Consider the following 288,358-nt stretch of genomic DNA (forward strand, 5'->3'; position numbering starts at 1 on the left):
AATCTGCACCCTCATCAATTAGCATTTTGATCAGATTCTTCATACTGTCATATATTTTTTTATTAACCAGTTCATTTATAAGGTGGGCTCAGTCGTGTGTGACACTTTGCGGAGCCGCAATTCTTAAGTATGATATTATTTACAATCTTATCATTTTATCTTAACAGATAGTTGGGAGGGGACATAGACCATAATACTCGTGGCGACTCAAGGATATAAATTATTGAATACAAGACGGACGGGTAGGGATTTGGGTTTAGGTTATTTCAGCTACTCATCTGGGCATTTGACGTTTGAAACAATCACATATTAATTATACGGGGTGCACTGGGGTCGCTTTTTGCGCAATTTGTTCTTGGTTGTTTTTGGCCCTTGAAGCTATTACAACTTTACGTTTATAGCTCGTAAAAATCTACAAAAAATCATGGAAAAATTAGGTGGAATTTTGGAAATGTCGTGGAATTTGAGGTGATCGAGAAATTGATGAAAACCAACCGCGTAGAATGCGAGCTCGGTTTATATAAAGGTCATGTTATCCTTAAAACTGTTTTTATATCACAATAACCAAAAAAAAAACAAACTAATTTGAGTGGTTTCGATTATTTTTTTGTTTCCTTGTTGGGTATTTTAATCACTGCGACCATTTGTTAGATCTATTGTGATATATTCTCCATTTGATCTCGCTTTGTCAAGTTGACGCATCATTTTCATTACTATTTAGAGCAATTGCATTTCCTTGACTACTAGCGTTATCCCAATGCGGTATTATGGTTCTGATGAATCGTACTACCATATTGGGACTTGTTCTCCAGCCCCTTGTTGAAAAACTGTAATCTCTTTCTAAAAAATGCCGGACAATGGCATAACAGATGCTCCGAGTCTTCTACATGTATGCCGCAGAAACGACATACATCATCTTGAAGTTTTCCTAACAGCTTCAAGTGATATCGGCTCGGGCAATGGCCTGCTATAAGACCTGTATATGTGTGAGGATCTTTATTGAAAAGAACTAAAATTTTGCGACACTTTTGGTGTGATGAAACGTTTTGACTGCCTCGCAATCAAGGTGTTTTCCAGATGTTCTCTATTTCAGATTGTTCCCAAGATTTGAGTTCCATTCGAAGACAACACGCAGATACACCAGAAAATGGTTCAGGACCTATGAATGGTCGAATGAACCAAGTCTGGCCAGCATATCAGCTTGTTCATTGCATTCAATGGCACAATAACCAGGAACCCAATACAGGTTCACTTTGTTACGACTACGCAAGGTTTTGAGTGACTGAACACATTCCCAAACGAGTTTAGATCTGCATGTTGCTGATTTCAAAGCATTCAATACTGCTTGACTGTGTGCATAATTTACAGCATTCAAGAATAACCTGAACTTCAGCTTGGAAAACAGTCGGCCATTTGCCCATGGGAATCGAAATATTTATCCCTGGGCCAGTCACGCCGGCTCCAACTTGAATGCTCAGCTTTGAATCATCGGTGTAAAATACAATTGATCCTGACCTGAGTGAAGATTTGGTCCACCGTTTGCCCATGTATTTCGATAAATTACATCAAAACAACGATAAAAATTGTATCTTCTCCTCATCCAGTCATCATTGTTTGTGATACGTGCACACTAAATTTTTTTCACCGAGATCTCAGCATTTTTTGTTTATTTTCCCGAGGTGGGCACCGCCGAGTTTCAGCAAACATGATTTTTGCCGAGATCTCAGCAAAAGTGACGTTTCAGTTGCTGAGATATAGTAAATATTTTGCCGAAAATCAGTAATAAACCAAATTTTATGCCGAAGTTCAGTTCTGAAATTTACTGAGCTACAGCGGTGCCCGATTTTGCCGAGCTCGAGAAAGAAAAAGTTAGTGGGTGAGTTGATACTTGTTTTGTTTAGAATACTCAGATGTCCTTTTAGGTTACCTTCGATGAGGTTTGAATCTCTTTTGATCTTCAAAGCACTCTTCCATGATTTTAATTGAATAAATTGATCCATTGGAAGCACGTGGAGCAAAGCGGCTAGCGCTTTATTCGGCGTGCTTCTCATTGCATCAGTTATTGAAAGAGTAGCCAATCTTTGAAGTTTTTTCAACTTTTTCTGAACCACCCTTTCTTTTAACAACTTTTAACAAATAAAATAGTAAAAAAAAATAAAGCGACGTATGATTATGTCTTTTCAGCGTTGAATTCAACAAATAAACAGTCCAATCTTTTCATTAAGTTTATTAACAAAAAATGTATACAAAATTAACGCAAAAAATGTCTGTACAGTGCTCAAAGCATAGATTAACCTTCCTACAGTGCTCAAAAGAACTTCATATTGATGTTGAAAATGTACATTTTGTGGAAGTTTTTGATTTGAAAAATGTATTGGAGGTAACCACTTTCTTTAGATGGGACTCGAACCCACACCCTTCAGTACGCTTGACTGGTGCTTTTGACCAACTGAGCTACGAAAGACCTTCACAACTTAGCCACCATTGAATGAGCCCGAGATTTCTCAAATCGGACGCATAGTCGAAGCACTCACAATCCATTTGTCAAGCCAACACTTCCACATGTGTGTAGTACACGTTCACATTAGAGTGAGCTTGAGTATTTAAATTGTCTGGCGGCTACACACATTCTTCATCAGCAACTGTACTGATCAAGTAGAAGTTGTGTGTGCTATATTGCCAGTCGGTCGTCAGGCTCAGATCCGACCGCATTGCGTAGGCAAGAGCACGCAACCCGATTTCAGTTCAATCAAAGTTAATTGACCTTTTCCGTCAAAAATTTTTATTCGCTCAATCGGTTCTTTATTTTATTTAAGGTATTTTTAAAATTCATAACGAAAATTCGAAAAAGTCACCAAAAAGTCAGCACTGTGCAGCACTTTTTCGGTTTTTGCTTACGATTTTCAAAATAGTTAGAGGTTTAAAAAATGCGGGTTCTTCGGGAAAGTTGACCTTAACCGATTCAATACGGATTTTTTTTGTTGTATTTCAACATAAATTTTGGACATTCTGCTTCAAAAACGTATGCAAACCATGAAACAGTAGAAATATGGGGGAAAATATTTTTTTGAGTTCTTCTAGGGCTTCCAAACCTTCCTTGAGTTCAGATCTTGATGATCTACATAAACAACAAAGCGTTTTACGGGGCCTCAATCCTAATTTGAAGTTGGAAATGCTACTTGAGACATAATTAAACTATTTTTATCAAATCGCAGTGATACCAGAACATCAATGGTACTCCAAACTATTCTTGAATTCAGATGTTGGAGGTCTACAAGATCAACAGAGTAATTCATAAGTTCCCGAGCTTGTGCCTTAGTTGGAGCAGCCCCATGGAACATCATTACAGCAGTATATACAAAATACAACATTCCCAGAATATCTACGGCACTCCAAACAATTCTTGAGTTCAGATCTTGGAGGCCTTCAAGACCAACAGAGTGATTGATAGGTTCCTGAGCTTATGTGTTAGTTGTAAAAACCCCATGGGACATGATTAAGTCAATAAAAAAATCTACATTCCCAGAATAGCTACGGTACTCCAAACCATTCTTGAGTTCAGATATTGAAGTTCTACAACACCAACAGAGTATTTCATAGGGTCCTGATCTTGTATGTTAGCTGGAGCAACCCCATGGGACATCATTCCACCAGTATATGCAAATCAAAACATTCCCAGAGTTCCTGCGGTAATCCAAATCATTCTTGAGTTCAGATATTGGTGGGTTTCAAGACCAACAGGGTGAAATCTTTGATTTCCGAGTTTATGTGTTAGTTGGAGAAGCCCCATGAATCATCATTACACCAGTATATACAAAATACAATATTCGCAGAATATCTACGGTACTCCAAATCATTCCTGAATACAGATCTTGGGGGTCTACAAGACCATCAGAGTGTTTCAAAGGCTACTCAGCTTATATGTTAGTTGTAAAAACCCCATGAGACATCTTTACACCAGTATATGAAAATTTCAACATTCCCAGAATACCTACGGTACTCCAAACGATTATACAGTTCAGATATTGGAGGTCTACGAGGCCAACAGAGTGATTCATAGGATCCTGAGAGTATGTGTTAGTTGTAGAAACCTCATTGGACATTATTATCATTACACCAGTATATACAAATAATAAATTCCCAGAATATCTACGGTACCATAAATGAGTTCAGATATTGGAGAAGATCAACAGAGTGAATCATAGATTCTGAAGCTTGTTTCTTAGTTGGAGAACCATCATGGAACATCATTACACCATTATATAAAAATCACAGTATTCTCAAAACAATTACGGAACTCCAGAATTCTATAACAGAGTGACGCATAGGTTAGGTTCCCAAACTTGCTTGTTAGTTGGAATTGCTCCAAAAGACATCATTACGTACACAGAACGTACATACGAAAAAAAAACATCGCATCCACATTTTTTTCGTTCCATTTATCGTCAATAGTGTTATATAATAAAGGTTGGTCTACGGGGATCACAACGTCCCTTGATGACCGGTTGTACATGAGAATTATTGCTACTCCATAATCGATCAGAATTAGAGTAAGTTGCACCCCGAAGGCGTTGGTACTCTCATACTTACTTGCTTCATACTTATACATATTATATATTTTATACGATATGTTTACCATTTCTATAAGTGTTGAAACCATCAAGGGGTATCATGAGATGACAGTCTATCCAATGAAATGAGGATTGCGTACCTTGAACTGAAGAAAGCTTGCAACACATTCAATCGACCAGATAATTGGTTTCAGTATTGCACTAAAGCGGATTTTACTAAGACTAACATTTATATGTAAGAGTAAAGTAATTTACGAATTTAAAGTAATTTACGTATGAATACCTAATATCACAAAATTTCATTTCAAACGCTTTTCACCATACTTATCCCAAAATGAATTAAATGTAATAGCTAAAATATGTTGCTGAAAAAAATCTATCCCTCAGTTCTTCTGCAACCATTTGATGTGATTCTGCGAGATAGTCAACAGAAGGCGCTTTAGTAAAACTCTCGAATCGACATGATAAGCTCTGGTGCACTGCTCCAAATATGCAGCACACTAGGAGTAAACTCTTTGAAAGCAGTGTACCAAAAGGAATCAATAGTTATGTTTCTCAATAATAATCTTCTTCATCGAAAAAATATTTAGTAGACTGGTAACAGGTCATCGTTTTTTTTCGAGAAATGCTCTCATTGTTGATGAAATTTGTGGCCATTCACAAAGTACGTCACATCCTTACTGGGATGGGGGGAGGATTGGGCAGCGTGACGTTTAATAAAAAAAAAACTAGAGGTTCACTACAAGAAGTGTGACAAAGGGGAGAGGGGTGTTGAAAATGGTAATAGTTCTGCATGACGTACTATATGCGTCTTCCCTAGATGTCCTTCACCATACAATTTTTTGGCGGTAAATTCATGCTAGACCATCGTACATCTTCTTGTTGATCGATTTGAATATAAAGAATTGAACTCATGGGCAGTTTAGATTGTCGTACATGTTCAACGAATTCTATAATGTGTCTATAATAGTGTAACGAAGTCCCGTGGAGCTATTTCAACTCATAGATGTAGTGGGGACCTCAAAGATCTTCATGTTGATCGATTTGAATATTAGAATCTGAGTTAAAAGACAGTTTGGAGAGTCGTAGATGTTGAACGAATTTTGTGGTGTGTCTATAATGTTGTAACGAAATCCCGTGGACCTATTACAACTCATAAAAATAGTTTAGACATCGATAATCTTCATGTCGATCATTTTGAATATTCAGATCTGTACTCTAGGACAGTTTGGAGTGTCGTATATATCGAATGAATTCTGTGGTGTGTCTATAATGGTGTAATGAGGAACCCTGGAGCTATTCCAACTCATAAAACTAGTGGGGACATCGAAGATCTTCATATTGATCGATTTGAATATTAACATCTGAGCTCAAGGAGAGTTTGGAGTATCGTAGATGTCGAACGAATTCTCCAGTGTGTCTGTAATGGTGTAGTGAGGAACCCTGGAGCTATTCCAACTTATAAAACGAGTGGGGTCATCGAAGATCTTCATGTTGATCGATTTGAATATTAAGATCTGTTCTCAAGGATGTTGAATGAATTATGTGGTGCGTCCAGGGCCGGATTTAGCTGGAAATGGGCCCCGGGGCTGACAGTTTGTGGGGGCCAAAATGTACAAAAAAGGTTGGTTTTGATACATAAGATTTATGAGGGCCCGGGGCCACGACCCCCCTGGACCCCCACCTACATCCGGCCCTGGGTGTGTCTGAAATGGTGTTGCGAGGTATCGTGGAGCTATTCCACCTCATAAAACTAGTGGGGACATCGAAGATCTTCATGTTGATCGATTTGAATATTAAGACCTGTACTCAAGGATAATTTGGAGTGTCGTAGATGTCGAACGAATTCTGTGGTGTGTCCGAATTGTGCTACGTGGTATCCTGGAGCTATTCCAAGTCATAAAACTAGTGGGGACATCGAAAATCTTCATGTTGATCGATTTGAATATTAAGATCTGTACTCAAGGATAGTTGGGAATGCCGTAGATGTCGAACGAATTCTGTGGTGTGTCCTAATTGTGCTACGGTGTATCCTGGAGCTATTCCAAGTCATAAAATTAGTGGGGACATCAAATATATTCATATTGATCGATTTGAATTCTAAGATCTGAGCTCGAGGAGAGTTTGGGGTGTCGTAGATGTTGAACGAATTCACTAGTGTGTCTGTAATGGTGTAATAAGTAACCCTGGAGCTATTCCAACTCATAAAACTAGTGGGGACATCGAAGATCTTCATGTTGATCGATTTGAGCTCAGATCTTTTAATATTAAGTTCTGGGCTCAAAGAGAGTTTGGAGTGCCGTAGATGTCGAACGAATTCTGTCGTATGTCTGTTATGGTGTTACGAGGTATCGTGGTGCTATTCCACCTCATAAAACTAGTGGGGACAACGAAGATCTTCATGTTGATCGATTTGAATATTAAGATCTGAATTCAAAAACTGTTGGGAGTGCCGTAGATGTCGAACGAATTCTGTGGTGTGTCCTAATTGTGCTACGTGGTATCCTGGAGCTATTCCAAGCCATAAAATTAGTGGGGACATCAAAGATATTCATGTTGATCGATTTGAATACTAAGATCTGAGCTCAAGGAGAGTTTGGAGTGTCGTAGATGTTGAACGAATTCTCTAGTGTGTCTGTAATGGTGTAATGAGGAACCCTGGAGCTATTCCACCTCATAAAACTAGTGGGGACATCGAAGATCTTCATGTTGATCGATTTGAATATTAAGACCTGTACTCAAGGATAATTTGGAGTGTCGTAGATGTCGAACGAATCTGTGGTGTGTCCTAATTGTGCTACGTGGTATCCTGGAGCTATTCCAAGTCATAAAATTAGTGGGGACATCAAATATATTCATATTGATCGATTTGAATTCTAAGATCTGAGCTCAAGGAGAGTTTGGAGTGTCGTAGATGTTGAACGAATTCTCTAGTGTCTGTAATTGTGTAATTAGTAACCCTGGAGCTATTCCAACTCATAAAATTAGTGGGGACATCAAAGATCTTCATGTTGATCGATTTGAGCTCAGATCTTTTAATATTAAGTTCTGGGCTCAAAGACAGTTTGGAGTATCGTAAATGTCGAATGAATTCTGTGGTATGTCTGTAATTGTGTTACGAGGTATCGTGGAGCTATTCCACCTCATAAAACTAGTGGGGACATCGAAGATCTTCATGTTCATCGATTTGAATATTAAGATCTGTACTCAAAGACAGTTGGGAGTACCGTAGATGTCGAACGAATTCTGTGGTGTGTCCTAATTGTGCTACGTGGTATCCTGGAGCTATTCCAAGTCATAAAACTAGTGGGGACATCGAAGATCTTCATGTTGATCGATTTGAATATTAAGATCTGAGCTCAAGGAGAGTTTGGAGTGTCGTAGATGTCGAACGAATTCTCTAGTGTGTCTGTAATGGTGTAATGAGGAACCCTGGAGCTATTCCAACTCATAAAACTAGTGGGGACATCGAAGATCTTCATGTTGATCGATTTGAATATTAAGATCTGTACTCAAGGATAGTTTGGAGTGTCGTAGATGTCGAACGAATTCTGTGGTGTGTCTGTAATGGTGTAATGAGGTACCGTGGAGCTATTCCAACTCATAAAAATAGTGGGGACATCGTAGATCTTTTTGTTGACCGATTTGAATATTAAGATCTGAGTTCAAGAACTGTTAGGAGTAGATATTGGAAAAGATCTGTTATACGTTGGACAGGCGCCGGATATTATCATGAAGCATTTTCATTTCAATTATTTAATCAGAATATGTAAAAAAAATGGTGTTGATTCCTTATAACATCAAAATTAAAACTCAAGGATAGTTTGGATGCTCTAGATCATCCTTAAGCCCGTAACCTGACCTGGGCAATATTTTTCCTGGATGAAACAATTAATTTTGAACATTTTTGCTGAAGAAAGCAACACTCTATCTCTTAAAACTGATTTTTGACAGCTGATTTTCGTCTTGTGTCATATATGACCCATCCGTATTGAATCGGATCGTACGGGAAGTATAAAAAAAAACTTAAATTGTACTATCAATTGATTCCAATCACTTTCAGCATGGCCTTGATCTGTAGCCACCAGAGTCATGGATGCACAATTCAGGTTTTTGCTAGTATTATCATTATTTACACTCTCACCTGGACGAACTATTGAAGAAATCCATAAAGAAACTTCATAAAGAATTCCGGGAGAAATCAATGTAGCAGATTGTAAATAAATTCGATTAAAAAATCGATAGAATAAAATGTAGAAGGGACAAAAGGTTGAATGGGTAAATGTTTAACTACCAGTTTGGGAACATGCTTTTAAAGTAAAATGTAGGAACTTTTCCCAGAGTTTTCTCCTTCTTTTTTGCTGGGCAGTTCTTCAACTAATTTATAGTGATAACGCAGAAGCCACCGAGCCAGCATTATATGGTTTTTATCTTCTGGTCGTGAGACAGTGAAGTTAAATAATTGCTGAATACGATTCTTCAAAATGTGCGGGCGGAAGTAATCGGGCAAGCATGTGCGATGGGTTGTTTTATCCACATATGACTTTTCATATGACTATGGTCCCAGTATTCCCAAGACTAGAATAATATTTCTGGATTTAGTTTCATTCGATTAATAATTGTTTAAAACTTTTCGCTTGTATGTATTATTAAATATATTAAAACGTATTCAAGATAATATACAAAATAACCGACTCAAATGTTTGCAAACTGAAACCGCGTTTTCAAATGTGGAATACACTATGTTTCTATGAAAAGTTCAATTTTCGGTACAACTTTGTTTAACGAGTGTGCTGCCAAAGTTATGTCCTTTGATTACTTTGAACGATAATGTCATAAATCATTCACACTACCCTGTTCGTATCTCCATTTGATGCGTAAATGCTCCGATCCTGCAGCAAAGGTACAGGCATCAGACGGGTTTCAACCTCAACAGCTCAACGAACGGGTTCTTTTTATTTATGACCATCTAACCATATTGAAATGAAATTGAAATTTTCTTACAAATATCTTACCACTGCTTGTCACCACCCCCCGCTACAAACATCGGAAAAACTTGAGCGCAGTGATGCGCAACCAGGATAAGGTAGGAGGGTAGCAAAATGATCATACCATTATTAAATAATAATTCTACCTACAAAGTTAAAATTGCAATGTTTAGAAACTCGATGATGCCCATGAGTTATTTTTAAAAATGTATTGGAGGCAAGTACCTTTGTTGGGAATTGAACTCACGACCTTATTTTACTTGACATGTGCTTTGCCGGCTAAGTTACGAATGGTCTCCTTCGATCTTTGAAACTCAACTCAGCGTGCTACTGATGAATTAGAAATCACAACAAATGTAGGGGAACGGTTCGGCACTTCATCCAATAGCTCCTACTTCCATCCCATCAAAAACAAACCAAACTCCTTTTCAGTTTGGTTTGTTTATTATTTTTGTGATTTTTTTCACCAGTGAGCACGCATGTCAGCAAAAAAGAGCGACCAGATTGATGTTGTATTTCTTTGTTTTGCGAAGAGATGAATATATGTTCAGAGAGATGGAAAATGGAACAGTTCCCCTACGTAAAGACTGTAGTATTTATCCAAAACCTTCAAAACCGAACTTTTGATATAAGGCCGGTGACCTGTAGTGTGGCTTTTCTAGGAAGGAAATTTTCAATTCGCATGTGAGAATTTCAGGCAATTTTTAGTATTATCAGACTTATTAGTATTATTGATAATTTTTTCGGTTTTTTATTAAACCTTTTCTTTTCAGTCGAGGCACTATGCCTCTCGTCGATTGCTGCCTGACGCACATAAACAACTCGCCTTGCGCTTGCGCTGCTGCGTTGGAGGGTGTGAAGTTTTGTGCAACGATAAAATATTGATATTACCACCTTGAGTACGTGTAAATTGTTTTATATCTTGCTTGTTCCCGCGTGAAATATTATGATATATATTTGGCGCGCGGAGTCGAGCCTTCATCTCCCCATGCTAGAACGAAGCGAAAAACAAATAAACGGGAAACTAATTCATTCATGCCGCGAAGCCTTTCAGCAATGAATCGTGTGTTGCGAGATCCCCATGATCAATTGGTGATCTTACAGCACATATCGTGTTCCGTTCAGAGGCAACGACCGCATCTTGGATTTGTGGAAATTGGAATAAATCAGAAGTTCTCAAATGTTTTGCGTTTCTTGAACAGAAAAAAAACTTTTATTATCATACCACATACCCTCCCCCCACTATTATGGATCAATTAGTGTTGAAACCAATTTTCATAATTTACTAAAAAAATGTAGGAGGTTGGAACTTTGAGTGTTAAAATAGTGCTGGAATCGTTTATCAATCAAGTTTTGTTTGGCACAGTGTTTCATGCATAAAATGTCATTAGAATATTGCCAAAAGCTAAATATTTGAACCTTGGTCAAAAATCATATTAAGGATCACTTTTGAAAGCGGTCACAATTATGGATCAATTTGGTACATATTATGGATCAGTATACTGATATTCTCATTTTCATCTCCATATGACCATTGGCGTAAGTAAGGGGGGGCCGGGGGGGGCAGGCCCCCCCCAGAAAATTTTGAAAAGTAATTCCAACTTAGTCAGTTTTTATTTCATTCACATATTTCCTACATATTTCTTAATTTTGATTATGAATTCTATAAACATATTTTTTGTTGCGTTATCACATCTATGACCATTTGTTCAGCAAAGCATCGAAATGTTTAAGTTGGACCCCCGGGAACATTTTTTCGATTTTAAGCTAAAATCAATGCCGCTTCTAATTCAGTTGCTAGCTTAAAATAATAAATTTGTTCGGCATTTTGTTTGACTAGTATCCTGGTCGCATGAAACATAAAAACATAATTGTATTAAGATATAAATATTTCTGTTCTATTAAACTACCATCCGCTTCAAAACCACATCAAAATGAGCACATGTACACAAATCCGGTCAATGAAATATCGAACGACCATTCTTTCGAAAATTTTCGAGTTAATCGCAAGGTATGCCGCAAAACAGTTGATCAAATTCCTATGGAGCTTTTTGCTCGCTATATAATTCTGGCACAGAAAGATATAAAATTATAAAACTTAAGAATCTTTTGTTACAATGACAGAAAATCAACAACGCATTCAATTGAAAGTATTAGGACAAAACTTAGGCAACCTTCGCACTCACAACAGAGATTGCATTAAAGAAATATTTTTATAATCCTCAAAAGATCTTGTTCCATTTAATTTTTTGGCAATTTCATAAGGATCATCGGAAAATTTGCTTGTGCCTGCTTTAGTTAGAATTAGATTTAGTTAAAATTAGATTTAGAAACCAGTTCGTATCAGAAAACATTTCTTTTGCAGCACAATTCAGATCGATTTGGTTGCTTCTCAAGTCTCTTTGATTTTTGCAGAGAAATCTGGAAATGCTTGAAAACTTTCAGAAATATACTCATATCGAGTTTCATTTATAGATAATTCGAAGAAGATTCTTGAATCTTAGATTACACACTTATCCACATTTAGTAACATGGAGAAGACAAGTTGACACATACACAGCGTTTTGAAGCAATCACAGCATCATTGGAAATCAATTGTATTATTCGCGATTTTTTTAATGTTAGTTCTAGGACGAATGAGCGATAAACTTAGTCAAACAATTTCTATTGCAATCCATGCGCACAGTGCTTTAAATCGCCTTTGAAAATTACATCCCACCAGCTGGTGTCATGGCCCCCCCTAGACCGAGACTCTAGTTACGCCTATGCATATGGCCTCCATATATTTATGGACAATCCCTAAATTAAAGTGAGAAATGTCTTCGTTCATAAAACAGCTTGTTTTATAAGCAAAAAATACACAAAGTAAAAGATGAATGATGGTGGATCATCCATACATTAATTCACGTTTGAAGGGGTGTGGAACGATGGAGTAGTTCCACAGTAGCTTGAATAGGTTAGATGGCTTGAATTATTTCACCTACCGTCAAAAAATATCCTCACTGTGTGGTTGAATTTGGATTGAAGCTCCGAATCAGTCATATTTTTTTTAACGGGCATTTTCAACTCATAGAACCGTTTGAACATGAATAACATTCTATTCCAGCGTATCTTGATATCAGCCACCGATAAAAGTTATTTTCCGAACTCAGAACGGACATAGTCTTGTAGCAAATATTTTTTCACAGGTGATCGCCGAAAGAAAACTTCATTTCACCAAGCGAACTTCTTCATTTGCTCGCAAGACTGTTGATGGCCCAGGGTTGATATTCTTAGGGGGAATCAAAGCCTGTCCACACGTTAAATTTCGGACACGCATCTTCCAATGCGATTTTTGAAAATTTTCACAAACCACTGAGACGAAAATTTACATGACAGATGAATCTTTCTGCTTTATGTGTTGCTTTTAGCATGTTTTCAATACGCTGAAATTGATAAAATGACTACAAATCAATTGGACATTACCTAAATGTCCGAAATTTACCGTGGACAGGATTTAAGATGACGTTGCAGCGTTGTGAAAGGAACCTGGTGCAGGTTCCTGGAACCAACGAGCATCGAATGCAGAGAAACAATGATAGCTGGTTTTAACTGAATCTTATTGAAATTCAATTTCGACGGATTTCCACAGATTCGTCTATATCAGATCTCGGTGGTTTTAGCGGACCTACGAACGACACGGCAGTGTGTGAGAATCACTAGATTCAGGAATATACTGTAAGTAAGTGTATACTGGAAAGTGATCCATAATTGTGGGAATCTACTCGTTTCCGGTCACAATTATGGATCACTTTAATATTCTTCAATTTTCAACAGAATAAAGCGAAAATGAAGTAAACTCCGTGTGATTTGTGAAAACATACCTTAACTTTGGTGTACGAACCATTTTTCACTTTGATATGGAAAATTTAACGATTTAAAAGCTTATGAATGAAGGAACCACTTCTTGTGAAGCCATAAAAAATGTTGTTATTTTGACAGATGCTCAACAGCAAGTTTTCAAATGCGCATAACTACCGTTGATTTTGGGTTGAAAAGCATGATAAACGCAATAAATGTTAGAAAATAAGTGTTTTTATGTAACAAAAATATGTCCGGTGTTATATTATTGATATCAAGCTAGAAATTTAATGTCAAACACAAAAGTGATCCATAATTGTGGGTGATCCATAATTGTGGGAGGAGTGTACATCATTTTGTGTGGAAGAATTTATCTGTCGTTCACTAAATATTATGCATTTTTTCAAATTTTCAGGCCTATCAAACTGTTTAGTTTGGTTTGTTCATATGTTTGTATGTGCCGAGAAATATGTTTTTGTTTTAAATTGTTATGTCTGGAAAGGATTGCAAAACATCTTATTGGGAACCACTAGCATAGCACAGCCAAATATGCAGAAAAGGTCCGCTCGAATGTTTTAACGGAAATTTCACCGGAAAGGTACCTCGGAGCTTCCCATATTAACCGTGAGATAAAAATGTTAAGCACTCGATAGAGAACTACGTTGCTGGGTTGGGCGGTTCAACTATTTCGGTAGCATCTTCGGGTGAAAGATAAACATCTCGATATGATATATTGATTTCGGGTCGATATCTCCATTCCAAAATAGGTGAGCCTGTTAGATTGGGCCGCTGACTGGAACGACAAAATGCGGTATAAGAAGGAAAAGGGATCCTCCTCCGTGTATAGATTCTACCTGCCGTGGCTCATCGATGATGCAGATGAGGCGATGAAGAAGTCGAGAACCGGCGGAAATTAGATCATCGATCTGTGGGAGTCTGACTGGCATGCATGCATGTTATTCGGAGGTAGCCTCTACGGTGAATTAATGGGTTTTTATCGATGTCCCAGAACGGCACCGTCGTTCCTTAGCAGAGATTCGTTGTGTGGCGCTGGTCCATAAATTTTGGGGAATTATGTTGAATTTATCGGTTTATCAGTTGCTGTCATCAGTTAGGCGGTTTACTAATAAAAATAAATAAAAGATGTTGGTCCCATTAAATGATCTGGGTAGGTGGTAACTATTAAGGTTTATTTTGATGTTCTCGGAGACATTTTCTTATGTATTATTTATGTAAATATTAAGAAAGTTCCATAAGCGGTTTTAAACATTACCTGAGTAAATATTATGTATAGGTTAACGACTGGTAATCTCGACAGGGATCGCATCTATAACACAGGACGCATTTAATGCTTAGGTAAGTAAATGGAAAATAATAGTTTGTGCAACTTAGTTGCAAAAAGATGATTTTTTTTAGCACTTGTTGTACGTTTATCGAAAGAGGCTTGCCGAGTTGGATACATACTACGAGTGCTGAAAAAATTGAGTTTTGCAACGAGTTGCACAAGCTATTTTTTGCAATGTCGAAAAGTAGACTTTAATATGAAAAATCTATACCTAAACTGTACAATCGAATTTACTCCATATGATCATTCATGCCAATAAATTATGTAGCGGCAGAGAACAATCAGATTCCTTGTTATTGTGCCACATTGCATAGCTCGACAAGCCACGAAGCGATAGATGGACTTGCCTTCGGAACATTTTGATGGCATGTCCATCAAACTATTTCATTTATTACGATATGAAGAAAATACACTGTTTGGACACTCACCCAAGCTAATTCAGCAAAATGTAGTCATGTTAATACTGTCCTAGTGTTAGGGTTTCATTATAGTTATAATATATTTTATGCAACCCATATGATATAAAAATGGCCACAGAAGCATCCATTCCGTTGATATGGAAAAGTTTTATCATTCAAAGACGAACTATGAACCAGATATTATGATCAGGAATCGCAAAAAAAGTTTTTTTGCAATTCCTGATCATAATACCTGGTTTACAGTTGGCGTTTGAGTGATAAAACGGCCTACTTTTTCATACCAATGACATGGGTGCTTTAATGAACATTATGCAACTCAAATGGGTTGCATAAAATCCATTATAGCACTTATTTGGGTGCTATAATGGAATACCAGCATTAAAAAAATAGTTACATGACCACATTCAGCTAAATTGGCTTGGGTGAGTGTTCAAATAGTGCATTCTTTGTGTTACGTAATAAATGAAATAATTTTATGGGCATGACATCCAATTTTCCAAAGGCAGGTTTATCTATCGCTTTATGGTCCGTCGAACACACAATTGGGGCACGATAATATGGAATCTATTTGTTTTCTGCAGCAACATGATTTTTTGGTTGTGGTACAGATTTATCATATTTAGGCCCATTTTTCGTCATTGCAAAAAATAGCGTGTGCAACTCGTTGCAAAACTCGATTTTTTCAGCACTCGTAGTATATAACGTACAACTCGTGCTGAAAAAATCATCTTTTTGCAGGTAGTTGCACAAACTACTATTTTGAGCTCCAATAATCAAATTAGGTCTAACTTTCCTTTACTGCAAAACATAAAGACTTACGAAAAGAAATTGTGTAAGTATATTTTCTCTTTTCTGCTATTATGGCTCTACATTCCCACTAGAATTTGGCCTGCTTTTCAACATAGTGTTCTAATTGCATTAGGCATGCGATTAATTGCTTAAGGTATGCGATAACACTATTTTTCCTGACGAAACGAAACAAAACGAAATCAGAAATGTTACTGTTGGATCCAAACGAAATTCAAATTTACTTTCGAGACTTCGAAACGAAACGCAATTCGGGTCCATTTGATTCGAAATTTTACGGAACGAATTTAATATTTTTTCCGCGGAATTTTTATTAAATAGCTTTTTTTCCTAGTATTATGTATATACACAATGCAAAAAACGAAAAAAATCTACGGAGAAAAAAATTTTGTTTAATATTTTTAGAGTCAAATAAGTCAAATAAGGTCGATACAAATATATAAAAAAAATGCCCTACACCACACCCCCCCCCCTAGAATTTTTGTGTTCTAAAATAAAATTTTGACGCGACAACAAAAAAAAAAAATTGCGGAAAATTATAAGGATTTTCTAAACATTCTTAAACAAATCCGAGGAGGTTTTAGATTTTTGGTTTTTTATTTTAATATTTATCTTGCATTACCTTCTCCTCCTTGACCTTTCCGGCATCAATAGGACATAATTTTATTAAATGTAACGGCCTAAGAGCAAAATCAGCAATCCACATTTTAAATATGAATCTGAAACATTTATTTGCCCAGCAGCTGTTCTGGAAATTAAAACTGTCAAAAAATTAAAACTGGCATAACGTCCTATTTTCTGCAGATTTGATCCACGAATGAATCACGAGTTTCAATTATGTTGGTGCATGAATTCGTCATTTTATCTACGGATCAATCCACTTTGCAATTACGGCGCTTTTCTTAGCAGCAACATAATTATACAATTTATTTGAAAATTTTAAAAACATGTGTTGTACACTGCTGGGGAAACCAGCAAGCAAGTTCGTTCTTTTTTGCCCAGATTCAAACTAGAATAGGTAGTGATCGAAAATTTGAATTTAAACTGAATCACTACTGATTTTAATCTACATAATTGTCACCCAAATGCCATAGAGAGAATCTAGCTTAATTTTTTAAAAGTACATAGGTAAGTAACAGATCATTTTGGATCTATTCATCATTTTCAAAAGTTTGATGGTGAGGGATAAACAACGTGAAAATATTCATCACTTAAAATTTCCAACAGACCTCAGGCCGTTTTTTTAACTGCAATCAACAGATTTCATATTGATTATTCAAATTGTTCACCATTTTAAAAAGTATTATAGATTCAAAGTGCCACCCTCTATTTCAATTAACATCTTGAATAAAGTCTCCAGGTAAATTTTACACCAAATTCATGAAGGTTTCTTGAATCTGTAAATCTGTTCAAAATAGTCTTTTCAACAGATCTAAGCAGTATGAAAGCTGTTGATTGCAATACAAAACTCGACTTTTTCTAATTTTTTACTAAGGTCTGTTGGAAATATTAAGCGGGTATTTTTTACGTTGTGAGTATTTTATGGTGAGGGGCATTTTTCATCCATCACTTATTTTATGGAGTTAGCCTTGGATGATAAACGAAAATCGTAACTGCTTCGTTTTATCACTTTTTCACAAATTCTGTATTGCGCTGCGGTAGGAGTTGAACTTTAACAATAATATCCGTGGGATGCGCTCAAACTGCCCTACGAAAAATGCACTGCGCCAGCACGATTGTGGCGGAAATCGGTACGATTTTGAAGCATTTGAATAATCTGGATCTGTAGGATCTAGAAATTGTGAGAAAATTATAGATTTCCACGATATTCGGAATCAAAAATATCTGAAGGTAGAAGTTTAGGTCATGACAATGATCTCAATCCGGAAGATACGAATCAGTTCCAGAATCCGAAATAAATGAGATACATATCAGATAATGCCCCAAATCTGGAGCATTCTTAAATCTGCAAAGATCTAACAATTTACTAAATCAGGAAAACTTCTGAAACGTCACCATCTCCATTCCATTGCTTTCAAACAATGGTTGTTCAAACTGAATACCGTGAATACTTTTAAAAGACAACGGAAAACGAACAATACTCAGTAGACCAGTAAGGATTATTTCGCTTATCGAAGAGTTTCCACAACTAGAAGAGCACAAATCGAACAATCGCCTCATAATACATTACATATTACATACACAAATCAGTTAACTTAAATAAAAATATAGCATACCAAAACGATGAGATCTACAAATTATTTTTACTTCACTGAACAATATTTTTTAATTTAACAAATATGCTAACGTTTTATACTTGAACACTTTTAACAAAACATCGAAGAAATTTTCAAGTGGAAAGCTAAATGCTTCGTTTAAAAATACAAAATTGCGTCAATCGCCAATCAGCAACAGCCGATTTTTTTATAATATGAAATTTGGAATTATTAAAAATTCATTTCGAAATTCCGCGAAATTCCGTTTAATTTCGATGAAAGTATGATTTTTCTGTCGAAATTTTTGAAATTTAACGATACGAAACGAAATCAGAAAATCAGATTTCGCCATATTCAAATTCCGCGGAATTTCGTTTCGAATGCCCTAAAACGAAATTTTTCGAAATACCGCATATGCTTATTAATTGCATGAATATGCACATTGTGTGGCAAGTATAATGGATACACTTTGCCCAGGGAAGCCAAGAATATTTCCAACCGAAAACATCCTAGGCCGGACCGAGAATCAAACTCGCCATCTCCGGATTGACAATCCTACGCCTTTGCTCGTGAGGCTAACTGGAGACCTTAAAATTTGTAAGTAGGTATATGCATAAAGACATATTCAAAACTTTTATCATTGGCTACCTTCAAGTACTGTTTATAAGACCTCTTCATGTTTTCAAAAAGTATCAAAAATTCAACCGGTCAGCCTAGAATCAAAATTCTTATGGTAAATTAAGCCTTCTGTTAAATTTTCAGCTAATTCGGATAAAATTGCGATTCGTTCCGTTTACGTTTTGGCCATGTTAAAGGGATTTTTAAGCTTTAAAGTGCTTAACAACAATGTTTTCCCTAAAAGTCGTTGGTCTACAAAATTCTTGAATTTATTACAAATCATTGCTTATTTATTACATTATGTTTCCTCTTTTCTCCCTGGACATTTGAGTAATATAATTGCCAATGTGCAATTTATCGTTAATTTCTTAAAAATCAGGAGCACACGTTAGGATTTCTTCATCGTATTCGTATTTCCGTTCATCGTGATCCGTATTTCCGCAGACCAGATCACCAGTTCTTTTGGTGGGAAGTATAAATGTGTCATTAAGTAGGGACCAACATCTGGCATTCTGTAGCGATAGGGGTCCTTCGGATGATCCCCTTCGACGTATTCGAGTTCAGCGAAGATCTACCAGTCGTGTGAGTCCACTTCCGAAACAACAACTCAATCAGCATCATCAACGTATACTCAATTGCGGCTTGCTCCCGGACATCAAACAGAATTTGAGTAATCTAATCAACAACTAGACCAACATTTCAAAAGGGCGTAACAGCCAAAAATTATTCATTCTGATTCTTCGTCTACATTTACAGCTATATATGTAGACGAACAATCAGAAGGAATAAATTTTGGCTGTTACGCCCTTTTCAAATGTTGGTCTAGAATTCTTCTCTCCCCTTCTCTTTTTGGGGAACATGAACTCACACCATCTGGCCTGGAGTAGTTCATATTTTTACCCCACGGATTATTACCATATTAGAAGCGTATAAAACAGCACACCTGGTACCCCTTAACAACAGATTACCTACCTTTTTAAACGTCCACTCCACTACACTATCGATCTGACTGCTAGTCGGTTCTTTCTTCCTATCGGGCGGTTAAAGATAGAAGGAAGGCTTTCTGAGTGCTCAAGTGGCACCTCCTGGACACCATGGTAAAGTAATTGCGTTAGAAACCTACAAACAACATTACGAGGGTCAATCAGTCATACAAGTAGCGAAAGGAAAACGGTGGGAGGATTTTCTTGACTTTGTCAATCCGGTCCAATCCACCGCCGAACTCTGCCGCAAAGTTAACGCTCTAGTAGTAGGCGGAGATCAGATTCCATTCATCCTGATGTTTAATATTGAAAAACCTCAGTTCCTCGGAAGGGTGCCAACACACTGGGGGGATATTTTGCATCCTTGATTTTAATAAGTGGTTATCCAAGGGAATTTCAGAGGCCCACCACCGATGTTTCCTGGCGTAACGTTTGTTTGACAATTTCCGAGTCCCTTAGGACTTACCAATGTTCCCGATCAATCATCATTTTTAGCAGCTGAGTTGTCCTTGTCCCTGTCCAAAAAAGAGGCCCAAATGGGTGAGGCTAGTATATTCTCTCTTATTCTTATTCGGCGCTATTAATTTGCGCTATCCAAAGACCGTTAAGCGATGCTAAGACATTTTTTGAAAATAATTTGAACTGAAGAAAGTAGAAGCTAAAACTCTTTTTTCGGAGCCACCCTATATTGTCATAAAACATTACCTATATGAGTTAAATTAATGTTTTTTAAGCAAAAATGTGTGGAATTAAATTCTCTACAACTTTGTAGAATTGGTTGTACGACCCTCTAATATTTCACAAAATTTGTCACAAAATTGCTACACCAATGGCAACTTACGCCAAAAATAAATCTATTCTTGTAAATAATTTCTTCCAAAGACGTCAAAACTCTAGCGCTGATGATTATGTCATGAAATTTAACAAATTCGGGACGCATTCATGTATAGGCCTATCTCGCTATGACCTCCTACATCTCTGTGGTCGGAGAGAGGTTGGTGAATTGCAGGATTCGCGAGAAGGTTGAAGCAGATAAAAGACTGGGATTCTTGGATGCACACGTTTCGTATGGGACAGGCTCTTACTTTGCTAGCCCAGGGCACGCCCTTCAGAACGTTTTCGAGCAGGCCAAAAACCCGCAGCGTTGAAAAAAACTACGTGGTGGACACGGACACCTTTGTATTCTGTACACTTTACTCTCTGACAGCTCCTTCAGCGTGCTAAAAAACACTTTTAAAGTTGGTGTGCTGATCTTCTGAAAAGTTCAAAGGTCACTAAGCCAAGAATTCAGTCGTTGAAAGCAGAGTTAGAACAAGAATGTCATTCAAATTCAAATTGAGCATGAGTATTATGACCGTATAATTCGTAGTTGCTACTCCGTGATTGACTAGAACTTGCGAAATTGTACTGAGAACCAAATGGATGATGCTCGGGATTAGCTACCAATTCTCAATGTACACGTTTCAGGAGCCCAAATATTTTCAGTCAATAATGGCGTCGGCCTCGTCCTTACGGTCAAGGAAGGGAAGGATTGTTAATCCGACTCTAGTTGCTACTAGAGAAAAAAAATCCTGGGGACGGTGTCAGTTGTACAACACGTCGGAGCGCGTATGGGGCCCCTAAGAACTGCGGACCTAAAAATAAGCAATACCAGCGCTAGCCGTATCCGAATGCAGGTTAATTAAGGAATAAGGAATAAGGTAGGAGAATGTTGACATGGTACTTTCTGTCAAGACGAGTCATCTGCATTTCCACGAAAAAACACTGGGATGTTGGATATATGCGGTAGGGAGTGTGGCAGGGTTCGTTTTGGTAAACGGTATGCCTTGTATACCGGGTAGTTTGATAGATGAAAACAAAACTAATTATTTCAATTAAAAGGCCGCACAAAGGCCGCATTTTGCGCGATCGTTGTGCGTCTAAAACAACATATCTGCACTCTTGATGTACTAGAAAGGCTTTTATCAAGATTAACATGGTTTGGTGGGTCTCATTGTTGAATTTAAGGGAAGCTTAATCTATGGATCTCGCCTATTATAAAATGCTCTTCTGGCCCTAGTACCATTTTCACCTGACAAGTGATGAATTGACTACAGAGTAAAAAGACACGAAAAAAGGTACTCACAAAAAAGGTAATAAGTAGCTCTGCTTTAACTGACTACACATATCTATAGCGGCTTCGTCCGATTTCGTCAGCTAGGAAAATGTCCGACCAAAAATGTATAACAACATTACAACAAGGGGAGTTATTTATTTCAAAAAAATATTGTAACAAAGTTTGTTATAAATTTAGCTGAATAGTTGTTAAAATAACAAAAATCCCTCTAACCGCAACATGATTATAACAGACGCTAATACCTTATATCAACATTATAGCAAACTTTCATATAATTATTCGGTACAAAAATGTAGTTCAAAAGCAATTGCCCCTCGCAATTGATTTTTGTTTTGACATGCTTTGCTGGTCGGGTGTGCGGAATATAGGTAGGTGATTTTTGTTGTTTGAAGACCGTGTTCACCTCTACGTCTCCACTAAAATTACAGGAAGAACTATAAGTTAGGCTATGAAAATCGCTTGATTGGGATTCACTCTGGTAGGTAATGCGGCCGTGCCAGTTTATTTGTACATAATGATATGGAGGGATTTCACGCCAACTCGAACAAATGTTGGCAGCACCATCTAAGTTTTCAATGGACATGTAATCTTTGTCACGAAAAGCCATTTTTTTCCAAAATTGATCTAGTCTATCTTTTGGAATGGACCAAACTTGCAAGGTTGACACTTTCAAGGGAAATAAAAGTTTTCCTAACCAAAATTTTTCCTCATCCGAATTGCAATTTTTTTCAGTGTCTTCCTGCATGAGCATGAGCATGATTGACCACCCACGGTTATTATTATTATTTAATCAGACTAAGGCCGAAGTGGCCTGTGCGGTATATAAGAGTCTTCTCCATTCGGCTCGGTCCATGGCTACACGTCGCCAACCACGCAGTCTACGGAGGGTCCGCAAGTCATCTTCCACCTGATCGATCCACCTTGCCCGCTGCGCACCTCGCCTTCTTGTGCCCGTCGGATCGTTGTCGAGAACCATTTTCACCGGGTTACTGTCCGACATTCTGGCTACGTGCCCGGCCCATCGCAGTCGTCCGATTTTCGCGGTGTGAACGATGGACGGTTCTCCCAACAGCTGATGCAATTCGTGGTTCATTCGCCTCCTCCACGTACCGTCCGCCATCTGCACCCCACCATAGATGGTACGCAGCACTTTCCTTTCGAAAACTCCAAGTGCGCGTTGGTCCTCCACGAGCATCGTCCAGGTCTCGTGTCCGTAGAGGACTACCGGTCTAATTAGCGTTTTGTAGATTATCAGTTTGGTACGGCGGCGAACTCTATTCGATCGGAGCGTCTTGCGGAGTCCAAAGTACGTACGATTTCCAGCCACTATGCGTCTCCGAATTTCTCTGCTGGTGTCATTTTCGGCAGTCACCAGTGAGCCCAAGTACACAAATTCTTCTACCACCTCGATTTCGTCACCACCGATGCAAACTCGCGGTGGGTGGCTCACATTGTCTTCTCTTGAACCTCTTCCTATCATGTACTTCGTCTTCGACGTGTTGATGACTAGTCCGATCCGCTTAGCTTCCCTCTTCAGTCTGATGTAGGCTTCCTCCATCTTCTCAAAGTTACGTGCCATAATATCTATGTCGTCGGCGAAACCAAATAGCTGGACGGACTTATTGAAAATTGTACCACTCGTGTTAATCCCTGCTCTTCGTATTACCCTTCCAAAGCGATGTTGAATAGCAAACACGAAAGACCATCACCTTGCCGTAACCCTCTGCGGGTTTCGAAGGGACTCGAGAATGCCCCTGAAACTCGAACTACGCACATCACCCGATCCATCGTCGCTTTGATCAACCGTGTCAGTTTATCCGGAAAACCGTGTTCGTGCATTAGCTGCCATAGCTGGTCCCGATCGATTGTATCATATGCGGCTTTGAAGCCGATGAATAGATGATGTGTGGGCACGTTGTATTCGCGGCATTTCTGCAGTACTTGGCGAATGGCGAACACCTGGTCCGTGGTGGAGCGTTCGCCCATAAAACCCGCCTGGTACTGCCCCACGAACTCCCTTGCAGTTGGTGCTAGTCGACGGCATAAAATTTGGGAGAGTACCTTGTAGGCGGCGTTCAGCAATGTGATTGCGCGGTAGTTGCTACAATCTAGCTTATCGCCCTTTTTGTACACGACACCTTCCATCCACTCCTGCGGCAAAACTTCCTCCTTCCAAATCTTGGTAATGACCCAGTGCAGCGCTCTAGCCAGTGCCTCACCACCGTGTTTAAATAGCTCTCCTGGTAGTTGGTCAACCCCAGGGGCTTTGTTGTTCTTCAGCCGGCCAATCTCCTCCTGGATTTCCTGGAGATCCGGAGCCGGTAGAATTATGTCCTGCGCGCATTCTCCCAGGTCCATCACCATACCGCCATCTTCGTCTGCCACATCGCCATTCAGGTGTTCTTCGTAGTGCTGCCGCCACCTTTGGATCACCTCACGCTCGTTCGTAAGAAGGTTCCCGTTTATGTCCTTACACATATCAGGCTGTGGCACGTGGCCCTTACGTGAACGGTTTAACTTCTCATAGAACTTTCGTGTGTTATTAGCGCGGTACAGTTGCTCCGTTTCTTCACGGTCTCGATCTACCTGCTGGCGCTTTTTCCTCCGGAAAATCGAGTTTTGTCTGTTCCGCGCCTGTTTATATCGTGCCTCGTTCGCCCTCGTGCGGTGTTGCAGCAATCTCGCCCATGCTGCATTCTTCTCTTCCACTAACTGCTCACATTCGCCGTCATACCAGTCGTTTCTCTGATCCGGGGGCACCGTGCCAAGTGCAGCGGTTGCGGTGCTACCAATGGCGGATCGAATATCTCTCCAGCCATCTTCAAGAGACGCTGCGCCTAGCTGCTCTTCCGTTGGAAGTGCCACTTCCAGCTGCTGCGCGTATTCTTGGGCTAGTCTACCATCTTGTAGCCGCCCAATGTTAAGCCGCGGCGTCCGACTTCGACGCGTGTTGTACACCGTCGAGAGTTTTGAGCGCAGGCATACTGCAACGAGGTAGTGGTCGGATTCAATATTCGCACTGCGGTAAGTGCGGACGTTCGTGATGTCGGAGAAGAATTTACCGTCGATTAGAACGTGGTCGATTTGGTTTTCCGTTTCTTGGTTAGGTGATCTCCATGTGGCCTTGTGGATATTTTTGCGGGGAAAGAAGGTGCTTCGGACTACCATTCCGCGGGAGGCTGCGAAGTTTATGCATCGTTGGCCGTTGTCATTCGATACGGTGTGCAGACTATCCGGTCCGATGACCGGTCTATACATTTCCTCCCTTCCTACCTGTGCGTTCATGTCACCGATGACGATTTTGACGTCCCGCAGTGGGCATCCATCGTATGTCTGCTCCAGCTGTGCGTAGAACGCTTCTTTCTCGTCGTCGGGTCTCCCTTCGTGTGGGCAGTGCACGTTGATGATGCTATAGTTGAAGAAACGGCCTTTAATTAACCTTTAATTAACCGCCCACGGTTGCTACTCCGTTATTTCCAGGTCAGCTTTAATTACACAGAGAACCAACAGATGACGTTTGGGACTAACATCATCTTCAATGTGTAAGAACTGGTGACCCAAAATTAAGCAATACCAGCGCCGGCTGTGTCCGAATGCAGGTCAATTAAGGAATGGGTAGGAAAATGTTGACGTGATACTCGCTTTGATGGAAGCCGACGAGTCATCTGCACTTCCACGAGAAATCACTGGGATGTTGGAAACATGGGGTAGGTATTGTAGCAGGGTTCGTTTTGGTAAACGGTATGCAGGGTGTAGCGTGTAGTTTAATCAAGGTTAAACAAAAACACAATCGAACGCGCACTAATTCATTGACTTACCGACCGCACAAAGCAGAACAATATATTTCGATAATCACGCGATCGTTTTGCGTAATCAATAGGAAAAGCACTGATTTTGTGCTAATTCATTAACTCACGCGCACCAAGCAGAACAAATTATTGCAATGACTCCGTGATCGTTCTGCATATTAAACGAAACTGATAGGACGCGCACTGACTTTTTGTTAATAAATCAACTCACCCGCATAAAGCACAATAAATGATCGCACTATCGTTCTGGATGGTCAACGAAACGCACGCACTGATTTTTATTTGCTAACTCTCTCCAACATATTTTTTAATGAATAGTCTATTTGATATCCTAAAGAACTGGTATTTACAGCTTATTTGTTCCCAATAACTCATCACTGTTGAAAAAACTTTTAAAACCTTTTTGAACCTGTCTAAGACGAGTCCAGCACCCCCCATTCAACTCCACCAAGTCCTGCCATCCCCCCAGACACGTATCCCGACCCCAACCGTGAGGTCGTCCTCAGTGTCCTGCACTTGACTCGACTTCAATTACTCTAGTCAAGTACAAGACACCGAAGATGACCCCACAACTGAGGTCGAAACACGTATCCGCAAAGACAACAAAACTTTGCGGAATTAAATCGAAAGTACTAAAATCGTCTTAGACGGTTGAATACATTCCACTAAAAAGAAGCTCAAAATATTTTTTCTGACCTTTTTGCCTTTCTCGTACAACAAAGTTGTACCGAAAGGCTATCATTTCACTCCGAAAACGAACTTTTGATAAGAGTTCCGGAGACCTATAGTATTATATACCAATCGATTCAGCTCGACGAGCTGAACAAATGTCTGTCTGTCCGTGTGTGTGTATGTGTGTGTGTGTGTGTATGTGTGTGCACAAAATGCTATAAAAAACATTAGCCAATTTTTCACATAGTAACTCTTAACCGATTTTCTTGCAACAAGTTGCATCCGACAGAGACTAAAACGATGTTGATCACTATTGAATTTCATAATAATTGCGAATCGCATAAAAAAGATAATATTAAAATAGTGATGAGACATAGTCACATAGAACAATAATGTGTTATGAAAAATGCCTTGCATCTATGAATATTTTGAAGTTTATCCGTGGCTTACTCCCATTAAGAGTTTCATCGTACTATAAAGATGCTCGTGTTGCACGCATTTAGGCGTAAGTATGCTCATCGTTCAGTTTCATAGTACTATGAAATTGCCCGAAAGTCAAAATTCGAACATAGGAAATTCGAGAAACTTTTGGCAGCGCCATCTGTCGTCTACTAGTGTAAATTTTCTATCATAACATTAGACGGTGTAACTGTTTTGCCTTTCTTGTGCATCATCGAGGTGTAAGCGTAAAGGCTACATTTATTACCTTTTTGCGCGAGAAAGGCGCCATCACCGCTAGGTGGATTAATCTGGGTTTTTTGAAATTGTCTTAATCCTTGAATTCTTGTAGAAATATCTGAACACCTGACTTCAGAATTCCTCAAGAATCTCGAGTATTTAAAAGTAATAAGTAATTAAATGATATGTTTTACACTTCGATTTAATATTATTTCTAGAACTTCTTGTGCCATCAAACATGAAAAAACATTCGTTTATCTTCCAACACATTCTAAAAAACTCATGCTAACCGCGTTTATACTGGTTGACCTCAACTTTGTTCTGTTCAACATGTTCTGACCAAAAATATTTTTTAAATTTAACGTAAAATAAACGGAAAAAATGCATCACGTTTATTAAATAGATGTTATATAAAGAATCGAAATTTTCATGGAACATTACATGCAGCTCAGTTACCCGACGACTTGTTAGTGTGCTTATAATTTCTGGAACAGTCTATATTCGTGAAAATATAATGTAATATCTACCATGAGAAGAATTGTGTGTATTGAATTTATCACGATTTTACGAAAAAGCCAATATCCAGTTAATGTATTTCCTGCTAATATTTAAAAAAATAGATTTTTAGCGTGACGTACTTTATGGGTCTTTCCATTATGACATGCAAATTGTTCCTCTAATTATCAATATAAAACAACAATAGTGACACAAAACAGTAGTTTTATATGTTTAAATAGGTTTCACCATCATTGGACTTTTTGAAAATAATCTGGAAATTGGTAATTTAGTTAAAAAAAATTACAAAAAGAAACAATAGTAACAGGCAAATTATACTTAACTAACTGTTGTCACTCTTGTATTCCATGAATCTTGGTCGGAGAACATCACCTCGATCGCACCAGGTTTCAATAATCTTCGCTACCCTCCAGATTGGTAGGCACTATCCGCATTCTCTCCAAAACTCACAGCCAGTCTATATAGCCCAGCATAACAATTGGCTTGACAATTCTTCTAAAGCACAAAACATTTCCCTGGTCGTTTTGGAACTCACACTCCACAGGCCAAACTTTTTCACAGTACACTTTTTGGCTACAGAAAATATCGGACGCGATCTATGACGGCCATAATTCCGATAGAAGCAAAGAAGGATGATAAGCCTTCTATTCCTGTAGCAATGAAGGACGTGTACTCGTTTCAAAGCTTTATTGAAGAATCTGCATTTTTTCAGTGTCTTCCTATACGAAAAAAAAACAGTGAAGGATATAATCATCTCAAAACTCGATGAATCTCAATCTATACCTATACCTACTTATGATGGTCGTACACTCCGTGTTGTCCAAAGCAAAACCAAATGTAATGTCTTATTCCAGGTCGCTCGTTCTTGGGCCACCAGTCGCCAATCTCCCTGCACGCCGGCCGCACGCGCATCTCCCTCGATTGCACAGCGGGGTCTACGCCGAAGCCGACGTCTTCTTCCAGGTTCTCTGCTAAACATGACTTTTGCTGGTCTCTCTTCCAGCATACGCACTACATGTCCAGCTCACTATAATCTGCCGTATTTTATCAGTCAGTCGATATCTGCATTTTTGTACACTAGGCACAACTCGGGATTCATGCATCCGCGCCATTTACCATTTTCTACTACGCCGCCAAGTACTGAGCGCAGTATTTTCCGCTCAAACACTGCGAGAATTCGATAGTCTGCATATTTTAACGTCCATGCTTCATGGCTGTATAGGGCGACTGGACGAATCAACGATGTGCACAATGTGCGTGTCAGTAAGCTGCTTTAATTGGATACGTAAATCGTAGAAAGTCCTACTTGCAGCAGCAACACGTCTTTTCACCTCACGGCCAATGTTTTTATCACATGTAACGAGAGTTTCAACATATATGAATTCGTTGACAGCATCAAATTGCATCAGCTCCATTCCCATCTCGGGACCAGCACCGTTTGGATTGCCATGTTCTCTGCCAGCCACCAAGTACTTAGATTTGACAGAGTTTATGATCACTCCTATTATTTCAGTCTCCCGTTTAAAAGGCTCGAAAGCCTCTTCCACTGCTCTGCGATCTACACCAATGATGTCGATGTCATCCGCAAAACCAAGTAGCATGTAAGACTTGTTGATGATGGTTCCGTTGCTTTGCACACCAGATCTTTGAATTACACCTTCCAAAACTATGTTGATTGGCAGATTAGAGAGCGCTTCGCCCTGCTTCAATACATCTAACGCTGTAAACGATTCGGATGTCTCACCAGATGTTCTGACGCTTGATTTCGATCTATCCAACGTCGCACGAATCAGCCCAATAAGTTTTGCCGGAAAGCCATGATCTAGCATTATATGCCACAGTCCGTTCCGATTCTCTAAGTCGTACGCTGCCTAGAAATCTACAAACAGATGATGAGTCCGAAAGTTGTATTCCCGGAATTTATCAAGGATTTGTCGCAGAGTAAACATCTGGTCCGTTGTTGATCGTCCTTCTCGAAAACTGCTTTGATATTCGCCGATAAAGGTCTCCGCTAACGGAAGGAGTCTGCTAAACAGAATTCGGTACTTGGGTTTCAGTAGTGATCTTCTTCTTCTTCTTCTTCTTATTGGCATTTGATCCCCCACTGGGACAAGTCGACTTACCATTTTTGCATTCGTATATCATAAATTAATGATTTCGTGTGTTACTTCTACGTGAAGTTAAACGATTTACAATGATATGGAAATGCTAATATCATCTTCAAACTTGGACGTACATGTTCATGATAGCATTAGAGGCGAAAGTATAAATTGATAGTTCCGTTAGGATACGACAGGCATGAAGAATGTTTTATAGAAGTCGATTTGAAAGCGAGCGGAGGCCAATATTTGTGATGGCACATATCACACGACCTTCCTTCTAGCTCCCGTATGAAGAGGAAGAATATCAGTGTGGAAGCCAGTGGAGATATATCAGCTTCCACTGATATTCTTCCCTCCCCTTCATACGGAGCTTGGCAGAAGGAAGGTCGTGTGATATGTGCCATCACAAATATTGCCCTCCGCTCGCTTTCAAATCGACTTCTATAAAACATTCTTCATGCCTGCCGTATCCTAACGGAACTATCAATTCTATACTTTCGCCTCTAATGCTATCATGAACATGTACGTCCAAGTTTGGAAGATGATATTAGCATTTCCATATCATTGTAATTCGTATATCATCAACATGATGATTCTTTTATGCACAGGAAAGTCAGAGACAATTTTCCGGCACCGGGAATTGAACCCAGCCACCCTCAGCATGGTCTTGCTTTATAGCCACGCATCTTACCGCTAAGCTACGCACGGTTAGAAAAAAGTACCTTTTTTCTCTTGCATCTCCCTCCCTCTTTCCTTTGTTGTCATAAAATGAAGAGCAAAACCACTCAACAAGGGCATTAAAGTGTGGGAACCCAACGTTGAATAATCTGATGTTTACAAAAATTGAGTGAAATTTACCTAACTTTTGGTTAGTTTCTATTTAAAATTAAGTATATTTTACTTAATATTAAGTGAATTTTACTTAATTTCAAGAAAAAATAACTTAATTTTGGGTTCCCACACTGAACCCCCGATTTGAGTGAAAAGTACCTAATATTAGGTACTTTTTTCTAACCGTGCGGAAGGCCCCAGCAGTGCTATATCTCGATTATTAGCACAATCGAGTCTGTGCCCTTTCTTGTAGATAGGACATATGAGGCCATCAAGCCAGCTCGAAGGCATTTCTTCTCCATCCCAAATCATTTCAATCATTTGGTGGATTTTTTCGTTCAGTCGGTCACTCCCAACTTTTAGAAGCTCGGCCGGGATTCCGTCCTTCCCAGCGGCCTTGCCGTTCTTCAGCTCTTGAACAGCTTTTCTCACTTCGTCTAGCGTTTTTGGCTCCACTGCGTACCCATCATCCTCAATCTTGATTCTGTTTCTGCCCTCTCTGTTGTCCATTCAACAATAACTCAAAGTGTTCCGCCAAGCAGCCACCCCTGCACGGTCGGTCAACAGATTTCCGGAGTTTTCATTACTCACGACTGGTGCCGGTAAGATTTTCTTGCGCATGTTGTTGACCGTTTTGTTGAACTACTGTGTGTAGTTTCTGGCAAAGCTTCCATCTGCTCCTGAGAGTACTTTTTCGTCGTTTCTTACGCTGATGGAGTTTTTTCTCAGCTGCTCTTAGTTCTTTATATCGTTCGCTATTTTGGCGTGTAACTGCCACTATCATGCGGCCCCGGGCCTGGTTTTTATCATCGGTCGCACTTTGGCCCTCTGGCAGGGATGGAAATATAGTCCAGAGACCTCGAAAAAATGTTCAACCAGAAAGATAGCTTCGATATGATCAGGTGCTCAAATGCTTCCTAAAGATTTTTTTTATCGCAGAATGTTGTATACGAGATTCAGAGATTAAAATGATCTCGAACAATAATCACAACCCACCTAAGTCATCATTATTTTAATGTAATGAAACATTTCAAAAACTATTTCATTCGATTTTGAGTTGAAATTGAAATCTTACCTAGTTTTTATCATTAAAATAGTTAGTTGTTTATCATTAAAAACTGATGCAAGCCGTTAAATTTTATCACAGGTAGTTGATTATATTGACGTTACCAGCACAGAGTTTTCATAAAACACCGAAAGATCACGTCAAAGAAACGCGTATTGCCGTATCTTCTCATGTGGTTTGATTCCCTACGAAAGAAATAGTTTTGTGATCGTTGTAAAATAAGACGTTTTATTCGTCATTTGAGCCATTCAGGTGGCATTAACGTGGATCGAGCAACGATTGCAGTTTTTTCTTTCCTTTCTTTCCACCTCACTGATTGGTTTCTGATGGAAGAGGTTGATCGCTTGGAAACTATTTAATGCGAATGTTTATCCTACCAACTTTGCCTACTGTACCGAGCACCGGCGAATTATCATAAAGTAGATACTTTAATGGTTAAACTGTTATTTTTAGTGCCTTTCGGAACCATTACTGAGTGGTTTAGTGTGAACAACACTTGTGGTGTGACCGATTTACTCATTTCGATAAAACGCTCGAAGGGATGTGTACTCATTTGGCATTATGAATATGGTGTTCAAAAAAAAATTAGAACATTGTTTGAACTATGGAACCTTTTTACGTTTTCAATATAAAAACGATGCATTCATTCAAAACTCAATCAAGCCAATTATTTTCATTAAAACTGCCGTTACATGGAGAGATTTAAGGCAGATTTGTTTTTACCTCACATATGTTTGTTCAAGGAAAAACTATAAAATTTGCTGTCAAATCATCAAGATTTTTTTTAAATATTTGGCAACTCAATCTCGAATAAAGTCTTCGAATGATTCTTCACTTGTTCAGATTAGAAAATTATTTAAAACTTTTTAGTGGAATGTCACTTGTCATAAGATGAGTTAGTACTATCTCATTGAATTCCACCACTTGATTGTAATTTACAGATATCAGATCAACAGGCACTCTTCAGTGTCTCGTACTTAATTCGTCTCAAGTCGACTAGGAATGCTAAAGATATTGTCCTCTACCCAAATGTAATGGTTCAGTTTCAATTAGGTGGATCGTAGAAGTATGTCCAAAGGTTCTTTTAGATTGGAGTTTTGATAGAATAATTATTAGGATCATCCTATACCAAACATTTTAGGACGCGTTAGAATTCTTATGAGGAAATGTTATTCTGCTATAGTTAACCCTTTCCTTGAAAAGTCTACTGACAACTTTAGTTTATATTTCAACAATTTGTCTTGCAGTGCAATCCATTATGGTAATTTTTCATGCCCCCATAGAGTTCACCTATCGTATTCTGTTTCAGTGAATAATTTGCAGCCCGCACGATCTGCTAACCAGAGTTGTCACACACGTCTTGTGGCAATTGCCATCGTTGAGCTATCTCAATTGAAATGACATTATTCGCACTTCCAGTGAGCCCTCGATATTCGCAATGTACACAGCTATGAGATAATTGCACTTTAATTGGATAATAAGATTTAATCTGTTTGCCCTGCACCAACTGCGGACTCGACTGGAACTGGTAGTGAACTCAGCAAATGGGTAAAGACCTGCAAAGTTGAATAGCATGACTTAGGTCTAAAATCGTCGGGGTTTGTAATGATAATCATTAACAACGACAACAGACCGACGGACCTTAGCGTTCATATGAGAATCCCATAATCCCTTCTACTTAGTTGATTTGAAAGAAAGTTCACCATGTTCAGTTTATGTCAAGTCAATTGAATTTAACCTATGTATCGCCATTTTGGAACTGGTAAGCTGGTCAAAGGAATTGTTGCTATTTGTAGTCACTATACATACCCAGCTATTATTGGTGCAAACAAAGCCGGCTAGCGACGACATATGCACTAACAACCAACGGGCAATTAGTGGAGGACTCTGTCAGAGGGGACAGCAAGTAATTAAATTTTAAGCTGAGCTTCGGCGACCAAAGCACACGGATACGTTCGATATGGGAAGTTGGACAAAGTTGTGAATTCAGTTACGCAATTATATATTGGGAACAATAGTTGAATTAGTAAAACAAAGTTTCCTAAAAATAAGGAATATTACAAACAAAGATCAAACTATTTGACTCGTCTGGTATTGACACACTAATGATTTATATTTTGGTAAATTTTACTATTTGATAAGGTGAATTTGGAAACTTTCTTTCTAGAAAACATTCGTTTTTTTAAAGATTTGAAATCAAACTGCGAGAAAAATAACAAAAATATAAGTACTATTCAACAACTATGCAAATTTCATGTTTCTGCCACCCTAGATGTGCTTTAAAATTTCATTTTTATTATGATTATGACAGAAAAGTAAAAGTTAAATCGTTGGAAGCGAAAATGTCTCCCTAAAAGCAAAAGGTTCATATTTTGGCCAACGCACGCCCCTCAACGACTCCGATGTACCTACAACTCCAATCAACGAGCAGAATGGTGACTCGTGCAAAGGGACTTGTGATATGACCGTCAGCAGCCCGCGCACCCATCGGATTGTGTCGTCGTTTGTCAGGTGCACCGGGTTCGACGGAATAACAACGCATAAATATTTTAATAACAACGTACACAAGGATAGTGTTTATAAATTAATTTGTTCGGGTAATTTGTACACGGCTTAATGGATCGCAATTTCTCATTGGGTGGATTGCTTACATGGGCTGTAAATGAACGCAAATAAAACAGCAACAAAACAAAAAACGTTACAAACTGTTCTGGGGGTTCGTTTTTGCTTCGCGGATAAAATCATACAATGTTTGATATGTGTACACATTAATGCAAACAACAGAAATCGGGTTGCATACAAACGGATAATTTTTAGCGCTACCGGAATTTATGGCTGAATCGGAGTAAAACGAGGCAAACACAGTGAATGTACAGATAAAATAAGGTAACGATAAAATAACACCCATTTGTTATGCATGTTGATGATTTTGCTTTTTGTTCTGATTATGGCTGTCTCACCAAAAACTCGTGTGTCGAGTTGGCTTGCTTATTATAGCCCTACGCTAATTAATTACACTCTACAGCATATTTACATGATTGATTAAATATTACTACTAATGCGAGAGATAATAATACTGTAAAGATTTGTTGCTCAGCTGTGAATTGGTTGCGGTTGACCTCTCGCGTTTGATTTGCGATGTTTGGAAGTAGATTACTGAACATTATTTGATCGATATGAATTGGGATTCAGACTGCAGACACGAGTAGAATGTTTCTAACAAATTGTTTATTTTTTTACTTTTGCATTTCACATGGGTAAAGCCTGATAAAAAAATTCTATATAGCCCTATAATCGGCTGTAAGAAGTGTTGACGTCTGACTAAGTAGATAACTAGAACCAGTTAGGTATTATTAAAAATGTACAACGTTTTTTCTTCGAAAGTTTCGATAATAATTTTAATTCAAATATTCGCTCAAAATGAAGTAAAGACGGTTCTATGACAGCCGTTTTGCCCTTTAAGTACGAGATTCTACCATTTTAGCCTATCCATTTACTCCACAAATCAATTCCGTAAATGTATTTGTATGTATTATGTATTTTAAATGTATTTTCATGCACATATTTGGAGCATGCAAATAAACGTAACATTCAATAGATCTCACTATTCTTTTAAATAGGAATAAATTTAAACGGTGCTTGCTTGTAAAATTCAATCAAATTTATTTGAATATCGAATGTTATTTCGTTTGAAAGGATAAGCTGCAATTTTACACGTCGTTGTATTTTCAAAATTATTTGCTGTGAATGTATCGGGGGACACTAAAAGAGGGGAGTGAAATCATGCAATAACTGACTGATTGCGGAGCCAAAAATTGTTTGAGAAATGAGCACAAATCAAAATTTCATTATTAGATTTCAATGGATGATTTTGAATCTAGCATTAATTTGCCATCGATTGATGTAAAAATGATGAAAATCCTTTGACAAATGATCGACTAATTAGGTTCCAATACCTATGACATTCGTGGTGGTCACATTTCAATCAAAGCACATTTGGTACGATCGATATATTCTGCACACTTGATAGGGGTTCAGAAGAAAGCTTAATCTTATCGCTATTCAAACTTCCTAGCATGCCGAGCATACGGAAAAAGCAAATTGGATAATCGTAGTAACTTAGTTTATATTAGCAGCATATGCTTTTCGCTCACTTGATAAGTTTTGCCTCAAGCCTAGTATAAAGTGACCCGATTTCCCTTGAGCCAATTTGGGACGCCCTATGCATTAAGCCTCGTTGCAGTATGTCTGCGCTCAAAACTCTCGACGGTGTACAACACGCGTCGGAGTCGTCCGCCGCGGCTAAACATTGCGCGGCTACAAGACGGTAGACTAGCCCAAGACTACGCGCAGCTGCTGGAAGTGGCACTCCCAACGGAATAGCAGCTAGGCGCAGCATCTCTTGAAAATGGCTGGAGAGATATTCGATCCGCCATTGGAAGCACCGCAACCGCTGCACTAGGCTCCGGATCAGAGAAACGACTGGTATGACGACAGACATGCGACTTCCGGCTCCGAATCTCCAGGAAATCCAGGAGGAGATCGGCCGGCTGAAAAAACAACAAAGCCGCTGGAGTTGACCAACTACCAGGAGAGCTGTTTAAACACGGTGATGTGGCACTGGCTAGAGCGCTGCTCTGGGTGATTACCAAGGTTTGGGAGGATGAGGTTCTGCCGCAGGAGTGGATGGAAGATGTCGTGTGTCCCATCTACAAAAATGACGATAAGCTGGATTGTAGCAACTACCGCGCAATCACATTGCTGAACGCCGGTACTCTCCCAAATTCTATGCCGCCGACTAACACCAATTGCACCAATTGTGGGGCAGTACCAGGCGGGATTTTTGGGTGAAAGCTCTACCACAGACCAGGTGTTCGCCGTACGTCAGGTATTGCAGAAATGCCGCGAATACAACGAGCCCACAGTCTATTTATCGACTTCAAAGCCGCATATGATACAATCGATCGGGACCAGCTATGGCAGCTAATGCACGAAAACGGATTTCCGGATAAACTGATACGGCTGATCATGGCGACGATGGATCAGGTGATGTGCGTAGTTCGAGTTTCAGGGCCATTCTTGAGTCCCTTCGAAACGCGCAGAGGGTTACGGCAAAGTGATGGTCTTTCGTGTCTACTATTCAACATCGCTTTGGAGGGAGTAATACGAAGTTATTTGGTTTCGCCGACCACATTGATATCATGGCACGTAACTTTGAGAAAATGGAGGAGACCTACATCAGACTGAAAAGCAGAGCTAAACGGTTTGGACTTATCATCAACACGTCGAAGAGGAAGTACATGATAGGAAGAGGCGGAGAGTTGAGAGGAGAGTTGACGAATTCGTGTACTTGGGCTCACTGGTGATAACGATAACGATACCAGCAGAGAAATTCGGAGACGCACCATGGCAGGAAATCGTACGTACTTTGGACTCCGCAAAACGCTCCGATCGAATAGAGTTCGCCGCCGTACCAAACTGACTATCTACAAAACGCTTATTAGACCGGTAGTTCTCTACGGACACGAGACCTGGACGATGCTCGTGGAGGACCAACGCGCACTGAGAGTTTTCGAAAGGAAAGTGTTGCGTACCATCTATGGTTGCAGATGGCGGACGATACGTGGAGGAGGCGAATGAGCCAAGAATTGCATCAGCTGTTGGGAGAACCATACATCGCTCACACCGCAAAAATCGGAAGACTACGGTGAGCCGGAAACGTAGCTAGAATGTCGAACAGTAATCCGGAGAAAATGACTCTACGATGCCGCCGACTGGAAGGCATATGACCTCCACCTTCGACGCACATTTAAACAAAACACGCCTACAACCCTTCCCGACTTCACTTAAACTGTCCTTGATGCCGCCGTTGCCTACAAAGCAGTACCCGGCTAGGACGAAAGGCACTCCGTTGGTAGTAGTCGGAAGATAGGCGTCAACATATCAATCAACACCAGCTAAACGGTAATGGGAAGTCCTCCAGTTCCGACTTTCCGCCATCCGCCAAGATCCGGTTCTTAGAGTTGGTCAATCAAGCAAAGTTTGACCAAACCTTTGCTGATGAGTGGCGAAAAAGTTTGATGTCACCCCCTTTCCAAGAACAGCATCTTCTCCCGCGATGTCACAAAGTACCGGCCCATATAGTTGATCTCTTGTGTGTTCAAGATCTTCGGGAGGTTAATAAACCGGTGGCAGCGTGGCAAATTAGAAGCAGGAGGTAGACTCGGATTCTGGCAGCACGGGTTCTGCCTCCACATGATTGGGAGACGATTTGCAGGACGCTTACAACAAGGGTGAACATGCCGACTTGGTATCACAGGCCTCCAAGGCCTTCGACAGGAGTTGGACCCTCTTCCTCCTTCAACAGTTGAGCGAGTGGGGATTTTCCAGCAACATTCTTGCTTTTGTCCGAAGTTTCCTCTATGGGCTCTTTTCAAGTCCTAACCAAGAACCAGGGATCGAAGACTTTTCCAGAGGAGACTGGGGTTTCCTAGGGTTTCGTCAGGGTGATGTTGCTGATTGGAACAAAAGCGAAACAAGTAAGAAAAAAGTTTAGCCCAGACTGAAGAGGAATGGTAGCGGATCGGACTTACATATGATAGGAAGGCGCTCAAGTGAACACATCGTTTTTCATCCAACACGAGCATGTAACGATTTTGATACAATAGAGTTAAATAGTTCATGTACTTGGGTTAACCGGTAATAGCCGAAAAGCAGCAGAGAAATTCGGAGACGTATTGTTGCAAGCAATCGTACGTACTTTAAACTTCGGAAGACGCATAGATCGTGTAGAGTAAGCCGTCGTCTCAAATTAACTATTTACAAATCGCTTTTCAGCCCGGCAGTCCTCTTTGGACACGACACCTGGTCAATGCTCGGAAAAGACCAAAGCGCATTTGAAGGGCTTTGCAACAAAAGTGTTCCAGTGGTGCAAGCATCCATCGTTTACTTCGCGAAAATCGGACGACTGTCGTGAGCCGGGCACGTAGCCAAAATATCGGCCAAAAACCTTGAGAAAATAGTTCTCGATAACAATCCAACGCGACAAAAAGGTGAGATAACGATTCGCGAAACATTGGTGCACTGTCTAGTTGACAATGTGCAGCCACGGACCGTACGGAATGAAGAAGTTTAGTCAAAGAATCAACTTAGAAATAAAGTATTTCCGACAACTTGTACTAGTTAATCGTCAAATTTCTTCGAAACGCATTCCAGGAATTTGAAATAAGTTTTTCAAATGGGTTCAATTTTATTTAAGAAAATAAATTGATATTTGTTGTAAAAAATTTGAAAACAAAAAACGTTTTATTTATCTAAACTGATTCTTTTAGATTCTTTTTTAAACTGAAGATCTTTTAGAAACATAGAAAAAAGAGTCGCAATTTTCATCTAAATACATTTTAAGGACCCCTTTATTAGTTCTCTCTGTCATAGTCCTTCCCGACTTCTATGCAATAGGGTTACAGTTACTACTGTTTGATTTCATACCCATATCAATAAAAATCAAAAACAAAATATAAATACGCAAATAGCTTTGTTTCTTATTTTTTGTGATTTTTCCCATTAGTGATAGCAAATCAATTATAGCATGATGACAACAAAAAACGACTAAGATCAAGTCAAAATCGTCCCTTTTACAAATATTTTTTATATAAAAGCATGTTATCAATTGGATTTCTCGTGGAGGTGCAAGTTGCTTTTGAAGATTTTGAAAACAAAGTGCTGTGCACCGTCTATTCTACAGCAGAGAGCAGATGAATGACGGGGAGGCTACATTAGCTGTGGAAGGAACCCTTCATCATCGTGAAAATCGGTGGGCCTGACACATAACCAAATGGTTGAACAATAAAAAGTTGAAAATAAATTTTGATCATAATCCGTGAAGTTTAAAAAAGTGGATCGATCAATAAAATACCACCAAGCCCCTGAAGATAATAAAAATGTACATTTTTATCAAACACATTTTTCTCATAAACGTAGTGGGTAGCCCTTTTTGTCTTAGACCCATGTTTTTTCTGTGCAAGTATTTAGATTCTTCGAAAAACAATGTTAACTAGTGAGCAAAGCTTTGAGATCAAATAGATCATAATAATGTTCAGTTCTATTTCAAATATCAAACCCAACCTCGAGGCCCTCAACTTTACTGCAGACTTGCTCCACACTTGCTGCCTACCATTTGACTACACACAGTGCCAGTGAGGGAATGTGCTGCTGTGCACTACTTTGTATGCCGGAATTCGCGTGACTGGCAGACATTTTGTCGCTCGCTACCGGACCTGATTTGTGTCCCTGATATCATCGCTATACACCTCTTGTCGTTAACTAGACGTGAAAACTAGCATGTAATTAGCGTCGATTTTAATCACCTGTTAATACTATTGCACACTCCTAGCCTGTTTTGTGTTTCCCTCTGTTTTCAATTTGTTTTATTACACGTTCAGCCCTCTTCTAATGATTGGTTTCGGAGTAAATACCGCTCCAGTTGGGCGTCATTTCACCACTGCAATCATCTGCACCAAGCCCGGGTTCCATTTGGTTGTTGGCGTTCAGATCCATCCTCGAATCAGCGGATTGCAATGGAACAATCAGCGCCGTGGGTTGAGGATCTTGCTGCTGCGCTGCCGGCGAGGGAGCCGGATGTTGCGACAGCTTGATCACATTGGACAAAATCATATTCTTGATCATCAGATTGTGTCAGTACAGCTCGGCGAAGGTCATATTGTGCATCTCCTCCAGGGCTTGACTGGAGGACATGTCTCCGTCGCTGCTGTTGTTGTTGCTTGGGTTGGCACTGGTGAGGTGATGATGATGGTGCAAGCTGGCGGTCGTGATCGATGGCAGACCACCGAGCGGTTGGCCCGGGTTCACGAGACCGCCATCCTGGCGCATCACGTTTCGACGCCACTTGGCGCGGGCGTTTTGGAACCAGACCTGTGGACGATGTGGGTTGGGGATGAGTTATGAAGATAGTTATTCACGGTTGCGAAACTGAAGCTTACCTGTAGCACTCTTTTGGAAAGTCCCGTTTTCTGAGCTAGTTGTTTTAGATCTTTGGCATCTGGATTTTGGTTGATAGCAAAATAGGATTTCATTGTCCGAAGCTGGTGATGCTTGAAGGACGTACGCATTCGCTTGGTTCGGCAGTTAGGCGTTAGAGTTCCGCCCGAACCTGGTGATTGACTCCCATCGTAAGAAGATAGATCCAAGTTGCTTACGCTCATCTCTTTGTGTAGTAGATCTGAAAATATCGTTTACAGTTTACACATTTTCTTTAATATTTTCAGCTGTTTTGATGCTTTAAAGAGTTTTATTTTTAAATATTAGGTAATATGTATTAGCATATTTTTTTTAGGAAATAAACCAGCATTGGCTTATAATTTGTAAGGAATAAAATAACTACCTACATCCTTGAAGAAACCAATCAACGAGAAAGCTAATCAAGGGATTGAGTTATTGACATTCCATACGAATGCACAGTAATTTCTCAAAGGTCCATGTGTGTACTTGACTTTCGTTTTCAAAGATGCTTATTGTTAACTAATAAAAAAAATAACGTTCAAATTATTCCAAGATGCTTATACAAATTAATACACGATAAAAACTCAATCAAATTAACAAATTATGTGTTCGAGACCTTTAATAATTCGAATTCCTATTCGGCAAATGAGTTATAATCGTAATCATCCAATCAAATCTTTTCATCGGTCTGCCTGGCTGTTTTGCATACGCACATTACATCGTTTAATTTGCGTTCAACAAATTAAGTTAGAACATTCCCGGCTGTCTCTAACAATTGCCGAGTTTCCTTCGTTCCAGAGAGGAGCGATCTACCATTACTGTATCGGTAGCATTTTAATTTTCTGCACGTACTTGCAGACACTTAGGCCGGCCTGTCCGCACAAACACCCGGAGACGTAATTAAATTCACCTTTTGCTGAACTAATTTCATTTGTACAACCAACTATCATGGCAAATTAAATTAATTGTGGCCTCCGGGCGCACGGGACGAATCAGTAGTAATGGTAGTTGAGTTGTGCGCGCCGATACTTGCTTAAATCAACCCTTTTACCATGCGCGCGATCGCCGCTGATCGGAAACCGATCGTGGACGCCGCGTTGCGATGGCGATGGGGCTAGCTGGGCTGGTGGGAAAATGAATACCCGGGAAAAGCATCCTATCGTTCACACTGATCGTGCTGTTGCGCCCTCGGGGTGGGTGTTCCGTACCGAGGGTTACCGCTCGCTCCGTCGGATAGCCGCTGTTGCTAAGGTGGAGGTACATCTTGATTGACCACGTTAGCCCCGAAGAAATCATTAGCATTTTGCATGCTGCCCATGCAAGGCTCAACTGGAAGGTACATCCCAGAGCCAGTGTACGCCCAGATCAGTAATTCGCACGTAGTTGGTGGGTTGACACAACGAAGATGATGATAGCGTTTGAGTTCGCGGTAGTGATCATAAAATTGAAATAAATTACTTTTATTGGCCAATGACGTGATGGATTTTTTTTAGCTGTGAGTTATTTTTTTGACGTAAACTACGTCTAAGGGGAAGACTCGGATACAGGGTGACAAATGAAAATTTCCAAATCCGAGACCGTCACGAAATCATGTAAGATTTTGAACGTTTATAGCGCATTCATCTTTCGATGGATTTTTGAGATTTATATATCAATCGACTCGGAAACTCTCCACCAATTTTCCAGTTATATTGAAACATATGATTATCAACGTTAAAGTAGGGTATTGGACCATTTTGGCAGCACCCCTTTTCCCGTTCGCAACGTGAGTCTCATTCGGCCGTCGTTCAGTGTACCGTTATGACTCGAAGTCCGGACACCTAAGCACTGCTGAATTTTCAGTTCAATATTTCAAACGGAATTAAGTACTTGACGCTGGGTGATAACACACCCTGTCAAGATTAAGTTATCAAATTAGCTGTAGTGTACTGAAAATGACATTTTGTATGCACGAAATAGCTAATAAAATCGAAAACATTGAACATCGCTTGCTCCGAAATCCGGACACAGTATAAGGGATGCTTCAAATACCGGACAATTTTGCTTCGAATTTCCGGACACTTCGAGTTTGGCTATATTGATTCTCAAATAGCCAATTTAATCCGTTCTAGGATTCAGCATTCATATTTCTCGATTAAAAAAATCGTTATGTAAGGTTTCTATGCAAATTTGTATGGAAATCTGGCATCCCCCGGTTGTGTGTACCATCAAAAGTTTCTGTTCAGGACTATCAAAAAACAGCATTTCAAACCAAGCGGGAGCATTTAACTGCAATATACAACATTGGGAATCCAATAATTTTATTCAATCAATCGTGTCCGTGAAATGTTGAGTTTTTTATTTGAGGGGTGTCGTTCACAACGTGTCTTTTTAAAACAATTCTGTTAAAAAAGCTAGTTTTACGAACTTGTTTTTTTTCTACAAAAATGTGAATGGTTAAAAAATAACTTTGTAGACAAGACTAGAAACTGAAGGCAAGTTTTGCTACTTGTGTGCAATTAATAAACTGATACCATTTACAATATGTGTATAAGTATATATCAGAGCAAGCAATGTTCCTTTTAGGGTGTAGCAACTCAAATCTAATGAAATTGTAACTATGCTTACTCATTACGAATCATTTGGTTTCAACTAACTTAACTGATAAACAGTTATTTAAAATCATTTCAGCATGTCCGGAAATCGAAGCAATTGTAAAAACTTGCCTCGAAGTCCGGACATACAGAAAATGTAATTAAAACTATAAAGCTATGAATTCCCAAGCAATTTCTCTAATTCATGACAAAGAGTGCTATTATACTATGTTAATAAATTACTAATACCCCTTGCAAATGATCGAATATAGAAAATATGAGCTTAGTTTTTTTAATGTTGAGTCTTAAGCTGCATACTAAGAAAAACGGAATTCACCGTTGATTATGACATGCCTTCAGCTTTTACCTCTAATTTTCAAGTTTTTACCACAGATCACGGATTACTTACATTTGTTAAAATGGTTTCAAGTCTAAGAATCTTTCCCTGTACTGATAACCCAAGAAATACTTATTGAGATGGTAAATAAAGTTAAATAACAATTGAAGTGTCCGGCTTTCGAAGCGTCCGGCAATTCGAAGCAAAACGGAAGTTGGTTTTTGGGCTCTTCTTTTTGTGCGGTGCTTCGCACCAGTTTGCCACAAAAAGTAGGACCAGAGCAGTGACCGCAGTCGGCGATATACATACAAGCGCATGTTTGTGCAAGGATAGGATTGTTAGCAACGGCAATGCAATGTCATAATGCGATAATCGCGATGCAAATGAACAAACATGTTCGATTCAAAGATAACTTAGGAAAATGGTAAGCCATTTTATGATAAACTGCAAATTATTAATTACATTTTTATTATTAAATATGCGCCAAAATCAAAAGAATTCAATTTTAATTCAGGAAGTTTGAATGCACCTCAGATACTCTGTGGGTACAATCATGCGCTTATTGTAAACGGCTATAGCTTCGGAACGCATACTTTATTGAAACGGGCTATAGGTTACAATAGAACTATTACTTTCTAGCTCCCGGATCTAAGAATTATATTATCTAAGAATTATATTAATAATATGGTTGCACGAATATGTTATCGATAATGCCACTGCCAGATAGTGGGAGCTAGATTGTAATAAAATATTACAAATACCCTATTCCCGTCCGCAGCGTTTACTACTCTGGCGCATCTCAACCGAATGGCTTGGTTTTTGGTACCGTTCTGACTCAAATCCCGAACATGACTCATATTCCGAACACTGGCGTTTTAGCGCCCTAAAACTAAAACTGTCATTGGTTTTCCGCACTGAGGATCAAGATAACAAACGAATTCAAACTCCTGTGGAGAAAATTACACGAATAAAGTCAAAATGGACATTTAAAAGCTAAAGTTCGGAATATGAGTCATGTTCGAATTTGAGTCAAAACGGTACATAGCTAGTATTTGTTGATTTCTAGTTGGCGCAACCGGGTTTTATCGACTCGCGCTTCTTTGTCGGACTCAACAATACGACTATCCCTTCTCTGCCAACTATTCCTCGTCACTCCAAATAACAGAAAGCGGAGATTCTGCCAAAGGTCCAAGGCTCGTATTCTTCCACCAGTGATGATTCGATGCTCTGACTACCATTGGACAGAGGCACCTGTTCGTCCGTAGCCAGAGCAGAGATTCTTTGCAAGGTCCAGGGTCGATGCGTATCGTCTCGCATCTGTCGTAAAATCGCTAAATCGTGGTATTTTGCACTCACCAGTATTCACCCCCAGCAGCAAACATATTGCACATCGATCACAGTAACTTATATATGCCCGAATTCTCTCACAATATGGTTACTGCAACAAGATTGGCTCAACGTGTGCTGCTTGGGATATCATAACCATGTAACGCTAGTGAGTTATTTTTATTTCAGAATAGTATTATTTAATAATCATACTCCACTATAGTGGTCTAACATTTGGAATGGAACTGAATCCCTACTAATTTTACTCTAAGTCGAATGCAACAGTTGGAATTGCGAAAAGCATTTTTACCACTTGGGGTTTTAAAGTTAAAATTTTAAGTTATCGTACCGTCGTCGGGGAGACAACGGGTCAAATGGGGGTGAGAATGGGTCACTGTTTCAACTACATAGAATGCTTGTAGAATAGATTTAATGTATCTGAGAACAATAAAACTGAATTATAAGTGACCTTTTTGAACGATTTTGTTATCCGACCTCCAGACTGTCGGTGAGTCGGACGTCACCCCTGACTACGGTATCCAACAATTTTTTTTTATATTTTAAGTTATGGTAATTTTGTTCTAAACCAGTAACATAAGTAATCAAATGAATTATCTTAAAATATGACTACATTCCTCAATTCACCAAACTGTTCTACGTAGTTTACGTTGGGCGGTCGTGTCTTGTACATAACCCATCAGATTTTTTCGCTTGCTACCGGACACATTTTTGTTTCCGAAATTTTATTTCAAGGATTTCAAAGAAAGAAAATAGTTAAGCGATAATACAGTCAGTGTTGTAAAATATCATCTGCGTGTCATTTGACTTAGAAGCCTAATCCACTTCATAATTTTTGATGGAGTCATAACGCTTGTTGTAAATATAAAACCCAGTTATAGAGAGTGAAATCTCTCCAAAATGTCACGTGTCATTTGACATAATGTCATTTAAATGACATTTTGCTTCTCATGCCTCTGGTTACACATTTGGAACAATGTCGTGTTAGACAAAGTTGTTGGCACATTTAGGCACTTCCTGATGAATTGATATCTAGCTTCTGGGAAAAGTTCTTTGAAAAATATAAAAATGAATGCCTATAAAATTTTACAACACCGGATACAGTAAACGGAAAAAATACGAGTTTGTACTATCCCATTTAATTCCACTACTTAAAGTACTATACAAACTCGTCTTATGACAAGTGTAAAAGGCAAAAATATATTTTGACTGGGGTTTAATCACCGTGGAAACTTATTTGTTGTTTTAATTGGCTTTTTTCGGTGACAATTAAATCAAAACATCAATTTAGCGTTTCGCGTTTCGGCTTACTACGCTTCAGCCATCATCAGACGCTACTAGCTGGCAACCTCCTAGCTGTTCAGTTTATGTTTGTCTGACTAAACAGCTTGGAGGTTGCCAGCTAGTAGCGTCTGATAATAGCTGAAGCATAGTAAGCCGAAACGAGTAACGCTAAATTACTGTTTTGATTTATTTGTCACCAAAAAAAGCCAATTAAAACAACAAAAAAAATATTTTAATGGTACTGTCATTGATCACAACTGGCTAATACCATGAGCGTACTACAAGGAATACCAGCACCTAAGCGAAACCCCAAAGAAATAGAGAAAGACGACCACATTTTTAATTTAGTGTCAAACTAATCCGCTAGTAACATTGCGGGCTATATAACGGGAATTGCATTAGGCTTAAACAAAATTAACATAGTTTTATTATTATTGTACTAATGAATTAAGTCAAGTAGTTGGCTCAAAAGAACACCGTCTGTTTGAAACAAAAGGTATAACTCATATGATTAATAGAATAAAATCTCAATATAATGCACTTTTGTCTTTTTGTCATTTTGACCTTTTATCCCTTCAACTTTTCGTCGTAGTTGATTGTTGATAATATCAACCTTTTGTCGCTAAGATATTTTGTCCTTTCGACCTTTTGTCCTTCAACCTTATGACACAGGGTAGCTTAGACCTTTTGTGAATATACTTTTTGTCCATTGAACCTTTTGTACATTCGATCTTTTGATCCTTCGACCTTTTCCATTCGATTTTGCGTGCTTTCGATCTTTTGTCCTTTTGTCAATTTGACCTTCAACCTTTTGACACAGATTTTTCAACCTTTTGTCCTTTCGACCTTTTTTCCTTTCGACCTTTTGTCCTTTCGACCTTTTGACCTTTCGACCTTTGTCCTTTCGACCTTTTGTCCTTTGGCCTTTTGACCATCGACCTTTTGACCTTCGACCGTTTTGAATCTGTGTCAAAAGGTCGAAGGTCAAAAGATCGAAGGACAAAAGGTCGAAAGGACAAAAGGTCGAAGGGTCAAAAGGTCGAAAGGACAAAAGGTCGAAAGGACAAAAGGTCGAAGGGTCAAAAGGTCGAAGGACAAAAGGTCGAAAGAACAAAAAGACAAAAAATGAGATGGGAGTTGTGAGTAATGACAAGTGAGATGCAAGATGGAAGTAGTGAGCATAGATAAATGAGAAGTGAAAAGTGAGAAGTAAGAAGTGAGATGTAAATAAGAAGTGAAAAGGAAGAAAGAAGAAAGGAGGAAACATATATAGTAAGAATGAAAAAGAACAGAAGAGGAAAAAAACGAAAGAAAAGAAAGAAGGAAAAAAAGGGGAATAGAAGAAGGAAGGAAAAAGAAGGAGAGAAGACATAATGAAGCAAAATAAAAGAAAGAAAGAGGAAGCAAGTAACAGGACAAGAGAAGTAAAATAGAGAAATGAGGAACAAAGACGAGAGAAATAAGGAAGAAAGAAGAAATAAAGAAGAAAAATAGAAGAAATGAGGAACAAAGAAGAGTGAAATAAGGAAGAAATAAGGATGAAAGAAGGATGAAAGAAGGAGAAAGAAGAAAAGATAGAAAAAAGAAAGTAGGAAGAAAACAGTAAACAAGAAGGAAGAAGAAAGAAAGGAGGGGGAAAGAAGGAAGAAAAGAAGAAAGAAGGAAGAGAGAAGAAAGAAGGAAGAGAGAAGAAAGAAGGAAGAGAGAAGAAAGAAGGAAGAAAGGAGAAAAAAAGAAGAAAGAAAGTAGGAAGAAAGAAGGAAAAGAGAAGGAAAAAAGAAGGAAAAAGAGGAAGAAAATAGTTGAAAGAAGGAATAAAGACGGAAGAAAGAATGAAAAAAGCGAAGGAAAGGAAGAACGAAGAAAGAAGGAAGAAAGAAAGAAGAAAGGAAGGGAGAAAAAATAAAGAAGGAAAAAAGAAAACAAAAAAACGGAAGAAAGGAAGAAAGAAGAATGAGAGAAGGAAGAAAAAAGAGAAAAAGGAAGAGAGAAGCAAAAAAAAGAGTAGGGAAGGAAAAAAAAGTAAAAAGAAAGAAGGAAGAAAAACAGAAAACGAAAATGAAGAAAAAAAGGGGGAGAAAGAAAGAAGAAAGAGAAGAAATAAGGAAGAAAGAAAGAAAAAAGGAGGAAAACAGAAGAAAGAAAGAAGAAAGCAAGTAGGAAGAAAAAATGAAAAAGAAGGAAGAAATAAGGAAGAAAAAAGGTGGAAAGAAGGAAGAACGATGAAGAAAAGAAGGAACAAAAAGGGAAAAAAAGAAAGAACTTGTCATCAGACGAGTTTGTACAATCCAATTGAATTCCACCACTTGTATCTTGCCACTTGTCCACTTAATTGTATCTTGGCAGATACGTATTTCGACCTCAACAGTAAGGCCGTCTTCAGAGTCTCGTACTTGACTCGACTTCGAGTCCATTTTTGAGGAGGGTGTCCTCCAAAAAGATCTTTATACAAAAGGTTGATCCGACAATCCGATATGAACTTTCTTCAAAGTGCAAAACTCAATCGTTACTAGCAAATTTGATAGCGCGGCGGAAGGAGATGATGCAATTAATTTGAACGGGATGGAATCACTAACAGCAACCAAGCTACCACGCCAAACCAGATGCCACCGAAACAGTCTATTTTCGCAATTAACTCTTTCTTTCCATAAAATGTTGGTCCTGAGAAGAACCAATTTTCTTTTCCCGATGCGCCTTTCCAATAACTAACTGCATCCAAACGCTTGTCGGCACCTTGCGTTGCAACTGTCCGACCACCACTCGATGATTTTTCGCTAAGCCTCCAAAATTTGAAATAAATTTGCAGCATTGCCACACTGCCACCCACTTCGTGCTGCTGTGTCCGCTCCGCTGTGAAAAATTTAATTCGAAAAATATATTGGACGTAACTGCTTTCCTCCGGTGGGGTTTAAGGACACGACTCTCAGTGGTCAGTGCTAGACTGGTGCTTACTCCAACGAAGCTATGAAAGACCTCCGTCGGTCTTAAACAGTTCTACTCAGACTCCCATACAAATGAAACACAAATCTCTGCATAACTCGAGAACATTAAGCAAATGGAACCGAATTTAGCATGTGGGTGGAGCCCTTTGAAAACAAGAAAATGTTAAACCGTCTAAGACGAATTAAGTACTGTCCATTTAATTCCACCAGTTAACTGGTGGAATTAAATGGACAGTACTTAATTCGTCTTAGACGGTTTAATACATTCCACTAAACGAGCTTAATATATTTTTCTGAAGAAAATGTTTCTATGATGGTTTGAGATCCCTCCCTGCTCTAGAAGGGGGAAGGGGCTGCTATACAAATAAAACACTAATTTCTGCCCAACTCGAGAACTAATAAAGCAAATGAAACCTAATTTGGCTTGTGAAAAAAAAAGTTTCGACGATTGTTCTAAAAATGAAATCGAATCGCAGGGCAAACGGTAAAACTTAAATTGTGATGTTTGATGAGGTTAATTTTGTGCGAGACGATTAAAATTCAATATAGTTTCGATAGTACCGCTGTCTATGTAAATAAAATTTGTGGTTGTTTTCGACTGCGATATTTTGGGTTTATATTTTTTATCTTCGTAGTGGGAAAAACTAAACCTAATGACAAAAAAATATCTTTCAAAGCAGCAACGCTAATCATTACAGACTCTCATACCAGACTCCATAACCTAAAAAGTTTGAAGCAAGTGCTTGTTTAATCTCTTCACGACGGTCACGACAACAATTACTCGGTAAAAGCTTTATCACGCCCTATGCCAACAATCATTCTTATTATGCTAATGATGACCAACTTCCAAGTCTATTGTTATTAATAATTAGTCATGTTTGCCCAAGCATTTTCAACTACCTTCCATTTCCCTGTCGACAAATCATGGCGATCAAAACCGTATGGTGGTATTTTGTTTATCCAAACCCACGAACCAGTAGAGGAACAGACCGCCCCCGAGAGCAAATCAAATAAGTAGGAAAAGACATAATAGCGAAAATAAGTGAATCGGGGTGGCAGAACCATTTAGTTACATTTGATCCCATCCACCATTTACGTACTTCACCGTCTGTTTTCCTTCCAGGGTGGCACATCTCGATCGGTATTGGTTATTTTCGTGGGCTGAGGAAAGCGGTGGACAGGCGAAGCGACGGCAGGAAAGGGCCCTTAACTTGAAGATTGTGAAATGAGATCGTGCCAAAGTTACGACCTGCTGGGTGTACTCGTGTACAACTTCATTAAAAATAAATAAACGAATGGTCAGGCCTTCTGAAGCGAAATGATGAGTGGTGTTGTTGCTTCCAGCAACGGAGATCCGTCAAGTCGGAACTGCGCTGCCGGGAACACCTTTGTTTACGTGGAATGCTTTCGATGACTTATCCTTGAGATGATCATCGGCAGGGCTATTGTACTGCCTACAAACGAAATTGCACTCATTTCTTTTACGCAGCTTTAAATGCGGGGTTGGGATAACAAGAGCTTCGCAACCTTCGAAAGATATTGTATGCAAAATAATATTTCGTTTAACGATCGAATGCACCACTCGGGTCCAATGCTAATTTTCGGTAGTCATGCATATTTTGCACAACTTATTAATGTAAATCATCGAAGCTCATACAACTAATGAGAATAATGGCATTCGTTACAAATTACTTGGTGGGAGAGGATGGTATAATATGCTCTGTCGGTCATGATTAGTTCAATTTAGTCATACATATGGACCTTCGAAAAAAATCCACATGTAGTTAAAAACAAATGAAGTAACATCGGATTAACTTATTGCCAAAATTTATAATAAGTTTCGATTGGTTTCTTATCACTCTGAGTAGGTTAAGTGTGATCGAATACTCTGGTTGCCTATTTAATTTTATTGGAAATGTCAACAAAGATAACTATGTCTTACGACCTTCGGTCGTATTTTAGCAACAGCTTTAATACACAAATTTATTTTTGTTTTCTCAATGCTTTTTGAAATTTTACGAAATAAAATCGAGCCTTTTTGTCCCATTTATGAGCATTTTATTTCATTGCCCGTTACTCTGAAAATAACAAACCAATGCGTATCGGAAAGCAGCGCACAACTAAAGACGCTTATTCCTGGAAACGCATATTTAAATGCAACAATTAAGGCCTGCCGACAACAACTTACGTGGAGGTGGTTCTTATCGAATGCACTTCATAGAAAGTGGTAGGTACACATGTACACCGGTACTCATCGGGCCCAATCAGCATAAAACATGTTCTTTCTGTTTGTTGTTTAACTACTTGGCGCCTGACGAGTGGCGTTGGTTTTGAGAAAAAAACGGTTCACAGTTGTTTACGTTATGTAGAAGTATTAATTATTCGACTGAAACATGTCTAACATGAATTGTAAATCTAAGTGCTAGTTGCAACAAGTAATTCGAGTGGAAATGGACGCTGTTGATTGTAAGTGAGGTGAAATAGGATGGTTCTCAATATAACACGGTTAAACTAGAAATGGGTGTAGATGTAGGAATTAGAAAATTCAGCAGCTTCGAGAATCTCGCTTCAGTTTTCAGCACTTTCATCACAAATTAACAAGATACTATTTTTTTTTTCAAAATAGATTTAACTTTTTAAAATATTATACAGTCCAAAAGTCCACAGTCCAAAAAGTATTTGTCTAGCTGTATGTTTTCTAGAAAACGTAAAAGTTAGAACATACTAAGTTAAAAAAAATGAAAATAATGGCCATATTGCGTAACAGATTAGTCTATTCATCTTTATTCTTAAAAATTGAATAGAAAAAAATATAAAATTGACAAAAACGTGTAAAAGTTTAAAAGAATATAACAATTCATACAATATGTAGTCATAAAGCATTCATCTATTTGGGTCGACTCTTTTTTTCAAACGTTATCAGGAGTTGTAGATAAAAATTCAATATTTCGCTGGATTCCCTTTTGCATATATGACGGTTTGTAGTCTTCGCGATATGGAGCTGGCCGAATTAGCCGTAACAGAGGATGACGTTTTTTCCACTCTTATAGACGAATCCTACATCACAGCATAGGAAGATCATTTCAAAATGCTTGAAATAAATTCTAGACAAAATGTAATTAAATCCTTTGATGTATGGCACGGACAAAGTTCCGAACTGTATGATAGATACATCTTTGGAAAATATACAAAAAATGAGATAAGCTTCCAAATATGTAGGTACTTAACAACTTTTGCCGTATCGTACATTTATCAGATTTTAATTACAATTTGTCCTTCCTGTGCTGTGCTGTCGGATCACCGTTAACGCCGTCGAGTGTCTTCTTCATATTTTTACTTGGAATCGTCTATTGCAAAGCTAATTTCTCTTCGTTCATGTTGGAAATGTGCCTTTTATGAATTTCATCAACCAGCATGGGCGTTCAAATTTTCGATTGTACATTTTATGATCCCTAATTCCTTCAATGGTATTTTTCCACATCAGACACCCCCAAACCATAACGGAACTCCCGTCGTGCATCTCTATTTATTTATTTATCATCAGACTAAGGCCGGAGTGGCCTGTGCTGCACATAAAAGACTTCTCCATTCAGCTCGGTCCATGGCTGCACTTCGCCAACCACGCAGTCTGCGGAGGGTCCGCAAGTCGTCCTCCACCTGATCGATCCACCTTGCCCGCTGTGCACCTCGCCTTCTTGTTCCCGTCGGATCGTTGTCGAGAACCATTTTCACCGGATTACTGTCCGATATTCTGGCTACGTGCCCGGCCCACCGCAGTCTTCTGATTAACGGCGTTAACGATGGATGGTTCTCCCAACAGCTGATGCAACTCGTGGTTCATTCGCCTCCTCCACGTACCGTCCACCATCTGCACCCCACCATAGATGGTACGCAACACTTTCCTTTCGAAAACTCCCAGTGCGCGTTGGTCCTCCACGAGCATCGTCCAGGTCTCGTGTCCGTAGAGAACTACCGGTCTTATAAGCGTTTTGTAGATAGTCAGTTTGGTACGGCGGCGAACTCTATTCGATCGAAGCGTCTTGCGGAGTCCAAAGTACGTACGATTTCCAGCCACTATGCGTCTCCGAATTTCTCTGCTGGTATCGTTATCGGCGGTCACCAGTGAGCCCAAGTACACGAATTCTTCAACCACCTCGATCTCGTCACCACCGATAGAAACTCGTGGTGGGTGGCTCACATTGACCTCTCTTGAGCCTCTTCCTATCATGTACTTCGTCTTCGACGTGTTGATGACTAGTCCAATCCGTTTAGCTTCGCTTTTCAGTCTGATGTAGGCTTCCTCCATCCTCTCAAAGTTACGTGCCATGATATCAATGTCGTCGGCGAAACCAAACCGTTGTGCATCTCATTATTCTTTTTTCGCCATGCCATACATCGGCTACTAGGGCTTCCATTCCCGGAAACGATTTCCCGGGATTCCCGGGATTTATGTATCAGTTCCCCGAATTCCCTGGGAAATGACCATACTAAAATATTTCTTAATAATTGTCTTATTTTTTGAATTTGAGAAAAACGGATTTTGGGGTATCAATTACATTTTTACTAGCATCATCTCACTATTTATTTCACTTTTGAAGTTTAAGAATTTCAGTTAGAACTGAAAATGTTACAGAATCATACGGTGCATTCCAACACGTGTGGAAAAGAGGCGAGACAAAGAACTAGTTTGTATCTATCGTTCGTTTATTCAGTAGGTTCAAACGTCGGTAAGCGTTGTGAAGTCGAAAATAAAATTTAGTGTCTGTGGTGAAACAGCAGAGCTACCAATGTTCGCAGATATTCAGGCAATAGCAGTGACCGCTTTGGCAGGTTTGTCCTATTATTGTCAAAGGTTTTTTAAGACCTTCAATCCTTTTTGATTCAATTTCCGAACAGACTCATATTCCGAAGACTCGTTTGTATTTTGTGATATTTCTGAAATATTTTATTTGAATATTTTATATATTGGTGGGCTAACAGATGATGGAAAAACAGATTTTATGTCTTTAGTATGCAATCATTACAACTGCCTTACAACAAATACTCGCGAAACTTTTGCAATTTGATGCGTTTTAGGTGCTGTTCGGCATTTCAAGCAAAGTTTGACTGAAAAAATGTTATAGTCAGGATCATTAAAGTACGACAATCAAGCACTCGCCTGAAAGCTTTTTATTATTATTAACTTTATTAAAGAGGTTTTCGGCCCTGGGCCGGTTCACCTCGTATAAACCTGAAAGCTCTTTTTTATTTCGAATGGAAGAATTCTCATTTCAAATATTTCATTCATCTGCTTTAAATATAAAATGTGTTCAAGTGGACGTACATGAATAAAAAAGGGTTTATCCTTCAAAGTTGACCAGAAGATTCTATGCACTAAAAAAAAGGCGTCGAGTATAAGAATAGGGGAAAATACCTATTCTTGGCAGTCTAAGACATTCGCCAAATAGAATGATAAAAATAATGAATAAATACACTAAAACGCAGGTATAGTTCAACTGGTATACATTTGTATGCTCTTTCTTTGATAATTGGTGTTCACTAAATTTAACAGCTTTTACCACAAACTCAGTAAATTTAATATAAAGTAACAGTTCAACGTTTCTTCTATTGGCATAGCAATTTCTATTATTAGCAATGAGTTTGCTCTCTTTAGCAACTAGACATGGAAGTAGAAAACTGGTAATGTATTGGTGCCAAATGCTGGTTGTTTATATCCTCCAGTAGTAAAATTCATTCATATTAATCGGCCGCACGCTCATCTCGCTTCACTCAATTTTGGAACAAACTTTATTGTTTATCAATTTGGCTTAAAACAAAACATGGATTTTTAGCCTTGGCATCAATTTTTTGTGATGTAGACATATAGGCAAAAGCATTTAAACACATTGTAAAACAAATTTAACCCTTATGCGGCCAACAAAAAACAGACGTGAATGGCAGATAGGGTACCCGTGTACCCAGATATTGATATTATCATAACTTTTACCATTTTCAACCTATTTGAATAATGTTGGCCATTTTGGAGAAGGGAACTTAAATGCTTTTTGTCCGCTGCCAAGATTTACATCTTTTGTCTTTTGTAATGCCTTAGAGTCGTAAGCAAAAGTCTATCAACCAGTTTCAAATATACAACTTGCTCTTTGCGGTCCTTACATGATATGTTTGTTTCATCAAAAAAATCATGGTGGTTGTGTACAAGACACGACCGCTCGACGTAAACTACGTAAAACCAAATCTATACACATAAGAATGATTTTTTGTCTGTCTGCCCTTATAGACTAGAAAACGGCATGAACATTTGTATGTAGAGGTTTTTGGGAACGATGAAGGTTCTTATGATGGTATTTTAGACCCCTCCTCTTCTGGAAGGGGGGCTCCCATACAAATGAAATACAAATTTCTGCTTTAATCGAAAATCAATCCAAAAATGGAATCAAAATTTGCAAATTTCGAATACTTAATCGTCTTTTAAATAATGTAAAAATTAATCAATGTTAGGTGAAACGAAGCTCGTCGGTTCTGGTAGTATAGTATATTAACAATATATTCCACCTCGTGAGTCTTCATATATGAATAATGGGCAGCACTGTCCTATCCAGCCGCTGGAGCCACCCCATTCTTACTCTACGTTTCACAGTTGAATAATAGATAATACCCTAAAAGTAGGCAATTATTTATGGTTGAAATGCGCTATGTAGGAACGGAAATGGTTATGATTGTTTTTAAGAGCTTGGAAAGTATTGAAGTTGCAAATGGAAAACGGTCCTGGTGTGGCTATCACTTTTGATATAATTCATGGTCTGCGTACAAATCTGAATAGAAGTATTTGTATTTTAACACTTTTTTTAAATAAATGCCATCGCCGGATATTTTGTTCGTATTTTTGCTAAAATCAAATCACATAGAATTGTGCGTGGTATCTTTTTAGCGTGTGTTTGATATGCTCACAAACACATTCTCTCGCTCTATTCCGAAGTGTGCTGCTGTCAAAGAAAACGAACAGTCCCGATTTTATTTAGTGAAAAATAGAGCAAATATTGCATAAATTTGCTCTTTGTGGTAATAATCAAGTGGTGATAAAGTGTAAAAAGTAGTGTACGTACTTAATTTGTCGTCAAACGCAATAAAGAGGAGAAACAGGCGATCCAAAAAAGTAAGTACCAGTTTGCTATTCGTGCGCTGCTTTCTTTGGCAATGCAATAATGGCAAGGATTTCGAAGGTGCAAATTTGTTTCGATGATTAACTCATCAAATCTTGCTACTTTTACACAAACAACTTATTCAAATGAAAGCTTAGACATGAAATTGTGTGATTGAATCATAATTATGTTCATAAATAGTGTATGTTTGCTGGAAAACGCAAATATTGTTGAGGGTGCCAACAACCGTCGCACCCTGCCAATGCCGTATTTAGTTCATGTTAGGAATATTTTGGCGATTATAGAAGAGAATCTCCCGTCGTTGTCCAAAAACTGGAAAAAAATGCGGATACAACCTGAAAAAGTTTAAAAAAAAATATGGAAAAGTAGCACATAGTGGAGCTCATCAGGATACTGCAGATGTTACTCTTGAGCCAGAGCAGATGCTGATACTTATGACATGGCGAACGTTTTGCCTTTCTCGTACACTAAGTGTACGTAAAGGCTATAATACTGCTTCAAAAACAAAATTTTGATAGGAGGCCCGGAGGGCCGATTCTTATATACCGATCGACTCAGCTCGACGAATTGAGGTGATGTCTGTATGTGTGGATGTATGTGTGTGTGTGTGTGTGTGTGTATGTGTGTATGTGTACAAATTTTGTAGACACACTTTTTTGAACTTCCCATTGTCCGATTTGCTCGCAACAAGTTGCAGTCGACGCGGAATTCAGTCCCATTGTTTGCTATTGAAAATTAGATCAATAGCTCATCGCAATCTGGAGTTATGGCCAAAAAACTGTTTTTGCGTATAAAAAAATAGCAAAATGTTCTACACTGAATTTTCCTAGATTTGAACTGCTGACCTTTGGGGTGGAAAGCGCTTGCTATACCACAAAACCATCGGAACACACATGGTATGAGTAAATATAAGTTGTACAGTATTCATCAAATTGGTATACGTTCATTTCTTTTCAAAGCCACAGAGTTCACTCTGCTAGGGTAACGGTACCAATATTGGAAGTATTATTGAATCAATAAAAGAAAATATATTTGATAAAATCAATAGTGGTTCTAAATTGATAGTTTCAATGCATTAACTGATAGACAAACTTTTAATTTGCTAGACATGAAATTGGATTCATTTCGCCTTGATAATTAATCTAAATTTCTTGGAGGTAAAATGAGCTCCACTATACTGCCGTCGCAAGCATAATCGTCCAATATTGATTTTGCATGGAAGAAAATATGGAACAGTTACGCTTGCGGCAGCAGTATATAGGTAGGAAAGCCAATTTGTTGGGGAAATTATTGTTTTCAATTAGTATTCATAATGGCATAATTACAACGTGTCGTATCAGTTAAGAAATGCAATGATGGACAATATTATTAAGAACCCATTGTCTTCACTGAAGGCATGATCGCCCTATAAGTGTTTATTTGGGTAACTTCTAACGAAGAAAACTGTTCAATAATTAATAACATTTCTCTTTACTAAACGTAATCAGGCCCATTTTTTATTATTTGGCTATCATGCGGTCGCATACCCTATATACGAGTGAACTTCTCACGTGGCAATTTCAAAAAGCATCTTTCTTTGTGGCGTTCAATCAGCATATGGGAGCGCAGCTGGTGTGCGTGAGGACGCTATGCAAGCACATTTTAGCGGGAGCGAACGGCACTGCATTCGCCTCAGTCGCTTGCCGTCGGATGAATATCGCAGAAGGATGCATCACCAACACACACCGCATTGACTCTGACGAAAGCGAGTAAATAAAATGGGGGCCAGGTGATGCTTTTTTATTTCACCCGGTAAGGGATATAAGGCGTCAATTTTAAAATAATTGTTAAAACGTTAAAACACATTTTAGCCGAAAATAGCTAGATTTTTCGAGTTCGAAATTTAATTTACTTTTAGATTGGCAACATGAAAGTCTAATTATTTCGATTAAAAACATGTGTAAATATGTAGCCTAACATATAGGTGAAGATTTCGGCTATCTGTTGCTGGTGTTGGACTGCGTGGGAGTGCTCTCGGCTCTCAGATTTGACAAATCGATGTTTTAATCTTTAACGCAGAGAAGTCGTTTTAAAAATTTGGTATTGAGTTATAGAAAAGAAAAATTGTTTATAAATATGTATGTTTTCGAAAAAAAAAAGAGAACCGAACGAGCGTCGAACATAGACTCTCTGAGTGAGAGCCTAGAACGATACCTCTCAGCTATCCTTACTTCTTGGAAGAGCGGTGATCGAAGTATAACAGCTTATACGCAATTTGCACTGATCATCGGCTGCTTGTGCATTCGTGTGGCAACGCACCGCATGCTGTGTTTAGGTTCCGTGGCATATTTAAATCATCTAACGTTGAAAAACATATACGATTGAGTCTACGTTATGTGCTTTTGTGTCAATTCATTCAGATATGTCACCTAATATTCATAGTGTTTTGATGTGCAGGGAAGCAACATCAATTTCAACGTTTAATTTGAATCCTCTGTAATGCAGTCTTCCTGGCGTCACAGCAAATAATCTATATTGGCACAGTATATGTAGAACATAGCTTTTCTAACAATTAGTTTGTAAATAAAACAATTTATTTTAGTAAATGGTATTGATTTTCTACAAATATTAACTTACTATATTCCGACCTATTCGCTTGCATATCTTCTGTGTGGTTTTGATAGTTAATTAATTCATGCTATACATAAGTCCTAAATCTTGGACTTCGCTAGACCAATTAATTGGAACCCCATTCATAGTGATAACATATATGTTTGAAGTTTTCAAATATCACTCGGATTATGTGGGAGAAGCTGAGTTTCGGAAAGATTCGGAGAAAATGTTCCATTCTTGCAAGTCAACGGAAAATGTATCCAAACTTTTCTACAATCCAAGCATGTTTTGGATCATGTAGTAATCTTAGTTCGATCATTTAGTTTGTCGATGACTCATCCCGGAGGTTAAATTTCTAAACGTGTTTTATGGTGGACTTCTGGTGCGAAAATTTTTCGACAGCTCTGTCCTACAGTTTGTTGTTTTAATTTAACTAATAATCGATTTAAAGCACTAGTTTGTAATAACTTATACTGAATGATAACAATTTTTTTTATTAGTTATTATTAGTCAGTATAAGTTACTGCAACTAGCGCTATCATTTTGTTATTAGTGCAAAAGAAACAACAATAAGGCAGAGTTGTATAAACCTTCGCACTAGAAATGGTGGACATCTCGTTTGAAATTCAACTTTTGGAATGAGTTATTGACAAACTACTAAATGTACAGGTTTGATAATTAATAAATTAATTAAGTATAATATTAGGTATGCAATCAGTATGATATAAAGTATTACACATTATTGACCCAAGTATGCTCCACCAGTACACCAGCTCTGTCACGAGTAATCTATCAGATTGTGTACATGGATAGTTTACCTGTATGGAGTGAACTGATAAATAATTTTGGATCTTTTGGATTTTGGATACAAAAGCAAATTAAAATTAATTAGTTCTAATTCAACCTTCGTACCATCACTGTGAAATTCTCTCCGTATGAAAAAAAGCAACCATAGCAGAAATATCTTCAGATTTTATAAGGTCGGATCTAATTCGTTAATTTTAGTTGAAAAGTGGTTGAATGTCAATGACAAAAACGAAGCTGCTATCAGCAAAAAATTAATTCTTACCAATATGAAGAATCATACTATTCAAAACAATAATTAAAAGGCTAGCTTATTGATTGGGTGACAGAAGCCTAAGCTGGATTCTGACTTCAAACTGGGAAGCACTCGAATGTTTGCCAACTGGAAACATTTTTTGTTCTATATCCCGGGATTTTTTGTAATACTAAAATAAATGCTAATACTAAAATAAAACGTCACTGCATTCGCTTCAGTCGCTTGCCGTTGGATGAATATTGCAGAAGGAAGCATCACCAACACGCCCCATTGGCCCATCACCCCGGCAAGGGTGAAGGGCGTCAATTTTAAAATGATTGTTAAAATGTTAAAACACATTTTAGCCTAATATAGTTAGATTTTGCGGGTTTGAAATTGATTTTTCTTTTAGATTGGCAACACGAAAGTCTAATTATTTCGATTAAAAGACATGTGTAGATATGTAGTCTAACATATGTATGTTAAACTTCGGCTACCTAAATACTTCGTCTACCTGTTGGTGGTGTTGGATTGCGTGGGAGTGCTCTCGCCTCTCAGATTTGACGAATCGATGTTTTAATCTTAGTTTACAAACGCAGAGAAGTAGTTTTAAAAATGTGGTATTGAGATATAGAAAATAAAAATTGTTAATAAATATGTTTTTGAAAAAAAATAAGAACCGAACGAGCGTCGAACACAGATTCTCTGAGTGAGAGGCTAGAACGTTACCCCTCACCTATCTTTACTTCTTGGATGAGTGGTGATCGAAGTATAACAGGTTATACGCAATTTGCACTTATCATCGGCTGCTTGTGCATTCGTGCGGCAACGCACCGGATGCTGTGTTTGAAGATTTCAAATAGCACTCGGATATTGTGGGAGAAGCTGAGATTCGGTAGGTTTGAAGAAAATTTTTCTATTTGGCAAGTCAATGGAAAATGTATCCAAACTTTTCTACAATCCAAGCATGTTTTGGATCATGTAATAGTCTAAGTTCGATCATTTAGTTTGTCGATTACTCATACCAGAAATTAAATTTTAAACGTGTTTTATGGTGGACTTCTGGTGCGAATATTTTTCGACATTTATCCTCTGGAATGAGTTATTGACAAACTACTAAATTATCGAACCTATATTACTAAATGATCGAAAACATCCTTGTTATAATCCATAACAAATTACTCTAAGGCAATCAACGATTTTTGATATCCTGATAGAATAATATCAGGTATGCAATCAGTATGATATGAAGTATTACACATTATTGGCCCAAGTATGCTGATTTCGGTAACACCAGCTCTGTCGCGAGTTATCTATCAGATTTTTTACAGTGATAGTTTACCTGTACAGGTCGATTTGATAAATAATTGTAGATCAGTTCATTATAATGTATACAAAAACAAATTAATATGAATCAATTTTAATAAAACCTTCGGTTAATCACTCCGAAATGCTCTCCATATGAAGAAAAGCAACCATAGTAGAATTCCCTTCAAATTTTATTAAGTCGGATCAAATTCGTAAATCTTAGTTAAAAGTGGTTGAATGTCAATGACAAAAACGGAACTGCTATCAGCAAAAAATGAATTCTTATCTATATGAAAAATCATACTATTCAAAACAATAATTTTAAAAAGGCTAACTTATTGATGGGTGCCAGAAGCCTAAGCTGGATTCTGACTTCAAAACAAGAAACACTCGAAAATTTGTCAAATGACCAACAGTATGGATCATATATCCAAAACTATGGACCATATTACCGAATTGGATCATAATCACGATCATAATCAAAAAGATTAATTGAATTCTTCAATTAATCTTTATGGATACGCCTGAGCTATTTTTTGGATTTAAGGTAGCGTTTCCTGGAACATTCAGATGTTATTTATGGATCGTTTTTCATTTTTTATGGATCGTTTTTGTGCATTTAACGGTACAAAGTAAGGCTGCCGATCCCGGGAAATTATTATTATCGCTGGCTATTGATATCGGCGAAATGTTGCCACATGGCAATTATCGTGTTATGCAGCGTCTCCTCATATTCTTCGTTTGACAAGCTTTCTTTGTTGAACCCCGGCGAGTTGTTGAGTTGCCCCGCTTTGAGACCGTCGACTGCCTTCGAAGAAGACGACTCGATGTTCATCTCCACGAGCTGTAGAAAACCAGAAACCTCCAATGATCCCGCAGTTTCTGGAGCATTTTGCGACTGTGCTGGTACTTCAGATGAGCAGTTCGAAGTGGTTGGATTGAAATCCATAGTTCCCATTCTGTCGGTCATTAACTCCAATCTTCTGTGCTAGGAGCTTTTTATTCTGAACATAAGAAATATCAGTGTGCATGTACTCTCCGCAATGTTTACAAGTTTGCTTTTGTTTCGGGCAGGTTGTAAATGTGGTTTCCTTATGAATAAGAATGTACGATCTAATTGGCTCGCAAAAAATTTCATTTAATTTGCTTTATTCCGCATGCACATCCTGCGAAACCATGTTTGTCAATTGAGAAGAGATCTATAACTGAGAGAACTTCTCCGTGAAATGCCTTGTGCCGATTGATTCACTCATCAGTAATGTTCTATAACTAGTGTAGGTGACTCCACAGCTTGTCCATCGTCGCAAATATTTATTCTGTTCACCGATGCACCGTCACTCCCACTATTCAACAAAGTCTCGAAGTGTTGCTTCCACCTGGCAGCCACTTCGGTTTTATCTGTCAGCAAATTCCCTTTTTGGTCGTTGCACATGACGGGAGATAGCGCTGTCTTTCTCCGCACGCCATTGACAGTCTCATAAAACCTCCGCATGTGATTATGCTCCTTTTTATCCTGCGCCTCGATAATCACTCGTTCTTCGTACTCTTTTTTTTTTCAACCTTGGGTTCGTTTTTCGGCTGCTCTTGCTTCCTTGTACCGATCTCTATTCGTTCGGGTAGCCGACACCAATATCCGGCTCTCGTCTGTCACTCTCTGACACTCCACATCTGTGCAGTGCCTACCGTTTCTCGTGCTGTTGTGCTCACCGCTCCATGGATCGACTCCCATAGATCGTTGATGTTGTTGTCGCTAACGTTGATTGCACTTATCCGTTCGTCGAGCTTCTGGCGGTACTCAGCCGATACTCCTTCCGCTGACAATCGCTGGATATTGTAACGCATCGTTCGCTGTGATCTTTCGTTCGATACAGTTGACAACCGTGATCGAATTTTACTGACAACGAGGTAGTGATCAGAGTCAATGTTCGGACCTCTGAATGTCCGCACAGAGATAACATCCGTGAAATGGCGCCCATCTACCAGAACATGGTCTATCTGGTTGCAAGTTTCACCATTTGGGTATCTCCAGGTATGCTTTCGGATGTTCTTTAGTGCAAAGTAGGTGCTACTGATGGCCATCCCTCTGGCAGCAGCAAAATTTACTAGCCGTAGGCCGTTGTCATTAGTAGCGGAGTAAACGGTCTTCCTACCGATAATAGGATGGAAAAAGTCCTTTCTACCGACCAGTTTGGTGCTGCAGCGACGCATTGAATTTGCTTGCGTCGCTGGAGCACTTACTGGAAAGGGTCGCCAGCGACGTTGCGTTGGTAAGACAAGTTCATTCATGTTCTTGATTTCATCTGTATCGACAATATAACTGACGTGATCAAAAAATTTCGTTAATCAGCCGCTGGGTGCCAGGCCGACCATGTTTTTTGAGCCGTACCTCCTGATCAGCATGGTTGCAACAGACGCTCGAGATGTACCTTCTCACTCTAGCTGATGTCAGAAGGACCACAGTGCCCAGGCTGCACTACCAGCTAAGTACACAACCCTTAGCAGACGGTTTTTTGTCATCGGACGACCCGTGGAAGCGTGAGATTAGAACTTGTGGGGACCAGAGCTATGTTGGGCACTCCTTCCTTGATGTCAACTCACCATTTAGCAACCCATTTTTCATCGATGAAAAATTCACACACGTGCTCAATGCTTCTAAATTTATGACAGCGCAGACTGTTTTAAAATAAATCTAACCAGAATGAGTACAAATGAAAAATAATTTGTAGAGTGCGGGGAGTTGGAAACCCAGAAAAAATACCCTTCGTTATAAGTGTACAACCTCCTTCCAGCTTAAAACCCTAGCTCAAATTTTTAATCAATGAAAGTTATTTTGCGATTGCTTGTGCCCTTTCAGCTAGAAATATTTATAAAGTCATAAAATTAAGTAGGCTAGATGTACCAGTTGTGGCTATAGCACCAGTTGTCGCACTAGTGCTTTATATGCCAAATGGCCAATCAAATCACCGCAAATCAAGTTCATATCGATAAAGCATATTCATATGATACAATAACACCTTTGATCTCCTCCAAAACAAGCAAATCATAATTGTAAAAATTGATTTTGCTTAATTTTTGACGTCCTTTGCACCAGTTGTCGCACTAGTGGTCCATAAGAAAACAATGGGATTTGCCAAATAGGGACCAAAAATAAGAATAGTGCCACAACTGGTGCATGCGTTCCTATTATGGATTAATCAATTTTGAGGATTATAACAAATTTTATTGTGGTTTTCACAGCTGTTCTAAAGAGCAGGAAGTAAAACCTTTCGCTTGATATATAAAGTCCACCCACAGGCCTTTTACTTATTTAAAAAAAAAAAGTTGTTCTTATGTATGGCGTCAATTGGTACACCCACCCTAGCACATATAAAAGGATGACTCTAGACTTATTTCCACAAGCACAAGTAATTCAAATGCATGCAAATAACTTTCATTGCATAACAATTTGTGTCATTTTGAGCTGGAAGCCAACATGTTAACTCAATCTTATTGCTAGAAATCGATAATTTGATCCTCAAGAATGATTATTTCGTGCGAAAATCAATGTCTGGCATTATATTCATTTTCTCCAGTGTATACGTGACTTTTGCTGATAACGCCGCTTAGATAAAACTCTTCACCTTTTTATGTTCAAGAGTCTTATTTTTCCAATGCCACGGTAAGTTCCATCGTCTTAGGGTAATCCATATTTGCATTTTATAGAACGACGTTTTGCCTTTCTCGTATACAAAGTATACGTTTAGACTATATCGTTGTTTCTACCAGTTTTACTATTTCTAGACCAATATTTGAAAAGGGCGTAACAACCAAATTTTATTCCTTCTGATTCTGACACGATGCGATGCGATGCGTATGAGTAATGAATCGCGAATAGAGGTGCTGCCCAATGTTGGTGTTTAATTACAAATATGCACGCTAGCTTTAATCTAATCAGTGACCGTCTATTTTTTCTCTTAAAGAATATTTTACCATATTTTTGAGTAGTCCCGCTTTTGACGGAAAATGAGTAAAACTTCCTTGAGAAAGAAGAGACTGCAATACAACTTGACTCAGTCACTAAGTAGATAAAAGCTACCGTGGGTTCAAACATACGCTTATTCACAAATTATCTGTTTTTCCTTAGTAATTGAAAATTACACACAATCTTCTTTTGAAAAACTTAAAAACCGGAACACCCTCATGATGATAAAGCAAACTGGGTACAATATGAGAAAAAAACTTCAATCTTTACTACTAGCTTGTATATCAACAAGGGGGGAACAAAAGCCATGTACCTACTCCTTGCCAACAGGAATGCACTCTTGCACGAGGTGACAATGCAGAGCGTGTTTATGTTGTGCATAAAAGATCATAAAATAAGGGTCCACGGTTTACTGTTGTGAGAAGCTACCTTCAGAGAGCAGGCACTTGAACGTTGTTGGCATCCCCGGGGTTGAAGTGAAAACAAAAGGACTGTTTGGATGTTCGGTGACGTTGATTTGCTTGAATCGATAAAAAAGCTAATTTGGAGGTCATGTTTTGCTTTCGAGTGTGCGTTGATTAGTGTTGCACCCTGTGTTCGATACTTTAGCAGATGTTCGTTATTTTCAGCCGGAAGTTGTTAATCGAACACATCTCGTGAAATCGTTGAAGAACGTTATTTCAACCCAATATGTGCACTGCTGAACAAACCCGCATTGGAAATCGGTTACTTTACTGCAAATCCCACGTGTGCCGTTGAGCACGTTGCGGTCTCACCTCGAGGGACCCTTAACCATGACGGGTGGAATTCGTGTTTTCTAATTGTTTCTAAACGAAGTACCACTTCATTTGCGCCAAATCTGGGCATAGGGTTACCCCCCTAGGAGAAATCTCTTATCGTGGTGACAAGGGTTAACATCGGGACAACTGTCAGATCGAAGCAGCACATGGTGGTCTACCACGAGCTGCCGTATGATGGCCATAAATCGGCAGCCGAGCTTGGACATCGAAATGCCACCGCGACTGCAGCCGCAACACGCTCGATACGCAAAGTGAGTTGCTCAGGGGAGTGAAATGTACAAGCGACAAAAATGTCGGCGGACCGACCAGTTACGACGGGACGGTAGCGCGAATCGTTTTCTTTTCGACGACGTGATTGAAATACCAAGAGTTGAAATTGTAATAAATCTCGCACTGATTGCATCCTTGGGGAATTTTTTTTTTTTGTTCCTTTATGCTTTTCGAGGTCTAAGTATTGAATGGTCATGGAATCAGTATTATCGTGAGGATGTATTAGTTTGGCAAAAAAAACTAAATTAATTTATGTATAGCCCAAATATTCAACTGCCGATTGTGTGTGAGCATCCTGGATTGAGAAATTAAGCATTTTCCTCATCATTTTCCATCTCTGCTAGCATCGGTTCCATCATCCAGATATGCGTCATCACATCTTAGTATCAAATAAACATTTTCTTAATTATTAGTAATTATTAATTATGCAGTTTCTAAGCTCTAATATTGTGGGCTTCGAGACTGAAATGAGAATGAAATGGACGGTGCAGAGGGGAGGGTTTCGATATTTAATAGTTTGTTCTAAAAAAATATATTTTGCTTAAGTTGTAGAACCATTCCATTTTTTATTTCATCAGTTTTTTATCTTTCATCAAATTACCGATGTGTAAGAAGTGTTCAATCTCAGAAGAAGTGAATTAACTTTTAATTATGATTCCCGACACATAAACGTGCTAAATATCATCAGACCTGTGAGAGCGTGTAGGTACCCCTCGAGACCCTCGCAAACGCAGCGCTGCGGCGGGTCGCAGATTGATCTGCCCAAGCGATTACGGTCATAAATTCGCAACACGTTGTGGTGGGCCGACAAACAACGGCTTTTCCATATTTTCACTCGGAGGATACTTGTGCGCGGCTCCTAATTAAAGCATCGAGATGAGGGTAATTTCTTTCACCCCGTTTGTCTGCGCTGGCTGCTGCCTGTGTAGGCTACAGCCTCTGCTACTGTAAGTGTAACATCACGTAAAATCATGAAATGCTCTCAAAACGGGGCGCTTGTACGTGACACCTCGATGCACCATTCAAGTCATTGAGATGCTACCGTTAAGTGGGGATTCGAATTTCATGAGAATGTCCAAATTGGCTTACTCTCACCAGTTATCGTCATAAATGCGTGATGAAAAATTTCGGACTGAAATATATACGTCTCATTATAAAGTATGAATGTTCGCACTACAACAGTTCAAAATAAGATTGAAGACAAGAAAGAAACCTATAAAATTAACAGTATAATTTATTGAGGAAATATCATTATAATCATTAATAATAAAATTATATAAATTAGGAAATATGGATATGGATTCCAAATTGACTATTCTCGTCGATAATGTTCTTGCGTCGTGACGTTTAATTTTGTGTAGTATCTGGATCTCCCTTCCAGGTTTAAAGTATCAGTCTAGCGTACTGAGAGTCGTGGGTTCGAGTCCCATAGAAGGAAAGTGGTAACTTCAAATATATTTTTCAAATCAAAATAATTCACTTTACATGTTCACATTGGATTCCCCAGAACATTGTAAATTATTGTCCATGTCAAGCGGTCGAACTATATTATGTTGTCCAAAGGTCCAAAGGAATTTTGGGGTGATAAAATAAAGTATGAGAGAATATAAAAAAAAAGATTTTCATTTTTTTTAATTAATTGCACAATTATGAATCAGGTTATGCCTTGAAAAGGCAAAATCCGTGAATATTACCTGTTATTTCGTTATTTCCTTCACAAGTACTCATAAGTCATTCATAATAAAACATAAATTATATTCTTCATTTGAAACCAGAGTTTTTGAATCCTTGGAGTTTCTGTTGAAACAAATTTAGTTTTAACGAATTCAAGTCAGCTGTGTGGCCAACTGGTAACTCATACTGACTTTGACTCTGATCACCTTCCTGTGACGTTTGAAATCTCACAATAAGCCATTAATAATCCAAACTTTTAATTATCATAGAGCTGGGGGAGCATTATGGGGCCTCCCCATACAAACTAGCGGACAAAAATATTTTCTTCCTTTTTTCGAGCTTATAAGATGTTTTTAATGTTGTCATAACAGGGAAATGTTGCTAAACAACAATTCCAGTTATTCGCGACTAACTTTTGAAAATGGCATCGAAAAACATTGAAAAACATCGAATTTTTATTCCCAAAAATATCAAGAACAAAAAGGGAAAAACGCTTATTATAGTAGAAAATTGAAATTTGAGTTGCTATGATGCACACTTAGGAAAAAAAGTGTTTTAGAGCACACCAGTTTTTTTTTTCCACATCGCGTTCTCTCAAAATGGCGCAAGTTTGCACAATATTTTCCGTGGGAATCTGAAAGTACACATCCCAAATATGATCCCCAACTAAATATCTCCGCAGGGAAATGCGGGGAAACAAAGTGGCGGACTTTTAAAGTTGAAAATACCTCTATTTTTCAATGATTTTTAATACGATATGAAAGCTCTGCTGCTCCCTCACTGTAGCACGAACCGCATTCCTGTCAGCATCGCAGTTTGGTTTCCTGGGGAAGTTCCGTAGTCCTGAATCTTGGTGCGCTGTTCTCCGATGTTTGGTTTGAAGGATGTGGGTTGTTTTGGGGTCTGCCTATCCTTTGGTTCATATTTCAGCCGTTTTCTGTCTTTATGGACCATATAGGATCATTCAGTCCTTTCATGGAAAGGTTTGAAACAATTAATTGCATATTATTCGGCAACTCGGCCGTACGAAAACCATTTTTTTTGTTAAATATCTTGGCACATGTTTCGAAATGGACAAATTGATATGAAATTTGCGAAAAAGAATCCACGTGTCTTGGAGGGACTCGAACCCTCAACCTCCTACTCTCTAGATAGGCGTGATAACCCCTACACAACAAGACCACTTAAAGGTCACGTTTGCGGAAAAGCCATCAGAATCCGAGTACCAACCTCCACCGCGGTTAGCTCTCTTTTTTGCAAAATTGAATATCTTTCGGATGCTTGATTTGTCCAATCTCCACATGTGCTTTACTGTTGTATATCCACAGTCAAGCGAGTGCATATTGTTTATTAAACGAGCCTTTGGCACAGCAGAGTGCGATTGATTCGCACTCTATACAAATCCGCCCAGCTCATTGTTGGGGGCATGGAGTGCGATCCTCTCGTTTAATAAACAATGTACACTCGCTTGACTGTGGATATACAACAGTAAAGCACATGTGGAGATTGGACAAATCAAACATCCGAAAGATATTCAATTTTGCAAAAAAGAGAGCTAACCGCGGTGGAGGTTGGTACTCGGATTCTGATGGCTTTTCCGCATACGTAACCTTTAAGTGGTCTTGTTGTGTAGGGGTTATCACGCCTATCTAGAGAGTAGGAGTTCAAGACATGTGGATTCTTTTTCGCAAATTTCGTATCAATTTGTCCTTTTCGAAACATGTGCTGTACATATGCACAGCCAAGATATTTAACAAAAAAAAGGTTTGAAAGCCAAGAAAGCCAAGCCTCAATCTACTGCTCTATCTGGGAGGTCAGTTCCCTCCATGGGCCAGTAGAGCCTTTGATCTTCCTCAGGTATAGTGTGTGGTTGCTACTCCAAATCCGCGCCCAGTTCTGGCCGACGACACTTTTTCCCACTTTTTAACGTCGGCCAGCGGGACGGAGCGGGTGTAGGGAAGACCTTCGTGCCCAACGCTTGCTAAGGCATCGGCTTCTACGTTTCCCCTGATGCCACAATTGCCGGGGATCCAGGCGAGACAAGTATATGGTGCCATAGCTGCCAGTGTTCCTTGGATCCAAGGGTGTCTAGGAGTGCTCTGGAGAGCAGCGACGACGCTAGTTGAATCTGTAAAGATTGCGATCGGTTTGTTGGTCGGAACTGTGGCTGCGACGAAGATGGCAGCAGCTTCAGCCGAACAGATGCTGCATTGACTAACTAAACTGTCCGATCTGTTTAAGCCGGAATTGGAGACTCCAAAACCAACACCGCGGCTGGAGACTGAAACATCGGTGTATCGGATTTCATGGTTTTGGAATCGTGTTCCCAACAGTTCTAGGAACGATTTTCTCAACTCGTCTGTGTTTTCCCCACTTTTAAACCGGGTGGCTATGGTGTGGTCGATCCTGGCAGGAGGCATTAGCCAGCTTTTTGCTCCGAGCCAGGGGAGAGGACGGTCAACAAATCGCTCTGCGCGGAGCTGGTTAGCTCCAGGCCGTAGAGTAGACGACTATCTATAATCGCCTGGCACACCCTTAACCTGGTGTGTCTGTTGGTAGTCCGATATTTTTTGGCCAGGGTTTTCATCAGACTAATTCGGGACTTACAGGCCACCTTAACAGCTCGGAAGCGTGGAACGAAGGTTAATCGGCGATCGATGTCCACTCCAAGGATGCGGACGATTTTCCTGTTCGGGATGGGATCATGGCCGAGTCTGATGGAAGGTCCGGTAAGTTGGTGACGGCTCCGGCAAACGTGGCCCCGAATGCATTTTCCGGCGTTCATAATAAACCCGATGGGGGCAGCCCAACGGTGAATGGCACTATCCGCTGCCTGTGTCTTTATCCTTGTTTGACCAGAAGAATGTCGTCGGCGTAGACAAAGAGGTGAACATTTGCCGGTAGGACGCTGAAAATCCCGTTTATTGCGACCAAAAAGAGGGTGACCGCAAGAACCGACCTTCGGGGGACGCCGGTCTCCTCGGCGAATTCTCTAGACGCAGTTCCGACAATCAGAACCGTGAAGGTCCGTCCAGTGAGAAAGTTTTATTTTATAAAGGCAAGCATGTTGACGGTGATGTGTCCAGGTCCTGCTAAAGGCTTTGGCAATGTCTAAAGAAACCAGGTGAACATGCTTGCCTTCGTTATACGCGTTTTGTAGCACGCTGTCCAGATTGGTAAAATAGGTACTGGTGCCATACCCTGGGCGAAAGGCGTGTTGTTGGAAGCCAAACCTACCATCAGCTTCCAGCTTCTCACTGAGCCGAAAGAAAGATCGGTCTATATTTGGTGGGGTCCCGACCCGCCACGTTATTTTTGGGAATGGGGACTATGAAGCTCTTCCTCAACTTTTAGAAAGTGCGCTTTCACGTCTAGCGGGAGCCGTTTCAACATGGGATACCCCAATTCATCCGGTCCGGATGAGTTCCCGTTGCACTTAGCAAGTGCGTGGGCCAACTCACCTGCTGAAAAAGGTCGGTTCAACTGGCAGTTGGGGGTGGTCCGCGGGAATAAAGGTGGCGTTGAGTGTTAGGCTACGGGAGGGAATGATTCTTTGAAATTCGGCCGGGTACTGGGAAGTAGCCACCAGGGAGACAAAGTACTCCCCGAGGGTGTTGGCAACCTGTGCGGGATCAGAAAGTGTCTGGTTGCCCTGGTCAAGGTGAATAGGGATCACCCTGGATTTACCGCTTATCGCATTGGTCCCCATTCCTTTTCATAGTTCGGCGGTGGTTTGGGAAGGGTTGATGCAATCAACGAAGTCTTCCCACTGCTTGGCCTTCGCTTCCCTGATGACTATTTTACATTGTTTGTGATCCTCTTTATAGCAGTCCAGGGCGTCTAGACTGAGAGGGTGGTTGGCGCTGAGCTTCCTCAATGCACGTAAGGCTTTATGTCTGGCTTTGACAGCGCACCGAGTTTCCTCGGACCACCATCTGAGAGCACGACGGCCGAGACGGACCCTGGACTGGGGGATGGTTTGCTGGGCAGCTGTGATGATAATGTTGGAGAAAGCGGTGAGTGACGAGGGAGGTTGGTCCGCGCAAGCGGTCGACGTGGCGCGCTCGTACTCTTCCCGCGCTCGTACAGATCGGTGCCGGCTTCCCAGGAAAAGCGCGGCAGGATGGACCTACTTACCGCAGAAACGATGGTCGTAACAGAGTGCCCATTGAAGAAGGTGGGCGATCCTTTGCTGAGCGTGACGAAATCACCTTCTTGAAACGCTTCGGCTAGAACGTTGCCTCGAGAGTCGGACCTTGACCCTCCCCACATCGGGTGGCGGGCGTTCATATCCCCAAGGAGAGCAGGGGGAGTAGCGGTATTTATTAGGTTGCTTACCTTTGCTTTAACGGCGAGGAAGGCGCCGCAAGGGACGTATACGTTAATGATTGAGTTATTAAGTTATTGAGAGTTACGAATTTAATTCGACTCAACAAATCTAAAGGATATTCGACTGGAGTTGCTCTTCTTGATGTAGAGAAAACATTTGACAGTGTATGGCATGAAGGTTTGATTATAAAATTGATGAATTTTAATTTTAATTAAATTTAATTTAAACTGATCTACAATTATTTATCAGATCGCTCACTGCAGGTAAACCATCAGAATTCGAAATCTGATAGATTACTTGTATGGGCTGGTGTTCCCCAAGGCAGCATACTGGGGCCCATATATTGTATAACATTTTTGTCATTTGTTATTGTATCATTTGTAGTAGTTGTAAAAGTTGGGATATTTTCTCCACTTATTTGCAAAAATGGAAAATTTCTTCGAATGCTTCCAAAACTCAGATTATAATTTTCCCACGTAGGACGAGAGCTTCTTATTTGAAACCTTCTAGCAGACATATTGTCACAATGAATGGGGTTCCAATTAATTGCTCTAGCGAAGCCAAATATTTGAAGCTTCTGCTAGATCAAAAATTAATTTTTAAAAATCAAATTGGAGGCATTCAAGCAAAATGTAACAAATATATTATCCTAAGAACAAATTTTAGATATACAAACAAATTTTTAGACCAGCCATGTTGTATGCTGTGCCAATATGGACTAGTTGCTGCAATACCAGAAAGAAGGCACCTCAGAGGATTCAAAATAAAATTTTGAAAGTGATTCTGAAGTTGCCTTTATGGTATAGTACCAATGAACTTCATAGAATTTTTAATATTGAGACATAGGAACAAATGTCCAATAAAATAATTTCCAATTTTAAACAAATCGGCACCAACATTTCAAAAGGGCGAAACTGCTTTTGTAAACAAGAGCTTCTCACGTCTCTGGTGGGCTTATTTGTGCTCACCCACGCAATCCAACACCATTAAATGAAAGAAGAGGATTCGATGCTTCCATCAGTGGCGTTGGATTGCGTGGGTGGGCGCAAATTAACCCACCAGCGACGTGAGAAGCTTTTGTTTACAAAAGCAGTTACGCCCTTTTGAAATGTTGGTGCCGAAATATCGATTAGCTCCTTGTACCCTTTAGTATAAATTAGGTTAAGTTTAGTTTATGTTTAAAACATTGTAAATCCTACATGGTTCAATTCAACCAGAGGAAAAATCCTAACTGCCGGAGGCAATTGAAATGTATTAATAACTAGTCGAACCGGCCCGATCTCGCTTGGGCTGTTTTTTTTACTTGACTATACCGTTGCACCCTAGATCGATTTCAGTTCAAGTTTGATGGCTGTTTGATTGACTGATAAAAATGTTACTTTTTGAATTTTTTTTTCACTTTTTCGGTGATTATTTTCGTCTTTTCATTTATATAAACACAGCTGATCCCAAGACGAATCGATTAGTGAGGAAATCTCGTAAATCGGTCCATTCGTTCGTAAGTTATATTGCCTTAAAGGAAACGCAAACTCATTTTTATATATAGAAGAAGATAACTAAAAATGTATCATAGCAAATAAGGATAATAGTGTTAAGAAATCACGGAACTCATTGTCTAAGAGATGAATGCATGTATTAGATAATTAGCAAATAAAATAATTTGAAAAAAACATCATATTTTTTAAAAAAGTAACAATTGCCTACACGGCACAAATTTTCGGAACAATCCAATCACTGATCACTATCTGATTTCTCAACAAGAAAAACGCTTAAGGAAATTACAAACTCACCTAATCGAAGAGGCGTTCCGGCATCCAGTGAGTCATGCGTCGGAGGTGGCTGGTTCTGTTGTTGCTGCTGCTGCTGTTGGGGATCTAGCAGCTGTGGTGTTGGCTTTCGTTTCCGAGGTCGTCCTTTCTGCGAGGGCTGCTGGGGCTGCTGCTGTTGGTGCGGTTGCAGCGGCTGATGTCCGCCGGGATAAAACTGTGGTGAAATTGTTTCTGGTTCACTGGTTGATGTGGTTATGGCGGAGAAATGGCGGTACAATGTGTTTGGGTTAGCGAGATTCGAAGAATGATAACAAGAGCAGAATTCTGAACACGGGAAAAGATTTTTTTTTCGGGGAAATCTGTCTGGGAGTGTCTTTTGGAAGAAATCGGCTTACCTGAGCACATCGGTGTCGTAGTGTTCGCCACAGAAGATGCGACCGTCGCGTATTCCGGCGGTGTCACCGCCACGCAAGAGCTGGCCGCATATGGCACAGGAGAAGCAGTTGACATGGAATATTAGATCCTTGGCCCGCATCACCAGCTCGGACGCACTGATTCCCGAGCCACAGCGTGCACATCGGCGCGAGGAGAAATGTCTGGTGTAAGGGATGTAATTAAATTTTCACAAATTATTTAAATCATAACATTAATTTGGAAGGATTGAAGCGTAACGACAAGTATTCTCAACAAAAAAGACAAAGCTTATATTATAAAAGGAATAAAATGCATCTGATTTAAACTTAACGTAATCAAATACCACGTTTATTTCAACGTATTCATCCCCATTTAAGCTAACTTTAAATCTTCATTTTTCGTTCTGATGTCAAGCATTTTCCATTCAATTCAAACAATCTCATTCGCAATCATCCTGGAATCGTTAGTGAAGATGTAAAACCACCAGACCAGCAGACAATTAATACTGGCATTCAGTTTTCCCAGAATCGAACAAATCCCTTCCATGCCAAAACAGCAATCTTAAGGGTTTCCAATCGCCCTTTTCGCGTTTCCATTTGTACCGTTAGATCCCATCGGAAGAGGTGCGAGGAGGTGCAGTGAACGGACCTACATCACAGTTCGAATTGACAACCCCCACCCATCCATCCATCAGCTGATGCATATATTCATGCCAAGGATACATCAGTGCCAGAGGAAGCATTCTCCATCGTTGCTACCTGGATATAAATATACAATAAAGCTGGATGTTTCTTGACTTGAACCAGACTGAAACGGGGAGCCAGGGAAGTGCAGCTTTTTGCAAACAATGAAATCATGCATGCAACAGCGCAGACATGATATAAAACGACAAAGACGACGACGGTGAGGAGGAGGACGGTGATGATGATGGGATGATTCCATTTCTGGAAACTCACAAAGCTCACGTCCGAGCGGCTTCCATCTTCGTTGCGCTTCTGCAGCACGGTTGCTGCCGGTCTGGCAGTAGGCATCCCCCACCGACTTACCCACATCCGCTGTGTGGGATGTGAAGTTGTGATTCATCAGAAAATGGACGTAGACCCATCCTACAGTCGAGTTTTACAAACAATGCAATGCCATTGGGTCTGGGGGAGGTATGAATCGATGGGGATTAGGGCCCATGTCATAAATAACCTTCCAAATGTGAGATATAATCAACAGGATGATTTAAATTCGATTTTAGACAGAGTATAGCGACTAGTGAAATAAACAAATTCAATATTGTTTCTCAAGAAAAATAATGCTCAATTTATGTGGTACAACTCTACAATAGACTTTCAAATTATTATTTTCTTGCAAAATGTAGAATTTGAAAACATTCAATTCAACTAGTGGTAATATTCCCTTCAGGATCTGCTTAGATAGGGAAGTCATGCTTAGGCAATCACATGCTTGTTGTTTCCGACGGAGATGGTTGGAACCAAAACAGTATACTCAAACTTGAGCTCGGACTCGAAAATGATACATCCACACTATTTTAAAGACACACGCAAGACTACGCGCAAGACCTGGAAGTGGCACCCCACCGGAAGAGCAGCTAGGCGCAGCTTCTCTTGAAGATGGCTGGAGGAATATTCGATCCACCATTGGAAGCACCGCAACCGCTGCACTAGGCACAGTGCCCTCGGATCAATGAAGCGACTAGTATGACGGCGAATGTAAGCAGTTAGTGGAAGAGAGAATTCAATATGGGCGAAATTACAACTGTAACACCGCACGAGGGCGAACTCGGATACAAACGGGTGCGGTACTGACAAAACTCGAATTTTGGAAGAAAAAAGCGCCAGTAGGAAGATCGAGACGGAGCAACTGTACCACGATAATAACACACGAAAGTTCTATGAGAAGTTGAACCCTTTACGTAAGGGAAACGTGTTATAACTCGATATGTGAATACGGACATAAACGGGAACCTTATTACGAACGATCATCATGGTAGTTAACATGCGAGCACGCGCGCAGGACATGCAATCTTCCGGCTCCGGGTCTCCAGGAAATCCAGTAGAAGATTGGCCGGCTTCTGATGCAGGAGTGGCTGGAAGGTGTCGTGTGCTCCATCATCAAACGGCGATAAGCTGGATTGTAGCAACTGCCGCTGAACGCCGCCTACAAGTTATTCTCTAACATTTTATGCCGTCGACTAACACCAATTACAAGACAGTGGACAATGGGGCGGTATCAGGCGGGATTAACGCTTTACCACAGACCAGGTTTTCGCCATACGTCAGGTATTGCAGAAATGCCGCGAATACAACGTGCCCAAACATTATCTATCCATCGACTTCAAAGCCGCATATGATACAATCGATCGGGACCAGCTATGGCAGCCAATTCACAAACACGGCTTTCCGGATAAGCAGATACGATTGATAAAAGCGAAACGATGGGTCGGGTGATGTGCGTAGTTCGAGTTTCAGAGACATTCTCGAGTCCAATCGAATCCCGCAGAAGGTATCGGCCAGCTGATGGTCTTTCGTGCCTGCTATTGAACATCGCTTTGGAGGGAGTGAACACGGCAGGGCAGGGATTGACACGAGTGGTACGATTATCACGAATTTCGTTCAGCTATTTGGTTTCACCGACAACATTGATATTATGGCACGTAACTTTGAGAAGATGGAAGAAACCTCATCTACTGAAGAGAGATGGTAAGCGGATCGGACTAGTCATCAATACGTCGAAGATGAAGTACTTAATAGGAAGAGGCTCTAGAGAGCACAATGTTAGCCATCCACCACGAGTTTGTATCGGAGGTGACGAAATCGACGTGGTTGAAGAACTCGTGTACTTGGGCTCACCGGTGACCTCTGTAAACGATACCAGCAGAGAAATTCGGAGACGAATCGTGGCAGGAAATCGTACGTACTTTTACTCCGCAAGACACTACGATTGAATAGAGTTCACCACCGTACCAAACTGACTATATACAAAACGCTCATTAGACCGGTAGTTCTCTATGGACACGAGACCTGGACGATGCTCGTGGACGGTCAGCTGTTGGGCGACTACGGTCGAGTTAAATCGCATCGGCGCAATCGGTCGATCACAGGTAATTTATTTAGAGGTATCCAATTACGCCACCGGTCGTTCGGGTAAAAGTGATTTACTTACTAAATCGGTAACATGAATGAGCAACGCAAGTGTCTTACAAGAGTGTATATTAAAACCAACCAACAAGCAAAGTGTCTATAGCAAAGTCAAAGCTTATTATTTAACCTTTATTTTGCAATAGGTGGCCAGTTTTTTGCAATAGGTGGCCCCACTGCATTTTGAGATATAATTTTTAACTTCTATATTTCTAATTTTAGCATTGTACGATGTTTTAGAAAGTTGTTCCTTATTTAATTTCGAGGCACTTCGCTGAAGAAACCATTGTTGTATGTCGTTTGTATAGTCAGTTATGAAAATTTCAAATAATAATGTTGAGGTGACCCTAAAAAATCTATATTTTTATTGTAACTTTTTAGTTTGATTTTTTATCGAACTGGCATCTTCTACAAAGTTTTGGAGCATACAAAAATGCACGTTTTGGTTTCACAACCAAGTGGTCTCCATTTTCAATTACATATTTTAACCGGATTGAGTCAGTCTAGAAACAATTTTTATCATATGCACTTTGAAAGCTAAGTTGGACTAATTTTCCTTTGCCATCATACGAAGCTCGTTGTATGCTTATTAATATCCAAACTTTAGGTAATAGGCGTGAGTATGCAATGACATTATTTTTGAATAATTTTGTATATTATTTATTATAAAACAAATATAATAACAGACAAATATTTTCAACAGATTATCATCGAACAAATTACGCAAAGTATTGTTCCTTGAACCAAATGATGGCTATATATAATAAACATTGCGATGCTATTGACTTTAGTATGTCCAAATCAAAATTAAAACAGTATTTTTGTAATCGTCGACTATGGACGAGCGGACCGGATGAGACCAGTGAATGAAATATTCATCTAGATCCTAAGTTACTCAACCCTTTTAGGCCCACGGGGTCATATATGACCCTAACAGAAAAATGGATGTATGAAATCGCACGATGGATAAAGGTGAAAACTATCTTCAGCAAAATTGCTTGAAATGAACTCCCCTATCAGGGGAAAATATCAGGAATGGGCAATCAAGGTCCTACGACAACCTAGAATGTCATGAACACGATGAAGTTACGAGAGTGAAAATTTGAGGTGTATGGGCAGTGGATTGTATTGTTCAATTGTATTTTTTTTTTTCAAACGTATCCGTGGAGTTACTGTGATGTACAATAAACTATTTTTCAACTTCCTTGGACATCGTAGGCCATCCAAACATTCCTTGAGTTCAGGACTTGAAAACTACAGCTGCAAGAAAATTGTTTTTCGGTACTGAAAGCTTCAATATGCATTCAATTATGTCCATTAGACCTCCCGTGAGTTCAGCGGATATCGTAAGATAATTATAAGATATTATGGGCAATCCAAACAGTCATTGAGTTCGGGACTAAAGATCTACAGCTGTTTGGGATCTCTTTTCGATACTCAAAGCTTCAATATCCGTTCGATTATATCTATTACACCTGCTGGGAGGTCAACGGATATGGTAAGATAGTTATGAAATATTCTGGGCAACCCAAACTGTCATTGAGTTTGGGACTGATATTCTGGGCAATTTGATTTACGGCTGTTCGGCCACATTGAGAGTTGACGTAAAGTCAATGTCATCTTCTCTCCCAGAACAGCCAAGATAGCTGTGTGGTGTCGGCAGCCAGTTATCTGGCTAAGAATAACGCTGCGGACTGCCTGTTCCAGTGGTAGAAGTCCACCATACAGGTGACCCCTAATTCTGTGATGCGGCCTTATGCTTACCGTGTCTACAAATTAATGGTTAGGGGGGTCTAAAAAGAACCTAACCGCTAACGTAGCCTGTGAAGCACCAGGGCACCCTTCACAGTATCTAGCCCTTACTGTGCTAACCGGAGCTATGGCGTAGTTGACTTTTTGCTTCTTCGAAATAATCGGCTACTCTTATTCAATCTCAACTTGAGGTTGAATAAAAGTGAGATTATGAGCATGTTTTTATTTAGTTTTTCAACAAATTGTCACCTATATGGATTCGCTTTATGCGTTATACACATTGTACTCTGTGTTTCGTCTTTGACTTTCTTGATAAGATACCAATTTGGTTTCATCGTTGCTGTTCATATTAATGCTGAAGTTGTAGAGTGCATTATCTTAATTTGCAATGGCTTCAGTTAAGATAGCTCAAATCAATCTTCAGCATAAAAGAACAGCAACGATTAATCTTTGTAGACTCATGCAAAATGGCAAATCCCAAGTGGCTTTGGTGCAGAACCCTATTTTCGCAAGGGTAACCTAGGTAACCTAGTGAACCCGGTTTTTGCTGCTTTCAGTAAAGAAATGGCAAACTCTCGATCAATGCCGCGTGCATGTGTGCTTGTTAACAATGCTATTGTTGCTACACTTATCTCTGAACTAACAACCAGAGATGTATGTGCTGTCACAATTGATGCAACTGGCGGAACCCCCGTCAGGAAATACGTCTATTGTTCGGTTTATTTACCACATGATGAACCATCCCCTACGGATGCTTTCAAACGAGTTGTCATATATTGCACTTCAAAAGGCCTTCCGCTAATTGTCGGCAGTGATGCTAATGCTCATCACATCATCTGGGGTAGCTCGGATATCAATCTGTGAGGCTCCAGCTTGATGGTATACTTAAGTAGTACCGAACTTAGTTTACTTAACATAGGCAATCGCCCAACCTTTATGGTATCTAATAGAGCAGAAGTCTTAGACATAACTCTTTGCTCCAATATAATCAGTCACGAATTGACGAATTGGCATGTGTCAGATGAGGAATCGATATCTGACCATCGCTACATCTACTTTGATCATTTGAATGTTACTTCGCAGACCTTGCGTTTTAGAAATCCCCGTTCAACAAACTGGGATCTTTACACAGAGTTGCTCTCATGGATATCTACCTTCTATAGAAACTCCTACCGACTTGGATGATGCAGTTGATACTACAACGTTACACATCGTGGAAGCTTTCGAAGAAGCTTGTCCTTTACGTTCTGTAAAAACCTCAAGAGGAACCCCTTGGTGGAATTCCGATTTGGCTAAGCTAAGGAAGCAGTGCAGAAGGAGTTGGAACAGACGCCATTTAGCAGGGACGGATTCTTTCAAGTTGGATCGCAAAGCTTACAAGAAGGCTCTACGATCTGCTGAACGATCCGGCTGGAAAAACCTTTGTGCAAATGTTTCCAATTTGAGTGAAGCCAGTCGATTGAATAAAATTCTTGCGAGATCCAAGGATTTCCAAGTTGGCGAAATTCGCAAGCCAAATGGCGACTACACTTCTTCTGATTAAGAATCGTTAGAGCACTTATTTGATACGCACTTCCCTGGATGTGCCGATATAACATCTTCGGATGATCCTGATGTCTTTTCATGTAGCTATGGGTCTTGGGCTCAAGCACGTAGAATCATAACTACTGAATCGATTCAATATACACTTAACAGTTTTGCTCCCTACAAATCTCCAGGGGAGGATGGGATTTATCCCGTTCTACTTCAGAGAGGTTTTGAAGCTTTTAGTATGCAGTTTTGCTACTGGGTATATTCCCATATCCTGGCGGGATGTCACTGTAAAGTTTATCCCAAAAGGAGGACGTGCTTCGTATGAAGAAGCGAAGAGTTTTAGACCCATCAGTCTGACCTCATTTCTTCTGAAATGCTTAGAACGTATTATCGATCATCACATTCGTGATAACTGTTTGGCACACATGCCTCTTCATGTTAATCAACATGCTTACCAATCTGGAAAGTCCACCGTGACTCTTCTACACAAGGTTGTGTACGATATCGAGAAAGCATTCGCTCACAAGCAATCGTGCTTGGGTGCTTTCTTAGATATTGAAGGTGCTTTCGACAACGTGTCTTTCGATGCAATATTGGAAGCCGCACGTTGTCATGGGCTACCTAATATTATTACCAAATGGATTCACCAGATGCTTAAAAACCGACATCTCTACTCAACATTACGTCAAGCAGCGATTAGGAAATTAAGTGTCTGCGGATGCCCTCAAGGGGGAGTATTATCTCCACTTTTGTGGAATCTCGTTGCAGATACGCTATTGAGGTTACTCAATAATGGCGGTTTTCCTACCTATGGATTTGCCGACGACTATCTTACATTGATAGTGGGTTTGTGCATTCCTACCTTATTCGACCTGATGCAAAATGCTCTTCAGGTAGTTGAAAGTTGGTGTCGCCAATATGGCCTGACGGTCAATCCGAATAAAACATCTATTGTTCTTTTCACGGAAAAACGTAATCGTAATGGTATTCGTCCATTACATCTTTTTGGTTCTGAAATCAATGTAACTGATCAAGTACCCGAGCAGCACACATGTTTCACATAGGCTACTGCAACTCATATGTGACCAGATTTAGTCACAATCAAGTTGCTGCAACTATTTTTGTCTGACTTGTGCTGCTCGGGTAAAGTATGTAGGTCTAATTTTGGATTCAAAGCTTTCCTGGACTCCTAACATTGAGTTCAGAATCAAAAAGGCGTGTATGGCTTTCGGCCAATGCCGACGAACCTTTGGTAAAACTTGGGGTCTTAAACCCAAATATATCAAATGGATTTACACAACAGTTGTACGACTAATTTTGGCTTATGGATGTCTTGTGTGGTGGCGAAAAGGTTAAGTGAGGACAATTCAGTCTAAATTAGGCCATCTTCAAAGGATGTGCCTAATGGCAATGACTGGTGCGTTCTCTTCAACTCCCACGGCTGCTCTCGAAGTTCTCTTCGACGTGGCCCCACTACACATACATCTCAAACAAGAAGCATTTTCTTGTACTTACCGACTTTGGGTTCTCGGTTTTATGGAAGAGAATCCTGTAAACCGCAGTTCTACACACACTTCGTTGTTACCGCTTATGGTTAATTGGGACAAAATTTTCCTTGCTCCAAGTGATCTCACACAAGTTAGTAGTTTTCCTTATAGGACATTTTCGACACAATTCACTCGCGGGATGAGTGGACATCTGGCTATTTGGAGAGAAGTATGTCGGACAGCATTGTTTGTTACAATGACGACTCCCTCCTCGCAGGTAGAGCAGGTGCAGGCATCTATTCGCGTGAGCTGAGATTGGAACAGTCACACTCACTGGGTACACACTGCACTGTCTTTCAAGCGGAAATATTTGCCATCGTGGCGTGCAATCTGCACTGCAGCAACGCATTATTTTGTCAAAGTAATATACTTCTGTTCAGATAGCCAAGCAGCTATTAAAGCTCTCGCCTCGGCCAACTCAAGGTCGAAGTTAGTAATCGCATGTCGAACTCAAATTGAGGAACTGAATTCAGTTAATACTTTACACCTTATATGGGTACCTGGCCATTCTTCCATAGCTGGAAACGAATTGGCTGATGAGTTAGCTCGTAATGGAGCATCGCATGACTTTATTGGTCCTGAGCCAGCTATTCCAATATCCAAGTGTTGGGTGAAGCTTTGATCAACTCTTGGGCTGTCACCAGCACAAATGGCATTGGAGTAGTCTGGATTCATGTCATCAAACAAAATTGTACATCCGGGAGCCATCTCCGGTAGTAGCAAGCTATTTAGCTAATCTGTCTAAACAGAATTGCAGTGTCTTAGTCAAGGCCTTGACAGGTCACTGCCGACTGAACTATCACATGGCAAATATTCAACGCGTTGAATCATCTGTTTGTGATAGTTGTGAATCCGATTATGAAACTTCTTATCATCTAATATGTAACTGCCCAGTCTATGCACAATTGCGCTTCCAAATATTTGGTAAACACTTACTTAGTGAAATTGACTTCAGAAACCTGAACCTTCAGAGTATTTTGTTGTTCATAACCCGTTGTGGTAAGGAGCTATAAGCTCTTGTACGCTTATGCGTTGTATGCCCTCTTCAAGGGCCCTTTTCCAAACATTCCCTTTGTTCTCCCATCCGCATTCCTTTCCTTTTGTTCACTTCCTTTTCCGTCAGGTGTGTGATGAAAAAGGCTGTGAAGGCGATGGCACAAATCTCCCAAATTGAGGTGAACGTGCCCTGGAGCCGACGTTCTGATACCTGATACCTGAAGATAATTATAAGATACTAGTCGACCCGGCAGACGTTGTCCTGCATAGTAGGCGTAAATGCCCATGCGAAATTTCAATACAAATCTTAATTTTAGTATTTCACGATTTACTCAACCTTATTCGTAATTTTCGCAAGAGGAAATATCATACACACTTAAAATTTTCCACCGATCTCGGCTGTGCGAATCTCAGTTAAAGTTCGTTAGCCGAAATATCGGCTGAATTGACGTATGATTACGGCGGCTCCTTTGAGTGCCGCAGTAAACAAATTGCTTTTTCAGCTGAGATATCAGCAGAAAGTCACGAACCGAGCGCTCGGCTGTGCGGATCTCGGCAAAAGAATAAAAAAATGCCGAGCTGAACTAAGTGTGTATAAACCCGTCGGAAACGATAATGAACATATCTGCTGAAGTAATGAAAAAAAATCCATCCAGCCGTTTTCGAGTTATGCGGATACGAACACAGACCATTTCCTTTTTATAATTGTGGTAGAAGCCTCTATTAATATTAGTTCCACTCGTTCACCTTGTTCATCCGTTCATTGTATGTATGACCTTGATAAAGGTATTCTTCTGTGATTTGCTAAGTCAGTCTATCTTCTACTTTCACCGGGTGTAGTTCATTCACAGTCCAAGTGCGCGTCTCATTGATTGTCGTATCGCAAGTCGTTACCACAAGATGGCGACGAGGATTTAGAACCCAAATTGAAAGTGAAAATAAAGCAAATTCAGTGTCGTTCTACAGTGCTATTTAATCAGTGATCGGTGAAAAGGTATAGAAATTTAATTAAAAAGAATAGTGTTTGATAAAATAAGGGCTGGTAAGTGCATGCCGAAGAATAGAAAGAAACGAAAAAATAGGAGTGCTGATGTAATGTGTTGATCGTATGATGTGTTTTTCTGTAGAGTATGGTGTGAAACGCCGAGAAAAAAAATATCAGTTTGAAAACTGAGATTTAATTAAATGAAAATGACGGCGGTAGTGGCTTGGTTTTTTTTTCTTGGATGTGTTGAGACCGGTGACGCAGCATTCAAGGCCATATTAAGTTGTAAATGGATGTGTGAATGTACCAATCGCTCAATGCCATTATCAGTGTCAGTTTCTCCAAGAGAGTCTTGATGGATTAATAAAGTGACAATGTAGAGACCTTGGTGGAATGCTCTACTAATACAAGTGTAGCCACAGCAGAAAAAAAGAAGAAGACACTGGTTATGAATTTTAAATTATGTCACAGATTCAATGATGCGGTGAATCATAATTATTATTAGACGTGTAACTTATGTGCTTTTTCAATAATCTGCAATCTGCGATCCGAATCCAGTGGGCTGTAATTCAAGGTAAGTCCATTCGCTCAAACATTTTCCTCGATATCGGTCTTCTTGGCGACCAGCCAACCGCCAACCTTATCGTCATTCACCAATTCATTGATTTGTTAATGTAAGTACAAAGCAACCTTGAATGGCACAACATACGCTGCATCTTATAAGTTATTCTATAACAAGACACAAGAGTGAAGAAAGACCTGGAAAACAATTGTGCTGTCGATAGATAACAAATATGTATAACGCGCTGAAATAGGACTGTGTTAAGTTTTCCAAATGGAAATTGTATGCTCTTGAATGATACGCATCTCAGTTGATCGCTCTTGAATGTTGCGAATATGTGCGCTCTTGGATGATGTGCATTATGAATGTGGTTGTGAGACACTTTGATCTTTTCAATGGAAATTGCACGCTCTTGAATGATGCGCATCTCAGTTGATCGCTCTTGGATGTTGCGAATTGTGCGCTCTTGGATGATGTGCATTTTGAATGTGATTGTGAGACTCGATGAGCTTTCCAATGGGAATTGCACGCTCTTGAATGATGCGAAGCTCAGTGGATCGCTCTTGGATGTTGCGAAAATGTGCGTTCTTAGATGATACGCTTGTGTTGGTATAATATACGAATGAAACGTAACGGCCTTGAATGTTGTCACTATTGAATGATGTACCATGGCAATGAATATTGGTAGCACGAAAGGTAGATAAATGAATAGCAGTGCATACGGCATGTGGGTATGGAATAAATAAAGAAACTATGTGTAAATGTTAAAACAATGTAAGGAATATCGCATGCTACATACAGATATAAGGATAGTTCTAAGAGGCACTGAGAATAATATAAAGTGATAGTTTTTTTTAAATTTTCAACAGCGTTGTTGTAACCAGAATGGCGAATGATCAGAACAGACTGAATGAGGAAGTCGTTCAAGTTGTTCAACAACATGTTTCGTTGTTCAGCCCGGCTTCCTATAATTTACCGCATTTCAAATACAAACATTTGCCACCTTCCGAAATTCGCAATTCATGGACTGCTTGGATACGGTGGTTCGAAACTATCATGGCTGCAGCCAACATTGTTGATGGAACAAGTAGAAAAATGCAACTTCTTGCAATGGGCGGCTTAGAATTGCAAAACGCTTTCTTTGGCATACCCGGTTTTGATGATGTTAGACCTGACCTCGACCCCTATCAATCAGCAAAAGAGAAACTTGATCAACTTTTCGCACCAAAACATCACGATAGTTTTGAGAGATTCATGTTTTGGGCTATGATACCAGATGAAGATGAATCAATTGACAAGTTTGCCTTGAGGGTTCAACACAAAGCAGAAAAATGTTCGTTCGGAAAGACAGAATTTGAGAGTAGGAACATAGCCGTCATTGACAAGATTATCCAGTTTACTTCTGATGATTTACGACAAAAACTGCTTGAGAAAGAGATTTTGACTCTAGATGATACATTGAAGATGGTGAATGCGTATCAATCAGTACGATACCAATCGTCAAAAATGGCTACAAAGAGTACTACGGCGATTCCTACGACCAATGTAAGCCGATTGTTTGACAGTCAACGTAACAGAGAGGAATCAAATCCCAGGTGTATGCGTTGCGGTTATAAGCGTCATCGCGAGAAAGAACGGTGTCCTGCAATCAGTAAGACTTGTTTGAAATGCCAAAGAGTTGGCCACTTCCAGTCGGTCTGCAAGTCCAAACCTGTTACGAATAATGTAGGTATTTTATTTGTTTTCTGTTTTTTTACACGTTTTACTTAAGCCTTCATATTCAATGTATGTTATAAAGCAATTGTTGAAAAAAAAACATTTATATTGTTCGCTAGGTTCAAGATCGTAAGCGGAAATCAACCAATAATCGCGATTTTGTTAACTTCAACAAACGACCAAGAAATGTCTTCAATGTTGAAGAAACCAAGCAAGTTTCCCCTGATCGCGAAGACTTATCTGTGTATAATGTTGCAGACGGTGAAGATGAGCTGATAACTTGTCGTGTGGGTGGAGTTGAGATTGTAATGCTTATTGATTCAGGGTCAAAGCATAACTTAATTGATGACACTACTTGGGAACTGATGAAACTGAGGGATGTAAAGATCACCAATGAAAGAATAGATAGAGAGAAGAGATTTTTGGCTTATGGGCGAATTCCTCTTAAGCTCGTCACGACTTTTGACGCAAAACTGGATATTGAAGACGGTGATAAACTGTTGACCACTACAACATCGTTCTATGTCATTGAAAAAGGGCAGCAACCACTTATGGGAAAGATAACAGCACAACGTCTAGGATTATTGAAAATTGGGTTGCCAAGTACTCAACAAACTATGGTAGATCGGGTTGAGATAAGGAAAGAGTTCCCCAAAATCGAAGATGTCAGAGTGAATCTACCAATAGACAGAAGTTTTCCCCCGGTTATTCAACCGCTACGTCGTTGTCCAATACCATTGCTACAGCAAGTTAAGGCCAAACTCGACGAGCTGTTAGAAATGGGAATAATTGAAAAAGTCACCAGTCCCACATCTTGGGTATCGCCTCTCGTGCCAATAATCAAAGACAATGGTGAGCTCCGGTTATGCATAGATATGCGTAGGGCTAACAAAGCGATTCAACGGCTCAATCATCCCTTGCCGGTATTCGATGATCTTAGCCCAAAATTTAGAAATGCTCGGTTCTTTACCACTCTTGACATTAAGCAAGCATTCCATCAAGTGGAGTTGAATGAAGATTGTCGCGACATTACAACCTTTGTGACGAACTGGGGCTTGTACCGCTACAAACGGCTTCTATTTGGAGTGAATTGTGCGCCTGAACTATTTCAGAATCTCATGGAGAGCATACTAGCTGGACGCAAAAATACGGTAGTATTTATTGACGACATTATGATTTTCGGATCAACTGAACAAGAGCACGACATCTGCGTAAAGGACACTTTAGCGGTGTTGAATAAACACGGGATACTACTAAACGACCACAAATGTAATTTTAAACAAGAGAAGACAATATTCCTTGGTCACAAGCTGTCTGCTGAAGGAATTGCTCCTGCGGACGAGAAAGTTAGATCTATTCTTCAGTTCAGAGCACCGCAAAGCAAAGAAGAGCTAAGGAGTTTCTTAGGTTTGGTGACCTACGTAGCAAAGTTTATACCGGATCTAGCCACAGTTAATTCGCCGTTGAGAGCCCTCTTGAGACAGGAAACGCCTTTCGATTGGAAATTGGAGCACCAAAAATCGTTTGATGAGCTAAAAAGGTTGATAGGAACAGTGGATCATTTAGGATATTTCGATCCTCTGGATAGGACTCTTGTTGTCACAGATGCTTCAGGCGTTGGCTTGGGAGCGGTACTTATACAGTTCAAAGGAAATAAGCCACGGATTATTTGTTATGCGTCAAAAGTCTTACGGATGTAGAGAAGAAATATCCCATTATTGAAAAGGAAGCGTTAGGGATAGTTTGGGCAATAGAACGATTCAAAATATATCTAATGGGTATAACATTTGAATTGGAGACGGATCATCGCCCATTAGAGACACTTTTCTCAGCAACATCAAGGCCAACTGCCAGGATTGAGCGATGGATATTACGAGTGCAAGCTTTCAGATTTACGGTAGTTATAAACTGATAGATTTAGATACCTTGTTTTATTATTATTTTATTCCTTTTCTTTAATTTTTAAACCGAATGGTTTTAGGTCGTGTACAGAAGAGGATCAGCAAATATAGCTGACGTGCTGTCTCGTTTAGGCTCTCATGTTCAGGATAGTATGTGGGTTGATGAATCGGAAGTGTATATTCGAAATGTTATGGTTCGAGCGATTTCGGCCTTAAGTGTAGGTGAAAAATTAGAAATCTTTGACCCAAACACAGAATGTGTAATACGTGCAGTGCAAGAAAGTGCTGCATTGGATATCGCCGAGGTAGTTGTTGCTACTGATCAAGATTCAGAAATGAAGAAACTCAAGGAGTGTATTTTGAGTGGAAATTGGTGTTACGGTGACTTGAAGCAATATTCGGCATTTCGGTTGGAGTATTCATTTGTCAATAACTTGATTATGCGGGGTACGAAGCTTGTAATTCCAGGGTCTTTGAGAAATCGGATGTGCCAGTTGGCCCATGAAGGTCACCCAGGCCAATCCATGATGAAGCGTAGATTGCGTGAGCGATGTTGGTGGCCTGGTATTGATCAAGATGCCGTAAAATTTTGTGAAGCTTGCGAAGGTTGTAGATTAGTCCAGATGCCTGATCCTCCGGAGCCGATGGCACGTCGCGTATTGCCGGATAAGCCATGGATAGACATCGCGATAGACTGTTTGGGCCCCATGCCATCAGGAGAATATGTGTTGGTGGTTATAGACTACTATAGTCGCTACATGGAGCTCGAAATAATGAGCAAAATAACCGCACAAGAGACGATCAAAAGACTGAAAAGAATTTTCCGTACATGGGGTTGCCCCAGAACTGTTACGTTGGACAACGCGAAACAGTTCGTGTCGGTTGAATTTGAAGAGTTTTGTAAAAATAATGGTGTCCACCTGAACCATACTTCGCCGTACTGGCCCCAGGCCAACGGCGAAGTTGAACGTCAAAACAGGTCCTTGCTGAAAAGAATGAGAATCTCCCACGCATTGTACGATGACTGGAAGGCGGAACTCGATCAATACCTTCAGCTGTATAATAATACACCTCATACGGTCACAGGAGTAGCGCCCAGTGAGCTTCTTCAGAACCGTAAACTTCGTTCGAAATTGCCTCAAATTGATGATGTAGAATCAACACCTCCGAGCACCGAATTCAGAGACCGAGATATAGAACACAAAGCAATGGGAAAAGAGCGGGAAGATGCCATACGCAGAGCAAAGATCAGTAACATCGGTGTTGGCGACACGGTACTTATGAAAAACGTACTGCCAAACAATAAGCTTTCAACTAATTTCTTGAAAGAGAAATTCACAGTCATTGACAAGCAAGGCTCAAATGTTACGGTTCAGTCCAACGAGTCAGGGAAGACTTATGACCGGAACATTTCACATCTTAAACTGAATCCATCCGGAGTTCATCCGAAAGAGGTCAATGGAGAAAAGCCAAACAGTACTGACATTCAGGAACTGAAAAATCATGATGCAGCCATGGGTCCGAGCACAGCTGTGAGTTCGTCTGATTCACAGCATTCAGGACCAACATGTGAAGGAAATCTGGATACAAACGGTAAGTTTTGTAAGCTACAGTCATCCGAACCTGTTATCCGACGATCATTACGAGTTCCGAAACCAGTGAAACAGTTTGTTCCGAAAAGATAAGTATACGCTCTGAATTGTCTTTTTTTTATAAAATATTAATTAAATAATCGCAATTAGAAAAAAAAAGTATCAGAAATCTTTTTTTTTTTTTCCAGAGAAAAGGGGATGTGGTAGAAGCCTCTATTAATATTAGTTCCACTCGTTCACCTTGTTCATCCGTTCATTGTATGTATGACCTTGATAAAGGTATTCTTCTGTGATTTGCTAAGTCAGTCTATCTTCTACTTTCACCGGGTGTAGTTCATTCACAGTCCAAGTGCGCGTCTCATTGATTGTCGTATCGCAAGTCGCTACCACAATATATATAGATTATGGGCAATCCAAAATGTCATTGAGTTCGGGACTAAAGATCTACAGCTGTTTGGGAGCTCTTTTCGATGCTCAAAGCTTCAATATCCGTTCAATTATATCCATTACACCTGCTAGGAGGTCAACGGATATGGTAAGATGGTTATGAAATATTCTGGGCAATCCAAACTGTCCATGAGTTCAGGACTTGAATGTAGATTTCATGAAGCTCTGTAGATATTCAAAGCTTCAATATCCGTTCAATTATATCCATTACAACTACCGGGAAGTGAACGGACATGGTAAGATAGCTATGAGATATTCTGGACAATCCAAACTGTCCTTTACTTTGGGACTTCAGATCTACAGCTGCTTAGAAGCTCTTTTCGGAATCTAAAACCTCAATATGAATTCCATATAATCAATTACACTTCCCGGGTGGTCAACGGTTATAGTAACATAGTTTTGAGATATTCTTGACAATCCAAACTGTCTTTGAGATCTACAGCTGCAAGAATATCTCTTTTCTGTACTGAAAGCTTCAACATGCGTTCAATTATTTCCATTAAACCATGACCAAGGGTATTCCAAAACCATCTAATCATGTCTAACCTGATATTCAAAAATATATTATGAATATAGTTGAATACATATCCAAGCTTAAAGCGACGAGAAAAGCTAAAATTAGGGCTGATGATCGCAAATTCTGAACTCAAGAACGGTTTGGATAACCCAGGATGTTTACAAATCAACTTCTGGTCTTCGGGAATATGTCATGGACATGCTTGAATACATATCCAAGTTTCTAGTGACGAGAAAAGCTAGTTCGTGGCTGAAGATCGCAAGTTCCGAACTCAAGGACAGTTTGGATGACCCAGGATATCCCAAAACCATTTCACCATGTCTCCATATCTTCATGAATATTTTATGGATATGGTTGAATACAGACAGACATTGAGAGTTGACGTGAAATATTGTCAACTTCTCTCCACAAACAGCCATGTTAGCCGTGTGGTGTCGACAGCCTGTTTTCTGTGGCAAAAGTCTACCATACAGGTGACCCCTGATTCTCGGTATGACGTGGCTTTATGCTTACCGTACCTACGAATGAATGGTTAGGGGGTCCAAAAAGAAGCTATATAATCTCTAATGGAGCCTGCACCCTGCACAGCATTGCACCCTTACTGCGCTAACCGGAGCTATGGCGCAGTCGACTTTCGGTTACTTTTATTCAATCTCAACTTGAGGTTAAATATTGGTGGGATTATGAGTATGTTTTTATTTATTTATTTTTTCAACAAATATTGTCACCTATATGGATTCGAGTTATGCGTTTTTCACAGTGTTCTCGTTTTGGGGTCCCTTAAATGTACGAAAATGGTTGATTTTGATACATGAGGTTTTGTGGATTCCCTGCGCCATGACCCCCACCTTCCACGTACCCAAAAAATCAGGCCCTGGTTACGATACTTATTTGCTTTTATTGTTGCTGTTCATATTGATGCTGGAATTGTGGAGTATTAATTCGCAATAGATATAACTACACACCAAAAAATTATGAATATTACAGATGATGTATTTCAATAAAATGACACAAAACCACATGACATAAACAGAATCGTATATTTTTCAATGTCAGATGATTTAAAATTACATGTCACGGAACCTAAACACAGCACTCATTGCAACGCACCTAACGCACAAACAGTCAATGACTTGATGCAGTGAAATACTTGTTCAGTGCAAATCGTGGAACCAGTTTTACTTCGATCATCCCTCTTTCAAGAAACGGAGATAGCTGAGTGGTAGCGTGCTGGGCTCTCACTCAGCGGACTTATGTTCGATTCTCGTTCTGATCAATCAATTTTTTTGTCAATAAAGTTGTGATGTAAAATTAAAGTACGACCTAATTTTACGTCAAAAATGACGCTCGTATATGTCGGTGTCAAAGCACCTAAAATTACATGATTATTTTTAGGTGTGTAGGTTAGGTTAGCTCAAATTAGTCACCAGCAAAGAAAAAATCGAATAAGCAGTGACAATGCTATCGCTGCTACACTTATTTCTGAACTAACAACTAGAGATGTATGTGCTGTCACAATTGTCGACAGTGATGCTACCCGAACAGCCCAAAAAGCCTCACTCTTTAGGTTCTATGAAAACCTGAGAGGAATCCCATGGTAAAATTCCGATTTTTCTAAGCTCAGGAAGCATTGCAGAAGGGGTTGAAAAAGATGCTATTTAGCAGGGAGAGAGTATTTCAAGTTGGCTCGCCAAGCCTACAAGAAGGCTCTACGATCTGTTGAGCGATCCGGCTGGAAAAACCGTTATGCATATGTTTGCAATTTGAGTGAAACCAAATATCTAAAGTAGTGAAATTCGTATTAAGTGAAATGGCGCCTACACTTCTTCTGACGAATAAGCGTTACAGGACTTTTTTTATACACACTTCCCTGGATTGGTGATATACAATCTTAGGGTGCTCCTGATGTCTTTTTATGTAGCTATGGGTCTTGGGCTCAAGCTCGTAGAATCATAACTACTGAATCTACTGATCTAATGAAGACTTACAAATCTCCAGGCTAGTGAAGTGGTGAAGTGTCGGTGGAAAATTTGCCTGTTAGGAAACTGTCTCGAGTTACTAATTACCAGAACAGAAGAGGAATATCCATCTTCGGGAAGACGTTAGATTTGCAAGAAGGTCTATCAACACGGAATATATATGTACATCACGTTGAATATCATAGGAGCGCCCATAAGGGTTTCGCTTATCCGATAAATCGATGCCAACTGAACTTCAAAACGCTTAGCCGCCATCGGCTGAGCAGAAGACTACTACCTTCTAAGCAGACCCAGCGGTAGCTAATCCGATGACGTCTGCACCAGTGGGCCATGGTAATAGAATGATGCGGTACCCATATTTATATGTTCCCGGAAATTCAATGTTTTGCTTTTAAACAGTTTTAGGCCTATCTAGCTTTTTATTGTGGCCAGCTATAATTTTTTGAATCACCCCTATTGACATTTGCGTTGTCCACCATAAATTTGCCTAACTGAGATCAAAGTATGCTGTACTATCATGATTTGTGTTTACATTGAAACTAATATTTTCTCTACATTCAATCCTAATCATTTTAGGTTCGGTCGAAATGGTTCACCCAAGATCTCAAGATATTCCTATCATGTGATGTGAGATGTAGATCTGGGACACAACTGACGGTGCCACGGGATTAGAATTTCATTCGTCCACATTTGAAGCATGAGCTGGAAAGACGACGCTTCCAACCTGCGCTGCATCACTCACAAGATTCGTTATTTCTCTGTACAGGTTCATTGCATCTATTGCTTGTACCTAAATAAATATTGTGAAGAACAGATTAATGAAGAGGAGAATTGTGGGTCTGCCGTTTCAGAGTGAAGGTTTTGTTCTTAGATGCCTTAGATTCCTAATAAACCGTAGTTTTTTTGATTGAAAAGCTCATCCTGACAATCAAACGTATAAATATGAGCATTACGAAAGACTGGACTACACTTTGAAATTTTTAACTTACACTTATTCGCCAATAAGAATCGTACAAATTCTGTAAACATATTCCTACAAAACAACAGGCCTGTAAGAATGTGGATGGCACTAATTTCGCAAAAGCTTTTGACTGGTTTAAGGACTGGAACAGGGATATAGTGTAAAACCTCATCGAGTTACGAATCTAGCAGATGGACCATTTTCTTTGCTTTCCATTTAATGCTGAGAAACATGCTTTCGCTATAAGGCACTTCAAACAATGTGTTTGTATTTTAATTTTTTCGTTTTCAGACTTCGTATTTCATTCAATTGCCGTTGAGGCCCTCCTTAGGGGCCCTCCTTAGCCGTGCGGTTAGACGCGCGGCTACAAAGCAAGACCATGCTGAGGGTGGCTGGGTTCGATTCCCGGTGCCGATCCAGGCAATTTTCGGATTGGAAATTGTCTCGACTCCCCTGGGCATAAAACTATCATCGTGCTAGCCTCATGATATACGAATGCAAAAATGGTAACCTGGATTAGAAACCTGGCAGTTAATAACTGTGGAAGTGCTTAATGAATACTAAGCTGCGAGGCGGCTCTGTCCCAGTGTGGGGATGTAATGCCAATAAGAAGAAGAAGAAGAAGAATTGCCGTTGAGGGTTCTGAGAAATGTGCTTGGAAAAATGTCTTTCGAAAAATTGGTGTGCTCCAATTGATATCTTCGTGGTGCCAATCGAAAAAAAAAAGATTGTCGAGAATGCAACAGTAATCTATCTTACCGGTTTTATATCAGACTCATTGGCAGTATTGGGAACATAATTATCCACAGAGCAAAATTATAATGGGGTACAACATTTTCGCTGCAATGGTTGAACCGTTCCATAACCAGTGGCTTTAGTTTCCTACTGTTTGGCACAAAAACACTTCATTGCGAAATGCGAATTCGTATAGTTCTGATGGTATCTAGAATGGAAAATATTCATAAAATAATTATCCAGCTTTCCACGCTCGCCATAATGGCGGATGCTATAAAAAAATTGACAGTAACTGCTTCCCGACACTGAACTGAAATTTTCATCTAAGCAAGCATTTATCATTTCGTCACCAATGACAGCCATAAGTTTGTTATTTTTTGTCAACAATTTATACGATATTATGTTTTTTCATATTTTCAATCAATTTTAACTAATCTCATATTTTATATTATTTCAGATATTCTGATATTTGTGGATATTCTGATTGATGAAAATTTCTGATGTTCAGTCGAAACTTGCCTCGAAGGGTGTCATCTACATACTCATCTATAAAGTAAAGCACCGAACCAATGTTTTAAATCGCATGTTTTAAAATGCTGTTACGGGTTTCCTTAAACTTCGGAAGCTATAGGGCAGAGTATTGTACTCAATTACAAGAATTTTGTTAACATTAAGTCGGCCATTCCACTATTTTTTATATTTTTTTCTTCTTTATTAAAGAGGCTTTCAGTTCTTGGCTGGTTCACCTCTGGATTTCCACTATTCACTTTCCTATAGATCAGGCATATTTTTTGGGACCTCCTGGTTTGCGTAAATCTTGTGACAAACGACCTACTTTGGAAAGCTATGGAATATATTTAGAAAATTGAAAGCTAACAATTGCAAACGTTTGTCATTTTTTAAATATACATACGCCAAGGGTTTTCCATGTCCAAAACATTCTCCTGAGCCAATGGGAACAACATAAGTTTTTCCTAGTCGTTAAATTCCCAAAAGATTGTCTATAACGCTAAGACGGAATATTTTGCGCGGGTTGTGTCGTCTTTTTTGCGAGGGACAACGTGTGTCATTTCCCTTGGGCAAAACCAACCCTGCTAGTCAAGGAGGTTCCTTTCTGCACTATGGATCTACATGATAACTTGAATGTAATTCTGAAATCATCATACTCTTTTCTCGTGAGGCCTTAAAATTGTTGATGTTTCTCCAGGATCCAGTCCAAAAATAGGGAGAAGAGTTTTGGAATGAAAATGTTTGAAAAACCATTGAGAGTAAAATTATTTGAAGTTGGGTAAAGAACTTGTTAGCGTTTTATCTACGAAATACCGGCCATATTCAGTGTACGATGACCAGAAAACGTTCCGTGCGAGTGAAGTGAGAAAAAATAACGGTGAGGAGTCCATTGTCCAAAATTGTAGTCTTTTCGAGGTCAAGTCAAATCATTCTTCACGTTATTTTTAAGGGATAATGCCACCTGAGAATCATTTAAATTTAAGCCATTAACAATGTCTGGGTGCATCTGAGAACTGAAGGTATGACTATGATATTCACAACTTGTGCCTCATGTGTATAGATAAACGATAAGTCTAGCGATCGGCAGTTCCCCATTTAATAGCTAACTTTAAGCTCTGTCATGGAAAAAGTATCATCTTCATTCAAATTTCACGGAAGAGTATGTCCATGTATGCATGTATGTCCATTCGAATTGTTTGCGCTTACATCCTGATTTCCACTCCATGAATGAGTTGGCCCCATAAATAGTTATAAGGGTATCTAAATATCTGAAATAAAACAAACATTAGTGCCTATAATATAAAATAACGGAGTGTTTTCCAAAGAAGTTCTCAAATGAATTTCATTATCAATTTTCTTGTTGATAATAAACAAACAACACATTAGGTTGTTGTTGGTTACGGAAACCATACAGTGTTTGCTAAGATGAAAATTCCAGTTCAGTGTCGGGAAGCAGTTAATGTCAAAATTGTTATAGCATCCGCCATTATGGCTAGCGTGGAAAGCTGGATATACCCAAATTACGTTACCATGATTTGTAAGCATTCATCTGTTAGACAAAATTTATGACAGATAACAAAACAATCCAAAATTCAAGGCTACTGTGATGCTGCTATAAATTTCCCAAATTTCTGTACACAGCATATGTCATGTTTGAATCACCCCTCATTAAATTTATGGCTAGCGTAAAAAGCTGGATTGAAACAAGTTTTTAAAGTCTGATCAAGCATGAACAAATGAATAAAGGCATTGCTAAAATCTGTCAAATAAGCGATCCGAAACTGAGAGAGAAGCAATTTACGTTAAAAATCTTTCAACACAGTGCGTAGCGCGATCGATTCAGAAAAATTGAAATGACACCCGGTATAGCAAAAAGAGACGTAAGTCCTACGTCCATAAATAATACTATCTCAAAACCATCCCTTTTTTCCCTGATCCATGTATTAGGTACTAACGAAAAATATCCCAATAACGAAGAACTTTACTATCATAAAGTACGGCAACATCGTACCAGAGGATCCCAACCCGAACGGAGGCAAATAACCCCAAAGTGTAAGAGTCGTTACCAGCACGAGTGCGCGATGAAAACGTTTTGTTTTCAACAGCCTCTGAAAGATGAATCTTGCCCATTCCACCACCGTGGTCGCCCACATCCTCGCACTGCATCCAGAAGTCCTTACCCTTTTATCCCCAGGGGGAAACATACCACTCGAACCGGTCCACATGCCGGAGCGGGTTGGAATATACAAACGCTTTTGTGTCATCCCACAAAAGGAGATATGGCTCCTCTTTTTTGAGTCGACCTGAACACCATCAGATGCCTCAGCAGCATCCATTCGGGGGGTATACCTTGCTAGTGTCAGCCGCAGGTCGTTGGGGAACGCAAGTCAAGGGTTGACAATTCGTGGAAAGTGTATACGATTGTACACAAAGAACTACATTTTGCATTGAATTGTATTTCTGTGGCAGTGAATCGAATAAATGCAATCGATTGAATGGGTCTACAACGGGTGGGATGCAGCCATATAATAATGCATATGGCGAATGAAGATTTTCGCTTTACGGTAGCGTTCGCTGCCGAATCATTGGGCCGTACGTATACAGCTTTCGGACCATCTAATGGACCAGTTTTATGCGACGACCTTCCTCGCACGAAGAATCAGTTCGGGCATTGGTGTGCTTAGGGTCAAGAAAACGTTCTGGAGCTGGAAGGGGAAATTCCAGGCAATGTTCAGGATTTACTCCCAGATACGTCAATGCTCGGACCACGGTTACAGAACTGGTTCTCAACTCGGACCGCTACCGATGAGGTACTTTGTATTCGATCCATGAATTTTTAAACAATTTTATTTTATTGTTTTCCAAATTTATACAGCACCGGGAGATGTTTGATTTTTTTTTGCTCATGCATCGATTCTGTTTTTACTGCGCATTCGCACATCAACAAATCGATTGTACGAAGTAGGTAACAAGCAGCTTCCGACCCTCTGGTTTTTGTCTCTGCAGTCGCGCTGTGTGTCGAAGAAATGGATGATTTCCCCATTCCGCAGCATCCGCTATGGAGAGAGAAAATCGAGTCACTCGAAGCATGGTGGGCTATTCTTTAAATCCTGATGGTTATTTTTTGTTTACTTTCTACTTCCTCTGAAATGTAATTTGAATGCCAACTTTTTAAAATTTTCGATGTTTTTTTTAAATCCATATTTCAAAACCAAATTTGATTTTTTGTTTTGTAGAAGAACTTTTTGTTTTGACCTCAAGCCATTATGTATATTTACGGTTTATAATAATTTGAATTTCAAATCGAACTAACTTTAAATAAAGAATATTTATGTACTTAACACAATGGATCATTTTCAGATTGTAACAAAGAAATATAACAAATATTTCGAATTGGAATTAATTAAAAGAAATAATCGTTTTTATGTTAGGTGGTCCTAAGAGACTTAAAACTATAAATACAAAATACCGAATATTGAAATTGAATATGGCCAAGCAGGTTTATCCTATTCCAGTCTGTCGGAGATGACTTCAGCGGCGGCGACCGACTGCGGATGGTGAAAACAATGTTAAATGCCTTCTCGCCAATGGAACCGCACACAACACCGTTGTTGGATGGAATCGCTATTATTGGTAGGAACGGATGATGGTGAAGAATCGCGCATTGGTGCACGTACACGAAATTTTCAAAATGGCAACAATTTTCATGCGTAGTAGCACCGTCGGCCGTCGGTCGGTGGAAGTTGCTGCTGCCGTCCCGACGATGGATGACCGCAAACTTGTTCCCGAAGAGCGTGAGCAGGAGCAATGGTGCGGGTAATGACGGGATTTTTTTCTCTGCTGATCGTGCGATGGATGCGTGCACTTGGGGTATGATTTAAATGGCCATCATCGTTTTGAGCTACCGATCTACACGCGGACGGCGCAGTACAGCCTCCGTAACACAATGGATCTTAAGATACAAGCGCGCGCGTTCCTGGAATTGCTAGATGAATTGTGTGCAATTTTATGGTAATCCAAATGCAGTTGGTTAAACGCATTCTGTAAGTACGTACGTGATGGTGATGCGGATAGGTCACGTCGCGTAGTCGAGATGGTATTTTACAGTGGATGCTCGTGGAGGATTGTCGGGGGTAAAAGCAGAAGCTGGATTTACGAATAAGAAATTTATCGTCGGTAATGTACATTTCAAAATTCAACTGCTTGACTACATGCTAGAAATAACTGTAAGTTTAAAACACGCAATCATAGTCACGTCGGTAGAATATGTTTTCTTATGCACTGTGTACGCCAAGAACAAGTGCCATTTAAACTTAAATTCCGAACATGACTCATGTTTTACACACTGGCATTTAAGGGTCCTAATTCAGGTAAAAAAATCCGCCGAGCATGTTAACGAGAATTTGTTCAGCATTTTCTGCAAAAATTCATCCTAGATTCAGAAATTACCTCGGGAATTTGCGGAAACCGATATGCTGCTGTTCCGCTGAAAATTTATCTGATAATTAAAATTAGGGGAACTCTTGCAGAAATACATCTAGGAATTCCTCAAGAAAATTCTCTGAGACTTTTGCTTAAAACAGGTCGAAATACGTATATGTAAAAGTATTACGAGGTGGTGGAATTAAATGGAATTGTGCTAAATTCGTCTTATGACAGTGAAATCCTGAAGGAATTTCTTCAAAAATTTCTGTGAAAACTCTTCTGGAAATCCCTTTCTAAATTCTGACATTAAAATTTGCGAAATAGCGAATACCTTTTTTCTAAAAATATAGAAGGCCCGGAGACCCATAGTGCTATACACTCAACCCTTTCTTTACGGCATTCATTGGAGGGCCGTAAAAAGAATATTACCTAAATAAATTTTTTTTTCTTAAATTACTATTTCGGTGTTGAACCTAATCTTATGTTAAAAAAACACCTTAATAAAGAATTAAAAAAAAAATACTGTTGAGAATTCGACTGTATATTTTTAATTCGATTTTAAGAACGGCTACGCAGTCTTGAAGATTGAAACAAGATGTTTATTTGTCCGACGTTTCGACACGGGGATGGTGTCTTCATCAGGGGAAAAATAATGTGTTTTTTGCTAGTCTACTGTTAAGTCTAACGTTAACTGTCTGACGTGGATTTTTCTGGTACATGACATCGAGAACACACAATTCCAAAAAACATTGGCACTGACAATTAATGCGAATTTGTTTTTGGACACCATCTCATTGCGAACCCCTTTTTTGTGAAAATGAAGTCTCGAAGTCATGTACCAGAAAAATCCACACCAGACAGTTAACGTTAGACTAAACAGTAGACTAGAAACAAACACAGTACTTTTTCCCTGATTGGGACACCATCCCCGCGTCGAAACGTCGGACAAATTTACATCTGGTTTCAATCTGGAGTTTATGCTGGAGTTTACGTTTTCTCCACGCATAACCTAACATCTATTAAGATTTTTGATATGGTACATGCTCCCAGCGGTCCAAACATCAATATTCCTTGCGATTCTTCAATCAAATTGGACATATATTCAAGATTTGTTCCATTTCAAGCCACTCAAAAATTACAAGAACTGGAGTACAGGCCTGAAGGTCAATACGCGTAACTATCTATACGCGTAACGATCTATTGGCTCTTTTCAGAAATGCAACATGCTTCTAATCATCATTTTTACCAAATTGGATATAAATGGAATGCATTTTCATTTCAGGCCATCCGTGAATTCCAAGAAGTGAAGTACAAACCAAAGGTTTTAAAGGGAAATTGCTATTGAAGGCATATTTAATTTGGATTAATAAATCAAATAGAGCATGAACTATTTTCAAAAAGAGATAACAAACCTTTGGTTACGTGTATGGATTTTAAGGCCTCCAAGGAATTCTTGAATGTCCTTAAACGCAAGGTTATTGAGGGTGTTCTCCAATTTCACGGAATAAATAGAGCAGGACTTATTTAAAAATATATAAACCATCTAGTAATGCGTATAGACCTTAACCATTAACATGAACCATTTTCAAAAAGAGTTAAATAGATCCTTCAGACCTCAAGGCTTATGCTCCAGGGAATTCTTGAATGAACTGGAAAAGAACAGCTATTGAAAGTGTATCTAATTTGGTTCATAAGATCGATTTGGACATGAACCATTAACCAAAATCAGAAGGGTTGTGTACAAGACACGACCGCAAGGTAGACGTTGGACAACGTAAGGACATTATTGTAACACAATACGCATTGTAGTTTATTACGGTGTTAACTAAAGTATTATTGTTTTGTTGGTAATAATATGAGTATGATTAAGTAGAGGAACCGTTTCGGCACTTCATCCTATAGCTCCTATTTCCATCCCATCAAAAACAAAGCAATGAAAAGGAATTTGGTTTGTTTCTCATTTTTGTGATTTTTTTCACCAGTGAGCACGCGTGTTAGCAAAAAGAAGCGATGAGATTGGTGCTGTATTTCTTTGTTTGGCGATGAGATGAATATATGTTCAGTGAGATGGAAATCGGAACAGTTCCCCTATCTGAGACACATTTCGATCAAACATGTTGTAGATTGTGGAATATTGAGAAACAATTTCGCTTGGCTGCTACTGATGCCATCCATGCGAATAAATATTTGTAGCTCCTCCCTAAGATGCACTATGGGGCGGCTCCATACAAAGTGGTGGCCGAAAATATTTTTTTGGTTTTTCCACATTATTTTATAGTATTCTAGTAAGATTAGCATATAATTAATCATATTTATGCATTTTCATCGCATCCGGAAGGTGTAACTAGTATTTAACCCAGTAATGAGCTACGTATTCCTAAACAATAAACTTGAACGATTGTTTTTAATTTTAGGGGCAGTTCAAATGCAAATTAAAACTAGAATAAGGTTGCTATGTATAAGATTAAACAGGAGAAGTGGAGTTGGACCCCCCCCCCAACCAAGATTTGACCCCTTCCCCACTTTTTTTAAACTATGTCGTATAAGAGTATTCTTTTATCAATCAGGTATTTTGGTGAAGAATTATTTGTCTTCCGAACCTCCCCCTCCCCCCACACAAAGTTATCTGCCCCCCCCTATGGAAATATTTTTTTCCGTACAAATAAATCAATCAAACTAGTCGAAAGGATTATTTTTAATATGTTTCCGTTATTTTTACTGAACATATATCAACATCTTTTACAAAGTTGATGATTTGTCTCCATTTTTTCATACTGCAGGGATGAATACAAAGGAGCTGTTCCGATCTCCATCTCATTGAATATATATTTATTTCATCGCGAAACAAAGAAATACGGCATCAATTTAGTCGCTTCTTTTTGTCAACATGCGTGTTCACTGCTGTAAAAAATCACAAAAATAAGAAATAAATTTCATTGCTTTGTACAAAATAAACCTATTTTTTATTAATAAATTATAATAAATTTTAATTATTGACTTTCTCTCAAAACTAAATCAAATTGACAAGCAATTCTACTCATTTTCTACATTTTCATCGAGAGCAAAATCATCATCAAGTTGTTCAACATCATCCATTAATTCGTCTAGTGCATTTTTTAATGCAAGTAGGTAGATAATATTTATTAGGAAAAATAAATATACCTGAGTATATTTGGTACAAATTGTAAAATGGCACATGAACAGAGAATTATGAACAAGGTCATCGTGAAACCATTGAAAACTTTTTAGTCCAGTTGGGTAGATCAAGTTTCTATATGGAATGATAATTTTCGGTTTGTTTTAAACCATTTTCACAAAAATAGTAATAAAGTGGGTAACATTTTTAAAACTAAATTTGACATTTATCAGTTCCACATTTAAAGCAGTATTTGATTTGTACGATTTTTTTTGTTTGTGCTCGATAATTGTTATTAACAAAAAAAATCCATTTTTTTTCGACTTCGTGCCAAAATGACGCTCAGCCGCAGCTATGAGCAGCTGGATTCTCGTTCCGCAGATAGTATAGACCCCAAACTAAACTTTGGTGGTGGTCTCTGGAGACTGCTCGGCCCCGCTTGTTAGATTTTTTGCTGACTATTTTTATTCAACCGTGTAAGCTCAACAGATTACACATTTTATTGCTTAGATAGTTATCTTTACAACGGTGTATTAGTTACAAAACTTGGACTGTTATTAGCTGAGAGTTTTGAATTTGTTTGAGATGCATTTTTTTTTTACAATTTTCACAATTTTTCTAAGTTTGATGTCTGTGGCACAATGAGTTTTCATCACAGAGGGCTGAAATTTTGGGAATCTAGGTTTGAATTATCCTTCTTTCAAATGGTATACAAGACACGTCATTCAAAGCAAGTCAATTTTTCGATTTTGGCCACCACTTTCCCCATAGTGCGATGCGCGTTCGTGATTCTGTTACGGACGGCAACTTTCTGACGTCGTACTTTGAACAAATTCGTCTCGCCTCAATCTTCCCTTGTATAGAATGATGGTCCTGAGAAGAACCGATTAATTTCTAATAATTCATCTTTCGAATCATTAACAGCTGTCGACAACGACCACACGCCATCGGCTGGAATAAAATCTGCTTCAGCAACTCCTCTGATGCTGAGACCGCTATCCGCTCTCCGCGACATTTCAAATGAAAGGCCACGCACGCAGGGGAAAGCAGTTTTCTTATATCGATAAAGAAGCTCCATTAGTCCCGCCTTTTTGTTGATCGGTATGAGTGGAAATATTGTGTAACCGTAACAACTCACCAAAGGGGCGTGGCTACAGGGTTAACTTTATTGATAACAAGAGAGCAGCTTCGGCAGAGCTCCTGCCGAAAATTTAATTCCCGCCGAGCTATGGTGTGAGTCGTGCGGTCGTCGTCGGTATCGGCAGCACTCAGATTAAATTTTCTTGACGATGGCGGCTGTGGCAGCAGCGCAGTGGAGCACATTTCTGCAACGGTGGTGTCTGAAGTACCATCGATTGGCTATCATCAGTGAAAGCAGCTCTTAAGCGACAATAATAAGGTGAGACGAATTTTGATCAAAGTACAAATGATTCGCTTGGTGATGGCAGATAGTTTCCGTTTGTAGCGGAATCACGAGCGCGCGTCAGAGAAAAACCCAGATTAATCCACCTAGCGGTGATGATGCCTTTCTCGTGCGGTAAAAAATAGTATTTCGGGCATTACTTCTGAGCCCATCATCCGATCTGGCCAATTTTCAAAAGGAAACAATGAGGAAGTATACTGCGTCGAATGCAACCTGTTGCGAGGAAATCAGTTTAGGGTAAGTGCATTAAAAGTGAGCTAGACTTTTTCACGCGCTTTTTTATGAGAAATAGTATTTTGGCCATAAATGCCAAGCCCATATTCCGATCCAGCCAATTTTGTAGAAAACAGTGGGATAGTATACTGCGTCGAATGCAACCTGTTGCGAGTAAATTGGTTGAGGGTAAGTGCAAAAAAGTGAGCTAAACTTTTTGCTCTTTTGGTGCGCACACACACACACACACATACACACACACACAGACATCACCTCAATTCGTCGAGCTGAGTTGATTGGTATATAACACTATGGGTCTCCGGGCCTCCTATAAAAAGTTCATTTTTGGAGCGAACATATAGCCTTTACGTATACTTAGTATACGAGAAAGGCAAAAAGGCGCGGCAAAAAATTATTCGTATGGATAGCAGCAGTAGCAGTCAGGTTAAATTTCCCCTCAGGATTTTGATTTTAGTATTCCCACCGATGGTGTAAGTCGCGCGGTCGTCGTCGTCGTCGCTCAGTTTAAATTTTCTTGTCTGAAGTACTACGATTGGCTACCACCAGTGAACGCAACTCTTTAGCCATAACTTGAGGCGAGACGAATTTTGGTCAAAGTACAAATTAATCGCTTGGTGATAGTAGATAATATCCGTCGGTAGCAGAATCACGAGCGCGCGTTAGAGAAAGCATGGATAGCAGCAGTAGCAGTCAAGTGAAATTTACCCTCAAGATTATAATTTTAGTAGGTAGTCTGCTACTTGTTTCAGGTTTTATTTCCATCCATGCGAATACATTTTTGCAGCTTCTCCTTCTGACGCGCGCTCGTGATTTTACTACCGACAAAATTGTGATCCGGAGAATCGATTTATTTTTATATTACAAACTGCAACAAACTCAAATCAGAATCTAGCGAAAGTTTTACTTGGCTGCCACTGATGCCGTCCATGCGAATAAATATCGCGCCTCTCCCTCGTAATTCTGCTGCGGACGGCAACTTTCTGGCGTCGCAATGCGGTTAATTTGCACTTTGAACAAAATTCTTCACACAACAACGTTTCCTTGTATAAAAGTGTGGTCCTGAAAAGAACCAATTTATTGGTCCTACAACAAAACCAAATCCAGAACCGTGCAAGAAAATTTCACTGCAGCGACGCTGATGCCGACGATAGCCACTCGATAATTTGCCGCTGAACCGCTGCTACAGATGCAGAAACCACCGCCATCGATACTAGGACCGCTACCAACGCCATCGTTCTGTGGGCTCTCCGTTACCGCTCTCCGTGATCACTCCAGGCGGGGCGAATGTTTTCGCAGAGAGTGTGAAGCTGCAGCGATCTCCAGTCTGGGAGCGGTAGCGAGTACCAGCAGTAAGGCCAAAACTGCTGAGAACCAGACAGGCCAACAGGAGCTAGGATCCGAGAATAGGATGTCCACCCCAAAATCGGAAAATAGCGCTACTCAGGAGGGGCTACAACTTGGGAAGTCCAACCTGATGGAGGTGCTTAAGCGAGTTAACGAGCTTAATGATTTCGTGAACGACAATCACATTGTTCACACTAAAATCAAGCTTCTAGTGACGAGCAAGAAGTCCGTCGTTAAAGCAGCCGAACACGAGCAGATCGCACTGAAAAAGAGAGCCAAAACCGCTGCAAAGGTGTTGAAAGAAGCTGCGGAGCATACAGCAGTCGAGACACAGTAGGTACCTAAGAGCTCCCAAATCTCTCGCATAGAAAAGCGAGGAAGGGACTCGCCCGCAGAGCAGGAAGTCACGAAAAAGCAACGAAACGTGCAAGACTTTGCCAGCGTGCTGAAAGAACGCGTCAAGGATGATGACTGGCAGACCGTGGAAAGCCAGCGGGAGAAGAGTAAGGAACAGAAGAAAATAGTAAAACGTTGTTCTCCTCGGAAGATAGTCAAAAGTAACGCTCTGATCGTAGAAGCGAGCAATAAAACGTCGTAAGCAGCGATCCTGAAGAAGTTAAGAGAGGTCCCGGAGCTTAAAGACTTGGGGGAGAAAGTGGTGAGAACTAGGCGCACCCAGAAGGGGAAGTTGCTGTTCCAGCTGAAGAAGAATCCTACGATCAAGAGCTCGGCCTTCCGGGAGCTCGTTGCCAAGTATTTGGGCAGGGAAGAGAACGTAAGAGCTCTAACGCAGGAAGCAGTGGTCGAGTGCAGAGACCTGGACGAGATCACGACTAAAGACGAATATGAGAAGGCGATGGCGGGCCAGGAATAATGGAGATCATCCAGTTAAACCTTAATCATTGCGACACCGCACAACAACTGAAGCAATGCCATTGGAGATTGGAGCCAAGAAACAGCCGGCGGCTAAATTACTGGCGGAACAAAAATCTTGCTAGTCTTCGTGCTGCCTATCTCAGAGCCAAAAGACACTTCCAGAGAGCAAGGTCTGAAACAGTCAGAGAGGAGCTTAAGATAATTTTCCGTGAAACTAGATCGGCCTTCAAACGGGAGATTAAAGTCAGCTAATCCAACTACTTCAAGGAGTTGTGCCGGAAAACTAACACTGATCCTTGGGGCAATGCTTATCGGGCAGTAACAGCGAGGATCAGAGGTCAAGCGACCCCAGTGGAAATGTGTCCGGACAAGCTAAAGATCATCGTTGACGGTCTTTTCCTTTCCCGCAGCATGATTCTATGACGTGGCCGCCTCAACCGTACGCAGATGAAGACGGAGTAACCATTGCAGGTATGCAAGTCTCCATCGACGAGCTGTCATCAGTGACGAAATGTCTAAAAATCCTTGATACAAATCCAAGATACCTTGCATACAGTCGACCAGGAAAGTGGCGGTGTCCCAGATATTACGAAATAAACGCTGCAATAGTTAAGCGGATGCCATGGGCTCGGCTGATATGTGATCGACCCCAGGGGCTTTGTTCGATTTAATGCTTTGGATAGCCGTTTGGATCTCAAGCAGTGATGGAGCTTCGCTATTAACGCGTGTTATACGTCGAGTCGTAGATCATGCCGAGGTGGTGATGGACTGGCTGAAACTTGAAAAAGTTATTCGAAGTACTCGAACCAGCGTTTCAGCTGATCAGTTGGGTAGGTCAATAGCTGGCCAGTCGCGTCTTTCACAGGCGTCGTTGCATTCATCTTCGACCCACTTAAGCATCGTAGGATGCGAATATTCCCGGTTGCTGCGGATCTCTCCTTTGTCGCGAGAGAGTACATCCACACACGCTTATCCCGTCGATATGAGCGTACAACTTCCATCTCCAGAGCCGAGTATCGTTGACGGACTAAGACTTTGGCTTCCGGGGAATATCATTTCTAATTAAATTGCTGGATGCCAGAACAGATGCTGTTTGACCCGAATCTCCTCGGTCAGTCGGGTCAAGTTTGTTTTTATGTTCCACCAGACACCACCCAACAAACATTGGAAGCTGAAGGAGAGCTTCTTTCGTGGCGAATAAGCTTTTTCAGCTAAAAAAACAAGCTTGTTCAGGTTGAATTGTTTGTTGGGCAGGACTACGCTAGTGCGCTTTGAGCGGCACACGATCGCTTTGATAGGGCCTGCTGGCGAATACTTGCAGCTTTTAATGATGGTTCAACAGAGTCCTAACCCCACAACATCCTAGACAAGCCTAGGTCACAACCCCTCACTCCAGCTGATGTCAGAAGGAGAACAGTGCCCAGGCTACACTACAAACTAAGTACGTAACCCCTTTCTGGCGGTTGATTATCATCGGCAGACCCGTGGTAGTGTGAGAATTGGAGCTTATGAGGACCAAAACAATGTTCGTCGTCCCTTCCAAGATGTTAACTCTCCATTTCGTACCTCCTGGAACATTATAAAATCATAATTGTTACTTGGGGTTCTAGGTTGCTTGCTCAATTTATGTCGATATGTTATTCACATGAACTGTTATAACATTGGATCATACATCAATCATACCCCAAAACCACACGACCAAATTTACTATCATTGTATTACAATGCCGCACTTTTTCAATTGAACCAAAACAACAATCACTTGAAACCGATATCGTATCTGGAATCTACAAGCTCCACCGTCATGTATTCCAACAGGTCATAAAAGTAGTAATTTGCCATAAAATACTATTACCGATATGTCTACACAGTTTTACACGATCCATGACTGCTGGCTACACTGTGAACCATATTCCGCGACGCGGTGTGGCAAAAAAGATAGGCGTTACAATCGCCTTCTTTCCTCGATAGCAGGCGGCAGTTCCACTCAGTAGGCTACTGTTCACACGCGAACGAGTCGCGGTTTTGCGTTCAAAGGTGCCCATTAGATATGCATAAAATCGGATGGATGCGTGCAAGCAAGAACAAGACAGAACATAGATTTGCTTCATGCGTGGTTGCAATAAAAACATCTCACAGCAGGCTAGTAAAAGGATACGAAAAAGTAGTTTATAGAAATAAGAAATTTTAAGAATGTTATAGATATATAACTATTAAATCAGTTTGAAAGTTATAGCACAAATACTATTTTCATTGGACATATAAAAATGTGAAGGGCACTCAACACCCAACATTCGGATACAGTCATTCTCAAAATTGAGCGTACAGTATGGATTAGTTGACTACATTCGAAAATTTCTAAGGAAATTAAATGGTTGGCTCGGCTGTTTTTAATGCATTTCAATATTCATCCCTTCCTTCAATGTATGCGTACATAAAAATGTTGAAATTTTTTTTTTTGTCTTTATTTAGGAGACTTGCAGCCCGAGTTTATTTATTTGAAAATAATTTCAAAATACGCCTATTAGATGTGACAAAATTGAGCGAACAGTTTATTTTTTTTCTATGAAATTTCCTATTATAAACACGATTAATGTATTTTAATATTGTTTTTTCATGATTATATTTATAATAATAAACATCCGCTACCTAAACATTCAATGTGATTCAATGTTTTGAAATTAAACCATGTTTTGGTCAAAATGGCGAACAAGTGAGGTAAGAATATTGTTATTTAACAGTTCAATGCTGCTGGGCAAAATAGATGCTTTAATTTGTATGTTTCACCGGCAGCGTATCTTATATATGAAAGATAATCGAAATCGAGCGAGACATTCGATTAATTTGGGAAAATTCAGTCGGTAAATGATGAAAACAGATGTAAATATACAGAGAAAACGACAAATGTTAGGAATGACATAATTCAAATTTAGTATGTCTTTAACTTAAATTTGTTTTAAAGCTCGATTATTGCTCAGGTCTATCATTAAGAGTAATATTATTGAATCCAATCATTCACAGTCAAATGCTAAAAGTACAAGGTGCATGTTAGGGTACCGAACATAAAAACATGCTTTTCAACCCCGTAGAGCATTTCTGATTGAATATTGAAAAGATAGCTTAAAATCGTAATTCCATAATTAAATTTGCATTAAACTCCACCATCAGTTACCAAAAGGGATACAATTGGTGATTTCCATGTGGCGAGCAAAAGTAAACTTTTTAAGAGTTTGGCAGCTTATTTAATGATATCTTGGTGATTTTAAATGATTCAACCAAATTTGTTCCTACGGGGACTGAGTCTTCAAACATAAAATGATATCTTATAATGTATCCGTGTGCTGCTCTTTCCATAATATTATTATTAATGAGTGTGATGAGCTTATAAGCTACCTATACATCGACTTTTAAATAAAGTTATAGGGGAACTGTACCGGTTTTGGCCATGTTCCTAATTTGGCCAATTCTGCGAATAACTCCAAAAATAAAGCAATTCGGAAGGGTTTTTTTAGTTCCAACAAGAGATATATCCCTCACGATTCAACGCTGCTTTTAACTGATCGATTATTTTGGAAAAATATGTATTTTTCAGGGTTGGCCAAAATAGGCACTAAGTTGGCCAAAACCGGTACACTTCCCCTACTTAATTTGAAATATGCCATTCCCAACATTTGTCGTTTTCTCTGCATGTTTACATCTGTTTTCATCATTTACCGACTGAATTCTCCCAAATTTATCGTATGTCTCGCTCGATTTCGATTATCTATCATATATAAGACACGATGCCGGTTTAATCCATATCTTAAAGCATCTATTTTGCCCAGCAGCATTGAATTGTTAAATAGCATTGTTTAAACATCTTACTTGTTCGCCATTTTGATTAAAACATGGTTTAATTTCAAAACATTGAATGTTTAAGTAGCGGATGTTTATTATTATAAATATAATCATGAAAAAACAATATTAAAATACATGAATCGTGTTTATAATAAGAAATTTTAGAGAAAAAAATTCGCTGTTCGCTCAGTTTTGTCACATCCAATAGGCGTATTTTGAGATTATTTTCAAATAAATGAACTTTAGAGAAAAAATTTCAACCATTTTATGTACGCATACATTGAAGGAAGGAATCAATATTGAAATGCATTAAAAACAACCGAGCCAACAATTAAATTTCCTTTGGAATTTTCGAATATATTCATCTAATCCATGCTGTACGCTCAATTTTGAGAGTGACTGTATGGTTCCATAGATTTGGGATTTATGCAGGTTCACAGTCGAAAAACAATATAAAAAAAATTCAGTTTCTTTTTTGTTCCATTGGAAAGGAACCAAAATAATTCAACTACAACTATATATAATATTTTCATTACTTTCAATACACCCAACCAACGTTTTCTTATAATTCTGTATAAAATTTGTGTAAGAGCTGGGCATAAACGAAATTGCTAGTTTCCTAATCAAATATTTCACATGAACTCAAAATCAAACTTTTCTTCCAATACCTGTAAATATAGACCATACATTTTTTGTGTAAGAGCCTACCAATTTAGCATACATATGTCCATTTCTTATTCTGGTTGTGGTATCTTCCACAGAATTATAAGAAAATCTGGCATTCGCTGGTTGGGTTGATTTTTTTCTGTTGGAAGACAACGTTTGCATTTTCTTATAGGCAATATATTTTTATTCATGAAGTGATATAAAAGCGCATACATGTAAGAAAGGTGAATATATATGAATTTAAATAGGTTAATTTTTGGTGCACAAGAAAAATAAAAACCTTCTTATGATATGTTTGAGAGAACATTCTCTTTAGTAACTATGTAAAAACTTTTTATACAAATTTCTGTCCTATTATGAAGCGTGTATGTTACAAAATAACTTCTGCCAGCTCAACCAGAATCACCAACTCTAACCATCCCATTTTTTCTGCTCTCTTAAAAATAAGTATCTACAACAAAAATAAAACATCCCGGATAAAAAAGCCCAAACCTTTAATAACAATTCAAGTTGAAATTTTTACAACGAGTACCATAATTAGCGATAATTGTAAGGAGCGTGCAAATGGCGCATGAAAATGCGTGCAGTTATCGTTTGTTATGCTTGCGCGCGATACATTTCCACAGGGCAGCCATCGTCGCGCGGTAGCCCGATAGCAATTACTATTTTCATACCAACGGTTATTGCATATTTGAAACGCTTTTCCTGCCATCAATTAATGGTGAACCGAAAAAAAAAGCAACTGAAAGCCAACGAGCAGCAGTGACAGCAATGCGGTGATGAGGTCTCGTTGTGGCCCCCGAAGTCAAAGTGATACCGACGGGAAAATGGTTTCACTGACTGACTGGTAGGGAAAGTTTTGGAAGGAACGGTCCATCGATCCACTTACCGGTAGTAGTCATCCTTGCAGTAGATGTTGCCCTCGCGGGCGTAACAACTTAGTTCCGTTTCCAAGTTGGCGAGGCACTTGCAACAGCGTAGACACTGGTTGTGCCACGCCCGATCTGCTACTAGCAGGTAATATCTGTAAAAGGGGAAAGAAGGGATAATTAGTTAGACTTCGATTGGAACTTTAAAACTAAAATGGAAATTATGATATATTTAGAAGAGCTAACCCTCCGAAGTGATTTTAGTGAATATTTGTTGTTTCGTTCAAAAAAAATGTGTTGAATTTTTCAAAATATAGCCTCATGCTAAATTAGAACTTAATCAGGCATGGTTTAGAGGTACATTTAATGGATTTAAGTTCTGTCATTTATGCAAATTCAGTTTTTCCCATGAGCCTTGAAAAATCGAAAATAGATTCTTTTGTGGTAAAATGCTTTAAAATGTTATGTCAAGATCTGATTTTGCCTGCGGAGTATAAATTTGCGAAAAGATTGTACTATTTCTTGATATACACTTTTATTGACTAACGTCCGTTTTGGCTCGGTCGTAAGATGATGGGTCATAACACTAAACAAGACGATAAAAGGCTGCTCATGCAGGATTTTGCCAGTTTTCTTCTTCTTCTTATTGGCATTTCATCCCCACACTGGGACAGAGCTGCCTCGCAGCTTAGTGTTCATTAAGCACTTCCACAGTTATTAACTGCGAGGTTTCTAAGCCAGGTTACCATTTTTGCATTCGTATATCATGAGGCTAGCATGATGATACTTTTTTATGCCCAGGGCAGTCGAGACAATTTCCAATCCGAAAATTGGCTAGACCGGCACCGGGAATCGAACCCAGCCACCCTCAGCATGGTCTTGCTTGCCATTTTAATACATTGTAAAGTCACAGAGGGCTGGTTGTATTGAGTTGAAGACCAATATTATATGCGGCCAGTCTAGTAAATTTTGTGGTTAAATACATTTTTAGAAGCGTCGGGTTCTACTTAACTAAGTAGTCATGCGTCTACAGTTCGTACAACCGATAATAGGGGTGCCCCTTATAGTTTTGATCTATATTAAACACATATCACTCCATCAATAAGTTTTTTTTTGCATTTAAAAATTCATTGAATTGTTCATCATTGATGATGACGGCGTACTTTTGAATTAGGGTATCCAATCATGGTTTGAACTAGTGAAAAGCGTATCATGGTTTGAACCATTTTGAAATCAGTAAAAATTACCATCTCATTAGAAGGAAATGAACCTAAACAATATGAATGGCATATTTAGGTATACTGTAAGTGATACAGTTCATTTAAACATGCGTACATATTGTTTAAGTAATAAAATTGAGCGATTTAAAAATGTCCTGAATTTGCGCTAAATCACCCCTACCAGTGGCAAAATTTCAAAAAGCTCGTGAAGGACGCATTTTATGACACAGGAGTGAGATCAATATATCAAAAGAAAGCCATTTTTATCTGTAATCGATTGACATCATCATACAATTTAGAAAGAGTTTTAAATAGTTAAAATAGTAACATTTATACAAGGTAAAAACTGATCATGGTTTGAACTTGTGAATGGAGTCATATTCTTCTGCTGTCCGCTAGAGCGCTGCATGGATCTAGCTGGAGATTTTTTTTACATTTCCAATATGAAAAAACCGCAATTTTCATGTCGATAATTTTGACGATTTTCACATTTTTCGAGTTACTAATCTAATGCGAGAAGATGAATAGTAAAACAAATTTGCTTTTCTATAGGTTTCCTCAGCATTTCATGCATATAATTAGTATTATATTTAGGAGCTGCTGCCAATTGTTCAAACCATGGTACGAATTTAGTTCAAACCATGAACAGTGTAGTTCAAACCATGGTACGAATCAAAGTTATATAATTATTAAGTATTTTCAATGAAACTAAGCATAAATATGTGAATGCAGTATGTTTTTAGAAAGATAATGAACTAAGCTTCCATATAAACTAGAAATCGCAGTTGTAACATGTCTCTTTAACCTTCTGTCTGTGCTCCAAAAAACTTACGTTGTCTGTGCTCTGGGGTCAAATTGACCCCAAATTGAAATTGCTATAACTTTTTCATTGTTTGGCCGATTTTGGATTTTTTGGGCTGTTTCGAAAGATAATTTAATCATCTTTCAGGTCGTAGACAAATATTGACTATTGATAAGAGGGTACATCGCGGGGAGGGGTTTTAGTGAACAAGGGTACAAAAACAGTGATTTTTCATGATTATTTCACTTATATCCGAAAATCCTACCCATTTTGAACTGCACCTTTTTTAAAAAGGTTATGCAGGAAGGCGTGTGCTTTGGCATGAGGCGTTGATAAGTTTAGAACTTGGCCGCCAGGTGGTGGTATATTTGAATTCATTATTTTAGACTACTCAAGATATTCCGATATGTAGAATTCTCCTCAGTGTAAATATTCTTATCGCACAAATTTAAAATTTGTTAAAATGGCGTCTTGATCAAAGGTCGTCTAGTGGGAATGGACTGTCTTGTGACGGAAGTAATAATTAGGAATTTTACAACTAGGCGGCAAATTGGCTGATCTTTGGTTACGCATGTAGACCCAAAGGTCTGAATTCCAGGGTTTTCTTGGATGACCTGAAACATATTCTGTGAACACATTCTATTATTTGCAGCATCGCTGGAGCAGGTTGAATACAAAGAAAACTTTTGATGAACTCTACCACAACATTCACGTTTGCAAAAAATGCTACAAACCAAAATCCATCAAATCTCACATGGAACAATATACCTAAATATAACAGCTCACTAGCGTCGCATATTGGAAGAAGTGTTCATTATGTGTATTGAGCACCGCTTTGTAGTCCTGGACATCCTGAACAATGTTGCCGAATACAACTTGGGTGTAGGTATGAGGGATCTCAAGCTAAAGCAATATTTCAAATATGCAAGAATATTGCAAGTACACTAACGCCGCCTATTTGTAAATTTCCTAATTATTTATTCCGAAAGATGGACTGTCCACCAGACGAAATTTGTTAAAGACGTCATCTTTACAAATTTCAAATTTGTGCGATAAGAATATTTACAATGAGGAAAATTCCATATATCGGAATTACTTGAGTAGTCTAAAATAACGAATTCAAATATACTGCCACCTAGCTACCAAGCTGTAATCTAATCAATGCCTCATGTCAAAGGACACACCTTCCTGCATAACCTTTTTGAAAAGGTGCAGTTCAAAATGGGTAGGATTTTCAGATATAAGTAAAATAAGCATGAAAAATCACTGTTTTTGTACCCTTTTTACGAAAACCCCTCCCCGCGATGTACCCGCCCACCTATAGTCAATCTTTAGTAACGACCGGAAAGATGATTAAATTATCTTTCGAAACAGCCCCAAAATCCAAAATCGGCCGAACATTAGAAAAGTTATAGCAATTTCAATTTGGGGTCAATTTGACCCCAGAGCACAGACAACGTAAGTTTTTTGAAAAAAGTACACTGTAGCGCATATTTTCAAGATTTTTCAAGCGAATTTGCACCTAGGAGACAAATCTTGGCGAGTTTTACCAAACTACCAAAAATTAGGAGAATCGGTTGAAAACTAAAAAAATGGCAGCCACTCAAAGTGGCCTGGGGTCATATTGACCCCAGAGCACAGACAAAAGGTTAATGAAATAAATCAACTTTGTTTTGAAGGCTCATCTGGAACCCGTTATTTGGTGCAAACCATGATTGGATACCCTACTGTTTCAGTTACAATGCTTATAATTTAATCTAGGATTATGAAAAATGCTTTTGTTACGATAGGTATTTTTATCCATGGTCAGTACATTGAGTCGACATTTTGACACTCCGTAGTTTTGCTAATGATTATTTTTCTTCTATTTATTTCTATTTGCATGGCGGACTTGATTATCCGAAGTCACATTTTTACCCCCATTAACCCAAACGCAGTCGTAACGTATCCAGTATTTACCAGACTTATATAAAAAGCTAGATTAATCCACCTAGTAGTAACAGTGCATTTCTCGCTTTTTTAAGGGAACCAAAATTAACAACATTCATAAAAATGGCCAATTCATGAATTTAATTTCAAAGCACCGAGATTTTTAGAAGCATTTTTAGAAGCATTTGTAAGTACATTCTGATCCCGTAACACGGTAGATCACTTTGACGTAGTGTGTTGCGGTGTAAGATCTACCAAACAGAGCCCTAGCTTAATCCATTTTCTAGCTAGGGCAATGAGTTGTGGTAATTAAGGATTCATCGTATTTAGTTCCCGCTACCAACAGCAGTCTCAGAAATAAAACATAATTAATGTTACCTTGCAGACAGTGGAAAGACTCGAATTCCTCTCGTTTGAGGCTAAACTGTATGCAGCGGAAACAACTTTTCAAGCAATTAGTTAAAAAACCTCGGTACCCGTCCCTAGGCTGAACTGACTGCTGGAAAAATCGAGTTAGGGGTTTAAATACGTACTAACTCTTCTTGAACTGGTGAACAATGGTAGTGAGAGGAACACACGGAATTTCTTATTACTGAACAAATTCTCTAGCTTGAAATTGTCTTGTAGACAGAGCTAGATCCCGGGTTCTCAGCGTTTACTGGTGATATTCAAGAAGCGAGACAAGAATGTGGCTAGGACTCTGATACATGGCCAAAAACAGTATTACTGTTCTGTTTTCTCAAGAAAGGATTTATTTCCTATTGATAAGGGGCGCACCTTCAAATGAATTTCTCTCTGTAAATGGTCTAAATAGCAGGACCTTGTCATGGTGCTCTTGAGAAGGCAAAACTAAAACTGTATCGAAACCGATACTGCATTGCTTATCAATAGTAATGGAGTAATTCGACATGCACTTAAACACTAAGGATACGGGTAACGCTACAATAGATCTAATAACTGGTCGCAGTGGAACACCCGAACAGGAAAAAAAAAGTACCTTTTGGGAACGGCATTGGTATTGTGACTCATGTCTGTTAATGGTCCACCCGGAAAATTTATGTGAAAAAATGCTATTTCTCCAAAGGTGGGCCATGTATGAATTATAACTCCTAAAAAGAAAAATTGGGCACATGCTCACGACAAAATGGTAATTCTGGTATTTCTAAAGGATCACTCGGTGGCCAAGGTGATCGATGTAGGGTCGGTGTACCGGTAATAGTGGTATTAGTGACAGGTCCAAATTGTTTAATTCATATCTATTGGTAGGAATATTTTTCCTGTCATGTAAATATATTGGCAGAAAGCTGTTCTTCTCTACTCTTCAGGAAAAATATTGTTGATACTTTAAAATACTGTTTTCTTTTCAAAATAGCTTCCTCCATTAACTGGTACATGGACAAGTAATAGTGGTACTAGCTAACTTCTGTTCCTATAATAGTGAATCCCATTGGTTTCTTATGGGATTCACTATTATAGGAACGCCTCACTATTATTGGTGCAAGGGAGCCAAAAAGTTAAGGAAATATGATGTTTTTCGATGTTTTCCCGGAAAATTTGTAAACTTTTTTGCACACATTCACCATTTTTGAGCAAGCGCTATGTTATGAAGTAATTTGCAAAAATTAAAATGCACTACATCTAACGAAAATCGAGTTTCCACTATTACTGGTACACCACTATTACTGGCACAGCCACCCTATAAACCACAATGTCATACTAAGAACAATTGGACAATTGACCTTTCCCGTCCAAAAATTGTATCTCGTTTTATTGCCTCAGTCGATTCGTTGGCTTATTTAGGGTCAATTTTTCCTAAGAACTCATGTTTTTTAAGCCTCTAGCTATTTTAAAAATCGAAAACAAAAACCAAAAAATGCACGTGTAAACCGACCTGAAAAATTCGCCCGATGTTCGTTCAAAATCGGGAAAATTTTAAAAATACTTAAAGGCGTTAAAAATATAGGTTCTTTAGAAAAGTTAATTGTAAATAAAATAAAGAATCGATTGAGCGAATCAAAATGTTTTAAGAGAAAGGTCAATTACCCGGTGAAAATGGATCTCGATAGTGAACCGACGGGAATATGAAGACAAGGCGCACAGCGAGCAAGATCCACCTTGATCCGTGGAAGACGATTTGCGGAGATGAATGGAGACGGATTTTATGTACTGCAGAGACCATTCTGGCCTTAGTTTGAATAAATGAAATGAAATAATTTCCATTCTCAGAATGTCACAGCAAATGATACTTTTTTTAAAATAATTTGGCAGGAATTTAGTGGGAAAAATATATTAACCCTTATGCGGCCAACAAAAAAAACACACGTGGATGGCCGACAGGGTACCCGTGTTCCACTAAATTGATATTCTCATAACTTCAACAATTTTCAACCGATTTGGATAATTTTAACAGTTTTGGAAACAGAAACTTAAATACTTTTTGCCAGTTGTCAAGGTTAACAGCTTATGCCCATGGTTATACAAGAAATCTTTGAAGTAAGGTTTAAGAGTCTACACGCGTAACCAAAGGCCATTCAATCTGTTTCAAATATGCTACAAGCTCTTTGCGCTTCTTAGAATTTAAGGTGTTCACATTATATGCTTCGGGTAATGCAAAAATCCCTGAAATGAGGTCTTAGTCATCCGAGAAATCTCTGGAGTAAAGCCTAAAGATCTACTCGCGTAACCAAAGGCCTATTATGCAAATTCAAATACGGTACATGCTTTTTGTGGTACTTAGCGTAGAATGCGTTTACAGTATATGTTCCGAGTCATCCAAGAAATCTCTGGAGTAAGGCCTTAAGGTCTACACTCGTAACCATGGGTCTATGGACTTGTCTCAAAAGTGGTACATGCTTTTTGAGCATCTTGAAATCAAATGTGATCACTACATATGTTCTGCGCTATCGAAGAAATCTCTCGGATAAGTCCTCTGGTGCCTTCATTGCATATGTTCATGGCTATCCAAGAAAACCCTGGAAAAGGCCTTCAGGTCTACACGCGTAACCAAAGATCTTTTAGATTGTTTCAAAACTGGTACATGCCCTTTGTGGTATATAGAATAGAACGCCTTTATTGCATATGTTCATAGTCATCCAAGAAAACCCTGGAAAAGGCCTTAAGATGTACACGCGTGACCAAAGATCTTTCAGATTTTTTCAAAAGTGTTACATGCCCTTTGTGGCACATATAATAGATTGCGTCGATTGCATAGGTTCATGGTCATCCAAGAAAACCCTCGAATAGGCCTTTAAATCTGCATGGGTACCCAGAGATCTTTTGGCTTGTTTCAAAAGTGGTACATGCCCTTTGTGATACATAGAATAGAATACGTTCATTGCACATGTTTATGGTCTTCCAAGAAAATGCTAGAATAGGCCTCAGGATCTTCACATGTAACCAGATACCTTTCGGACTGTTTCAAAAGTGGCATATGCCCTTTGTGGTACATAGAATATACCGTTTTCATTGCATATGTTCATGGGTATCCAAGAGAACACTTGAACAATCCTCAAGAACTTCACGCGTAACCAGACTTCTTCCGGCCAATTTGAATAGTTATACATGCCTTTTATGGTACCGTCAACTGGGGGGAAGATGATCATTTTTAAGACAAAACATGCAATAACAATGTGTGTTTACATTTTAAATCGAAACAAATATTTTCAAAACATGTACTGCTATACGTTGCAATAATCAACAATTTTAGTTTTCTGAAATGCATTCGCATTTATTAAAATAAATTAAATTATCACACATTTTTTGAGTAATCTGGTTTGGGGTGAAGTTGATCAAGACAGCTCTAGAGCGATTCCAAGCAACAGCATCAAAATTTAAGAAAATTTTTAATTCATGATTTTCTATTGAGTTGAAACGTTGCACAGTTTTCCAATTTCATCTAAATCGTCATTTTTCGATATCAAATCTTCATATTGAGTCACGACTAACTTTTCAAAAGGGTGTATGTGAAAATGGTTCAAAAATATTTAAAAAGCTGCACAGCAAAAACGGAATGTTCGATTGTTATGATTTTTTCAGCAAAGTTAGACAACTAAATGGTGATTCTTAAGAAAATGTGCACAGTAAAAAAATTTTTTTGCCTTTAAAAATATCATTTTTGTCACAAAAACTCAAATATCTCAAAACCCTATCTTTTTCGAACGTAATTTTTTAGGGAAAACGGTCCATTATATTAGCTATCTACCATTAAAATTTGGTGATGGTAAACTAATAAACAAAACGTTATGACATTTCAAACATTTCACAATTTTGACATATAGCAAGCAAAAAAAAAATTCCGTTTGTTTTTTTCGAGAATTGCAGTTTGATGCTGATTTTATTGTTAAGGGCCTTTCGTGAGTTAAACAAGTTGTTTTTATGATATTCCATATTTATGTATTCATCGATATTATGTATATTATATGTATAAATATTATATGTATAAATAAATAAAATGAATTAATATTATCCTAAGTATTAAATTAAATGTGGCAGTTACACAATGTTGTTATAGAAACTCTAAGAGTTTTGGTGGCACGGCAAATGCTGGGTAAAGCGTACCATTGGTACTTCGCGTACCTGAAGGAATAAAATAGACCCCATCTCGCGGTCCTTAGCCTCTTACCCAGCAACTCCTATCCCTACCTCCCCGCGGTGCTGGCCGGGATACGAGCAACCTTAGGGAAGATCGGGTAACCAACCCCGGTGGGAACTATGGTCGTATGCTGACAGGGAAGGGGGTTTGCTCTTCCGAGGTGCAAATCTTATTGAGCGTCTGTTCTCCATGTCAGGATCGGCTCACAACAGCGTCTGTTCTCCATGTTAGGGGCGGCTGATCATCGTCCGAGTGCCAGCGAGGGACTCTAAAGTGAAACTGTGCACCATGGTCCACCGGAAATAAGGAGGAATGGTCCTCCGGAAATTTAGGGGTTTGGTGTCAGGCCCTGCAAGCCAGCCTTTAAAAATCATAAGCAACGAACAATCAACAAGAGAGTACGGACCGGAACCATCGGCGAAGACCACTGCGACGAAAAGGGACTAGCGATTGGAAACTCGGTTCGTGGAACTGCAAATCTCTCAACTTCATCGGGAGCACACGCATACTCGCCGATGTGCTCAAGGACCGTGGATTCGGCATCGTAGCGCTGCAGGAGGTTTGTTGGAAGGGATCAATGGTGCGAACGTTTAGAGGTAATCATACCATCTACCAGAGCTGCGGCAACACACGAGCTGGGAACAGCTTTCATAGTGATGGGCGATATGCAAAGGCGCGTGATCGGGTGGTGGCCGATCAATGAAAGAATGTGCAGGTTGAGGATCAAAGGCCGGTTCTTCAACTTCAGCATAATCAACGTCCATAGCCCACACTCCGGAAGCACTGATGATGATAAGGACGCATTCTACGCGCAGCTGGAACGTGAGTACGACAGCTGCCCAAGACACGACGTCAAAATCATCATAGGAGATTTGAACGCTCAGGTTGGCCAAGAGGAGGAGTTTAGACCGACTATTGGAAAGTTCAGCGCTCACCGGCTGACGAACGAAAACGGCCTACGACTAATTGATTTCGCCGCCTCCAAGAATATGGCCATTCGTAGCACCTACTTCCAACACAGCCTCCCGTATCGGTACACCTGGAGATCACCACTGCAGACAGAATCACAAATCGACCACGTTCTGATTGATGGACGGCACTTCTCCGACATTATCGACGTCAGGACATATCGTGGCGCTAACATCGACTCTGACCACTATCTGGTGATGGTTAAACTGCGCCCAAAACTATCCGTCATCAACAATGTTCGGTACCGACGACCGCCGCGGTACGACCTAGAGCGACTGAAGCAACCTGATGTCGCCACTGCATACGCGCAGCATCTCGAGGCAGCGTTGCCGGAAGAGGGTGAGCCTCGATGGGGCCCCTCTTGAGGACTGCTGGAGTACAGTTAAAGCAACCATTAACGACGCAGCGGAGAACAACGTCGGGTATATGGGTCGAAGTCGACGGAACGATTGGTTCGACGAAGAGTGCAGACAGATTCTGGAGGAGAAGGACGCAGCGCGGGCGGTTGCGCTGCAGCAAGGTACCCGGCAGAACGTGGAACGTTATAGACGGAAGCGGAGACAGCAGACCCGCCTTTTTCAGGAGAAGAAACGCCGCCTGGAAGAAGCGGAGTGCGAGGAGATGGAACAGCTGTGCCGTTCTCAAGATACACGCAAGTTCTATCAGAAGCTCAACGCATCCCGCAAAGGCTTCGTGCCGCGAGCCGAAATGTGCCGGGATAAGGATGGGAGCATCTTGACGGACGAACGTGTGGTGATCGAAAGGTGGAAGCAGCACTACGAGGAACATCTGAATGGCGCTGAGAGTACAGGCAGTGAAAGTCAAGGCAGCGGAGGAGATGACTACGTCAGTTCAGCGGACGATGGAAGCCAACCAGCCCCCACCTTGAGGGAAGTTAAGGATGCCATTCAACAGCTAAAGACCAATAAATCAGCTGGTAAGGATGGTATCGGAGCTGAGCTCATCAAGATGGGCCCGGAAAAGCTGGCCACTTGCCTGCACAAACTGATAGTCAGAATCTGGGAAACCGAACAGCTACCGGAGGAGTGGAAGGAAGGGGTTATATGCCCCATCTACAAGAAAGGCGACAAACTGGAGTGTGTGAGCTTTCGAGCGATCAGCAGCCGTAATGCCGCCTACAAAGTGATATCCCAGATCATCTTCCGTCGTCTGTCACCATTAGTGAACGAGTTCGTGGGAAGTTATCAAGCCGGCTTCGTTGACGGCCGCTCGACAACGGACCAGATCTTTACTGTACGGCAAATCCTTCAAAAATGCCGTGAATACCAGGTCCCAACGCACCATCTGTTCGTTGATTTCAAGGCGGCATACGACAGTATAGACCGCGTAGAGCTATGGAAAATTATGGACGAGAACAGCTTCCCTGGGAAGCTTACCAGACTGATCAAAGCAACGGTGGATGGTGTGCAAAACTGTGTGAAGATTTCGGGCGAACACTCCAGTTCGTTCGAATCGCGCCGGGGACTAAGACAAGGTGATGGACTTTCGTGCCTGTTGTTCAACATTGCGCTAGAAGGTGTCATGCGGAGAGCCGGGTGTAACAGCCGGGGTACGATTTTCAACAGATCCAGTCAATTTATTTGCTTCGCGGATGACATGGACATTGTCGGCCGAACATTTGCAAAGGTGGCAGAACTGTACACCCGCCTGAAACGTGAAGCAACAAAAGTTGGACTGGTGGTGAATGCGTCAAAGACAAAGTACATGCTTGTGGGCGGAACCGAGCGCGACAGGGCCCGCCTGGGAAGCAGTGTTACGATAGACGGGGATACCTTCGAGGTGGTCGAGGAATTCGTCTACCTCGGATCCTTGCTAACGGCTGACAACAACGTTAGTCGTGAAATACGAAGGCGCATCATCTGTGGAAGTCGGGCCTACTACGGGCTCCAGAAGAAACTGCGGTCGAAAAAGATTCGCCACCGCACCAAATGTGTCATGTACAAGACGTTAATAAGACCGGTAGTCCTCTACGGACATGAAACATGGACAATGCTCGAGGAGGACTTGCAAGCACTCGGAGTATTCGAGAGACGGGTGCTTAGGACCATCTTTGGCGGTGTGCAAGAAGACGGTGTGTGGCGGCGAAGAATGAACCATGAGCTCGCCCAACTCTACGGCGAACCCAGTATCCAGAAGGTGGCTAAAGCCGGAAGGGTACGATGGGCAGGACATGTTGCAAGAATGCCGGACAGCAACCCTGCAAAGATGGTGTTCGCTTCCGATCCGGCAGGTACGAGACGGCGTGGAGCGCAGCGAGCGAGATGGGCAGACCAGGTGCAGAACGACTTGGCGAGCGTGGGGCGTATCCGAGGATGGAGAGATGCGGCCTCGAACCGTGCATTGTGGCGTCAAATTGTTGATTCAGTGTTATCTGTTTAGATGTTAACTAAATAAATGAAATGAAATGAAGAGTTTTGGGTTTGAATTTTGGTATGGGTTATGATATCATGAAAACAGTTTATTAATACTTATTTTTTATTTATTTTTATTCAAATTTTTTAAAATATCGAACACTTTTGAATTATTATCAGCACAGTTTGAGTATAGTTTTGCTTTAATTTTATTTTCCGACAATGGAATGAAACAGTGAAATTTTTGGGTTCCTTGGATCGTTTTCGCGTTATTAAATTGCTCGCTGAGCTCTGAAGCCTTTATTTCGTACTCTTCAGTAGTAGTAAAACAAAATGATAATTTGGTTAAATCTTTTCTTTTCTACGATTTGCCCAATCAAAAGTTCTTTCGCAGTTTTAATTGGATGCTCACGTTGTTTGGCTAAACTTGCTCTTGTGGCCATGCGCTTTATTGTTCCTCCAATAGCATCACAAGGACCTTTGCCATGTGATGTAGCAAAAATGCCATTCTGCATCAATTCCGTACATTGATTTAAATTGACATAGGCTCGAAAAATTCTTACGATTTTGTACTGCGACGCTGCTCCATCAGACATGAAATATATCTTTTGACTTCTTTATGCTTATCAACGCGTAAAAGTTAATCATTTTTTCAATGAACAAGTTTACGGATACTGAATCGTGTCTTAAATCTTCGGAAATTATAATAAAACTTAAGTGTTCAATTTGCGTACTTCCATTAAAATAAATAACGAATGGATGAATTGTAGCTTGTTGTACGTTCCAGTGATGGGACTGCACTTCATCTTGCAATACAAAGCTGTAATTTTCAGAAAAATCACAAATGACTAAAAATTCACCATTTTGTAATGTATTTTTCGTATTTTTAAAAAGCTGGATTGTTCTGTTTTAATGAAATCGTGAGGGATTAAACTTTCTAATTTCAAGCAAAAATATGACACAAACTCATCTACAGGTTTTACAATAGTTTCTATGTCACACCTATCCGTGGTCACCCATTGCTCAAATGATAACTGATCAATATATTTTTCTTCAAACTCAGCGAATAAAGTATTTTCCAATGATGAAGAATCTGGACAATCCGAACAAGATCGTAGATAGCAATTTGATGTTGTATTTTCACACAAAAGACTACCAGTTAACATTTTAATATCCTTTGTTAAATTGATTCTTTTCAAACTATGTAAAATAAGATTAATATTCTCATGGGTTGTGCACACACACACATTATGTGTTCCTGAATTGGAAAGAAGCTTACATTGCCTTGGCCGAAGGCTTGCAAATGAGGAAAAACCTATTTTAATATTATCGTGAATTTCCTTGAAGCGTGTGTACGCTTCTTTCAAAGTCGTCATCATTAATCGTTTTTGAATTGCTTGACGCTTTCCATCTTTTTTACTGATACTTAATCTTTTTGACCAGGCATAGCTCGACTTACTTCATCATCTTCAAAATATTGAACTACTATTTCTTTTGTCTCATCTGTTAATGCAGTACTAGACCTAGTATTTTTGGTTGAAAGACAGTTATTCTTCAATTGTTTTGCCTCTTTTACTGTATTTCTATTGGTTTTGAACTCATCAATGGCATCCTGAATAGACCACGAACTTGGCAGCATCGACAAAATCAATAATTTTTCTTTTAAGACGAATTAAGTACTGTCCATTTAATTCCACTAGTTAATTTTCGTTATCTTTGCAGATACGTATTTCGACCACAACTGTGTGGTCGTCTTCAGTGTCTTGTACTCGACTCGACTTGAAGAAAACAATCGCAACTTACACTATTTATACTACGCTAGGTACCTAATCTAATCTTATTTGCCTACTTTATTTACCTATACTGTAAATTACTTTATTGTTTAGGTAGAAACTTGAAGAGCTAAGAGCTGCCATTTCCCTGATCCTTATTCAACAGCGCTGTTTGTACCTGTCGGTGGATTTCCAAACTCTCAGCTACATCGAGTTTCCATGGGGAAGAGACATTTCTTAAGATTTTAATATTTGATGCCGTAATTGGGTGATTTTCCTTATACACATGCTCTGCTACCTTAGATCTAAATTCGTAATGTAATCCCTTATCGTTTTCTCTTTTCGCCTTACTCACTTCCGCCATATGTTCCTTGAACCTTATATCTAATGATCTTTTGTTTGGCCTACATAGATTTTTTCACATTGGGAACAACTTATCTTATAAACGCCTGCCTTATTCAACATTTCTACTTTATCCTTCGTTGAACCCAATAGAGACTTGAGTTGGTTGCTTCTACTGGAGAATACTAGATCGATGCCGAATTTCCTTAGTCGAGGGCGTAGCTGGTTGGTGATGTGTTTATCATATGGGACCGAAACTCTTTTCAGCGGCTCCTCTATCGGCGTCAGCGTTGTACATATGTCCATTTCGTCGTCAGGTCCTTTCCTTCCTGTGGATGGTCGCTCGTATAGTCCTCTCCTGGTATCCGTTGATCTTAGCTGTTTCCAAGATGTATTGTAGTTCCTTGGATTTCCTTCTTCGCTCAGGGGTATCGTCTGCATCCTGTGGATCATGTGATGAAATGCTGCCATTTTATGTTGGTACGAATGGTTCGATGTATATGGGATGACTCTCATGGTGTTCGTGGGCTTCCTGTAGATTTCGAGGCTCAATGTTGTATTTGCTTCCCTGATGACTAGTAGATCCAAGAAAGGTAGTTTACCTTCTTTTTCCTCTTCGAAGGTAAATTTGATGTCCTTATGCACGTTGTTTATCGCTTCCAAAATCCTGGGTAGATCCTTTCGGTTGATGATGCTGAAAATATCGTCGACGTATCTCCACCACTTCTGGGGTAGTAAATGGACAGTACTTAATTCGTCTTAGACGGTTTAATACATTCCACTAAAAGAGCTTAATATATTTTTCTGAAAATGGCATCCGAGCGGCATGAGCGAAATACTTTTCTCAATTTGAGGAGAACAATCGCTAGTATTAATAAGGACGTGGCCTTCCTTAAGAAGTGCCTAAAAGAGAAGCTGACACCCGTCAGCCATAAGATTAAGATGGGATCTCATGTACCAAAAAGTATTAATAAGAAAGCAGAGTCCGAGTTCATGAAGACATCGATAAAGAGGCATTACGCTAAATTAGAACGAGTGACTTTGGAGTGCTACAATATGCATTTGAAGTTAGCGAAGGATAACCCGGAATCATTCGACCTGTTTTTGAAGAAGGTAAAGAGGGCAGAAGAATGTGAATCAGACCGGAAGCGGAGACTGCACAGGAAAAAACTGAACAAATTGCGAGTGAAATCAGCAGAGGAAATCCGTACTGACAAACCCACCGTACAGATCATCGAAGGATTCGTCGTGAACCGTTCGACACAGCAGTTTACGGAGGAAACAACTAGCTCACCTCAACAAGGGACTGGGGTATGCGATCACACAGAAATCAGACGTGGAACAGATCATCGGGGAAATGGAGACAGCGATTTCCCGGAAACATCGAGCAACAGGATCAAAATACAGCGAGGAACATCGTGGCAGACGCCATCAAAGAAGGACGGCGCGGGACAACGAACCATGACGAAAGGAGGATTCTAAAGGAGCTTAAGGAAAACCAGTATACTACGTAAAGCCGATAAGGGAAACGCAGTAGTGGTAATGGATAAAGAGGACTACGACGAACAGATGACGACGAAAATCAACGGAGGACCTTATAGACATTTGAGAGTGGATCCGCTACCAAGATTAATAAAACTCACGGAAAAAACGATAAAGGAGTGTAAGGCAATCATCGGAGAAGCAAATCCGGTGCTACTAAGTATTAAAGGATTACCAAAGATCCATAAACCCGGGAAGGTGATGCGAGAGATAGTTTCATCAGTAGGCTCCCCTATCCAAAACCTGGCCAAATGGTTAGTGAAGGAGTTCCAAAGTATGCCGACACCATTCCCCAGCAGGTCAGTCCTGAACACCCAGGAGTTCACCCAGAAGCTGTTGAATTCGGGACGCATCGTAGAAGAGGACACAATGATATCATTCGACGTAGCGGCATTGTTCCCTAGCGTTCCAGTGAAAGATGCTCTGAATCTTCTAGAGGATTGGCTGCTAACACAAAGGACGGAAACAACATGGCGAGGAAAGGTGAAGATGTACCTAAATCTGGCAAGGCTATGCATGACGGAGAACTACTTCACATTTCGTGGCAACTACTACAAACAGACGAAAGGAGCACCGATGGGAAATCCGCTATCACCGTTTTTGTGCGAACTGTTCATGGCGAATCTGGAGAACAACTTACAAGAACAAGGAATACTACCCCAGAAGTGGTGGAGATACGTCGACGATATTTTCAGCATCATCAACCGAAAGGATCTACCCAGGATTTTGGAAGCGATAAACAACGTGCATAAGGACATCAAATTTACCTTCGAAGAGGAAAAAGAAGGTAAACTACCTTTCTTGGATCTACTAGTCATCAGGGAAGCAAATACAACATTGAGCCTCGAAATCTACAGGAAGCCCACGAACACCATGAGAGTCATCCCATATACATCGAACCATTCGTACCAACATAAAATGGCAGCATTTCATCACATGATCCACAGGATGCAGACGATACCCCTGAGCGAAGAAGGAAAAACGAAGGAACTACAATACATCTTGGAAACAGCGAAGATCAACGGATACCAGGAGAGGACTATACGAGCGATCATCAACAAGAAGGAAAGGACCCTACGACGAAATGGACATATGTACAACGCTGACACCGATAGAGGAGCCGCTGAAAAGAGTTTCGGTCCCATATGATAAACACATCACCAACCAGCTACGCCCTCGACTAAGGAAATTCGGCATCGATCTAGTATTCTCCAGTAGAAGCAACCAACTCAGGTCTCTATTGGGTTCAACTAAGGATAAAGTAGAAATGTTGAATAAGGCAGGCGTTTATAAGATAAGTTGTTCCCAATGTGAAAAATCTATGTAGGCCAAACAAAAAGATCATTAGATATAAGGTTCAAGGAACATATGGCGGAAGTGAGTAAGGCGAAAAGAGAAAACGATAAGGGATTACATTACGAATTTAGATCTAAGGTAGCAGAGCATGTGTATAAGGAAAATCACCCAATTACGGCATCAAATATTAAAATCTTAAGAAATGTCTTTCCCATGGAAACTCGATGTAGCTGAGAGTTTGGAAATCCACCGACAGGTACAAACAGCGCTGTTGAATAAGGATCAGGGAAATGGCAGCTCTTGGCTCTTCAAGTTTCTACCTAAACAATAAAGTAATTTACAGTATAGGTAAATAAAGTAGGCAAATAAGATTAGATTAGGTACCTAGCGTAGTATAAATAGTGTAAGTTGCGATTGTTTTCTTCAAGTCGAGTCGAGTACAAGACACTGAAGACGACCACACAGTTGTGGTCGAAATACGTATCTGCAAAGATAACGAAAATTAACTAGTGGAATTAAATGGACAGTACTTAATTCGTCTTAGACGGTTTAATACATTCCACTAAAAGAGCTTAATATATTTTTCTGAATTTTTCTTTCCTTGTCGTGGCTGCATTCGAGAACCTTTCCTTCATATTTATAATTACCTCATCGTAGTCTGTATTTTCCACATCAGGTCCTAATTTGAAGAGGTTTCTTCGTACAGCTTCGTTTATTTCACGGTATTTTTTCTCCGGGTAATAAACGTAGTCCATCTTACTCCATTTAATCGGAGTCACTTTTATCCCAGCTATGCCTCGTTAAAGCGTTCGATGTTGACCTTTTGGATACACTCATCTTCCGATTGATTTGTTGAAACAGATTTCGCTGATGGTACGGTGGCAAGGCTCTCAGCACTTAATACTTCTGGTAATTCCTCAGTTGTTGTCGATACATCTGGCAATTCCTCAGTTGCTGTCGTTTTCGAACTTCCTGCGCTCTGCTCAACCGATGATATACAGATTGCTCTTTTGTCAACGTTTAGACGGCAGGACGTGCAAATGCGTAAATTTGTATTCAATGTGGACATTGGAGCATAACCAGTCGCTTTCAGTTTATCTATGGTGCTTTCGGTGAGATTTCGTAACTCTTTTGAACACTTTTTTCCATCAAACGGCCTACAACAGTTGAGAAAGCGGCTACTCATGTTGTTCGTAATATTTCAATAAACAAAATCACTTTAAAGTTTTTACTGACTAGTTTGGTGTCATTTGCTTGACTGAAGAAAAAAATTACTATAAGATCTTTAACAACCTTAGTAGTAGTAGTTTTTTGTAGTTTTTTTGCTTTTTCGTGAGCATTGTCATGGTATGTACCTATCATGCATTTGTTGTTGTTGAAGATACCCGTTTCCTCCCGATCATAAAGTCTATTCTCTAAGAGGTATATTTTTTGCAGGTAAACTATAGACGTACACGTGTATATAAATCTTTGATTTTGCAGCTTTTGTCTTAAAAATAACATTTCTGATATGTTTCTATCAACGTTATTATCAACAGGTTTCAACACTATTAAAAGAATTTTCGCCAGTCACGTGCAATGAAAATTATGACACTATCAATACTTTTGATCACAACACTGGATCGTGTCTAAGTTTCTTATAGATGCTATGAATAATTAAATCAAAATATCATGAAAACAACTTGTTTAAATCACGTCCCTTAACAATAAAATCTGCATCAAACTGCAATTCTCGAAATAACTTACACAGAAAAAAATTTTTTTTACTAAATGTGAAAATTGTGAAATGTTTGAAATGTCATAACTTTTTTGTTTATTAGTTTACCATCACCAAATTTTTATGGTAGATAGCTAATATAATGGACCGTTTTCCCTAAAAAAATTACGTTCGAAAAAAGATAGGGTTTTGAGATATTTGAGTTTTGTGACAAAATGATATTTTTAAAGGCAAAAAAATTTTTTTACTGTGCACATTTTCTTAAGAATCACCATTTAGTTGTCTAACTTTGCTGAAAAAATCATAACAATCGAACATTCCGTTTTGCTGTGCAGCTTTTAAATATTTTTGAACCATTTTCACATACACCCTTTTGAAAAGTTAGTCGTGACTCAATATGAAGATGTGATATCGAAAAATGACGATTTAGATGAAATTGAAAAACTGTGCAGAGTTTCAAATATTTTCGAAATGGTCGCTCAGGATCGACTGACATGCCCCCGTGGAATGCCTCTCTACTAAAATAATTATGACCTAGTAGTCAAAATACACTAGGTTCAATGATAAATGTTGAATTTACTACGTAAAAGAGTCTACGAAGTCAATATTTGAAACGAAAATAGCGTCATTTATGACTATCTCTCTCTTTCTTCCACAAAATACATTTTCATGATTATAATCGAAAAACTCGGATTTCTACCTAGCGGTAGCATTACTTGAACGGAGAATATTGTTGACTACCGTTTCATAAAAAAAATTGGCACTTTTGACTGACATATCAAATGATCATCTTCACCTCATTGATCATCTTCCCCTCAGTTGACGGTACGTAGAATAGAATGCACCCATTTCAAATGTTCATGGTCATCCAAGAAAACCCTGAAGTAAGGCATTAGAATCTACACCAGAGATATATCAGCCTGTTTTAAATTTGTACATGCCTTTGTAAATGCGTTCATGGCATATGCTGATGGTCATCCTAGAAATTTATGGAGTAAGACTTCTAGGCTTACAGGAATATCTAGAGGGTCTTTAAGGTCACTCCTTACGGAATCAAAGTTTCAACAAGACAACAATAACTACTTGGAATGCTAATATATTAAGATGAGGTTTCACATCTTGTTTATTCTTCATTAACTGCCCAGAGCTAATGACAACAACTTGAACTACTTGAAATGCAAACATATACCAATAGCCTTCCGTTCGTGGGTTGATCTGCAGATCATTCCTATATGGAGTTCATAGACTACCTAGTACCATGGCAAAAACAAAAACTACAGCAGACGTTCGATAACTGCAAGTCATTTAACTGCAATGCTTTTTAACTGCAATTCGATAGTTGCAACAGTTTTACAGTTATCGGACCGCTAAACTTCAAACCGATGTCAGACTCAATGACAGCTACAATGCGCTGCGCATTTAGATGCACTTTTATTGCATCTGACGTCGATTGACAACCGTTTGACGTCTAGAGTGCGTTGCAGTTATCGAACGGCATTCGATAAATGAAAAGTAAACATTTTGCAGTTATCGAACGGCTACTGTACTAGGAATGCGTACATTCACTCAGATGAGATTGACCCGATTTTGTCACTCCCAGATTTTGTCTACCCCTGATTTTGCCTAACCCGATTTTATCACGTTTTCGACCCAATTTGCAGCAAACAATAAAGATTTTCATGAAATAACTTTCACTGCCTGTAGCTTATTATGAATCATTTATGAGTACCTGTTAATAAGTTTGTAAGTCTCTTCGACAAAAAAATACGGAATCCATTCAAGTATTTTGCCTTGCCTTCATTACGACAATGAAAATAACCACTTAAAATACACACATATACCAAGAAGGGGTCACACAACTTGTTTATTATTCAATAACTGCCTCCATTACGGAGGTTGATCCACAGACCTTGAATCTATGGAGTTCGTAGACTACCTGGAGCCCACGACATCAAGAACTACTTGATATACAAACATATACCAAGAAGGGGTCACAACAATGACAACAAGAACTACTTAGAACACAAACAAATACCATGAAGGCGTCACACAACTTGTTTATTCTTCAATAAGTGCCTCCGTTACCAAGGTCGAACCCCATACCTTGACTCTATGGAGTTCGTAGACTACCTGGGGTCCTCGACAACAACAATAACTACTTGGAATACAAACATATACCAAGCAGGGGTCACGCAACTTGTTTATTCTTCGATAACTGCCTCCATTACGGAGATAGATCCGAAGATCTTGACTGTATGGAGTTCGTACACTACCTAGAGCTCACGACAACAACAAGAACTACATGAAATACAAACATATACCAAGAAGGGGTCACACAAGGGTTCTTCAATAACTGCCTCCATTACGGAGGTTGATCCACCGACCTTGAATCTGTGGAGTTCGTAGACTACCTGGAGCCAACGACAACAACAAGAACTACTTGGAATACGAACATATATCATATCAAGAAGAGGTCACAAAACTTGTTTATTCTTCAAACGCTGCCTTCATTACCGAGGTCGATATCCAGACCTTGACTCTATGGAGTTCGTAGACAACCTGGAGTCCTCGACAACAACAAGAACTACTTGGAATGCACACATATATCAAGAAGGGGTCACGCAACTTGTTTATTCTTCGATAAACGCCTCCATTACGGAGATTGTTCCGAAAACCTTGACTGTATGAAGTTCGTAGATTACCTGGAACTCACGACAACAACAAAAACTACATGAAAAACAAACATATGCCAAGAAGGGGTCACAAAACATGTTTATTCTTCAATAACTGCCTCTATAACGGAGGTCTATCTACCGACCTTGAATCTATGAAGCTCGTAGACTACATAGAGCCCACGACAACAACCAGAACTACTTGGAATACAAACATATACCAAGAAGGGGTCATGCAACTTGTTTATTCTCCGATAACTGCCTCCATCACGGAGATTGATCCGAAGACCTTGACTGTATGGAGTTCGTAGACTACCTGGAACTCACGACAACAACAAGAACTACATGAAAAACAGATATATATCAAGAAGGGGTCACACAACTTGTTTATTCTTCATTAACTGCCTCCATTACGGAGATTGATCCACAGACCTTGAATTTATGGAGTTTGTAGATTACCTGGAACCAATGACAACAACAAAAATTACATGGAATACAAACAAATACCAAGAAGGGGTCACACAACTTGTTCATTCTTCAATAACTGCCTCCGTTACTGAGGTTGATCCATAGATCTTGAATCTATGGAGTTCGTAGACTACCTGGAGCCCACGACAACAACAAGAACTACTCAGAATACAAACATATACCAAGAGGTCACGCAACTTGTTTATTCTTCATTAAATGCCTCCAACACGGAGATTGATCCGAAGACCTTGACTGTATGGAGTTCGTAGACTACCTGGAATCAATGACCTCAACAAGAACTACTTGGAATGCAAACACGTTTTAAGAAAAGGTCATTGGATGACCCGGAACATATACTGTGAAAGCATTATATGCTAAGCACCATAAAGAGCATGAATCGTTTTTGAATTTACACGATAGACCTTTGGTTACGTTAGCAGACCATAAGATCTGATTCCAGGGATTTTTTGGATGACTTAGGCCTTACTCCAGGAGTTTTTGGAGACCCAGAATATATACTGTGAACACCTTCAATTCTAAGAAGCGCAAAGAGCTTGTAGCATATTTGAAACTGGTTGAGTAGCCTTTGGTTACGAGTGTAGACTCTTAAGCCTTACTTCAAAGATTTCTTGTATATCCAAGGACAAAAGCTGTAAACCTTGTCAATGGGCAAAAAGTATATGAGTTTCTGTTTCCAAAACTGTAAAAATTATCTAAATCGGTTGAAAATTGTTAAAGTTATGAAAATATCAATTTAGTGGAACACGGGTACCCTGTCGGCCATCCACGTGGTAAAAAAAATCAGAGGCCCCTCCCCACGTCCTCACTGTATCAACGTGATTTTCTCACAGATGCTACATTTTATGGAGTTCTTAGATGTCACCAAGTTTCAGCTTTCAGCTATAAAAGTTCATTGAAATATCACCATTTGAATTTGAAAAAGGAACACGGGTACCCCGTCGGCCGCATAAGGGTTAAGCTCGTTTAGTGGAATGTATTGAACCGTCTAAGACGAATTAAGTACTGTATTTCGACCACAACTGTGTGGTCGTCTTCAGTGTCTTGTACTTGACTCGACTTGAAGAAAACAATCGCAACTTACACTATTTATACTACGCTAGGTACCTAATCTAATCTTATTTGCCTACTTTATTTACCTATACAGTAAATTACTTTATTGTTTAGGTAGAAACTTGAAGAGCCAAGAGCTGCCATTTCCCTGATCCTTATTCAACAGCGCTGTTTGTACCTGTCGGTGGATTTCCAAACTCTCAGCTACATCGAGTTTCCATGAGGAAGAGAAATTTCTTAAGATTTTAATAATTTATGCCGTAATTGGGTGATTTTCCTTATACACTCTTTTCGCCTTATTCACTTCCGCCATATGTTCCTTGAACCTTATATCTAATGATCTTTTTGTTTGGCCTACATATTTTTTTCACATTGGGAGCAACTTATTTTATAAACGCCTGCCTTATTTAACATTTCTACTTTATCCTTCGTTGAACCCAATAGAGACTTCAGTTGGTTGCTTCTACTGGAGAATACTAGATCGATGCCGAATTTCCTTAGTCGAGGGCGTAGCTGGTTGGTGATATGATAAACACATCATTGGGTTATGATAAACACACATAAACACGAGAGGAAAATTAGTTTAACACTCATTGTTTTAAGAGACCGAGGTATGCTCTGCATCTCCGTGAGCGCTACGGAAAAGGAATCGTTGGTTGGTTGAGAAGGTAATTCATGTGAAACCCCTCGGTAAGCGAGAAAATATTTATTTTTTTTTATCTTACGTTTATTTGGAAGGCTCATTTGCCGTGAAGCGTTACAGAGCCGAAATCAAGTTTAACAATACATTTCTTGATTCTTATACATAGTGTTAGTTTTGGGGAACCGAAAGACTCGCGGTTTAGTCGAGGTTAGGGAATACAATAATACAGTAGGAAAGGAAAGGATTTTAGGGTGCTTAAGTAATTACTATGCTGATGTTCACAAAGTTGACATTCCTCGCATTTTTTTTATATCTGTAACGGGATAAACAAACTGTTGTTTGGGAGATAACGACGAGAGGAAGACATACGGAAGGGATTAACGACAGACATTGAAATGTACAACAAGAGGAAGCCATTCGATATGGGGTACGACAGACAAGGGAATGGGCAGACAATGATAACAGTCTTACATCAGCAACTTTCAAAAATTGGTGGACCAGGGACATGTACTCGAGATCAAGGCCCGACAACACTTCCCTAATAGGCTTTGGTTGTTTTCCTCGGACCCGGAGATGTTCAGTTAGCGCAGATCTGGGGCCACGATGCTCCTCGCACGCCCACACGACATGATCGATGTCCTGATAATCCTCGCCGCAAACACAGAGATTTCCTTCCGAGAGCCCCACTCTGAAAAGATGTGCATTTAGAGTGTAGTGATTGGACATTAGACGACACATGGTTCGAATGAAGTCTCGTCCCATATTCAATTTGTTGAACCATGGACGCTTCGACACCTGCGGGCGAATTGAATACAGCCATCTACCCAACTCCCCATTTGTCCATTTCTGTTGCCAGCTGTTCAAGGTTTCCTGACGAACTAATGTGAAAAATTCATCGAAGGTGATTTTCCGATCGTAAATATCACCTTCCATAGCGCCCACCTTAGCTAAAGAGTCCGCTTTCTCATTTCCCGGGATCGAGCAATGAGAAGGGACCCAAGCCATGGTGATTGTGTAAGACCGTTGTGATAAGGCACTCAAAGCTTTCCGTATCCCATTCAGAAGATACGCTGAGTGCTTAACCGGTTTCATTGACCGAACAGCCTCCAAGGAACTTAGACTGTCGGTGAAGATGAAAAAGTGGTCAGGAGGTAGGGATGCGATTTGCGATAGTGTATGGCTGCTAGCTCAGCAGTATACACGGAACAAGGCTCTTCGAGCTTAAAATAGGCGCTATGAAAAACGTTGAAAACACCGAAACCAGTGGAGTCATCCAATTTTGACCCGTCTGTAAAAAAGCTTCTCTCCTCACTGGCGTGCCCGTATTTGCTTGCAAATAATGGAGGTATGATCTCCGCACACAGAAAGTCTGGTATTCCATGAACCTCCTGCTTCATGGACAGATCAAAAGTAACAGAGGAACTGTAAGAGTCTAAGAAGTTAGCACGATTGGTGTCAACCAAAGATGGGCTTATCTCCAGCGTTATGTACCAGTGGTAAATACTCATGAATCGAGATTGAGGGTTTTGTTCGAGCAGCTTCTCGAAGTTGTCAATGACCAATGGATTGAGAACCTCACAGCGGATGAGGAACCGGAGCGATAATTTCGCGAAACGATCTGTTAGTGGCAGTACTCCCGCAAGTACTTCCAAGCTCATCGTATGTGTCGAATTCATACATCCTAACGCGATACGAAGACAGCGGTACTGAATCCGTTGAAGCTTCAGCATGTGTGTTTTAGCCGCGGACTGGAAGCAGAAACTACCGTATTCGAGGACCGACAAAATGGTTGTTCTATACAACGTCATAAGATCTTCGGGATGCGCTCCCCACCATGTTCCGGTTATTGATCGCATGAAGTTGATCCGTTTCTGGCATTTTTGTGTCAGATACACAATGTGCTTCCCGAAGGTACATTTCGAGTCGAACCAGACCCCGAGGTATTTAGAAGATATGCTATGAGTGATTGTCTTACCCATCAGTTGGAGCGGGAACTTTGCCAGTTTTCTCCGGAGAGAATTCGATACCCAGCTTCGTAGCCCAAGTAGACAAATTGTCCAAAGTATCTTGCAATGGTCCTTGCAGATCAACCGATGTTGGCCCCGAAACGGATACAACACAATCATCTGCAAGCTGTCTCAACGAGCAATTTGGCATGAGACATTCATCAATGTCTCTGACGTAAAAATTGTAAAGAAGGGGGCTCAAACATGAGCCCTGGGGAGACCCATGTAGCTAATTCGTGAAGTTGCCGAGTCACCATGAGAAAAACTCACACGCTTCTCTGACAACAAATTGTACAAATAGTTGTTCAAAATTGGTGAAAGTCCACACTCGTGGAGTTTGTCAGATAAGACATCGACGCAAACTGAATCAAAAGCCCAAAAACACTGAGCCCATTTGCTCTTTTTTAGCGAAAGTAAGCTGAATTTCTGAAGAAAGCAACGCAAGACAGTCGTTCATTCCCTTGCCCTGCGGAAACCAAATTGTGTATCTGACAACAAACTATTCGATTCAACCCATTTGTCTAGCCGGAAGAGAATCATCTTCTCCAACAGCTTCCGAAGACATGACAGCATCGCGATGGGGCCATACGAGTTACAATCCGACGCGGGTTTTCCGGGCTTCTGGATGGCTATCACCTCACTTCCCTCCAATCATCCGGAACAATGTTGCACTCCAGTAACTGATTGAACAAGTTCAATAAGCGCCTCTTCGCGACGTCTGGGAGGTTTTTGAGCAAATTAAACCTGATTCTATCCATCCCTGGAGCGGAATTGTTACATGAAAGGAGAGCAAGTGAGAATTCAATTATCGAAAAGGGACGATCCATATCATCCCTGTCTGCAAAAGCATCACGTAGCTCTTGCCTCACCGGTACCGAATCCGGACAAACTTTCTTTGCGAAGTCAAGTATCCACCGCGATGAGCTTTCACGATCTTCGTTAACGGACGACGCGTTGCGCATTCTCCTCCCGACGGTCCACAGCGTTTTCATTGTGGTCTCGCGCGACAAACCTTCTATGAAAGTGCGCCAATATCCACGTTTCTTTGTGTTGACCAGCTTTTTGAACTGGATTTCAAGCGCGGTGTATCGTTTGTGAAGAACGATCGAACCATGTTACCGAAATTCTTTTATTTGAATTCGGGTTTCTCGCAATAAAGCTCCGTACACTCGATATTCCACCACGGACTGAAGGGTTTCCTTCGAACCGAAGCTCCTGGCACCGGCTGGCGTTGTGCCTGAAGAGCGCTTTGAAGAATCAACTGCGATAGAAACTTGTACTCTTCCCGCGGGGGAAGTGCTTCTATCGACTGTATGCCATCGCTGATGGCGTCCGCATATTTGCCCCAATCGATGTGCTTCGTGAGGTCATATGAAAGATCGATAGAAGCAGATTGCTTATGTCCATTGGAAATCGAAACTTCGATCGGCAAATGATCACTACCATGGGGATCTTGGACCACCTTCCAAGTACAGTCCAACGATAATGAGCTCGAACAAATGGAAAGATCTAGACGACTATCTCTTGCTGGAGGAGCCACTCGTGTAACTTCTCCTGTATTCAAAATTGACATATTGAAGTCGTCGCAGAGGTCGTATATCATTGATGAACGGTTGTCGTCGTACAGTTCCCCCCAGCCTGTTCCGTGGGAGTTAAAATCTCCCAGGAGCAACCGTGGCTCGGGCATAACCGAGCAGATGTGCGAGAGATCTCTTCGAGATATCGCGGTGTTTGGAGGAAGATATATCGAGGCGATACTGAGGTCTTTTCCTCGAATAGTCACCTGACATGCGACAGCTTCGGTGCCAGACATCGGCGCAAGATCGACTCTATAGAAGGAGTGCTGTTTTTGATCCCTAAAGCACTCCTCCATATCGATTTGCCTGATCGCGGCGGATTATGTTGAAATCAGGAAAATGAAGGTTCACATCTGGTGTTAGCCATGTTTCACATAAAGCAAAAGCATCGCATTGTAATTTGTTAACTAAAATTTAATAATATCTAATTTTGGAAGAATACTTCGACAGTTCCACTGTAGAATCGAAATCATGTTACCCTTATTATTGACTAAGTTAGCCATCGAAGGATACAAATGACTCGAGGAGGGGCATTTTCGAAGCCAGCTGCTTCAGGAGAGGAGTCAGAATAGGAAGAACAGTTTTGACCATGTTCTTCACGGGGTCGGAAGCATCAAAGAAGTTGAGGATGAGCTCCACGATGCCAGAAAGTGTGAACATTGGAGCGCTCGAGAGTTCTTCTGCTCGCTCTGTATGCTCTCTTTCTGGCTGAGAAATCGCAAAAAATGGGGTATCTGGGATTTTAGATGTTCCCGGAAGCGGTGGAAACTCTCGATCATCCCGATGTGAGACCACAACAGTTGATCGTTTTGAGTATTTCCTCCCGCTTTGAATTTGACCATGTTGGATTGGGGCTCACTTTGAGGCTGTTTTCTAGGCTTTTTCGAGGGTCGCTGGCTCTGTTTTATTCTCTTCCTCGTTGAGCCATTGAAAACAAAGGGAACCCCATTTCCAACCTCGGAGTCAGAGCTACCTTGATCGTCCAAAGGAAGAGACGAGTAGATGGTGTCAGAAACGAGTGGAGGAGCGGCCTTCCTCAACATTTCGGCGTAACTTCGCCGAGAACGTTGCTGAAGAGACCGCTTCTGGTGGATTCGCTGCTGTATGTACGTTGGGCAAGCTTCAAGAGCATGTGGAGGGCTTTCGTTACAATAGACACATTTCGGTGCCGTCTTGCACGCTCCCTCCACATGCTTCTCTCCGCATGATGCACAGCGAGGTTTATTGCAACAGTACTGAGCGGTGTGGCCCAGCTGCTTGCAATTAACACAATTCATCACCTTCGGTACATACAGCCGAACAGGTAGACGAAGTTTGCCAATCACTACGTAGTCAGGCAGTGCGGACCCGGAAAAGTGACGCAGAAAGAGTCAGACGGGAATAGCTCCGCTTCTCTCCCGCCTGCGACACTGAATACATTTGTTTGCAATCCAGTATCGCAACAGGAGGCAAAGAAACGTTCTTGAAACGACCGAAACCTTGTTTCAAATCGTCGCATGTCATACTTCCCTCAGTCACCACCCCCGCGATCTCACAAACTGCTGACGGTAAATACACCTTATATTCGAGAGTGAAAAGCTCACAGGTGGCAATCTCGTTGGCCTGTTTGCGATCACTGACCGTGACACGGAGTTTACTGGACCCAACCATGTCAATGGTCGTGACAGACGAAAATCGCTTTTCCAGATCTTTGCTGATCTGGCTGATATTCAAACGTTTGCCTTTGGGTCGAAAGAAAACAACATACGGCCCACTAGAGTCGTGAGGGTAGACCTTGGGACGGGGGCTCGTAGAAGAAATTTTAGCGTTGCTGGTGTCCATTTCATTTTGGTTTGGAACACCCGAATGCAACGAAACATCTGACATGGAATACGAAGTACCCCCGCCAACTTCGCCTTCGCGCATTGCGGACACAAAATGCGCCGCTGCAGCGAGGCACAATCTATTTTAAAACTAAACACTTATCACAAGAACAGAAAAAAAACACACATACACACAAATTAATGAGAGGGGAAGACGAGTTAAAGAAAAAGGAAAAAAAACTATTCCAATAAGATGGAGAAGAGAGGGGAACAACGAGAGGGAGCTCAAGTAAATACTTGCGTTCACACTGCTGTGTCGCCGGCTAACGGTTCTGGCAGCACACACTGACTGGATGGACAATCGCCGGGGCGGTGGTGCGGTCGAAGCGAACCACGCTGTTGTTGGTGTTCTTGCTGCAGACAACACTGCAACTGGGTGGATGGATGGTGGCAGGACGGCAGCGTCTGTGTTGGTGGAGACGCACGATGGATGATGACTGTCGGCGTGGGGCGATGATGCCTGCGCCTGCGATGGACGCCGAAGAAACTGCAAAACTTTGCGTTGTCTTGCAAAAGCAACGAAATGGCTACTTAACTGCTTCAGCTAAGCACCACTTCCACTCAAGCACTATGCTTCAAAACACTTTCGGAAAAACCTCTACTTCAGGAAAAAAACAAAAGAGAAGCAGACCGTACGCGGACTTACAACCGTCTCGCTCGATGCTCGACGTGGAATGAGAAAATATTTATTGTAAACGAAGTTATTTGGAAAACAAGAAGACGAAAACTGTGTTTCAAATCAATCCAACGCAAGATCAATGTGCTTCGTTTAATAATCTTCTACAACACGATCGATTCCTCACTAAATAATTTTGTGCTCTTCGATGCAGATATTAGTTTTATCACTTCGCGTTCTCCCACACTAGCTGTCGTGATCACCATCAACACGATCGATTGCACACTGGTTAAACAAATTTTTGCTACGCGAGGTAGATTTTTATCACTTCGCGTTCTCCCAGATTAGCTGCCGTCCCATGAACAGCAGCAACACGATCGATTTCGCATTCATATTGTGCAAATAGTAAAAAAATATCACAAAACTTTAATCATGGAAACACTGAAGACGTTTTATAGAAGAAAACTACCCACGTATTTGTCGACTAAGAATGGGGTTAGTAAGCGTTAACAGAAAAAAATTATAACCTAAAGTTTTGAAAACAACTTAACGATTTTGTTCAGCGGCGCAGCCAAAATTTTTTTATAATATGAAGTATGGATTAGTTTAAATTTGTTTCGAAATTCCGCGGAATTCCGTTAAATTTCGTTAGAAGCTAGTTTTTTCTAGCGAAATTTTTGTAAATTTACGAAACGAAACGAAATCAAGAAATCAGATTTCGCCATGCTCAAATTCCGCGTAATTCCGCGGAATTTCGTTTCGAACCACCTGAAACGAAATTTTTCGAAATACCGCATATGCTTACACACAGTTGTGGTCGAAATACGTATCTGCAAAGATAACGAAAATTAACTGGTGGAATTAAATGGACAGTACTTAATTCGTCTTAGAGGAATTTAGTGCTTAACGTGATTTACCCGTGTCCGTAAAAAAAATTTGAAGAGCTTTTTGTGGAATTTCTGAATATTTTAGGTGCACAATCCTTGAAATCTCCCGAGGAAATTCCGAACAATTTCCCTTGAAAAATTAAAAAATATATCCGTGTAAATTTTGAACATCTTCTTTTTGGAAACGCTAAAGAATTTCCTTTGGAAACTTTAATAAATTTCCTGTGGAAATTCTCAAGGATTTCCCATAAAAATCCAAAGAATTTCACTTTAAAATCATTTTTTTACGGGAAATGGCCGAATATGGCATTTGGCCGAACAAATCATTAGATCGAAACTCGTCCGGCCGAAAATCATGTTGGTGAAATAGACATATGGCCGATAATGTCGCTCGGCCGAACAGGTCATTTGCTAGCTTAGCTTCGACTGACTGCACATATCTATGGTTGCTGCTTCGTGATTGACCAGAATCAATGAAATTGCACAAAGAATCAACTGAATGATTGACTGGGATTGTTCAAGAATTCTCAGTGTGCAAGTTTCAGTGACTCAAATATTCAAATGATCAATAACGGCGCAGGCCACGTCCTTGTAGTCAGTTAGGAAAAGGTAAGGAATATTAGTAGGTGATTTTTGCTATTTGAAGACCGTGTTTACCTCTGCGTCTCCACAAAATTCACAGGAACAATTATCAGTTAGTTGGTAGGCATCGTTGGATCTGGATTCACTTCTGATAAGCGATGCGATCGTTACATTTTTTGCACAATGATTTCTTCATAACTATGATTCGTCCGCAGAAAGTAGAACTAAATAACTACCTGCACATCGAGCAGCAAGACGATTAAACGTGTATCAATTGATTTACTTCTCGACTGCACAAAGCACAACAATACCAGATCGTTATCAATTACTTTTGCTGTCCATCGACGAGAAAGAAAAAAATCACAGCATACATGCCCGGTGGCATATGCAAACTTTGGAGGATCGCGCTTTGGGCGATCTGAACGCCGCGCAGCCCTCTGTACTTACTTGCCCGATGGCTAATGAAAACTATGGAAGATCGCACTTGTCTTGACCGGAGGAAAACGAAATACCCGTTCGGCTGAACAGTGTTGTTTGGTCAAACTGCTCATATTGTCGAAAAATTCGTTCGGCCGAATAATTCATTTTGGCAGAAAGGGTCATTTAGCCGAACGAGGTGACATTTTTGGCCATATAACCTATTTAGAAAAATTACATTTTCAGCCGTACCCCTTTCGGCTAAACGACATTTTCGGACAAACGATATGTTGAGGAAAACAACTTGTTCGGCTAAATTATCAGTTCGGCTGTATGGCCCCTTCGCCCGTATGTTGCTTTCAGCCAAATTACCTTTTTCGGCCACACCATTTTCGCCTTATAACCGTTCAAATAGAAGTCGGCTAGATGATTCTCGCCCTCCCGTTTTTTCGGCTAAGTAGCATTTGAAAAAAGCCTTTCCACCGAATGACTTTAGGTCAAACGACGAGAAGGTTCGAAAGGCCACAAACACATCTGGCCGAAAATGTTATTTGGCTAATACATAACTGGTCATGTAGCCGAACGGGCCGACATTTTTGGCCGTATTTCTCGTTTGGCAGATGACATTTTCGGCCAAATAGCCTTTCCTGCCAAACTACCAAATGAAATGTTCGCCACGGCCTATTCAGCCAAACGATTATTTTGGCCAAACAACCTGTTAGGGCATATGGTTTTATCGGCTAAATTTCCAGTTAAGCATGATTGTAATCGACTGATTTGTGTTCAACGGAATGGTTTTTTTCGGCATGCAGTCTTTGGAGGGAAGCTGAAGGATGTCTATTTAATCATCGCCGACGTTTCGTTGTTGGATTTACACCTTCTTTAGGGCATATTTATTGCAAAAGACGTATGGGTAGTTTTGAGCATGGACAGAAATAAACATCAACTAAATACCGTAGACCCCCGGTAATATGACCTCTTTTAATCTGAACACTTTTTAATTTGAACCCCGTTCGTTTGAACATCGTTCAAATTAAAAATGGTTTAAACGTCATTTAGCACGTGGAATCGAGACAAGAAAAATGGAACATCGTGAAACGGAACGCAGAATCAAAACGAAACCAGCAAAGAGAGCAGGCAGAAATCACTTTATCTGATGCAAATAGAGTAACCATATGTTCAAATTAAAAATGATCCTCGTTAATTTGAATGAGGTACCGTTCATATTATCGGGGGTCAACGGTACTACAGGACTCACTTGATTACAAAATTCTTTGTCAAAATTCATTCCGTTTTCCAGTTAAGTTTTTCTGATCGAGCAAGAAAGTTCAGTGCGTGTTTTAATCGCCGGGAAATTGGTAAAATGCCTATCATGTGTTCGATGGCCCATGTGCAAGTATTGCTCTACTCTCCGGTCGAAACAAGCGCGATCTTGAATAGTTTGCAGTAGCCATCGAGCAAGAAAGTGCAGCGAGTGCAGTGCGTGTTTTGGTTGTCGCGAATTGGTTAAGATGACGAATCAGTCTTCGGGAAAATACGTTAGACACGCGTTGCTTTTCCGTTTTCGTATCATCATGAATATTCAAAAGAAATAATTAGTCGCTCACCAAGGCGATTTCCAATATATTTCCTTCACAACTAACATACTATTCCTTTTCAGTGCGCTCATGGAGATGCAGAGGCTTCCTCGGTCTCTTGTAGCAATGAGTGTCAAACTAATTTTCTTCCCCTTATCCTAATTGACTGTGAGGACGTGGCCGGCATCGTTATTGGTCGTGAATTAAAGACACTCCGAAGCATGTACAGTAAGGTGGCTCAAAAAATACTTTTTCAATTTTTTTGTTGGGCCGCCCTTTTATTCGGTGCTATTTGATTCCCTGATGCTCTGGACAAAATTTCAGCCAAATCGGTCAACGTTTGGGCGGTGCTAAACTCGTTGGAAGTTTATATGGACAAATGTATGCAGAAACATCCAAAAACAGTGATTTGCAGTTGGGCGGCATAATTTACGATCAAGAACCTTGATACTCATTCAGTTCTTGTAGAATTAAATACAGAATGTTATGCTGAAAACCGCGAGAAGATTGGAGTTTATTAGGCAAATATATAAGCATTTTACTGGAGTGTTGTAGGGGTGAATTTATTTCTTTTCAAAGGTAAAAGAAACGAAATTTGCTCAAACCCCACTTCAGAGAAATGCTTATAACTTAGCCGGGCAAACTCTAATCTTCTCGCGGTTTTCTGCATAACATTCTGTATTAAATTCTTCAAGATCTGAATGAGTATCATAGTTCTTCATCGTAAGTTGTGCCTTCCATCTGAAATTTACTGTTTGTGGATGTTTCTGCATACATTTTTGCATATAAACTACTAACGAGTTTAGCACCGCCAAAGCGTTGACCGATTTGGCTGAAATTTTGTCCAGAGCATCAGGGCATCAAATAGAACCAAACAAGAGGGCCCTCCTTAGCCGTGCGGTAAGGCGCGCGGCTACAAAGCAAGACCATGCTGAGGGTGGCTGGGTTCGATTCCCGGTGCCGGTCTAGGAAATTTTCGGATTGGAAATAGTCTCGACTTCCCTGGGCATAAAAGTATCATCATCGTGTTAGCCTCATGATATACGAATGCAGAAATGGTAACGTGGCTTAGAAACCTCGCAGTTAAACACTATGGAAGTGTTAAATGAACACTAAACTGAGAGGCGGCAATATCCCAGTAGTGGTGGATGTAATGCCAATACGAAGAAGTAGAAGAGGGCGGCCCATCAAAAAAATTGATAAAAGTTTTTCCCATACTAATTTGAGCCACCCTAATGTACAGTGAAAATAGCTTTCTAGTCCCGAGAAAACTATTCAATTGGTGAGCTGTGCATTATTTGTTGTTTCTCGGCCAATCACGACTAGCAACTACGATGGGTACAGTCAATCAAGCTAAGCTAAGCTAAGCTTAGCAAATTTCCATTAAGTTTTACTGCGAAACCATTTTCGACCAAACAACTGGAGTTCGGCTTGATGGCTTTCGTGGCCAAGTGGCTTTCGACCAAATGGCGTTCCGCCGAATGACATTCGGCCAAGCAAGCCTTAGGATTTAAAAATATCTCTTCCGAAAAAGGAATTATGGACAATAGAAGGAACTTCCAACAAACATCCAGTTGAAATTCCGTTGGAAATAGTTTTTTTTTTCAAAATTAAAAATTTCACGTAGAAATTCTGGAAAACTTCGTGGAAATTCCGAGCAATTTCAATGAAATTAAAAAAAATCGTTAATCTCCCATGGAAATTCGGAAGATCTGATGAAAATTTTGAAAAAATTTCTATTGAAATAAAAAAAAAAAAAAATGTTGGGATCCATATTTTAAATAATTTTCCACGTAGACTCAATTCCTGTCAAATTTCGTAGATTTTTCCTTTTGTATTCTAAAGAACTTGTTGCGAAATTTCAAAGAATTTCTTGTGAATACCCTTTTCTAAAAAAAATACTATGGGAATTCCGAATTATCTAAGCCATTTCCCGTGAAAGTTTGGAACAATTCCCTGAAAATTAAAGAAAAAATAGGGGGAGGGAGGGGGTCAAGCCGAGTGTTACGATCCATACAAAAAAAATTAAACCTTTCATACAAAAAGTGTTACGAGGGGGAAGGTGGGGGTCCAAAATCACCAAATTTAACTAACGTAATTTTAGAAAGAACCCTTATGTGGAAATGCTTCATAACCTGCCTTAGGAATTCCAAAGAAATTCTAAAGAATTTCCCGTAAAAATTTAAAAAGAATTCTGTGAAAATTTCAAAGTATTTCCCGTCGAAAATTCGAAAAAAAATTAAAGAATTTTCTGGGAATTATCTTTTTTCCGGGGAAAATAAAAGATTCTCCAGATAATGTATTAAAACATCCTGAAAAAATTTAGATAACAAACGCTTGTTGCCACACCGATTCACACTGTCGCGTCGTCGCCGCCGACCAAAACTATGACAAACATCGCTGCCGCCGATTTTGAACCGGCGCATAGCTCTAACGGTGGTCACAACCGTCATAATGCATGCACGAACCAACAGGATGTTATCTAAGCTTTTATTTTACTGGAATAAAGATTATTTGTACGAAAGTAATATTTCAGCACCAAAAAAATGGCTTGGTTTGATTTTTTTTCAACACTCCAGATAATCGAGTCCGTCCTGTATTTGAAACCATAAAAAAAATCGTTAAGCACATTAAAAAGTTAATGATGGCGTTGGCGTTTTAGTCCAAATTCGAATAAACAATCGCTCACTTTGAACGATTAATTGTTGATCATCGCGATGGATGAAAAATTGAACATCTTTTATAAAAGATCAGAAATGCTAGAACTAGAGATGGGCAAAACGGATCACTTCGTTGAACGGTTCAGATCTGGGTCATTTAGTCTAATGATCCGGATCTTTCATACGGATCGGATCTTTGGATCAAAAAGTAAAGAGAATGCAAAATGCTGAAACGGTTGTTATTCAGGACTGCACTTTTGACCCATACATTCAATAATTTCACCTCTCTAACTTACATATACTTATAACATACTTAGAGAGCCTACAACATTTTTTTTAATTTTATCATTTCCTCACAAATGATTCGATAATTTGCTGATCTGGTGAACCGGATCTTTGAAGAAGTGAGCTACGAATCATTCACTCACTTCAAAGAACCGGATCATTTTAACGGTTCCGGATCTGAACGCCCATCTCTAGCTAGAACTGTTGAATATTATAACATTCGTACTATTTAGTCAAATAGAAGTTGTGTAGGTCACATCACTTTCCATGGCGAATCCCGATCTATGTTTCTGATAACCCCACTCTTAGTAGCAACAATAACCTCACTCTAACATTCCCTTCCTTTCCCAACTGACTGTAAGGACTTGGCCGGCGTCGTCATTCCATCTAACCAGCTATCACAGAGGATTCCTCGGTATCTTGTTGCAATGAGTGTCGAACTAGTTTCCTCTCCCAATTCTAAATTGACTGTGAGGCCGGCATCGTTATTAGTCTTGAGTTAATGAAACTCCAAAGCATGTACAGTTTGAACAGTTTTCTAATCCCAAGAAAGCTACGACAGTGTCCAAAATGGCTTGCACAATGGCCGTACCCTCATTTCGCGTTATGTGCCCCTGAAGGCGTTATGTAGTTTTGAAATTGGATTCCAACGGGATTCTCCTTAAGCCAAATGACAGTTTTAGCAAAATTATCAGTTCTGCCAAACGACCATTTAGGCCAAACATCATTTTTGGCTACATGAACTATTCAGCTAAATGACCTGTCTGGACAAAAGGCAGATGGCCTGAAAAAGCCAAAATATCAGCTCGGGCGTATGTCACATTCGGTTATATGTGGCTTTCGACCTAATAACTATTCCGGCCAAACATTCGATTCAGCAAGTTTACTTTCCAGTAGAAACCATTTTCCGCGCAAAATCCAAAAACAAAATCTGTGAAATTTCTGTAGATTTTTTCTTGAAAATACCGAAGAATTTCTTGTAATAAATCCAAAGAGTTTTCCGTGAAAACTCCTGAGAACTTTCGTGGATATTCCGAAGAATTTCTCATGAAATTATGGTCATCTTCCCGTAATTTTTTTTAACAAATTCTTAAGGTTCAAATTACCGTCATCCAGTCATTGAAGAGAAAGACAGCCGCGTGCTCCAGTAATTTTATATAATCGTAAATAAGCGTGAGAGTAAATCGTAGATTTCCCCCTTGCAAAAAATCGTTGAAAAAGGCAGTTTTTTTGAAAACTAAAGCGAAATACAACCAAATGAAGCATCCACTGGATATGATTATGTCTTCGCTATTGGATGATGTAGTTTTGAAAAAAAAATACTTCCCCCATGCTGCTGGAGACTGCTCGGTGGGTGGTTTTATTACTGGGAGGTGGTACGAGCACGTGGCTGTCTTTCTCGTCAATGACTGGATGACGGTAATTTGAGCCTTAGTGGTTTGATTTATTTGTGGTTGACCTTGATTTTCTTGCAAGTCGTTTTAATGTCGTTTAATTTTCATTTGTTTAGGATATAATGATTTTGAATAAACATATTGTTTCCAATCTCTGCACCACTTTTTAGAATACGGCCATTTACAAAATCATACAGATTCCGGGATATTTAACGCAACTGGTAATCTCATACACACTGGAGCTGCAAAGCGGTCTATCGCTGTTTCAGTTAGAGATCCATTGGAACTCGTATGCCTGCGCTCAAAACTCTCGACGGTGTACAACACGTGTCGAAGTCAAACGCCGCGGCTTAACATTGGGCGGCTACAAGACGGTAGACTAGCTCAAAACTACGTGCAGCAGCTGGAAGCGGTACTCCCAACGGAAGAGCAGCTAGGTGCAGCTTCTCTTGAAAGTGGCTGGAGAGATAATCGATCAGCCATTGGTAGCACCGCAACCGCTGCTGCACTTGGCACGGTGCCCCGGATCAGAAGAAACGACTGGTATGACGGCGAATGTGAGCAGTTGGTAGAAGAGAAGAATGCAGCATGGGCGATATTGCTGCAACACCGAACGAGGGCGAACGAGGCACGATATAAACAGGCGCGGAAGAGACAAAACTTGATTTTCCGGAGTAAAAAGCGTCAGCAGGAAGATCGAGACCGTGAAGAGACGGAGAAACTGTACCGCGCTAATAACACACGATAGTTCTATGAGAAGTTAAACCGTTCACGTAATGCCACGTGCCACAGCCTGATTGTGTAAGGACATAAACGGGAACCTTCTTACGCGCGAGCGTAAGGTGATCCAAAGGTGGCGGCAGCACTACGAGAGCACCTGAATGGCGATGTGGCAGACGAAGATAGCGGTATGGTGATGGACCTGAGGAAACGTGCGCAGGAAATAATTCTACCGGCTCCGGTTCTCCAGGAAATCCAGGAGAAGATTGGCCAGCTGAAGAGCAACAAAGCCCATGGGGTTGACCAACTACCAGGAGATCTATTTAAACACGATGCACTGGCTAGAGCGCTGCACTGGGTCATTACCAAGATTTGGAAGGAGGAAGTTTTGCCGCAGGAGTGGATGGAAGGTGCCGTGTGTCCCATCTACAAAAAGGGCGATAAGCTGGATTGTAGCAACTACCGCGCAATCACATTGCTGAACGCCGCCTACAAGGTACTCTCCCAAATTTTATGCCGTCGACTAGCACCAATTGCAAAGGAGTTCGTGGGGCAGTACCAGGCGGGATTTATGGGCGAACGCTCCACCACGGACCAGATGTTCGCCATTCGCCAAGTACTGCAGAAATGCCGCGAATACAACGTGCCCACACATCATCTATTCATCGACTTCAAAGCCACATATGATACAATCGATCGGGACCAGCTATGGCAGCTAATGCACGAACACGGATTTCCGGATAAACTGACACGGTTGATTAAAGCGACGATGGATCGGGTGATGTGCGTAGTTCGAGTTTCAGGGGCATTCTCGAGTCCCTTCGAAACCAGCAGAGGGTTACGGCAAGGTGATGGTCTTTCGTGTCTGCTATTCAACATCGCTTTGGAAGGGGTAATACGAAGAGCAGGGATTAACACGAGTGGTACAATTTTCAATAAGTCCGTCCAGCTATTTGGCTCCGCCGACGACATAGATATTATGGCACGTAACTTTGAGAAGATGGAGGAAGCCTACATCAGACTGAAGAGGGAAGCCAAGCGGATCGGACTAGTCATCAACACGTCGAAGACGAAGTACATGATAGGAAGAGGTTCAAGAGAAGACAATGTGAGCCAGTGAGCCACCCACCGCGAGTTTGCTCGGTGGTGACGAAATCGAGATGGTAGAAGAATTTGTGTACTTGGGCTCACTGGTGACTGCCGAAAATGATATCAGCAGAGAAATTCGGAGACGCATAGTGGCTGGAAATCGTATGTACTGGACTCCGCAAGACGCTCCGATCGAATAGATTTCGCCGCCGTACCAAACTGACAATCTACAAAACGCTCATTAGACCGGTAGTCCTCTATGGATGCGAAACCTGGACGATGCTCGAGGAGGACCAACGTACTTGGAGTTTTCGAAAGGAAAGTGCTGCGTGCTCTATATGGTGTGGTGCAGATGGCGGACGGTACGTGGAGGAGGGGAATGAATCATATGAGATGCAACATCCGTTGCGAGAACCAGTCATCATTCACACTGCGAAAATCGGACGACTGTGGTGGGCCGGGCACGTAGCCAGAATGTCGGACAGTAACCCGGTGAAAATGGTTCTCGACAACGATCCGACGGGCACAAGAAGGCGAGGTGCGTAGCGGGCAAGGTGGATCGATCAGGTGGAAGATGACTTGCGGACCCTCCGTGGTTGGCGACGTGTAGCCATGAACCGAGCCGAATGGAGAAGGCTCTTATATACCGCACAGGCCACTTCGGCCTTAGTCTGAATAAATGAAATGAATGGAACTCGAGAAAGCTATCCCGAGGTCCCGGGAGCATCATGTTGATATCATTTTGTTTGTTTCAATATGAGAGATTTTTGTTCTGTTGAACTTTTTTCAACATACGGGTGCTCGTGTTATGAAAATGAATGCGAAATTATCTGAATTGTGAATCAAATTATAGCAAATTTCGGCTGACTCGATTTATTTATTCTACTAAACCACCGTACTGTAAATTGATATTCCCTGTAAAAAAAATCGATTCGAATCAAGGCCTTCTTCAATAAGTGACTTGATATATTTCTGTCTTTTATCTGCTACAAGATCGAGCACGTACAACGCATTACTAATTACCCTATTTCGCAGGAGCGAAAATGGTCACCGATCCAACCGACCGAAGGGTACCATGCAGAAGCCCAAAAACTCGGCCGAGACAGAAGAAACAAAAAAACAACAAAGTGAAAAAAATGCCATCACCACTTACCGATCTCTTATGGATATCCCACATCCGGCACATTTTTCAGGTGTCACCGTTTCGGCCGCAATGAGATCCTTTAGCATTTTCCTCTTGGTTTGCTTCTGCACAGTGGTTTGTGGTTGCCGATGTTGGGATATGTTTGTGCGTGATATGAGCGCGCCACTCGCGATTCACGCGCCGTTGTTGTCACAACCGTTGTCCACGGGGTGCTCAAAGGGGGATCATAAATTACCCGAGGTAAAACTGTGTCAATTAATTATCGGATGATTGATGTTGGTCGCGATGCTTTCTGGCGAAGATCCGCGACAAACACGCGGAAGGCTGGAGGCTTCTGTTTTTTATGTTCCGAGGCACCCGGGATGATGCTGTGGTCACGATAGTTGTTGTAGATGATGGCTATGTCGGCTTTGGAATGTTTGCTGTTGTCGGCTTCCGTTGGAGGTGACCGGCAATGTCAACGATGTCGTCAGGCGGTAACTAAGTAAAGGTGAGTATGGCAAGTTGTGTGTACCGTTGTAGCTAATTCTGTTACGAATCCATGGGAAAGCGAAAGATGAGGTGGACATGATGGGTGCTGTGAGGTGAAATGGAGAAAATTGGGTTAATTAGGGTTTCGAATTCAAACATTCAGCAGAAATTGAGAATTGACATAAATTTAGAACAATAACTATTGGCACAAGATATTGAGAACTCCAAGGGGCAGATGGTCATAACGACAAGATCTTTCTTAGTATTTTTGATTATATGATACTGACGCCAAATGCAAGAGTGCTTTAGAGTAGTTTGAAGTCAAAGTTCACTTCTCACCTATTTTTTTCAGTGGGCAGAATAAAAATGACATTACACTTCATAAAGTGATAAATTTCGTAATCTACATAGAGTTTGCCATAGTGTTGTAGCAATGCAGCCTAGTTTTAAAAAATTAACATTTTTCACATTGTTCCCAGAAGTATACGTAATAATCTTCAAGCTGCTACTTATCGTAATAGTTGCCATCGTTTAAGACAACATCAACAAGTGTCATTAAAGTCGAATTTAATTTAATCTCGTGTACCAAACTGACAAGCAGACCACATGCAAATTCAGTCATGGAAAACTTATCCGCATGTTCATATCGCTCTCCTTCAACAAACGAAAACATGCTACCATGACCCAACCATGCTCTCTGATGGTGCGAGCTAAAACGGCAACAGTTTCAAGAAAGAAAAAAAAACTAGAGCAAACAAGACCCAACTTTGTCACGTAGCTACAATTTACGATAGGCGGCCTGTGAGGTGGACACAGCAACAGCACCGGAGTAGATTTCCACTTAATGAAGATTTCATTCATAACGACTTGTTGCCCTGCGCCTGCTGCTGGTTCCATGCTTGCGAGACTGTATAATTGAATTATGCCCAGCTGAAGTTGAGCACGCTGGAAACCCACCAGAAGAGTTCCTTACCGAAACGGACAGACGACTTGGTGCAACAGCACTGCGCAAGTTTGCATGATTGCTCAAGGGGGTCTTGATAGCTAGCGACAACTACAACACCACACCACCTTTCAGATGGAAGCGATGGTGCGACGGTATAAGATTCGATATGGCCGCACGCGGGTGGGCAAGTGTGAAGCGCACCGGATTCGTTTATGCTAATTTAATGCAAATTTTCCGCTGAATTAAGCGATATTTAATGAATGGGTTAGTGTGATAGTGATGTGTAGGTAAGCACTGAGCGAGCGTGCCTTCAAAGATGATCATGCCAACCCGGTTGATATTATGATCATTTGATAACTGTTCATATTAATCTGTCAACTAGCTTTCGTAGCATATTTTTATTTTGTTGACCGTTGTTTTGATTGCATTTCTTCTAGTTTTACATACCAGGGATAGTTGACCTGGTAGACCAATTGATCTGAAACCCAAAACAAATTTGGAGAACCTGCATCAAATAATTTGATAAAACATCTGCATCAAACTTTCGGCTACTCTTTGTTGAACCGAGCAGACAATCGAGGGTTCAGCAGATAAAAACTCGGTTCAAGTATAACCGACAATTTGTACATAGTATGAAGCAAAAGTGAATAAACAATCCCATAAGATTTAAGTTAGTCAGCAATAGGGTCAATAATATATTTTGGACATGTATATATTTTTGACAAGCCTGAACTTCTTCGATCAATTTTAGATAATGTGTAGGAAAATTTTTATCGAAAGTATGATCATTGCATACTTTTACCTCAACTCTAGCGGCTCCTGATGAGAATTCAAAAATCAACTATTATTTATCTTTAAAATTATCTAAAATGTAAAGCTTTCTACCAAAGTGCCTGCTGGACGCCAGTATGCAGAGAACATGCATTTTAGGAATCATCGTAACATGCACCTGAAACACGTTTAAATTGGTTCAAACGGCAATCTTGAGGTCCTGCGGCCAAAGTTTAATTATAATTGAGATACTAACATATTCCAATCACTTAACATGAACTTGAGACGGATGAAAAAGGAGTGATCAAAATGAAGTTATGTTTTTATGCATTAGACATTTATTGGTCACTCCATGTACAATACATGGACGAACCATTAATTGCCAACTTTCAGGCTGTTTTCAATGATATCGATAAGATTGCGAAACAATGTTAATTTCTGGTTTAATCAATGTTAGTTAAGCAAATAAATGCATTTGAATGAATGTGGATACGTGTAGGTAAGTCATACCATTGAGATCTGTAGGTGACCATTTTTAAATTAAGAGAAAATGACTCTGTCCAAAATATATGCATTTTTCATGTCGAAATTATATATTTGATGTCCAAAAAGAAAATATTTCAGTTCGCAGTATATCACAGTTTACACCTAGTAAATGTAATTTACTCAAAAATTGGGCAATGGAGACACAAGACTAATCATAGGTTATGTATTTGGATGAACCTAGTGATTTTCAATTGTTTTATACTATTCAATCTCGATATATTTTCTAATGAATGTCCTGTGCTTGTCCAAGATACATCATTTACCCTAGTGTAGATAAACCAATATCCTACAAGATTTTCAAATCGTACAACGTCCAAGCGGGATGGCCCGCCTTCTCCAAGTTAGGTAGGCTTGATTTGTTCGAGGATGACAGGCTTACTGTAATGACAGTTGTGCGTCAGGGTGGCCAGCACAAATCAAACTTCAATTTCCAGATTTTCTCCCGATTTTTATTTCAAATTCTCGGTTGTGATATCCTTGTTAAAAATATAAAAAAAAAAAAAAATAAAATATTATGTGGTAAAGAATTTATTTCAACTTATTTTTTTGACCTATTCAAGATTAGCTTACGAGCGAATCAAATTCTTCAGCCCTTCATCGATAAGAGTGGCTTTTTTCTCAGCATCTGCTAACAATCGTGCTTGTTTTGCCTCAAGCTCTTTCATTAGTCGTGTTGTATCCCGTTTTCTTAGCGTTTCTCTCTCAATTTCTGTTTTCTCCGCTTGTTGCCTTTCCTTCTTTCCTCTTGTGTAGGCATTTCTAGCGTAGCATTTCTATTATTGTGGCGTTACCATGACTGAGAATAAGAAGCTTTTTGACGAAGAGCGGAATGTTCGGCAATTCCACAGGGTAGCTTTCAATCGTTTCCATTCAAATCTTATCCAATCGCGTATCATGTCTTCGATAACTCGCAGCTGCAGCCTTTGTCGTTGAAAGCTTCGAGAATCTAAAAAAATCCTACTTCACTTTGTCTGCTACAGTACCTGAAAGGTGATTTTTCGCAACTAGATGTTCAAGGCAGAGGTCCAGGCGCTTTTCGCATACAGGCGATTGCTTCAAACACAACGGATTGAGGCATGACATATCAAAGGATAACTGAGTGGAGAACGCTCGATTGTTTTATCGATGAACCCTTTAAAAATACTCTACAGTCATTCCGAAATTGCACAAATCTCTGTTCTGGAATTTTTCCCTTGCTCTTATTTTCAAGTGACTTTAATGCAGCTTTTGTGCTAAATCCGATATCAACTTTCGCAGCTGACAGGAAGTTATCATCGTCAAGAGATATTTCAATAAGCGCATTAGATCTGCCCTTCATCGCTTCCGGTTTTATGGCTCTGTTCATCGTGATTCTGAGAAGCTTTGTAAGGTCATCGTACAGAAAAGGGGTCATCGGAGCTTCAGACTGGAAACTCTTGAGAAATGGCTCATAACTTCCAGCTGCAGCGATGAAAAACTTATGCTTGGCCTAAAAGAATGGATCAGCAATGGCCTCTACAACTGTCTCGAACACTTTCGATTTCGTCTTTCGATTCTTTGACCTTTTTCTCGCTTTGTGTTTTTACAGCCCGTACATAGGGTTTCGAAGCCGGAAATAATTCCATTGCTCTGTTTGCAACCGTTTGGTTCTCCACCCATCTTACTGAACAAAACTTGAGCGGGAACACGGTTGACCCGGTAACCGCCGTAAATTCTGCCTTAAAAAAACGCCGCAAAGGCATGTTCTTAAACAAATTATAGAGCGAAATCAAAAAATTGTCGACTTGCCACTCAGGTTTTTTCATCCCATTCAAAAAAGCATTGTGTGTGACGCGTAAGTCGCAGCTCCCTGTATTCAGTATGCTGAAATTCGGACCTCGCTGCTCCTTCATTTCTTTGTTGAAGTTTTCTTGTAAAGCTAGGTTCACGTTTGGCTCATCCATGGAAATTTGGATTACTTTTTCGATCAAGCGGGGGTTGGACGAAAAACAATCTTTCAATCCTTTCAAAAGATCTTGCACTCGCGTCGATGTCAAGAACACAGATCCCAAATACCTGCTCGTGACACTCTGAGTCTCTTGGTTCCAAAACCGTATGCTGACGTTGGGCAACTTTATTGAGGGTTTCGTCGAAACCAAGTACAAATTCAGAAGTTTTCTTTAACTTACTTTTTTACTTATGGATCCTGTACACCTCCGGTGGTGCAAAGGGCCGACTTGAAAGATCTCCATCCTGAGCGATGCCCGGCTATCGCTTTAACCTGTTGCCAGGTTAGATTTCGGTCGACTTCTTTTATTTCTTTATTGAGGCTTCTCCGCCATGAGCCTCTGGGTCTGCCTCTGCTGCGATGTCCCGCTGGGTTCCAGTCTAATGCTTGCTTACAGATTTCGCTTCCGCCCCTACGTAGAGTGTGGCCGACCCAGCCCCACTTCCGATCCCGAATTTCTGTTGTTATCGGCCTCTGGTGACAACGACGATGGAGCTCGTTGTTTGAGATCCAGTTGTGAGGCCACCAGGCCCGAATTATATACCGCAGGCATCTGTTAATGAACACCTGCAGCCGTTGAGTGTTCTCCACTGATACACACCATGTTTCGCTAGCGTATAACAGCACAGATTTCACGTTAGAGTTGAAAATTCGTATTTTGGTGCGTTCACTTATCTGCCTGTTTTTCCAGATATTTCTTAAACTCGCAAAGGCAGCCCTTGCTTTCTTGATCCGTGCGCCTATGTCGATCTTGGTACCGCCGTCCGACGCCATTTGGCTACCAAGATATTGAAAGCTTTCAACATTCTCCACTGGTTGCCCGGCTACTGTGAAACTGGAAGGAGTCACCGTGTTTACATCCAACGATTTGGTTTTGTTGACGTTGATGACTAAACCTGCCGAGGAGGAGCGATCGGCAAGGTCGTTGAGCTTACTCTGCATATCAGAGCGCCGTTGCGCGAGTAGAGCAACGTCATCCGCCAATTCGAAGTCGTTTAGGTGCTCCATGGTTATAGGCTGCCATAACAGCCCGCGGTTTGGTTCACGGTCAATCGCATCTACCAGAATCTCATCGATTACGATGAGGAACAGTAACAGTGATAGAATACATCCTTGCCTCACACCAGCTACGACCCGGATAGGGTCGGACAGGACCATTGTGCAGCACTCTGCACGAAAAGGCCTCGTACTGTGCTTCGATGAGGCCGATGATTTTCTCAGGAACCCCTTGCGTCTCAGGGCGCCCACATATTCTCGTGATTGAGACGGTCGAAAGCTTTTCGTAGTCAATGAATACCAAGTAAAGGGACTCTTGGAATTCGTTGACCTGCTCCAAAATGATGCGGAGCGTGACAATATGGTCCACATGATCTTCCGGCACGGAATCCGGCTTGCTGCCGCCGGAGAGTCGCATCGATCTTCTCCTGAATCCGGGCTAGGATAATTTTGCACAGAACTTTGAGAACGGTACACAGCAACATAATGCCTCGCCAGTTATCGCATACAGTCAGGTCACCCTTTTGGGCACCTTCACTAAGATACCTTGCATCCAGTCGACCGGGAAAGTTGCGGTGTCCCAGATATTACGAAATAAACGATGCAGTAGTTGAGCGGATGTCATGGGGTCAGCTTTGAGCATCTCGGCTGATATGCGGTCGACCCCTGGGGCTTTATTCGATTTCATGCTTTGGATGGCTGTTTGAATCTCTAGCAGTGATGGAGCTTCGGTATTGACACGTGTTATACGTCGGATCCTAGGCAGATCATGCCGAGGTGGTGATAGCCTGGTTGGCACTTTAGAAAGTTGTTCGAAGTGCTCGAACCAGCGTTTCAGCTAGTCAGTTTGATCGGTTAATAACTGACCATTCGCATCTTTCACAGGCATCGTTGCATTCATCTTCGCCCCGCTTAAGCGTCGTGAGATATCGTAGAGGAGGCGAATGTCCCCGGTTGCGGCGGCTCTCTCTCCTTCGTCGGCCAGAGAGTCTGCCCACGCTCGCTTGTCCCGTCGACATGAGCGTTTTACTTCCTTCTCAAGAGCCGTGTATCGTTGACGGGCTAAGACTTTGGCTCCTCTGGTTTTCGATCGCTCTATCGCGGCTTTGGCTTCTCTTCGCTCCTCTATTTTCCTCCAGGTCTCATCGGTGATCCATTGTTTTCTCTGGGTGCGTAGTTCGCCCAGATTGTTCTCGCTGGTGGCGATGAAGGCATTCTTGATGGCGGTCCATTGGTCTTCCACGCTGCCACCTTCCGGAATATCTGCAGCACGCGTCTCCAGTTCTTCAACGAAGGACCGTTTCACAGTGGCATCTTCCAGTCGGCGTGTGTTGAATCGTCGTCCAACTCTTTCCTCCTGCCGACGAATCCGTGCAATGCGCAGGCGTATTTCGCCGATGAGGAGGTGATGATCAGACGCGATATCGGCACTACGTTTATTCCGTACATCAAGAAGGCTCCGTTTCCATTTTCGGCTGATGCAGATGTGGTCGATTTGATTTTCTGTAAAGCCGTCACGGGAGACCCACGTGACCTTGTGAACCGGTCGATGAGGGAAGAGCGAACCCCCGATCACCATGTCGTTATTACCACAAAATTCTGCGAACAGCTCTCCGTTTTCGCTCATTTCTCCGAGACCATGGCGTCCCATAATGCGCTCATGGTTCGAGTTGTCGGATCCGATCTTCGCATTGAAGTCGCCCAAACAGATCTTGATATCACCCTTCGGAATTCTATCCACGACGGCATTGAGTTGACTGTAGAAGTTCTCTTTGTCTTGCAGATCGGCAGCATCGGTTGGCGCATAACATTGGATTATAGTAAGGTTTCGGACCCGTGTTCTAAATCTGGCAACGATTATCCTTTCACTTATAGGTTCCCACTTCATGAGCGCAGAGTGTGCCTGAGCGCTTAGTAGGAAGCCAACTCCGCGATGCCGGGGAGCGTGTTCACCTCGTAAACCAGAGTATAGCAGAACTTGTCCCGACGGCGTTCTGTGTTCTCCAAAGTTTGGCCAACGGACTTCACTCCAGTCCCAGGATCTCAAGCTTCATGCGGCGTGCCTCATTGGCAAGTTGTGCCAATTTACCCTGCTGGGCTAGGGTTAAAACGTTCCATGTTCCTATTCGTGTCCGTTGTTTCGCGCTAAGAGTCGTCGCCGTAAAATCAGTCCGTATTCTTTCATTATCGGATTCTCGAACAAATTGATGTTTCAGGAACAGTAGGTTGTTGGCCCAAGGTTCCCTATCCACCGGGATGGGGCTGCCATCTTAGGTATAGCTTCCGGGGAATAGCATTTCATACTCAGCCGCTGGATGCCAGAACAGACGCTGTTGGAGCCGCACCTCCTTGGTGGACAGACGCTCGATCAGTCGGGTCAAATTTGTTTAAAGTCCCACCCAACACCAGGACTAGGCTAGTGCGCTTTGAGCGGCACACGGTCGCTTTGATAGGGCCTGCTTGGGGACACATGCAGCTTTTTATAGAAGTTCAACAGAGCCCACTGTCGAACCCCACCACATCCTAGGCAGACCCCACAGTTTTCTTTATCATATTGAGTTATTCTCAGAAAAATATAGAGCCAAACCATTGGTAATCAAATATCCTATCTTTGTCCGTCCCAGCTCAAGCTTCGAAGCTATTTCGCTATCCGGAAACATCAAGGGAAACAAACTGACATCTTCTCCGGCACCTCGATTTGATTTGTGCGCCATGACAGTTTGCATTCCGACAGTCACTTAAAAGATATTTGCTCATCAAACCTGTTCCACTTGCAGCATTGCCGCTACTCTGCGTAGCAATATTGCTGGAATAAGAAGGAATATTTGCTGCCAAGGTGTTTGCCGGGTTGTCTGAAATAAATATTTAGAAGGTTCATGAGTATGTGGGAATCAATATACATATTACAACATTTTTTTTAAATCTTCAATTGTCTTTTACCGATTTTCAAAGGATCAGCCGGGGCGTTTTTAGCATGATCTGAAATAAATATGAGCATAGGCGGAATAAGTATATTATCACTACGATCAATAGATAATCACTAGCTGTATTTAGACGCTTACCGTTTGCTTGTGATTTACTCCCAGAAGTGGCAGCAAACAAACCCACTGTAAGGTTCGTTCGCCGAGTTTTTTCTTCTAACTGGTGCCTTTTGCCTTTTCGTGACTTGTAAAGGCCACTTTCCCCATAGTGTCGATTTTAAAAGTTTTATTGCACCACACGCATTTAGCCGATTTGTTGTCCTGCGTAACAGCGGCACACCATGGGAACATCTCCTTATATTTCGCAGAAAATGTCGTACACATCACGGATTGATGTATTTACTCCCGAAAGAACAAGTGTGTCTAAACGGTCTGAACAAAACTGCAACTCACTACGGAATTCAAAATCATTAATTACACAACGGATCACTCAAAGCATCAGGAAAGTCGCTTTCTAAAATACCTGTACAATTTACTGTAGGCTAGAATGAGTCTTTCAGAAGCAAAGTCTGAGTAGCACAAAGATCATCAAACAAAGCTGAGGCAGTTATGAAGAAAATAGTGTTGCGATTCATATAAGGATGGTTGGTTGATCCACTATAAAGCGTTTGCAAAAGCCATAAGGTAGGCAATTATTTGTGATATGCCACACTAAGCGACTAAGGCGAAACTAAACGATTGAATCGAGAAAGGCATCATCACCGCTTGGTGGAATTAATCTGTTTTTTTTTCTATTGAATTCAACTTCATAAAGTCATTCCTAAGGGCGATTTATGCAAAATGAGCCGAATACCAGACATGTGAATATTTTTCAATAATAAACTGGCGCATTCTCTCCTAACCCTTATGTCTTTTAATTGTAGTGTGAATAGCCCTCTCTACAGATAAATCTTTAAACGATAAATTGATCTAGCCATACACCGGGTACGATGCATTGCTCCTACAATAACATAATAGAACTATATTAGAATTTAAGGGTATTGAAAACAAGTTAGTAGCTTACCGGGAAGCTTTATTTTAATCTTCATATCTTGGTATCAACTCCCAAGAGGGCAAGCAACAGTAATTCTCTATAATCTGCGCGTAAATATATGATATCTAGAAGACGAGCAGCTTTCTCGTAAAACAGGATCTCATCATTTTCTGATGAAAAATCAGAAAGGTTATATACAAGATACGACCGCCCGACGTAAACTACGTAAAACAGATCATAAGATAATAATTAATTTGCTTAGAGCTTAGAGTGATTGAAATTTTGACTTTTTCGCTCCCATATGCTTGAACGATAACATTTGCTGTTTTGATGAACCTCCTAAATTTTCAACTGAATTGGTTGTGCTTTAACTGAGTACGAGCAGTTTGAAGTTTGTATGGAAATCACCCCGTATGTGAATGATCGCTTCGCGAGGCAACTCATTAAATATTTAGGGGGAGATCCCCCAGCGCAGGACACCTCCCAATACCGGACACTTCTTAAAACGATACTTGCAGAGCTCCCTCCTACAGCATATCAAGTACAAAAGGAAGCTATTGAAAAGGCTTTTAACGGCATGGGATATCAGATCTTCATGTGGTAAGCTTTGTACAAAATCTGAAATTGAATTTTGATGTTTCGCGTTATTTTAGAAGGTTTGAACCAACAATATTAAAATCAATCTAATGCATATTAGCCATATTTTAAATAATGATGATGATTTGTTAGATGTACCATGTGATTGTGGTGTTCGGACATTGAGATTTTTCATAGCCATTTTTACACCTGTTTTGTTGCACTTACTTCAATTAAATTATTTCTTCTTGCTGAGAAAGCCACAGAAGTTAGCAGAAACAAAAATTGAAGAGGACATTCAAAAAGGTGAGAATTTGGATTAGGATGTAAAAATTTAACTGAAGAGAATAAGCTCTACTAACAATTTTTAATATTTACAGCTTGAAGCACGTAAAAAATATGATTATTCTGAATGATGTCTTTACTCATGTAACAGTCACATTTGAACAATATTATTTGATGCAATAGTGTCCGGTACTAGGAGAAATTTTTCTGAACTGTGAAATCTTTCTCCAAAATTCATCGTCGTAAAACGCGTTCAAATGATTAAATATAGCTTGTATGAATCATCAATGGCCATATTTTATGTATAAGGTATAAACGGAAACATAATCCGGATAGTTAGAGTTTTTTTTTGTCAAATGGCTTATGTGTCTGGCACTGGAGGATTTTCCCCTAAATATAATCAACTCGAAGACTTCGAAGAATATTTCCTAATCTGTAAGACGGTTGTCGTTGCGAACCGATCGAACTTTCGTGAGCAAAGTTATAAAGAAAACAAAAATGCTCATTATTGATATGCTATTCTTTTACGTGCTCAATTGAATTTCCCACGATTTAGTATTTCCTTAATAATTTTTCTTGCAATGAGCAACATTGCAAAACGGTTTCCAAAAAAGTTACTGTTTTCATAGTAATTCTCAAACTTCAAATCGCGCGTGCTAAGTCAAATTACAACCAAATCTGCTAAAAAACAGGGAAGTTCCATAAAGACAACTGATACCACCGTTTAAGGCGAAAGGTCAAAATTTGAACCACTCTTATGAGCATGATTGACTGTCACGGTTATTACTCTGTTTCTGCCAGGCCAGATGAAATTACAAAGAGAAACAACAGATGATATTTGGGTCTAATATCACCTTCAATGTGTGAAACCTGATGACCCAAATTTAAGTAATACCGGCGCCTGCCGTGCCCAAGTGCAGATCAGTTACGGAATGGGTAGGAATATGTTGACGTGATACTCGCATTAATAGAGGCCGACGAGTCATCTGCACTTCCACGAGTAACCATTGGGATGTTGGATATATGGGGTCGGGAGGTAGCGAGGTTCGTTTTGGTAAACGTTTTGCCGCGTGTAATGTGTAGTTTTTCCGCAAATCATGTTCGATCGCACACCAATTCATTTGTGTTTCGAACAAAATTAGCGTAACTCAATATATGAAAATGGTTGGATATGACAATTTAAAATTTTCATTTAAAAACCCCAAATTTATTATTCCGCAGTGGTGATGATGCCTTTCCTTTCTCCGACTGTTGTGTGACTTTTGAAGTGTTATTTATATTTTAAAGGGATGCTGCCTAAACAGTAAGATAACCTTGTTTCAAGACAAAATTTTCAAAACGACTTATCTGCTTTTGTAAACAAAGATTCAAACAACGATTCGGCGAATCTGCAAGCTCTCCCACGCAAACCAAAAGTACCAATAGGTAGGTGAAGGTTTCCGCTACCTATTGATGGTGTTGGTTTGCGTGGGAGAGCTATCTCCGTCAAATCGTCGTTTGAATCTCTGTTTACAAAAGCAGATAAGTCGTTTTGAAAATTTTGTCTTGAGTTGATAATCAATTTTAATGATCACCTCTTGCTTATATCAACATGTCCAGCATCTGTAGCACTTTTTCATAAACACTACTTTTTTGCTCCGACCGCGGTCTTTGCTCTGGTTCTATTGTTGTACTTTTTGTGCGAATCACCGCACAAAAGTAGAGCGCAAGAACCAACGGCACTATACGGCGGTCGTAACGAAACTCTGAAATTTTACTGGGTTGGTAAAGAATTGATATTATCAATATTTTCACGTTGGTAATCAAGAGTTTCAATGGGCTTAAAAAATTGCTGGAGAAAGGGTGTTTTTCGACTGGATGGGATGTACTGTTCGGAGGATGGCTTTCTCAGTCTGAAGTATCAAAACGATGGTTTAGTTACTTGCCCGACGTTTCGGCCGATGGGTTGTGGCCTTTTTCAAGGGTCGTACAAATAGTAAGTTACATAATTTACCACACATTTCAAATTGTAATCACAAATTAACTCAATATTCAGGCAAGCATGAAAAGCACCCTATCTACCACTGATCGAACGTGGTTAACAATAATTTACGATAGACGATAGACTATAGTGAGTTCAACATTTATGTTTTATGTTATATGTATTCATGTTATATGTTAAATGTAATTACATGTTTTAGCGACCCTTGAAAAAGGCCACAACCCATCGGCCGAAACGTCGGGCAAGTAACTAAACCATCGTTTTGATACTTCAGACTGAGAAAGCCATCCTCCGAACAGTATTGCTGGAGAGTTTTCGATTCGATTGATAATAAAATCTCGAAAATCCATTGAAAGATAAAGGAGCTATTAACGTTTGAAATCTTACATGATTTCGTGACGGTCTCGAATTTGGAAATTTTCATTTGTCACCCTGTATCCGAGTCTTCCCCTTAGACGTAGTTTACGTCAAAAACTGTCGGCTGCTTTAAATACAGGATTATCCATACTTCTCCAGGATTTCTGGAACCTTTTAACCAAATACGGAGGTCAAGTATTAGTTGATTTTTCATCCAATGCTTTTTTGAATGCAGACTCCAGAATGAGTTCGAGGATTTCGTGCCGGCATGGGAAATGGAGTAAATTGCAATTAAGCATTTCTTTAGGAGTACTACTGCACCATTATGTTCTTCTGAGTTTGATGCAGTTGTGTCATAAGCCATTGCTTATATCGGCTGTAATATTCTATTAGTTCGTCAAATACACCATCCGCAATATCCTTCCCTGGAAGTGGTTGGAATTCCAAGAAGTTGTTCGTTTCCATGTCCAGACACTGTTATGATGAGTTGTTCCAGTAGGTAATAATTGCTTAGTGTCAATGTCTACCACTAAGGCATCGCCGGAACAAAGTTATTCTTCCGTAGGACATTGCGGCCCTGTAAGAGTTTAAAATTTAATCAATAACTTGCTCCTTATTTTCTTCAAAAAAATAGATGTTGAGAAATTTTCGCTATCACACTAGTTGTTAAGAGAGCTGCGGCTGCACAATCGGTCTCCATTGTTATGTCTAGAACTGGCATTGTTCCATCGCACAAAGGAAATGATTTTTTCTTCTTGAGTCGTGGCTGCCCAAATTTGTCGCGCTACTCTTCTTCAACTTTCTCGTCATTATCTGATTTACATCATATTCCATCGGATTAACTGTAAACATTACACGTAGAATAAATCTAAGTTTCATAATTGATTCGACTTAAATGGCGACGTTTGGAATTTTAGATTTCAGTATATTTGGATCAAGAACGGGATTTTTTGTTTCTATAAATCTAAGGTTATTATCCAAGACTTCACTATATACTGCTTACGAAAAACGTCGCATGCAGCTGCCCGTTTGACAAGATTGGTTACTAATGTCGAAAACAAGTTTAAGTTTGTGTTCCTATCTTTTGCTCGATTTATCTAAGCACTTCCTTTTGTTTTGTTATTCATTTGGTATTTTATCCCACGGATGCTGAGTTTGTACATTTTCGGCATCGTATTTTTCAGTCAATAATTTTCAAAACTTTTGCAGCTTTCTGCGACACTCATTTTCTCTTTTCGCAGATTAGAAAAAAGCGCTTGAAGTAAATACACACACTTCTTATTATAAATAGGCGGTCTTATCCTGTTGAAGATGCTGTTAACCAACCCAACGTCAGGTACTTGGATCCTTTTAGAGATCTCCATTTTTCTTGTAAAAATGTAAAGTGACAACGCTGAATATGTTAACGGCATACCATGGTATACAGACATCAAGGTAGGCTCGTAAGAAAAATGACACTTCAAGAGTGACGCATATTTTATCACCACATGTTAGAGTACAAAAGTAAGCATGCTGAGACCGTAGAGCATCGTCTCGGTTCAGCTTGTTAGAAGATAGTAGTGACGACACCAAGGATGTTAACGATCATTCAGTAATTTGCGTTCGATCATTTAGTAGTTTGTCAATAACACATTCCAGAAACTGAATTTTAAAATATGTTGTATGGTGGACTTCTAGTGCGAAGGTTTTTCTACTACTTTGTCTAATGGTTCGTTATTAGAATTCAACTAATAACGGGGTTAGAGCGCTAGTTGCAGTAACTTAAACTAAATGATCGGAATCATCACTTATCATTTAGTCTAAGTTACTGAAACTATAGCTATAACTCCGTTATTAGTGGAATTCAAACAACGAACCATTAGGCAGAGTTGTAGAAAAACCTTCGCACTAGAAGTCCACCATACAACATATTTTGAAATTCAGTTTCTGGAATGTGTTATTGACAAACTACTAAATGATCGAACGCAAATTACTGAATGATGGTTAGCATCCTTGGACGACACATGTTTATATTTAAACTGAATGTTTACGCAAGTGCTGAGTCTGCCTTGTTTTTTGTATGCCGTGACGGCATACTATGATTTTTCACCAAGTAGTAGTTTGTGCAACTAGTTGCAAAAAGATGATTTTTTCAGCATGAGTTGTACGTACGAATAAATATTACGAGTGCTGATATACAACATATAAGATATACAACAGTAAAGCACATGTGATGGTTGGACAAATCAAGCATCCGAAATATATTCAATTTGCAAAAAAGAGCTAACCGCGGTGGAGGTTGGTACTCGGATTCTGGTGGCTTTTCCGCCAACGGGACCTTTAAGTCGTCTTGTTTTGTATGTGTTATCACGCCTATGGTTCGAGTCCCTCCAAAACACGTGGATTCTTTTTGGAAATTTCATAACAATTTGAAATTTCTGAAAGTTAATCCAACTTCTTCTACTCAGATTAGAATACATTTAAAGCATTTTTTATATGTGAACCAACATGCACCAACTAAAAGTCGTGACAAGATACGAATTAGCACGCAATTGTGGGTCAATTGATTTTTGCTTGTTTCACTTTCGATTTTTGTGACATGAAATAAGTTAGATGTGATGATTATTTTTATTATTATTATTTATTTGGTACACTTCACACCGGAAGGGTGCATTCGTGTCTGTCATTATTTAGATAATAGTTACAATATCATCATTGACTAAACTGGAATGCATCGTTTGCTTTCATATACAGAGCAAATGAATATTCCGTCTCCACCTTGAGAAAAGTTATCCATAGTTTTTTTTAGATTCCTCGAGATTGTTGTCATTATTTATGCAATGAAATAAAGTTTACACATGGAAGTGATTTAGAAATTGATGGTAATTTGAAACGAATAATAGTGTAGAGAATGTTCTCGAACACTAATCTTAAACCACTATGAAATAAAATATAGTTTGAAATACGAAACTGATGCCAATCTCGAGTGTTTATTGATAATTCAATAGGAATACTTTAGGAACTCCTAAGTAATTCATAATAATGTAAGAAGGATATTTGATTTAAAAATTTTGCTTATCCGAATTCAAGCGAAGATCAAATTGTTGTCCAAAAGGAAAGTTGGTCGTCTCATATAAAATCGGATTGCCTTTTGAACTAAAAAGTTACACTTTCCTCACTGGTTTTGATACAAATCACGTTTCATATTAATATTCAGACGAAATAATGTAGGGGTAACTGGGATAATAAGCACCCCTGAAAAAACGACCTAGTAAGCAAATACAGGCCCATCCCGATTTTGGCAACACCCGTTTTTGTCTACCCCCGATTTTGGCAACACCCGTTTTTTTCAACATTTTCTTCCCGATTTTGGCAACAACCTTGAAAATATATTTTTTATTACTTTTTAGAGCTAAAACCTTTTTATCAATACGTAATAGCATAAACAAAACCAAAAGTGAATGTCATTAAGGTTTACATGCGTATTATGGGCTCTGTACGAATAGTGGGCACTTTTGCTGAAATAATAAACCACCACTTGTATCACCGCTCATTGCAAACAATTTCTATTGAAACTTTTCTGCTCTTTTTATTCACGTTTTCCATGTCCCTATTCACACTACCCTAATCTAACCAGCCCACCGTAGAATGTCGTATATTTGGCATCCTAACTGATTTTGTCGTCGACAAGCTGACTCACACCGTTGTACATAGTACAACACCTATTAAGCGAAGTTCGCTGTTTACATCACAATGCAACCGATACTGCATGAGTGATCCAGGAGCAAGCAAGCCCCAGTAGGTTTAATTGCTAGTGATTAGCACATTCGATTATCCAAATGCGCTATATAGCTTCAAGTCGTTTTGCTCATTATGCGCCTCTTTTCTGGTATCAGTCGAGAAACTGTCATTTTATCATTAATAAACAACAATTTTATTTTAAAGAGACTTATTGTTTAAAATTGACGCAAATTTGTTCAACGATTAATATCAGAACACTGTTGGCTTTTCCAGTTTCCTGATGTGTCAATTAATCAACGAGGCTTTTGATTCCAGCATGTTTGCCAACAGTTCAACAGTAATGGTAAGAGTTTGGTAACATGTTACCGTAAGGCTCTCGAGCAGGCATTGAAAAAAATCAGATCATGAGAAAAAATCGGGTTAATCTAAGCCAAGTTTCGATGCTCTGCCGCGGGGATACTTCACCATGGCTTGACTTGTTAGGCGGCATTGCTCATTGTTTATAACAGAAACGATCGCTCCTACTCGTTGTTTGGCATCCATCTGAGCGAGGCAGTTTACTCATTGGCTATGGATGCTACAATTGCAATAGATCAATGCTCACAATGCTCACTCACACTTTCAATGCCTGCTCTCTAGTGTTCTGTTTGTGATGGCAAAGTATCAGAACTCCTGTGAAGTTCCCATGAGATCGCTGGTATAATTGACCTTTTCCGTCAAAAAATGTACCCCGTTTTATTGTCTTAGTCGATTCTTTGGCTTATTTAAGCTCAACTTTCCCAAAGAACCCATATTTATTGAAGCCTCTAAGTATTTTTAAAATCGAAAAAAATCAAAAAAGTGCCGTTTTTTAAAAGATTGGCCTGATTTTGAACGAACATCGGGTGGATTTATCAGGCCGGTTCACACGTGCAGCACTTTTTCGGTTTTGTTTTCGATTTTAAAAATAGTTAGAGGCTTAAAAAAATATGGGTTCTTTGGGTAGGCCAAAGAATCGATTGAGCGAATATTTTTTTTTACGGGAAAGGTCAATTCTAGCTGCTCCGATAGGCGAGTGATGCGTCACTTGTGGTTTTATTATTATTTATTCAGCCTAAGGCCGGAGTGGCCTCTGCGGTACATAACAGTCGTCTCCGTCCACTGCTGTACGTCACCAGTCACGCAGTCTACGGAGGGCCCGTAAATCGTCTTCCACCTGGTCGATCCACCTTGTTCGTTGCACACCTCGCCTTCTTGTGCCTGTCGGATCGTTGTAGAGAACGCGTTGGTCCTCCACAAGCATTGTCCAGATCTCGTGTCCAAGGAGGACTACCGCCACCGGTTTAGTACGGCGGCGAACTCTATTCGATCGGAGTGTTTTTGGAGTCCAAAGTACGTACGCTCCGAATTTGTCTGATGGTATCGTTATCGGAGGTCAAGTGAGCCCAAGTACACGAATTCTTCAACCACCTTGATTTTGTCGCTATTGATACAAGCTCATGGTGAATGGCCGTAGTCTTCTCTTGAGCCTACTTCGTCTTCAACGTGTTGTCACGATCTGCTTTGCTTCTTTCTTCAGTCTGATGTAGGATTCTTCTATCTTTTCTAAGTTATAATAATGAAAGTAGTGCATGGAGAACTGGAGCAGCAAGCACCAGTTTGTCCGTAGGTTGACTGCTGTCGAGTGTCAGAGGTGCCATGCCGCAAATGGTCTTCCAGCTTCCACTTGTTACTCGTAGTGCGAGGTGCACATTGTGCTCATGGATCAATCATTGCCGTCTGAAATATGCCTGGGTTGAGTGCTAAGAGACCGACTAGTGCAAAAGGATTTGGAGTGTAGTTAACCCATACTCACACTACATTGGATACGCTTGACCAATGTGCAGAATGCAGATTTCCGTAACCATTTTTTAAAACAATGGAACGTCTTATGCCTGGCGTTATTTTTTCCATAATGTCAGCGAAAATTGTGCACAGAACTTTACTCTTAATCACACCGACCACAAGAAAGTTTGCCTCCATCAAAATCCATTATATAAGAATTCAAAATTTGTAGCACATTTAGTCATCTTATATCCGTTGGATTGCTTCTTGATTTTTATAGCGAATTATGATAAAAACAAGCATTTTTGGTGTCGACCAAAATTTATATGAGCTATGTCAGATTGAAGACCGCACTTCAATGGACTACAAAAGAAACGTTTTTTATCACCACACATTTTTGTAAGGACGTGGCCGACGCTATTGATCATTTCAAATATTATTTATTATTAAATTTGTATTAAATTAGCTAATTAGTTACATTATCGATTGATTACCATTATTGAGTTTGTTTCAATTTTGTTTGAACTACAATCTTCGAGTTATGAATAATATCGCAAAAATGTCAATTGTAATTCACGTGCATCATTTAAACACACTCCACATACTTTGTAGTACATATTCTAAGTATTTAGCTTCAATCATGCAAACAAAAAAAATTGAAATTTTGTATGAAATTTTTTTCCCGTTTTTGGCAACATCCCCATTTTGGCAACATTAAAATCCGGTCGTGTTGCCAAAATCGGGAAGGGACTGTATCTAGTAGTAAATTCTCTGGAAAAACGACTGAAAATGTTCTAAAAAATGTACTAAAGTGTGGTTTTGCCCCGGGGTGCATATTACCCCAGTTTCCTCTAAGGGAAGAATTTGATTGTCATTATTCAAAACATCCATTACGGCAAACGTGCTTTACGAAATCATCCTAAAGTAAACCGATTCGCCTAAGATTCAGCAATTCTCGAAACCCAACGTTCCATAAATTCAAGCTCAATTATGAATAAACATGTCGCAATTGATCAAGACGTTTAATTTCATGTAAAGTCGCTTGTTTATACTCGTGGATCACCCGAGCCGTTTGGGACAAACACCACCGGTAACACGTCGACCGGTTGGCGCGGAAAACGGGTTCCTAATCAGATAATTACCCCTCGCAGCAATTAAACTCCACTCCGCCGATGTTTCATTAAAGCAAGCAAAAAAAAAATCATAATTTATTTACTCTGCTCTTGGCGTATACCTCCGTTTGTCACCATTCGGCTACCCCATGCTGCAGATGGTCATCGTCAGTCTGGGTTTCAGCGGGATGGAAACACTTTTCAGGAGAGGAAAAAAAGGAACACCTTACTGTTCAGACCAGCACGAATTCACAAACCAATGGTTACCAATTTATGGACTGCTAGAGCGATTTGGATGTTTGATATTCTTTTCATTTGGAATATCTTTGACATTGGTTAAGAGTTTTAAACAAATTATCTTGTTTATTTATTCATTTCATTTATTTAACTAGTATCTAAACGAATAACACTGAATCATCAATTTGACGCCACAATACACGGTTCGAGGCCACATCTCTCCATCCTCGATTGCGCCCCACGCTGGTCAAGTCATTCTGTACCTGGACAACCCGCCTCACTCACGGCGCTCCACGACTTCTTATACCTGCCGTATCAGAGGTGAGCACCATATTTGCAGGGTTGCCATCAAGTCATTCTGTACCTGGACAACCCGCCTCACTCACGGCGCTCCACGACTTCTTATACCTGCCGTATCAGAGGTGAGCACCATATTTGCAGGGTTGCCATCCGGCATATTTGCAACATGCCCTGCCCATCGTACCCTTCTGGCGTTAACTACCTTTTGGATCTACGGCGAGAGCTGGACGAGTTCGTAATTCATCCTTCGCTGCCACACACCGCCAAAGACGGTCCTTAGCACTCGTCTCTTGAATACTCCAAGCGCTTGCAAATCCTTCCCGAGCATTGTCCAAGTTTCATGTCCGTAGAGGACTACCGGTATGAGCGTTATGTACATTTGGTGCAGGTGTGAATCTTTTTTGACCGCAGTTTCTTCTGGAGCCCGTAGTAGTCCCGCGCCTTCGTATCTCACGACTAAGATGATTCTCAGCCGCTAGTAAGGTAGTTATCCAAGGTAGACGAATTCATTGACCAACTCGAAAGTATCCCCGTTTATCGGACAACGCTTCCCAGGCGGGTCATATCGTGATCGGTTCCGCCCACTAGCATGTACTTTGTCTTCGGTGCATCACCATTGATGCTTCACGTTTCAGGCGAGTGTACAGTTCTGCCACCTTTGCAATTTTCGGCCAACAATGTCCATATCACTCGCGAAACAAATAAATTGACTGGATCTGTTGAAAATCGTATCCAGGCTCTCCGCATGAGACCTTTTACCGCAATGTTGATCAACAGCAAAGTTTTCCTGCACAGTTGTGAAAAAATATACTTTTTTATTTTTTAAAATTTTTAACAATTCAATAAAAAAAAATCAGTGAGTGCAACGTGTTTTTGACGTACCCCATTTTGACGGATCAAAGTGACATTTCGAAAACTCAAATATCCTTCTATTTGATGCACTAACTTATTATGGTAGGTCAGTGTAAAAATGTATATAGAACTGTTTTATTTAGTTTGAAACTGTTTTTCTTTTAATACAATAGCGTGAATAAAAAAAATGTACACACTCAAATGCAGACATCAATTTAATTCGTCAAGATGACTCGTTTGATAAACAATACTATACATAGATCACTGGGTCTCCTAACAAAAGAACAGATGATACTTTAATATTTACAAACATCGAAAGAAATGAAAAAATGATTGATTTGCTTACATATTTTTTGCTCTTCATATCATGTTGGATAATATTTACATTATTTGGTTATTTCAAGAAGTGAAAATGATGTCTAAATAGAATCATTGAATATGGTCTCAAATATTAAATCCGTTGAATTGCGATATTGCGAATCTTACAACTCCTTGTGGAACACGAAGGAATAAACCTAGAATAATTACGATGGCGATTTTCAAGATCTTAGACGAGATATCCCCAATAATTCATATACTTTTGCATACAATTTTTGGCATAGGCAGGCGCGTGACACAAATGTGAACCTTTTATACAGATACCACATTTTCATATGCCAATGTTTATACAGATTCTACAAGAATCTCATAGATACAGAACTGTATGAAAACGCTAGTATTCGCTAGTTGAGAACCACTGCGCTAAAGCAATTGAGCCTGATCATGGCGTCTCATCTCTGGTTTTGCTCCTCGTTGACTCCGAACATTGGCCGACTGTCTCGACACCTTGTAACATTCAATTCAGCCGGTTGTAAAGACACAGCACAAAGCGCAAAAAGATGCTACGGAATTGAGCCTCCAACCAACCCGATATGGGGAGCAGTCCGGGGGATGACTGGGCAGGAGCGCTTAATCGGCTGGATCGTTTTCACCCATAACTTCCTTGCGCTTCTGCGCTGAAAAGCATCCGCTTCGATGTAAGTTGATAAGGAACTCATACAGCACAGACCAAGAACCAACATTAAAAATTCATCATCGTAAAACATACAATTATGAAAATTAAACCATTAATTTCCATTTAATTAATTGATATCGTATCATTAAATAATTATAAATAAATTAAAGTGATACGAGTTTGTGCACATACGAGTTCCCTCATTGAACAACAGTACTGCCGCCGGAAGGTCGTCCAACACAACACAACGAGTGTTGTCGCAAGCTTTCGATCCTGTGTGGAGTGAGTGGCGCTTCCCTTTCTTCGGATACATTGCTGCAGCCAGCAAGTATCCTTAACAGGTATTCCATTTTGATTGGTAGGAGCTAGAAGATATGCTTTTTTGCTCATATCAAAGCTTAATTTATGCCTGGAAATGTGGCTCCCGTTTCAAAACAGCATGTGGTTGCTGCAAACAGCGAAACATTGAAACCAATTCGACAGATGGGGTAGAAAAAATTCTTGAATGAGCAAGCGACGAACCTTCTAATTACTATTCAATAGGCGTTCAATGATCAATTGAATGATACTTGAAGATGACATTTCTATGCTGTTATTGTTTTCATTTCCTTGATTAATATTACAGGTTAACCCTTTCAGAGCAGGCTCATTTAATTTGAAGAAAAATACGACAGTATCATTGGTAGACATAAATAAAAAATATTCTCAAAGCACAAAAAAAAAAGATGTAGATAATAGGGTTGCTGCTTCTTGAATACTGCGAGGTTTCTAAGCCAAGTTACCATTTTTTGCATTCGTATATCATGAGGCTAACACGATGATACTTTTATGTCCAGGGAGGTCGAGACAATTTCTGGCATCGGGAATCGAACCCAACCACCCTCAGCATGGTCTTGCTTTATAGCCGCGCGTCTTACCGCACGGCATAACATGCTTTTATTATTGGAATAATGGAACAAATATCCTATGTAGATTACCTTGTACGACCTGGTTATGACAGATCTAATCTCTTGGGAATGCTATCTAACGGGTAATGGTTAGTCAGGAATCATTATCAGTGGTAGCGGGAGAAGCTACCACAATTGTGTGGAATACAAATTGATTCAATATATTATATGATAAATGTATCACTTTCCGGCCGAACCAGCTGTGTTTTGCATGGCATGTATGAAATAGGGTAAGACGGTATAATATACCCCCTCTAAGGCAAATCCTTGATTACTTTTTACTTTCCAACGCAATTTATGCAAACTTTGTGTTATTTGGTAGTCCAGGAAGTCGCAAATGCATTGCCTCTGAGTAGTCATATAAAAATATTACAGATTAATTAAAAGGTTACAAATCCTTATGTGCTTGACATTGAAAAACAAACAAAAGTCCATTTAAGCACAATTTCCATGTGATTTGGAAGCAACTGCTGCAAGCTCGCCGCGCTTATGTCCAGTTGGTAAGGGCATATCGTCCTGCCTGTCTACACTGGGGCGTTTTGACCAGTGAAACATATTTTTGAAAAACGTTACATTTTTGAAGATGGAAGCAATTTTATATCATACTAACAAAAGAAACCAGCTTTGCCCGGGTGATGCAAATGTCGAAATGAACTATTTGCAGCACCGCACTCTAGATCAATTTCCGTGCGTTTATTTTGTTTTCCTCAACAGATGATCCAAAATTGTAATCTAATGGTTTTTTTTACATTTCTCCTTTAAATTGACCAACTTTTTGTATATATAAACCTTGCGGATCCCAAAACGAACCGATGAGGGAAAAAATATTGCAGATCGGTCAACCCGTTCGCAAGTTAAATCGTCAGGAAGGAAGTCTCAACTCATTTTTATTATATAGAAGATTAACTTCTGAGAAAAGTTATTTTGATGCCCAACTGAGTGTTTCAGTGCAAGTTTTGCGGACAGTATGCTAGCGTCGCTCCAGAATGTTAAGAAAACAAACATTAAAAGTTACATCAAAACTGTAACTTTTTGTATTTTGCAAATATTTTCATTATGCAGTACAAAAATACTTCCACATTTACATAGTATGATGGTTTTACAAATATTTATAGGTATCAATTGTTTTGGACTCTTAGTTAATTATAGTTTTCTAGAAATTAAAGGGGGCGTTTTGGCCAGGTGGGGCGCATTATACCGTCTTACCCTACCAATCAAAAGTCACTCAACACATAGCGAATAATTATTTAATAGTTGTATAAAAAAGATTGAACAGAAAATTGAGGTTCATATAATTTCTGTTCCATATTTCGACAATTTTATATGATGTAGTCGAAAGGTTGAAAAAGTGAGAGAATGACCGTTTGACCCAAAATTAATCGGCCGAAAGCCATTTGGCCAAAGGCCACTAGGCCGACAGTCGTTGAATGGTTGAATATATCATTTGGCCGAATAAACAATCATGCCGAAACCCATCTTGCCGTTTTGCCGAAATGGTCATTTGATCGAAAGTGCATTTTTGCCGAATGGCCGAATCTGTCGTTTGACCGAACGGTCTTTTGGCCGAAATAGTTGTTTGACAAAAATGTTGTTTGACGTCTCAAAGTTTGATAAGTATGATATTATTCCAAGACAAATTTTCATTGAGTACGGAATGAAAGAAAATTGCTCATACCTTAGTTCACACGCAAACAGTGTTGCGAAATGTAATTTCGATGTCATGGGACTAATTTGCTTATAATTAACAGATGTGTTTTGTTATAAACAGTAAACAGGATTCTTAAACTTTTTCTAATTTGGCATTACTCTAAATCTGAAATTGGCGTCGTGAGAACCGAATAAGTGTCAATAATGTCATGACATTCCGTGTCATTTTTTGCTCATACTTTGATCCAAATCGAAAGGTTTTCGTTGAACATTTCGTTTACTGGTTTTTATAATGGGCCGTGAAACATTTTTTTTCTAACAAACCAACAGTGGAATTGCAACGACACCGATTGAAGAACGAACTAGCCAATCAGATGGGCACAGCAGTTACACAGTTCCGTGGGACAGATCCTTTGTTCCGGCACCGGATATCCTAATTGGGGGCAGCAGGGACTATGTCCAAGGGCTTGACGATCCCTCCCCAGGCCATCTGCGAGTTGTGGCGCCTGCCTAGGATGTGGTGGGGTTTGACAGTGGGCCCTGTTAAACCTCTATAAAAAGCTGCATGTATCCGCAATAGACTGGCCCAGGAAAGAAAAAGTTGTCTAATTCCACGGGGCACCCCCCAGGATTGTATCTTCGGGTGAGAAAATCAATCTCTGAAAATTTCAGCTCAATCGCTTGTTGCATAAGCTGGCGCATTCGATTTGAAGTTTGTATGGGGATTTCAGCCAAAATGTATAGGAAAATACACCTCCGTCACTCATTTGATCTGGAAATTGGTTCTGATTGCTCGATTGACCTCAGAATTGCAAAAACGGCAGTTGGTATGCTACAGAACAATTTCACAGAACATTGTATGATGATTAAATGAACTTTTATATAGGTTTCGGCTGATGCGATTCGATCAAAAAACCCAAAAATACACAAATCAGCTCCTAATAAATCAGCCGAAAATTATATAAAAGTTCATTTAATCATCATGCAATGTTCTGTGAAATTGTTCTGTAGCATACCAACTGCCGTTTTGCAATTCTGAGGTCAATCGAGCAATCAGAACCAATTTCCAGATCGAATGAGTGACGGAGGTGTATTTTCCTATACATTTTGGCTGAAATCCCCATACAAACTTCAAATCAAATGCGCCAGCTTATGCAACAAGCGATTGAGCTGAAATTTTCAGAGATTGATTTTCTCACCCAAAGACACAATTCTGGGGGGTGCCCCGTGGAATTCGACAACATTTTTTTCTCCCCATAGTAATCTGGGCCAGTCTAATCCGCAAGTAGGCTCCGCCAAAGCGACCGTGTGCCGCTCAAAGCGCACAAGCCCAAGTCCTGGTGTTAGGTGGGACGCTAAACAGCCTTGACACGACGGCCCTCCGATGAGACAGGAGGTTTGCGCAGGCCCAATAAGCCGCCTTTAAAAAGAACTATTACGAATGACATAGAAGATAATACGACTCGATACAATCGGCAACGACCTAGGCGACGAACAAAGGATCACGATTGGAAGCTTGGGACATGGAACTGCAAGTCGCTAGGCTTTGCAGGTTGCGACAGGATAATCTAAGATGAATTACATCCCCGCAACTTCGATGTCGTAGCGCTGCAGGAAATCTGCTGGACAGGACAGAAAGTGTGGAAAAGCGGGCATCGAGCGGCTACCTTCTACCAAAGCTGTGGCACCACCAACGAGCTGGGAACCGGCTTCATAGTGCTGGGAAAGATGCGCCAACGCGTGATTGGGTGGCAGCCAATCAACGCAAGGATGTGCAAGCTGAGGATAAAATGCCGTTTCTTCAACTATAGCATCATCAACGTGCACTGCCTACACGAAGGGAGATCCGACGACGAGAAAGAAGCGTTTTATGCGCAGCTGGAGCAGACATACGATGGATGCCCACTGCGGGACGTCAAAATCGTCATCGGTGACATGAACGCTCAGGTAGGAAGGGAGGAAATGTATCGGACCAGATAGTCTGCATACCGTATCGAACGACAACGGCCAACGATGTATAAACTTTGCAGCCTCCCGCGGAATGGTAGTTCGAAGCAGAGTTTTAAATATTCGAATATTTTTTATGAAGCCCATCGGCCTTCTTTGCAAGGATGTTATCGATCATTTAGGAATCTGCCTTCGATCATTTAGTAGTTTGTCAATAACTCATTCCAGAGGCTAAATTTCAAAATGTGTTGTATGGTGGACTTCTAGTGCAAAGGTTTATCTACAACTCTGCCTAACAGTTCGTTGTTTGAATTTCACTAGTAACAGAGCTATAGCGCTAGTAGCAGTATCTTAGACTAAATGATTGCATATTTTGTTATCATTTAGTATTAGTATAGCAACTAGCACCGTAACTCCTTTAGCAGTGGAATTCGGACATCGACCTGTTCAGGAGAGTTGTAGAAAAACCTTCGCACTAAAAGTCCACCATACAACACATTTTGAAATTTAGCCTCTGGAATGAGTTATTGACAAACTACTAAATGATCGAACGCAGATTACTAAATGATCGATAACATCCTTGCTTCTTTGTCACTTAACTTCTAAACATATTCATATTCGGCCCTGCACCGTCAATTTTCGAAATGAATATGGGTCATTGAATATTCATTAGAATTTCACAAATAATTAAATAATCGTGAAACTGAACACATGTTTGATGATTTAAATCAATACACGCATAGATTTAATCCCGACGTTCAATTAAAGGGCTTTTCAGCAGCAAATGTCAGTATAATCAAGGCTAATTATGTTTTTTTCGCGGGCAGTTACCATACCCAATGATAATCAATTGAATGAATCTATGAAGAAGTAAACTGAGAAAGTCATTCTATGTTTTGAATGATCAAAACACGATTTTCAAAACTCGGAGCGAATGTGCTTCATGAAAGTGAATATTTTATGCTCTGGTCCGAAGCACTTTTTTCCCCCGCAAGAATATCCACAAGGCCACATGGAAATCACCTAATCAAGTAACGGAAAACCAAATCGACCACGTTCTAATCGACGGTAAATTCTTCTCCGACATCACGAACGTACGCACTTACCGCAGTGCGAATATTGAATCCGACCACTACCTCGTTGCAGTATGTCTGCGCTCAAAACTCTCTACGGTGATCAACACGCGTCGGAGGCGTCCGCCGCGGCTAAACATTGGGCGGCTGCAAGATGGTAGACTAGCCCAAGACTACGCGCGGCAGCTGGAAGCGGCACACCCAGCGGAAGTGCAGTTAGGCGCAGCATCTCTTGAAGATGGCTGGAGAGATATTCGATCCGCTATTGGAAGCACCGCAACCGCTGCACTAGGCACGGTGGTCCCGGATCAGAGAAACGACTGGTATGACGGCGAATGTGAGCAGTTAGTTGAGGAGAAGAATGCAGCATGGGCGAGATTGCTGCAACACCGCACAAGGGCGAACGAGGCACGATACAAACGGGCGCGGAACAGACAAAACTCGATTTTCCGGTGGAAAAAGCGCCAGCAGGAAGATCGAGACCGTGAGGAGACGGAGGAACTGTACCGCGCTAATAATGCACGAAAGTTCTATGAGAAGTTGAACCGTTCACGTAAGGCCACGATATGTGTAAGGACATAAACGGGCACCTTCTTACAAAAGAGCGTGAGTACTACGGCGGCAGCACTACGAAGAGCACCTGAATGGCGATATGGCAGACAACGGTGGCGGTATGGTAATGAACCTAGGAGCACGCGCGCAGGACATGCGACTTCCGGCTCCGAATCTCCAGGAAATCCAGGAGGAGATCGGCCGGCTGAAAAACAACAAAGCCCCTGGAGTTGACCAACTACCAAGAGAGCTGTTTAAACACGGTGGTGAGGCACTGGCTAGAGCGCTGCACTGGGTGATTACCAAGGTTTTGGAGGATGAGGTTCTGCCGCAGGAGTGGATGGAAGGTGTCGTGTGTCCCATCTACAAAAAGGGCGATAAGCTGGATTGTAGCAACTACCGCGCAATCACATTGCTGAACGCCGCCTACAAGGTACTCTCCCAAATTTTATGCCGCCGACTAACACCAATTGCAAGAGAGTTCGTGGGGCAGTACCAGGCGGGATTTATGGGTGAACGCTCTACCACAGACCAGGTGTTCGCCATACGTCAGGTATTGCAGAAATGCCGCGAATGCAACGTGCCCACACATCATCTATTTATCGACTTCAAAGCCGCATATGATACAATCGATCGGGACCAGCTATGGCAGCTAATGCACGAAAACGGATTTCCGGATAAACTGATACGACGATGGATCGGGTGATGTGCGTAGTTCGAGTTTCAGGGGCATTCTCGAGTCCCTTCGAAATGCGTAGAGGGTTACGGCAAGGTGATGGTCTTTCGTGTCTGCTATTCAACATCGCTTTGGAGGGAGTAATACGAAGGGCAGGGATTGACACGAGTGGTACGATTTTCACGAAGTCCGTCCAGTTATTTGGTTTCGCCGACGACATTGATATCATGGCACGTAACTTTGAGAGGATGGAGGAAGCCTACATCAGACTGAAAAGCGAAGCTAAACGGATTGGACTAGTCATCAACACGTCGAAGACGAAGTACATGATAGGAAGAGGCTCAAGAGAGGTCAATGTAAGCCAACCACCACGAGTTTCTAGCGGTGGTGACGAAATCGAGGTGGTTGAAGAATTCGTGTACTTGGCGCATAGTGGCTGGAAATCGTACGTACTTTGGACTCCGCAAGACGCTCCGATCGAATAGAGTTCGCCGCCGTACCACACTGACTATCTACAAAACGCTTATAAGACCGGTAGTTCTCTACGGACACGAGACCTGGACGATGCTCGTGGAGGACCAACGCGCACTGGGAGTTTTGAAAGGAAAGTGTTGCGTACCATCTATGGTGGGGGGCAGATGGCGGTACGAGGAGGAGGCGAATGAACCACGAGTTTCATCAGCTGTTGGTAGAACCATCCATCGTAGAACCATCCAAAATCAGGAGACTGCGGTGGGACGGACACGTAGCCAGAATGTCGGACAGTAATCCGATGAAAATATATCTCGACAACGATCCGACGAGAACAAGAAGACGAGGTGCACAGCGAGCAAGGTGGATCGATTAAGTGGAAGACGATTTGCGGACCCTCCGCAGACTGCGTGGTTGGCGAAGTGCAGCCATGGAGAAGTCTTTTACGTGCAGCACAGGCCACTCCGGCCTTAGTCTGATAATAATAATAATAATAATAATAATATCCTAATTGCAGTACTCCTATCGGTTGGTGAGTACAGAAAACATACTTAACCAGGAAATTTTGCCACAGTACTTGGAAACCGTGGAGAACATTGAGGAGCTGCAGTTGTGTATTCGGCTGCAGTGGCTGCTGTAAGGACGTTGGGATTGCGAACGAGCTTGCAAGATGAGAGTGATAGACGCTCACGCCCCAAAGTACAAACACTCGCGAGGATGCGACGTCTAGAGGCCCGCATCTTCACATTGCGGTCAAAGATTGGTCGATTAACACAGTACGAGCAGGGGAATCGATCAACGAGGCTAGTTCGGAATGTTGCTGAAATTGTAAATCCCTCATAGCTCTGTGATTTCACCGAGGCGAACATAACTGACATCATCGACACCCATTTACAGCGGTTGATAAACGATTGTGACGTTATGAAGAATATTCAAAGAATAAGGAGCAAAACCGAATGTTCAACATCAACGAAAGGGAGTTCTACAACCACATCCGAAATGACAAAGTCGACTTTGGCGAAGGCTAAAGATTGGAGAAATCACGCAGTTTTGGTCCAATCTGTCCCGTCCCGTCATACACAAAGGCGATGGGGTGTGGATGGCAGAAGAAGAGCGATATTGTGGTGGAATTGGAGACATGACCGCTATCAACGTGGCCGCCCAAGACATACGTGAGGCCACACGGTATATCAGGAATTGGACTGCACCAGGAGACCCTCCTTAGCCCAGCGATAAGATGCGCGGCTGTAAAGCAAGGCCATGCTGAGGGTGGCTGGGTTCCATTCCCGGTTGCGATCTAGGCAATTTTCTGGTTGGAAATTGTCTCGACTTCTCTGGGCATCAACGTATTATCATGCTAGCAGCAATTGTAACTTGGCTTAGAAACCTCGCAGTTAATAACTGTGGAAGTGCTTAATGAACAATTAGCTGCGAGGCGGCAATTTCACAGTGGGGGATGTAATACCAATGAAGAAGAAGGACCCGATTTTGTGAACCTTTTTTATTATAAAAAACTCACAACGGTCCACGGGCGTATGGCGAAATGCTTCAACATGGTACTTGACAACCCGGGGCAGTTACCGGAATATATCACTAGTGGTGTCACTTATCTTCTGCCGAAGGATCGGAATACTTTGAACCAAGCCAAGTACAGACTAATAACGTGTCTTTCGAGTCTATATACAGTGCTATCATCGGTAATAGCAAGGAGGGTGCAGAACCATTGTGACGTCAACAACCTGATGACCGAGGAACAAAAAGGTTGCCGACGTAACACACGAGGCTGCAAGGATCAGGTCGATGCAGTCATTGTATGGCAGGCCACCCACAAGCGAAGAAACCATGGTCGTATATTGACCATCAAAAAGCATACGACTCAGTACCTCATTCGTACCTCATTAAGGTACTGCAGTTGTATAAGGTAGACAGTAACGTCATCAGGCTAATGCCATACGATATGGGGATGTGGAGCACTTTCCTACACATTACCGATGGAGAAAAGGTGTTACGGTCTAGGACTCTCAGCATCAGAAGCTGTACCAAGTTTTGCGGCTTGTAACGATATTCAGTAAAGACATCCGGATGGAGTTTGGAATCCATAAATGTTGATCCATATATCTACATCGGGGTCACCTGGTAGATGCCGACAGTTTCCCTGTTTACAAACAGGAGGAGATTCAAAACATGGTTGAAGGCGAAACGTACAAGTTCCTAGGTATCCTGCAACTGAAAGGTATTCACCATACGATGGTAAAGAAAGAGCTGCAGGAAAAGTTCTTGCATCGTATCAACGGTATTTTGAAGAACTTCTTGTCGACTGGCAACAAAGTGAAGGCGATAAACACGTTTGCCTTGCCCTTGTTGACGTACAGAGAAGTGGACCAAGGCTGACTTGAAGGCGTTAGAACGAGCCGTACTAGTGGTATTCACCAACCATCGCATGCGCCATCCAAAATCGTCCATTGAGAGAGTCACCCTGCCACGTACAGTAGAAGGAGGAGGCGTGACCGATATACAAACACTATGTGTTTCCAGCAGTTGCGAAGATACTTCGTGAAGAGCCAGAACCGCCACGAAATCGATTGCCCTGTGTGTGAAGCTGACCACGGATTCAGTGTCCTGCATCTGGCGCAGGAAGGCTATCACCTGAATTGCGACATCAAAACTGTCGACGAGATGATTGCATCGTTGAAGTAGAAGGAGTTGCATGGGATGCACCCCCAACTGCAATTCAGTAGGAGAGACGACCGAGCGTATCGTGTCCGGGTGTTCAGCCGATTACTGATTGAGCCTATCTCGGTCGCCACAAATCTCTTCTGAGATCCTTAGGAGAGTTTGAACTATCTCATAACCTCCACAGCATCCAAAGGAAAGTAGTTCTTAGAACTTGCAGCATTGTAAGAAGGTTCCTGAACCACCACAAATTATACATCCGGAGCGCTTTTTGTAGGATTTAAGTCAATCGGCGAATGAGATTCACAGAGGCTAATCCCCTTTAGCATTTAGATTGCCCGGGATAGGTGGAAATTCCCAGCAGTTGTGCTGAGGAAGTGCCGTATAAGGAAATTAAAATTGAAGCAAATTGAAATTTTTCATGCCTCCTCCTTAGTGACACAATAGCTGCCACTAAATATACTGCATTTTTATTGAGTTTCGCTGATGCAAAATATATACGTTGTTAGATTAGAATACCAAATATTGAATTTTAAATGCTGGTTTGGTTTACAGGTGTCTGCAAGTCGACGAAATTATTGGGAACTTTTGATGCCATCTCAATTCAGTAATCTAATTTCAGCTTCCATTCTGATGTTGAACTGCTCAACATTATAAACATTATTATTATCATTCAATCACACCGGGTCGAAGTCCTCACCGAACAAAATCTTTTGATCGAACCGCTTGAGTTTGTAAAAATCTGGGCAAGTAAAGTGGTGCTGCGGAAAGTCCGATCGAAACACGATCGCCGATTGATAGGCAATAAATCCGGACGTAGCTACTAATAAATTCCTGTTAGGCCTTATAAAGTCACAAAAATTATTTTTAATTGCGGGAAAAAGTAATTTGATGTCAATCATTTTCTCCTTCGGCCATCGCTGCCTAGCCCCCCATAGCAAGTGTACGCAGTGCGCCATCATCCTACTTGGGGAAGGAGACGCATCTTTGTTGCTGGTGGTTGGTGACCATTAATCTGTCGGCGGCCCTTGTGAGATAACCAACCGCTCCTCGCGGACAATAAATGGAAAGCTTGTCGCACTGCATGTTCGATATCGACCATGATCACCTGTGTTATTGGTGAAGATGATCATCGTGATCGCCTGCCGCCGTCGATGTAGCCAGCAAATGCCAATGGTAGGCAGTCAGTCAATCGTGGTCCGAGGCGGTGCCCAGGTGCTTTGATCTGACACGATAGAGATCAGCCTGGGATGATTGCGGTGCTTTAACGTGTTTTTCGGTATCAATCAACACGAGCGTTCAGGCGAAACGACGCATCAATCACCAACGTTTGGCGAGACATGAACCGGTGATTTGAGGTGCAGAAAATTTATGGTACAGATTGGAATTGATGTTAAATGTGTATTTTGAAAAGTTCGTAAATTATGTTATTAAGGCATGATCAATCGTCGGGAACATTATGGGCTTGACACAGCTTTTAGTGAGATCATTCAAGTCCATCAATATGTCGTTCCCAAATGTGCAATGTATAATACGAAATTGCGTAGGAACGCAAGCCACCCCAACGCATGTCTAAAAAATTTTAACCCCTGGGATTAGAAATACTGCTTGGTTGATGAAGACATATTATCAGCATCATCCCACTGTTGGCAATCCGAGCTTCCTAATCCTATTCCTGCTTCGGCTTTCTGACTGAGAGCCTGAGAGGCATCATCGGCAGAGAGAAGCAGAAAATACAAAACAATTGAATCGCACTAAGCAAGCGAAGCGATGCCTTTAATCACATGCAAACAATTTACCCAAAGCTAAGTTTAATTTACCCAAAAGGGACTTTGATCAACTAAAAATTGAGAATATTGAATATACTCAAATCGGGCCTGTGTGGCGTTTGCATCTTGCTCTAGTTTTGACAACAATCATGAGAAAAAAAGAAAAATTACCCAAATTTTGAGTATTTTCAACTCAAATTGTATTGATTTATCTGTCTGTGTGGGTTTGAATAAAAGACACTATAATGCATTTTATGAGACAGATCGAAACAGCTGTTTTTCTCGTGTTTATCTACTTTGAGAATTAGTAGGAGCCCGTTTGTTAGGAAATTTCGGGCTGCACATTCCGATGGGTTCCATCATCAATTCTACCAGTTTCACTTTTCGGTTACCCGGGCTTTAGAACAAAGATTTTCATATGATTCTTAAAACGTGTCGTTAGATTATTCACATCATTGCATTCTAAGCAAGAAATGTTGAGGAAAACACGAATGAAAAATAAAAAGTTACAAACATTATCTTGTATTCGGACCTAACGGAATGTTCACGCATAATCATATCAATATAAACCATAAAAAGTAAATAATCGGGCTACCCAGAAACGTCCCATACAATATCTTCTTCTTCTTCTTATTGGCACACGGTGTAAAAAAATGGATTATTATCGAAGTTTCATGTACCTCTGATTTTTTTCACAGAAAGTTATTCAAGGACATTTGAAATAAGGCACGGAGTGTTTCAAAATATTTCATCGGCGATTTTTTGAAAAAAGTAGTTTTTATTGTTTTCATCTCCAATATTCGGTATAGTCGGAAGTCAAATGATAACTCAGCAATGGATGAATCATAGTAATTAACCATCAAAAATAGAAATATACACATTTGTAGTTTTTCTGTATAGAAAACAAATATTTAAACGGATCTAAAATGGTAAAAAAATCCTTTTTTCATGTAATTCAAGCGTTTCTTAAGTGTTTTTTTTTTATTATTTTTTATTTGCGAAGGTTACAGTTTTTTCAGTAATTATTATCTATTTCCGACTTCTATCATGTTTTCTGTTAGATACAATATCGGAAATTTTCTCTTTCAACATTTGTGCTAGATGACTTACCCACTGAAGTGCGCCGTATTTTAGAAGTTATAACATTTTCTTTTTTGAGCATATGATACAGCGCGTAGCTCATGCGTATGTGCAAATATAGTATGTTTGGTATGTGCCACACGCTTTTTTTCTGGTCTCTCACTGAGTATTGTACGTAACACCTTTTAGTCGTAAAATTAAAAAGCAAAACTTAGTCCTGGAACTGATTATGTATGCAGAAGGTAACCTTAGTCGTAGTAGAAATGCTTCACAGGAAACGTCATAATCGGCTGCACCAAGCATTTGGAACATTTTTTCAACACCTTTAAACACAACCCTTCGAGCACCATCACGGCACAATCAATAAAAAACTTATCTCTGTCTCTACACGCAACCATATACACCGTCTTAGCAGAGTTAATGCCAGAGTGTAAAATAATCGAAATTATTTGGTGAAGCCCACCTTTCTTCAGCTCACTTCCAGACACATTCATAGTCGGCTCTGGACTGGACTGTCAATATTCGGTTGAATATTAGTCATTGAATATTTTTGCACTTTCCACTAATTTATAAATTATTCGAAATTTAAACACGTTTGAATTGAGTAAAGTTATGTATCACACAGAAATGAGTCCGATTTGCGTTCGTGAGGCAATTTCAGAGGTAAACGTCAACAGAAACAATACTAATGAATTATTGGCAGTGGCTGATTTTCTACCCGCCGCTGTCACATCCAGGCGCTATAGTATATGCGCAAAATAGCCAGCATGAGTTAACCGCCAGGAATTTGTATGGCGAAAGATTTTTTTTTTTTTTAAACTTTATTAAGGTGTTGTATGGCGAAAGATATCTAACGCGGGTTTTCTCGAAAATAGAAACTTTTCATGAAAAACTATTTGGTACCGGTTATGTAGGAAGGTGTCTGCTACTACGCCTACCAAATATATTTTCGATGAAGGTGCTTATTTTTGAGAAATTGGACATTAGATGCCTTCCGCCATACTAATTTCAGAAAGTTAACTCCAAGTGTGCCGCTGTAAGCACGCTCAAAGTGGGTGATTCATTATGTTTTTTCTGCACATAGCAAGCATTTTCAGTGACAGTCGAACGAATGAGTCGATGGAATAGGAAGTATTGCTGCTGCGAAAACAGTCTTCTAAGACAGCGGTTCTCAACCTGGGGTACATGTACCCCTGGGGGTACCTTCGCTGGCCCTAGGGGGTATCTCGGACAAAAATGCGTAATGGCGGACATATTACAATTCCAATGAATTATTGGCAGTGGCTGATTTTCTACCTGCCGTTGTCACTTCCAGGCGCTATGGTATATGCGCAAAATAGCCAGCATGAGTTAACCACCTGAAGTTTGTATGGCGAAAGACATCTAACGCGGGTTTTCTTAACCGTAGGAACTTTTCACGAAAAACTATTTGGTACCGGTTATGTAGGACGGTGTCCGCTATTACGCCTACCAAATATTTTTTCGATTAAGGTGCTTATTTTTGAGATATTAAGCATTAGATGCCTTTCGCCATACTGATTTCCGAAAGTTAACTCCTAGTGTGCCGCTGTAAGCACGCTCAAAGCAGGCGATTCATTAAAATTCATTGATAAAGTTTTGATAATTGTGTATTTTCTATTTCAAAAAATTATATTGTACATAATATGTAATGCGATCAATAAATCCCAATTGAATCCTGCCTTCCACAACCAGCACAATTTATGAAGGGCTGCGGAACAAAAGATCAAACGAACAAAACGTCGAGTGAACAAAATGATTTTTTTTTCACTAAAGCTCGGTTGCTTAGTTGCAAGAGGATTAGAAGCATCCTTTTACGCCTCTCGGAAGCCTTCTTCCAAGCAGCTCGAAGGCTTCTTTTCAAGAAGCTCGGAAGCCTCCTTTCAAGTGGTTAGGCTGCCTTCTTTCAAGAGGCTCGGAAGCATCCTTTCAAGTGGTTCGGAAGCCTCCTTTCAAGAGGCTCGGAAGCCTCCTCTCAAGAGGCTCGGAAGTCTTCTCTCAAGAAGCTCGGAAACTTTTCTTTCAAAAGGCTCAAAGCCTCTTTTCAAGAGAGGCTCTGAAGCCTTTTTCCAAAAGGATCGGAAGGCTCCTTTCGAGAGGCTCGGAAGCCTCTTTTCAAGAGGTTCGGAATCCTCCTTTCAAGTGGTTAGGTTGCCTTCTTTCAAGAGGCTCGTAAGCCTGCTTTCAAGAGGCTCGGAAGTCTACTTTCAAGTGGTTCGGAAGCCTCCTTCCAAGAGGCTCGAAAGCCTTCTTTCAAGAGGCTCGGAAGCCTCCTTTCAAGAAGCTCAAAAGCCTCCTTTTCTAGAGAATCAAAAACCTCCTTTCAAGATGCTTGGAAGCCTTCTCTCAAGAATCTTGGAAGCCTTCTTTCAAAAGGCTCAAAAGCCTCCTTTCAAGAGGCTCTGAAGCCTTTTTCCAAAAGGATCGGAAGGCTCCTTTCGAGAGGCTCGGAAGCCTCTTTTCAAGAGGTTTGGAAGCCTCCTTTCAAGTGGTTAGGTTGCCTTCTTTCAAGAGGCTCTTAAGCCTCCTTTTTCTTGAGAATCAAAAACCTCCTTTCAAGATGCTTGGAAGCCTTCTTTCAAAAGGCTCAAAAGCCTCCTTTCAAGAGGCTCTGAAGCCTTTTTCCAAGAGGCTCGGAAGGCTCCTTTCAAGAGGCTCGGAAGCCTCCTTCCAAGAGGCTCGGAAGCCTTCTTTCAAGAGGCTCGGAAGCCTCCTTTCAAGAAGCTCAAAAGCCTTTTTTTCTAGAGGCTCAAAAGCCTCCTTTTCTAGAGAATCAAAAACCTCCTTTCAAGATGCTCGGAAGCCTTCTCTCAAGAAGCTCGGAAGTCTTCTATCAAAAGGCTCAAAAGCCTCCTTGCAAGAGGCTCTGAAGCCTTTTTGCAAGAGGATCGGAAGCCTCTTTTCAAGAGGTTCGGAAGCCTCCTTTCAAGTGGTTAGGTTGCCTTCTTTCAAGAGGCTCGTAAGCCTGCTTTCAAGAGGCTCGGCAGCCTCCTTTCAAGAAGCTCGGAAGCCTCGCTTCAAGAAGCTCAGAAGCGTTCTTTCAAGATGCAACGGAAGCTTCCTTTTAAGTGGCTCGAAAACCGCCTTCAAGAGGCTCGGAAGCCTCTCTACAAGAGGCTCAAAAGCCTCTAATAAAGAGGCGCGGAAGCCTACTTTAAAGAGACTCAAAAGCTTAAAGGAGCTTCCCTTCAAAAGGGCTCGGAATTATGTTTTCAAGAGGATTGGAAGCCTACTTTCGAGAGGGGGTACCTCAAATCATGCAAAAGTTTGAAGGGGTACCTCTCAAGAAAAAGGTTGAGAACCGCTGTTCTAAGACATAAGTAACCAGTTTACTGCCCATAAAAGCATGAATAACCACCGCATATATGGACCGAATCAAATATGAGACAGTCGAGCGTGTAGCAACAGCTTAGCTGCCGTAACATACATACAAAAATGAAATTCGCTCTATATAAAACTTTAGTTCATCCGGTAGCCAGTTTCAGAAATGAAGCATGGAAATTATGAGAAGCTTTCTTGGATTTCAAGCAAAATATGATGTGTACCACAGAAGCTATGATACAGTGTATCAACAGGAAAATATTATGAATCCTTTAAAATATGACAGACTGACAATGGGCTGGCTATCTAGTACGAATGTTGGAAGAAGAAAAAAATGCAAATACAACATTGAGCAGAGAACTGCATGAAGGCTGGAAATAGATGATAATTGCTGGAAAAAAATGTGATTCATGCATAAATAACAAAAAAATTACGCAAAAAATACTTCTAAAACGCTTAAAATACAAAAATAAACGATTTTTCCACATTTTCGATCCGTTCAAAAATTGGTTTTCTATGAAGAAATGTTACAAATGTGTATATTTCTAATTTTGAGGGTAAATTACTGTGATTCATCCATTGCTGAGTTATAAATTGATTTTCTATACCAAATATTGGAGATGAAGACAATAAAAATCACTTTTTTCAAAAAATCGCCGATGAAATATTTTAAAACACCCCGTGCCTCATTTCAAATGACCTGGCCTAACTTTCTGTGAAAAAAAATCAGAGGTACATGAAACTTCGATAATAATCCATTTTTTTACACCGTGTGGCATTACATCCCCACACTGCACTGGGACAGAGCCGCCTCGCAGCTTAGTGTTCATTAAGCACTTCCACAGTTATTAACTGCGAGGTTTCTTAGCCAGGTTACCATTTTTGTATTCGTATTATCATGAGGCTAGCACGATGATACTTTTATGCCCAAGGAGGTCGAGACAATCCGAAAATTGCCTAGACCGGCACCGAGAATCGAACCCAGCCATCCTCAGCAAAGTCTTGCTTTGTAGCCGCGCGTCTTACCGCACGGCTAAGGAGGGCCCCTCATAAAATATCTTATAGGGGCAATATATAGGGGAAGGTGGGTAGACTTGATCCCCGGGGAGACTTGATCACCCCCTGTTTTATCGAGTACTAAAGTAGTTTTGTTTTAGCGTATTTTTTAGTATAGATCCTCTAGACAAATGACCATTATGTGGTGAGTTATTTTTTGGATTGACAACCTTATTTATTCTGCAGGACGGTTTGTATGTTTTGACCTTCCTAAAGATTTTTTAATTGGCCACGCAAAATTTGAACAACTTTTCATAACAATGACCAAATTCTTTCGTTTTTTCACAGCAACAAGCCATAAATATGCTTATTGATCTGTACTGATAAAAATGTCAACATTCCATCAAATTTCTAGGATATTTGGATTTGAAGGCATTGCCTCAATATGGGGCCACTTGATCCCCCGTTAGTCACCCATACAAAAATTTGGCGAAAAAATTCAAAAAAATATAAATCTGTTCTTAGGCTTCTAATTTTTTGTAGATTTGACGGATTTGATGAAGGGTTGGCAGGAAAAATTATTTATTGCGTAGATCTCATAGAAAGGGGATCAAGTCTCCCCAAATTTTAAAAATGCATGTGCTGTCGAATTCAATAACAAAAATCGTTCATGTATACGCACAGCAACTCGATAATTCCGCGTATTTTGAAGGGAAAATATTTTAAAAATCTGAGGGCACCTTTCTAATTTTATCAAAGCAAATTCTTGGAGAGGGATCAATTTCCCCCGAATATTTTCAAAGTCGATTTTTGACAGCACTCCAAAAAATCGATTGTGTATCAATAACAACAATAATTCAAGGACTGTCATACATCAGTAAAGTTAAATACTATATTTTTTAGAGAGCCTGTGTGGAAATCGTGTATGTTTCTTTATTTTTGGTTGTGATACATCGGAAATCAGAAAAGGGGATCAAGTCTACCCAGTCTCCCCTACAAAGACGCGAATTTTGATCCCTGTAAAAAAAATAACTGGCAACGGTGAATTTGTTTGAATGGGCAGCACTGTAAATGCTGAAAAAACATTCCAAATCAGCCTATCCTGCCTATCCACTCTTGTAAATAAACTGTTTTCGTTGATTTCAAAGTTCGGTTTATGCTACGCAAGTTTTTTTAAATCATCCGATTGCTAGCATTGAAAAGACGGTATTTATTTTGTGTTGACTACAGTTTCAAATAAGAATAAAAAAATAAGTGTTTGGCTACATTCTGTTGCAATAAAACTACAGCCGGATTCAAGAACATTGCTTTCTTCCGCTCCCGGTGAAACATGGTTGAAATTCCAAAATCTTCCAATGGATTTCTACCTCACGGAAAGCAGCCGAGTTTGTAACGTAAATAATAACAAGATATTATTAAAACGTAATCATGTGTCTAGTTGTTATAGTTTCATTTCGGCGAAGGTGACTTCTATTTTGCATCACCGAAGGACACAATTTTGAAATGCAGAGAGGCCATTTCAACTTAGGTACACATTTTATCCGCAGATTGCTGATTTTCTGTCTCAAAGGCTTCCAGCATCAACTCCCTTTGATAGCACAATGGCTGTTTTGGTTTCATAGAATCAAGAATCAGCAGACATCACAAATAAAGATATCTACCGCAGAACCTATTTCAATCTTTGATTTGGTTGAAGAGCGCGATTCGATTTCCTTGAAAGCATAAGCAAATTTGCGCAAAAAAAGGGAATTTACGAAAAGTTATTTTGTTATTTGGTAGGGACACGGCAGGTATTTCCGTCCTTCGTCTTAGGGGCTAAAACCAACGAAAGCAACGTACATTTGCTAGAACTCCACTGTAGCAGAACGTTTCTTCTGAGCCTACGATTTGGTATGTATGAGTTTTACAAAAAAGCGTCTTTTTTTTTATTGGTTTTCGAGACTATGACGAACAGACGAAAATACTTGCCGTGTCCCTACTGCAACATTTGATTTCGTAATTTGGAAGGAAAAAGTGAAAAGTGAAAAGTTAGAAATTAGAAGTGGAAAGTAATAAATAAGAAATGGGAAGAATGGAAATATAAGAAGTTATATGTGAGAAGTGAAAAATTAAATGTGAGAAGTGGGGAGTGAGAAGAGAGATGTATGAAGTGAGAAGTGAGTTATGGAAGGTTAGAAGTGAGATGTGGGTTGTGCGAAGTGAGAAGTGAAGAATGAATAGTTATCAGGGAGAAGTGAGGAGTGCGAAGTGAGAAGTGTTTAGTGAGAAGAGGGAGGAAAGATTTGAAGAGACAAGTAAGAAGTGAGTAGTGAGAAGTGAGAAATGGGGAGTGAGAAGTGGTTAGTGAGAAGGAAGTATTAAGAAGTGAGAAGTTAGGACCGAGGAACGCGAAGTGAGAAACGAGATTCTGTCTCTTTCCTTCATTCTTTTTTCTTCTCCTTTCTGTCTTATATCTCTCCACTCACTTCCACTACTCAACATTTCGCTTCTCACTTATCATCTCTCACTTCTCTCTTCTTATCTCTCACTTTCCACTACGCACATGCTGCTGCACACATCCTAAATACTCACTTCTCACTATTCTGTACTCATTTCGAACATCTCATTACTCACTTCTCACCTCTAAGCTCTCGCTGTTCACTTTTCACTTCGAACATCTCACTTCTCGCTTCACTTAATAAGGAAACAAATTTTAACTGTTTGGTTAAACGGCATTCGGCCAAATATAAATGTGTTTCCTATCTCGATACCTCCCTAACTCGATGGTCCCTTCAATATCAAGTAAGGAAGAGTTCACTGTATAAGACTGCTAATGTCGCTCCTGTTCGCATGACCAACATCTAGTTTGCTTGGGCATAGCATCCAAAGTACCGGTACTATAAGTGTCAAACCGATGTTGGTGATGGAATCAAACATACACTACAACATTATGGATAATACACGGTTAAGTGGAGCACCTTGAAGCATATTTTCGTAAAATACTTAAAATAGCTTAATACAGCTATCAACATCTTACGTTAAGCAAAAAATATCTCCAAAGGCATATAACTGAATCTGCATGACACTAAAATACAGAATACTCAGTTTTTTTTAAATACTTTAGTAAAGTGATTTTTTATCTTAAAAATAAGTTCATCACGGTTAAATACTCAGTTGTGTTATGATCACTAGTTATATTTGACACTTGCTTTACGTGCAGAGCTTAAGAAAGGCTAAATGTTGAACCCGAAAATTATTTTTCGTTACTTGGAAATACGTGTAGGTATCTGTTTGTATATGCACGATTAAATTCCACATATTTTTGGGCACATCATTTTAAATTACGGTAAGAAATCCAGTCAATATTTTTATTTTGTTTATGTTAGTTTAAGCCACAATGTATATTCATGATTATAGTAATCCTCCATACGAATACATCCGCTATTTTATCAATGCAATTTTACGTTTCCCATTTATTTGTCCGCTCCTACAGTTGGCACGATTCTAGTAACAACATGACGCATTCGACAATTCAGTCACTGACATCAAACGTTGATCAATCAAACACATGCCTTAGTGCCAGTTGCAACAGTTCGTAGCGAGGTGACTATAATTACGATCATTACCATCATATCTTCACCCGGTCGACAATCGTCGCAGCCATTCACCCGAAGAACTCCTTGCTCTGCCGACCGAAACGCGAATCGTGCGAATTGCTCCCGTCGCCGTCGTCGGGGTTTTTGGCGAACGACGTTGGGTGGCGGGTGGATTGCACGAGTAACTGCTGTTGATTGTGGTCGTGTAATTAGTATCCTCTGCGACGACAACGACCAACCAACCAGGCCAGAAGAGGGGGCCGTTTGTCTCTAATCTTTCTGCTTGACTGTGTTGGGCTGTTGGATGCTTCTTGGGTCCGGAGCGCAAAATATAGGTCAAGACACACACCAGCTTTTCAAAAGCGTATTGTGGGGTAATTTAATTATCACTCCAATGCCCCTCTGCACTGTCGGTAACGAGCACTGTGTTGCCGAAATGAGCACTTTCACATCACATTGAGCGAACAACCCCAAACGAGTAACGGAACCACGCGGAACCGGACGTCAACCACGGCACTCGACGGCAATACCGATCCGAACAGCGTCGCCAGCGGACTACGGCGTGATTCACGACGTCGATGTCGACCAAAAACCGTAACTTGTGACAATGTGACTTCCGTCGTGCTGCGGTGAGACAACTTGTATGTGAGTTTTTTTCCCTACGCCCGCTCGCCAAACACACAAAAAATGCAGACAAACCGAAGGCAAAATCTCAACTATTTCATACATCCTCGAATAATTTTTTTTATCATAACCATATTCAAACTTCCCCGACCCCGGTCGGCCCAGCTGGCGGGCGCTTGTTTGCAGTGAGTAGAGGTACTCACTCGGGGTCGAGTCTGGGCCGATGATGGGAGAGAAGCTTCCGAACAAAGCCATCCGTGCCAGTTTTCCCTAGACTTTCCACTCTGGTTGGTTGGTGAGAAAGAGAGAACGCCCGCCGCCACCGTGCGACCACCACCACCACCAGAACGCAATAGGAGTACCGCACCGCCGAGTAGGGAAACGAAGACAGACGGGGAGAGATTGGTGCTGTTGTGGGTGGTAGGGTGGTAGCAAGTCCTTTTCTATCCGTGCCAATCGGAGAACCAGTCAGGAGAAATGCTGCTGGGGAAGGGAAATTGTGCAGCGCGATTGAAACATCGAAATATGAGCACGAGCATGAGTGGCAGCATAAAACACCACGCAGTCAGTAGCAGCATCTACGAAAGCATAAAGCTGTAAGGATGGGAGGGGAGGGTAGGAAAAGAGACGAGAGGGTCGACAACAATACGTTGTGGATTCTGCGAAGCGAAAATCGTAATCAAGTTTGGGTGGGTAGAACGTTGTACGCTGAGAGATCGTGAGACGGTGTGGGAAGAATGTAATTGGGGGTGTGGAGAACGCAGCAAACAATGTGAGAACTGACTAACAGTGTGTCGCGAAAGTGGGAATGGGATGATTTTTGCTCGTTGAAGTTGATGTGGTTGAAGTTTTATAGAAGACTCGGTATGTTTTTATGGAACGCAGTAAAGGTTGAACTCCGCTATAGCTTTGGAATGCCTATGGCACTGAATAATTAAAACATAAAAAAAACGACATATGGCTAATAAGTATCTCTCGTTTCCATGTGTCCTACCTTTACTAACTCTTTACCCTTCCTAATGCATTAGAAAAAAGTTACACATTCTGCATTGGGGTACATTTGAACCCAAGATTTCATCACGATCACAAAAAACTCAAATTCCCACCGATTTTCGATCTTTAGCTGTAGGTTCCTAGAAAAAGATTCATCCAAATTGACCTATCTAGTCCTCAGGGAACATGTACTAAAAAGGTACTGTTTGAGCTTCTCAATTGAGCACCTAATTTTCTAGTTTCGTTCTACGGAACATAATGATTCCAATGAAACTGATGATTCCAACTGTATTTGCTATCTTGTATACGCCATTTCTTTGCAATTTTAGCTCTTGAGAGGTCATCGAAAAGCCCTCTGGAAAATCCGAACATCCTTAGAAGTGGCCAATTCTAAAAGTTCATTCCCGAGCATCAGGATTTTTTCGTAGCAATCTATCCTGGCTAATTGTGGGTCCAATCAAGAGTTAAAGTCTTCTGTCACCCAAAGGCTTTTGATAACCTTTGACAGAATGACAATGCTAATCCCTGGGGCGATGCCTATAGTAATAGCGAACACCAGAGTAGGGTTGGCACCCCCTGAACGGTTGCCGGCAAGGTTAGATAATTATCGAGGTACTCTTCCCTTTCAATGTCCCAAGTCCCTGGCATCCAGTTCCGCACATGTTCAGAACAGCCACGCAGAGATGCCTGACCGAGTGTAGTTCTTCGAGATGTCGAGGAGACAGAAACTGGTGCTATTCCCGAAGCCACTGTCAAGCAATCAGTTTGGGTTTTGTCGACGGTAAATGCTATCAACTCTGTGGTGAAAACTGCGGTGGTAGCGATCATAATTAGAGGTGTGCGACGCCGCCGCCGCCGCCGACATTTTCGCATCGGCGCGCCACCGTTCAAAATTGGTCCGGCCGCTGATCTATAATTTTTCACGCCGATTCAGATTTGTAGAAGTTCACAGGATTGCAGAAGTCCACAGCAAATTTGTAAAAGTCCGTGGAAATCCAAAGAATTTGTCATTATAAGGTACACTGGGGGAAGTGGAAAAGGAAAAATCGATAGTGCATGTTTGAATTAGTGTAAAACCAGTTTAAATGATTTAAATGCGTTCAATCAAAGTGGGCTATCAAAAACAGTCAATTTTGCATTAACTGTGTGGTAATTCATACCATTTTGGTTGCTTGAAATTTATGGAAATAGATTTCAAAATTAGGAGTTGTTTTTCCACTTACCCTAGTGGGATGGGGTAAGTGGAAAACCCATGTTACCTTGACCTTCAATAGTGATGAGTAGTTACATATAACTAAAATCAATACGATAATTGCTCTGAGTATCTCTTGTGGAATAATTTCATTACCTTAACGGAATAGATTCTCGAACACTAAGTGTACGTTAAGTCTATATGTTCGCCCCAAAGATGAACTTTGTAAAGGAAAAATGGGACTTACTGGGTTATTAACTAATCAACTTAGATTTACGAATTGAGATGATGTCTGTATTTGCGTATTTGTATGTATGTGTGTGCGCAAAGCACGTACAAAATTATCAGCTATTCTTAAGCACTCGTCCTTAACCAATTTGTTCGCAAAACAAATTGCATTCAACGGCGAAACTTGTTATGAATAAAAATTAACGTTAATTATACAATATATTAACCTATCAGTGCTATTTTTAACTTTCTTATACATTTTTTTCATATGTAAAACATGTGAAAGGCATCAATACCGATAGGTGGATTAATCAGGCTTTTTCTCATTTATATGAGTCCAATCTCCACTGGAATCACAATGATAACAAAGAAGGGATATATTAAGATTCGCTGCTACCGAAATAAACCCTGGAGGGAAGAAAAAAATGCGTAATTAGTACATTATCCACTTCCCCCGCAGTGTTTGTTAACTGGGGTAAGTGTAAATTTTTTGAATTATTTGCTTTCTTGGTACAAACCACTACCAATTGAATGGGATTAGTTTAATTGTATTATAATGGTCACCTGTGATATAAATTCACTTGAAAAAAGAACAATTGGTGCAAATAAGAATTGATTTTATGAATGCAAAAATCAACTTTTCGCGAAACCTAAAATTACAGTTCAAGCGTTAACCGTGTTGGTGTATGTATTATACAAATTTCAACATAGTATTAGTGTGAGCATCAAAGTATATTCTTGCATAATGTTATGATGTGGTAAAAACTTTGAAGTATGTACAATTCCAATTTTTCGAGTCGATTTTTACACTTACCCCCTTTTTCCACTTCCCCCAGTGTACCTTAATAAAAATTTTGAACGGAGGACTGTTTTGCCCATGTTGCCAGAATCTTTTTGGCTGAAAATGTCGTTCGGCCGAACCCTTTGCTAGCTTAGCTTTAGCTTTGACTGACTACACATACAGGGGTTAGACAAAAAGGTTGAGATAGGTAAAATTTGGTCGAAATTCCAATCAGCAATAAGCGTACAATAATCCGATTTTAGAGAAGCGAACACTCTAAACTGTCCCCATGCAACACCTCAGATTGGTCCTTGGCCATCGGAGATGTTCCGGATTTTCCGAGGGTATTTTTTTTTATTCCTTTATTTATTTGTTAGGCACTCTGTGTTACTTAACCGCTACTGTGCCGAGATCTACTGTGGTATTCTGCTCTACAGAATCAACACAGAATCTATTTTTAGATTTCCATTACCATTATTGTTGTCGTTGCCAGTCTATCTCATCGTGAGTCCATTGTGTCCGTTTGTCCATATCGTGTATTCAATGATCGTTGCATTGTTCGGTTGCCATTAATCCGGGTAACGTTGAAGGAATGCCTCCGAGAAGAACAAGTTGTCAGTCGTCATCAGGCAGCCGTGACGGTAAGGCGCGTACCCCAAACGCCACCGTATGGGCTGCGCATCTGGTATCTGACGAGGGTTTGGTGGAGGGGCTGGGAATCGAACCCATGACCATTCGCTTGTAAGGCGAACGTGTAGCCAACTACGCTACGAGACCCCCCTATTTCCGAGGGTATTTTAAAATGTATTTTTTGAACTGCTTGTCATTTTATGTGACGTTTACTTTCATCATGTTTTATGTTTTCTCCAAAAACTAGAACTAATATGCCGACCAATGCTAGCTGTAAATCGAGAATCCATAAAAACTACGCATAGATATGGAAATTTCCGTAAAAATGGTTCCAAGAACATGATGAAATGATAACAGATCGGAATAATGCAAATATGGGTATCTATTTTCATGGCTTTGCGAGACGATTTCCAGGGTGGTGTGTCCACTGCCACCCTTATAGCAGGTTCCAGGGGCCTTCGAGGAGAAGCCGGGAACCATGCAAACATGGGTGTCAAAATTCATGTTTTCCTAGGACGATGAATATAAATTCTATATTATAGATACATTTTCGATACACTGATTGATCAATTTGTAACATGTTCCGGGTGTACTGTAATAGTGACATTCGTTTAGGGTGCATGACCAATTCCGTACCGTTTTCACGGAAATGACCATATCTCTGCGTAACCTAACGGATTTTCGATTAAAGATTAGTATTGGTCAGCATATTAGTTCTAGTTTCTTTGAAAAGCATAAAAGGACCAATCAGGAGTTGAGTTTGGTAACAGTATAAGGTACACTGGGGGAAGTGGAAAAAAAATCGATAGTGAATGTTTGAATTAGTGTAAAACCAGTTTAAATAATTTAAATGCGTTCAATCAAAATGGGCTATCAAAAACAGTCAATTTTGCACCAACTGTGCGTTTATTCATACCATTTTGGTCGCTTGAAATAGATTTTAAAATTAGGAGTTATTTTTCCACCTTCAATAGTGATGAGTAGTTACATATAACTAAAATCAATACGATAATTGCTCTGAGTATCTTTTGTGGAATAATTTCATTACCTTAACGGAATAGATCCTCAAGGAATTCTCGTAATAGCTAGGGGAGGGCTGGTTTTGCCTTCTCGGACACTAAGTGTACGTAAAGTCTATATGTTCGTCCCAAAGATGAACATTTTAAAGAAAAAATGGGACTTACAGGGTTATAAACTAATCAACTTAGTTTAACGAATTGAGATGATGTCTGTATATGCGTATTTGTATGTATGTGTGTGCGCAAAGCACGTACAAAATTATCAGCTATTCTTAAGCACTTATCCTTAACCGATTTGTTCGCAAACAAATTGCATTCAACGGCGAAACTTGTTAGGAATAAAAATTAATGTGAATTATACAATATATTTACCTATCAGTGCTATTTTTAACTTTCTTATATATTTTTTTCATATGGAAAACATGTGAAAGGCATCAGTAAAGATAGGTAATCCACAGGCATTTTCTCATTCATATAAGTCCAATCACTACTGGAATCACAATGATAACAAAGAAGGAACATATTAAGATTCACAGCTATCGAAATAAACCCTGGAGGGAAGAAAAAAAATTGCGTAATTAGAACATTATCCACTTCCCCCGCAGTGTTTGATACCTGGGGTAAGTGTAAAATCTTTGAATTATTTCCTTTCTTGGTACAAACCACTACCAATTGAATGGGATTAGTTAAATTGTATTGTAATGGTCACCTGTGATATAAATTCACTTGAAAAAAGAACAATGGTGCAAATAAGAATTAATTTTATGAATGCAAATATCAATTTTTCGCGAAACCTAAAATTACAGTTCAAAAGTTAACCGTGTTAGTGTTTGTGTTATACAAATTTTAACATAGTATTAGTGTGAGCATCAAAGTATAACATTGCATGATGCTATGATGTGGTAAAAACTGTAAAGTATGTACAATTCCAATTTTCGAGTCGATTTTTACACTTACCCCCTTTTTCCACTTCCCCCAGTGTACCTTACTAGAAGAATTTCTGCATCCGATGGTTCCGGTTTTATCAAAATTGGATTATTCTATGCAAAGTTATGCTGATTTGAACTTCGACAAAATTTTGCCTTTCTCTACCTTTTTGTCTAGCCCCTGTATCTATGGTTGCTACTCCGTGATAGACCAGAATCAGTGAAATTACTCAAAGAATCAACTGAATGATTGACTGGGATTGTTAAGTATTCTCAGTGTGCAAGTTTCAATGACTCTAATTTCAATTGATCAATAACGGCACCGGCCAAGCCAAGTAGTCAGTTTGAAAGAGGAAAGGAATATTAGTAGGTGATTTTTGCTATTTGAAGACCGTGTTTATATTTGAGTCTCCACAAGAATCATAGGAAGGATTATCAGTTATTATGAAGGCATCGTTGAATCTGGATTCACTCTGATATGTGATGCGACAGTGCCAGTTTTTTACCCAATGATTGCTATTATTTGTACGTACAAAGCAGAACGAACTAACTACCTGCATACCGAGCAGGAACATAACCAAACGCGCACCGATTGGTTTACTTTTCGACCACACAAAGCACAAGAATATCGGATCGTATGAAGTGTCTAAGAACCAAGCATGAACATGATCAAACACCTACTCCACGCTATGCATGCCCAGTGGCATATGCAAACTGTGGAGGATCGCACTTTGAACGACCGAAACGACGCGATACACTAACGCACGTTCCTCCAAACACAAATCAATTAACTTCACTGTCCCTCGACGAGAAAAAAAATCACACCATGCACGCCTGGTGGCAATTTGATCGAAACGACGCGCAAGACTAACATCCAATTACTAATCAATCTTCCATGTACTAATCAATCAACTATTACTAACCATCGCTACGCTTGACGAGAAAAAAGTTACACTAGGCACGCATGGTAGCATATGCAAACTGTCGACGAACGCGTCCAATCTTGCACTAATTTATTTACTCTCCGACCGCACAATGCACATACCCAGAACCCAGATCTATTTTGCAACCTATTTCGAACTCGTCCAATCTTGCGCTAACTTATTTTCTCACCCACCGTACAATGCACAAACCTGGATCTCGCGACTATTTTGCGTCTTAATATGAACGCGTCCAATCTTGCACTTCTGTCGAACCCTTTGGCCGAAATGGTCGTTTGGCAGAAAGAGTCATTTTAACGAAATGGACAATCGGCCGATAGTTTGAACCGGTTGAATTGATCATTTTGTCGGGAAAGTCGTTAGTCCAAATGTTTGCTTGGCAGAAAAAACATTTTTGGGTCAAATGGCTCTTTCTGCCAAAAGACCATTTCAACAAAACTGGATTTTTGGCCACATGATTTACACGCTTGTCCGTCTGAACTCAATTTTGGGTCGATTTAACTCAAATTCATAACTTCTTCTGAGACGTCAAACGCTGAGTAACTGAGATTTATGAATTTGAGTAAATGTCACTCAAATAATATAAAAAGGCAAAAATATCAAACCGAGAAAATTTTAGAAAAATGGCGAAGTCCAAACCTCGATCTAAACGTTTTATATGGGTGAAAATCTTTAGTGGAAACAATATAGTAGTTAAAAAAAAATCTCGGTAAGTTTAGCCAATATTTGTCAGCAACTTGTACGTTTTTCACATTTTCCGTTATCACTTTCTGCAGATTCAAATTCAGTTCAATTACTCATATAGGCTTCTTCTTGTTTTTCAAATAACACCTAAACTAAGAAAAAAGTTAAAAAACTATCTCCACCAACCAGTTCCGCTTCATAAAAAGCAAAATGAACGATATGAACAATATTTTGGTTTAGAACTACTAACTCAGAGTTTTCATGACTTAAATGCAACAGTGCCAAAATTACATCAGACTAGCATTTTGCGAAAGTGCGCAGAATTTTGCTAAAATCTAGCTTTTAAATAAAAATTTTATTATTGAAATAGCTCGGAGAGTATGAAATGAATAATTTTTGATGTAGCATGGAAAATATTACGAGAAATCCATAAACAGAGGATAAATAATCCGTTACCCACTTTGCCCCGCCTGTCCACTTTACCTCCGCTACCCCTAACTCAAAATAAAATATCTGACACCATGACTCAAAATTGAGTTCAAGCCCATGAACTCAATTTTGTCTTGAGCCAGTTTTTTCCGATTTTGAGTTAAACTGAGCCAAATTTGAGTTCAGCCAGACGAGCGTGTAATAATCGTTTCGGACAAATCGGCACCAACATTTCAAAAGGGCAAAACTGCTTTTGTAAACAAGAAATTCTCACGTCGCTGATCTGTCAATTTGAGCCCTCCCACGCATTCATGCGGCATTTAAAGAAAGAAAAGGATTCGTTGCTCTCATCAGTGTTGTTGTATTGCGTGAGTGTGCTCAAATTAGCCCACCAGCGACGTAAGAAGCTTTTGTTTACAAAAGCAGTTTTGCCCTTTTGAAATATTGGTGCCAAAATGTAGGTATTATTTAGCCAAATGAAATTCGGCTAGATGTTTTTTGGCTTAACGTGTTATTCGGCTTAGTGGCAATCGATCGAATGGCTATCCGCCGAATTACTTTTGAGCGGAGGCCACAAGGCCGGAAGGTGTTTGGTCGAATTTATACTATGGCAGAAGCCCATATGGCTGAAAACGTCATTAACCAAAATGGACATAAGGCCGAAATGTCGTTTGGCCGAACTGTTCGTTTGGATAATAGATTCGTTTGGCCAAATAGGTCTTTTGACCGAAAATGCCGACCATTCCATCCGAACGTCATTTTCGTCCAGATTAATTATTCCGTCAAACGGCCATTTCGACCAAATGACCTGTTGGGCAAACGCTTGGGCCAAAAGAAATTTTCAGCTAAACTGTTTTCGATTTAATAACCGTTCCATCCATTCATTTTTGCCAATCGTGTTGTCTGGACAAATGGCTTCTCGCCGAATGATATTCGGCCTGACGACCCTTCTACCTTTTAATAATTTACAGTGGAATTTCCGAAGAACTTCTTATGGACAATACACAGACTTTCCTTTAAAATTTTCCTTCTAAATACCGAAAAATTTTCCGTAAAAATAAAAAAAATACGTAGAAATTTTGAAGAATCTTAGTGGAAATTTTAGAAATTTTCCGTGGAAACTCCGAAGAATTTTCCATATAAATTAAAAAAAAAGTCTGTTTAATTTTCGATGGAAATTCCGAGCCATTTTTTCAAATCCAAAGATTTTGTTGTTGAAATCTACATTTTAAACAATCTTCTGCGGAAACTCTGGATAATTTTCCGTGGAACTTCCGGAGAATTTCTCTTAAAAAATCCAGAAAGTTTGCCGTGAAAACTTTTCAAAGATTCTTGAGGATATTTCAAAGAATTTTGTATGTAAATTTCTGTATAATACTCAACAGATATTTCGAACAATTTTCGTGGATATTTTGATCAGATTTTTTTTAGCGAATTCATAAGATTCTTCCGATGGTATTCAATTTGTTCTCTCCTTAATGTCTTGAAGATGTCCCGAAAAAATACGGAAAAATATTTTTAAGAAATGAATGCAAAAAAAATGCCACGCCTATTCACGCTGCCTCCGCCGGCTGAAATAGCTTTCGGCGTGACGCCGAAAACGCCGCCACCGCCGACCAAAATTATGACAAACGCTGCTACCGCCTATTTTCGGACCGGCGGCGCACACCTCTAAATTCGCAATCGGAGGCGAACTCGGTTCTGTGCGATCGTGTCGCTTGACGTCATCCATTACTCTAATTCGACATACCGGTGGGCTTGCGTAACATATTGGAAAGCTATCTCCAGAATCGCGTTCTATTATACGAGACCGATGTTGGTCAGAGTAGTACTTCTTTCACCGCAGGAAACCCGGAAGGATCTATCCTGGGCCCGGTGCTATGGAACAATATGTATGACTTTTAAGACCAAAGCTTCCTCCCAGTGTTAAGATCTTTGGCTTTGCCGACGACATTGGAGGTTTACAGAGGAATGGTTTTGCCCAGTTTTTCCTAGAACAGCATAACAGGGGCTATTATTGTAACCGTAAGACGATACAAGAGTCGGTACCGTCCTACGTTTGCGTTGGTGACTGCGCGATTAATTCTATGCGATATGTGAAGCTACTGGGGGTGATGATCGACGATAGGCTGAACTTCGGCAGCCACGATGATTACACCTGAAAAAAAAATCTTTGAAAGCTGTGGCGGCGCTATCGAGGATGATGTCCCATAGTTCAAGGGTGAGCTCGAGCAGACGTAGTTTTACTAGCCGGCGATGATGTATTTATTCTCAGATACGACAGCCCTATTGGGGCCTCGGTGCTTAGCGTCGCTGGTAAACTTTAGTAGTTTGGGAGTACGCATAGGGTGATGTGTCTCAGATTGATAAGTGCCTGCCGCACGGTATCACGGTATCATGCAGCATGTGTGATTCCGAGGTTGATGCCCATTAGACAAAACATACGGAAAGATGAAGAGTGTTTTGATAAGCGCGGAACCAGAGGAGCTCGTAAAGCAATTCACATCGAGTCACATCGACTATCAAGTGGCAACGGGACTGGGATAACTCAGAAGAATATAAGGGTAGGTTGATCCATTGGCTGATACCTAGCGAATCAAATTGGGTGAGTAGGCAGCTTGTGGAGAAGTTCACTTCAATCCTACATATTTCCTGACAAGCCATGGCTGCCTCAGATGAACTCTCCCGTCTACCAAGACTAACCAAGGAGTCGATGAAACAGCCGAGCACATATTACTCGAATGTTATCGTTTCGTCGTGGTGCGGGAGAAACACTACCTCTGGATAATCTTATCCAGCGGATGTATCAAGAGGTTGAAAAGTGAAATACTGTTTCGGCTGCCACTACGCAGATTGCCTGCATCTGGACGCGCAATTGGTGCACCGAACAGCAGTTGGCAAGCGTTGAATAGTGAGTAGCTAGTCAAGAGGGGTTGATAATAGTAGGTAGATAGTTACGAGATTTGGATCTAGTGGGCGTGGGTGAGGGTATGCGTAGTCGTAAGGATCCCTTCCAGAAGTATTGCCGGAAGAATATGCTGGGGAATGATCTGCAGAATTTGCGGCTGAGGTTCGCAGGCGTGCTTCATCTTCCGGCAATGATGGTTAAGCATAAAGATTCGACCCATGCTTAAAATGTAATGCCCGATTTCAAACATACTTGGAATTTTCTCTTCAAGAGGACTTTTCGCAGCAAGTTCATCATGCAATCAAAATCTACCATGTCTTCAAAGTATACGTCAAATTACGAATCCATGCAGAATCATAGGCTTTAGTAAGCCACTAGAGCACGATCACCAACGTTTGCTTTATGTCCCTCCAGCTCGATAAAATATAGAAATCAATGCGTAAATGAACGAGTGAAAAAGCTTAAACACCATAACAAATAGCGCAAATGCAACATGCATAAAAAATCGGAGCATTAAATAATGATTGACAAAGAAGTATTATTTTTATTTAGTTAAAAGTATTTAGTGGCCTATTTTTATATGCGAATTTAGTTAAGTTGTGTAATTTAATCTGCTTCTATTTAGTATTTACTACGTTCACTAATTTCTGAAATTCTTACAGTTTTTCACATCAATGAAGTACGCATAATTTTCACCCAACACAATTGCATCGCTCAAGGTTATAGTGCGCTCGACCCAACTCAATCGAACGAGTCATTCCGCCGAAAAGAGACAAGCAAAAAGGATGTTGGTAATTATCTTTATTGCCTGTCCCTACCGATTTTCCTCGCAATTTTACCCGTTCTGCTCGGTTTCCCAGTCGCGTATCTCTCCACGGTCGGAGTCGCTCTCACCGAACTGATTCGGCTTCCAGCTATCCCCATTGCTCGGAAACGACAGGCAAATGCGGTCCATTTAAGACGGAAAACTCCGCGCATCGGGAAATGTGTCAAATTTAAAGTTCTGCCCGTTGTCGTCGTTGTTTGCCTCATATTTTCAATACTCGCTAACTATAGGGAGAAGCGTCTTGGAACGAACAGTGCCAGACGGTTTGTCTCAATCTGGTGCGCTTGGAGCGTTTTGCCCATTAAGGTTTTGTCACGATACAAATTGGCCCCGCAGCTAGGGTTGCATGGAGAAGTCAGTAACAGCGGCGCTGACGTATCTGGAATTGTGACGTTGCTTGCCGTAAGATGCTAAGAGGACGGACAGGTTGACGGGAGTCATGCGGTTGAACTCCGTCCGTACAGCCAACAAACATCGCACGGTACGATGAGTAAAGCTAAAAAATGCAGAGCCTCCGACTAGGCTGCGTGATTTACCCGTATTAGAATGTGCGGCTGTTCGGGCGGAAGAAATGTGATCCCAGCAATGGGGGAAGAGCACGCAGGTTCTTCTACTTCTGAAAAGATACTGCACTCGAATCAAGTAACAATTAATTAAGATTCTTTCGGAATGTTTATTTTTTCTTCATCGAAGTCGGGCGGGTATTTTTCACTGACATGCATTTGTTGTATTTAATCAACAGCAGAACGACGATAGCGATGCCACGAGTAACTTAGTTTGGGTTCATTCTGCGGAATAAATATTGATATCGACTCGTTTGCTGTGAAAACTTGCCGTCCCCGTTGAAGCAATGTGATGCAATATGAGCCATTCACCTTAAATTTCACAGATCGTTAATTGAAATCGTTGTTCTGGGTTGTTTTGTTTCAACACAGTAGCATGAATTGCTGTGTATATATATTTATTACACGTTTTTCTGCTACAAAATATTGTTACGGGATAGCAATTACTTATCAAAGGAATGCGCTTATCATCTATAAATTTCAATGAACATAAATAGATGTATATTAGCCTATTGTTTCGTTTCCAGTTCCAGTTAACAGCTATGTCCGGCAGCGCTTCGCTCCACTAACAAAATAGCATATTTTTTAGTTAAATTTATTTTTTGTTACTAAAAAATGTGAGCTTCACGTTAACTTTCATCCATTAAACTATTGGAAGCAATGATTTTCCTTAATATAATTGACTCCCTTGCACTCATAGTGGTGCAAGTGTACCAATAGTGACGAGTCTCATAAAAAATGGTGCTATCCACTATGCGAACCAAAATTCATTTTTACCACCACTAAGGGAACAGTGTACGTACCCATTAGTGGTGCAAGCAATAATGTTTGGTAGTTGTTGATGTTAATTGACATCTATTTCTTTTTCTTTAGCAAATTTAAAAGTCTATCCATCACTAAGCATGAGCATGAGCATGATTGACCGCCCACGGTTGCTACTCCGTTATTGCCAGGTCAGCTGTAATTACACAGAGAACCAACAGATGAAGTTTGGGACTAACATCATCTTCAATGTGTAAGAACTGGTGACCCAAAAATAAGCAATACCAGCGCCGGCCGTGTCCGAATGCAGGTCAATTGAGGAATGGGTAGGATAATGTTGACATGATTCTCGCTTTGATAGAAGCCGACGAGTCATCTGCACTTCCACGAGAAATCACTGGGATGTTGGATATATGGGGTAGGAATTGTGGCAGGGTTCGTTTTGGTAAACGGTATGCCGTGTATGCGTGTAGTTTGATTGATTTTAATACATTCGAACGAACACTAATTATTTTAAATATCTACCGCACTAAGCAGAACCATTTTTTTATGACCGGCCGATCGTTCTGCTTATTGAAGAAAACACGACCGGAATCGATACAAATCTATACTTCCTGATTAGGTTACACAAAGCAGAACAAAATTTCGATGACCGGCCGATCGTTCTGCGTACTGAAAAAACACGATCGCACTCGATACAAATTTTTACTTTCTCGCATTCGTCAGCATATTTCTGAAATAGGAAATAGAAACACGACCGCACTCGATACAAATTTTTAATTTCTGATTAATTTACTCACCCGCACAAAGCAAAACAAATTTTCGATGACCAGCCGATCGTTCTGCTTACTAAAAACAACACGACCGCACTCGATACAAACTTTTAATTTCTGATTAATTTGCTCACCCGCACAAAGCAGAACAAAATTTCGATGACCGGCTGATCGTTCTGCTTATTAAAGAAAACACGACCGGACACAATACAAATGTTTACCTTGTGATTAATTTACTCCCTCGCACAAAGTAGAACAAAACTTTGATGCCCAGCCGATCGTTCTGCTTACTGAAAAACCCTGATTAATCCACCTAGCGGTGATGGTGCCTTTCTCGTGCATTATAAAAATAGTATTACGGCCATTACTCCTGAGCCCATAGTCCGATCCGGCCAATCTTCAATAGGAAACAATAGGAGAGTATTCTGCGTCGAGTGCAACATGTTGCGAGTAAATCAGTTAAGGATAAGTGCCTGAAAAATGAGTGACATTTTTATAAAAAAGTGGTATTTTGGCCATAACTTCCGAGCCCATAGTCCGATCAGACCAATTTTCAATAGGAAACAATGGTAGAGTATCCTGCGTCGAATGCAACTCGTTGCGAGTAAATCGATTTTTTGGGTGGGGTGTGCACAGACACATACACATACACACACACACACACACACACACACACACACACACACACACACATACACACAGACATCACCTCAATTCGTCGAGCTGAGTCGATCGGTATATAACACTATGGGTCTCCGGGCCTTCTATAAAAAGTTTGTTTTTGGAGCGATCATATAGCCTTTACCGTATACTTAGTATACGAGAAAGGCAAAAACACGACCGCACTCGATACAAATTTTTACTTTCTTGCATTCGTCAGCATATTTCTGAAATAGGATTAATGATAACACAGCTCAACAAGATTTTGTCCCTAACACCAAATAATGTGTCCCTAGTAGATTTTTGCTCGCTGAATCCGAATCTGACTTCAGATTTGCTCTAACACGTCGAGATTTTAAGATATACCTCAACAAATGTCGTAAAATCAATGATTTTGGGCATTTTGGAACAACCATCGTTAACCCTATAGAAAGAATTACTAGTCAATCAAGGTCCAAAATGGATCACAAATATATAATCTTTCGAAATGTGGTGCATTTTGAACAAGTTAAACATAATAAGTGTGATTTATCTGCAATTTTAGCTAGTGAAAGTTATTTAAAAATATGTTTTATGCAAGCCACCTTGTATACAAGCCTGGTTATTTCCTGTGAACGGTTTTGAGAGGAAAGTAACAAGAATTCAATATAATAGTTTGCCCAAGGAAAAAAATAATATGTTTTCATTGAAGTAACTTCTATTGAATATAAATATGATATTGTATTTTTTAATAAATTTAATAATTTTAATAAAAAAAATAAATTTTCGATTATTGCACAAGTGATATGGTGTATTTAATTATTCATTTTATGTCAATTTATGCTCCTTTATTATGCTCATTCGAATAAAGCAAGTACGAGAACTGTACGCAGTTCTATATAGGTATTTTGATTATTCCTGCTATTTATGATCATTCCAATATTCCTATGATAGAAATTTGGGCGGAATTAGCAAAATCAATCAACGAATCGATAAGTTGGTTTTCGATCGTTCTTGTGTATGATTGCATACAAGCTGAAGCGATGTTGACGGCTACGCAACAGAAACCGGAAAACGTCAACAACCTACTCGTGCGTGGGGGACTTTGTATTTGATTCGCGTTGAAAATGCTGCGTGGATGTTGCAATAATCCCAATGCAATTTCTTTAAATTATGATCAGCTTATAACATTGAAAAAAGAAAAAGTTCACAAGTTTTATCAAGCTTTGTTATGTGCTAAAACGCAAAGTTATGCGCCAGAAAAAAAAAACTTGGGCTCCGCTCCACTTGTGTGCTGTTCAACATGTTAGCATATGGTTGGATGATCCGCCAATTCAGCACTCTGATATTTCTCTAATTTAACAAAACAACGGCATGAATGAGAGAATTTATGATGAAGTTACAAAATGGTTACGTTTCAACTTATTTTCCGAGTGCTGAAATGTATTTTATTAGTCAATGTGGCTTGAATGCTCTGGTAGGGGATCTAGTTTCTAGTAGATGATTTGAATACGTTAAAATTACACTCCGATCTTTTTCCTTGTTGATTAAAAGAAAGGAGCTTTATGGATCATCATGTTCTCACTATATTCTAGCATAACCAAGGAATGTAATTGTCGCTGAAAAATGCAAAAAAAAAACAAGCGACAAAAGAGAAAAGCGATAACTCTTTGTCCTCATCTGCAGAGGATAAAGACATTGTTGCGTTCCGTTTAATTTGTAACAAACATGGAGAGGTAATTGTTGTGAACTTTTCAAACTGCGATAACTTGTATATTTCAGAAGTAAAACACAAATCATGTCAACATATGGTTAAATTAATGTCTAAACTATGATAACTGATACTTATTTAACCAAAAACATCATCGGAAACCGACTGCTTCTCAAAATGCACGGCAGGCGATCATTGTCCTATTCTGTTGCAGTTTGGGACAAACGCTTATTGCGAGTTGAGTTCGTCTCAACATTTACAAGAGAGGACAATGTTGTTGTCATTGGCAATGTTGTTATTTTACATTCCTTGAGCACAACACAATTGCAACATGTTAATAGATTACGTGTGGTTATTGGAAGTTGATCGATCGAAAAAAAAAACAACTAGAAATCGAGCAGAATAACATTTTAGGAATAGGAGAAATGTTGAGCATAAAAAAAAGTATATTTTATTAAAAGTCGAATGAAACATATATTTACAAACTGACTAGTATCTCTATACTTCATTCAACATTTTCATATCCCAGTTCCTCTGGCCGCATGTTGTTGAATTTTTGGTGGCTTCGAACTGGTGGTGATGGCGATTGCATGCAAGTTTTTGAAACCGACTTGCATGGAATATTTTTAAATTAAATTCACTGAACTTAAATTCAAGTAAAACCGAATAGAAAACAATTGTAACGTGCAAATCTGATGGAAATTCATTAGATCAGATATGCTTTTATCGTTTCGGGTATTGATTGACCTAAAATTATGTTAATATACTTCATGGAAGTCCTTCGAAAAATGCCAATTTCTTAAAATTAGCGGTATTAATTTAGCTATATCTCAAAATTTGGACGTGTTAGAGCATATCTGAGGGCAGATTCGGATTCAGCGAGCCAAAATCTACTGAAGACACATCAATTGGCTCTGAGGACCCGCAAAAGGTTAAATTTTGTTCCCCTGTGTAATTGTTTTATTTCTAGACCAACATTCGAAAAGGGCGCAACAGCCAAAACTCCCTCCGATTCCTCGCATTAATATACAGCTATATATTATCAGTTCAGCAGAAAACCGAACTAGCCGCCAGCGAAGTTGGATTCCTCCCACAATCCACACGCCAAACCCACCCTCGGAAGTGGCGCGCTGTATAGCCCATACCCAAATGCAAACAGCGCACCACCCCCGAAGCCAGGTCCAGCGTACGGACCGTGAGAAAAACCCAACCCCGCCAATCGCCCACCTCGGCCCCTACCGAACTGACAATACGTGTACGAAGAATCAACAGGAACAAACCCCGGCTGCTACGCCCCTCCAAATGCTAGTCTAGATTTAAAGTTGACTTTGTTGTATAATATTGTGCCACATCCAGCATATAATGTGTCTAAAAGATATTAATTAAGGAAATATTTTTCATTTCAATACCTGCATTTCCAAACTCTCTTATTAGGTATAAAGAATATAGAAAACTAAATAAAGACATAAAAAAATAATAAATATGTACGAAAATGTGGAGGTATGAAAAGACAGAATTACGAGAATATGAAAATACAAAAATAAGAAAATAATGAAATACCGTTTTGACTCAAATCCCGAACATGACTTACACTCCGAGAAAATTAAACGAATTAGGCCAAGATTTAGGCCAAAATAGCGATTTAAAAGCGAATTTTCGGAATCCAGCTTTCCACGCTAGCCATAATGGCGGTTGCTATAAATAATTCTGACAGTAACTGCTTCCGACGCTTAACTAGCTTCGACGCTGATTCGTTTCTAAGCAACCATTTTACTTTATTTATTTATTGACTGCCGGAAAAAGATCAACAATTGAAAAAAGAGAATTGGGATTTTTCTAAGAATTTTTAATGCTAAATTTTACATTTCAGGTCTCAAAGTCGATGCATGGAGACACAAAAATATTATTTGATAAATAATAGTGAGCTTTCATCAATTGATTTTGGATCTACAGCTAGGACTCAAAGTGTTTCACTCAGTAAAAATGGAAGCACATCTCAAGCTTTAACGTTCGAAAGTGAATCATAATTACGAATTGGCGGATTCGTTGTGCAGTTTTAAATCATCTCGGCTACCAAATTATAGATATCCTAAACCAATCAACTTATAGTCTTTATCTACATTCATGTTTCTGCTGAGTGATGTTGCTTTTAGTCGTTTCCTCACACAGATAAACCCATTGTTTTCTGTTCCTGGAAAGAAAAGGTTGGAGGTAGAGGACTTTCCACAGGTTGCATAGAAAATGGATACCGGAATGTTGAGGATATCAAATTCGGGAATATTACAATGTACCTAGCGCCAATATGAAAAATGGCATATTCAGAGCATGGAAAACATATTTCCAATGAAAATGAAAGGTAAATGATTTATAATAATTTATAAAATATAATTGCTGTAAAGATAATAAGCTTAATAAGCTTGCTAAAGCTTGAGGATGAGTGTTTCCTCATCATTGTGAATAGAAAATAGTTAACGATTTGAATACTTCTGGGATTTTATTTATGATTTATCTATTTATTATTCTTTTCCATTATGGCGACATTTATAATCTTCCCTATATTTTTATCCTCAGCATTTTTCTATCCATTGTTCTACGTAGGTGAGGGCTGCTAGCGGTCGTGTTTAATTATATTCTGTGAATTTAAACTTATTTGGAGGTCTGATTTCTGAAAAAACGTAGTTCCTCTGTTTTTCAGGAACATGAAAGAATTAAAACTGATGAAGTTTCAGTAAGCTATTGATTTGAACGCCACCAGGGAATCGAAAGCCAAGACGTATTCAGATTTCATAGCCACTTCATGTTCGATGACCTCGCTATATGTCGAGCCAGCCTGTACAGCTGCGTTCATAACCCGTTTTGTGTAAAACATCCTGTGGGTTTTGCCATGCATAAAAAAACTAAATGCCGAAAGATTACAAGGATTTCCTTTTGATGCTTTGACGCTGAGATCTGAAAGGATTAAATTTTAAATTATATAAATTAAAACGGCACCTGCAACTTTACAATTTTTTTCTGCCATCAGTAAATAAACAAGGTAAAATGATTGCTATGACACCGCCCAGCAGCGTCGGAATTGTTTGAGCGTCGGAAGCAGTTACTGTCAGAATTATTTATAGCAGTCGCCATTATGGCTAGCGTGGAAAGCTGGATATAAAATTTACATTTTCTTAATTTTGCACTCATCCTAAATGTTTAACGCATATTCATTATCACGTGATATTTCACGATCACGTTGCAAAGATTTTGGTGGCAAATCTAAGTCAAACGATTAAAAATACGAGCAAAAAAAATCGTGTAAAAACAGAATCCCGTGTACAACATTATACCACAAACAATCACACTATTGAAAACCGCTGAGGTTAGGAAATTGATCTGTTTCGCAGCCTTTTTAATACTTAAACAACATCTTTTCAGCAAGTATCTGGATTCCATAATGTCCATAATTTTCGTTCTTTATTTGATGGTCTTTGCCTTCGTATTAAGAACGCAATAGGAAGAGACAAACCTTATTTTAGTTATCCTACCCTACCAAGCTAGAATTGAAAAAAATGGCAGTGCTTCCAATTTGGCTGCGGATGATCTTCACCTCCGATGCCGATAACGCTGGCCATTTCTCCAACTGATCAGAGAGTCAGCATTATGTACGACTGTAGCAGCACTGTCAGCGGTTCCAGCAAAGCTCAAGGTTAATATTCTCGAAACCCTTCACACTGTATCATATACAAATTTGGAGGCTGTCATAATGAGGGGGATGAGCAATTCCTCTCTCCCAACCCACATACTTTCAATTGAATGCCCTTGATATCGCCAACATTTAAGTAGTTTATAATAATTGCAGATGTTTTACTTACTGTTTTACAATAATACTTTCAAAAGATAATAAAGGTACATGGATAGATCTCACCAGGAATTTCCAGAATCTTCAGAATTTTCCGCATTTTGACGGCAAGTTTTTTCGCTACAATGCATAATCTTTCTGTTCACTCAACACTATGTCAACAGATCACATAAAAACACCTAGAAAACTATCCTTAACATCACAAATTCTGCACAGATGCATCAAAACGTTACGACCAGCCGAATAATATTCTTAAAAGTCTATCCATCACTAAGATATAAAAGCTGTAAATTTCCTATAATTATCAAATTAATACCTCCACTGTTGGTATCGTTACCCTACGTCAATTTTGTGAACATGTAACTAGCAATTCGAGAGTATCTTTGGTTTATAAAGGAGTCTACAATATTTTTTTATTCCTTTCTTTATTTGGTAGGCACTGAAGTTTGGTGTTTCTTAACCGCTACTGTGCCGAGATCTACTGTGGTATTCTGCTGTACAGAATCCACACATAATCTATTTTTAGATTTCCATTACTCATTATTGTTGTCGTTGCCAGTCCATCGTGAGTCCATTGTGTCCGTTTGTCCATGTCGTCCATCCGATGATTGCGATGATTGTTGCATTGTTAGGTTGCCATTTATCCGGGTAACGTTGGAGGAATGCCTCCGAGAAGAACAAGTTGTCAGTCGCCTTCAAGCAGCACGGTAAGGCGCGTACCCCAAATGCCACCATATGGTCTGCGGTCTGCGGCTGAGAATCGAACCCATGACCATCCGCTTGTAAGGCGAACGTGTAGCCAACTACGCTATGGGACCCCCCTCTACAATGATATTATGGCAGCAATTTTTAGAAGATGGAAAAAGCCTACTTCCGAGAGAAAAGGAAAGCTAAGCTAAGCTAAGGATCGGACTAGTCGCCAATACGTTAAAGTCGAAATACATGATAGAAAGAGGCTCAAGCGAAGGCATCATTACCCACCCATTACAAGTTTGTATTGGTGGTGACGAATTCGATGTCGTTCATTATTTCGTGTACATAGGTAGGGTAAAACGTCCTATCGTTGTGGTATGTCCTAATGTTGCGGTAGTGTTAAAATAGTCCATTCTGGATATAATAGCATTAAAACAATTGTTGATACGCTAGAACTCATCGGATTAACGACTAGAACACCGTTTGTTTGACAAAATTCCGTTCAAAATTATGAAAATTCAACATTTTTCATTAAAAATTTGAATCCTTTGAGCCTATCATTGCGGTAGTGCTAAGGTCCTATTGTTGTGGTATCGATTTTCATAAGAATTGCATGCAATACCGCAACAATAGGACTGACCTTGAAAAAATGTCGCAACGATAGGTCCTATTATTGTAACAAACATAAAAACATAAAAACAAAACAACATAAGTTTAACACAATTGACGTAATATTTACGAATCTATAGTTAACGAGCAACCTATTCAACTACCGCAATGTAGAAAAAGACTAACATGTAATTTTTGAAATTTTTTTGAAATGGTGCTTAACCCCTCCGTAATAGGTCGTTTTACCCTATTTGCTAGGTGACCGCCGAAAGCAGCAGAGAAACATAGAAACCCATCGCTACAGTAACACATTCTTAATTTATGCCGCAGGGTATTTCGATCAAATTAAGTTCACCGTGGTACCAAATTGATTACACAGGACACCAAATTTAACCTTTTGCGGGTCCTCAGAACCAAATAATGTGTCTTCAGTAGATTTTGGCTCGCTGAATCCGAATCTGTCCTCAGATATGCTCTAACACGTCCTAATTTTGAGATATACCGTCGTGCGGGGCTTCTTTTGACTCCGGGGGCTACTTTGGATTATTGATTTTCTAAAAAAACTCCACGAAAAAAATACCAAATTTGAAACAGAAAGTTGCCATCCAACTTTCAAGAAGACACCCGAATGGTGATAATGGCAATTTGATAGTAGTTTACGTTATAGTTCTTGTTTCAAAATGTCCAAAGTAGCCCCCGATTTTTCAAAAGAAGCCCCGCACGACGGTAGCTAGATGAATACCGCTATTTTGAAGAAATTGGCATTTTTCGAAGGACTGTCATGTAGTATATAAACATAATTTTAGGTCAATCAATACCCGAAACGGTATAAGCACATCTGATCTAATTATTTCTCATCAGATATGCACCTCACAATTGTTTGCTATTCGGTTTTCCTTGAATTTAAGTTCAGTGAATTTAATTTAAAAATATTCCATGCAAGTCCGTTAAAAAACTTGCATGCAAACGTCACCTCCACCAGTTGGAAGCCACAAAAAAATCAACATCATGCGAGCAGAGGAACTGGGATATGAAAATGTAGAATGAAATATAGAGATACTAATCAGTTTAAAAATATATGTTTCATTAAACTTTTAATAAAATGTCCATTATTTTTCATTTTATGCTCAACATCTCTCCTCCTCTTCAAATGTTGTTCTGCTCGATTTCCGGTTGTTTTTTTTTCGATTACTTCCAATGACCACACGTAATCTGTTATCATGTTGTAATTGAATCATTTGTTTGAGAAACTGCATAAGTCCATTTTACACAATTTCGAGAAAACAACAAAAAACTGTTTTTGAACAAATTGGTACCGAATCTTTCGAATTCTTCGATACAGATCAATAGTTTTTGGCAAAAGTCAACACCCTGGGGCATTTTTGGTGCAAAAACTGTAAGCAGTACTCCACAATTGCTTTTCGAAGTGCGTGGTTCTCCTAACAGCTGATGCAACTCGTGGTTCATTCGCCTCCTCCACGTACCGTCCGCCATCTGCACCCCACCATAGATGGTACGCAACACTTTCCTTTCAAAAACTCCAAGTGCGCGTTGGTCCTCCACGAGCATCGTCCAGGTCTCGTGTCCGTAGAGAACTACCGGTCTTATAAGCGTTTTGTATATAGTCAGTTTGGTACGGCGGCGAGCTCTATTCGTTACCGGCAGTCACCAGTGAGCCCAAGTACACGAATTCTTCAACCACCTCGATTCCGTCACCACCGATAGAAACTCGTGGTGGGTGGCTTACGTTGACCTCTCTTGAGCCTCTTCCTATCATGTACTTCGTCTTCGACGTGTTGATGACTAGTCCAATCCGTTTAGCTTCGCTTTTCAGTCTGATGTAGGCTTCCTCCATCCTCTCAAAGTTACGTACCACTCGTGCTAATCCCTGCCCTTCGTATTACTCCCTGCAAAGCGATGTTGAATAGCAGACACGAAAGACTATCACCTTGCCGTAACCCTCTACGCGTTTCGAAGGGACTCGGGAATGCCCCTGAAACTCGAGCTACGCACATCACCCGATCCATCGTCGCCTTGATCAACCGTATCAGTTTATCCGGAAATCCGTTTTCGTGCATTAACTGCCATAGCTGGTCCCGATCGATTGTATCATATGCGGCTTTGAAGTCGATAAATAGATGATGTGTGGGCACGTTGTATTCGCGGCATTTCTGCAATACCTGACGTATGGCGAACACCTGGTCTGTGGTAGAGTGTTCACCCATAAATCCCGCCTGGTACTGCCCCACGAACTCTCTTACAATTGGTGTTAGTCGCCGGCATGAAATTTGAGCTTATCGCCCTTTTTGTAGATGGGACACACGACACCTTCCATCCACTCCTGCGGCAGAACCTCATCCTCTCAAACCTTAGTGCAGCGCTCTAGCCAGTGCTTCACCACCGTGTTTAAACAGCTCTCCTGGTAGTTGGTCAACTCCAGGGGCTTTGTTGTTTCTCAGCCGGCCGATCTCCTCCTGGGAGGGGGGGCAGCAGGGACTATGTCCAAGGGCTTGACGATCCCTCCCCAGGCCATCTGCGAGTTGTGGCGCCTGCCTAGGATGTGGTGGGGTTTGACAGTGGGCCCTGTTAAACCTCTATAAAAAGCTGCATGTATCCGCAAGTAGGCTCCGTCAAAGTGACCGTGTGCCGCTCAAAGCGTACAAGCCCAAGTCCTGGTGTTAGGTGGGACGCTAAACAACCCTGACACGATGGCCCTCCGACGAGACAGGAGGTTTACGCAGGCCCAATAAGCCGCCTTTAAAACCAACTATTACGAACGACATAGAAGATAATACGACTCGATACAATCGGCAACGACCTAGGCGACGAATAAAGGATCACGATTGGAAGCTTGGAACATGGAACTGCAAGTCGCTAGGCTTCGCAAGTTGCGACAGGATAAACTTCGATGTCGTAGCGATGCAGGAAATCTGCTGGACAGGACAGAAAGTGTGGAAAAGCGGGCATCGAGCGGCTACCTTCTACCAAAGCAGTGGCACCACCAACGAGCTGGGAACCGGCTTCATAGTGCTGGGAAAAATGCGCCAACGCGTGATTGGGTGGCAGCCAATCAACGCAAGGATGTGCAAGCTGAGGATAAAAGGCCGTTTCTTCAACTATAGCATCATCAACGTGCACTGCCCACACGAAGGGAGACCCGACGACGAGAAAGCAGCGTTCCATGCACAGCTGGAGCAGACATACGATGGATGCCCACTAGGGAACGTAAAAATCGTCATCGGTGACATGAACGCTCAGGTAGGAAGGGAGGAAATGCATAGACCGGTCATCGGACCGGATAGTCTGCATACCGTATCGAACGACAACGGCCCACGATGCATAAACTTTGCAGCCTCCCGCGGAATGGTAGTTCGAAGCACTTTCTTCCCCCGCAAGAATATCCACAAGGCCACATGGAAATCACCTAATCAAGTAACGGAAAACCAAATCGACCACGTTCTAATTGACGGTAAATTCTTCTCCGACATCACGAACGTACGCACTTACCGCAGTGCGAGTATTGAATCCGACCACTACCTCGTCGCAGTATGTCTGCGCTCAAAACTCTCGACGGTGATCAACACGCGTCGGAGTCGTCCGCCGCGGCTTAACATTGGGCGGCTACAAGACGGTAGACTAGCCCAAGACTACGCGCAGCAGCTGGAAGTGGCACTCCCAACGGAAGAGCAGCTAGGCGCAGCATCTCTTGAAGATGGCTGGAGAGATATTCGATCCGCCATTGGAAGCACCGCAACCGCTGCACTAAGCACGGTGGCTCCGGATCAGAGAAACGACTGGTATGACGGCGAATGTTAGTTGTTAGTTAGTTGAGGAGAAGAATGCAGCATGGGCGAGATTGCTGCAACACTGCACGAGGGCCAACGAGGCACGATACAAACGGGCACGGAACAGACAAAACTCGATTTTCCGGAGGAAAAAGCGCCAGCAGGAAGATCAAGACCGTGAAGAGACGGAGGAACTGTACCGCGCTAATAACGCACGAAAGTTCTATGAGAAGTTGAACCGTTCACGTAAGGGCCACGTGCCACAGCCCGATATGTGCAAGGACATAAACGGGAACCTTATTACAAACGAGCGTGAGGTGATCCAAAGGTGGCGGTAGCACTACGAAGAGCACCTGAATGGCGATATGGCAGACAACGATGGCGGTATGGTAATGAACCTAGGAGCACGCGCGCAGGACATGCGACTTCCGGCTTCGAATCTCCAGGAAATCCAGGAGGAGATCGGCCGGCTGAAAAACAACAAAGCCCCTGGAGTTGACCAACTACCAGGAGAGCTGTTTAAACACGGTGGTGAAGCACTGGCTAGAGCGCTGCACTGGGTGATTACCAAGGTTTGGGAGGATGAGGTTCTGCCGCAGGAGTGGATGGAAGGTGTCGTGTGTCCCATCTACAAAAAGGGCGATAAGCTGGATTGTAGCAACTACCGCGCAATCACATTGCTGAACGCCGCCTACAAGGTACTCTCCCAAATTTTATGCCGCCGACTAACATCAATTGCAAGAGAGTTCGTGGGGCAGTACCAGGCGGGATTTATGGGTGAACGCTCTACCACAGACCAGGTGTTCGCCATACGTCAGGTATTGCAGAAATGCCTATTTATCGACTTCAAAGCCGCATATGATACAATCGATCGGGACCAGCTATGGCAGCTAATGCACGAAAACGGATTTCCGGATAAACTGATACGGTTGATCAAGGCGACGATGGATCGGGTGATGTGCGTAGTTCGAGTTTCAGGAGCATTCTCGAGTCCCTTCGAAACGCGTAGAGGGTTACGACAAGGTGATGGTCTTTCGTGTCTGCTATTCAACATCGCTTTGGAGGGAGTAATACGAAGGGCAGGGATTGACACGAGTGGTACGATTTTCACGAAGTCCGTCCAGTTATTTGGTTTCGCCGACGATATTGATATCATGGCACGTAACTTTGAGAGGATGGAGGAAGCCTACATCAGACTGAAAAGCGAAGCGAATCAGATTGGACTAGTCATCAACATGTCGAAGACGAAGTACAGCCACCCACCACGAGTTTCTATCGGTGGTGACGAAATCGAGGTGGTTGAAGAATTACGGTACGGTACGAGGAGGAGGCGAATGAACCACGAGTTGCACCAGCTGTTGGAAGAACCATCCATCGTTCACACCGCGAAAATCGGAAGACTGCAGTGGGCCGGGCACGTAGCCAGAATGTCGGACAGTAATCCGGTGGAAATGGTTCTCAACAATGATCCGACGGGAACAAGAAGGCGAGGTGCACAGCGGGCGAGGTGGATCGATCAGGTGGAGGACGATTTGCGGACCCTCTGCAGACTGCGTGGTTGGCGAAGTGCAGCCATGAACCGAGAGGACCGGGAATCGAACATGGTCTAATGGTCATCAGCACGATGTCTTGCTTTTTAGCCGCGAATCTTACCGCACGTCTAAGGATGGTCCCACCAAATTCAAATATCCAACCGATGAATATGGATCATAATCGATGGAAGCGTTCGGAAGATCGCTGATGAACAATTGCACATCACGACATTTTTTAAAAATAATATAAGTCTTTTTGATATTTATCATTGTACTGATGCAAAATAGTGTACGTATGATTTTAGTTGAAGGTCTGGTAGCATGTAATCAACATTGTGTGGGTTGGCTAACATACTTTATGATACACCCTCATTAAAAATCAACAATATTTCCTCTACCTACATCTCAAAGAATCTACGCGTATCATCATCACTCCATAAAGTTCATCATTTGGTTGAGTCCCATTATTCGTTTTCGAAATCGGTTTCGGGAGCCGAGCACCACATGCATGCGTACGTTGTAGGTACTTTTCATACAATTAATTTAATTTTAATTTCACTGAACACAGTTTATGATTATGATTTTAGTACTTACAGGATAAACGAGTATGTAAAAATATAATTACTGGTAAGCAGGAATGATTCCAGTCGAACATAAAAGTAAGGATAGGAACATCGAATAATGGAAAAATAACGAAAATTGCAACATAAAACCGCCTCAACTCACGAATTTGCCGTTCAGAGGCTCACGAACGGAAAACGAAACGACTTCTCCGATGGCTGTGGTCCGCCCTATCTGCCGTTTGTTAGCTATCTTGGGCACATGCTCACTGGGAATGGGTTCATAATGTTTAGTTCCCGGTCATTTGGTGCCGAACGATGCGTCATTTTGTGGCGGCAACAGCAGCACCAACAGTTTGGCGTTGCGATTTCGTTTTATGAAACTGCTTTTCGGAATGCATTGCACTCCAGGGAACTATCAATTGAATGACCGACAAAAATGGTCTCATTTGCTGGAGAAATGCCAAACTCACTTGTTTAGCTCCAAGCTCGTAGCCGTTTTTGTCATAGCTTATGCGTTATGATTCATTCAGATTGTTATTATTGTTATCGCGGGTCATTTTTCCATACATTTTTGGGCAAGTCAAAACGGCCACCATTTGAGATTTCTATGGAGTTTGCACCAAAAATAGGGAAAAAAATAAAAATTATTCTAGATTCCCGATAGAACATTTTATTTTACCCACTATATGGAAGAACAGAGCTTTCATGTGGTGGGTGTTTCAGAGATACTGATTTTTGAAAAATAATATTTCCCCATGGAGACACATTGAAATTCTTTCTTTTAACTTTGAAATTACATGTTGTTGATACTATTAGTTTTTTTCTTTTTCAAAATGCACTTGTAGTGAGTTTTAAAACATTTTGTTCGAATTAGTGTAACATGTGTCACAGTATTGACTATTTGTAAATAGGAGATACGCAATCAAGATTTTTTTAAAATTTATTCTCATATTTCACATATGTTCAATTTGATTGAACTGTGCTATTGTACACCATCTGAAAAAGTGTCAACATAAGAAAAGTTGTCAAATGCGGCTCCTCTGTCAAATTTTACTCTACAACATGATCCATCGCGAAAATGAATTCGGTGAAATGTCATACAATCGTTATTACTGTTATTACTTGTTATCTAGATTAATCTTTTTTCATAAAAAATGACATCTCGGAAAACTCGTTTAAAAAGAGAATTAGTCATACATTGACAGTCACAATTCCTACCTTGTTTTATTTTTAAACATTTTGTAACCAGCATTTCCAGTTCTTCGATTGAACCGCTTGATTCCAATTATGGTAAGCTATTCAAAAAATGTCTCATTCCTAATTCCCGTTTTCAGCAACAACCGCTTAATTTTCTTACAGTTCCTGAATTCAACTCCATCAAAATTATCAAACCCGCCGGTACACCACCACTTTGCCATGCAGCTTCAATGCATAAAAAAGTAAACACAAACATCTCGTCTCGGCCTGCCCCTGTTTCCCAGTCAGGAACTCGCCACTAGCAGTTGCCATCATCATAGCCGCGTTTACTGCGAGACGACTCGAAAGTCGAAAACGAAAACTCTGATAAAAACTTGTCTTGGTCAGTCAGCTTCCACTTTAGTGTGCCGATATAAACACATAAATAATTTCATCATTGCGTTTACATGAACAAACCGAGTCCCATCCCGCTCCGCGTTGCTGTTGTTGAATCGCATCTCGTCTCGCGGAATCGAGCATATCGCGGACAACTGCGCTTCATCGCGCGCCATGCCGTGTGGATGCCATGTTCGATGGAAGCTGGCCAAGTCCATTACGTCCGAGCGCACATAAAGGAATAGAATACGCTGCTCTGATAGCAGAGAACATAATGCTCTTCGTGGGCATCTCCTCAATCTAGAGAAGATGTGCACATGACGTTGGTTCTCTCGCGGATGCTGTGCTACCAGAGATGACACCACTATACTGAAGTGTTTCTTATCGTCTTGGAACCTCCGCCTCTTTTCGTGTAATGTAACGGAAATTTTGAATGTATGCGGTTAGGGGCGTGTTGGTACCATACAGACGCAGACATTGGGATCAAGTATTGGTCGACCAGAAAATCAGTATTTGTAAACGATTTCAGGCAATCACTGGTGTTTGTATAACATTATAAATCATGGCAGAGAGCATAAAAATACCACAGTAGAGCATTATATGATTACACACAGTAGTGATGCTTATGCTACGCTACGCATGAAACGGTTCGATTCGAGCAGAAGATGAATGAGAAAATAAAATTAATAAATACTTAAATGCACTGGTTGGAAGTAGTCTGTGTTTATGTCTATTGACTGACGGTGGAGGCATTGGAAAGAGGTAAACGATGGCGATGCTGCGGCTGCTACTGGACAAGGTGATAAAGCTGAAAAGTACAACCGGTCGTCTGGCTTCTACCTCAACTGCCGCTGAGGACGATGTGATTGTTCTACCAAACGTGCGCAAGCGGATGTGTTTTTCTTCTTCTCACGTGCTATCTCGTCGTTAAATTTATGACTGCTGAGCGGAAGCTGTAGCTTGAGAGTTTTAGCTAATAGGTTTTATCCTTTCTCGTACACTTGGAAGCGTTAACTCTAGAAACGTTCTTTTGATAGAAGACCCGGCGGTTAATGGTGTTATTAATCAATCGACTTTGCTCGATGAGGTGATATCTTTATGCATGTTGCAGATAACACATTTCTCACCAATTTGCTAAATTTGTTTCGGCTTCGGAGTTGACGCGGGTAATGAATCGCACCCTTGGCATCTTATGCCGAGATGTGAATACCCGGGCGTCGGAACTTGAATAAGCTGCTCGAAGCGCTCGAACCATCGTTTCATCTGATGAGCTCACCGAAGTCCTCACATGGAATTGTCCCGTCTGCAGCAGCGTTTAATTTTCTTCTTTAGAGCCGAGTACTATTGACGGGACTCCTACTTAGCTGCTTTAGTTTAGACCTGTGTGCCGCCACACCACGCCGCCTTAATAAAGTTTACCACGCCGTCGAGAATTGTTTTAACACACCGATGGTCATCTTCTTATTATTATTGGCATTACGTCCCCACACTGGGACAGAGCCGCCTCGCAGCCTAATGGTCATTAAGCACTTCCACAGTTATTAACTGCCAGGTTTTCTAATCCAAGTTACCATTTTTGCATTCGTATATCATGAGGCTAACACGATGATACTTGTATGTCCAGGGAAGTCGAGACAATTTCCAATCCGAAAATTTCTTAGATTGGCACCGGGAATCGAACCCAGCCACCCTCAGCATGGTCTTGCTTTGTAGCCGAGCGTCTTTACCGTACATTTTTCTTCTTCTTCTTATTAGCATTACATCCCCCATTGGACATTGGGACATTGGCGCCTCGCAGCTTAGTGTTCATCAAGCTTTTCCACAGATGTTAACTGCGAGGTTTCTATATAAGACAATTTACCATTTTAGCATTTGTATATCATGAGGCTACCACGAGGATACTTTTGTGTCCAGGAATGTCAAGAAAATTTCCATCCCAGAAATTTACTAGACTGGGAATCGAACCCAGCCACCCTCAGCATGGTCTTGATTTGTAGCCGCGCATCTTGGCACACAGCTAAACAGGGCCCTAACTTCTAAGCCTACAAGAATTTTTGTTTCTTCTGAAATTATTTCGGAATTACATATAGAGACATTTTCATAGGCACTGCACTATGGTCCAGGATACAGATTTTCGCGGAAAGATGTATTTCACGCCAAAACTATATTTATTAGAAAAAAGTGTTGTTTTACCAACTTGATCGGAATAGTAAGGCCATCGCATCATTATGGTGCTATCAAAAATATGGTGGCCCATTATGTAAAAAAAATTAAAAAAGTTTATTTTTTATTTTACGAAGTTTTAACATGTCATGTTTTACGAAGTTGTAGCACAGCCTATTCTAATAATTTTGGCTAAAAAAAAAATTGGCAATTTTACCTCCTTGGATTAGACTGATTAGAGTGTCCCCAAACAACTGTACTTTTGATCTACCTTTTTGTTTTCGATTTTTCGGAAAAGTCGTCTTCGGGTGACTTTTAGGGCTTAAAAATGCAACTTTTGATGTACAAATCAGGGAATCAATATTCGAGCAACGCCTAACAATATACTCTTTGACATCAACCGAGTTTGTTACTGACAAATGAGCATATGCGGTATTTCGAAAAATTTCGTTTCAGGTGGTTCGAAACGAAACTCCGCGGAATTTCGCGGAATTTGAGCATGGCGAAATCTGATTTCTTGATTTCGTTTCGTTTCGTAAATTTCCAAAAATTTCGCTAGAAAAAACCAGCTTCTAACGAAATTTAACGGAATTTCGAAACAAATTTAAACTTAAACCATACTTTATATTATCGAAAATTTTGGCTGCGCCGCTGAACTAAACCATAAAACTATTTTCAAAACTTTAGTTACACATTTTTTTTCTATTAACGCTCACTTCTTCTTCTTCAATGGTTCTACATCCCAACTGGAACTTGAACTACTTGACTTAGTATTCTATTAGTATTTCCTCAGTTATTAGTTGAAAACTTTTCTATGTCCACCATTGCATGAGTAGGTATCTTGTTTTTTTTTCTTGCTAAGCAATGGAGGGGCATCTGCTCAACAGACATCCCCGACCCGCTAAACCGTTTCCATTGCCGCCAAGCCCATCGTCCCTTCGGTACAACCAGAAAGTAATGCTTCAAAGAAGGGCCAGTGCACAACGCACCTTCGAGGTTGGCTGCATGTACTTGCAGCACCAAACATCGTGACTCGCTTTTTTAGAAGAAGACCATGTTATCGTGCAAGCGCATTGCCGGCTTTCCAGGTGGCCTTACCACCCCCTATGTCCTCGGAAGGTGGGAAAGATCGACTTCACGCCTGCTTCGTGCACCCCAAATTGACCTCTCTGCGATATGGCCAATTCGTCAACACACAGAGGCACTTGTCGACGTGGTGCCTACGCCTTCCCCAGCCTTGACGAGGACCCCTTTCCGTCCTCGGGCTCGGATCCCGCTCGGTTGACCGACGCCGCGAAAGTGACGATACCATGTTGTTCTTCGCGCGGCCACTTGTTCGATAAAAGGATCGAGTTCGACCACAGGGCCGGTATGACCCATGAAGCCGACTCCGAGCCCTTGGACCACCTCTTATTTGCGCCTGAACTAGCCTTTCCTCGAGTCCACGTGCCATCTCCTGTGTAGCTCCGAGACGATTTGGACAATAGCCGATAAAACAGCGTTCCAGCCAACTTCATCTTTACACATCCTCCGGACTAGGTTGTCTATCTAGCCTTAGTGGAACTGTCCCACGCATGCTGCCATTTGACCATTGAGGCCAACCAGACAGTCCTACGGATGCCTCTCGTGCCGCGCATTTATAAACACTCTATGTCTTCATCGATAACGATGCCAATAGGCATCATACCGGTGATGACGCAAAGTGCATCGTGCGACACGGTACGGTACGCGCTCGCAAGTCTTAGACACATGAGCCTATACGTACTTTCTAACTCCGTTGTGCAGCAGTTAATATGCAGGGCCGTGCCACAAGCTGGCCCCCCATACCTCAGTATGGACAGAGCGACACTAGCCAGAAACTTGCACAGTCGTAAACCGCAGAGCTATTGGACATCATCCGGGACAAGGCCACTATAGCTGTGGAGGCGTAATTAACGTGGCTACCAAAGGTGAGCTTATTGTCGATCATTATCCCCAAGAGTTTGATGGAGCGTTCAGAGCTGACCGCTCAGTTGCCTGCCCTTATCACCGCTCGTTGCTCCGACTTTCGGTTGTTAACAACAACCACCTCAGTCTTGTGGTGAGCCAGTTCTAACTTCCTGGAACTCATCCACTCCTCTTGGTCTATATGCCCCAGTGGTTTTTCAGCTTTTGGCAATAGGACCAAGCTCTGACTTTTCCATGCTGCAGGGAAGACTACCTCGTCCAGGAATTTCTGCATGACAAATCTGAACATCTCGGGAGCCTCAGCAATGGCCGCTTTGATGGCTAGGTTTGGAATACCATCCGGTCCTGGCGCCTTACCTACACTAAGGGACTGTGCAATCCCCACAAGTTCCGCCACAGTTACTCTTCCCTCATCGGCCACCTTGACCCCTGGCAGCTCCACAAAGTTAGGCCAGGGACTTGGGTCATGACGTGGGAAAAGCCCCGTGATGATCCTCTCAGCATCTCTGGAGACCGCTCTGTATGGGCCATCGCCCCACGTGTCTTGGCCATTATAGGCGTCACCCCATGGATTCGCGTTGGCACTTTGACACAGGCCCTCGAAGCAGGTTTTTGCTTGATCTTATCTCAGTCTTCAGAGCTTCTCTAGCAGTCACGAACGCCACCCGTCGTTCAACACGCTCCTCTTCTGTGCGTGCTCGCTGCATCCGCCTCCGTGCCCGTAGGTAAGCGCGGCGCAGGTTCGCAATTGCTTGAGTCCACCAGTAAGCCGGTGGTTAGGCATGGTGGCATCGCATGCACGCGAGAGTACTGTTACCAACTGCTCGCCGCTCAGACCGAGAGTATTGTGCTCGTGGCGGAGCGCTTTTTAAACACCTCGTTGCCGAAGTACGATGTCTTCCACATACGTGGGCTAGACCTCGCCCCTTCTTCCGTCCGCTGAATGCTGGTCGTATAGTAGATACTGTAGCGAACCGCCAGGTGGTCGCTGTGAGTGTAGCCATCATCTACCCTCCAGTTTGAACTACTCGTTTGACCCGGGCTCTAGAACGTAACGAATGTATCTTGTGTGGCAAGACATCTTTGACCAGACCGAGAATCGAGCTCGCCATCTCCGGATTGGCAATCCTACGCCTTTGCTCGCATAGCTATCTGAGATATTTATTACATAGCTCCGTTCTGAGTCGACAAATATGTAATTAGATTTCTTCTATAAAGCATCCTCAGTATTTTGTTAGAAGTATCTAACAGAAAACGAAAAGTATCTTTAACTATTCCATCCTATTTGTGGAAATGTAACCAGATATGAATCAGTTAACTATAACTTTGTCAAAGCAGGAAAGTCGTGTCGTGGATTCCAAGGGCCCTTTTGAAGTCCAAAGCAAGTGAATAACTTTTTTTTTTATCCAGAGTAGATTACACCCACTTCTTTTTATACACGGTTGGATTTTACTCGATAACGACCTTTAGAGTCAATGAAACTATGAGTTAACCCTATGAAAAAATTCACAAAAGATTAAAGAAAATTCAGGTGAAATTTGAAACGAAAAATCAAACAATTTCTATATTTTTATATACTTACTAATATAAAACTGAACTGATTGGTCAGATTCGGGAACACACGCTCCACGATGTATTGTTTTCAAAGCGGCACAAATGCTGGGGTATTGCCTTATTGGCAATGGTATATAAACGAGAATGAGGCGATTTATCACAGACTACTACTTCTCTTATTATAACTCTATTTATCGACAAACAGTTATTTGACTTTGAAAAGAGAAATCGAAATTCCGTACATAATATAAAACCAATTTAATAAAAATTCCACGGAAAAAAAAAATTAAATTTCGTTTCGTTTCGAAAAATTTCGGATTAAATGGACCCTGATTTCGTATGGTTTCGACGACTCGAAAGTAAATCTATATTTCGTTTCGTTTCGTTTCGAATCAACATAGACATTTTAAATTTCGTTTCGTTTCGTTTCGTTAAGAAAAAGTGTGTTATCGCATACCCTTACTGACAAACGCACCCCGCCACAAGCCTTTATCAGAACACGAACACAATATACCGTCGCAAATAAGTATAAAGACAAACATGATTTTCATACAATTTCATCATGTTTGAGGATCGAAATCTCAATTCATAGCGATTTGATTTGGATGAAATTTCACTAGGCACCTGTTTTTAACTTGTACTTTTGAACTTTAAGTAAATTGTATACATCTTTGTTGTTTTTGATCTCAAGATCTGGAAATAATTATGAAAACTCCATACAACGAAACTGTCTTTATAATTATTTCCAACAGAAAAGCGTATAAGCAGAATATATGCATACATTTAACTATCATTGAATAAAAATTCAAGTTATTTTAGGTCAGCTGGAAAATCAGCTGGCAATCAGCCCAATCGAATCGCTACACCCAACCGGCGGTTGTTAGATTTTCTAACAATTCTGTATAAGAATCTACCAAAACCTGTATAAGAACTGGGCATATGCGAAATTGCTAGATTCTTATACATATATTGTATCTATTATAATCTAAGAATCTAACAATATTGTAAGCTTTTCTTACATTCTTACCAGACTGATCAAAGCAACGGTGGATGGTGTGCAAAACTGTGTGAAGATCTCGGGCGAACACTCCAGTTCGTTCGAATCGCACCGGGGACTAAGACAAGGTGATGGACTTTCGTGCCTGTTGTTCAACATTGCGCTAGAAGGTGTCATGCGGAGAGCTGGGTGTAACAACCGGGGTACGATTTTCAACAGATCCAGTCAATTTATTTGCTTCGCGGATGACATGGACATTGTCGGCCGAACATTTGCAAAGGTGGCAGAACTGTACACCCGCCTGAAACGTGAAGCAACAAAAGTTGGACTGGTGGTGAATGCGTCAAAGACAAAGTACATGCTTGTGGGCGGAACCGAGCGCGACAGGGCCCGCCTGGGAAGCAGTGTTACGATAGACGGGGATACCTTCGAGGTGGTCGAGGAATTCGTCTACCTCGGATCCTTGCTAACGGCTGACAACAACGTTAGTCGTGAAATACGAAGGCGCATCATCTGTGGAAGTCGGGCCTACTACGGGCTCCAGAAGAAACTGCGTTCGAAAAAGATTCGCCACCGCACCAAATGTGTCATGTACAAGACGTTAATAAGACCGGTAGTCCTCTACGGACATGAAACATGGACATTGCTCGAGGAGGACTTGCAAGCACTCGGAGTATTCGAGAGACGGGTACTCAGGTCCATCTTTGGTGGAGTACAGGAAGACGGTGTGTGGCGGCTGAACCACGAGCTCACCCAGATCTACGGCGAAGCCAGTATTCAGAAGGCAGCTAAAGCCGGAGTGGTATGATGGGCAGGGCATGTTGCAAGAATGCCGGACAGCAACCCTGCAAAGATGGTGTTCGCTTCCGATCCGGCAGGTACGAGACGACGTGGAGCGCAGCGAGCGAGATGGGCAGGCCAGGAGCAGAACGACTTGGCGAGCGTGGGGCGTATTCGAGGATGGAGAGATGCGGCCTCGAACCGTGTATTGTGGCGTCAAATTGTTGATTCAGTGTTATCTGTATAGATGTAGACTAAATAAATGAATGAAATCTTACATTTTTTTGTATAAGAATCTAACAATTTCGCATATGCCCAATTCTTATACAGGTGTTGGTAGATTCTTATACAGAATTGTTAGAAAATCTAACAACTGCCGGTTGGGTGTAAGAATCGATATATTGACCATCCAACATGGCCATTTTGTATAAAAACCGAGCTTGCCACTATACTTATTTCTACCAGTATATGACAGGAATTATTTGCCTTTCATCTTCTGATATTTCCGGGAATACGATGCTATTTTTGTAATCAGAGTGAGATTCTCGAATATTTCCATAAAAGCAGAAACGCATCCAAGAAAAATTGATTCCCTGGTACAAATATGTCCAAAATCTATTGCCGATTAAAATTTATAAACGCATTTCTGTCAAAATTACGTTTTCTTCAAAAGTTGACATCTCCGATTGAGACAAACCAAAAAAATTAAATGGAAATTCTAATATCATCTTCCAAACTTAGACGTACATGTTCATGAAAGAATTAGAGGAGAAAGTATGAAGAGGGAGGGTAGAGTATCAGTGTGGAGGCTGTATGAAGACCTGGTAACATTCACCAGGTATATTATCGATCCTTTTGTGTTTGTATGGCTTTAATACGTTGAAAAATAGTCCGTCGATACTGCCGAAGCTTTGTTATCATGAATTAAACGAAATTAAAACAAAAACATTGCAACAAACCATGCATTGACCGCTATATTGAATGAAATGTGGGTAGGCGTATTAGCCTTCTCTTCAGTCCCCTGGCAGCATCTATGGTAAGGTATTATGTGTTTTATAACTGATTTTTCATATGCGCATATGCTGTACGAAAAATTGATTATTTTTATCAATACAATAATCACAGACAATAATACCACAAAGCAGATAGACAACATAGAACAAATTACCGTTTTCAAAATCAACTCACTGATGCATCAACAGTACTTTAAGGGTATGCGATACACTTTTTTTTTCTCACGAAACGGAACGAAACGGAATTTAAAATGTCTATGTTGGTTCGAAACGAAACGAAACGTAATTTTATATTTTTTCCGCGGATTTTTTTTAATTAGTTTTATATTATGTACGCAATTATTGTTTCATTTTTTCGAAGTCAAATAACCAGGGTTTCGACTTTTCGTTTCAATGAGACCAAAGCAAGCGTTTTTCGGGCCAAGGGAGAATCTTTTTTCTTTGTTTATGTTGAGGATCATCTTTCACCCATCAATCTTTCTCCAGAATTAGCCTGGGAAGATAAACGAAAATCTTGCCTATTAGATGAAAATCCTTTTTCGTTTCATCACTTTTACCCTATCACTCACTTTTCGCGAGAATTATCGCAGAACAATTACAAAATTGTATGGCCGCGCCGGGGTTCGAACCCAGAATAGTAACAATAATGGCTGTGGGGATGCGCTTACTCTAGCCACATCACCACGATATCTGTATGAAAGCGTTAAGTTATTTGTTCCACATAAGCTACTACCATTTGCATTTATGGTGCCACGAAAAGACTCGAATATGAAAGAAAAAGAGCAAACCAACGCAACGTTTGGCGGCAATCGAAGTGAGCGAAAAATGGTTATCACTCTCCAGGCTGTTTTTCTTTTCCGAAAAGCGATTTCTCCCCGAAAATTTTCGTGAGGGAGCATCCTTTGCTCCTGAGATTGAGTGAGCATTACAAACCCTGCAAATAACTTCTTTGCTACCAATAAAGTTATAGTAACAGAAGAAGCAGTCTGTGATAAATTTCCGCATTCCCGTTTATTTACTATTATAATAAGGTAATACCCCATTCACCGTGGAGTATGTGCCCTCGAATCTGATCAATTTTGTATCAGTTGAGTTGTATATCAGTAAGTATATAAACATATAGTAATTGTGGGATTTTTTTTGTGTTTGGGTTCAAATTCTGTTAAAAACCTTATTTCACCTAAGAATTATGTAATTATGCTGAAGCATACTTAATATTGCCTTTTCAGCGTGGTTTTATGGTATTGAGCTAACTCAAAACGAGAAAACAAATGCATAGATTTTGTTTTAGTGGTATACTCATTTATATATCCACATCTGCCAGGCGTACGCGTAGATAGAGAGTTGTTAATAGCATATATTTGCTCACTAGAATAGTCCTCTGCATCTTTCTAAAATGCACAAAGATATGTACCGTCAACTGGGGGGAAGATGATCATTGAGGTGAAGATGATCATTTGATGTGTCAGTCAAAAATGCCATTTTTTTTTGAAACGGTAGTCAACAATATTCTCCGTTCAAGTAATGTTACCGCTAGGTAGAAATCCGAGTTTTTCGATTATAATCATGAAAATGTATTTTGTGGAAGGAAGAGAGAGATAGTCATAAATGACGCTATTTTCGTTTCAAATATTGACTTCGTAGACTTCTTTACGTAGTAAATTCAACATTCATACAAATAACCTACTGTATTTTGACTACTAGGTCATAATTATTTTAGTAGAGCTGTCTTGATCAACTTCACCCCAAATCAGATTATTAAAAAAATGTGGGATAATTTAATTTATTTTAATAAATGCGAACACATTTCAGAAAACTAAAGTTGTTGATTATTGCAACGTATAGCAGTACATGTTTTGAAAATATTTGTTTCGATTTAAAATGTAAACACACATTGTTATTGCATGTTTTGTCTTAAAAATGATCATCTTCCCCCCAGTTGACGGTACTTCGGATTGTATTTCAAAAATGTGAACGAAAAGTTTAACGGCAGCAGTTTGCCAGGTATGAAGCAATAATTTTTCCTTTCTCATACAAAAAGTTGCACCAAAAGGCTATAATTACCTTTTTTTATGAGGCTCAGAGACTCACAGTCTTATATACAATCAGCTCGACAAACTGCTACTAGGATATGAAAATTTGTTTGACACTCTTTATTATAAGAGACCGAGGAATGCTCTGCGTCTCCGTGAGCGCGACGGGAAAGCAATCGTTGGTTAGATGAAAAGGTAATTCAAGTGAAACCGCCTTGGTAAGCTACTAAATATTTATTGTAAACGAAGTTCTAAGAGTTATAAAACCCGAAAACGAAAACCGTGTTTCAAAACAATCCAACGCAAAATCAATGTGAAAGAGAAGAACATTATTTTCGTATTTGTCAACTCAAAATGAGATTATGTAGTAAGCGTTCATTTTTTAATTTTTATAAAATTACACACTTAAAATAAATCGCAGATTTCTGTGAAATTTCACCGAAATCTCAACAGCAGAACTGTTCGGTAAAAATTTTACAGACTTTTGGGTGGTTTTGACAGTTGAACAAAGGAAAATACCGCAGAAAATCGGTGAAATAATTACCGAACAAATCTGCTGTTGAGATTTCGGTGAATTGAAGCAAAATTCACCGAAATCTGTGAAATGATTTAAGTGTGTATGTTTTGAAAACACAAGCTTCTGTTTGGGTGTGCCTCTGCGACCAGTTATTAGATTTAATTCGACCAGTTATTAGATTTAATTAGATCTATTGTAGCGTTACCCGTATCCTTAGTGTTTAAGTTCATGTCGAATTACTTTACAGTGAACTCTCCCTTTTTTTTTTTCCTGTTCGGGTGTGCCACTGCGACCAGTTATTAAATCTATTGTAGCGTTACCCGTATCCTTAGTGTTTAAGTGCATGTCGAATTACTCCATTACTATTGATAAGCAATGCAGTATCGGTTTCGATACAGTTGTTGTTTTGTTTTCTCAAGTGCACCATGACAAGGTCCCGCTATTTAGACCCTTCACAGAGAGCAATCCCATTGAAGGCGCGCGCCCTTATCAATAGGAAATCAATCCTGTCTTGAGAAAACAGAACAGTAATACTGTTTTGGCCATGCATCGGAGCCCTAGCCACATCCTTGTCTTGCTTCTAGAATATCACCAGTAAAGCTACAAACCTGGATTTAGCTCTGTCTACAAGACCGTTTCAAGCAAGAGAATTTGTTCAGTAATAAGAACTTCCGTGTGTTCCTCTCACTACCATTGTTCACCAGTTCAAGAAGAGTTAGTACGTATTTAAACCCCTAACTCGATTTTTCCAGCAGTCAGTTCAGCCTAGGGACGGGTACCGAGGTTTTTAACTAATAGCTTGAAGAGATGTTTCCGCAGCATACAGTTTAGCCTCAAACGAGAGGAATTCGAGTCTTTCCACTGTCTGCAAGGTAACATTAATTATGTTTTATTTCTGAGACTGCTGTTAGTAGCGGGGACTAAATACGATGAATCCTTAATAACAACTCATTGCCCTAGCTAGAAAATGGATTAAGCTAGGGCTCTGTTTGGTAGATCTTACACCGCAACACACTACGTCAAAGTGATCTACCGTGTTACGGGATAACGGAATAACTCTCCCTTACTCGATATTGAAGGGACCATCGAGTTAGGGAGGTATCGAGATAGGGAATAGTTTTAATTTTTTTCCTTTTAATATCAAATACTTGTCATAATATGTAGAAATATGGTTCAAGGTTACTTGACCGAATACCATTTCGTCGAAAGATTCGTTTTTGGCCAAAAGGGTCATTTGGCCGAATGCCGTTTAACCAAATAGTTAAAATTGTTTCCTTTATTCAATGAAGAGCACGGATGGAAACTTCATCCATTTGCTTCAAAAATATACATGTTTGTTTCCAAACTGGTAATATGTTTGAATCAAACATTTTTATTTTATAACCAAATTAAATCCCTGTTTGTTTTATACATACACTAGTGGGCAGCCCTCGCTCGCTCTTGCAAAACTAAACAAAACTCGAGTTCGGATTGGATCCGATCGGAAGTCAGCAGAGGAGCAGGAGCAAGAGTAGAAGAATATGTTTTCTTGCTTCCAAAATAATGATAAGGATGTTTTCAGGTACAAAAGGTAAGTAAATGAAATATGAACGTTTGCAATTGTGAAATCTGCTAGTCAAATGCTACCAAAATATAAATATTGCAAGAATTGATAAGAAAATTTTATGAGTGGGCGAACCAAAACAATAATATACATGTTTGCTGGTTGAAACAACTTGAAACGCACATATGATTCTTAAAAAGTTTTCGTTCGCTTCAAATGTAACAATATGTTTGATCCAAACATATTTATTTTTGATGCCAGAATAAACTGAATTTATGTTTGGATTTACCTAGGATATGTTTATTTTTAACGTAGTTTTTTCTGCGTGAGAGCAGTGAGATGTTCGAAGTGAACGGTGAAAAGTGAGAACTGAGAAATGAGAAGTGACATGTTCGACGTGAGTACAGAGTAGTGGGAAGTGAGTACCTTGAAATGAAAGTGAGTACTTAGTAGTGAGATGTATGCAGTAACAAATGAAAAGTGAAAATAAGAAAGTGAGAAATGAGAAGTAAGAAGTGAGTGATGAGAAGTGATATGCGATCGATGCTAGGTGAGAAGTAAGAAGTGAGTAGTGAGGAAAACAGAAGTAAGAGGTGAGAAGTGAAGAATGATAATTGGGATGTGAGAAGCGAGATGTTGAGAAGTTGTGAGATATAAGACAGTAAAAAGAATAATATAAGACAGAGAGAAGAAGCAAGAAAAAATGAGTTTGAAGTAAAAAGAAAGAAAGACGAAGAAAGAAGAAACACGTAAAAAGAAAGAATAAATAAGGTAGAAAGAAGTAGGAAGAAAGAAGAAGGGAGAAAGAAAAAACGAGAAAAAAGGCGAAAGAAGGAGTAAGAAAGATATAAGGAGTAAGGAAGAAAATGGAAAAAAGTAGAAGGAAGAAAGAAAAAGAAATAATGGAAAGGGCAAAGGAAAAGGAGAAGAAAGAGGGAATAAAGAAGAGAATGAAGGTAATAGGTAAAGGAAGACAAAAGAAGAAAAGGGAGCGAAAAGAGGAATGAAGGAATTTGGAAAAAATAAGGATTAATTTCACAATTTTCAATTCTCACATCTCGCTTCTCACCAGTCACATCCCACTTCTAACATCTCACTCCTCGTTTCTCATTTCCCATATCTCACTTCTCACCACTCCTCACTTTTCACCTGTCACTTCTCAAGTGACACTTCTCGTTTTTTAATTCTCACTTCTTACTTACTCACTTACTCATCATATTTCTTATTTTTTATTTCTCACTTTCTTCTCCTCACTTTTCGCTTCGAATTTCTCATTTCTCAGTTTTTATTTCTCACTTATCCCTTCACATTTCTCACTTTTCAGTTCTCACATCTCACCCCTCACTCCACACTTCTCACTTTTCAATTTCACTTCCTAGTTTTCACTTTTGGATGGCTCTTACTTCTCACTTCTCACTTCTTACAGTTCACTTCTTACTTCTTACTTCTCATTTCACGCTTCGAAATTCTCCTTTCTCACTTTTCCCTTTAGACTTCTCATTTCTCACTTCTTAATTCTCAATTCCCACTTCTTACTTCTTACTTTTCACTTCTCACTTTTTACTTCATACTTCTCACTTCAACTTCTCACTCCACATTACTCACAATTTAAGTTAATTTTCAGCTATTCGGCTAACAGACATTCGGTCAAACGGAATTCGGACAAATGGCCCGACATCGTGTATATCGTACATGTGAACCGTTTCTGACAACATTGAGTTAGCGAGGTGAAAATGCATTGGAAAATTACTTCGACTTAGAGAATATCGAGTAAGAGAGGTATCGACTTACGGAGGTAACGCATTTCATCGAGTAAGGGAAAGTATCGAGCTACAGAACATCGAGTTAGGGAGAGTTCACTGTATTACTATTGATAAAGCCTGTCCACGATAAGTTTCGGACAAAAAGATAATGTACAATTGATTTGTCCCCATTTCATCAATTTGAACGATAGCTAAGACATGCTAAAAGCAGCAGTAAAGCGAAGAGATTTAACGTGGACAGGCTTTATGCAATGGAGTATCGGTCAAAGTTCTTGTTTTGTTTTCTCAAAACCACCATGATAAGGTCCCGCTATTTAGCCCCTTCACAGAGAGCAATCCCATTAAAGGCGCACCCTTTATCAATAGGAAATCAATCCTTTCTTGAGAAAACAGAACAGTAATACAGACCTAGCCACATCCTTGTCTTGCTTCTAGAATATCACCAGTAAAGCAACAAACCCGGGTTTTTGCTCTGTCTACAAGACCATTTCAAGCATGAAAATTTGTTCAGTTATAAGAACTTCCGTGTGTTCCTATCACTATCATTGTTCACCAGTTCATGAAGAGTTAGTACGTATTTAAACCGCGAACCCAATTTTCCCCAGCAGTCAGTTCAGCCTTGGATCGGCTACCAAGGTTTATTTTTAACTAATTGCTTGAAAAGTTGTCTCCACTGCATACAGTTTAGCCTCGAACAAGAGGAATTCGAGTCATTCAACTGTCTGCAAGATAACATTAATTATGTTTTATTTTTGAGACTGCTGCTGGTAACTGGGACAAAATACGATGAATTCTTAATTACCACAACTTATTGCCCTAGCTAGAAAAATGGATTAAGCGAGGCTCTGTTTGGTAGATCTTACACCGCAACACACTACGTCAAAGTGATCTATCGTGTTACGGGAAAGCTCGGTGGTCTTGTGGCTACTGCTTCTGTATTATAAGCAGGAGGTCGTGGGTTCAATTCCAGGCTCGCCCATTTCCTACTTTGTATTTCTATCTTAGTTCTTTCTGTGTTTTACGTTCTACAAGAAGGATACCTGCTGTTATAACCTTTACACACAATACCAAAACCTTCCTTGGCACCTATAAGAGGTCGTAGAGTTATCTGCATTTTTCTTAAGTATTGTCCAACTAACCATCCTTCCCCTTCCTCAGCATTCTCTAGGACGTGGCTAGGACAGATCTCGACTACTGGAGAGTGCATTACTTTCATCTAAGAGGTAATGATTAGTTCCAAATTAATATCTGTGTTAACGGATAAGGGTGAAGCTAATCTCATACAATAGTCTTGACATGTACCACCTAAGAATTTGTGCGAATTGCTCAATGCTAATGCTAACATTAAGTTTTGAAAACAGCTTTTGAATATGTTCAGCGGCGCAGCCAAATTTTTTGATAATGCACAACAGTACGAGGCAGTATGGTTTAAGTTTAAATTTGTTTCCAAATTCCGCGGAATTCTGTTCAATTTTGTTGAAAGCTATTTTTTCTGGCGATTTTTTTTTAATTTTACGAAACGTATCGAAATCAAGAAATCATATTTCGCTATGCTCAAACTCCGCGGAATTTCGTTTCGAACAACCTGAAACGATTTTTTCGAAATACCGCATATGCCATATACCATATACCCATGGTGAAAGAAAACGACAGTACTGCTGCACTGCTGCTCTTATTCATGCTCGTCTTTCAGTAAAGTTTGACTTCCACCAGTAGGTTCGCTAGTGTTCCAAAATCGAAGCGAAGATGAACCACATTTCATAGCAATGCATCTCGTCAATTTGATTATCTCAAATCATAATCAACATAATCAGCACGACAATACTCGACAAGCTGCTGCAAATAGCTTCCTAACTTTCATCTGTCAAATACCCTCCTTGACTGCAGAATCATCAAGTGGAAACATAATCGTCACATAAGTTAAATCATGACATAACTCCTTTGTACACCACAACCAAAGGATGTGTACAACCTCCCAACCAAGCAAGCCCTCGCACTACGAAATAATAATGGGGTGAATTTAATTTCCGTTTTGCTATGCTGGTTTGTCACCCGAATCGAACCAAAGTAGCTACCATGGCTAGGTACAGTGGAAAATACCCTTCCGAATGAACATGAAAGCAACGGTCGTCTGACGACGACATGAAACGATGCTTATCTCACTAACTAGCCAAAATGACAAATAATAACAATCAAGATTTTTACCAATCTAGTCGGTAGCCGGAAAATATTGTCGACACATGTATCCGCTTTCCTGGTCGGGTGTTGCCACCGACACGGACGATACGGGTGAAGAGGGGGAGTGAGTCCTTATCAGATTGGGTACATATTTTCGCTATGCTTTATGCTTTGATGAAGCAGAATAATGAAATCATAAAGTGTGAGGCCGTGATTTGATGCTTCGATGTTGGATTCTAACTGATTTGTTGCCATTCGATGTCGGTGGGGTGCGGCAATGTGGTGTTGGGAAGGGCCGATATTTATTAATCAGATGTGTGGGGTGTTCAAAATTGCCAGTAAGTAAAGTATAGGGATGAATGCAAGATACAACTGAATTTTCTAATTCATCCGGTGTGAAAGAATTGCATATCTTGAACAATGTTTTCATTACAATGTAAGGATCAAATCATACGAATGAGTTGATATCCACATGGGCGATTCAAATGCGAGCATCGGCTCCGAAAATAAGGACTATGCGAGCGCCATGGGTCGTCATGGTCATGGAGAAATGAGCGAAAACGGTGAGATGTTTACAGTATTCGGTGGCAATAACGACATGGTAGTTAAGGGATAGTTCCTTCCCCATCCACCAGTGCACAAAGTCACGTGGGTCTCTCGTGATATATAACATGAGCATGAGCATTCTGACCGCACAATTCGTAGTTGCTACTCCGTGATTGACTGAACTTGCGAAATTGTACACAGAACACAATGAATGGGTCTTGGGATTAGCTACCCATTCTCAATACACGTACACGTTTCGGGAGCTCAAATATTTAAAGTCAATAACGGTGCCGGCCTTGCTTACGGTCATATAGGAATGGAAGGATTGTTAGTCCGACTCTCGTTGCTACTAGAGACCGAGTATACCTCTGCATCTCCACGATTATCTTGGGATAGGTTATCGTTTTAGTTACGAAGGATAATTTATCTGGATTCACTTTGGTAAGCGATACGATCTATGGGTGGGAAATAACACTAATTCGAGTTAAAAGTTAAAACATGCACGCCCGATGGCATATGAAAACTGAGGAGATTCGCGTTTTGGACGACCGCACGGAAGCGCAGCACTCTGTACTCACTTGCTCGATGGCTACAGCAAACTATTGAAGAATTGAAGAACGCGCTTTTTTCGACCGTGCGCGACATGCGCATGAGCCACCGAACACAAGATAGATATTTTATTTCTTTCCCGACGACTAAAACACGCACTGCACTTACTTGTTCGATGGCTACTCTTATTACCGGGCGCGCAATGCAGAACACAATATTTCGGCCAATCGCGCGATAGTTTCGCTATTCACTCGCACAAAGTAGAACAAAACTTCGGTGACCAGCCGATCGTTTTGCTTTCCCCACAAAGCAAAACTTAATTTCGACGACCGGCCGATCGCTCTGATTACTGGAGAATCTGAAACACGAGAAATCACGCACCGAAATGATCAATTTTATTATCGTCCGCGCAATGCAGAACATAATATTTCGGCAGATCACGCGATCGTTCTGCTGTCCGAAACAAGAGAAATCACGCACTGAACTCCGTGGGTCTCTCGTGATATATAAGCAAAGAACCAAAGAAGTCATATAAAAGTTCCGTCAGCGGTATTCGGTACTAGAGAAGGAAGTTAAACGCTACTCCAGACGGGACAAGCTAGCTCCCTGGCCGACGAAGGGAAGAAAACCGCGATAACTGGTGATATTCGCCTCCTTAACGATATTTCCCGATACCAGAGTGGAGCAAGGATGCATACGAAGATGCAAGGGAAATGCGCGACAGGTTAGTTGCTCACCGTTCTTTCGATCCCTTTAAGCGACTTCTTCTAATTAACCATCAAAATCTCGGCATGAGCCGCCAAGGGTACCACGTATTACTCGCGCAAACCTCGAGGTTCCATCGCTGCAAAAGCTTTTTGAAGCAGCCATTCGATGCATGAAATCTAACTAGTCTCCCTTGACCGATCACATATCATCGGAGATGCTCAAAGCTATCTGCGCAAATGTTGCATCAACTTTTCTGCAATACCGGGGATACGTGTCATTCTCGGCAGATTGGAAGCAGGGCATCTTAGTAGAGGTCTCAAAAAAATGGGTACCTAACTGTGAGCGAAAACTGGCGGGCATCATGTTACTGCGATTTGTTCTCAAAATTCTGTACAAAGTTGTTCTAAATCGGATACAGGAGAAGATAAACATGATTCTTCGACGGAATCCACAAACCGAACTTTCAAGTTCCGTGCCATCCTGGAGCCGGTTTACGAATTCCAAGAGTCCCGCTATCTGGCATTCATGGACTACAAATAAGCTTTTGGTCGTCTTGACCAAGGATGTTATCGATCATTTAGTAATCTGCCTTCGATCATTTAGTTGTTTGTCAATAACTCATTCCAGAGGCTAAATTTCAAAATGTGTTGTATGGTGGATATCTAGTGCAAAGGTTTCTCTACAACTCTGCCTAACAGTTCGTTGTTTGAATTTCACTAATAACGGAGCTATAGCGCTAGTAGCAGTAGCTTAGACTAAATGATTGCATATTTTGTTATCACTTAGTTTAAGTATAGAACTAGCACCGTAACTCCTTTAATAGTGGAATTCGAACATCGACCTGTTAAAGAGAGTTGTAGAAAGACCTTCGCACTAAAAGTCTATCATACAACACATTTTGAAATTAGGCCGATTGAATGAATTATTGACAAACTACTAAATGATTGAACGCAGATTACTAAATGATCGATAAAATCCTTGGTCTTGACTATGAACATGTGTGGGGCTCCCTTAGAAACAAGGGAGTTCCGGACAAAATCGTCGGCCTCGTCGAAGCACAGTATACATACGTGCAGATTCTTGCATAACTGAGCTTTATCTGATCCTGCCCGGGTAGTCACTAGAGCGAGGCAAGCATATATTCTATCTCGACTACTGTACCAATAACTTTTTCAAGAGACTGAATTCTGAAATGTGTCGTATGGTGGACTTCTAGCACAATGTTCTCTCTACAACTTTGTCCACCAGTGCATTGCTCTATGTCTAATATTTACAGCGTAAAACTTTAGTTCCCTTTTATATACTATTCGTTAGGGCGAAAGACCTATTCTGTCGAATGTCCTATTCGGACAAATGTCCTATTAGGCCAAATGTCCTATTCGGCCAAATGTCCTGTTCGGCCTAATGACTTTCGGCCAAATGTCCTATTCAGCCTTTTGGCATTCGGCCAAATGGCTTTCGGTCGAATGGGCTCCGGCCAAACAACCCTTCCACTCGTGAGGAAACTTGGATTGACTGACTGCGAATGTGCGAATGTTCTTGTACGATGACTGCTATGATCTGTCTTGTTACTGAGGAACAGAGTTATGTTAGGCTTGTTCATGACAATAGGCATTTCCAATGCCACACAGCATTGAAGCTCCCACATAGCCTATATTTGTCCTGACAGAGTACTTCACCAGCTGGAAGATCTGCATCAACGCGGCGAAGACCCAGACCATCCTCTTCCCTCATTCTTAATTCCCCAGACTTATTCATGCTGCGTATTGTAACATCGTTTTAAGAAACACACTTATGGAATGGGCTAACACGGCGGATTACCTTGATCTAATACTAGACCGCAGGGTTTGCAGAAATCGCTCTCAATAGATAACAAACAACGATAAAAGAGAGGCAAAAACTGTTCCGAATCATAACAAGCCATGATATCAAATTTATCAAACTTGTATACAAGTGCGAAAAAACAGAATCGGATAGGCAGCCCCCACAGAAAAATGGTGATTCTCACTTTGTTTTCGCTCCTTTCGTGTTGGTTACTGCACAGCTGAAATACATCACATGAAATACAATACATCACTGCACAAGTTGAAATACATCATCAGAGCCAGTGCTCCCCGCATTTGTTGCTTTCTAAAAAAAATTTATCATGGGGTAGCGAGTGAGTGCTAGTAGTGGACCCCGTGCGTATAATGGACCCCCCGAACAAAATCCCAAATTAAACGCTGGAATCGGTCATTGTCTGCAAGCTTCCGTCGGGTGAAGTTGCTTCATGTAATAGGACAGCAGTTCCATACATTTGTTATGGACAAGGAAGCAGAAATTTAGTTATATTAACTAATTTGTAAATGTAAATATGCTAAAGGGTCCATGACTAGCACACAAAGGGGAATGTGGGAATGGAACATGTAAATCAAATGGGAGGGACCATAATACGTATATAAACAAACTCGACGTTGCGTATTATGGACCCGGAGGTGGCCATACATAATTTTAAAATGCTTTTTTTTAAAGTAAAAATGAATGTTTTGACTAGTTTTACGAAACACGATGCTGGTACCCGTTGCTTGTCATCTGGTACAGCAGAACTACAATTTGTCAAAAGGCTCGCTCTAGCGAAGCGACTGAAGTAAATTTTGGTAGTTAAGGGGTACATTGCTAGCAATCACTCCCTATAACATCCCGAATCAGTTCTCTATCATGACAGCTTGCGAAAACAGTTTCTCGCTGTACGCTACATATCGTATATGTATTCAGAGATGATAAGTGAGAGACTTGCTCTTTCTCTTTTGGATTCAATCCCTGCTAGACAGCAAGCTTATTATCAGACAGCAGGTTGGCAAAATCTTACCAAATGCAACATCTTGCTGAAGTTGCTGTACTAATTGATCAATCGCAGATCAATCACGGAAGAACAAGCTTGTTGTCTACAAACAAATGAGTACGGAATGCCAGTCTGGGAGAGTTGTGTAAGAATACACCATCTAAAGCTCCAAAGAGTGCAGATTTTTGACACCTTAAGGTCACTCCTGACATAATCCATATTTCAAAGTGCTCGCGTTTTCGGGGGCACAACACTCGATACGGAGGCGGCGGACAACTGTCATTTTTGTTGATTCAGCTTTACTGCGTCGCAGCATGCGTGAAAAAATAAAAATGCTACTTTATGCTACAATACTTATTTTGTATTATATTATTTTTACTCATTAATGTAGCAGTTCAATTGCCGGACCCTGTAGAATTAGAGTCACGGGAGGTAATGTTGGCCTAGGATGTAACGTTGGCTCATCACGCAAATTAGTCGATAATTCAGCGATACAATGATACATTGTTTTGTAGATAGATATTTATCACTGTTTCTTTAAAAAGCATATTTTAGATTCATGCACTGATGAACGTAATAAAATTACTTTGACTCATTTTTTTAGCAGCCTCTCAAGCAGGTAGATTTTTTCTTCTTCTAACGAAGTTGTTTTTTGAATGGACTTACCTTCTTTCGCACATTATGTTAACGGATGACACTATTTTGGCATCCATATTTCATTAAATTCACATTAGCATAGCGACACGATTAATCAAAACTTTTTGGGACAATATTTGGAGCACTCATTGCCAAATTACAGATTACGATTTCCATTTGAAACAGCATATTATTATTACGGTACGGCTTTAACAAACGATTTATAGTGAATAATGCATCAATCTTTCATGGGCTGAAAAAGCATCCACCACCTGAGCTAAGATTGGGAAAGTTTTCCGTCCATTTCGCACGAGACTTTTGCTGGCTTAAATACACATTTCTGCTTGCCATAAGACGAGTTTGTACTTAATTCCACCACCTTATTGTACCTTTGACTAATACTTGACGTACTTGACTCGACAAAGGTACAATAAAGTGGTGGAATTAAATGGGTTGTACTCGTTTTATAACAAGTAAAGACATTCCACTAAAAGCTCAAAAAAATGTTCTTATCACAATTTGTGCACAATTGTTGTTTTTAAGCAAGCCATCTTTTTTTTTACAAGGGAGAATGCATTTACACACTAACCCAGCACACGTGCATTGTAGTTGCCAAACTACCACACGGAAGTGTACTGGAGTGTCGGACTCGACCGTACCGGTAATACCGACTAAACTCCCTTGGGCTCCGCCATCGTTTCCCCCAGGAACTACCTCCCAGTACTACTTCTGGGGGATGGCAGTACTTAACGTACTCGCTCATTCTCGCTCACACAGGCACCCGTCCCATGCGAGTCTTACTTGGGTGCTCACTCTATCGCACCCTCAAACACACCCTACATACTCTGTTGCACCTCTGTCATGCCGTCTGGGTCTGACTTGTATGCCCACCTCTCTCATACCGTGTGAGTCTGACTTGTATGCTTACCCAAACACTTGATTCAAGCTCATGCACTCCATGCTTGCACTCATGCTAACGCTCCTATGAGTCTGACTTGTGTGCTCACCTCTATCATGCCGTGTGGTCTAACTTGTGTGCCCACCTTAATCATACCATGTGAGTCTACTCACCTCTTTCATTCAGTTCGCGCTGACACATACTACTCTAGTCATTCGACCTGGCACTCGCTCTGGCATCCCTTGTGGGACATTTCACTTAGGTTCCCACTTCTGACATACCGTGTGAGCCTGATTTGTGTGCTCATTCCTTTCGTACCATGTGAAACTTATTTGGATGCTCACCCACACTCCTCTGCCACGCCGCGGGGTATCAGTAGTCATAGGAACCAACATTCCTGCGCTACTCCCAGCGCGGCCTGTGCAGTCCATACATACACCTATTCATTCACACTTCTGCCATGCTTTGAGGTGACGATCTCGGTTGCCACCCGCTGCGCCAATACCTCTGCATGGGCAGACCATTCACACACTTCTCCGAGTTCGGCACTTTCGCTCTAACTAACCAATCACAAGTTAGTACTGCTTGTCGATTGCTGCTCGGCGCGCCAGATTCTCTGCAAGCTGCAGGCAATCTGAGTGGTTGCAGTCGAGACTGCGTTCCACTTCTCCACCGCTTGACACATCCTCTGGATAAGGTTATCCGGAGTTGTGTCCCGGCCGCAAACGTCTAGCATTGCTCTTCTTTCGACGTCGAAACGAGGACATACGAACAGTATGTGCTCTGCAGTTTCGTCAACACCTGGGCAGTCAGGACAGACGGGGACCTCCGCGTGCCCAAACCTGTGGTGGTACTGTCGGAAACAGCCATGGCCTGACAGGAATTGTGTCAGATGGAAGTGAACCTCCCCACCCAGCTTGATATGTTAGGAATCAGCCGGTGGGTCCACCTACCTTTCGAGGAGTTATCCCACTCGCGCTGCCATCTGGCAACCGAAGTCACCCTGGTAAGCTCGCGGGCTCAAACTCGCTATCACGCAGGATGCGTCGTGCGATACCGTGCGGTAGGCCGATATCATCCTGAGACACATCAAGCGGTAGGTGCTCTCCAGTTTCTGCAGGTAACTGGTTACCCTCAGAATAGATGCGGCAACGCCTGCCAGTAGCCTACGTCTACTGGCGCACACCTTGGAGCTGTTGGACATCATCCTCGATAATGCCGCCACAGCAGTCGAAGCCTTCTTGCACGCATATTCGGCATGGCTACCGAAGGTAAGCTTGTCGTCTATAATGACCCCAAGAATCTTCAGACTCCGCTCAGACTCAGATCGCGACGTCTCCCACGTGAACAACTGCATGTTGTGCCGACTTACGGTTGCTGACGCTAACCATCTCCGCCTCATGTTGAGCGAGCTCAAGGCCTCTCGCACTCATCCAGTCCACCACAGTGCTGATCACGTGTTCTGCGGTTAGTTCTACTTCGGGGATTGACTCCTCGTAGACCTCTAGGGTTACATCGTCAGCAAAGCCAACGATCTTCACACCAGGAGGGAACTTTAGCTTCAGAACCCCGTCATACATCAGGTTCCATAGTACCGGGCCCAGGATTGACCCTTGCGGGACTCCTGCAGTAATGGGACCGGCATCGGTCTCGTATAGCAGCACACGGTTCTGGAAGTAGCTTTCCAAGATCCGGTACAGTCCCACCGGCATGCTAAGCCGGTGTAACGAGAGCGCGATGGCATCCCAGCTTGCGCTGTTGAATGCGTTCTTCACGTCCAGTGTCACCAACGCACAGTATCGAATTCCTCGCCTTTTCCGTTGGATCTCTACCTCTGCAGTCTTGAGCACTGAGTTGATAGCGTCCACCGTGGACTTACCCTTCCGAAAACCAAACTGGTTACTCGACAGGCCATCCGTACCCTCTGCGTACGGGGTGAGCCTGTTGAGGATGATCCTCTCGAGCAGTTTACCCGTCATGTCGATCAGGCAAATTGGTCTGTACGCCGATGGGTCGCCCGGAGGCTTCCCGGCCTTCGGCAGCAGTACCAACTTCTGCCTTTTCCATCTCTCAGGGAAACGACACTCATCCAGGCATCTCTGCATAGCTAGCCTGAACATGTTCGGGTTCGCTATGATCGCTGCCTTGAGTGCACTGTTTGGAACTCCATCGGGGCCTGGAGCTTTGTTCATCGCAAGGGTGTTAGCCACTGCGAGTAACTCTTCGTTCGTCACCGGAGCCACCATTTCGGCCACACTCCCAGCGCCTTGCATCGCAGGAGGAGGCCAGGGACTTGTGGCTCGGGACGGGAAGAGTACTTTGATAATCCTCGCCAACCGGTCCGGTGACCGTTCGGGGAGTGAAGAGCCCCCTTTGTTCTTGGCCATCACGATCCTATAGGCGTCACCCCACGGATTCGCATTGGCACCCTCGCACAGGTTGTCGAAGCACGCTCTCTTGCTGCTCTTAATGGCCTTGTTAAGGGCCAGTCTCGCAGCACGACAAGCAAGCCATCTGGTGGCATAATTTTGGATAGAGCTTCAATATATAAAGATTTATAACGATAAATCTGTTCAACAACAGCATATTGGGCTAAGGTTTGAGCCATATACCCTATTAGAATTATATACCAAATTACTTCTTCAAGAGAAAATAAATACTTCAGCGAAAAAGGCTGACCATTGTAAATGCAAAATCAATTGGAAACCAGAAAATAGAATAAATTTTTGCAAAAAAAAAAACAACCTTGGTCAGTTTATTTATTAATCTCGTCAACCGTCGTAGAGTAGTACATATAAATATACATAATTATCCATTTCTAATAAATGCTTATATGCTAATAATTTCCATTTCTTAATAATATGCTAATATACATAAATTGTGAAATATTTAACCCTTTCCTTCTCATGGTAGTTGTAGAGCTCCATCAAATTTTGCACCTTCCAACATTCATCGATTTATTTCAACAACAAAAAGCAGTATTTGGCACAACTTTATGGTTTCATTAGACTGCAAATATAATCAATTTTGAGTAAAAATAGTGAAACTATTGAAAACAATCAAGTAAGTATTGATTTACAATCAAACACTTTTTTTTTTTCGTTTTCCACTAATTTAAGCTATGCCAAATAACTTTTGTTCTGGCATTTTTTTTATAGATGATTCCTCCTATTGAAATCTTTGAAAAAGTCGTGGGAAAGAGAGGGTTTACATATATTTATAATAAAAATTAACTTTTGTCTTATGTGTTGCGATTTCGAATTCTATTAAAATATGTTTTAAGATTCTGCCGAGACATTGTAAAGTCGATAGCTTCGCACTGTTGATTGTAAATGTCCATTATTCGATTCAGAGGTCCTAATTTGACATAATTTGTTCGATGATAGTTTGTTATAAATAAGGTACGATTACGAAGTTGCCATGAAGGAAAATAAAAGTTTAATTTTGATAAGATTTCAGGTGAATAAACACGTTGCAAAACGATATCATTTACGAAGGAAACCATTGCTATTTCACGCCGCTCTTTCAAAGTCTGTATGTCAATAAGCATGCAGCGTGCATTGTATGATGGGAGTAGAAATGATGTCCAGCCTAATTTACGAAGAGCAAATACCTAGTAAAAATTGCTTTTGTACAGATTCTAATCTCTCTTCGTGCGTGATTGAGAAAGGAGACCATACAATACTGCAATATTCCATTATTGGAATGAAGGAGTAGATGTAAAAATGGTGATATGCTGAAATATCACAAGAAAATGATCTAAACAAAAGCAGGTGAATCTTACTCCGTTTGATTTCATCTGATACTTTTATTTATCGATGTCAAAATCAAAATTCACCGTCACACTTTTAATCATAGTTTGGAGCCTTACAACTTTAAATATGTGTTTATTTTTTGTTTTCAAGTAGTAATGTTGTATATTGCTTTCGAATGGTATCTGCGTATGGAAAAATCTATTTACTAAAATAATTCACCAAGTACAACAAACAAAACAAAAAATGAGTAGAAGGTAGATCCTCATTTTTAATCAAAATCGCTATGAGTGCATACCATGAACACGTAGAAAAATTTCAAATTCCTCACATCCGAAAGTATTGGAAATTCAACAACATGTAAAAAGCTAGCTATACCCAATAAACAAATAAACATTATAAACGTCAACATCAAAACCACTCCAAATTCATGTTTTGCTAAATACTAGGGAGCTTAATCGGGGTTCATAAAAATTTATCGCTCTTCATGAATTGTTGTTTAGCTCATTCTGATACCTACAATATTATATTATGCGGCATACTACTCTCAACATTTCAAGCATTCGAATTGAGATGTATCACAGCAAAACATAAATTCTGTTTCATTAGGGACCAGCTCTTGCATTTCCGAGCAGATACCCGGAAACCTCTATTTGGCATGTCGAATGGCCATAAAATTGTTGACAACGGCGATAACGATCATCAACCGGATCAGGAAGCATCATCCATATCGAAGCATTCAAGCGTGTGGCATATGATTCGCATTTTGATTCCTGTCAAAAGGATTATCTTGATGAAGGGCCGAAGCCCTCATCCGATCCGCACAAAACGCCCGACGGAGGGTGCTATTGTTTGCTGGTAGGAAATGGCTCTAGCTCTGATGCCGGGTTACTGTTTCGGCTATCAACAATTTTTCGATTCGTTACTAGAGGGGTTGAATGGCTCATGTTATGACAGGTGGTACTCCACCGAAAGGTAAGATAATGATGAAGTGGGATTTGAGCAGAATAAAATACAAACTGAAGGGTGCCCCCATTGTATCAGCACTTCGTTAACCTATGCAATGAAAATTAATTTAATTATCAGTAACAAAAAGACATCGTAAGCAAGGAGCGCTTTCAAGTGCCGCAAGCAATTAAACTTTGCTGCTTCTCGACGCTCCAAAGGGCATCGCATTGAACGGCAGAATGGTATCGTAAACGAAAAACTTGCTCAACAAAATTGACTTTTATTCAATAAACGAAGTCAGATCGCATATAATCTTTTGAACACATTTTCTCAATTAATTCCAATTTAGTTCCGATTACCAACCAAGGTCTTTTAACTCTTGTGCGTAAACGAAACATTTGTTGATGCTCTCAAACCACTCCCAGGTAAAAGCATTCGATGGTATTTGTAATTCAATGCAAAAAATAATGCACAGCAGCACCTTTTTTTCTGGTCTCTGATTATAAAAAGCTGTTTGACCATCGCAGCTTTTTTTTAAATTCTGATGCGACGCGGTATGATAAGTGATCCAATCGAAGTAAAATTCTCAAGTTCACTTTTAGGCATAGCCCCACTAACTGCATCCATCCAACTATCTGTTACTGGATGATTGTTCCAAAGCAAGTGAACGAGTAAACATAGATTTGTTCAACTTGCAAAAGCCCGAAGCTTCAACCTTGAAATCAGTTGGAAGTAAAATGATGAAGATGAATTGTTTGTATGTTTCCCTCCAATGATCTGCTGTCTGATTTATAGCCGATCCTTGTTTAATGTGCGCTGCCTGTTCGTTGCACCGCGTAGCAATAAAATACTTTCAGTGTTCGATCCGTGGCGGCGGAATTCTGTTGGCAAGTGATGTGATTACGCTGGGCTGTTTTTATAGTTAAGGCAAAGAAGGTTGGGAATGTGTAATACATTCATTAGTTTAACAGACAATGAGTGGCGATACAAGATCTATAGCTTCCAAAACTGTGGGAAAGTGAAATATTTTTATTCATTCGACAGGAATGCGCCTATAATACCACCTGATACTATAGTAAAACTCGATTTTCCGGAGGAAAAAGCTGATAAAATGTTGAATTACCAAGATTTGGGAGGATGAGGTTCTGTCGCAGGAGTGGATAAAAGGTGTCGTGTGTCCCATCTACGAAAGGGCGATAAGCTGAATTGTAGCAACTATCGCACAATCACATTGCTGAACGCCGCCTACAAGGTACTCTCTCAAACTTCATGCCCTCTACTAACACCAATTGCAAAAGAGTTCGTGGGGCAGTACCAGGTGTGATTTATGGGCTAACGCTCTACCACGGGTCAGGTGATCGCCATTCGCCAAGTATTGCAAAAAAACCGCGAATACAACGTGCCCACACATCTATTCATCGACCTCAAAGCGCATATGATACAATCGATCGGGACCGGCTATGGCAGCTAATGCACGAAAACGGATTTCCTGATAAACTGATACGGTTGATCAAGGCGACACGCTGAATCGGGTGATGTGCGCAGTTCGAGTTAAGGTGAAGGTCTTTCGGGTCTGCTATTCAACATTTGGAGGGAATAATACGAAGGGCAGGGAATGACACGAGTGGTTCGATTTTGCCGAAGTCCGTCCAGCTATTCGACTTCGCCGACGACATTGATATTATGGCACGTAACTTTGAGAAGATGTAAGAAACCTACATCACACTGAAGAAGGACGCAAAGCAGATCGGATTAGTCGTCAATACGTCCAAGATGTAGTACATGATCCTACTAGTGACCTCCGCAAACAATACCTACACAGACATTCGGAGACGCATCGTGGTTTTAGATCGTACGTGCTTTGTACTCCGCAAGACGATCGAATAGAGTTCGCCGCCGTACAAACTGACTATCTGCAAAACGCTTATTATACCGGTAGTCTTCTACGGACACGAGACCTGGACGACGATCGTGCAGAATCAACGCGCGCTTGGAGTTTTCAAAAGGAAAGTGCTGCGTACCATATATGGTGGGGTGCACATGGTGGACGGTACGTGGAGGAGGCGAATGTACCACGAGTTGCATCAGCTGCTGGGAGAACCATCCATCGTTTACACCGCGAAAATCGGACGACTGCGGTGGGCTGGGCACGTAGCCAGAATGTCGGACAGCAACCCGGTGAAAATGGTTCTCGACAACGATCCGACGGGCACACGACGAGGTGCGCAGTGGGCAAGGTGGATCGACCAGGTGAAAGACGATTTGCGACCGAGCTGAATGGCAAAAACTTTTATGCTCTGCACAGGCCACTCCGGCCTTTGTCTGAGAAAATGAATAATAAAGATACTATAGTGAAACATGGAATCCTGTAAAATTGTTTTTAGACTAGAAAAGCTGTGTTGCAAAATGTCAACTGCATATGTTCTTCTTCTTATTGGCATTACATCCCACACTAGGACATTACCGCCTCGCAGCTTAGTATTCATTAACACTTCCAAATTTGTTAACTGCGAGGTTTCTTAGCCAAATTACCATTTTTGCATTCGACTGTAATTTCGATATTTTAGATTTTTTTTATATGCGTTGAAAACAACCCAAAATATCGTTACCGCAGTGGATCCATAACCATACTTCTATTTGTTTACAAATCTTTGGAATTTTACTGCAGGAGTTTCTTCGAAAATTCCTGCAGCTATTTGGAAAGAATGTTCCTCCCGTTATTCTGTTCTAGATATTTTTTTTTCGAAAAATTCTTCAGACAAATTCCTGTAAATACTTTGAATAATTCTACAGTAAATACCTCCAGAAATCAATTCGTTAAGACATCCATAGGAATCTTATTGGAAATTACCTAAAGATTTTTTTGGACCTTCCTCCACGAATTTCTTCGGATTTTTTTAGAATGTATAGGAAATTCCTTAAGGGGTTCTTCCGGAAATTTATAAAATGAACTTTTAGGAGTTCTTATAGACATTGCTCGAGAAATCCATTTACGAATTCCTTTGGAAATTTCTGTAGAAATTCTTTTAAAAACTCACACAAGAACTCCATCGGTAACTTCGTTAAGAATTAGCCTTTCCTTCCAATATTCTAGAACGAAATTACAGGAGTTTTCTAACCAATTTCCAGAAGTAGTCCTGAAGGAATCTTCAACATTCTAAAAATTCTCCAAGAATATCTTCGGACTTTGGAGATTAATACAGAAATTCTTCTGGAAATTCCTCAAAATTTAAAAAAAAATCTCAGAATCCATTTGGAATTACTTTAAGGAATTCCTTCAGAACTTCTTTCATGGATTCTTTCAGACATATCACGTGATTTCAGCCACAGTGTGTTTGAAGAACTTCAGATCCATCCGTATATCGTCTCAGCCACCAGACTACGATTCACCACCTCTGCCAGTTATGCTACCAGCGCACAGTGGTTCCATTCCCCTAGAAGGGCGGTCATAAATATAAATTACGGAAATTATACGGTAAAATGGTGTACTTTTAGTATTTTTCGGGTTAAACAGCCTATTTTTTAATTATTTGGTAGGCTCAGTCATTATCATACTTTACGGAGCCGATTTCAGTATTATATGCAAAAAACCAACAAACAACGTTTAATTTACATTCTTGAGGAAGATGCGTGGGTGGGAAGATGCTTGTTATTGTGAAAGTAGTAAACGAAAATAAACCTGATTAATCCACCTAGCGGTGTTAATGCCTTTCTAGTGCATATGAAAAAAATAGTATTTTTGCCATAACTTTTAGACCCATTGTGCGATCTGGCCAATTTTTATTAGAAAACAAAAGGATATGATTCCACGTCGAATGCAACTTGTTCCGAACAAATCGGTTAAGTCTAGATCAACATTTGAAAAGGGCGTAACAGCCAAAATTTATTCCTTCTGATTCTTTGTCCACATATATAGCTAAACATGTAGACGAAGAATCAGAAGGAATAAAAAATATTGGCTGTTACGCCCTTTCCAAATGTTGGTCTAGAAGTATAAGTGCCTTAAAAATAAGTGACTTTTTTTTGCGCACATACATACACACACATACACACGCTCAGACATATACCATCTGGTATCTAATACTATGGGTCTCCGGGCATCCTATAACAGTTCGTTTTTGGAACAAACGTATAGCCTTTACGTATACTTAGTATATGAGAAAGGCAAAAAGGTTTAATATATCAATTTAAAGTTAAATATAATATATTTTCACATAAATTATCCATAATCCACGATATACTATTTAAAAATCTGCACACAGATAGCTCTTGAATGACAGCTAAAAATTTAAATATCTTCTCAGAGATGTCTGAGAATGTAAATCGGGGAGAAACATGCTTTCTAGTATCATAAAGTTGATCATGATAAAGAAAACAAAATACTCGTGTTCATCAATTTTGGTAATTTTTTACCATTGTTTATTTATTTCCAAGCTCAGTCGCAGACTGTGGTAACTGAAATGCCATTTAAGCAGCAGCCAGAAATATGAATACACTTAAAGGAAATTCAAAAAGAAATTGTAGCGGTACATGATTAAATTGAGCAGAAAATATTATATCTGTTAAACAAACATAATTTGGTTATTTGTTTAACCCTCAGCTTTCTCGTGGACGGTTGCAGCTGAAATAGCCTTTAGATGAAAGATAGGAGAGAAAAATATTTACTCACAGGATGTTTCTGGAGGGGATTTGAAGTGGAAACATATTTTCGTAAAGGATGAAGATAACAAAATTTAAAAGAAAATTGTGTTTCCGTCGAAGAAACATAGTAAAGTTATTTGTTTACCATTTGCTTGGTCGCAGCTGAAATTGCCTTTAGACGACAGATTAGAGTGTAAATATTTACTCACAGGATGTTTCTGGAGGGGATTTGAAGGGGAAACATATTTTCGTAAAGGATGAAGATAACAAAATTTAAAAGAAAATTTTGTTTCCGTCGAAGGTACATAGTAAAGTTATTTGTTAACCATTCCTCTAAGTTCCTTTCAATATTTCCAATGACACAGAGGTCAACTTCACGGAAGCAATGTTCACCAATGGCATGAGGCAAATTAACCGTGTTGTAACAGAATGGAAGACTTCTCAATCTGAGATTTACCACTCACCCTGAGATCGTTGATATAGTTGAGCCAACTTCTTCGGTCCTGTCTACTGATATCCACCATAAACCAATCATCGTACTTCTTGACGAGAATGTCATGCCAACATTACCTGACGAAGTAGACTGTTTTACATATGACTACTCGCATGCGACTTCAATCTGATAAATTCTATTTTTTATTCTATTTTTAAAATTTGGACAAATACCTTCCTACAGCATCAGCTTGCCATGCGTTCAGTTATCTTCTGGTGAGAGTCGAACAGCTCTGATTGATCTTGACACATCTGAAGGTCCAGGAACAGAAAATCTTCCTCCTGCATTTTTAAACAATTGCGCCGCTACGTTAGCGACCCAATTGCTGCATTGTTCAACCGCTCGCTCCAAGACAGAGTGTTCCCATTTTCTTGGAAGACCACATCCATTATACCGTTCCATAAATCTGGAAGCCGAAAATGCGTCACCAACTATCGGGGTTTAGGCTGTTTTGTTCTGTTCTTCAAATCTGCTGTTTAGGCAAGGTTTTCGAAAAGCTGATCCAAACATCTCTGGCTGCCAGCATGGCTTTATGAAAAACCGCTCAACAGCGTCCTCGGTCCTCATATTTGTCGTCTACGTTAATGACCTCGGTTTAGTGATATCATCAAGCAAGATTTCATATGTTGTCAACCTCGTGCTGATTGTGCTGTAATGCTGGAAGACATTAATAGTTTGTTTGTTTGGTGTGGCGACAACGGTATGCGCGTTAACAATACAAAATGCAAAGTTATAACTTTCACTCGCTTCGCCAACGCTATCCTGCAGTTTTATTCCATTGGACCGGACGCCTGTAACACGTCGGCCCTATTTGCGACCTAGGAGTTTACCATCGTTGCAAAGTTGAGATTTAACGAGCATATCAGCATCATCACATCTAAAAGTCACTGTGCTGGGTTTTATCCGTCATCATGCCGCTGGCTTCGGTGATGTTTACTGTATAAAGGGAAAGGTACTATTCTGCTAATTGTTCCGGAGCATTTTAGAATTCGCTTCATCAGTCTGGTCTTCGTGCCACCTGATTCATACGTTGGCACTCAAACGAATTCAGAAGATCTTCATTAGGTTTGCTTTGAAACAACTACCTTGGAACGACTCATTGACTCTCCAGAACTATTCAAATCGTTGCAAGCTGATTGACTTGGAAACTCTTTCCGCCAGGCGCCTAAAATTGCAGCAATTGTTTATATTCGACAACTTAACAGAGAATCTGAATTGTACCGAGCTTTTGGAACTCGTACGTTGAAATGTTCTCTCATGCAGATTTCGAAACTCGCCGGTATTTGTGATCCCTTTTCACAGAGCAAACTTTGGCTAAAATAATTTGTATTGATTTGTGTTTGCGTTCTTTTAACGATGTTTGTCCAAAGTTCGATTTTATTCTGCCCAAAAATGTGTTTAGTGTGAGGATTAGAGGATTAGAATATTTTTAGACCAACATTTGAAAAGCCGTAACAGCGAAAATTTATTCCTTCTGATTCCTCGTCTACATAACTAGCTATATATCTAGACCAACATTAGAAAAGGGCGTAACAGCCAAAATTTATTCCTTCTGACTCTTCGCCCACATACATAGCTATATATGTAGATTATGAATCAGAAAGAATAGATTTTGTCTATTACGCCCTTTTCAAATGTTGGTCTAGATATGTAGACGAAGAATACGAAGGAATAAATTTGGCTGTTACGCCCTTTTCAAATGTTGGTCTAGATTTTAGCTATTAAGAAAGTAATTTGTGTGATATGATGGTAAATGATGGTGAACGAATAAATAAATAAATACCTACGGAAATCGTTTGAGAAATTCCTTCAAAAATTTCTTGATGAGAATTCATTCGAAAATTCTATCAGGACCCTTTTTGGAAATTTCATCAGGGATTGCTTTGATTTTGTTTAGGAGTTCTTTTCTAATTTTTTTCAGGAAGTTCTAATGGAACTAAGTAATTCATCAAGGAATTTCTTTGGAAACTCTAGAAGAAATCATGAGATTCGATTCATTTTTCCTTTGGCAATTTCTTCAAAACTTCCTCCAGGAATTTCTTTTGACCATTCTCCAGGATTTTTTTAGGACTTCCTCCAATAATTCCTTGAAAAATTCTTTCGGATATTGCTCCAGCACCGGTACCTTCCAATCGAGTCCGATATAGCAAGGAAATACAAAACTATCATAGAATGTAATAATTTTTAAAATCATGATGTTTAATATGTCACATGATGACATGACCGCGAAGCTATTCCGGCAAATTGTTTATTGTTTATTCAAAATATCTAAAATATGCATTTCCGAAGTAAACCTTTTAAAAATTGTCGAATCCAATAATCCAATTCAAATCCGAAATAACTGCGGAACCAAGAGGCCAACCTCAATAAATCTTCTAAAACTAGAATGAATTGGTAGAGTTGCAAAGAAAACACTGAAAAAAAATTGTTTAGCCAAAATTATTTTTATTTAGGTATATCCAGAGACGAGCCAGCCTAGGGCAATAAAAAAATATTTTCATTTTTAAAAGGGTGAATGGTAACATGCTTTTCTCAATCATTCATAACATACAATCCATAATCACTACATCGTTCTTAGAACAAAAATAGATCTAAATATAATGTGACCAGACTTTCCGCGTCTCTCGGGACGCTGCATTTTTGAACTTCGATTCACAAATTTATTACAATTCATACAGCCTTACAAATATTTTTCCAATTTTTTTTGGGCCAAAATCTATGCGAAATGCACTTTTGGAGGATCCATTTTCAAGCCAGTGATGCAATCCAGATAGGCGTCCCGCGTTTCGCAGGACGCTTGCTGGTCACATTATCTAAATAATAAAACAAATATTAAATCGTTTGTTGCGCTAAAAAAAAGAGTGAGACGACAGCTGGAAAGAAGCATCCAACACAGGTCTGGTTTTAGCTCACAAGTTCCAATGCTCACGCTTCCACGGGTCTGCCAGCTGCGATAATCGACCGCCAGATAAAGGTTGCATACTTAGCAGGTACTGTAGACTGGGCATTGCTGTCCTGCTGACATCAGCTAGATTGAGGAGGTGCGAACCTGGAAGGTCTGGCTAGGTTGTGTGGTTGTTTGACAGTAGGCTCTGTTGAACTTACATAAAATCTGCGTGTATCTGCAAAAGAATTTGATCAAACTAATAGAGCGTCTGTCCAGCAAGGAGGCTTCAATAGCGTCGTTTCTTGCATTCAGTGACTGAATGAGAAATGTTATTCCCTGGAAGCTATATCTGATATGGCAGCCCCAATTCGGTGATTAGGGAACCTAGAGCCAAAACCCTACTGTTCCCGAAACATCAATTTGTTTGAGAGTCCTACAATGAAAGAATATGGATTACTGCTTCTCGACTTCATCTCATAGCTCCGATACTCATCCCACAAAAAAAAAACATAGAAAACGAATTTGATTTGTTTCTTATTTTTGTGATTTTTTAAGCAATAAGCACGCATGTTAGCAAACAGGCGTGAAGAAATCTGTATCGAATTTCTTTGTTTCGAGATGAGATGAATATATGTTCAGTGAGATGGAAAACGGAACAGTTCCCCTAAATAAAAGAAGTCAACCGAAATCTACCTTGGCAAGAGGATAAGGCGATAGCTGGACATCGCTCAGGATGGAAATCTTCCAAATCGGAACTTTGTGCCTCTCGGGGGGTACATGGTCCACCAGTAAGTAAGGAAACTATGTCGGAAGGACAAAATGTCGAAATGGACAAAAGGTCGAAAGGGACAAAAAGCCGAAATAGACAAAAGGTCGATTAAAAACAAATTGATAACAAGTTGGGTGTATTCCAAAGGAATTTATGACATGCATTTAACTTTAAGCAGAATTAATAGGGGGAGATCCCCCAGTGCCGGACACATAAGCCATTTAACGAAAAACTCTCTAATCATCCGGATTATGTTTACTTGTATACCATATACACAAACTATGATTATTAATTATTCATACAAACAATATTTGATCATTTGAACTCGTTTTTTCGACGATGTATTTTGATGATGAATTTCGGTTAAAATTTTCATGGTGCAGAAAAGTGTCCCCGAGTACCGGACACTATTGCATCATGTTCAAATATGACCATGTTCCTATTACATGAGTAAAGACATAATTTAGAATAGTAACATTTTTCACTTGCATCAAGTTGTAGATATTAACACGTGTTAGAAGATTTAATTCACCAACTCAATTTCTTACATCCTCCTGAAAATTCTCTCCAGTTTCAATAACATCTTCAATTTTTGCTTCTGCCTATTTCTGTGGCTTTCTGATATTTCAGCGAAATTATTGACATTTTTGTTCAATTTTAAATTTTGTGCAAAGTATACAACATGAGGATCTGATATTCCATGAAGGTAAAGGACTTTTTAATAGCTTTCTTTTGTACTACATGAGATGATGGAGGGATCTCTGCAAGTGTTGTTTTTATATGTGTCCGGTATTGGGAGGTGTCCGGCGCTGGGGGATATCCCCCTACACTCACCTCATCAAATTCGAAAAATAACCAATTGATTTAAGAAATGAATAAAAATTGTATTATGAGAGAGTGATTATCTTCGTTTAAGTTTCTTGTCTATTTCGACCTTTTGTCCATTCGACGTTTTGTCCATTCGACCTTTGGTCCCGTTCGGCGTTTTGTCCCTTTCGACCTTTTGTCTTCAAACGTTTTGTCCCAAACCCCATTTAGTCATTCTCCCTTCACTTAAAGCAACGACTTTTTTATAAGCTTCCCGTAGACTTAAAAATACATTTTTATCACTAGTAGGATTCATGCTGGTTTTATTATACGAAACTAGAGCCAAGAGTAAAACGTCATTGCACACTTATGCAGAACGTACAGATCGCCTCGACACGCTGCCAAAGCAGCAGACCTCCGAACGAAATCGAGCCAAAATTTCCATGCACAAATTTTTATTGCATAATTTCAATGTCAAACCATCACCATCCGGGCGAAGAAGTGTAATTTTGTGGGTCTTTACGACCAAATTGCATGCGGTTGTAAATTTCGCTGGCGTTGTGGTGTAATAATGTGCAGGCGCCGCCACCGAACCGAGCCACTCCACAGCGGCGTTTCCCATGAATATTTATGTTCAAGTTGAAATTTAAAGCTGAATTTTCACCCCTTGCCACCACTCGAGGCGTCTACGGGTGGGCGCCGTTCCGAAACTTGGAGTTCGCTATTATTGGAGTTAAGAGCGGCCACAGGCAGCCGAGTTGCGATAAAAATCGAAGATGGCAATCGGACTCGGGGCAGGGGAAATGCCTACGAACCTACGGGCTTATCTTCAAATCTGACAGCAGTCATATTGGAGTTAAGGATTAAAAAGTTCAGCAAATACTTTGGCTGGCACGCCACGACACACTACGCACCCCGATCGAGCGGTTGCTGTTGGATTTTAATGCCAATTTGTCTGAGGGATCTTAAATGCCCATTGTAATCAGCATAAAAATTCGAGTGCGCACCCTCCTAATTTATTGTTCCCGTTTTTACTGAGAGCAAGAGTGCATTCGTAATAATGCTGTGCACATAGATCCGGTTATTTAAAGGGGATGAAACGGTTCTAAGGAAATACTTCGCGAGTAGAGATTTCCACTCGAGGAAAACATATGATCCCAATCAGGACGCGTGTACTTCTTTGTAAATAATCCGCTTAGGGTGGTGATGGGCATCATGCTAGTCTTATATTGTTTGCATAGAAAATTGTTTTCCTTTTTTTGTACAATACATTTCGTACATTTATTTCACTAAATTATCATACTGATCCACCGTAATGCTCGACGAATCGTGCATATATTTGCCTGTGTATATGTATTGAACTACTGTTTTTTTTTCGTATTGTAATTCTAACTAATTTTAATAAGAAATATAGAGTCACTATTGTATTTGATTATAACTCTATATAGCATTTAGACGAAAACGGATGGTGGTTTACCGTAGGTTAGTATCTAGGCTAGTTATGAGAAAGGTAGCATTATAATACATACAACGCTCTACATAAATCTAAATGTTTCTAATTCAAAATTGGTAGACCCTTCAATATTATTATATGTCACACCACATTTGTATGTATATAATTCTTAAGCATAACATTCCTTCAATTACATTATGCAGGTGCCAATCGCAGTTTGATTGGTAGATTTCGTTCATCCTTTTCAATAGCATTTATTATTTATCAGATACCATCAATCAGTGGATGGAAAAAGACAGAAAAAAACAGCAAACATAAACCAAATTGCTGACATATGTCGTTACCTTCGTTTGGTGGATGAAAATAAATACAACATCAATTGAATGGGTGAGGTGCAACAGGAATAATGGTTTGTTTGAAGTCGTAGCTGCTGACGCATGTTTGTTCCATCGATTCGTACGAACTTATATCCTTTCATTTCGCTCCATTCCGAATCACTCAACAGTATCAACAAACCAAACGTTACTACACGTGGGTCGAATTAAACGAACGTGAAAAATGAAACATCCTGATACTGTCTGACACTGGATAACCGTTCATAGCTTTCGTTCCTGTGAGGCTCCGAAATCAACCCAACGCAACAAGACCAACCAACCATGGGGAGTGAGATGCAGCTTGGCAACAATTCAATTTGATTGTCAGGTAGCGAGCGGTGCCAGCGATGACGATTGTTGGTAAATGGTGATTGGAAAAATGAAATACGGTGCAATACACTCTGCCTGCCCATTCGTGGAAGCGCAACACTTTTTAGTGATGTGATCAAAGGAAAAACTTGTATGAATCGAATCATCATCAATAGAGGGACTCCATGTTTGCAGATTACGTGATATGGGTATTGGGCAGGCAGAATAAATGACTGGTTGATTCATGAAATTGTAAGGATCGTTTTTGACTATACACATGCTTTCCATTTTGAATAGCAAAAACTAATTACTTACTTTACTTATGGGTCCTGAACACCCTGATGTCCAGTTATCGGTTTAAGCTGTTGCCTGGTTAGATTTCAGTCGACTTTTATTTCTTTATTCAGGCTGCTCCGCCATGTGCTTGTTAACAGATTTCGTTTCCGTCCCTACGTAAGGTGTGGCCGACACTGACCCACTTCCGATCCCGATTTTCAGTCTCAATCGGCCTCTGGTGACAACGGCGATGGAGCTCGTTGTTTGAGATCCAGTTGTGAGGCCACCAGGCCCGAAATATATACCGCAGGCATCTGTTAATGAACACCTGCAGCCGTTGAGTGTTCTCCACTGATACACACCATGTTTTGCTAGCGTATAACAGCACAGATTTCACGTTAGAGTTGAAAATCCGTATTTTGGTGCGTTCACTTATCTGCCTGTTTTTCCAGATATTTCTTAAACTCGCAAAGGCAGCCCTTGCTTTCTTGGTCCGGGCGCCTATGTCGATTTTGGTAGCGCCGTCTGACGCCATTTGGCTACCAAGATATTGGAAGCTTTTAACATTCTCCACTGGTTGCCCGGCTACTGTGAAACTGGAAGGAGTCACCGTGTTTACATCCAATGATTTGGTTTTGTTGACGTTGATGACTAAATCTGCCGAAGAGGAGCCCTCGGCAAGGTCGTTGAGCTTACTCTGCATATCAGAGCGCCGTTGCGCGAGGAGTGCAACGTCGTCAGCCAATTCGAAGTCGTTTAGGTGCTCCATGGTTATAGGCTGCCATAACAGCCCGCGGTTTGATTCACGGTCAATCGCATCTATCAGAATCTCGTCGATTACGATGAGGAACAGTAACGGTGATAGAATACATCCTTGCCTCACACCTGCTACGACCCGGATAGGGTCGGCCAGGACCCAATTGTGCAGCACTCTACAAGATAATTTTCTCAGGAACCCTATTGCGTGTCAGGTGCCCGCCAGAGAAAACGCGACATGCAATGCGACGCGACTCTCGTATTAAAAGAATAACATTTATTATCACTTGTCATAAGACGAGCTTCCACCACTTGATTGTACCTTGACAGATACGTCTTACGACCTCAACAGTAAGGTCGTCTTCAGTGTCTCGTACTTGGCTCGACTTACTGTTGAGGTCGAAATACGTATCTGTCAAGGTACAAGCAAGTAGTGGAATTAAATGGGATGGTACAAAATCGTCTTATGACAAGTGAAGACATTCCACTAAAAAGCTAAAAATAATTTTAACAATTATTATCAATGAACTGTCAAATTACACTGTCGCGTCGCGTCACATCGCGCAGTCTCGTTTACTCTGGCATTACCCTCAGGGCGCTCCACATATTCTCGTGAGCTTAGCTTTTTGACCGTAAGCTTTTCCGTAGTCAATGAATATCAAGTAGAGAGAATAACCTGCTCCAGAAAGATACGGAGAGTGACAATATCAATACAATATCACAGGATATTCCGGGACGGAATACGGCCTACTGCCGCAGGACAGTTGAAACGATATTTTCCTGAATGAGGGCTAGGATATCTTCACGTAGAACCTTGTGAACGGTACAAAGCAACGTAATGCCACGCTAGTTATCGCATTGCCCGATGATAGAGGTGTTTTTCGTGACAGCATTTTTTCCATTGGCAAACCGGGTAAGGGACAAAAGGTCGAAAGGACATAAGGTCGAAATGTCATAAGGTCGAAAGACGAATGGTCGAAGGGACAAATGGGCGAAAAGGACAAAAGGTCAGAAGAGACAAAAGGTCGAAAGGACAAAACGTCGAAAAAAGGTTATTTTTCACAATTTTTAACAAATAAATAAAATTCATTCAGTGAGTACAACTAATAGATGGATGTTGAGTTTTCTAAATATCACTTCGATCTGTCATAATGGTGCACGCCGCACATCAAATACACCGGCGTATATTACACGCCGGTGTATTTTCAATGCGTGCGCCTGCGTGGCTGCGGAGTGCACTATTTTGACAGATCGAAGCGACATTCAGAAAACCTAGATTTTCATCTATTATTTGCACTCATTGAATGAATTTTATTTAATTGCTAAAAATTGTTTAAAATAAAAGAGCAACTTTTTTGCCAACTGTATAGGACAAATCTGTCTCGCGCGACACAAGTTTTATTCATTTCCTAAATCAACAATCTTTTTATCTCTAACAGAACTATCTAGATATTCATAATATTGTTTCATAATAATTACTCCTTCTTTGAAAATTGCTCATTCTTCAACTTTGATTGATGTGATGAGTGTGTCATTTCTACCAGTGGTACGAATCCTCAATCTCAGTGACTGAGATTTGTAAGATATTGATACCATTGCCTGTTCACACTCAGTTCCTGGCAGTGAAAATTTAAAATGGTTAGCAACAACAATCAAAGACAAAGTAAACAAAAGACCTCTTTTCTTATTGCACACGCAGCCCGCAGTGACAGTCCCTTCAGTTTACTCGCTGGTGCGTGAATGTGACGGCCCTATATAAATGCATGGGTGAAAAAGACAGGGAATTTGTGCCGATCATCAGCTACAGCCCGCTGTTGGCAAACGGAGTTGGCTAAGTTATTCCTGCTTTGTCTTTCTGGCTGAAAGTTATCATCATAGGCATAGAGGAGCATAGAAAAATACAAAAAAGTAATCACACTCAGCAGGTATTGTTGTTAAATTGCACCACTGATTTCTACTTGAAGTTGAATGCATTTCACAAATTCTTTCGAAATACACCCAACTTGTTATCAACTTGTTCTTGATCAACTTTTCGTCCTTCTCGACCTTTCGTCCCTTTCGACCTTTGGCATTTTTGACCATTTGTGCCTTTCGACCCTTTGTCCTTTCGACCTTCTGTCCCTTTCGAAGTTTTGTTTTTTCGACCTTTTGTCCTTTCGACGTTTTGTCTTTCGACCTTTTGTCTTTCGCCCTTTTGTCCTTTCGACCTTTTGTCATAGATTCTGGCAAACCGGTAAAACGTGTAAAGCCGAAATTTCTTTGTTGACGCCGAGAACCACTGCGTACCAAGATTGGGCGCCCATTGTTTAAATCTGGGACTTCTCACGTTTTTCCAAATGACCGTTATCGTAGGAGGGGATGGATGAAGCATTACCCCTCGTCCGAAGTCAATTCCCGAAATCCATCAACGCACCATTCCTAATAAAGTTTTCGAAAATAGTTGAGTACTTCTTGCAAAAGGTGCATCGTAGGGTGGTCGGTATTGGCCATTTTTGTCAAATACCGGTATTCGGTATTTGATGGAGTCAATACCGGTAATACCGGTAGAATACCGGTTTTTGTGAAAATTTCAGGTGGTAAAATAAAAACTTTCGATTTGGACTTTTGGATGAAAAACAATATTTATTGACAAATTTCAAATGTTAAAATCATTGCTTGTTGAGCTGGACAAAGCGAAACTTAAGAAAACATTACATAAAGAGCGACTTATCTCCCAATCCGCATTGGATTTTGTTAGCAACGTTTGCAACTACTGAGAATGCCCTCTCTGGTTCAACCGAAGTAGGACGAACGGTTCCAAGACTATCGAAAATCAGTGTCAAATACTTAATCCCTACCGATTAATAGTAGGAGAATTCGTCACGGATTGTATGCAAGGATCCTGGCGTTAACGTATTTGCCACCAGCAACGTAAGTGTTTTGCTCTGCTACAGTCTCTTCACTACTTGTTCTTTAACCGATAAACAAAAAAAAATCCATAGAGGCATATTCTTCGTACCGATCATCAGGTATGATCGTTGTCTCTGTTTCAACGATCGCATCAAGAATCATAAGACGCTTCAAGATCCCATACGCTTGCTTAATCAAAGTAGCTTTGGATGCCTCAAAGAAAATGCCAAAATCGTTTCTGATTAATTGCTTCACGGCATAATTATTCAAAAAGAAAAAGATCGGCGTATTTGAACCGTCTCTCTTGGATTTATTCCTTAAAAGTTAAAAGCATCGAAATAGTGGCTTGATTTGATAATTGTTCCTACGTAAATTGGAACGCCACGTCCGAATTCAGAACGGACATATTTTTGCAGAAAATCGTTTTTCACAGGTGGTCTCCGGAAAAGAACTACTACGGCTCATACTTTTTCACAATTTCATACATTGCGGGAAAATTCTCGACGATATCAGCAATGTTCATTAAATTAAAGTCATTCGCAGTTTGACTAATGTGACCAGCAAGCGTCCTGCGAAACGCGGGACGCCTATCTGGATTACGTCACTGGCTTGAAAATGGATCCTCCAAAAGTGCATTTCGCATAGATTTTGGCACAAAAAAATTGGAAAAACATTTGTAAGGTTGTATGAATTGTAATAAATTTGTAAAACTAGGTGTAAAATTCCAACGTCTCGCGAAACGCGGAACGTCTTGTCACATGAAGTTGACAGATGGCTAAGATAATAAAGCAATAGGTATGATTAATGACGATGCTGATCGATTTTTGTTGTAGCGTAAACTTCGTCATGATGCTTACTTGGGCAAAGTTACTCATACGCGCATTTAATTGATGTATTTTATGCTCGATGAGTCTTTACTGCTTGTTACCGAATATTTGTCCCTTGAGCCCTTACAGGCAGTTGAGTTGATAAAAGTAGGTGAAAATTAATCGAGATTTTATATACTGACAGCAAAATTTGAAAAACCGAAAATACCGGTATTTTCCGTTTCTAATACCGGTATTTTCGGTACCCAAAATTGGCCAGTAATACCGGTATTACCGGTTTCGGTACTACCGGTTAGACCACCCTAGGTGCATGTCAAGCTGGAACCCCCATCTTCCTGAAGAGTATCTTAATCTTGAGAAGTAGAAAAGTAGAAGAAGGCCATTTTCCATAGCATTCTGGACTTCGACCGTCCGAAGCAGAACAAGTTGTTGCACCGAGAGGAGGGAACCGTTTGCAGCGCTTGATGATGACGACGGTCCTTGGTCGATGGGCTTGGCGGCAATGGAAATGGTTTAGAGGGTCGGGGATGTAGTCCTGCCTCCCTCGTTTGCTGTTGGAGGTGGTCCCTAACCCCACACCTCCTGGACGTCCAATCCAGAATGTCTGTTGAGCCGATTCCCCCCCATTGCTTAGAAAAAAAAACACACACACGCTGCGAAATGGTGAGTTGACGTCTGGGAAGGAGCGACCTATACAGATGTGGTCCTCACAAGCTCCAATCTCACGCTTCCACGGGTCTTCCGATGACAATCGACCGCCAGCTAAGGGCTTTGTACTTAGCTGGTAGTGCAGCCTGGGCACTGTTGTCTTTCTGATATCAGCTAGAGTGAGGGGGTGCGACCAAGGGGACCATCGTCCCTAACCCCTAATCCCAAGGCGTTAAGCGACCCGTGCCGAGGGAATGCATGGCCAGGGGGGTGAAGGGGGCTAGGCCTTTAACGGAGCCTGTCGGGTACCTGGGCACCCTCCACAGTAATTGCCCCTTACCGCGTCATGCTGGGCTCTGGCGTGGTGGACCTCTTTTCCGAGCAACTCGTGGGATCAAAATGGAAATCCAAGTCAATTCTTCAGTTAGTGGTAGTAGTGTAGGCGACAACCCCTTCGCAAGAGGTGGGTTGTTCAGGTCTCCGCCTAGGAGGTCAGAGGAAATAGTCGGCAGCTCAGTGCGCAGCGCCAGCGTGGGTCATTTAACCTTCTCCCCGGCTACGCCGGTAGTGGTTATGGATGACGGCCCATGGCTTGTGAGGGCGATGAACCGCAAAAGCGATGGGCTTTCGGCCTTCGAGGTGGAGACGGAACAGCTGGACGCCATCATCGACTTTGCGTCATCGAAGCATAATATCAGTAAGGACCTCAAGGGGAGCTTGCTGAAACTTTGAAAGTCGATGTTGGAGTGGGCGCTTGGGACGGCCAAGTGCAAACCCGTGAAATCCGTGGAGTCGAGGTCTACCCAGACTGAAGTTCAATGATTCGCGGACTTGGACAAGGTCGAATCGACCGAGGGCGTGCCAGCGAAGACGGTGATGCCAAAGTCTACCCAGACTGAGGCTCAAGTATTCGCGGGCACGTCGGGGGTGACTGCTCCAACGGAGCAGACACAACAACGGGGGAGACAGTCTCCAGGGGATGAGCTCCCTGGGGGCCGCTCCAGAACGCGGAGGGTTACTACCCCGAACAAGTGTAGTAGGGCTGGGAAGCTGAGCCCCGGCCAGGTACCTACAAAACCGGGGAAGGAAGGACCTGGAAAGGTCCGTCCACCCAGGAAAGACGGTAGTAAGGGTTTACGGTAGGCTGAGAGCTCTCAGCCGCACCAGACCACTACTCCAGAAATAGAGGGGGATGACGCCTCCTGGACCTTGGTCAAGAACAAGACGAAACCGAAGACGTCAAGGGCTGAAAAGAAGGCCCAGGTGAATGAGGGTAGCAAGAAGTCTAGGGTAGGCACCAATCGCTCCAGGGGCGATGCCCTAGTCATCAAGACGGACGAGGCTAAGTACTCAGACGTCTTGACGGCGATAATGAGTGACGTCAAGCTCGGAGAACTCAGCGCCGACGTACGTCGAATAAGACGTACCCGGACGGGCAAGATAATCATCGAGCTGAAGCGGGGCGTCTCGTAACAGGTCACCGCCATTCCGTGCCGATAGTTCGAACGAGCCAGACGTGTGTGCTGTGTCTCATCGCGGGTGTTGTTCGGTAGTGCGAGTCTATTGTGTGGTGCCTACCTACGGATCCAAGGCGATCACTGTCGGCGAGCGAAGTAGCTGCTTCTGGCGACGCCAGTAAAGCAGGCTATTGTTTCTGCTGCTACATACAGCAGCAGCACAGATAAGTGGCAGATTTTGTTTTATTGTTCTCCCTTTTGGAGCGGGACTGATTGAAATCAATTGAATTAGTTTTTTTTCTTATTATTTTTTTCTGATTTGCTAATAGTTTTAAGTTAGTATAAGACAGAATTGTCCTTCCACCTCTCGGGGTGAGAATGGAAGCAGAGACTATGGGAGGTGGTGAGCCACCAAAAGAGGTTCGCACACGGTTTTACCAGGCATCTTCGCCTGGCCCTTGGGTTGTTTACTTTCGGCAGAAAGCGAAAAGCCTAGATTTTCTCGGCATCAAACGAGACTTGACGCGTCGTTTTACGAAGCTTGAATTCAATCAAATCAACAGAAACAAGCTACGCATCACCGCACCTACATACCAGGTGGCGAATGAAATTGCTGGCGACAGGGCGTACAACATTGAATATTTAGTTTATGTCCCCTCGCGGGAGGTCGAAATAGAAGGTGTGATCAACGCAGCGAGCTTAACTTGCAAGGATGTGCTTGCAGGGAAAGGTCGCTTAAAGAATGCCCTGCAATCTACCGTGGATATCTTGGACTGCAAGGAATTGCATTCAGCAACCACAGTAGATGGTAAAAAGGTATATGCTAAGTCAGGCTCGCTTCGGGTGACGTTCGCCGGTTCGATGCTCCCAAAATATGTAGATATCGAGAATATGTTGTTTCCGGTGCGTTTGTTTGTACCTGCAAGGAGTATTTAATTGTACCAACTGCAAACAATTAGGTCACACTGCCGAGTTTTGTGACAACAAACCACTTTGTGGTAAATGTTTCCAAAGACATCGGGAGGATACCTGCCAGCAACAAGCCACAAAATGTGCTTATTGTGGTTTGGATCCTGCCCATGGTTTGCAAGATTGCCCGGTGTACAAACGACGCACCCAAAAGTGAAGCGCTCGTTGGTTCAGCGCTCCAAGCAGTCTTATGCGGAAATGGTTAAAGCGCAAGACACATCCGCCACTGCCACCGCAAAGACTGCTTTTCAGCTGCCGTTCAAGTAAGTGACTATTATGATTCCATCTCCATTGATGAATCGGACTCTGACGCAGCCGACATGGATGATTCTTCGGAGGTACACGCGCCCGAAAAGAGGAAGCAAACCGTCTTCCCAGGATCGCGCCGAAAGAAAACAAAAGTCATCCATAAAGGCTTGGCAAAATCTGAAGGTAATGGGGGATTATTTAAAATCCCGAAGCAACCAGTCTTCACTGCAGATCCCTGCTGCTCCAAGACATTCCCGCCATTGCCTAAAACCGATGTTCCTAAGAAACATCCGGCTAGGATTATCAATGAAAAGGAAAATGCTACTCGCACTTCCGAAAAGAGAATCTCGTCCAAGCGAGGATTGATATCCTTTAAGGACCTCGTGGACCGCTTTTTGAATCTTTTCAATATTCCGGATTCATTGAGGCCAATCATTGACCTCTTTATTCCAACAGTAGAAAGTTATCTGAAGCAATTGACTGTTTCATGGCCCCTTATTGCAGAAATTGTATCTTTCGATGGATAATACGGCCATACAAGATACAATCACTGTGCTGCAGTGGAACCAGGGTTGTAAATATTCGGCAGCACTGGATGAAGGTGATGTTTTTTTATATCATTTTTTTATTTTCTTCCTGCTTTGAAATCAACCTCACATTCCCGGAGAGGCAGAAAAGTAAACAACAGAACTCACATCACCCACAGCGCCGCGAAGATGAAATTTACCACAGCAAAATGTACACATTCACCCAGCAAATTGAAAAAATTCACCACGCGTTTAAATGGGCCACTCACAGTCATACAGTAAGGCGCGAACTGAGCAGCATGTCAGAGCGACTTGTGAGTGGCTGAATACGAAATTGAATAGTCGGCGTTGAAAATGATTTTTCGGCTGCACCCAGTCGCACTCACCACGGCGACGATGAAGGCGACAGCAGATTTTACTGAGATCCATGTTTTTCACTGCATTGACTGTGAAATATTTCTACCCTGAGTGGAACTGTCATAGTCTGAAACATAAATTGGACGTGTTCAAGTTTTTGATTCGCAATTCCGATTGTGATGTATTTGCTCTCTGTGAAACATGGCTTTCTTCTGAAGATGAAATCAACTTCCACGATTTTAACATTATTCGCCAAGATCGGGATGACCACTATGGTGGCGTTCTTTTGGGGATCAAAAAATGCTACTCCTTCCCAGAATTCCCATTCCGACTGTTCCCGGCTTAGAAATCGTCGCATGCCAAGTAAATGTGAAGAATAAAGATCTTTGCATAGCTTCAGTGTACATTCCTCCAAATGCCTCTATTAATCGTCGACATTTTTGGAGCGCAGTCTCCCTCCTATCATCTCCAGTATTGATATTGGGTGATATGAACGCACATGGTATTGGATGGGGCGAAACGTATGACGATTATAGAGCGCCTATTTTCTATGATTTGTGTGACGATTTCAATTTGAATATTTTGAACACTGGTGAAATAACTCGAATAGGACCAAATGGTCAACAAAGCCGTATTGATCTGTCTTTATGTTCAAATTCACTATCGTTAGATTGCACGTGGAAGGTTATCCAAGATCCCCACGGTAGTGACCATATGCCGATAGCCACCTCCATTAAAAGTGGCTATCAAGAATCTGAGCCAGTAAATGTTCCTTTCGATCTCACGAAGAACATTGACTGGCAAAAATTTGCATCGGCGGTAAAAATTGGCATTGAATCAACTGATATTCTTCCGCTACTGGATGAGTATCGATTCCTTACCGAATTGATTCATAAAAGCGCACTGGAAGCTCAGAAACGACGCGTTCCAAGTACATCTGTCATAAGAAGACCAGCCACTCCTGGATGGGATGATGAATGTACTAAGTTGTATTCTGAGAAATCTGATGCCTTCAAGGCCTTTCGTAAACACGGAAGGTCTGAGCTTTTGAAGAGTATTTGAGGCTTGAAAGAAAGCTCAAAAATCTTCTCAAGGCAAAAAACGTAGCTACTGGCGACGTTTTGTCGAGGGACTATCACGAGAAACCTCAATGACAACACTTTGGAAAACGGCCCGCAACATGCGGAACCGCATTTCCACCAATGAGAGTGAAGAATACTCCAATCGATGGATGTTCAACTTCGCAAAAAAGGTCTGCCCAGATTCCGTACCAGCAGAACCACTATTTCGAGAATCAGTCAATGATCCCGGTTCTTCGGGTGGACAATGCTGGAACTTTCTATGTCTCTTCTTTCATCGAATAACTCTGCTCCGGGATGCGATAACATCAAATTCAATCTTCTTAAAAACCTCCCAGATATCGCAAAAAGACGATTACTTGACCTGTACAACTGTTTCATGGAGTACAACATTGTGCCACCTGAATGGCGACAGGTCAAAGTAATAGCTATTCAAAAGCCTGGAAAACCAGCGTCTAATCACAATTCATACCGACCGATTGCCATGCTATCATGCATGAGAAAATGATCCTTTCAAGAGTCGACCATTGGGTCGAGCAAAATGCATTACTGTCAAATACTCAGTTTGGTTTTCGAAAAGGTAAAGGAACAAACGATTGTCTAGCGTTGCTCTCTTCAGATATTCAGCTGGCCTTTGCGCACAAGGAGCAATTGGCTTCAGTATTCTTGGATATTAAGGGCGCTTTTGATTCAGTTTCCATAGAAGTACTGTCAGACAATCTGCACAATAGTGGATTACCCGTTATTTTGAACAATTTCTTGTATAACTTGTTGTCAGAAAAACAAATGAACTTCACACTCGGCACTCTGACAACTTCCAGAAATAGCTACATGGGCCTTCCCCAAGGATCATGTTTAAGTCCCTTGCTTTATAATTTCTATGTTAAAGATATTGACAATTGTTTGGAAGGACAATGCACGCTCAGACAACTTGCAGATGATGCCGTGGTCTCTCTAAGAGGTCCAAGTGCAGCTGTCTTGCAAGGACCATTGCAAAGTACCCTGGATAATCTGACTGTTTGGGCCAGAAATTTGGGGATCGAGTTTTCACCGCAAAAAACTCAGTTGGTTGTGTTTACTAAGAAGCGGTACCCTGCTCAACTGAAACTAAAGCTGTTGAATGATGACATCAACCAATCTTTATCTTCTAAATACCTTGGGGTCGTGTTTGATTCTAAATGCACCTGGAGACTTCATATTGAGTATTTGATAGAGAAATGCCGGAAAAGGATCCATTTTCTACGTTCTATCTCCGGAACATGGTGGGGTGCTCACCCGGAAGACCTCATCAAACTCTATAGAACGACTATTCTCTCTGTTTTAGAGTACGGCTCCTTCTGCTTCCTCTCAGCAGCTGATTGCCACCTTATCAAATTGGAACGAATTCAATATCGTTGTTTGCGTATTGCCCTTGGCTGTATGCATTCAACGCATAACATGAGCCTGGAGGTACTTGCTGGAGTCACTCCTTTAAAGCACCGTTACTGGGAGCTCTCATTAAGAATACTAATCAAATGTGGAACAAGTAACACACTTGTCTTACACAACTTCGATAATATGCTTGAACTGGTTCATCGGTCAAGATTCTTAAGAGTTTATCTCAACTACATATCGTCAGATCTCTGTCTTCCATGTTATACTCCCCCTCGAATTGACTTCACCAATGACAGTTTCTCAATTGAATACGATCTGTCCATGAAACACGCTATTCAAGGAATACCAGATCATCTTCGAAATCTTTCAATTCCTCCATTTTTCTGAAAATATGAACATGTCAATTGCAACAACAGATATTTCACTGATGGTTCTCGCATTAACGGATCCACTGGCTTCGGTGTTTTCAATGTAACTTCAACCACCTTCCGAAAACTTCAGGAACCGTGTTCGGTTTATGTTGCTGAGCTGGCAGCAATTAACTTCGCTTTGGGGATAATTTCCAATCAGCCCGTAGACCATTATTTCATCTTCTCGGATAGTCTTAGCTCTAGCGAGGCACTCCGGTCGATGAAACCTGTTAAGCACGCATCTTATTTTCTTACAAACATAAGAGAGCAGATGCGTGTTTTGGTCGAAAGATCATTCAAGATTACCTTTGTTTGGGTCCCTTCTCACTGCTCAATCTACGGCAATGAGAAGGCAGACTCGCTGGCAAAGGTGGGCGCACAGGAAGGTGAGGTTTATGATAGACAATTCTCGAGCAACGAGTTTTTGCCATTAGTCCGTCAGAGTACTCTTCAAAGTTGGCAAAGAAATTGGACACACAACGAACTTGGACGGTGGCTATTTTCTATAGTTCCAAAAGTTTCTGGGCGAGCGTGGTTCAGAGGTGAGGACTTAAGTCGAGGCTTCATTCGCGTGATGTCGAGACTTATGTCTAATCACTATTCACTAAACGCACATCTGTACAGAATAAACCTTGTCGATAGCAACTTATGTAGGTGCGGAGCCGGTTATGATGACATCGATCACGTAGTTTGGTTCTGCTCGGAAAACGACGTCTCCAGAGAGCAATTATTGGATACCCTAGTGGCCCGAGGCAGTGTTGTCCTACACTCAAGGCAAAAAATTCTGCTCTTTGATTTTACTTCATCTAATCGATTTTATAGTCTCAACTAAGTAAGTTCAACTAATAGAAGGATATTTGGATTTTCTAAATGTCATGGCAAACTGTCAAAAAACTGCACTCCAGAGCCACAAGAGCGCGCGCGCTGAAAATACACTCCAGTGAAAACACTCCAGTGTATTTTCAGTGCGCGCGCTCCTGTGGCTCTGGAGTGCATTTTTTTGACAGTTTGCCATGACATTTAGAAAATTCAAATATCCTTCTATTAGTTGAACTTACTCAGTTGAGACTAAAAAATCGTTTAGATGGAGTGAAATCAAAGAGCAGAATTTTTTGAAGTGAGTGTAGGACAACACTGGCCCGAGGTAAACAACCCTTCCAGGAGATAAGAGGTGTTTTGGGGGATCGTGATGTGGTCTATATGCAAGCCATTTATAGTTTTCTTTGTTCCTCTGACATAAAAGTCTAATACTTTTGTTTTTTTTTTCTTTTCTTCGAAGTTTTTTTTTGTTTTGTCTCTGTCTGTCTGTCCCGTAGAGCGCCGTAGCTCTGGCCGTCCGGAAGATGCTCCCATTCGAACCATTCTTCGAGCACGACGACACACCACATCGTCCCCGACGCCAAATGACCGGATGAACTGCTGAAATTCCTTGATTATGATGATTCCCTGATTCCCGAATCCTAATCCCCGTCCATCCTTAAACATTTTAAACCTAACCTCGAGTCACCACGAGTACGTTGGCTTATTTCCCTCTCTTACTAATTAAACAATAAGATTATGTCGATTGTACATATCTCAAAGAAACGTGGCTCCGTAAAGTGTTATACACGCCTGAGCCTACCAAATAAACGAAATTGGAAAAAAAACAGGTCACCGCCTACAAGAAGTCGGCGGAGGAAGTCCTATGCGAGACGGTCGAGGTGAGAGCACTCACGACGGAGGTGAATCTAAGGGTTAAAGACCAGGACGAAATCACCGAAGTCGAAGCGCTTGTCACGGCACTGCGGCGACAGTGTGAAGTGGAGACGCCCACCGCAGCCGTTAGGCTACGGAAAGTTCCGGCAGGGACGTAGGTAGCATTGGTTCGGCTATCTACAGCGGACGCCTCCAAGGTAGTCAAGTTAGGGAGCGTCAAGGTGGGATGGTCGGTATGCCCTGTGGGCATATACGAGCAACCCGAAGTTTGCTTCAAGTGCCTGGAACCGGGGCACAAGCAATGGGACTGCAAAGGCCCTGACAGAAGCAATCTCTGCCGACGCTGCGGATTGGAGGGACATAAGGCACAATGCTGCACAAACCCTCCCAATTTTTTGATTTGTTCCAGCAAAGCTGCTGCGTGATAAGCGTGCTGCAAAATCACAGTGCAGGTAAGATGGACACATTGGTTGATACCGGAGATAGGTACGTGGGTCAAGAGGCGCCATGGCGAAATCACTTTCCACCTGACCCAGGTCCTTACAGGCCATGGTTGCTTCAGACAGTATCTACACCGGTTCGGACACTCGGCCTCGCCCGAGTGTCCGGTGTGCGCAGGTTTAGAGGAAACGGCGGAACACGTGTTGTTCGTGTGTCCATGTTTAGGCATAATGCGTGACCACATGCTTGCCACATGTGGTCTGGACACTACCCCGAATAACCTATTCCGGAGTATGTGTAAAGATGAAGTTGGCTGGAACGCCGTTTTATCGGCTATCGTCCAAATCGTCTCGGAGCTAAACAGAAAGTGGCGCGAGAACTCGAAGAATGGCTAGTTCAGGCGCAAATCAGAGGTGGTCCAAGAATTCGGAGTCGTCTTCATAGGTCAAACCGGTGCCCTGTGGTCAAACTCGATCCTTTCATCGAACAAGTGGCCGCGCGAAGAACAACATAATATCGTCGCTCTCGTGGCATCGGTCAACCGGGTGGGTTCCGAGCCCGAGGACGGGAAGGGGTCCCCGTCTAGGCTGGGGCAGGCGTAGGCACCGCATCGGCAAGTCCCTCTGTGTGTTGGAGAATTGGCCCTATCGCAGATAGGTCAATTTGGAGTGTACGAGGCATCATCATTCTTGATACCAGCCGTGCAGAGGGAAGCAGGCGCGAAGTCGACCTTTCCCACCTTCATAGGGCGTGGTAAGGCCACCTGGAAAGCCGGCAATGCGCTGGCACGATACCATGGTCTTCTTCTAAAAAAACGAGTCACGATGTTCGATGCTGCAAGGACACGCAGCTAACCTCGAGGGTGCGTTGTGCACTCCCCCCCTTTGAAGCATTACTGCCTGGTTGTACCGAAGGGACGAAGGGCTTGGCGGAAATGGAGACGGTTTAGCGGAGATGTAGTCCTGTCTCCTTCATTTGCTGTTGGAGGTGGTCCCAGACCCCGCACTTCCTGGACAACCCTGGATGTCTGTTGAGCTGATTCCCCCTCCATATTGCTTAGGAAGAAAAAAAGGCCCTATCAAAGCAACCGCGAGCCGGTCAAAGCGCAGTTGCCTAGTCCTAGACTGAGGAAACTTTAATCAAACCTGCATTAGCGTCTTTTCCCCATGTTAGGGGTGTTCCCGGAGACGAGCCAGCCTCGGACTGAAAGTCTCCTTAATAAAGACACAAAAAAAATAAAAATAAAATGTTAGGGGTGGCCCAAAACAGTGGCTGGCCCGTAGCGGGCGGTAGAACAAGAAATGCGGTGTCACGCCAGCTGTTCCTTAGATAGCAGCCCAATCACGTGGCTAGGTATCGCAACCCTGATAAGGCGGCATACCGAAAAACCAACAATCAACCCCGAAAAATGTGATCGAAAATATAAGTACGGTCGATATCCCGTTGATCGCTTTGCTGACCTTCGATATCTGAGCTTAGAAATTTAGGTCTTGCACATCCATAAACAATATTTTAACATTTTAACACAATTTTTTATTGACTGTTTTATTCTTAAAACTGGTATATCCAACAAATATATTGAAATGTGGTGTAGAAAAAATGTGGATTCAATCGGTCGAACGAACTTGATTAACTGATAAGAAAATTATTTTGAGCTTTTTAGTGGAATGTCTTCACTTGTCATAAGACGAGTTAGTACAATCCCATTGAATTCCACCACTTAATTGTATCTTGACAGATACGTATTTCGACCTCAAATGTAAGGCCGTCTTCGAGACACTGAAGACGGCCTCGACTCGTCGACTCGTCGAGGTCGAAATACGTATCTGTCAAGATACAATTAAGTGGTGGAATTCAATGGGATTGTACTAACTCGTCTTATGACAAGTGGTTGATTAACTGTTTTGTGTCACACCTAAATAATAGACGATTGACTCGCTTTGACAAGGTTTTCGAAGGTATTATTTATTGTTTGGATTTTCATTGGCTGGATTTCCGTGCAAGTCAAAAATTGTATCTCGTTTTATTGTCTGGTTTAATGGTCCCTTCAATATCGAGATGTGGAGAGGCGACTGTATTTTAAAATTCAGAAACAAAACCTGAAAAAGTAAAAAAGTGTTCGTTCAAAGTCGGGAAAATGTTAGGCCAATCTTGAAAAACAGCACTTTTTCGATTGTTTGTTTAAAATTTAAAAAAATACTTGGAGCCATAAAAAAATATGGAGTCTTTGGGAAAGTTGACCTTAAATAAAATAAAAAATCGATTAAGCGAATAAAATTTTTTGACGGAAACGTCAATTATCGCCCATAATTATCTTCCAACCAAAAAATATTCCAGCCTTTTCGAATCCAACCGTAGGCAATTGTTAAGGCGAAATGTAATAAAGCATAAAAAACTGGAGTGAGAGTTTAGTCGTGAATTGCAATGAAAATCTAAATAATCCATATTACTTTAATTACGCATTTTGCACAGATGCATCATGCATTTTGACGCAAATTCGATTAATTGCATATTTTCCGGCAACTCGGCCGTACGAAAATAATTGTTTTTGTTAAATATCTAGGCTGTGCAAATGCACAGCACATGTTTCGAAATGGACAAATTGATATGAAATTTGCAAAAATGAATCCATGTGTCTTGGAGGGACTCGAACCCTCAACCTCCTACTCTCTAGATAGGCGTGATAACCCCTACACAACAAAACCACTATCTAAAGAGTATGAGGTTGAGGGTTCGAGACAACATTCCGCGCCTGACTACAGTTTTAGTGTTGTTGTAGTTGTTGGCAATGAAGACTTCAAACGTAGCCTACCCTAGTAGCAGTTCACATCGATTTGGTTGCAGCAACTCTAATGTGACTGGATTTGGTCGCATATGAGTCACAGTGACTGATATGTAACAAGTGTGCTACTCGGGTAGGCCCCTGACCATGTCGGTGGAACTGTCTAGGTTCAGGGTGGTTGAATGACTTTCCAGTTCGTCGTTATAGCAGATGATGCCATTCTGATTGGAGCGAGATTTGCCCTTTGCTTGATGTTTTGGCGTTGAGATATCCAGCGATGATGAACTTCCCGATTGCCGCCGAGTGAGCTTGACCATTTCACTATGTATTTCGATGTCGCTTCTTTGTAGATCGGTGGAACTGAAATCCAAATTTGTTTCACTCACGTCGGGTTTAAGTAATAAAGGCTAAATAATTTTCCTTTTTGGTAGAGCTGAGCTGGCCAATTTTTCTCTTGAGCGAGCTAGTGTTCGAGTTGATCAGACCCATCCACGAAGCCATTTTCAATAACGAAAAGGCCAAGAGTGTAGATTTGATCAAAAGGGGATTTGCAGCTTCAAGCAAGCCTCTTTAGACAACCCGAAAGTTCATGAAGCAGATTCGAGCTTCGTGACCGAACCGGAATCAGTCCATACCTTGAGTAACCTCTCAATGCACCGGTTTTTACGTGGTCCACTTGATGACGGTACTGATAATCACCTTTATCGGTTTGAGAACATTGAAAGAGGTTGTACAAGGTACAGCTGGAGCGGACGTATCCTGCAAGTCCATTTAAAAAATGTTAGAAGGGTCCAGACTGATCTTCTCCAAATCTGGCTTCAGCTGCATCACTTCAATGTCGGCCCCGGATAAAAAATATCATTAATATATCATAAATTTTATTGTTACAACACCATTTAAAACATTATTTTTACCATTGAATATAATGGAATTTAGACAATAAAATCACATGAGAAATAATGGTTTTCCACGATAAAATGAATGGTAAATGCGACTTTTACAGTTAAAAAGGGGGGGTTGTTATGTATCTTTACAATAAAAAAATCGAAAAATTTCCATACAAAATTCGGAGCAAAACAATTGATTTTACGGTTCTTCAATGGGATGATTTCGAGCGACAAAACAATAGAAAACATTGTGTTTTAAATGCTTTCAATTACTATTCCTATTGTTTTACAATAGAAATACAACAGGATTTAGAATACATTATACTCCAATATTACAATAAAAATACAATACAATTAATTGTTTAACAATTTTTTTTATTTTCAAATTAATTTTAATTCAGTTAAAACTTGATTTTAACTCATTTTAACTCGCATTGCTGTTACTTGGCTACGGGTGCATAAACCTGTGAAAAATGTAAATTATTAAAGAATGACAGTTTTATTAGAAGTACGTCGAGAAGAAAAGAATATACCTGCATCAGTTCTTATTATATCCCGTTAGTAAGATTGGCAAATGGTAGCCACTGAATGATCTTGAATCAGTGAACAGCAAGCAACAGTATTTTATTTACCATAAGCTTCATTTCTGTAAAGGAACAAGGATACATGTTATCAGGTATGTCATCAGGTGTTATGAAGATAAAATTTTTATTTATTTTTTGTTCGGGATGAACCACTGCGTTCATTATGTACATTGAACTTTTGTATGTAGTATAAGGTGCCTGCCAGAGTAGACGCGTCTATGCGACGACGCGCGAAAATTGTACGCAAAGGAATAATAATCAAAAATAAGGAGCTGTAAAATCGTATGGACGCTACGCTTCGCACTTCACGTCTACTCTGGCCGCACCCTAAGATTACGATTACCGGTGGTGAGTATAAACCGTTTGTCAGCGCAGTATCATTACTTGACACTTTACCGGTCACTACTAAACGCGCTGCTAAAACAGTAGCGCAGCTGACAGGTGACCAAATTTAACAGCGCTGCTATTTGATGAACTATCAAACGTCGAACGTCACCGGTAAAGAATGCAGCCACCAAAATGATAACCGAAAATAGTGACCGATGCGAAAAAGAGTGACTGATCTAAAATGACAGCACTGATCAAAATACAGTAGACGTTCGATAGCTGCAAGTCATTTAAATAATTTACGAACTGCAATTCGATAGTTGCATCAGTTTTGCAGTTATTGGACCGCTAAACTTCAAATTTATGTCAAATTCAATGACAGCTGCATTGCGCTGCACATTTAGATGCACTTTTATTGCCGATTGGAAACCGTTTAACGTCTAGAATGCGTTGCAGTTATCGAACGGCATTCGTTAACTGAAAAGTAAACATTTTGCAATTATCGAACGGCTACTGTACTCGCTCCCAGTAATGATGCTCTAACGCGCACTAACACTTTAAATACTTACCACGGTACAGAAGCCGTATGGTCCAATGCACCGAGTTCATCATTGACGGTTGAGCGGTGCGCTGTTTACTTAGAATGAATACTTTTTCATTCATCGAGTTCATGCAAGTGTTCATTTTTAGTAAACAGCGCCCGTCTCAAACGTCATTGTGTTCATTCGGTGCATTGGACCATAGTGATCTACCGCTTGCCCAGCAGTAGAAACTGTAATGAAAAAGACACTTTCTGCACCATACAGTTTCATTATTTTCATCTTTTCACTAATTATAAACAAAACTGTACACGCTCAAATGAATTCAGCCATTCTTCGATAAAATGATAAGCAAAAGTTTTTGTTCCCTTTCATTTTTTTGAATTAAATTTTTTATTCCATAACATTTCTAGACCTGCAATATGAAAATATATACTTGAGAATCGGTATAACATTTTTATTCAATTAATAAGCAAAGCTATTGTAATTTTATTGTTTTCAATTGTTATTTCATCAATATAATAAATCCATGAAATATTCCAAAATTATATTAATACAATTACATTAGACGGATTTCCAGATCATCCAAACCAAATACTTTTAAAATTTGTTTACTTTCTGGATGAGCAATACTAAACATAAGCGAACAATAAATCAGACCGCATCGTGCTTTCGTGCTGTGCGGTTCTTTCTCTCTTTGCGGAAGGAAGTTTTTAATACTACCCGAAGCTATTTTAATTTCAACGGTGCTTCTTAGCGCTATTTGTACCCACTGATCCCGTTACGATCTTTGCAAGGACCCGTGCCTTCGTTTTACGTTGGACCCGTTTGCGGAAGTAAAATTCCGACAAGCGGTGGTAATCCTGCAGGGACACCGTTCTGGGAAAAAACCTCTTAGAAGGTCACGTCTCCTCGCTCAGCAATGAGTATTAACAAAAACAAGAGGAAGGGGGAGTCTCTGAATTCTCCACTTCCTTCAAAGAAACAAGGTTTCAAGACCGTCCTGCCCAAGCGCGGAAAAAATAGAAGGAAGCTGGAAAATTCAGATATTCCTTCTAACTCTAATATCGGAAATAATTCTTCTCCAATCGAACTGAGCAATCAGTTCGATTTGATTAATGATCAAATTGAGCAAATCGAATCTACCTCTAGCCCAGGTGATTCGATTCATGCGAAAAAGCAAAGGATTCCGCCAATTGTGGTATCTGTTGCCGAGTTTTCTGGCTTCCGGAATGAGATTTTGAGTAACCTTCAGGGGATCAAGGTTTCATTTCAGATTGCTAGGAAGGGTGACTGCCGCGTTTTGCCGGGATCCTTTGACGATCGCAAACGTCTTCTTCACTATTTAACTGAGAAGCGCCATAAATTCTTCACATACGACGACAAAACTGAGCGATTGTTCAAAGTCGTCTTGAAGGTCTCCCCAGTGATGACAAATCACTGGATGAGATTAAATTGAAATTTCTCAATTACTTGGATTTTCACCAGTCCAAGTAATTAAGATGAAAAAGAAATCCCATTCTGGTACTTCCCAGAGGGCATTTCTCAAGAATTTTATTTAGTTCATTTTAACAAAAGTGAACTAAATAATATGAAAAGTTGGAAAAGGCCTGTATTATGTCCCATGTCCGTGTTACATGGGAACATTTCCGCAGGCCTGGGGAAATTTCCAAAACCCCACCCAGTGCCGTAAGTGCCAAAAGTGGGGTCATGGAACCAAACATTGTCACATGGATGCTAAATGCATGATTTGTGGTGGAACCTCTCACGCCAAGGACGCATGTCCTGTGAGAGAAGATTCCAATAAATTTAAGTGCGCAAACTGTGGGGCAATCATAAATCCAATTTCTGGGAATGCCCTTCACGCAAAAAGTTTTGAATTCCCGTGCAAAATTGATGACGGGTAATTCCAATCGGATCCCAGATTCGACGGGTAGAAATTTTCAAACGCTCAAATTTCGAAACCGGTTACCGGTCGAGCAATTCATACCCACCACAATTCACAAACAAATTTTGCCGCTCGTCAACGGGTAGCAAGCACTTCAGTAAATTCCAATTTTTCGAATGTACCTACGTATGCAAACATCGCTGCTGGTAGACCAAATTTCTCTTCTCAAAATGAGGTTTATACCCATGTCCCAACGGAAAATAACGGTCATGTTGCCGATTCAGGTAGCATGACTGCTTCCGAATTTGATTTTTTAACTGAACAATTGCATCACATGATTGATGCAATGTTCAAAGCAAATACCATACCAGAAGCTGTTCAGGTTGGTATAAAGTACACACAACAAATTGTTATCGGACTCCGTTTCAATGGATCCAAATAATTGTGTGAAAGTTCTAAATTGGAATGCCCGCTCTCTAAAGGGTAAGGAAGATGAATTATTCAACTTCCTTTCAGTTCATAATGTGCATATTGCCATTATAACTGAAACGTATTTAAAACCAGGACTCTCCATTAAAAGAGATCCAAACTATTTTATCTACAGAAATGATCGTCTTGACAGCGCCTGTGGTGGGGTCGCCATTGTCATCAATAGACGTATCAAACATAAATTATTTTCTTCGTTTGAAACCAAAGTTTTTGAAACCTTGGGAGTTTCTGTTGAAACAAATTTTGGTCAATTTTCCTTCATTGCAGCCTACTTGCCTTTTCAATGCAATGGGCAGCAAAAGAATTTGTTGAAAGCTGATCTTCAAATTCTGACTCGCAACAAATCAAAATTCTTCGTAATTGGTGACTTCAATGCCAAACACCGTTCATGGAACAATGCTCAAAGCAATTCCAATGGTAAAATTTTATTTGAAGATTGTTCTGCGGGATATTATACTATTCAATATCCCAACGGACCAACTTGTTTTTCTTCCAGTCGAAATCCTTCTACAATTGATTTAGTTTTAACGGATTCAAGTCAGCTGTGTGGCCAATTGGTAACTCATGCTGACTTTGACTCTGATCATCTTCCTGTGACATTTGAAATCTCACAAGAAGCCATTTATAATCCAATCAGCTCTACTTTTAATTATCATAGAGCTGATTGGGATTCATATAAAACGTATATCGATAGGAATTTTGATGTTGATATTCCTCTCGATACCAAAAGTGATATTGATAATGCTCTCGTATCTTTGACAAATTTAATTGTCGAAGCCAGAGGCATTGCAATTCCGAAATGTGAAGTTAAATTCAACTCCATTATTATTGACGACGATCTTCAGCTACTGATCCGTCTTAAAATGTGAGAAGAAGGCAATACTAAAGAACTCGCGATCCCGCGTTGAAAGTTATTTGGCGAGATTTGCAAAATGAAATTAAAAAACGTTTCGCTATTCTGAGAAATACCAACTTTGAGAATAATGTCTCGAAGTTGGATCCCAGTTCGAAACCCTTTTGAAATTAACAAAATTCTTAAAAACCTCAAAAGCCAATTCCAGCGCTTAAAGAGGGAAATAAAATTTTATTAACAAATGGCGAAAAGGCTCAAAAACTTGCTCAGCAGTTCGAGAGTGCCCATAATTTTAGTCTAGGTCTCACTAGTCCAATTGAGGATCAGGTTACACGGAGCTTCGAAGAGATTCTCAATCAACTGAATGTTTTTGACCCTTCGTTGGGAACCAATTTGGATGAAGTGAGATCTATTACTAGAAAATTTAAAAATATGAAAGCCCCGGGTGATGATGGTATTTTCTACATACTTATCAAAAAACTTCCTGAGAGCTCTTTATCCTTTTTGGTTAATTTATTTAACAAATGTTTTCAATTGGCATACTTCCCAGATAAATGGAAAAACGCCAAAGTTGTTCCAATTTTGAAGCCGGACAAAAATCCAGCTGAGGCTTCTAGTTATCGCCCAATCAGTTTGCTTTCTTCAATAAGCAAACTGTTTGAAAAGATTATTTTAAATAGAATGATGGTTCATATTAATGACAATTCTATTTTTGCTGATGAGCAATTTGGTTTTCGCCATGGGCATTCAACCACCCATCAGTTATTAAGAGTTACGAACTTAATTCGGCTCAACAAATCTGAAGGATATTCGACTGGAGTTGCTCTTCTTGATATAGAGAAAGCATTTGACAGTGTTTGGCATGAAGGTTTGATTGTAAAATTGATGAATTTTAATTTTCCTCTGTACATCATTAAACTGATCCAAAATTATTTATCAGATCGCTCACTGCAGGTAAACTATCAGAATACTAAATCTGATAGATTACCTGTAAGGGCTGGTGTCCCCACAGGCAGCATACTGGGGCCCATATTGTATAACATTTTTACTTCTGACTTACCTGATTTACCACCAGGGTGTCAAAAATCTTTGTTTGCCGATGACACGGGCCTTTCAGCCAAAGGGCGAAGCCTTCGTGTCATTTGTAGTAGATTGCAAAAACGTTTGGATATTTTCTCCACTTACTTGCAAAATGGAAAATTTCCCCGAATGCTTCCAAAACTCAGCTTATAATTTTCCCACATAAGCCGAGAGCTTCTTATTTGAAACCTTCTAGCAGACATATTGTCACTATGAATGGGGTTCCAATTAATTGGTCTAGCGAAGCTAAATATTTAGGACTTCTGCTAGATCAAAATTAACTTTTAAAATCACATTGAAGGCCTTCAAGCCAAATGTAACAAATATATTAAGTGCCTATATCCACTTATAAACAGAAAATCAAAACTTTGTCTTAAGAACAAACTTTTGATTTACAAACAAATTTTAGACCTGCCATGTTGTACGCTGTGCCAATATGGACTAGTTGCTGCAATACCAGAAAGAAGGTACTCAGAGGATTCAAAATAAAATTTTGAAAATGATTCTGAAGTTGCCTCCGTGATATAGTACCAATGAACTTCATAGAATTTCTAATATTGAGACATTGCAACAAATGTCCAACAAAATAATTTCAATTTTAGATAAAAATCGTTGCAATCTTCTATTGCAACGATTAACTCCTAGTACCCTTAGTATAATTTAGGTTAGGTTTAGTTTAAGTTAAAAACATTGTAATTCCTACATGGTTCAATTCAACCAGAGGAAAAATCGTAACTGCTAGAGGCAATTGAAATGTATTAATAATAACTAAAAATGTACCATAGCAAATAAGGATGATAGTGTTAAGAAAACACGGAACACCTAGTCTAAGAGATGAATGCATGTATTAAATAATTAGCAAATAAAATTAGTAAAAAAAAAAAAAAAAAAAAAAAAAAAAAAAAAAAGCGAACAATAAAAATATAATAGAATGAATCAGTAACATTTAAATATATTGTTATTTTAATGGACATACAATAAAGATCTTTTACAACCGTGAACATTTTACAATAAGCGTACAATAGTTTGTATTGTTTTCTACACAATCTATTATATTTCAATGGGTTATGTCATACAAGTTACTGTAAATTTTTATCCGGGACGCAACACGCCTGTGTGTGACTTGCTGTCATGGATATTGTGAGCAGTCCATCATGGAAATTGTGAGCTGCGATTGTTCTGCTTGTGGGAGCTCCACTATCCATAAAAATAATATGAAACATAAAATATACTATACCCTTGCAAAATGGCTAACGTAAAATTAATATTCAATATAGTCGCCTAAAAAGTAGAATATTGGGTTGCATAACTCCTTAATAAATGAAGAAAATATCAGCATACATTATTCAATAAAAAATCCTATTTGCACACAATCAAAGGGCAATTCTGTTACTCAAAGGAATGTTTAATTTCCATTGCGTGATGCACTTTTGCAGCTCTTTTTCTCCGCTTCAACTATGTCACCCTTATATATGGATTCCTTTCCATTCGTTTGACAATTGAGCAATGACAATATGCCACACCATCTTGGCATCTATCCTTGTTGTGAGCTGTTGCAATCTAAAGTTCCAAGCGGTAAGCCCTTCCAAAAGCAAAAAAAAATCTAACATCAGAACCTTACGCACGAATTCCATCGAAGTTGGTGGAAACATGAAAAGAAGGACTCGCCACCGAATGCCGATACGGTCACGGAATTCCCCACTCTATAATCCATTTGTGGTGCGAGTGCTCGACGACGCACCCGTCAATAAGCCGAGAGCT

General features: G+C 40.4%; 1 protein-coding gene across 1 annotated transcript; it reads right to left on the bottom strand.

The window, feature by feature from the left end:
* Window positions 1–39,044: 39,044 nt before the first annotated feature.
* Window positions 39,045–195,549, bottom strand: LOC134216778 (LIM/homeobox protein Lhx9-like). Its single transcript, XM_062695583.1, has 7 exons — window positions 194,945–195,549; window positions 152,312–152,879; window positions 112,101–112,235; window positions 74,374–74,574; window positions 74,000–74,217; window positions 40,577–40,815; window positions 39,045–40,508 (listed from the first exon to the last, which is right to left on the bottom strand). The coding sequence occupies exons 2-7, from the start codon at window positions 152,386–152,388 to the stop codon at window positions 40,272–40,274; spliced, it is 1,107 nt and encodes a 368-aa protein (XP_062551567.1). The 5' UTR covers window positions 152,389–152,879; window positions 194,945–195,549; the 3' UTR covers window positions 39,045–40,271.
* Window positions 195,550–288,358: the final 92,809 nt, after the last annotated feature.

This window comes from Armigeres subalbatus, chromosome 2 (genome assembly GCF_024139115.2).
Source record: "Armigeres subalbatus isolate Guangzhou_Male chromosome 2, GZ_Asu_2, whole genome shotgun sequence".
In the NCBI taxonomy this organism is placed as follows: Eukaryota; Metazoa; Arthropoda; class Insecta; order Diptera; family Culicidae; genus Armigeres; species Armigeres subalbatus.

Coding starts and splice junctions, on each gene's coding strand:
- LOC134216778 (XM_062695583.1), bottom strand. CDS start 152,388: ATGCTAAAGGATCTCATTGCGGCCGAAACGGTGACACCTGAAAAATGT. Junction 74,218..74,373: donor TACGACACCGATGTGCTCAG/GTAAGCCGATTT, acceptor CACATCAACCAG/TGAACCAGAAACAATTTCAC. Junction 40,816..73,999: donor CGGAACGCCTCTTCGATTAG/GTGAGTTTGTAA, acceptor CGATATTTTCAG/ATCTACTACACAAAGAGATG.